The sequence below is a fragment of the Mastacembelus armatus genome, chromosome 19 (genome assembly GCF_900324485.2).
Source record: "Mastacembelus armatus chromosome 19, fMasArm1.2, whole genome shotgun sequence".
In the NCBI taxonomy this organism is placed as follows: Eukaryota; Metazoa; Chordata; class Actinopteri; order Synbranchiformes; family Mastacembelidae; genus Mastacembelus; species Mastacembelus armatus.
In genome coordinates, this window is record NC_046651.1 from 7,473,676 (window position 1) to 7,749,395 (window position 275,720).

Sequence of the window (275,720 nt, forward strand, 5' to 3'; positions counted from 1 at the left end):
ATTGGTCTATAAATTATTATTTTGATTATAGGATCAACTGAAAATGTTTCATACATATCCCTGTAGCGTGGTGTTTTATGTTTTTATGTACAAGCCTTTCAGGCCTATATACAGTGTTATTTCATGTTGTTGAAAAGACAGTTTGAGAAAACACTGACTCGGTGTGTATTTTAGCATTTTTGGTCACTACCAAATCCATCATGAATGTTATTTATCATCAATACTGCAATTTATTTTCAATTTAAACTAATGCTATCAAGTTGTCTTCCTGGTTTTAATATTTTGCATAATGCCACATAATTGACATGCTTAACGGCTATCAAAAATGGGGTTCCACTCCATAAAAATAAACTATATAAAGGCCTAACTAAACTTATATTAACCTTTAATAACCACATCAGTGAATCAAAACTTGGCAGTGTTAGGTATGCCCGGGATCAGGACCATGGTTGAAAGAACCCACTAGGGGGCCCCAGGGCAAGTATCTGCTCTGCCCCCAACACTTCCAGTGATCAGAAATGTCCATTTTATGTATTTTCTACAGACATATATGTAGAAGCAAGGTTATCATAGGCTTTTTTCATATAATCTGAAAATTAACCATAATTCAAACTCATCTTTATTATGTGTCAGTTAGGTGGGTATGCTTTACCATACTATGGCCTCAGTCATGCATGGTCCTAGTCTAGGACCCTATATTTATCGACCAGGCTGCACAGGGACAAAAAATTAGCCCTGGCATTTTTTTGTCGTGCCACAAATAGCCAGATACCACCAAAGCTGAGTAATAACTGGTGTGGACAAATGTACCAGTGGAAGTCAACCAGTGTACTTACTCAGCCTTGATTGACTCCCGGAATAGAAAATGAACCAATGGCCTCCTGTTCTTGCATTATGGGCTTGTCGTTGGACAAAACATTTTTTTAAATTAAAAAACAATAAATTAAACTATACCGGCTGTAGCTGGCCCCACTTGACAGCGACAAGTATAACCTGGACAGGATGCCAGACCTAGGTCACAGATCTAACACACAGAGACAGATAACCATTTATGCTCACATTCTGGACTAATTTAGAGTCAGCCTTTAATCTAACCTGCATGTTTTTTAACTTCTGGAAACCCACGAAGGCACAGCACAAAAACCCAAACACCAAATAGAAGTCCCAGGCCAGCTCTGCCAGCGACAGTGCTCTCTGCACTGCACCACCTTGATGCTCACACTCCGGTCGCTGCAGCCAATTTTGTCCCTATGTCAAAAAAGGTGGAGGAAAAAAAAATGGCACTGAAAGAAAGAAGATAAAGACAAGTTTCCTGCATGTGAAAAGCAAAAACATTTATTAAAGCTTCACATGTCTGTAAATCACCAAAAGTTTAGACACAGATGAGAATTCTTCAGGGGTGACCTTAATGCCATACAAGTGCAATCCAAATATTAATAGTAATAAGTGACATAAGTGTGTAATTGCTCAAGTCAAGAAAAGTGATGCAACTAATAATATTTTCAAACTCAGACTCATTGACCTTGGCTCATTTTCTGTAAAGTACATGAATAAGAACATATTTTCAGTGACTGCACACTATGGATCGCATTCTGTGAATTCACAGTCTGACAGTGAGTTTATAGAGGAGGACAATATTGACCATCAGCCTGCCAAAGGATCAGCACAGTCAGCCACAGGACTGGGTCATCAGCAGCCAGCCACATGGCTGTTAATGTGATAAGGATGCCACCAGGACCGACACGAATGACTGTTTCTCATATGCAGGACATCAAGACCTCGTTTGAACATTTCATCCAAGATGCTATCCAGAAAATCATTGTGGCTTGCACACAGATTGTAATTTGGAATGGCAGAGTGTGTTTGGAGTGAGGTGGAAGGTGATGGACCAAACCCATTTATGTTCACACACTGGAAACTTTATCCCTGCTGGAGTTTTCACCAAGGATAGGATAAGAAGCAGAAACTGACAGAGAACCTTTCCATACCGCAAAGTCTTTCAGATAATTTCCAGTATTATCTGCTTTGATAACAGAGATGACAGACCAGCTCAGCGGCAGAAAGACAATCTAGCTGACATCAGGACAGTGTGGGTGCACTGCCTCCCCCTCTTTTACAACCTTGGGCCCAGTGTCACTGTTGATGCCATTTAGGGGAAGCTCCCCCTTCGAGCCATACATATATGTAAACCCACAAAATATGGGATCAAGATTTGGACTGTCTGTGGAATAGCACATGGCTTCATCATACGCATGGAGCTTGTAAGCTCATACAGCAAAGCCAGATGAAGGAGCCCCTGCAAAAAGAATCAAGGAATGAGAGTTGTTCTGGACATGACAGAGGGACTCAGTGGACACAGCCTCAGTTGCACGACTTTTTACTTCACACAAGCTGGGACAGGAACTCCAAAAGAGGAAGCTGACTATGGTAGGAACAGTGTGTAAAAATAAGCCAGACCTCCAACCCCAGCTGTTGGCTACAAAGAACAGGCCTTTTAATTCCTCCAAGTTTGTGTTCACAGCCGACACGCCCCTGGTGTCCTAAGAGAAAGGCAAAAATGAAGTACTCATGAGTACACCGCATGGGCATGGGTAAATCTCTGGCCAGAGAGAGAGATCCAAAAACAGGAATAATACTGGATTAAAATGCCACAAAGGAGGGCTGGTCAACATGGACAAGCTGGTGACTGGCTACAGTTGAGAAAAGAGGATCCTCACATAGGATATTTTTCAACATCTTGTTTTCAGCATTCAACTCTTTTGTCATCTGCATGGCATTGAATCCAGACTGGAACAGAAAAAAACTGCAGAGTGGGCAAGGTATTGGTAAATCTGTTTATTAGTGTTTGTGTTGTGCAGACTGAGTGTTCAATTTCTAATTAAATTTAAAGAAATAAAACATCAATAATGAAGAAATACTTTCTTTCCAAACATATTTTGATTGTACTTGTAATTTATTTGTTGCATCTTATAAAAACCCAGTAAAACTTGTATGTATAGAATTTGTCTAACAGGGGTAAATGGAAAATATTAACCATAAGTGCTGTCTATTTTTGTGTGTATATGTGTATATGCAAGTAGTTTCTTCTGTGTATTTTATGTATTTAAATATTGACCTTTTGTGATAATTAAAGCTCAAATTGGTTACGGTGTAAAATACTCTCATTGACATATGCTTTGTAATGTTATGACTTGGAAATACTAATAAAAGTGCATCTCAGTAAATTAGAATATCATCAAAAAGTTGATTTATTTCAGTAATTCAATTCAAAAAGTGAAACTTTTGAATATTATATATATTCATTACACACAGACTGATCTATTTCAAGTGTTTATTTTTCATTTTGATTATTATAACTTACAGCTAATGAAAACCCCAAATTCAGTATCTCAGAAAATTAGAATACTGTGGAACAGTTCAATATTGGAGACTCATGGTGTCACACTCTAATCAGCGAATTAACTCAAAACGCCTACAAAGGTTTTCTGAGCCTTTAAATGGTCTCTCAGTGTGGTTTAGTAGGCCACACAATCAGGGGGAAGACTGCTGACTTGACAGTTGTCCAGAAGCCGATCATTGACACCCTGCACAAGGAGGGTAAGATTCAAAAGGTCATTGCTAAAGAAGCTGGCTGTTCACAGAGTGCTGTATCCAAGCACATTAATGGAAAGTTGAATGGAAGGAAAAATGTGGGATCCAACAGGGATAACCGCAGCCTTGAAAGGATTGTGAGACAGTCCCATTGACATTCACAAGGGAACTGCAGCTGGAGTCAGTGCTTCAAGAGCCACCACACACAGACAGATCCAGGACATTGGGCTACAACTGTCACGTTCCTTGTGTCAGAGGCATCTTACCTGGGCTAAGGACAAAAAGGACTGCTCTGTTGTTCAGTGGTCCAAAGTTCTTTTTTCAGATGAAAGTCAATTTTGCATTTAATTTGGAAATCAAGACCCCAGAGTCTGGAGGAAGAGAGGAGAGATAAGATAAGATAAGAAAAACTTTATTTGTCCCACAATGGGGAAATTGCATTCTTGCAACAGCAAAGTACAAGTACACAGCAGAGTGCCAGAAGTAGCAAAGACGTAAGATAAATAAGAAATTAAAAATTATTTCTTTCCTCCCTCAATAAGTGGAATAAAGCTACAAAAACTATATGTGTGTACAATATGTGCCTATGGGTATGTACAGTATATGGACATCGATGGATAAAAAATTGAATACCAGGTAAAGTGACTACAGTATATTGCACTGATGTGATTTACCTTATACTACAGTATTGTACATGATTACAGCAGATGGATGACAAATGTACAGTGTTACTCATGTTCATTGTAGAGTCTGACAGCAGCAGGAAGGAAAGACCTGCAGAATCTGTCCTTCACACAGTTCAATTCAATTCAATTTTATTTGTATAGCGCCAAATCACAATACAAATCATCTCAAGGCACTTTACAAAAACTAAAACTAAAACTAAAAACCCAACAATTCCCTTATGAGCAAGCACTTGGCGACAGTGGAGAGGAAAAAACTCCCTTTAACGGAAAAAAAAAACCTCCAGCAGAACCGGGCTCAGTTTGGGCGGCCATCTGCCTCGACCGGTTGGGGTGAGTGGATAGAGCAGAGAGAAAAGAACAGCAACAATAAACAACAAATAGACACTGCAAGTTGGTGGGGCCAGTAACTGCACATCAGCGATAAACAGCTCCAGGACCAGGGACACCTGCAGAAGGTACAGAGAGAGAGAGAGAGAGAGGGAGGGAGAGAGCACAAACTAGGGGAGAGAGAGAGCACAAGGTTAGTAACATTCAATGGTGGAATATACATGAGGTGGGAGAGAAGGGGGGGGGGGGGGGGGGGGGGGGGGGGTTAGGGTAGGGGAGCTCAGTGCACCGATGGTTAGCAGCATAACTAACTAAGGGATGGTTCAGGGTTGCCTGAAGCCAGCCCTAACTATATGCTTTGTCAAAGAGGAAGGTTTTAAGTCTAGCCTTAAAAGTACAGTGAGGGTGGATCAGTCTGTCACTGACGCTGCTCTCCAGGGCAGACAGGGCTTCCTGCAGGGGGTGAGACTCATGGTCCAGCATAGATGTTAGTTTAGCCAGTACCCCTCTGTCCTCCCACCTCCCTCACTGAGTCCAGAGGACAGTCCAGGACAGAGCTGGACTTTTTGATGACCTTGTCCTGCTTCTTCCTCTCCCTCTCCGCAGACCACACTGTACAGGATGGCTGATGCCACCACAGAGTCATAGAAGGTCCTCAGAAGTGTCCCCTTCACCCTAAAAGACTCCTCAGGAGGTAGAGCCGCCTCTGGCCCTTCCTGTACAGTGCGTCTGTGTTATGAGAGGCACAGAATCCAAGTTGCTTGATGTCCAGTATAAAGTTAAAGTCAGTGGTGGTTTGGGGTAGCCATGTCATCTGCTGGTGTTGGTCCACTGTGTTTTATCAGGTCCAAGGTCAGCGCAGCAGGCTACCAGGAAGTTTTAGAGCACTTCATGCTTCACTCTGTCGACCCGCTTTGTGGAGATGTTGTTTTCACTTTCCAGCAGGACTTGGCACCTGCCCACACAATATCTGGTTTAAGGACCATGTTCTTGATTGACCAGCAAACTCGCCTGACCTAAACTGCATAGAGAATTTATGGGGTACTGTGAAGAGGAAGATGCGAGACACCAGCCCCAACAACGCAGAAGAGCTGAAGGCTGCTATTAGAGGAACCTGGGCTTCCATAACACCTCAGCAGTGCCACAGACGGATCGCCTCCATGCCACCCCACATTGCTGCAGTAATTCATGCAAAAGGAGCCTCGTCCAAATATTGAGTGCTGTACATGTTCATACTTACATACAAATTAACTTTTTGATGATATTCTAATTTACTGAGATGCACCTGTATATTGTCACAGAAATACTGTGACATAAATTCTCTCTACAGTTGGTCCACCTCTTTCATTCAGATTGAAATTTCACAACATCGGATTAATTGTTATGAATTTCTGTACCGTTTAGTTTATTTATGTTGCCCAGAGCATGAACTCTTAATGCTGGATTATGGTGATCCCCTCATTTCTCCTCCAGTGCCAATTAAGATAAAAACTCAATTACTACTAGACATATTCAGAATAGGTAGGCTATGGCAAATATATAAAATAAGAAATGTTACAGGTACAAAACTACAAGTTACTGGTACTGGAAGTTTTGGTAAATCATTTTTGTTGGATAAAAATGTAATGTTTTTTTTTATTTCAGCAGGCAAGATCATAACAGAAACCTCTACTGGTCTCACTACCACTGTTACTGATTTCTGCTTTAATTATTAGTAAATTACACTAATATCTTAATAACTGTGTATCTGCGCATGTGTTTGTGTGGACGTGATTGACGGGAGCGCTGAGTGAATTCTGATAAAACATCAACTCCCATAATTCCTAGTCCACGCGTCGTGGGGTGACGTCGAAAGTATGGGACCACAGTACAGTGTTTCGAAGATTTATCAAAACAAACTTAAAGCCAAGTAGTTTGGTAGCAAACGACGCACACAAACGGATACGTAGATATTTAACTAGCTGGCCTGTGTAAGTATTTATTTCACTTAACATCTAGTTACTGCTTTATAAGTGAACAGACGTGCTGTTAACATTATTAGCAATGAGCTGCGTGAGATGTTACACTTTTTGTTTATGTTTTCATTAGTTTGTTTCCAAGCATGTCAGTTGTACTGCGTCTGTCAGGGCGTGTATTTTGTATTTATATTTATATTTACCAAATATACTGCAGTACTTCTAGCTTGAAGAAACTTGTGTTGTTTAGAACTTATGGTTCCATTGTTTTGCTGTGTATGTTGTTCTTGTTAGACTGTGATTCTAAGTTAAATATCAAGATTCATAACATCAGCTCAGTATAAAGTGCCCAGCAGTGTTTTCATCCAGCTAGAGGCGTTATTCCATAGTACATTTCAGCCAGTTGTATTAACTGTACTCAAACTGTATTGGACCAAAAATCTCTACAGATATTATATCATCTTTTACTTAAGTTCTGTAACTGAATTAAAAATGTCTGCACACCTTTATCACTTTACCCTCCAGAACTCATAGAACGATGCCTTAAACTCAAAAGAAGAAAGGATCCACTGGTTGTAGGTCCTGCTTTGGACTCTGCGGCACTGACAATCCTCCGGTTGAGAAGACAGGATGCCCTACCACTGTGTGGCCTATGGATGTGGCAAAACAGCAGAGGAGGGTGTGATTCTGTTTAAGTTCCCCAAAGATCCTGAGGAGTTTCGCAAATGGGAGAAGCAGGTCCAGCGCACACGCACCCAGTGGATCGCCACACCAAACTCTTACCTCTGCAGCGAGCATTTTGGCAGGGACTATTTTGAGGCCAGACCACAAACGGGGGGTGTGAAGCTGAAGCCAGGAGCTGTTCCCACAGTGTTCGTCCCTCCGCACTGTTCCTTGTGCAGTGGAGTGGGCTGTAGTAATTGCCTGCCTGCTATCCAACGTCGGGACATTGTAGCTGAGGCAAGAGAGCATAACATTCCTGTGAGCATTTCTTGTTATGGCCACAGATATAGAACAGAACAGAAAGACTTTGCCATTCTGACAGCTTTAGATAATCCTCTTATTTAAAGTAATATAGTTTATGCTTTCTCTGCTCAGACTGAACACCATAAAATGGTTCCTAATCAGTTTGATGAAATAGACGGAGGATGTGACAGAGAACGTCTGATAGGAGAAATGGTGAGGGCAGGAGAAATAAACAGAGAAGAACCACCAGGTGAGGTGCAAGTCAGAAGATGCACATCTTGACATTTAATAATGTCAAGTGAGGGAAAAGAAGTGATCTATAAAACACCTTTTTTTTTCTTTAACAGTGGTGTGTGAGATGTGTGGCACCTCTGGCAATATAAGCACCTTCTATTCGAAGACTAAGCGTTTCTGTAGTTTATCCTGCTCACGCTCCTATTCATCAAACTCTAAGAAGTCCTCCATACTTGCACGTCTGCAGGTAAGAAAAAAAGCAACACCCAGAGATAAAACCGAATGATGGTTTTATTTGGGAGCACCAATAAGCAGTTAATTGCTTGGCTTAATTAAATAATTAGACTAAGTTCTGAGGCTTTTGACAGCTTCTGTGCCTCTTTTATATCAAGTATATGTTCTGTGGGTTGTGACTGCTTGTTTCAGTACCAAACAGAAACAGGATTAAGGCCTTTTTATGGTTTTTGTGATTATTCTTGATACAACCAAAATTGATACTGAAAGAAACTGATAAAAACAATACAGTCCATTCAGACTGTATTAGTGTGTGTGTGTGTGTGTGTGTGTTTTTTTTAAAGATTTTAGACATAGCTGATCAACAAGACATCTGCCTGTAGTGTTTAAAACACCAAAATAACACATTCTCAACCCTTTAAACATCCAGTGCCATCATTTTGTTTCACCCCAGGTAGGTTGGAGAAATAATCATACTTCATACTCATATAATAATGATATATTCACTTCAGTCACCAAGGGCAACAACTAATAATTATTTTATTATTGATAAACCTGCTGATTGTTTTACCGGCCAGTCAGTTAATCTTGAATGTCCATCACAGCATTTCTTCTTTCCCTTTCAGCTGCTCCCTTCAGGGGTCTCCACAGCAAATCATCTGCCTCCATTTAACCCTATCCTCTGTATCCTCCTCACCTACACCAACTATCCTCATGTCCTCCTTCACTACATCCAAGAACCTCCTCTTTGGTCTTCCCTGGCTTTTTCTCCAAAACATCTAACATGAGCTGTCCCTCTGATGTCCTCATTCCTGATCCTATCCATCCTCGTCACTCCCAGAGAGAACCTCAACATCTTCAGCTCTGCTACCTCCAGCTCTGCCTCCTGTCTTTTTCTCAGTGCCACTGTCTCTAAACCAGACAACATTGCTGGTCTCACCACTGTCTTGTCCACCTTTCCTTTCATTCTTGCTGACACTCTTTTGTCACACATCACACCTGACACTTTCCTCCACCTGTTCCAGCTTGCACACGTCTCTTCACTTCTTTTCCACACTCTCCGTTGCTCTGGACTGTTGACCCTAGGTCCTTAAAATCCTCCACCTTCTTCACCTCTACTCCCTGTAACCTCACCGTTCTACTTGAGTCCCTCTCATTTACACACATGTACTCTGTTTTACTGCGGCTAACCTTCATTCCTCTCCTTTCCAGAGCAAACCTCCACCTCTCTAGATTTTCCTCCACCTGCTCTCTGCTCTCACTACAGATGACAATGTCATCTGCAAACAACATGGTGTCCACTCTTGTTTCTCTTCAGATCGTATAAATCTTTCATTCATCACAGCATTTGTACTTGAAAAATCTGTCCATTGACTAGTTGATTTAGCTCTAGTCGATGCTTCAGTACATGATGTTTACCTATAATGTTCAAACCCAAATTTGGGGGGTGGGGATTTTTATTTCTCGTTGTGAACAAGTGGAGGCAGTATTTCGCGAAAACGCCGCTAAGCAGCAGTCGCCATTGCAGAGAAATGGGATGAGAAGAAGAAGCCGACCGCGCTGGACTTCAAATCATCGCACCGACGTGAGGAGCTCCCTGCGGACCTTTCTGCTTGTTTTCTAGCCTCGATTTGTGTTTGTGAAAACAGCTGAGATGGTTCACATGTGCTGCGTCGATACCTGCCTGAACACAAAACGACCGAGCCTCGTCTTCCACCGCCTCCCCCTGAGAGAGCCGGACAGACTGAGGCAATGGCTGTTCGCCCTCAACATGGATGTAAACACTCCGCTCCACACCCTTAACAAGCTCTTCGTCTGCCAGCAGCATTTTCAGTCCGACGACTACCACGAAACCCTGGATCAGTCGAGCCGTCGGGCCCGAATCCTCAAGACCAACGCCGTCCCCTCTCAGTTCCTAAACACACACAGCTCAGACACAGGTGTTATTTGTCCGGATGGGCTGGTAAGGCAGTCAGGGTGGTTGTTTTAGTAAAGACATCTTCTTTATCAGCGAAGTAAAAACTAAATATCTTGGCCAAGGCATGATGACTGGACAAACGTGGCATCTAAAGTCATTTACACCAGAACTAAAATGACTAAAAACCAGTTGAAACAAGCAGCATAGATTTTCAAAATTCAAAATTTAGATTTTTAAATTCAATTGATATTAAAATACAAAAGCTACAATTTTATTTGTCATTAAATCAAATGTTAAGGCTCATCTAGTTCATATTAGGGCTGATAGGATTTAATCTAAAATCAAAAACAGTTTTAAATAATCTGATATAATCTGATGAATAGATTAAGTTTTTAGTTGTAAAAGTGCTTAAAAATCTCAAATGAGAGTAATTGCGGTCAGTTTTGGACTGGACAGACACAATCAAAATAAGTTTGGTTTTGGGAAAGTTTTTAGAGGTCTCTATCTTTTAATGCAGTCACGGCATGAGTACATTTCATGGCAGTATAACCGGAGTTACATTGTCTGATCTATCTAAGTGATTTTATGGGCCAGATCTTTAAAAATAAAACAGCAGCTCATTGCACTAAACTCGGAGAGACACCATGTGTTTCTCTGGACCTCTTCGACCCTGGCTAATTTTGTACTGCGGCTCAAACTGGGTCTAAACGGATGACGTTTCTGTAGGACAGTGGATCCTTAGGGTGCAGACGGTAGATGGTAAGGTCTGTAGGACAGTGGATCCTTAGGGTGCAGACGGAAAGATGGTAAGATCTGTAGGACAGTGGATTCTTAGGGTGCAGACGGTAGATGGTAAGGTCTGTAGGACAGTGGATCCTTAGGGTGCAGATGGTAGCTGGTAAGGTCTGTAGGACAGTGGATCCTTAGGGTGCAGATGGTAAGGTCTGTAGGACAGTGGATCCTTAGGGTGCAGATGGTAAGGTCTGTAGGACAGTGGATCCTTAGGGTGCAGACGGTAGATGGTAAGGTCTGTAGGTCAGTGGATCCTTAGGGTGCAGACGGTAGATGGTAATGTCTGTAGGTCAGTGGATCCTTAGGGTACAGACGGTAGATGGTAAGGTCTGTAGGTCAGTGGATCCTTAGGGTGCAGACGGTAGCTGGTAAGGTCTGTAGGACAGTGGATCCTTAGGGTGCAGACGGAAAGATGGTAAGATCTGTAGGACAGTGGATCCTTAGGGTACAGACGGTAGATGGTAAGGTCTGTAGGACAGTGGATCCTTAGGGTGCAGACGGTAGCTGGTAAGGTCTGTAGGACAGTGGATCCTTAGGGTGCAGATGGTAGATGTCGCATCGGGGCTTTGGCTCTCACCCGCCGCTATGTTGCCCAAGGCGGGCTGCCTGTTGAGGGCTGCTGGTGGAGATGCCCGGTCACTGTGCTGCTGTCTGGTGTTGTAACGGGAGAAATGCTCAAACCAAACACGGGAATGACCTTTCACGTGTAAGAAGTAGACTGACATTTAACCTTTAGGAGCCTGTTGTTTGATGTAAATAACTAACCAGCCCTTATTATCCGACATGTTGACGCTAAGGTGGGCTAGCTAAAGTCAGGCCAGACTGGAGGAAAACTGTGTTTTCACCAAGTGTTTCCACAGGCTGGAAAATGTGTTTATCAGTTGGTTATATCGCTGTAGGAGTCACTGTGGGAGCTAAGGGCTCATTTAGTTTCCTGTTTCACTGAAAAGGTGGTTAGCTACAGAAACAGGCTGCACAAGTCAGGCCTTTTCTGACTGACCTTGTGTCTGTACAGATTCCCCAAAAGTCTGGGGAAAAGACAGGAGTGGGCCTTATCTCTGAGGAGGAAGGACTTTGTCCCCAGTGACCTCTCAGTGATCTGCAGCTCCCATTTCAAACCAGAGGACTTTGACAGGACTGGACAGACAGCACGTCTGAAGGAAGGAGTGGTCCCGTCAGTTTTTTCATTCCCAGACCACCTTCCCAAAGTTAGTGCCATTGTCTTCAGAGACTCTTCGTGGTTTTTTTTTTGGAGTTTGAAACCCCATTGGATCCTTACAGCTGTGAACAGAACAGGAAAACTTTGAGAAAATAGAGAAGCTCACAAAATATAACAAGATATAATCAACTGGAGTTAAGTTAGTTGTGGATTTCAAAGTAGCAGGGAACTGAAATGAATTAGGCCTACACTGTGGAAATATGTTTAGTTTCCCTAAATAATGTGTATTAAAACAAAAATTAGGAATGTATCTCACCAGAAATTAAACTTTAAGAAGCCTGGCAGCACTGAGTATGTTAACGATAGCGTTAGTTGGAATTATGTGCAGCATTGATTTCTTTTATATTTCCAAATGTCCAAAATAAGGCAGCCTTTTCCAATAAGAAGAAAGTACACTTATACCCTTTTTCATAATTATCTGGAGTATCTTCATCTTAAACATATAGTGGTACAATCTACAGAAGATGAAGTGTTTTGGAATAAAAATCCAAACTTGTAATGCAGTCAAACGTCCAGGTTAGACTTACACACACACGTGCAATGGGAAAGTCAAATTCACCCCTGGCAACATGGCGACTGTGGTGACTTATTGTCTTAATAAATAGAAGTGGCTCTTGCAGCATCTACATCTCTACCCAGAGTGCATTGCAGTTTCAAAATGATGGCATCTGTTTTTGCATTTGTAAAGCTGCTACTAGAAGTGCCTACCACAAACACAGGGCGTTTTTTTTTTTTTTTTGTGCTAATCTTTACTTTTTGTGAAATATAGATCCATAATCTTTCTAATGTTCAAAATGATTTAATCTTGGACAGCAGATGCTGGATCATGACTTATTCTCTCGAGCTGATTGTGCTGCACCTTGCATTTGGAATTACTCTGCCAATTTTTATTCTTTTTTGTGTGTGCTCGTCTCTTTAGGGAAAACCCCCCACAAAAAAAGCTACTGTGCTTAACAAGGTGAACAAAGCCTCTGCAGTCTTAACAGGACTTGATGGTAAGTGCACATAGCTACAGGTTATTTAACTGCAGTACAATGAATTAATGCCATCCATACATTAAATTGTCTTTGATGCAGGAACATCTACTCAAATTCAGTGCATGATGTAGGCTATAGGAGAAAGTGCACATATAGTCCCTGATCGTGTGCTTTATTACTGCTTTCTTTTTATGATTGTATTATTGTTTTTTTGCAGATAAAATCAAGTGGCACAGGTCACTTGAGAATAATTTGGAGTGTATATATTTTTGTATATAACTTTAATTTGCCTTAATAAGATCGTTTACCTTGTGATTTTCAAAGCTACACACAGTACATGGATATTACACAAAATGTTAGTTCAGCTGTATGATTCTTCTTTTCCTTCCATTCTGTAGCATCTGGTATACGTTTTGATTGGGGCACCTACTTAGAGAGCAAAAGATCTCCGGCTGCACCTGTCTCTTGCTTCAGACATGTGAGTCCTCTCTCTGATATCCATTTTTTACTCACTGATTAAATGTATCTGCATTTAGTAAGCAGAGCGCAAACAGAAAACACACTGAGTACTAATGCCATCATAAAAACCTTTACTCCATTTCAAAAATGTGAGATATTCCACATTTGTTTGTTTAAGGAAACGGTATCTTAAACCAAATACAGATTTACTGAAACACATTTGAAAGAGAGTCCAATGCCACCAAGAGTATCAGTTAAACGCACAAAATAAAGAAGTAAGAAAGTAAAGAAATATCTGATCATCCACTCTACAGGCTCCTCTGTGTGCCCAGTGGGATGACATCTCCGTGGGGATGAAAGTGGAAGTCCTGAACACCAACGCTGTCCTCCCCAGTAAAGTCTATTGGATCGCTACTGTTATCCAGATCGCAGGTCTGTAATTTAGTATCTTAAAATGAGATCTTCTTCTAATTTGGTCTTAAATAAAAGGAATATATTGGCCTGAAACAATCCTGTAACATTTACTCTTCTGCTTCCTCCCTTACTTTGTCTCCAGGATACAAAGCCCTGTTAAGATATGAAGGCTTTGAGCATGACAGCAGTCATGACTTCTGGTGCAGCCTCGTTTCAGGAGAGCTGAACCCGATTGGATGGTGCGCCATGACAAGCAAGCTGCTGGTGCCACCTCAAGGTGAGGATTCACACAAACCTGAATCGCACTGTCACCCAAAAGCAGAACTTGTGTGTACCACAGAAAGCCAATGTAGTGCAGACGACACTGGAATTTGATCACATTCACTGTATCAATTGAAATATGTATAACAACAGAATTTACTCTGATTTGAAAAATTGTGTTCATAGATGTGAAGCAAAACATCCAGGATTGGAAAGAGTATCTGATGAAAAAGCTGCTGGGAGCCAACACTCTACCTGTCGATTTCTATCTAAAGGTAAAACTGGAATCTGCCTCTCGCAATGATTTGGCTCATAAATAGTAACCAATCTGTGTTGTGCACATGAAGAGTACCATATGATGAAGTGCTTAATTTTACTGAATTTGTGCTTTTCTCTGCCCTTTCCTCTTCCCTAGCTAGCAGAAAGCACAAAGACTCCTTTTAAAATAGGCATGCGTGTGGAGATCGTGGACCCCAAATATGTAAGCCGGACACGGGTGGCTATTATAGAGTCCATTATCGGTGGCCGTCTGCGGCTGGTGTACGCAGACCAAAGCGATACCCCTGAGAACATCATCGCTGATTTCTGGTGCCACATGTGGAGTCCCCTTCTGCACGCAATAGGCTGGTCCATCAAAGTGGGTCATGACATTAAAGCACCCGGTAAGTCGAGGATTAATCAGTGCATGTGTTAAAACTCTCCACTCTCCCAGCCACCTTGACTGGTGTTGTGTGATGGTTAAAGTACTCTGTAAAAAATTGATGCCCCTCAGCAAATCTGTGGTTGTTCTACCTGCTGAATAGAAAAGTCAGTTTTTTCCAGTAGGCAGATGAATATTTGCAACCAATAGAAGTCTTTTATACTCAAATTAAAACATTTAGGTTTTCTTACAAGATTATTAATATAATTGAAGACAATTAATATAAATGTATTAATTAATACATGCGTGTATTAATATAATTGTCTTGCTTCTTTTTTATAGCAAACAGTGTGAAAGCTGCTGCCAGTGGTTTTGCAGGTACCTCCGACAGTACGTTCTTGCTCTTTACAAAGGTAAGAAAATGTTGCTTAAGAAATCATTTGTCAATTTTCATTCGTAAAGCATAAAAAAGCCAGCAACTCCTTTTCATTGTAACTTATTTTATCACTACCTATTAGAAAGATCCACCCAACAAAGTGCAGCTTTAGCACCGCTCTTGACACTCACTGTGTGATCCACAGCCTAGGTTTGTTTACATGGAGGGAAGTTTCTTTGAAGAAGGAATGAAGCTGGAGGCCATTGACCCTCTCAACCTGGGCAGTATCTGTGTGGCCACTGTACACAAGGTGACATGCATGTTTTTGGTTTTTTGTGTTGAGTTTGCCTAATATGCCCTCATCGTACAGTCAGGTGGTCATCTGCTGGTCCTTTAATAAAGAGTTATGTGTTAATTATTGCATTGGCGGTGGTCAGTGTAAAATAATTTAGTTAGAACTTATCTTAAACGCACTAACTCCTGTTTTTCGTCTGTGACTCTGACTCCTTCCTACATCACTCCTCCAGGTGCTGTTGGATGGCTACCTAATGGTTGGTATTGATGGCACCCTGTCTAACAATGGCTCTGATTGGTTTTGTTACCATGCCTCCTCTCATGCCATCTTGCCCATAGGCTTCTGTAAGAAAAACAACATCCCTCTCACTGTACCTCAAGGTAAATATAGACTGTTTGTTGTGTGTTTTTTTTTTTTCTTCATTCTCTAATTCTGCTTATATTGTCAACATCACATGTTTTGTTCTGCTGATGCTGGTTTGCAAAAACACATTTGTGTCAATCCATGCAGAGAAACCACACGAAGTAGTGCTGTTAAATATTTTGTAATGTCTCTGTTTTGTTGACAGGTTATGACTCTCAGACCTTTACCTGGGACAGATATCTGAAGGAGACCAAAGCTAAAGCTGCACCAGCAAGACTGTTCAATACTGTAAGACTGGAAGTTGAACTTTGAAGTTGCACTCTCAGTTTAATGACATATTCTGATCAGATCCATAGTTTAATGGCTTTGAACTCATGGCAGACAAAGATGGTTTGTTTCTGTAAATGTACACACCCAGATCTGTTTTTTTTAATTTTGGTACAAAAAGAAAGTTGATCAAACACCATATGACACACAGTGTATATATCCTCAGGACTACCCAGGTCACAACTTCTACCCCAATATGAAGCTGGAGGCGGTGGACCTGATGGAGCCACGCCTGGTGTGCGTGGCCACTGTGAGGCGCTGCGTGGGCCGTCTGCTACTTATCCACTTTGATGGTTGGGAGGATGAATTCGACCAGTGGGTCGACCACCAGTCCCCAGACATATACCCAGTCGGCTGGTGTGAGCTCATGGGCTACCAGCTCCAGGCGCCTCCTGGACTCGGTAAACAGCTTATGTTTATGGAAATACCCATAGAGCTGCAGTATGTAGAATGAGTCAGTACCGAGAGTTGGATCAGTCTGTTCTGATTGGTGTTTACATTTTAATAACAGTTAGAACTCGGTGGAATAGAAGACTCCATGTAAAGACAGAAAATGATTCAGATGAGGCAGAAACCTGTTCCATCACTAGATAATTTCTTTTATTCTAGTTTCCCATAGATAGGTGCAACTGATGTTGCTGGTCAGATTATATATGTGCATGTATAGATACTTACGATCCTGAATATAAGTGATAGGTGTTTTATTGTGTTTTCCAGTTGGTTTAAACACAAACCAGGAGGCACGGAACAAGAAATGCAAGCCCTTTACGTATGGGAAAAAGAGTATGTTTTGATAGATGGAGTCTTGTGTCTTGCCACATTACATTTAATGTTTTCTCTCATCTAAAGATTGTGAAAATGTATTCCTTCAACTCCTTGTTTCGCTTTCTGTAGAAAAGAGGAATGCGAAGAAGAGGCTCTCTGAGGAGCGTGCTAAAGGCGAAGCTGGCCACTGGCCTGAGGTCATTGATACTGGTGGTCCTCCAGAAGTGGTAGACCTCAGCCTTCCTCCAAAAGTGCCACTCATTCAGCCCAAGACTGAGCCAGAGGAGCAAGAGAGTAAGTGCATTATCATCATACATGTTGTTGAGGTTTTCCCATTTTTGTGGTATTTTATAATATTGTGTTTGTAGTCATTGCAGTGCAGGTCAAAGTGGAGGAGGTGGAGATGGAGATGCCCATTGATCCCCCAAACAACCCTCAACAAACCTGTCTGGGCAGAATCAAACAGGAGGAGTCACGGGAGCAGAGTAAGACAGGACAACATGAGGTTCCAGAGCAGGCCATGTTGGAAAACAAAGCCCACGAAAAGATGGAGAAAAGAAAAGCTGCAAAAGACAGAGCTGAAGAGCCGGGATCATTGGAAGAGAGTTCTGCTGGTGAAAGCAGCATGGAGCAGACTGAACATAAACTAGACCACGAGGTGGGGAGCCAAGAAAACAGCAGTGCTGTGGATGAAGTGTTGGAGAACAGCACTGAGCAGAACACTAGAGGAAAGGACGGAGGAATGGAGAGATGAGATGAGTGAGATGTGAGAGGAGAAATGTGGCAGAGGGAATAAAGGAGGAAAGAGACTGGGATGACTCCATGATGGAGTACAATAAAATAAGAAAAAATGGTAATAAAAAAATCAGATCAGACAAATGAGTCAACTAAGATATTATTTAGAGAAAATAAGGTACATTAGTAGGAAGACCTAGTGCGTCTTTGAAATTCTGGTGGTTTAAAGTTAATCCTTGACTTGGTAACACCCATGTTTACTGGTGCTAATATGTTTGGTTTTATACTACAGATCCCACAATTCTGTGCACAACAAAAACTCCTTGAGCTACAACATTATCAGAAACACTAACTGTACAGCAGTTAAAGCAAAACAAATCCATAGTGTTTTAATAAAGAAATCAACTAATAATTGCAACTACAATCTGTTTTCATATCCAGATGTGTCCTTATTTCACTGTTAAAGAATCCAGCTTCTTCAATTTACTGATCTGATGCTTCTGAGAGTGAAGATGTAGTGGTTCAGGAGAACTAGTGTGAAGACCAAGATCATCAGCAGCAAATATCTGGCTGATGATAATTGACTGGCAGGAGATAAGAGGCAGGTTACGGCTTTTAGAAGAGGACAGGTGAGTCCATATTTTACCCTGGGTTTAATCTTCAACAGTTGCCACTTTAATGAAAGGTTTAGTCACAGACCATCAGTAGAAAAGGAAGCAGATTCAAGCCATGCTGCCTCTCTTGGTGGTTTTCTTCACTGTTGCCCGTTTTGGGTTAGGACCACGTTTGGATTTGGCTTTGAACACTTTGAGTTTTCGAAGGTTTTTGAGATGCGTTGGTTTGGGTTTGGTTGCTTTGGGTGCCTTGGCAGACTTTGGGGTTACTGTGGGGGTGGAGGGCAGGCTCTCTCCCCCCGGACAGGCCTTAAAGACATGGACGTCCTTGACCCTACGACCCCTCAGCTCTGGGGGATTGGCACAGGTGGCTCTCACTTTCAGGTTAACTTTCTCAATCCACCTAGATGGACAGGAAACACCAATATCTCTCAGTAAACTGCTCGGGGCTTGGAGTGGTTCTTTAAATTATTTATTGATGACAGACAAAAAAAAAAAAAAAACATTTTACATGGAAAATATTTTGGGCATAGAAATGTGTGGTAGTCAGGTCAAGCATTTCCACTATGTGCTGTAATTGTCTTACAAGCGTAATGGCAGCAGAGGGCAGTCACACATCAGAGGGTTGTCAGCCAGGTTAATGACCTCCAACGAAGTGAGAGGGTGGAGGTCGGGCACCTCCTCCAGCTGGTTGCTCTCCAGAAAGAGACTCCTCAACCCTGGACCCAGGCCTGCCAGGGAGTTCTGTGACATCTAGTGTGAGATTATTAGACATTTGAACAAATTAGATGGATTTGTGGAAAAACAAGTTAACTGTTTATTTAAAAAAAAAAAAAAAGGTAACTAGAGTATATATATATATATATATCTATATATATATAGATATATATAGATATATATATATTATATATATATAGAAGTAGCTTACATCTACGGCCCACCCACCTTCTCCATTCCCATATTATTCAGATACAGCTCCTGTAGTGACCCCTGCAATGGTTGAAAAGCATTCGGCCCCACCCAGCGAATTGAATTCCCAGAGAGCCTCAGGTCTCTGAGGTTACCCGCCATGCTTAGTGCTTCAGTGGGGACCACCTTCAGTTTGTTTCCTCCCAGGTGAAGTGTATCGAGGTCACTGGCCTGGTCCAGAGCCCTGGGTGACACCTGATCAATGGCGTTCCCAGTGAGGTAAAGGGATCTAAGGCCTTCAGCACCAGTCAAGATGCCCGGCTCCAGTTTGGTGATGGTGTTGTTCTCCAAGTGAAGTGCCAACAGGGTGGGCACCAGTTTGAACACTCCTTTGGGAAAACTGGTGAAGCGGTTCTTCTCCAGGTGGAGGTAAGTCAGCTGAGGCAGACCTGTGAATGTACACCACAGAAATGTAATTTGAATCTTGTTCGAATGCTAAATGGATTACTGCTAAATTTCTACCTTTAAAGGCGTCAGCGCTGAGGGAAGTAAGGTCATTGTCAGACAGGTAAAGGTAAATCAATTGCTTCATCCCGCTGAAAGCCCCATCTTCCACTTCTACAATCTTGCAGCGCTGCAGATGTAGGGACACAACCTGGGCGACGCCTGGGAAGCTGTTGCTAGGGACGTAGTGGAATTGGTTGCCACGTAGATCAAGGAGCCGTGTGTTGGGAGAGAAACCCCGAGGAATTTTGGTGTGACCACGGCCCTCACACGAGGAGTGGTGTGTCTCAAGCTGGAGACAAGGAGGACATGAGTGTAGGTAGACCAGAAACAGAATAGAAACTGTTCTACAGAAGTACAACAGAAATAGTCTGTTTTAATCCAACTAGTCCGCCCCACTCACCTCACAGACACAGTTGGCAGGACACTTGACCTTGTTCTCTGGCTCTTCAGTGGGTGGTGGTATGTTCCTGGTTGCCTCTTCAAACTCAGCCTTCAGCATGGCCTCCTGGCTCTGACAGCGCAGCTCTGGAGGGTGGACAGCCTGCAAGTTTTCTCCAGACAGATGGGCCGGTCCACCACATGTCCCCAGCAGCTTCACCTTGCCACGAATCGCCCACTCTCTGTAGAATAGTGGGAAGAAAGAATAAAAGAAGAATTTAGTCCGTCCTGTGGTTCATGGAAAGCTATTGGGTTATTTCCTGAACCTGAGGGGGCGCAGGTAGCAGTTGCAGTAGATGGGGTTCCCAGCCAGATTCAGACGTGCCAGCATGGGTGAACCTTCAGAGAAAGGCTGGACGACACGCAGCTGGTTGTGACTGATGTCCAGGTGGGTGAGGCTGGGGGACTTCGAAATGGCTGTGTTGGCCAGGTCCTGCAGGGACATGTGGTCCAGGAAGAGGTGAGTGAGCTTGGCCATGGACACCGCCTCCTCTCCCAGATAAGTCATGGGGTTATGACTCAGATCCAGACGGGTCACCTCTGGCAGTCTGGATCCCGAGAGGGAGAAATGTGAAAAATAATTTCAGTATTATTACCAACTCAGATATGTTTTACATGGGTTTACCTTCCAGACACCAGGCAGCTGTGAGATCAAGCAGTATTTTTAGCAGCATGTCTCTTGGGATGGCTGCCTGTCATTTAGCATGGGTGTCAAACTGTGCAAAAATCCCGTATTTGACAAGAGTCTGTTTTTTTTTTTTAAAACTAGGTCTTGTTGGATTTGGTGGCACTGAAACCTAGGTTGTGGTATATGTAGACCTCCCAGGAAGCCTCACCTGGTCATAGTCTCAGTGGGGAAGAACTGCAGCTCGTTGTGGTCCAGACTGAGACGAGTGAGTGTGAACAGACCACCGAAGGCCTCAGTGTCCAGGTAGTTGAGAGAGTTGTGACTGAGACGAAGCCACTTGATGTTCTGCAAGCCCTGAACGAACCAAAAAGGTGGATTGTTTAATCGATGTTTCAGTCATGTCTTTAAATCTTTTTTTCAGTATCTAGTATAAATTGGTGTGTGTTTCGCGCTTGTACCTGGAAGGCCATGTTGGGGATGTAGACCAGCCGGTTGTGTGTGAGGGACAGCAGGTTGAGGAAGCCCAGCTGAGAGAAAGCTCCAGGCTGGATCTCTTCTACACGGTTGCGGTCGATCATAAGCTGTTTTAGTGAGGACAGGCCGTCGAATGATTCCTGAACTCACAAAAGCCAAAGACAATGGAAATGCTGTTATCCTGATCCAGTTGTAGTTGAGTGTAAACAAAGTAGTGGTAATGACAAGAAGAATGGTTGAGATATGATTTGCACTTGTGTGAGCACCTGGTAGAGGATCTCGATGTTGTTGTTGGCCAGGTTAAGGAAGACGAGGCGACCGAGGCTGCGGAAAGCCCCCTCCTTCACCCGGCGGATGTTACAGCGCTGCAGCAACAGGTGAGTCAGGTAGGGGGTGTGTTTGAAAGCCCCGGTGGGAAGTTCCTGGATGTTGTTACCTCGAAGATCCAACTTCACTGTGATCTGTAGAGGTAAGGGCATTACGTAAGACTCAACACAGGACCTAAATATACTAGAGAAAGGTTGGTGTGTGTGAAGAAGAAACCTCATCAACAGTAGGAGGAACATGGGTCAGGTTTTTGTTGATGCAGGTCACGGTAAGCTGGATCTGGTCACAGACGCATTGCTGTGGACACTTGGCTGTTTGAGCTGCAGGGATGCAGAGGAGCAGCAGGCTGAGCAGTGAGACCCAGAGGGAGGCAGGACACAGCTGGGAGTACATCTGAGAGGGAAAATCACAGCGGTGACTTCATTCACACTTCTCTAAGTTGAAGTGATTCATGGCCAGTACTCTTCACTGAGGCTCCGCTTGACTGGTGTCAAATTACATACACTGATTTTTTTTTTTTTTAAAGATTAAGAAAGATTAAGACACCAACAACTGAAAGTATCTGAGAACAGCGAATCAACATTCACCATCCAGTCTTTGCTCTCTGAAACCCACTGAGCTGTGTGCAGTCTTTCACATTTTCTGTTTTTTTTTTTTTATTAGCCATGACTGGTTTCATCATTAAATGTTCTCTTATAATTCATGAACAGTTCTTGTACAAACCTGTTGTTACACCTTCACAATGAGTCTGCTGCTCTGCCTGATCTCCTGCTCCCAGGTCACTGTTTTGCTCAGACTTGAATGAATCTAATGTTTTTGGCTTTTGAGCCCATACCAAGACGAATTGTGACTCTGCAGACTGTAAAGAGAGATTTCCCACTAAACCTATCTGATGATTTAAGTAACTTTGAGAAGAAGCAACATTATTTTAGAGTTTATATTTTTGAACATGTTATATTTAATATGTTTTACTTCAGTAAATGATCTGCATTTAGTTGTAGCCGAGTGTTTGCTCATTCACAATAGGTCAAATCAAAGTGTAGACATGATCCTAGGGTTAAGACCAACCTGGAGCTTATACCAACAATAAATACAGGTCTGCAAATAGTTTGGTGAAGCTAAGGGATTCACAGTGTATGATAGAATTAGTGAATATACGCGACTTTTGTAACAGGCTTTGGTCTGGTGAATGGTCTGTGTACCACTGTTTTCCTGAGAAATACTGCCATCGTTCTGTGCTCTGGGGATTAGAGGGATTCTGGTCAGATGGAGCTGCCCTAGTCTTCACTGGTATGCCTTAAAACCACAATCTCATGTGGGATCAACAGTCTTGATCCACAGGAATGAGCATGAAAGCTCCTCAAAATGTCGACATGGTGTATTGGTGCCATGCTTAAACCGTGCTGTCAAAACTGCAGCACCAAAAGTCTTGATATTTTAGCAACATAGCAGCTTTGTTCCTACGACCCCCTGTGCAGAAAGGGGCCAGGAAACTAGAGACGGAGGAATTTCCCTCAGTCGGACTGTTTGTCCGCGTCCCGCGTCCCCCCCCCCCCCCCGGGGGACCAACAGATCAGACCGCAGAAGAGCTGCCGCGCACAAAGACGCACAGTGTCTGTCTGTGCCCGTGTTGTGCCAAAATGCGTTTCCCCTCAAAATATGTGACTTCTAGCGAGAGATGGTGAGAAGACTGTTCCCTTTCTGCTCTGAGCGACGTTACCAGGAGTTACTGCAACAGTTTCTCCTGTTTGTAGCATTTAGTTAACGTTGTCCAGCGCGTACACAGAAATAGTTGGGAGTACCAAAAAACCTGCATCATAATGTAATGTTGGTAAAATACCATCCATCTGTTGCAGAGTACAATTTTTTTCTTCTTTTGCGGGTAAAATGCGTTAAATAGTATTCAGTTAGGATTTTCTGCATCTTCAATCACTAGACATCAATTTACATGTTTCATATAGTTGGAGCATTTAAATGAGTATATACACAGAGCCGTTTTACGCGCAAACTCACCGCAGTTCCGTCCTGGTTCCGTCCGGCTGCAGGTCGATTTACTGGCCCTTGACTCTCACGGTCTCCCTGCTCCGTCCTCGGCTTTTCCCCAGCTGTCCCCCATCCAAAACAAACTCTACTTATCCCTTCATTCACTCTCTCTCTCACATACACACACACCTTACACCTCTGGAGTCTACACAGTGCTCCTCTGAGCCTGTTGAAGGAACAGTGCTTTTCAACACGCTATTTAGTTGTTTCACCTGACGGTCACTGCTAGTTTCTGTTTAGTTTCTCAATTCAATCAAAAACGTAAATATAAGGTAAGTGATTCTAGTCTCCTACGTTCTGCAGCGTTATGGGTCCAGTACAGGGAAATGCGCGCACGCGCGCACACACACACACACACACACACACACTCACATACACTGTGCATTCACGCTCATGTAGGTGTGTGTGCGCTTTTACATGCTCTTCATTGCTCCTCACAGACTGGACCTGATGGGCAGTGGCTTGGACCAATGAGAGCAGAAAGGCTTTCAGAGTTTGTCTTCAGTCCCCTTCCCACAACATTTGAAATGAGTTAAAACTTAAAAATGAACAGCTCTGTATGCCCAGCTAATTCACTTTATCAACTGTAGGTAAAAGTTTCTGTTCAGTATGATTTACACGATTAATCTCTTCCTTACCATTTCTGTCCAGCACTCCATATATTTTCACAACAACCAATATCCATTTGAGACAGAGGTATAAAACTACAACAAATCTGTATTTGTTTATTTATCAAAACACTGACATCATCTGCCAAATGGTACAATTTCCAAAACGATCAACACCTGGAAATAACCGCAAATAATCACAGGCCTTTTCTGTCTAAAATAGATTTAACAGATTTAACAATTTGGCATAGAAACTATCACTAAATGCCAAACGTATTCCAAATGTATGTTGCTCAAAGTGTCAGATTAACAATGGCTCCATTAACATTCATCTTTTACATATTAATCCCAGAATTATCTATCTGCACTTTTACTAAATGTTTCTATATTTTCTATAAAAATATGTCACAAGCATGAGTAGAAAAATAAAATTTAAGATTCTAAAGAGTTTTTGTCATATATACAAATCAGAAGTGGAGATATAGTAAGTGGTTGTCTGAGAATGTTCAAGTGTAAAGTATCCCTGTTGACAAATTCATGTTAATGTGTGTGTGTGTGTCTCTCCCAGTGTTGGTCCTGACAGTGGTTGATCAGTGGGATCAGAATTGGTCATGGCACCTCTTCTCCAGAGCAGCTCTCAGCCTCTCTCTGGCACTGCTGCATGACTCCAGAGCTTCAGTGTTCCTGTAGATTCACACAAAAACAACAATGTAAGGCTGGATTGTCACAGACACACACTAGGGTCTGTTTCCATGTCTGTCATTAACCAATGCAGCATCTTGACAGATGATGTCACGTTTCAGAAAAAACTGGATCAGGACTTTGTGCCACAATAATGTGTGGTTTTATGCTACATTTATGCTTTTATTCACAGGATTCACATTTACTAGCCAGACAGAAGTGTAGTAAAAACAAAACAGATCTTACTTGGACATGAAGGTGTGAAGCAGTGAGGCATGGTGACAGGGGAAGTAGTCTTGCCGCACAGCGTGTTCCAAACACAGCAGCTGACCTGGGACCACTGACACCTTTTTCATCTTCCCTTCTCCCTGAAACACAGCGGATAGTCTGTGTAATACACCTGAGATAATTTAAATGAAATGAACATTGGTACAGTCTGTGCTGCTTTATCTCACTGGTTCTGGGTCAGATTCTTAGAAGGTGGGTGTTGTACCTTAAGGAGCCCCATTTTGACCAGCAGTGTGGAGAGGAAACAGTATGACTGCAGGACACTACCAGAGAGGAGCTTTTTCAGCACACCATCTGAAATGAAACAGCAGAGGTAAAGCTCATAATAATGACTGTGTGGGATCCATTAATGCCAAATAGATACTGAAACCAAAGAGGGAGGAACAGTTCATGTAGCAGGAGATTAGTAGTTTATTCACCAGTAGTTTCCAGCACAGCTGTCTTGGTCTCTGCTTCCTCGCTGTAAAGAGAAGTAATTTTCAGAAGGACATCAGCAGCAGTGTGAGGGTCCGCGGCATCAGCCTAGTGAGAAAGGGGAAGTAACATTATAGGCCCTCAGTGCTCTAAAAATCAGTCAGACAGTTACAGCAAATTGTCTTTATTAAACACCAAACAACCTGTTCAGACATGTTATACCCACTTTTTTTTTTTTTTAAATCCCCACCTGTTGGTTCAGGTTTGTCCTCATCTCTCCCAGCTGAATAAGCTTCTCAACAGAGGGGCAGCTGAGGAAAGACATGATCTCTGCCTGAGACACAAAGTCACAATTAGGAGATGGAAATTTTGTGCAAAATAATTGAGCTGGGTGCTGGATGTATCTTAAGCCATTCCTTATTGAAAACCCAGGATGTTTCTGGACCCCTATGAAGATCATTGTGAGATAGATTATTTGGGATTAATGGAATTCTCCCCTGAAATGATTCGTTTAGGTCAAAATAATACACAAATTCAAAATTTATGCACAGCATGACACTATTTAATAGATTAGAAATTAAGACAGTCAACAGTGAAGTTTATAAGTATGTATTTCTTGTCATCTTACTGAGCTCTTAGGTTTAGTAGGACTCTCTTCTTTTCCATTCACTCCATTTTCCTTCACCATGTCAGTGTCTTCATCATCTTCAGTACACTCATCGCTGGCATCATCATCATCGTCCTCATCCTCAGGTTCTCCCTCATCATCACTACAGTGGAGAAAGTTTTTTCTCCTCAGTAAACACTCACTGTGCAGTGAAGCTAATGACATATAATTTGTTTTCATGTAGTGAAGGAAGTGAACAATATCAGAAAGATTCACTGGATTGTTTTACATCACACAAACCCGAATATGTATTACCTCAGTGATGCCAGCATGTCTCCTTTGTCCATGTTCTGCATAATTTCTCTCAAGGCCTCACAGCCCTCCTCTCCCAGACAGTTACCTGTAGAGTCGCGTACAAGTGGAATGTTCATCTTTTGTATCCTATTTTTATTTTCTATTTGCTTTCATCATAATACTGTTTTCAGGTTTTCAACTAACTAATAGAAATTTCATACTCAATTGTTCAAGAAAATTCAAAATTTCCTGCTTCAACAGTGACAGACAAATCAGTCTGCATTCATACCATTGAGATCCATTTTCTCCATGAGAGGTTTGTCCATGACAGCCTGAGCCACCACGAGCGCAGCCGCTTCTGTGATTTCACCAAATGACAGATTCAGCTCCTAGAAATAAGGCACAAAAAGAGCACTGTAATCAGATCTTTGACAGAGCAGATACAGACTCAGAGGTCTCAACAATAAAGGCGAACGGACCTTGAGGATGGGCAGCCCTTCTCTCAGGACTGCAGCGATGGCAACCGCTCCTTCGCTGCGGACCAGACAGTCACCGAAGTTGATCACCTGTATGTTCCTCAGGTGCCTTAGGGCCTGCATTCCAGAAGTGAGGAAACCATGAACAGAAAAAGCTTAGCTACAGATACAGATCCATTCCTCTTAGTGGGAAAGTCTGGGCATAAACTGGCCTCACCTGTGCCATGGCTAGTGTTCCTCTTTTGGTGAAGGTGTTGTCATTGAAGTTGAGGACACGGAGCTCTGGGTTGTGTCGCATGGCTGAAGCCAATGCCTTCACTCCAGTGTAGTTGATACCATTCTGCGGCATGTGGACTTCCTCCAGGCTGCCCAGCAGCTTATACAGAGAAACAGAAAAGACCTTCAAGGTTAAAGGAGCTGAATTGTATTTGCGCCAGTATTAGAGCAAACAAAATGAGTCAAAACCAACTATTGGAAAACATGCATGTGTACTGATAGTATGTATTAGAAGACCTGTCAATCAATTTGAGCATGGGTGTTTACCTGAAAAGCCCTGGCCAAAGCACGGGCACCTTCATTTTCCAGGCGGTTCCTACCCGCAATAAACACTCTCAGTCTGAGTGGAGCTCCAAGGGCGGATGACTGTTTGTGGCACTCAGTCAGAGCTTCAGCCAGGATCTACACCAACCATACAATACTATTACATCCTGCATTGTGATGCATTAAAACCTGCCCTGTGTCAATTATATGTGCAGTCATTGCTGTTATACTTGTTTGTCTGGGATAAAGAGAAATGATTATGCTATTTAAAGTCCTCCATTTGCTGGTGCTTTTGAAGTGGATTATTTGGAGGAGCATCACTGATTGTCTAGTCACCTTTCCTCCTCCGATCCCCATGCCACAGTTGTTGAGCTTCAGCTCCCTCAACGTGTAGCAGGAAGGGCTCTTCAGCAGCTGCTCAATGCCCTTCACACCATCCGGCCCGAAGGCGTTATCACTCAGATCCAACTCTGTCAGCCTGGCCCCTGCACCCATTAATGCACTGCCCAGAGACCTCTGATTAAAGCACAAACACAAGGAATGCTCTGGGTACGTGGTCAAAAGACATTTAGGAAGAATAATACTGTTGGAGAATGTTGAGGAAATGTGTATTAATTATTGTATAGAAAAAATATTTATTCTGCCAACTGCATAAACCAGTGGCTCACCAGGGCTGTTGGGATTTCAGAGCGCAGCCTCCCAGTGAACATGTCACTCCAATAGCATCTCTGAAAGACACAGAGTTGTTAATGGCAAGCAAAGTGTGGTGGTGTCTTCTGAAAACTACTGTGAATGCTGACACTTAAAATATTGAAAGTGAAAGTATTTTCACTTTAAAACTAAAATATATGGTATAGCTCATGGTTCCTGTTTATAAACTGAGGAATACCTGGAGCAGGTCTTTGCTCTCCAGAGCCTTAGCGATGGCCTGAGCTGCCTCCACTCCCACAGTGTTTCCCTCCAGGCGTAAAGCTCTCAGACCCTGGTACTGCTCTATCTCATGGACCAGCTCCTCCACTGAAAGCAAAGAGAGGAAGGTAACAGGTGTGAAGAGAAAACAGGGATCCACATCCTCTCTGGTGTCCTCTTCAGCTTCTGACCTGATTGTGCGTTGTCCAGCTTCATGCCCAGGCCTTTATAGCTCAACTCTCCATCACCGACATGGGTCTTGGAAAGAGCATCAGCCAGCTGAGCAATGTCGTCTGAGGCCATGACGACTCTATGGAGACATCCACAGGTCAGACGAAAGAGAGAAGTAACAGGTAAGTGAGAGGAAGTACGATGTTAAAGCCTTAATCTCTAAGTGATGCTCACTTGACAAACAGATTGTTTCTCTATCATCAGTAACTTAACAGCCCCACTAACAGGTAGCGTTAGCTATGTAAACGTTAGCCTCACCGGTGCTAACGCTTAGCTTTAATACGCAACTTCAGAAACGTGATGTGGCTTTAAGTCCAGACTGTAGAAAAAGTGCTCTCGTATGTCTCGACCGTTACAGTCGTCAAACAGCTGTCATTATAAGACAGAAATTTGTCAATATTAACACTGACATTTACCACAAAGAGTAGTTTCCCAGGAAATAACACGAATACGCGCCGCTCCTTCCGTGCAGCGCGCCGGTTACTAAGCCGTATGACGTCATGCCGCATGGTTTCTTTTTCTTTGACTGTGATTACGTCAGTTACAACTTACCTGTTGGTGTTTTACCGCCATCTGGTGTCTGAACTCCGTCAGCACTGCCTGGTTTTCTTCCACTGGTCTATCATTATTAACTAATTAAGGTTTTAATCAGTTAATTTTTATTGGTCCTTGCACCATATAACGTTTAAAACACTTCCCAATCATTTATTGCTTTTTATTTATTTATGATTTTAAAAAAGAAGTTAATCTGTAATTTTAAAATGCAGGCTTCTGATCCCCATCACACTGCTGAAGCAAACTGTATCAAACCAGGACATAATGTTACAACTCCTCCAGGTGTCTTTGCTCTGATCTTATAGGTTTTGTTTTGAGCTAGATGGTAATAATGGCATATTTAGCTGTGTGGCATGATTATGATAATCTGGTGGCATGGCATAGTCTGGGGTCCATACCAATAGTTTTCAAAATCATTGTGGGATTTTTGATACTTATTAGGTGTTTACAAGAGCAACACAGATATTTTAGAGCAGAGCAGGGTAAATGTTTAATGCATCTGTAATGTAAATACAATATTTGCCACTGAAAAGGGGTGAGTGTTTTTGCTTTAATCACACACATTGGTGTTTTAGGTAAACAAATATTAAAAAGTTTATTTATTTTGTTCTAAAGTTTATTGTACACATTGTACACAGAGGCTTTACCTACACTTCTGTTGCCACACTCAGAAGTATTCAGATGATACTGTGATTGTTGCATGTATCAGTAATGGACAGGAAGTGGACTACAGGGGCTCCTATTGAGCACCTCTAAAACCAAGGAGATGGTACTGGAGTTTTTGAAGGTTTAAGTCTTCTCCTTATCCTGTCAACATCTGAGGTGTGGACAATAATTTGGACTGGTCACTCAACACAGGTGTACAATATAAAAAAGGGCAGAGGTGACTTTTCCTCCTAAGGAGGTTTGGGTCCTTAGACGTCTGCAGGAAGATGCTGCCCATGTTTTACCAAACTATGGCAGCCAGTGTGCTGTTTTATGCTGCAGGCTGTTGGGGAGGCAACATAAAGCAGAAGGATCCAAGGCAGCTGGAGAAACTGATGCAAAAAGCTGGTTCAGTGACTTGAATGAGGCTGGACAGAGAAGCAGCTGCAGTGGACGACTCAGCTCACTGAGCTGCAGGACTGAACCATACAGGAGATCCTTCATCCCCACTGCCATCAGGGGTTAAAGTTTATCTTAACTCGTCTCATCTCATCTAGAATTGTACAGCACAGTATTACTCCGTTTAATTAGGTAAATACTTTAATACTATTTAAACCACTGGAGAAGACCAACAGCACATAAAACGTCAGTTTTGCTGCCCTCTTGTGGACACGCTTCTAATAGAAACTTGTTGCGATACCGCACTGGCCTTAGCTGGCTAACATTAGCCGCTCAGCATCCAGCAGCAGCCGTATCGCAGAGAAACTCGTGCTGTGCCCACATACCAATGACAGGGACACTAAGCCTACAGATATGCGCATGGACATTGACTGATATTTGGCTGGCTGGGGTTTCCTATGATTCTTGTCAACGCTCTGTGAAGCTATCTCTGATCTGAAACGCACAGCGACTTAGCTTGCTCTCGGTGAGTTGCGGTGCTAAGTGAAGGCTTAGCATTAGCTGGTAAATTAAGTTAGCTAACTTAACTGGACAGCTAGTTAACGCTAGGGTCATATGCAGCGCACCCCTATCTATCACCGACAGTTCATTAGAAAGTGTTGTTGAAACAACAATATCCACTTCGAAGATAGTTTTTAGAAAGCTGACTTTCTTCTTTAACGAAGCTAAGTTGTGTTGTTTAGCATTTAGCCTAAGTGAGCCAGTAGCGTTAGCTGGCTAACCCTAACCACTGGCAGGTAGACCCAGGTGTAGTTAACCTAACTTACACTAAGGCTGACTAGCGGCTAACTAACCCGACGCAAGTTGTCTGATTTGTGGGGTTTAGTCATTTGTACGCCTGCCCCTAACATGCTAACGTTAGCCACTCATTTCCCAACATTGTTATGGCTAACATCGCCTTCCCAGATGTTGTCTCAGTTTATCCGTCAGAGTATTTTTGGTGTACACTGTCATCATCACAGTAACGTCATGTTACCGCAGTTAGCGCTAAACGGTAGCCACCTTCACCGTGAGCTGCCCCGGTAGTTCGTTTACTCGAGTCCGGTGATTTGCTCTGCGTGGCAGGCCTAGTCTCGGACTGCTGGAGGTAGTTTCCAGTGTTGGAGGTTTTTATAAATGACATAATATATACTTATTCAGCGGGGTACTGAAGTTATGTGTGGACTGTAGTTGTCAAAGCTGTCAGTACTGTTGCACACAAAGTGGAGTTTGCAGCTGTTGGAAGTCAAACGTGTCTGCACTCACAGGTTATGGATCCTGAACGGCAGAAGAGAAGAGAGGAGATCCAGAAAGCAATGAGTTTTATTAAGTGAGTGAACGATTAACATTGACCTTTTTAATATCCTCTCTACAACTAGCAACAATGCCAGGAGCAAAGTGCACACCACTTTGCATACATGGAGCACTCACTGCCTCTTGTTTTATGTCCACAGGTCATCATTGCCTTTCCCAGAGCCAGAGAGTTATGAGGTTTGCATTGAATGTCTTTATCCAATTTTTCATTTGAAACTGTTAAGTGTTACACTGAGGCTTCATCCTGACTATACTAACATTATGTTATTATAACTTGGATTTAAAGTCATGTTCATTTTCTCCTCCCCTCAATATTTTCCTGTTTCTTACTCACACTTCTTTTTTTTTTCTGTCCTGTTTAAATATTGACCTTCTTTTTCCTGTTTCTCCTGTCTTTTTCTCCTTACTTCACCCACCAATAATTTAATCTCTTGCCTCACTGTGTACACTCTTTTACATATTTTCCTTCAGACCTTTCTGGCACATTTGGTGTGTAACTTGCTGAATGAGGGCAACTCTTGCTTTCGAGACGGGGACTGGCGCCAAGCAACCCAGCAGTATGGAGAGGGGATCAGTGTTGCACGCTATGCCCAGGCTGAGGCTCTTGTCATCCCTCACGAGCTGCTGGAGAGTCTCTACGTCAACAGGGCTGCTGCCTACTACCAAATGGTGAGGGACAAGGAATTATACCACTTGCAAATGCTCATGTAGAAGATTAGCAAATGTATTAGACAATGTGCATCTGTTTGTCTTACCCCAAATACATTATTGGTGTTGCATTTGCTCAGCATAAAAAAAAAATACAGTCTGCATTAGGGGATTTCCTTGGTAAAATAATCATCTTTCACTGGAAGCTTTGCTTAAGTCATTTTTTTCATACTAAATGACACTTAATGTTTCCCTTGCCTCTTTCAGAGGGAGTATGAGCGTGGCGTTCAGGACTGTGACAGTGCACTGTGTGTGTCAGAAGGCAGTCGCAGGGCTTTGTACCGTAAAGCACTTTGTTGGAGGGAGCTGGGACGGCTCAGAGAGGCTTACGAGTGTGGAACGAAGTGTCTCCTCACAGCGCCACATGTACGTTGCCAACACTGAAAATATAGATGATTTATTCCCCATTTATTAAAGATGTAGTTTGAAATCAGAATTACTTTTTCAGATATTTCTCACTAAATGAGTAAGTGGAAATGGTAAGCATTTTAGTTAATGCATACATCTGGAATAGAAATGGTAATTTCAGTGTTAGTACACATTGAGTCATTTTCATGACCTCATAAACCACACCTTAAAATTAATTCTTGGTGTTTTTTTTTTCCCTCTCTTGAATTTATCTTTCAGGACCGACAGGTGATTGACCTGGCCCAGGATCTGGCCAATAAACTGGGCCTAAAAGGCCGTAAGGCTTATGTGAGCCCTCAGACAGGGTCCCCAGCCACAGAAGAGGAGAGTCATGGGGAAACTTCCACATCCACAGGAGAGGTAAGTGCTGTTCTTTCAGTGTACACCTTGTGATTTGGTGACTGAGTTAGAGGATAACAGAATTTATTTTACCTGTTTTTCTTTAGATGTCGTCCAATGGGCTGGAATCTCTGGGGGACCTTGCACCAGGTACTGCAAACTGGCAAATCTTGAATGCATGTCCTCATACCCAGACTTCTATCTCTGTTCCCAAACTCATTCCCTTGTCTCTGTTGATGTTTTCCCCTCCTCAGTGGACCTATCCAGTGCACAGTGCATCCCTGCCCCTCTGGCCACACCCATTCCAGTCAGTGATGAACCAGCAACCCCTGTTGTGACCCCATGCACTGACCTGTCAGAGAGCCCCAGCAGCCAAGCCCTGCCTCCCATGCCGTACTCTGTCCCAGTGTCGGAGCACATGGAGGAATGCAGCAGCAGCGTCATCAAGGACGAGCTAGACAGTCTGCTAGAATGCATCCCAAAGAAAGTCAGTGAGGTGAACAGAGGACACAGAGACACACAACAAGAAATGAAAAGCTGTACATGTTTACTGGATGATGGCATAGTTGGTCTAATTTATTTATTTACTTCATGAAATTTCAGAGTCCAGTCCAGGGTGCTATCCCAACCAACCTTCCCAACACAGCGGTTGGTCTCCGGCCTCCTTACTCCCCCAACCTTCCAGCATCTTCACCACAGCTTTCTTCAGCCTTCTTTGGCCCTTCTGTCAGTGATATGCCCTCTCTGGAGGAGTACCCGCCACTGGCCCAGCGGGACCAGGGCTCCACCCAGGCGCAGGACGCACTGGGAGGCTTTTCTACAGGGGCCACAGATGGAGAAGGGAAGGGAGGAGTCGCTGCTGGTGGACTGGACTCGTTGTCTGAGTACACTCTCCCTGGTGAGCTAAGTGGTAAAAGTCTGCAGTTTTTATTTTTATCTGAATGAGGTTTGAAAAGGTTCATTGATTTGTAATGCGCTGAGTCATGATGGGAAAGCAGATTGAGACAATGTGGCTATTTTAAAACCTAATTAATTAGAAATCTTATAGTGATGTTACTATATTACACATGGCAGGTCAGGATTTTTTGATCAGGACTATAATAATTGGATTAAAGAAAAAGCGTATTGGACATAAGACTATTTTGCAGCTCCACTTCATGCTGATGTCACATATATCTAAAAAGACAAATCTTACATAGTGAACTTTCAACCCTTGTTTTCTGTTCTGCCTAAAGAGTATGACAAATTTCTGTCGTGCATGCAAGATGCAATGCAAGAGAAATGACTCACATGGAAAATAATGTTGAATATACTAATACATCGGGAGCGTGATCAGTACTTAGCTGGCACTTGCTCTGTAAAGAGTATAGATTTTAGGGAGCTGGCTTTGATCTGAGGTATGCGACAGCAGCAGACAGTGTGAGTCAGCACGGCTACAGTAACAGTGTCTGACATCAGTGTCCTTCTGTCTGGTTTTCAGGGGGACGAGTGTGTCACAGCTTCATCCCTGGAATGCGCAATCACAATGGGGCACATTCAGTGAGTAATACAGAGTATTTGTTTTTGTCATATTTTGCAAGACAGACTGGTTTAAAATGAAGTCATTACAGTTCAATGTCCTTTTTTTTTTAAATAAATAACCCCCCCCCCTTTTTTTTTGTTGTTGTTTTCTTAGAATGGTCCTGCAGGAACCAACCTGTCCCTGCTCTCCAGGAATCCTCTGGCAGCCACACATGAATTTCGGCAGGCCTGTCATGCCTGTTACAGCCGAATAGGTTGGTCAACACACAGGCATCTTAATAACTTTCTTTACTAGCCTTTGACCAGATACTTTCCCACTACTTTTTCCATAGTCACCATGGGATGTTGTGGTGTTGCTTTCTCCACCAGCTCATGATTTGTGTGTGGTGTGTTTAGTCATTAAAGGCTTCTTATAAAGCACAGTCAGTGACCAGAAGAAATTGTGCCAGAGCTGTAACGTGACCTTCTCTTTTCTCCATTTGCTCACAGGTCCTCGAGTGATGGATTACAAGTATCAGCCGGAAGCAGCACACCGCTGCAAAAGGGATGTGCTGCTGTGTCGCCTCAAAAACACAGATGACCCCACCTGGAAGAGGATCCGGCCCCGGCCTGCACGAAACAACTTTTTGGGGGCATTTGTACTTTGCAAAGGTGTGTCTCCACTTTGAATTGAATATCTAAATGTGTTGTAGTTAAACATTTGAAATCGGGAAAGGGGCAGATTACTAGGGTTATATCTGTTTCCCTGTATCACTGTCCCTCCTCTCTGGGTGCTACAGAGGTGCAGGAGCGTCAGGAGTGCCAGTATGGGGAGAACTGTACGTTTGCTTACTGCCAGGAGGAGATTGATGTGTGGACGCAGGAGAGGAAGGGTGCACTGAGCCGAGAGCTGCTGTTTGATCCACTGGGCAGCACAGAGAGACGGGCACTCAGTGTCACCAGACTGCTGCAGCTCCATATGGGCATGTTCATGTTCCTCTGTGAGGTAAGATCAGTCAGTAAAGCAACCAATATCTCATCTTTTTTGTGTGTTTTGAGCTGCACATTTAGTGTATCAGAATATGAGTTTACACTTGTCTGTCTTTTCTCTTTCTACAGGAATGTTTTGACAGTAAGCCTCGCATAATAAGCAAACGCAGCAAAGAAAACTTAGCAGTCTGCTCCAATCTTACAGCTCGACACTCATTTGACGATAACAAGTGAGCATAGGGTGCCATGTATTGATTTTATGTAAATACAAAGGCCTGCATTTGTGTCAATATAAAAACAGAACTGACAAAGACACTACTAGCCTGTAAGACCTTTTTGCTGCTGCTGCCTGCAGGTGCCTGGTGCATGTGGTGAGGTCAGCCAATGTGCGCTACAGTAAGGTGCGTCCCCTGCACCCCCTCTGTCAGTTCGACGTGTGTCGCCATGAAGTTCGCTATGGTTGCCAGCGTGAGGACAGCTGCTCTTTCGCGCACTCAGTTATTGAGCTAAAATGCTGGGTCCTACAACAGGATACCGGTGAGTAGACCACACAGCAGTCCTTCCACTTTTCAGAACAATAGATGCTGTATTTTTAAGATGTAGTTGTGAAAAAGTATTGTTTAGTAGCAGAAGAGATGAGCAGTCTGTAATATTCCTTCAGGTATCACCCATGAAGAAATGGTGCAGGAGTCCAAGAGGCACTGGCAAAGGCTGGAGCAGAATGCACAGAAGCAGCAGAAGGTGAAAGACAACTGAGAAACCTGGACATCTCCTTTTTCTCATAACTTATATATGACCAATTGCCCCTCTGATGCACCTGTTATCGCTGCACGTTACCTGTATTAGCTTGGTAGGATGAGCACATACATGCATACTTCCCTCGACACGTGAAAGTCGCTTGTTTTCAGCTGTAGAGCAAAACACAGGTTCATGATACAAGAGAGGCATGAAACAGCTATTTCCTGGTGAAAATTCCAAGGGTTAGTATCAGACTGTTTCAGACTTTATCATTAATAAAACTGGTTGGTTATCATGCTTTGGAAAATTGGTCTGCTGAACAGTGACATATTGTCCTCCATCAACCAAAGTTAGCAACAGTCTCAGAGAGAAGATGATGGTATGACAGCCTTGTTTCAATCTAGAGAATGTTGTTGACACCAAACAACAACGTTGTCTAGATATCCTGATTGCACACATCAGTTCACCTCCTGTGTGTGGGCTTCCATAGAAAATAATGGATGCAGGTGTTCTGACTAATTCTAATTAACTATTCATGAATTTTAGTGATGTTAACTCTCTTTGTCTTTTAGCCTATCCATATCCCCCATCCGAGCAGCAGCTTACCTGCGGCAGGAGTAGGAGGAATGGGGGGTGGGGGTGGTGGAGCTGGGGGAGATGGCCTAGGCGGTGGCACTATAAGCCCGGTGGGCGGATTGGGAGCAATGGCGGGAAGGGGACGACCTCTCAACCTGAAAATGAAGTTTGTGTGCGGCCAATGCTGGAGAGAAGGCCAGGTCAACGAGCCTGACAAAAATCTGAAATACTGCACTGCCAAAGCACGGCACAGGTGAGGCCTGACCCACATGGATTGTTGCAGGCCTAATCTTTAAGGCTGATTCTGATGATTGAATGACAAGTCATTTGGACTTCAGTGTAGAGTTTTTTTTTTTTTTTTTAAATCTGCTACAATTTTTTGAGTAAGGCTTATTCCCTTTGTTTGAATTCATGTTGGCTCTCTGTTATAATAGCTGGACAAAAGAGCGTCGTGTTCTTCTGGTAAAATCATTTGAAAAGAAGAAGTGGGTTGTTGTTCGACCACTGCCCTTCTCCCGCACTTATCCACAGCAATATGACGTAAGTTCGTCCTTTTGGTCCTCACACACACTTTCTTCCCTTCACCGCTCTCATATGCAGAATCTAGCTGACTGGTTTTACCCTGGGGAAAAGGTGTTATTGTAAACATCTGTACACTTGCAGCTCTGCTCTTATCCATAGCTTCCAGTGTGTCTTCAACAGAGTTTCATTTCATTTTAATTTCCAGCAGCTTCATTCTCTCTGAGTTTAATTGAAGCATGGTTATTTCAAGTGTTGTTTTACAAAGCTCTTCAGTAACTGCAGCATTATAACATGTGTTTAAAACAATTACGTTTCATCCCACAATTCCTGGCACCTGCAGAAAACACAGGTACTATACAGGCCTAAATCTCACTGCTTTGTCAGCTGCTGACACAGAACCAGTTTGGGCTTGAAATGTTATATTCTTCCTGTGTAACCCTTCTGTCTGACTCTCACTCAGATGTGTGTGCATGTGATGAAGCAGAAGAAGTGCCACTATATTGGGAACTGCTCATTCGCCCACAGTCTGGAGGAGAGGGACGTCTGGACGTATATGAAGAATAACAGCTGTAAGTGCTTGGTTTCTATCACTGTATTATGACATCAGTTTGTTTAGAGCCTTTACATATATAAATGTTACACAAAAAGGTGGTAGTGTGTGAGCTGTACTTCACACATGTAGATCTAGATTTGATCCTTATGTTACTACTCAAATTTCAATGTAATTGGAACAGTTTAAATTAATATTATATTGTAATATAGAAGTTTTAAAAAGACAAATAACGTGTCTTGGTTTTTAGGCCCGTTTGTCAGTTTTCAGCTGTGTCTTTTGGTCCATTTGTCTGCTTTTGCCCTGTAATTACATAAAGGCCTGTAATTAAATTGATTTTTGAAGAGCCTGACCCACTCTACTCACACTGGTAGTTGTTGAAACACACTGTCTTCAGGGTTACTGAGGTGGTTTTTTCCTTTTCTCTCTCTCCTTCTTATCCTCACCCCTCTGTAGTGAGAGACATGCAACAAATGTATGAACTTTGGCTGCAACTCACCAATCAGAGTAGACGCACAGATGGTTCTGCTGTCACCCCGCCCCCAGAGGATAAGCAGGTCACCATAACAGCAGACTACACAGAGAGCATGGTTAGTGGTTCTAACGCTGTCATCAGCCATCAAACCTGGTAACACTTTTACCAGACCTGAGTAGTATAATACAGGAAGTTGCTTACAAGATTTTCCAGATAATTAGTTTGAAGACCTTTTCATGTTCATGTGGACATGATTGTTGTTGTGTGTGAGAGATGAGCTGTGTTGGTGTGTATCATTTCAGGGCGGTCGGCGGTTGTCAGACGGGGACGACCTCTAGAGTAGCCACAGTGACTAGAGGCAGCCGATGGCTGCTGAGCTGTGGGCAGGGACAGCCCTGCCACAACAGCCACAGCTGAACAGCCTGTCATCTTACAAGTCTGACCTTCACTCGCATCTAGCCAGCAGTGTGAGAGCAGATGGACACCCAGGAGGACAGTTGACCCCACCCCAATATATAAACACACACACACAGACACATACAAGACGTTCCCTTAGCACGATACACAAATCACAGGCACCGATTAAACACAAGTCAAAAGCGTTAAAGAAATACACAACCTGGCTTTAGGGTTTGTTATTTTAATTTTTTTTTTTTTTTATCATGCTGCAGTTACACACAGCACCTTTAGGTTCCCCTACTGCCAATTCTACCACAGATATTCCACACACAACTAGTTTTGCTCTGATTAAAATGATCACATAGTATTCCCTAGTGCTCTCTGGACAACCAGGCACCTCTTTTTTTTTGTACCTTTGTTAAATCCTCATTACACTGAACCAATTGGCGGTTGAGTGCGCTGGTCGCAGCTTGAAAAACTCATTTGCAGCTTGGCGCTCTTACTTAAAAAGTGCTAAGCCTTCAGTGTTCATGAAAACTATGAAGTGTCAGTAAAAGAGGTTCTTGGAGGACACTCTCATTCCTTCATAGGAATATAATGAGAGCCCCCCCCCCACCCCAAAAGGAGTTATAGTTCCTTGTTATATTGTCTGCCATATTGGTAGAACGTTATGAATGTAATGCCTGCATAGGCCTTTAAAATGAGGAAATTAGTCATTTAAAACATTGCTGTGGTTGTGGAATGGATGTAAGTATTCATTAATGCCCAACAACCTATTTGTGTAAAATGAGTTTCCCCTGCTTCACTGATAGAAAAACAGTCTCATGCGTTCCTGCATGGAGCAAGCACCGACAACACACAAACGCTCACATATTAACCTTTCAGCTGCTGTCAGTCGATGTCCAGGTGAATGAAAGTGAATGGCTTAAAGTAGTTATTGCCAAAGTAGCAAAGAGGCTGGCGACTGTCATGTAAACTGTAGTGGTAACAGCAGTGTGATGCTGCTGTAGGAGGCCGACAGGGAAGAGGCTGCAGCACACGGGCACAGTCCTGGCTGGAGCTGCTCTCAGCAGTAGATCAGGTCAGACCACAGAAAACCGTTAAGAAATGATGACCTCACTTGAACTGAAGCACTGTGAAAATAATGGCAATGCAGAAGACTTAAGTTATGAATATAAGATGAGTTTTGTAATATTTAAAGAAAGATAGCCAGATGATGTAATGCTGAGAGAAATTATTAAAGGAAAGGTTGAAGATAATTAAGACTATATTTTTCTACAGTCTCTGGTTAAAACCTTTGTGATATTTTGAATGTAAGGGCAAAATGCCACTTCTTCTGTTGAACTGGGGTCATTATTTCACTTCAAACCAGTCACACTTTCACAGCCTTCAAACAGAAACCTGTCTCTCATGTGTTTTATTTCTGAAGGCAAACTGTAGCCTCTAAAATAAACCTTTTTGTTACGGAGCATCTACTAGTGTGAGACAGGGAAATGATTCACACCACATACTGTGCCTACAAACTACACATCCACATGTGACACACACAAGTACACAAACACACACAGACACAGGCAGGATATCTGTTGCCATCTTATTCTAGCCTTTTAATGCGAATGGAGAAGACATGAAGGAGGTATGTCTATATTCAGATACATATACACACATATTATACATATTTACAAATAATGGTATACTACTAATAATTGATAACTTAGCGGTTAAGCTTAATAAATATATAACCTGAAATCCATGTATCGCTGAACTAGATGACTATAGTGGATTTTTTTTTTTTTTTTTTTTAATGATTCTTTTATTTTGTAATTTTTCCTTCTGTATGGGTTGTTTCAGACAGGGTTGGTTCGTTTGGATTGCAGCAGAGATTGAGTGGAGTTTGATGTCGAATGTATCGAAGTGGATTTACTGAGGGTCAAAGGTTTAGAGATAGATGTATTTTTCAAATTTTTCAGCTCAGTGCATCGATTCAGCAAACGCCCTCAGTTCCTAAAGTACATTACTCTCGGGCAGTACTAAAAGCATTATGGTATATTGGTGAAAAAAAGTCCAAATGAGTAGGAGGGAAGAAAGATTTTGAATATAGATGAGGTCAAATCACAGAATAGTCTGTATTTGTTTAGTGATGTTCCAACTCTGTCTGCAATCCCTCCATTGAGGTCAGAGGATGAATAGTAACTAGAGATGGTTGTTAGACTAAAGGCTCCAGTGGCTTAATTACTCAGCTCCTAGAAAGTGACTTAATCAGCTCAGTCTGGGCTGAGCCTGAAATGCAGGATCAGTTTTTACAGGTCACTGAGCAGCAGTTTTGGGGATTGTTGATGATAAGCCCATGTCTGGAGCAGCCCAGGTATTAGCTTCTTTGAGGGATTGTATTACTACTACTCCTAGTATTATGAATATGATGACATAATGATATGCTATCTATTGACTATTTCTATTTCTCTTCTATATGCTATTGATATATGTATGTTAATTGCAATGTATAACTCTCTCTTTATATATGTATCCATGTATGAATATAATAATTTACAGTAAATATGCATCTGTGTATGCGAGCACAGCTCTGTCTGGGAGGCAGTGGGCAGAAATCAATCCGCTTCTGAAAGTTACTGTGAGGCTCTTGAGTTGTTAAATCCTACAGGTGGGATGCCAACATCTGTAGGTTGTCGGTAGTGGAAGATGTTTTACACAGACCTCCTATGTATTAATGTTGTCTGAGCTCTGTTTGTAGGCTTTAGGATAGTTCAGACACTGGCCAAAGCAAAAAAAAAAAACAAACAAAAAAAAAACCCAACAAAAAAAAGGATATTGGCTGAGTGAAGTATATCTCTGTGTTGATCTGCAGCCAGAGCTCTCTGCTCACTGCCTGTGTAGTTTTGCTTAAATGTATTCACCAGACAGCTCTGGAAACAAAAGCATACACAGAGGCCTATATACTCCCGTATAGCGCCTTAATATACCAAACCTATAAGGTGATACATACCCCTATTGTATAATCCCGCTTACTATATACAGTATATGATACCTGATACCTATTATAATACTTAGACACCCTTATAAGGTAATTTAGATAAGAGATGGTGGAGCAGATTTTTTTCTGTGGCTGTGGAAGAGCTTTCTGTGGTCAGTAGTGTGTTCCCATCTTGTTTTTCAGGGAGTAAATGAGAAGTTGTCAGGAGAGTGCTGCACACTCAATGCTCTTTTGTTTTGTTCAGATGGTGTCAGTTTGGCACCAGTCAAAGACGGATTGTGTTTTATTTTGGTTGGAAAAGCTGCAGCTGTGAAATTTAATTTGAAAGTTTAGCCAAATTAAGTAGTGAATATGGCTGATATTTAATATGCCAGTTTCAATTGGACAAAAAATGTCCATTTCATTTGAAATCCAGCTGTTAAAGGTTTATTGTAGTGAATTGTTTTAGCAAAAATAAAGGCAGAGCATTTGAGGGGAGGTGGCTCTTCTGTTGATGCAACTGACACAGGAAAAAGGGAAACTGCATGTTCTGTGTGTGTGTGTGTGTGTGTGTGTGTGTTAAAAGTCAATCATGACACAAATTGAAAAGGGGAGGCAGGATGGTGCTACTGTGTCTGTACACTCAACTAATCTCATAATAATTTGGACTACATTAGTTTAGAGCCTCCATCTTAAACAAACTGAACTTGCACTAGGTGTTGCTGAAAAGGTTGGGACACCAGTCCACGTGATGTGACAATGAAGCGAAAATCACTGCACATTTACACCAAGACAACAAATATCCTAATCTGTGGCAGAGGTTTGGTATTTTTGTTTGTTTTATCTTCCTCATCCTGTGCAGTTTGAGTCAATCCATGTATTATTCAGAACCAGCTAGAAGATCCTATGTCTTGTAGATTTTCAGACTGAGCAACAGTTTTTCCTGACATTTTATTATCCTTCTCAACATTAATAGGATGGTGCTCAGCTGAAACACTGATTATATTAGTCATACGTACCGCTTTTACTTTGTTAAATCTAGGACAGTCTCAGTTAAAGGTGAAGTCCAGATTATGTTACTGCAAACCTTGGAAAGTTACTTGTCCTCTGGCCTGTAACAGACTGACTTTGGTGTAAGTAGCCTCCAACATGTGCAGGCGCTCTCACTGCCCTCATGCCATTGTTACAGCCCAGCAGAGCGGCATCACTTTTATTGATTAGTTAAAAGGCAGTTCTCTACTTTCTTTTTGCTGTTGATGTCAGACCTCGGTGCTGGATAAAAGACAGGAGAAAATGTAATGACGTACATGTTATCTGTTCATTATTGTGTTCGTTAAGACAAAGGTTTTTCCTTGGTTGTTTTTTTTTTTCTTCCTAAAAGTCATTTGATATAACAGTTATCTTAGTTCTCTGACACAAGTGGCGTTCGCCTTAATCTTGAGTTTGTGCATCCTGTGCTGTGGTTATTACATCCTGGTGCCATGTATCTGTTCAGCAAATGTTCAAGTGACTTTCCTCCCTAAACCCTCCCTGCCCCCTGGTACAGTTTGTGTCTTTTGATTTGCACCAACACACCTACACAGCCACAAAAAAATCTTGGGAAATTGGTTTTTCAGTCAGTTAGAAACTTATCGGTTATTTGAATTGTTTTCAAAAACTCCAACAGAGAAACCAGGGTTGTAAAGAAGTGGGGAAAAAAACAAGGCCTCTTTTGTACTGTATTTTTACAATTCTTTTTTTCTTTTTGGTTTTGTCTTCTTGACTTTGTGTTCTCTTTTCTCCACCCTGGTTGGAAGTGTATGATCACACAAATGGACCAAATCTCTTGAAAGCATTTAATAAACAGATTGTTTTAGAAAAAACTAATGTTTTCTCTTTCTCAAAACATATACTTCACATTGCTGGACATGTGGTGTTGGTTCTATCTTCACAAATGGGAGAAAACTTCTGATTTCCCTTATCTTGAATTATAGTAAATTGACCATTAGGGTTTTTTTTTTTCGTGTTTTTTTGTTAAGTAATGTGTAGATTAAAATATTTAGAAGGATTTGTTTCCATTTAGCCGCAGGAGAATTAATGAGTATTAAAAGAAAGAATATGCAGAAGTGTCAGGCACAGGACTCATCTTTCAACCACACCCGGGCAGAAATGAGCCATTATTAATGTCATTAGTTTCACTGGTTGTCCTGCCGCTACAAGTCACAAAGTGTCTGCCCAAGGAAAACACGTGCTATTTATGCAACTGTCTTACTTAAAAATACATTGTCATTTGTTCACATTTTAAGAAATGACTACCCTGTGATGGACTGGTGACCTGTCCAGGGTGTACCCCTGCCATTCACCCAAAGAGAGCTGGGATAGGCTCCAGCAGATCCATGTGACCCTAAATAGGAATAATCAGGTATAGATGATGGATGGATGGATCCTACTTCAAATTGCAGTTAAAAGGTGTGTTGTGTTAAAGTTAGCATCTTGCGGCCTCTGTATTTGGTTTGACCTCCTCCTGGAGTATCACTCTATCAAAATATTTGTAAACTGCTGAAAACGTATCATTTGTATTCCAGGTTTTTATCATTCACTTCATTATATATCCCAATGCTCTGATACATTTAGAGCCTTCACTTATATTAATTTTCTCTTACTTTATATAATCTAGGCTCGGCTCGGGATTGGATTTCACCGCCGTGATGCACACAAACTCTGACCAATCGGCTCTCTTTCCGTCGATTGGGCGAGAGGCAGCGAACGCTGCTGATTGGCTGAAGGGGAGCGGAGAGGGCGGGCTGCGTTAAGTAACTAGTTGTGAGGACTTTAAGTATGTCCCTGTCAGTTTGTTAATCCTCCCGACACTTCACTGGACCTGTCAGGCTAGTGTGAACCACCGACTGGCAGCTCTGAAACATTTGTGGGCCTAGGTTTGATTTCAAGAGGGGAAAAAAAAAACATGACTACAGACGTCCCAGAGATTTTCAAAGCTCTTCTTGAGCTTCCATTTACTCTCCCCAACTTTGACGACAACGGTAAGGCGCCGTCACATCAAACAGTGGAGCATGCAACTGTGACATGAGAGCTGGTCTGTCTCTGAAGAAGGTCGCTTAAGTGTGATGAAGACTTTTTGAATCGTGTCTGAAATGTGTGCAGACAACTGCGCGCTTGTCCCGTAATCCCTGCCAGCTGAGCGGGACGGGAGTTTGTACGACCTGCTGCAGTGCAGAGCTCTGTGGCAGGCTTTAGTGAAAAGATAGTGCAAAGGTTAGAGCAGCATGCTTTAAAGGTCTTCATGTGGACTTGTTGGACTACAGATAGCAGGAACAGTGCAGAAGTTGCACAGTTTGGGCTGGGAGATGCTGTCACAGATGTTATACTGTTTGGTGACCATCATACTGTACAACACACTTTTAAAATGTCAATCCACCTGAGTTTAAATTAGGATAAGGGTTGGGGTTAGGCATTTAGTTTTGATGGGTAGGGTTAGGGTGTAGAGAATGCATTAGGTCTATGAGTGTCCCAATAAGGATAGAAGTGTGTGTGTGTGTGTGTGTGTGTGTGTGTGTGTGTGTGTGTGTGTGTGTGTGTGTGTGTGTGTGTGTGTGTGTGTGTGTGTGTGTGTGTGTGTGTGTGTGTGTGGTGAGCTAGATGGCTCTGTTTGCACCATGTTTAGACAAATCAGATTTGGGTCAAAAATCTCATTACATTGAGAGTTGTGCTGTTGCTGCTGCTGGCCCCCCTTTCACAGGATTTCATAACCACCTGTTGGTCTGTTGTTTTGTGTGCTTTAAAAGGCCCCACAGGGCCTTAATCTGACACTACTCAGTATATTTAATGACACATCAGTCATCTTTTTCTTTCATCTTGCCTCTAAAATATCTATAAAAATAGCCTAAGCACATATTCTGATATGTTGTAATTTAAAGCAGTAATGTCTGTTTACTTTAAACCCATTAATCTAACGTAAGAACACAGGTTGTACTTGCCTTAGGCTCATGTTGTTCATGTGGCATGAAGACTCACATGTCAACAGCGGAGGAAAGTAATTAAAAACATCTGCGCAAGTACTTGGAGTTTTTTCATTTTCTGCTATTTTGACTTCACTACATTTTAGAGCAAAATATCCTAACTTTACTCCACTACATTTATTTTTTATAACTTTAGTGACTAGTTACTTTTTTTGGATCAGATGAATAAAACAAAATAAACAATAATCACAAATGGTTATTGATCCTTAGTAGGAAATTCATAGGCTACCCAGCAGTATGTAAAGTAGCTCAAATTAGAACCATTGGGTACTTTTACTTACTAGTACTTCAAGTATATTTGGTTGCTAATACTTTTGTACATTTTACCTACTTGTAAAGACTACTGTGGTATAATTACATAACAAAAGGATCTCAATACTTCTTCCACCACTGGGTGTCAACATGTCCATCTTTGCCACTGGGATGTCAGCATGGCTGCAGCAGTGCGCCTAGTGTACAGTGTGCATGGATGTGCGCCGCCTTTACGTGGGCGTAGCACCGCTCCTTTAGGCGGTCCCTGCCCATATGTAAGAGCTGCAGCTGCACATGTTTCTGCATGTGAGAACGTGCAACGTTGCCACAGCAGCATAAGATAGTCTATGTGTAAATTATATGCCTTTTATTAAAAACAGGTTATTATGTGGTGGCGCTGCAGAGGCACATTCACTTTACTGCCTATCGCTGTTTGGGAACCTAGTTAAGAAATCAAACTTAAAGCCAGAGGCTGGTCTCTGCAGGGACAAAGTGGATCTAGGTTAGATAGTGTGGTCAACCCTATCATGTGGCACACGTTTCTCTTAATATAATAAGAACATAAAGTTCGGTCAACCAATGAGAGTTCCATTTGTTGTCTCGCGATAACAGCTATTGGCCCCTATTGGCAGCTCTATTCCAAGAGGCTCATTAATATTAATGAGGAGATAGGTACGGGCCGCCTATAGATTCACGGCAGGGCGGACATTTGTCGTTAGCACCCGGACCTCCACAGTACTGACTGATTTTGCACAGGAGCTGGACAACGTAGCGAGCTGTGGAGGAGGCACTGACGGGCGTAGCTGCACATTAGCTTGGGTTTCGATTAAAGACGATTCTCCGCAGCCTGCTGTAGCGGTGAGGCTGACTGGACAGGGGGCGTATCGAATAAACGCTTTCTGGGTTGTTCACAACAACAAGGGGCGAAATGTCGGGAGAGCCTATTCTCATCACACTAGAAACCGCGTCAGGGACCCCGAGCTCACTGCCGGTGGTCCTGAAGAAAATAATGGAGATGCCTCCGCCGAACATACTGGACGGCGACGACGGTAAGTGTGCGGTGTGCGGTGTCGTGTTACCGGTGTGCATCGACACACTTGTTGTGTAGCTGCACACACCGACTATGCACACAGGCCTGTCCTCTCTGGGGTCCGTGATCGAGATGTTTCTAGACACGCCCCCGATTTAAAATGCTGTTATTGACAGAAACGACTCGCTGTGTATTTTGTTGGTAAATAATAATATTTGTTCAATAGGTCAGTACAGGAGCTGTCACAGGTGCAGTCATAGTGTTTTGAGCTTTAAAAATAAATAGTTTCTTTTATTGAACAACAATGTGACATTTATCTGGAGACAGACTCATAAACCTCAGCAAGCACAAATTAGTTGCTAGATGCTTTAAATGACGGTGCAGTGCAGCTGTGGAAACAAACAGCTGCTTCCTTTTATTGTGGAAGGTGCAATAAAAACTTTGGGGCCTTTGGGGCATATCTGGTGTCTTAGAGAAGAAAAACATCCATGTCTTCCCTCTTTTAAAACACTTCATTGTGCTTGATTTGAGTTTCTATCCTGTCATGTCGATCAGTATTGACGTAAAAGTACTTTCTGCTTATATGTTGTTGCAAATACACAAACACACATTTGTGAAAACTTGTATCTTTGTTTCAGACACTGACAAGGAGAAGCTGTGTCTGGGAGATGATGCTGACCTGGGCGGAGGAGGTAGTGATATGGGGCCTTCAGCCGCCCTGACCCCTGCTATTTGGGAGAAGACCATTCCATACGATGGGAAGAACTTCCACCTGGAGTACATGGACCTGGAGGAGTTCCTTATGGAGAATGGCATCTCCTCACCAGACGAGGTATCTCTAAAGAGCAGCCTAGAGGGAGACGCCATGCAGACGGAGAAACTTGAGGCTGTCTCCTCTTCGGAGTCAGAGGACACCGAGACATCAAGCGTGTCTTCAGTGGGCCTGCTGCCTATTCAGGAGCTGGACAGATGTGAGGAGGAAGTGGTGATCATCACCAAGAGCGAGTCTGATATCACCTGTGATGTAACTACAGGTGAGCGGAGGGGGACGGCTCAGTGACACTACAGTCTGCTGTTGAATAATAATGTACCCACCATGGATGTTGTTCGTGTAGCAAAGAAGTAGCAAAAAGAGATGCTGGAGCCACTGCACAGCAAAGATAGTAGCATTTGCTACAGGATCATCGGCAGTCATCCATCCAAAATAAGCTCCAAGAAATGTATCCATATTACCTTTTAATTTACTGATAACATAGACGTATAGAGGCTGGTTCATTTATTGATGCTGGCTGTGGCACTGACCTTCAGCTGTCTAACATTTCAGTTCTCATGTTCCTCTCCTGTCTGTCCAGAGGTGACCACTGAAAAGGACAGTGTGACCTCTGAGCCCATCAACCCTGATGATATTGAAGTGAACGTCAACTACGAGCCAGACCCCACAGACCTGGTCCTGTCAAGTGTACCTGGGGGCGAGCTGTTTGACCCGCGCAAACACAGGTTCACTGAAGAGGAGCTGAAGCCGCAGCCTATGATTAAGAAGGCCAAGAAGGTGTTTGTGCCAGAAGAGCAGAAGGTGAGAACAGGTGGACAGTAGTTTCACTGTGAATGTGCTAAGTCTGTTTTATGGAAACTGCCATAATATACAGGAAAACTGAAGGAGGGCTTCAACATTTAGGGTTGTGCATTTGAGTGTTTAATGATAGTCAGTCTCACATTTGAAAATATTTGCCTAACAAAATAGCAGAGGAAAATAAGCTTTAGAAGTGAAGTCAGGGAAAAGGGAGAGAGAGGAAAGTGGCCAAGTCACAATGACTCAGCAAATTGCTAATTTTCAAACTGCTGTTCCTCTGCCTTCCCTGCCTCCAGGGGCACTTTTTGTTTACCTGCACAAAAGAGCTTGGCTGTCAGCTATATTACCAACTTGGCTGAGGTCAGATGTGGGCACAAGTGTTGATCGATAACAAACAAAAATGTAGAGTAACCAGATTATTTTAGTTACCAAGCTGATAAAGCAGGCAGGTTTAGGAGTTGTTTTGCTTTGAATCAGTTCAACCTCATCCTTCCTCTCTTCTCCTCCACCTTCCAGGATGAGAAGTACTGGCAGAGGAGGACGAAGAACAACCTGGCGGCCAAGCGCTCGCGTGACGCCCGTAGGTTAAAGGAGAACCAGATCACCGTCCGAGCAGCTTTCCTGGAGCGCGAGAACACAGCGCTGCGGTCGGAGGTCGCGGAGCTACGCAAGGAGTGCGGCCGCTACAAGAACGTCGTGGGCTGCTATGAAGCCAAATTCGGACCATTGTAAGGCACCAAACAAACAAATGAAGCAAATACACAGCAAATATACAATGAAGTGCAGGTTGTATGTGGGTCCAGTAAAATAGCACCATGCCTGCTTCTCCTGCTTCTTCTCTGAAACGTAGCATTAAAAATGAGACATAGGGGGCAAAGAGAGCTGCAGTTATATGGACCAATGTACATATAACTTACAATAAAGACACTTTTCATAAAATCAGACACAGCCGACCTTTAGATTTACAGATTTGTCAATCCCTTCAGGAACAATCAGGTCATCCTCCTGCTGCATAATGTTTGTCATTCATCCCTGTTCTCTTCTCTTTCAAGTGTGGTGCCAGAAGACCAATAGACAACAGTTGATTGGTTCATTTATTTTCCAATGAATAAATAAATGAATGAAAAAGCTTCATGACGCAAGCACACACTTGATCAGATGAAGAAGATGAAGATGAGAAGGAGAGCATGTGTGAGGGTGAGGCTGTTGTTGCCATGGAGATTCAATAGCACAGACATGTGCTTTTTATCTTTTTTAATTACTTGGATTTACCAACCACGTAATCAGAACTCAAGTGCTTCTTCAGTACACTTATTGAATAAAGTGTACTTCTGTCATGTCCTGTATATGCCTTTGCCAGAGAGAGAGCATTTATGGTGTTTATTTTAGAGAAACTGGGTTTTTTATTTTTTACATTAGGTTGCAATTTAGACTAGATTCATAGTCATTATTATAGAAATAAGCAGATTTACAGGTTTCTTCCAGTTCCTTCCAGGTTTTAAGGAATTCTACAATCCACCTGTCCAAATTTATACTATTGTGGTGGGGTATGTGAAGAGTTCGGCTTTTCTTTGCTTAAATGACTGTGACATTTCCAATACCTTAGGCTTCTTCAGGGGATTACAGTGATGTGGTTTTTAAAAAAGCCATGTTCACTGCTTTTGGAGGACATGGAACTGATTATAGCTGCAGAGCGGCTCTGCTCTCAGTGTACGTCTTGCTGTCTCGTGCCGTGTCTGTCAGCGAGTAGAACACCTGCTTGGTTTTGTGCAGGTTGAAGTCTGTCAGTAATGTGCTGTGCGTGGAATCCACTGATGCATGTACTGCAAATAGTCACTCCATAAAATATATTTTTTTAGACCAATTTTTTTTAAAAATTGTTATTTCCCACATCTCTTCAGCATCATAGGACATGAGATCTCAGATTTGTCATTAGTCAGGTTTGTGAACATGCTCTGTTTAGTTTTGATTACAAATTCAGCAATTAAGCTGTAAATTCCCTAAATCTCTTGTTAATGAGCTGTTTGTTTTAAGGCCATGCTGTTACACGCTAATGGCACTCTTCGATTAGTGCTGTATTAAACACAGCTGGTGGCAATCGGTTCGACTCATTAGATCAGTATAACAACACAGACACAGGGCCCTTATTAAAGCAATCAAGCATGTACTCAAGAGTAAATCTGCAATTAACTCACTTGAGACAAATGGCCAAAACAAAACAAGGGAAATCTTTGACTGAAGTGTAATGTGCTTTTGATTGGATTTAGAATGTGTAGGTAGACACATTTATCAATTTATTATTGGTCTGTGTGAACTTTTAACAGTTCTCTCTGAGATGCATGAGCCTTTTTATGTTTCAACAAACCAAGAAGTCTCAATGAACAGAGACTGTTTTGGGGCATCTTTTTCATAAGAAAAGGAACCTCTAAATCTTTAAGTGTCTTCTATGTCTAAAGCCATTTCACTGCAGTGTGCAGTCTGCCAGTTTACAGGGGGTTATACTGTTTTAATATTGTCTAGAAATTAAAGTTGTAACTTAATTCTGGATTATTTTACTGTCCAGTTCTGATGAAAAAGGAAAGTTGTTCTTTGCATCTGTGCTTTCATCCAGAGACAGTTGTGATTTTTCCCCGAGGTAAATGTAATGTTATGGTCTCTTTCTTGAAGAGTGTCATTCAGGGAGAAAATGTTCCTCACAAATCCACTCTAAACTAGTATAGGTTATTTTTTTATCATTACAACTTGTATTTTTATATACATTTTTTTCAAACTAACTGGCAAGGTAAGTCTTTCCTTTGGAAAATAACTAACTCATTGACAGTGATCTACACTGATTTTTGTGGAAATGGCCTCTTATCTACATCTATAGTGTGATTTTAGATTCAGTTTTTAGAATAATTCTGCCATGAATGATAGTGAGCTTCCTGACATTGTTTAATAATGTTTTGATCCTTTCCGCTGTAATACAGGACACATCGACTTTCTATCTGGAACAGGTCAGTTTGTTAAAGGTGTGGGGCTTTTTTTAACCTTCCTGTTTGCATCTTTGTATTTCCTTTCAAAAGAAAAGTCTTTGAGTGTGGCTAACCTTTGTCTTGTATATATGTATAAATAAAGCCTTTTTTGAGAAAGTCTTTACAGAGATGTTTCTTCAGAATCTAGCAGAATGAGCAGTTCATCTGACCAACCTTAATCCAACACAAATTAAAGCTCCTGTCCTTTTGGACCGAAGAGGTTTGAAAGTAAATCACCCACCATCCAACTGTTTATATGCAAAAAAGTTGTCTATATCTACTCTTTGAACTAAAGATTTACTTGACAGTGCTCCAACATCATCTTACATCATTGTATTATTTATTTTGTTGGCTACGAAAACAGCATTGAGCAGCTTACATTGAAGTACTGTTGGAGTGAGCAAAAGATAGTAAAATGTTAGAAATACTGCCATCTGGTGGAGTAAATTGACATGAAGGAACAAAACAAAACGTGTGATACCGCCCGTCATCTTAAACTGGCAGAAAGTCACATTAAATATGTGAGGTAATATCTGTATTCATAAGATCTAGCGCATACACTGACCCTGAAATAGATTGTTTTAATACAAGATCAATATTAAGGAGTGTTTGTTTATGGAGACATCTAATTAGTCAAGCTTTGAATATCTTTGATCAAATAAAAGCAGCCACACAGGAGTAAAGACGGAAATATAAAAGTTTTATTGACAAGTCAAAAATGTTTCTTGAGGTTTTAAAGAAAAAGCTGAAAAACTAAAACCAGGACTCAAGCGAAGTGACTTCACCTCTTCTTGAAGCCATACTTCTTCCTTTCATAAAACAAATCTGTTTTAGAGCTGCCCAGGTTTACAATCTTCGGACATCCATCTCGCTGTAAACAACACAAAAAGGAGTAAGATGAGTAATTAAAAACAATTGTCTTATAAGAAAATAAGGTACATGCTTTGGATTTAGGATTCAGTTAAGAGTTCCCCTAAGTTTTTTTTTACCTTATGGCTCACTAGATTACAGTAACTAATACAAAATAGTGAAAATCTCACAGATATGTCCTACTCCAATCTTTCACTAATATCTCTTTTCTATTCAGTCTCTTTAATGTGGGAGAAAAAACCAGTAAAGCACAGATAAGCTTACTTACATCTTTCTCTTGGATTGTACACTCTTTACAGTAGTAGGCATCAGATACTCCAGGCCCTCCACAGATCACACAGCGTCCCTGATAGGAACCGTAGTTACACTCATCACAGATGCGCACCAGTGTGCATGGTCTCACATAAGAATCACAGATGACACACTTGCCATCACCTGAAAAGCAGGTAAGTGATGGGTGAGACAACTGATTGAGATGGTAGTACAATGCAAAAAATGTTGGAAAATGTACTGTAAAAAAGTTTTTCCAACAATGTACCACATTGTTGGAAATTCTACAGCAGCTGAATGAAAGAGCTGGAAAGGTTATAAAAATGGCTTCTACTAAAATGTTTACCTTTCCATTAATGTCAAACAAACATACTTTTTTGGTGTTTTGTACTTTTTTGTATCAAGAACACCTAAAAATTCTAATAATTCATCATTAGGCCCAATGTCAGATTTCACAAACGTTAATTTGGTGAACTTGTTTTGTAATCAGTCACGCTCATAAAAGCAATGCAGGAGAGGAGGAAAGTAGCAGTGGATTTCATGGTGGAACTCAGTTGTATGTTTACAACAGACATAAGGGGAACTTTGCTCCACATAATAAATTAACAAACCACTGCTAAGCTGCAGGGAGTTTTTATGACGGAATGTGGATGGAGAGTGAATCCAGCCACTGGGCAAACCCTCAATAACTGGAAATCTGTTCTTCCATAGAACACATGCACATTGTCCCTGAGAACCTGAGAACCCCTAAAAGCCTGATCCTACAACCGGCCCTGGTTCCAACGTCAGGCAACCAACAACATTTTCATTACTAATTAATTTAAATATTTTAATCATTGTATTGATAAGTTGGTCTATAGAATAACAGTTATATTATATTGCAGTCGCTTCAGTTACTTACATTTCTCGCAGAGTCTCCCGATAGCTGAGGAAGAAAACAAACGTCAAGGGTTAGCGTTTTCTTCTCTCTCCTGTTTTAGTACAATGTATTATTAAATATATTAGAGTAATAATCTGTGAAACTACAACACTGGTCATCCTTGAGACTTTAGCCAGTAGGTGGGTAACAATGGCTAACACCACTCATGTTAGCATGTTAGCATGGCTGCTAACGTTCTCACGTACAAAACAAAAATAAAAGACACCCAGGAGCGACAAAAACAACATGCGGAGTAATGAGTCGAGTTAAATGGGTTCGAACATACCAACACCGGCTTGTTTTCTGCAGAAGATCAAATCCGGATGATGTTTAGCCATTGTGGAATAACGTATGGTAAGCGCTGCTGATTCGAGGCAACTTTCACCTTTGACCTGAAAACTTTGCCCTAGGATTTCTATTAGCGCCACCTAGCGTCTCCAAACCACAGCGCTCCAAAACATAAGATGAGACATTAATACGACTGTTGTATCGCTTTATAGCTCTTTACATAAATATAAGTTAATAATTTGTTTTCATAAGAAATGTGACTATTTACTTTAAATAAAAAAATAAAAACAAAATGAGCTTTATAGAAGTCGGTCAAATTTTAAAATTTTTTCTTGGACACATACTTTTTTAATCTATATTTTACTGAATGTAGAAAAGCAGTAAAGTCACCACTGAAAATGTGAGCTTATATGTCCAAAAGACTAATAGTTAAAACTGTCAATGTTTACAGCAGAGATTGTTGCTATAGTTTTTGGTCTGCATTGGGTAGAACAAGTTCAGCCACTAAAAACTGTTATTTGCTCAGATTCAGCAGCAGCACTTAGGGGTTTAACATCAACACAGACTGTTAGAGAAGACCTCATGACAGAAATACACATCATGCTATTATGGTTGCAGAGGTTGGGCTTAGACATTCCGTTTTGTTGGATCCCTGCACATATGGATGTTAAAAGAAACAAACAAGCAGATAAGTTGGCAAAAAAAGCTCTAAAACTCCATAATGATGAATCATTGAAGTTGCCTATGGTAGGGGAGAAGCAAAATCATTAATTAGAACAGAAATCAACCTTGCATGGCAGAGAGAGTGGGACTTAGATACAAAAGGGAGACATTACCATAGAACACAGAAATCGGTTAATACAAGACAGATCAGAGGAACAGGAGTTAGGAGGAGAGAGGAGGTGATATTCACACAGTTAAGTATTAGACATGCAGGTGTAAGACCAATTGTGTATTTAGTGGGAAAAAGCCAGATGGATCTTTGCTGGTGGTGTGGTGCACTTGAAGATGTTGAACATGTTATTATACAATGCCACAGATACAGTACAGAGAGAGAAACTCTAAAAGGAATAGCACAGGAGGCTTAAAATCACAATGAAGTCAAGAAACAAGGGCAATTCGAATATATATATTATGGAGACAGGATCAGGAAACCACATATAGAGACCTAGGGGAGGCCTCTTTATTTATTTTGTTAGTCTTTTTTACTATGGGAATAAATCAGTTCAAAGCCATGACCCTGTACACTCCGCTACAGTAGGGGGCGGTATGCACCTTCTTGTTGGTTTGTAATCCGCCAATAAATGTAAAGAAGAAAAAGAAAAACAACAATAACAACAAGAAGAGGAAGCGCAGCGATTGCAACTCTGTTTTCTCCACCGCTTTAGAAACAGTAAGTATTGTTTGATTATATCATTTTTTACGGTGTTATTCGGTTAGTTTGTTGTTTTTCGGCGTCTTGTGTTGACTTAAAAGAGGAAGAAGATGCGGGATTACTCTTCTGTTTTTGTCGTAGCTTGCTAACGTTAGCGTGGTATTGGCGAGTCTGTGTCGGACGTGGAGAGCAGCTAGCTCGGATGCTAACAGCCATTTTAGCCGGAGGTAGCTCTGTAGCTAACTGGGTCCCTTACTGTCGCTCCCGGGTCTAATGGCCACTTTAGTCCGGGTGATAATAAGCCGAATGCCAGGCCAACTTATGGTAAAGTTTCTTGGCGTTTTACAGATGTGCCAAAGTGACAGTCAGCTACAGCTGCCCCCGTTGTGTAATTTGAGTTTTAAGGCTTTTAACATCTCACACAGTCGCTTGTTTTGCCCGATCATAACTCGGATCTTCTTCCCTGTTAGCTCCCGTCGATAATGTTAACGAACCAACAAGTCGATCTGCTGCAGGATGCTATGATGCATCTGAATGTGAACAGCCAAGGGTGAGTCTACCTACCATTCTGTTTGGCAAATGGCTTGATACAAAGCACCTGTCACAGCTAAGAGCTTTAGATTTTCAGGGCTGTACTTAGTTCTACATCAGCCCAGGGCACACATGTATGTTTTTTTTTATTTTTAAAGTTGGCTAACAATGATGCCTTCCATGTCTCTTCAGTATGATGAGCGATGGCAGTGGGGTCGGCTCCCTCCCCACAGCAGCCCCTCCGTCTGCCACGGGTATGAGGAAAAACTGGCACGAGGACATCACGCAGGATTTACGAAACCACTTGGTACATAAACTGTAAGTAATTAAGAGGAAGAATAATGTTTTTTCTGGCTAAAACTAGCTTTTACACCTCTGTTAAAAGTCGACTTAAGTCGACTTCACAAGCACTGCAAGCATCACAGGTATCGAGACAGGGTTGTATGTGAACAAGAGATTTATTCCTACTCTGTGGGAATGTTAACCACAAGAAACAGTAGGGCTTTGACTATGCACCCAAAGACACGCTGAACACACCCTGGCTAAATCCTCTCACACCCACACAGAAACTCTGTTAAAAGGACTATGATTAGGGTACATATTGCCTAAACAAGAGAGGAGTTAATAGTTTTTTTTGTTTTTTTTTCTAACCTTTCTTCTGCTTTTGCTTTCCTTCCCTGTTTTTTCACCCATCCACAGTGTTCAGGCTATTTTTCCAACACCAGACCCCGCTGCTCTTAAGGACCCTCGAATGGAGAACCTAGTAGCCTATGCCAGAAAGGTTGAGGGAGACATGTATGAGTCAGCAAACAGCAGGGTAAGTTTTCTCAAAAAAGGAGGTGGGAACTTTTGGGAATCTGTCATTTTGGAGCTACAGCCAGCTGCTAAGTCATGGGGTTGGTTTCAAAAGTAAAAAATGTCACAGTTCTTATACTGTTGCAGGAAGTGAGTGCAGACCTAGAGCACATGATTCTCACTGGTGAATTATGAGATTAAATGCAAAGGTTTGGCAAACCAAAACTCCTGGGTTCCTCTGTGAGAGGCTGTTTGGGTCCAGTTTATCTTTGCAAAATAGCCAGAAATTTGATGTTATTGTTAATGACTTGTCTTTTTCATTACTATTGTTTCTTTCTTTTCTTCTTTGGTCATGCTAAAACTTTTTTTTTTTTTTTTGCTATTATGCTCTTTCAACAGGCTGAATACTATCACCTCCTAGCAGAGAAGATTTTCAAAATCCAGAATGAACTAGAGGAGAAGCGGAGGACCCGGCATACTAACATTATGTCATAATTGAACGAAACATCAATGTTAATGGGGTTGTAAAAGAACATATACAACAATTCCTGTTTTAGTTGAAGATGACCATGTGGCAATGAATAATGAAGAAAAGCCTAATTTGCTTGGAAAAATGTTTGCAAGTGTACATAGTGAAGACCTTTGTGAAAATAGACAAAGGAAATAGGAGTTAATTAAAGAAAACCCTAATGTGAACAGGAAGACTGAAGGGATGGAGTCAAGTTTAGATCCGGATTAAAAGGTGATTTAGATGGAAGTTACTCTGCTACTGGACAAGATCAGATTTACTATGCAATGCCGAAACAGTTACCAGATGAGATGTTACGTATTATTCTAGAGTTATTTAGAATGAAGGGAAACTTCCCAAGACAGGGAAAAGTGCAGTGATTCTACCATTTGTTAAAACAGGAAAAGCTCCAGCTAACACAGGAAACTATAGACCTATAGCTTTAACCTCCTATTTAGATAAATAAATGGAAAGATTATTGTGAAAAGACTGGTATACTATTTAGAACATAAAGAAATAAGTCCATGTCGAGTGGTTTTTGTAAGGGTAGCATCCTATAGATGCTAATAGAAGATGAGTAATAATAAAGAAAAGACTCTCAATATGAAAGAAATAATGGCAGCAATATACATAGATATTGAAAAAGCATATAACCGTGGAAGGAAGGATTATTAATTAAAATGTAAACTGGGTGTAGAAGGAAAGATGTATAATTGGATAATGGACTTCTTATCACAACAAGCATTTAGGGTTAAAGTAGGATCATCCATATCAATTAAATTTAAAATGGAATATCTCAAGGAAGTGTAATCAGCCCTGTCCTGTTTAACATAAGTGACATATATGAATGTACATGCAGTAAACGCTACATTATATGCAGTTGATGGGACAATATGAGAACGGGAAAAATGTCAATCATGTAATTAAAACTCTTCATAAAGTTCTACATATTGTTGAAAGCTGGTCATATGAATGGGGTTTCAAAATTTCAGTAACAAAAACATGTTTTATATTTCCACGAAAGAAAATACTACCGAATATAGATTTATTTTTATATGGAAAGCATTTAGAAAGAGTGAAAGAATTCAAATATCTAGGACTATGGTTTGATGAAAAGAATACTTGGAATACACATATAAAGCAGATAGAAATAAAATGTAAAAAAAGTATTCAATCTTGGGGAGCGGAAAAGCAGTCATTATTAGATAAATATCAAATCCTAATAAGATTTGTTGTTGATTATGGATGTTTAGCTTATGGGAAAGCATGTAAAACAACTTTACAAAAACTAGACAGGATTCAGAATAGAGCATTGAGACTGTCTATAGGAGCTATGAGAGCTTTACTAGTTAATGCTGTGTTGGTAGAAGCTGCAGAGGTACCACTACACCTCAGACGAGAGAAACTCTCACTAGCATACTGGGTCAGACTGAAAGAATCCTGATAATGGACATGTAGGAATAGGTAAACAGACTACAGAGTTTAATATCAATATGTCCAAAAGACTAATAGTTAAAACTGTCAATGTTTACAGCAGAGATTGTTGCTATAGTTTTTGGTCTGCATTGGGTAGAACAAGTTCAGCCACTAAAAACTGTTATTTGCTCAGATTCAGCAGCAGCACTTAGGGGTTTAACATCAACACAGACTGTTAGAGAAGACCTCATGACAGAAATACACATCATGCTATTATGGTTGCAGAGGTTGGGCTTAGACATTCAGTTTTGTTGGATCCCTGCACATATGGATGTTAAAAGAAACAAACAAGCAGATAAGTTGGCAAAAAATGCTCTAAAACTCCATAATGATGAATCATTGAAGTTGCCTATGGTAGGGGAGAAGCAAAATCATTAATTAGAACAGAAATCAACCTTGCATGGCAGAGAGAGTGGGACTTAGATACAAAAGGGAGACATTACCATAGAACACAGAAATCGGTTAATACAAGACAGATCAGAGGAACAGGAGTTAGGAGGAGAGAGGAGGTGATATTCACACAGTTAAGTATTAGACATGCAGGTGTAAGACCAATTGTGTATTTAGTGGGAAAAAGCCAGATGGATCTTTGCTGGTGGTGTGGTGCACTTGAAGATGTTGAACATGTTATTATACAATGCCACAGATACAGTACAGGGAGAGAAACTCTAAAAGGAATAGTACAGGAGGCTTAAAATCACAATGAAGTCAAGAAACGAGGGCAATTCGAATATATATATTATGGAGACAGGATCAGGAAACCACATATAGAGACCTAGAGGAGGCCTCTTTATTTATTTTTTATTTATATATGTATTTATTTATTTACCTAGTTGTTTTTTGTCTATTTCAACTAACTGGGAATTAATCCCTTGAAAGCCATGGTGCTACACACTCCGCTACAGTAGGGGGCGGTATGCACCTTCCAATCCGCCAATAAATTGAACGAAGAAGAAGCGTCCGCCGACTACTTAGCTGTGACGTCACCATTGACCGACACATCTTTGTCAGTGAACAAAATGGCAACTTACTGTCTTACTGTGGCCCGGCTTCAGGTAAGAGACAAAACAGGCTTATCCAGTCATATCTAGATAGCAGAGAAGGATGTCACCTGTCAGGTTAGATTATATAAATGTCATATATTGCTTGGTACGCCTCGGCAGAGCGCTGAGAGCGGTTACTGCGGGTAAATGAGCTGTCAAACAGTCACTGGTTTGCTGGACAGGTCATCGTGTCCCGACTGCTCTGTCTGCATCCAGGGACTAACAAGGAATTTGTCACTGGCTTAATAAAACACCACCAAAGTCCCATTTTACATCATGTTCGTCCCAGTATCCCCAGCCCTTCAGTTCACGTGGTTAGGCTGCTATTGGGAATGGAGCTTGGTGTTTAATAGCAAGGTTAACCACAAGGTTAGCGGTCCGACACCGGCAAACAGCTGCTGACAGGGAAAAGTTTTAAAATTAACCTACAGCGAATAATAGAGAACCCTATCTGTTCATTTGGTATTGGTCCAATGATTCATTATGTTTGTTTATTTGGCCAATAACAGCAGGGCCGATCCGTAACACATCTGGTAACACATCTGGTTCAGCTGCTGGACAGTTTGTTCTTGTTGTTTTTGTCTTTGCTAACTTTATTTGCTGTTTTGCGGTGACATCTTGCCTTTAAGCTCAGTTACACAGCTGTTCAGGACAATCTTACGTCTCAGTCCTTCCTCCTGTTTTTGGCCCTTCTACTACAAGCAGTACACAGTGCAGTAAATCCAGTGACAGACACTGATTTGAAATTCAATTTTTAATATGTATGAAAAACTATACATTGGCAGGAGAGACATTAAAAGCATTTAAGGGGATTGGAGCCAGTGTTTCCACAGATTGAAAATGTGTTTGTGGTTGACCTCAGAGAAGGATGGTGGATCTGACACTTGCAAAACTCTGGACATTGATTTTTTTTTTTTTCATATCACTACAGTTTTTTGTCATTTTTCATCTAGGAAGAGTAATCTGTTTGCTTTAACTGTCTAAATAAGCCTTGGTTGTGTGTGGTTTTGCAGCTCTCTTATGATAGTCGTATTTTTGTTGTTGTTTCTAGGTGGCCCTGGGTCATGGTGCACGGCGCTTGCATCTATCAGCAGCTTACAGAGCCAAGGCCAAAGTGTCCATGAGCCGCTTTGAGCCCACTTCTTTTGTCAACTACGAGAGGCTCCAATCCAATGTTGAAATTGTGCGAAAAAGGTCAGTGTTTTACTATTATTTACTCTGAGTCACATCACTGTTTCCCCCTCTACTCCCTTATCTTTGACCTGATGTTTGAATTCTGATGTTTTTTGTCCTTTACCACAGTTTGTAACCTTTGTTCTAGTGTGCAAGCCCAGTTGATATTGCTTGATATTGCTATAAATCATTTTAAAATGACTGTTGATTGGAAGTTGTGTGGTGCACATCAATGGCTTCTGCTTGTTCAGCCATGAAATTACTTCTGATATTTAGACTGGCATGATCTGGGAAGTGTAAAATTGTGACGAGATGAGTGGTAAAACAGTGGGTTGTAATTTTACTGTATCGTCAGATCGTAAGAATTCTGTTTGGCTCTTTAGCTATGATTTAGTGATTATTCCTGTCTTCTACCTGTTCCTGTAGCCATGGCCTAATATGAATAAAATATTTAACTTTTTGTTCTCCAGACTCAACCGGCCTCTCACTTTGTCAGAGAAGATTGTTTATGGCCACCTCGATGATGCCCACAACCAGGAGATCGAACGTGGGCGCACCTACCTACGACTGCGTCCTGACCGCGTGGCTATGCAGGATGCTACAGCCCAGATGGCAATGCTGCAGTTCATCAGCAGCGGCTTGCCAAAGGTGGCTGTGCCCTCCACCATCCACTGTGACCACCTGATCGAGGCCCAGATCGGAGGAGCACAAGATCTCGCCAGGGCAAAGGTGAGGAGTCTTACTACCGTTCACATATTGTTATGATTTAATCATATGAAAATACTTCATAAAGCACCTCATACTGAGCTGTTGTCATGGCTCTCATCTTAGGAAATCAACCAGGAGGTCTACAACTTCCTGTCCAGTGCTGGTGCAAAATATGGAGTTGGCTTTTGGAAACCAGGCTCTGGAATCATCCATCAGGTATTATTACCTAAAGTCTGGCTGATGCTTTGCCCTGGAAATGGCACTTGAGAAAATCACTGATACTTCAGCTAGCAAATCTTAGCATTTCATTTCAAACAGATCATCCTAGAGAACTACGCCTATCCAGGAGTGATGCTCATTGGAACAGATTCCCACACACCAAATGGTGGAGGACTTGGTGCAATCTGCATTGGAGTTGGAGGAGCTGATGCTGTAGATGTCATGGCAGGAATTCCCTGGGAGCTCAAGTGTCCCAAGGTTGGTTTTCCTGTCTAACTCTCTCGTCACACAGTAGTTGTTCTTCTTCTATCTCAGGACTTTCTGACCACAGTTTACTCCTCAATCTCTTCCTCTAAGGTGATTGGTGTGAGACTCACAGGCACCCTGTCTGGCTGGACGTCTCCTAAAGATGTCATCTTGAAGGTGGCAGGCATCCTGACAGTGAAGGGAGGTACAGGAGCCATTGTGGAGTACCATGGACCAGGAGTCGACTCCATTTCCTGCACTGGTCAGTGAAAAAAAGCTTTTACTATTTTTAGTTTTGCTTCTCAGTTGTGTTTTAATTAATAACAATGCATTAGCAAACATTTTAACTGATGTCTGACTCATAAGCCCGTGTATATAATAACTACAGTCTTTACCCCATTTCAGTAGCGTGTCTGTGTTTTTGTGTGCAGGAATGGCCACCATTTGCAACATGGGAGCAGAAATTGGGGCAACAACGTCTGTGTTTCCTTACAACCACCGCATGAGGACCTACTTGGAGAAAACTGGACGTGGACGTATGTTCAGAACTCACAACTTATATATCAGTGCATGTCTTTTTAAAAATTTCCATACTTAATCAGTGTGCAGTGATAAAAACCGGATCATGAAATGCTGGGAGTATAGACATAAATAAACAGAAATGGTTCGGGTCCAGTTACAGATGACCAGGGTTTGAATGCGGAACATTGTCTGAAAACAGACATAACAAGACACATGCTGGGGAAATATGTTCTGTCAGGTTAATGTCTTGTTGGTGTTTTGTGCCTGTCCCTGTATTTGCTCAGAGATCGCTGCCCTGGCTGATGAATATTCAGACCTTCTGGTACCAGATGAAGGCTGCAAGTATGACCAGATCATCGAGCTCAATCTGGACGAGGTCTGTCCTTTATTTTTTATTGTTTCTGCTTTTATTGCATAAAGTGAAGAACAACCGAATATGCAGAAGAGTGGGAGGGGTGATTCAAGCAAAACACTTAGAAAGAGGTTTTTGTTTTTGTATTTCATCTTAGTTCTGCAGTGTCAGGAAAGCTATGGATTGTTACACAAAGTGTCTGGTGAAAATAGTGCGAAGTTTATGAGAATCGCTGTGTTCTCTGACAAGTGTGCTGTTTCTGTCCCCAGCTGAAGCCCCACATAAATGGACCATTCACCCCTGACCTGGCTCACCCAGTGTCTAAAATAGGTGCTATGGCTGAAAAGAACAGCTGGCCGCTCGACGTTAAAGTCGGTAAGGGTGGACATGCTGTACAGCTTTGTTCACACTCTTGCTATTTATATCACTTAATCACAAAATACAAATGAAAATTACCCAGAAGAGACTTTCTCTGAGTTTCTACTGTAATTATCTCTCATTTCTTTCCTCTTTTAGGTTTGATTGGCAGCTGTACCAACTCCAGCTACGAGGACATGGGCCGCGCTGCTTCCGTAGCCAAGCAGGCTTTGGATAAAGGCCTGAAGTGCAAAGCTCAGTTCACAGTCACCCCCGGCTCCGAGCAGATTCGGGCCACCATCGAGAGAGATGGATATGTGAGTGTCGTGCACGTTAAAAAGCAGAGAGTTGAACCTCCACAGGGTGAAGTGATAGAAGCTGAAACGTGTTTGTGTCTTGTCACAGTCAAAGATTCTGAGTGCTGTCGGAGGTGTGGTCCTGGCAAACGCATGCGGACCCTGCATTGGACAGTGGGACAGGTAGGTGAAGCTGTAGCTTTGGAAGTGTTTGTGCCATGACTTGGTGTCAAATATGTTCAATTCACCGTGGGTGTTGTGTCTAAGTTAATGTGTTATTTGTGTTTGTGTTCAGGCGTGATGTGAAAAAGGGTGAGAAGAACACAATCGTCACTTCGTTCAACAGAAACTTCACAGCCAGGAATGATGCTAATCCTGCAACACACGCCTTTGTCACCTCCCCTGAGGTAAACACTCCACTAGATAGATATTCAGAACTTGGTCTGTAGGCAGCGTCAATGCCAGCAGACCAAGCACACACACAAGGTTACATTTTTTTTTATGTGGAATGCTTTCTTCCTCCTGCTCTTCCTCAGATTGTCACCGCCCTTGCTATTGCCGGCACTTTAAACTTCAACCCAGAGACAGACTACCTTACAGCTCCTAATGGTGAGAAGTTTAAGCTGGTGCCTCCCAGTGGAGATGAACTCCCTGCCAGGGACTTCGACCCAGGCCAGGACACCTACCAGCACCCACCCGCTGACGGCAGCAGCCTTAACGTGGAAGTCAACCCTCAGAGTAACCGGCTGCAGCTTCTGGAGCCCTTTGACAAATGGAGCGGAAGTGATCTGGAGAACATGGTGGTCCTCATTAAGGTCTGATCACTGATATATATAATACCGGCCTGCTGCGTTGTTACTCCACTGCTGCTGGAGCCAGGATGGAGGTGTGTTTTAACTATCACTCTTCTGTCTTTGCAGGTTAAAGGCAAATGCACCACCGATCACATCAGCGCTGCAGGACCTTGGCTGAAGTTCCGCGGTCACCTGGACAACATCTCCAACAATATGCTGATTGGTGCAGTCAACAGTGAGAACGATGCCGTCAACAAGATCAAAAACCACCTGACAGGAGAGTACGGAGGAGTCCCTGATGTGGCCCGGCACTACAAGGTGAGGAACCTACAGAGGGAAAGTACTGGTGCTGCTTTATTGGCACAGAGCTCTTCTTCTTTGGCAGCCTACCTCCTGTCAGGTAGTCTACTCTAGAACATTGTTGTGGTTTAAAATTTCGTGTCCTGTGTAGGCCAGCGGGGTGTCCTGGGTCGTAGTCGGAGATGACAACTACGGTGAGGGCTCTAGCCGAGAGCATGCAGCGCTGGAGCCCAGGCATCTGGGAGGAAGAGTTATTATTGTCAAGAGCTTCGCCAGAATCCATGGTACTGGGAGGAACAGTTTTAGATGATGGGAACTTGTATTTGGGAGTGTCCGGTTTAAATATTTTTGTAGTTTTTGCATTTTTTTCTTAGGGTCTTAACAAATATGTGTCCTATCTTCAGAAACTAACCTGAAGAAGCAGGGGCTGCTCCCACTGACCTTCAGCAACCCATCAGACTACGACAAAATCCGCCCAGATGATAAAATCTCCATCAGAGGACTCAAAACCTTTACTCCAGGGAAGGTACGAATGCTTCTCGCACCTGGAATAATTACCTGCTGACAATGTTCATTTAACTTTTTTTTTTTTTTTTTTTTTTTTTTGTGAGAGTTAATGAAAAGCATCTCTAATGAAACCTCCCTCTCTCTGCAGCCTCTGACTGCAGTCGTGAAGCACAGCGACGGCAGCGAGGAGACCCTGCAGCTCAACCACAGCTTCAATGAGACACAGATCCAATGGTTCCAGGCGGGTTCTGCCCTCAACAGGATGAAGCAGCTGCAGCACTGAGGAAGAGGAGTGATGATAGAAAATTTAAAGGAGGAGGATTTTCGGGAGGGGCGGGGAGTTGAGGATTGTGGGGATGGCAGAGGATGAAGACAGTTATCTACATTGGCCAGAAGTGTTGGTATACCTCATATGAATGTGTTTGATTAGTCCAGAGCAAATGTCCTGCTAATGTCGATGATGGAACATAGGTCATTCGTGATTTTGTAAGCTGCTGTGTTTTGAGATTAGAGATCAGCAGAGACATATACACTTTCACACACTAAGCTTTGACTCAGGCTGTTAATACGCTGCCAGTGTTTTTGCAGGTGTTTAAACAGGTCAGTACTGGAGCTCAGCCAGCTGATGGAAGTCAATCATCTTGTTGCTTTAGGGCAGGGCTGCATATTTTGCTTGGCAGACATCAGCTCCTGTGTTATTTAAAATGTAGTCACTGCTGCTGGTTTTATTTCTGGGTCTGTGTGATTTTTTTGTGAAGTCCCAGTTTCAGTGATCATATAGAGCCATAACAAAACTTCCTCATGCAGTTATTCATTCAGGTGGTTTGCCTGTCTGCCCTCTAGTGGCCACGAGGTAAAACTGTAGTACAGAGAAACACTGCAGGCATTTCCTAGTACACAAAGATTTGTACCCTTCAATACTGTGTCAAATAATGAATGCACCCTCTTCTTCCCAGTCACTGACCCTAACGCCCCTGCCCCGATCTCAAAGCTCTAACACAGCATTGAGTTTTCAGCCAGTGTATTTATTTATCCTTTGTTGTCTCGGCAACAGGTTCACATCATGGGTGTCCTCTTCCATCCGTGTTTTCATCACCCTTTTTTTTTTTTTTTTTTTTGTGTAAAGCAAGAAACAAAAACTAACAGCTTTGTAACGGTGGACGAAAGCTGATGCTAAACTGTACATTACCACTTACTTTACTTTAGTAACATGGTTACTCAGAATAAATATAAGTAGCTGTGTCAGCTGCTTCTTGGTCGTCTGTGGATATAATTAACTGAATTTCACTCCAAAGCCTCCATAACATTTAATTTAAAAAACCAAGATGTTTGTTTTTGTCCTCACGTGTGCCATCACTCCCCCAGGCACTGCAAACAAAATGCATTATGAAGTGAGTCATTCCCTTCTTACAACCCACTGTGTGTAAAACCTGTGGTTCTCTGTGGTCTTTTTCTCCTAGATAATCGGTCTGTATTACAGAAATGCCAATGGCTTATGAAATAAAAAAATCACAGGACTCATTTGACTAAAGTTGAATGACTTGTTGAGTTTTTTGTGGATATATATATATATATATAGTTATGGTGACCTGTCCTTTTTATTGAAACTCTTTGTTTCTGTGTTACTGACATTCAAGACTCGAGTGTTTAATCTGTGCAACCATGTAAAAATGAATCCTGCCATTCTCCCATAATAAGACACTTATTATGGGAGAATGTCTCAGAAACAAGAAGCAGCTGGAAACATCTGGAAACAGTTTAAAGGGAGGAAATCCCACAACTTCAATGTGTTGTGTAAGAACAGCAGCTGCAGTGTAGACCATGGCTTACTCTGCCATAGCAGCTGTTAACCACTACAACACCAATGTGGAGGCATGTTTAAAAAGAAACCAGACATATGACACCTGAATGTCCCTGTTGGGATCAGTAAAATTGTCTATCTAGACCTGCAGGGACAGACAGCACAGGCACAGTGGGTCAATAATGTAGTCCAGGTGCATTAATGGAGCACTGATTTTCCACATGAATCAAAATGTGAAAACAGCTGTATAATGTTTTTTAAAGCTCTAAATGAAAATTCAGTGTTACCCTGGATTGCACTTCAAATGTATAACAAAGTCTGGGCACATCAGGGAAAAAGAAGGACCCAGTGTTTTAGAAAGATGAACCTATTTTTTTTTTTAACCTCCTTTGAGTCCTCCAGCTAGAAGTGGAATGCTAAATCACAGGAATGTCCCTTTAAAACAGGACCCCCCCCCCCCCCCCCCCCGAAATACTGACCACAGACCAGCTGTTTCTAGAAATCTTGCAGATGATACTTCCCAGTTTCACACTAACATCTGGAGATGATGTCATCAGAAACGTCACGGTAGGAACAGGTCGACTGAAAATTTTAATAATAAATAAAAATGACAAAGCTGATGTCATTTTAATAAAGTAGGCTACAGCTTTAACGGAATACTTACAATCTAAAACATAAACTTGCCATCACATAAGTTGGTTTAACTAGGTTTTCTTTTAAAGGACACATGCACGGCCCCTGTGGATTCGGTTTGTGCAGGCTGAAGTGTGTGATGAAAAGAAACCCCGTCCATTCAGTTCAGTCTCACTAGACCGATTAAAGCATGAAGAAACGTCCCCGTCCGTGATAACAAGGACAAAGAATCGACTGTACTGTGCGTGAAAAAGCCCGCTGTTGTTTTTACACACACATATACACGCGCAAACACGCACACGCACACACTCCCGCACCCCCCGCCCCGTCTCTGCTGCCTCTTTTTTCATTTGCTGCCTTTTTCATCCCGCCTGTGTGCGCCGCATCCATACCAACATCCACTTATTCACCACATGTCCCCCCGCAGCCTCCGCCGGATTTAATTACATAATTGCCTCATTTCACCTCAAAACACGGCCGCATCCGAGCGACAGCTGATCGGCTCCTTCGCGGTAAGTAATCGTTCAATCGATCGGGCTTCTGATCGGTACATATCGTGGTTTTACGCATCCAAGCCTTTTATTCTGTCTGCCGGGACACACGGCGTCGGTTTGTTGCAGTACTGGGATCAAATACCGGGGTGGCAGCCTTTATCTCAGAGCACAGATTTACCATCTCACTCGTCCTCTTTTATTTCTTTTGATTTTCTTAACGCCGAGACGCATTTTGGCCTCACGTTTTCAGCCATGAGTTGAACATCCCAGTGTCGCCCTGTTGTCTCAAGCTGCCACAGCAGGAGAATGTTCTGGAAACAAGGCGCCTGAAGGGCTTTTATTTTCTGCTGAATTATTTAGGCTCAGCCAGACACGCATTCAAACAAATTATACCTGAAAACAGGCTGTTTGTCTCTTCAAATGGCTAATTTAAAGTTTAAAGGCAGCGTGTGTGTGTGTGTGTGTGTGTGTGTGTGTATGTGTGTGTGTGTGTGTAGAGGAGTTTACGTGTCTCCCATGCTGATGCAGAGGAGCAGACAGCCACAGTGCCCTGCTTTCACAGGGAGGTGCTTTTGGCCTTTTGTCTGTCTTTTCAGAGCTCCTCCAGCTCCTTCTGTCCTGTCCAGTCCCAGACCAGACTCCTTCACTGCACCCTGATTAAATCTTTCATCAGCTCTTCAGACACATAAGCACTGCAGAGTCATTACAGGAGTCCATCTGCAGGCCCCTCTCGGCCTAATAACTGGGCTAATGAAGGAGGAGCTCAGGCCAGTAATTATTTAGTGTCCTGTCCTGTGTCACCACCATGACAGACGTGTATGTTCATCATAGCTGCATCAACGCCATCCCAACAAGTTACCATTCGCCATATCTGTCCCCCAAATTAAACCACTGCAGTCCGATGATGGGACCTTTGAAACCTTGTACTGTTTGGGTGTGTGCTCGGACCTGATGGGATAGTCCTGATACTCCAAAGTACAGTTTGCTCTGCTGAAATCCTCTTTTTCTATATGACAGAGATCACAGATGATGTTATTAGTCTTCTCCAAAAAATAATAAAACAGCTATTAACATCTTTTTAAGGAGATGTTCTATTATCAAAACTTACCCATCTACCCCTGAGCACAATTACTTATTCAGTCGACACCATATAGATAGATATCCATGTAAACTGCTTATCTATAGTCTAAAAGATGTTTATTGTTGACATTTACAAAACTGTATGACGCATCATTTTAGTGTGTAGTTTATGAGAAGATGGACAGGGGACGGTCGTAATGCACAGGATTTGTCTCTCAGAGTGAAGTGAAGTCTGGAGCTTTAAAACTCCAGGTAGATGTTAGGGTCTGCCTCGTTTTTGAAAGTGTCCAGCCTGGGATCCTGCAGTCCAGTTCAAAAGATAACCTCCATCCCAGGCTATATTTAGACTGACACCAATTCAGAGATATTGAATGGAGCCTGTGGGTTTCACTCTGGCACACTCTGAATTCATGAGCCTTTGTCAAACATCAGTGCTAACAATCAGTGGGGGCTGGTTGCTCATAAACCCAATCATACCTGCACCAGTGTTTGAGCTGCAATTAAACCAGGTTGCCTGTGTAGAACAATGCCCTGTTGTCCTGTGTGTAGTGAGTGGCATAATGACGAGGCAGCTAACACATCACAGCTCCCAGTTCCAAAATGATAATCAGGTGTGTGTCATTTCGCGATGACGCAGCTCATGGCTTCTAAAATACCTGCGGGTTGTTGTTTGACAGCAGACTCTAAAGAACAATCTCATAATGAACGTCACGTTCGGTATGAGTGAGGATTTTATTATTAATAATGCGCTGAGCCAAAGCCCCCTGGGGGAGGACTGATATTTACATCATCTCAGGACCTTTTCAAACCCAGTGAGATCACAGTCTCACTCGGAAATCAAATTGTTCTGTTATTCTCCAGCTGTCTTGTTGTTTCTACAAACCAGGGAGAAATCTGCTCTAAAACACTGTCATAGTTAACAATTCATAGTCACAGCCTCTGTCTGATCCTTTCATGTGTATTGATTGATTGATTGATTGATTGATTGATTGATTTTACAGTACTAATGTGGCAACCAAACAGCTACATGAGTTTGACTAAATATGTCCCTTAGAATCAAAGAGCATGGGTAATGCCTGCTTTAGCCATTGAGTGCACAGTATATTGATCAGTTTATCAATGCTGAGCAATCTAATCCAACATTAGCATATGTCTGATAAATGACCCTGACACCCCTGACTATGCAATTTTCATCCATTAGGCTTTTTAATGATTTATTGACAGTAGCTCATGTAATAGATTTTCTTGAACCCATAAATAAACCCAATCTTTGTTTATCTGGAAATATCAATATAACCACATTTGGAGAGAAATGGCTTTCACCAGACTTTGACAGTGGCTGCTATTATCATGCTAATTAGCTTAGCAGGCTAATTAGCTTGAAATGAATGGGTGGTTTGCCATTAGCTGAGTAGCTGGTGATACTGGAGTGAATTTAACCTGTTATGGAGGGTGTTTGTAGAGCACACTACTGGGCCTGCAGATATATAACCCAGGTTATATATCATCTTTTTTAACTCCGTCATTCAAAGATGAGGGAGTTAAAAACAGCTTGAAGTATGAGGTCAATTTAGAGGTCAAAGGATAGAGAACGGTGTTTCTGATCATGGGGCCCAACAGGTGAATGATGGCCTGATTCCTGATGCAAGACCCAGAGATCGGCTAAATCATGATTTAATCTTTTAAAAACCTAATAAACAAAAACAAAATGCTGTAGTTTTTTTTGTTTTAAAATAAAAAACTAACTGTATAGATGTTCATGGTCAGTATTTTTAAGTAAATTCAAGCATTAAGGTCATGAAATGCACCTCAGATGTTTATGATTCTTGGTAAACCTCCTTTATTTGATTATACCTTTCTTGCTCTCTCTGCCCTTTCCCTACCTCTCCTGCTCTTTCATTACAGGGTATCATTACTCAGCTCTTTCACTGTAAGACATCCGCACAGAACATCTCACCTCCCCTCACACACACACTCTTGCCATGCAGGAGGTGTAACCCTCCATCCTCTTCATCCTTGGAAACACAAAAACAGAAAAAAAAACCAACTCAATCTGTAACAATTTAAGATGTCAGACCCTGACCCCTCTTCACCGGCGGACACCCCTCTGCCCCTTACCTCTCCGCGCACCCCCCTGCAGCTCTCCTTCCCCTTCCTGAGGGAGGGCAGCCGGGTTTGGGAGAGGGAGAGGAAGCCACCACAGCCTGGAGAGCTGCCCAGCCCACTGCCCACCAAACGCACTCGCACATACTCAGCGTGAGTAGGCGCATAGACACAGTTTCTGCCCTCAGTGTTATCTTTTTTTACACTAATTATATGATATCTGTGATCCTGATTTATGATGCACTGTCCAATTCTTCCTCTCTCTCTCTGTCTATGTTGCAGGACAGTGCGAGCCAAATCAGGTCCAGTATTTAAGGGAGTGTGTAAAAACTTCTCCAGGTCTCAGGGTCATGGATTCATACGTCCTTCTCATGGCGGAGAGGACATCTTCGTCCACATCTCTGAGTGCGTGACCTCATAGTCAGTCCTTCAACTGGGTGGTGAATTTGTTAGTTCAGATTGATCCTGATATATATTTCCTGTTTTGTGGAAGTTGACCTGCTGTGTTGGTTGTTAGATTTTGGAATATACATGTGTTTATAGTTTTTAACTTACATTAAAGTAGCACTTCACTTATTTTACAGATAACTTTATTACCTATGGGGAGTATTTCTCAGCGAGTGATGGCTTGATTTTCATTATTTAATATTTTGTTAAGTTTGTAATGTGTGTGTTTCGTTGACAGCATCGAGGGGGAGTATGTGCCTATGGAAGGGGACGAGGTCACGTACAGGGTGTGCCCCATCCCTCCCAAGAACCAGAAGATCCAGGCTGTTGAGGTGGTGATCACCCACCTGAACCCAGGCACCAAGCATGAGACCTGGTCAGGTCAGATCATCAGCTCCTAGACCAGCACGCCAGGCTGCAGGGCTGCCAGTGGTCTTGGAGTGGAACTGGGGGGAGGGGATTTAGATTTTATTTAAGGTTTTATGTTTTTAGGGTGGTCAGAGAGAGAGGGACCAAGGTGAGGCGTAAGGTGAGGTTCAGCCTATGGTGCATGGTGATGGGAAGGTGTTGGTGAACAGTTTGGGTTGGAAATTAAGCTCTGAATGTACATGTTTGAATGTTTTCCTTTGAAGGTCATAGTTTGATCATTGGGATTGAATGTTTTAGTTGAAAATTTGGGGTTAAGAGGTTGATAATAGCGTTTATACTTCAACCTAAGAAAAATGTTTGAGGTGGAAAATCCATGGTTGTTAGGGAAGCAGTGTGTTAGATGAGTTGGGGTGCTGAAGAAACAGATGAGTTAGAGGCTGAAATGCATTCGAAGTAAATTTGAAGTTAGCCATGGCACACTGCTAGAGTGTCTTCCAAGGGATCAGCTCATCGGAGGTCTGACACTTACTCCCACTTTTATTGTTTCGTTGTTCTCACGATCAATAAATTACGTGCAGCCACTGCCAATAGAAGTGTGACAAACATCTGTTTGAAAATCTGCATTTTAACTCTATTGTGTCTGTGTTTACAAGAACAGATGGAGACAGTTCTCAGTTGTTTACAGTGGGCTTGGCCTGACGTGAAGGGAACAGCCTGTCAGATCTGCCTTCATCTCACAGCGTTAAAATATAAGCACTTCATAGCTGTTCGACATGCCACAGAACGCTAACAAATGGTTATACTGACAGTAGTAAGTCATGTTGAATTTGCTCTTAGTGCATTTCAGCCTCATAAGACGTAAAAGAAATTCTTTTCCTTTTTAATATCGTAGCACTACTGTATTTTGTCATCATGGCAGGTGCAGAGATCCAGTATTACTGTAGCCAGCTCCTATGATGGTCATGTGTTTCAGTGGTAGAGAGAGTTGTGGGATGAGATGTGGGTCTGCTGCTGGGAAACCAGGCCAGAGGGTTTGGGGCCTGGGGAGGACGGAGAGGGGAAGGGGGTCAAGAAATGGGCAGAGGATGGAGTGATTATCCAGAAATGTACTTGAGCACAGATGCAGCTCAATTTGAAATGTTGTAAAGCACGTGCAAGGAAGAAAACCAAGAATAAATCAGCAGTTCCCAAATTGTAGCTCATCAGGTGAAGTTGATAACGTTAAAGAAATAGTTTTACATCTTTGGAAATAAGCATATTTGCTTTTTAAATTGTTTGCAAGAGTTAGCTGTAGATTGATGTCACTCTCCTGTCTGTGTAATACAGCCAGTTAGCTTAGCTTAGCACGAAGACTGGAAACAAGGGGACTCATCTAAGCTGGCTTTACCTATTAACACCTCTATAGCTGATCAATTAAGATGTTTTTCATTTGTTAGTGCATAGGAAACAACACAGTCTTTATGCTAAGCTAAACCAAATAGCTGCTTATTCCTAACTTCGTTGTTTGCATACAAATGTTAGAACACTGTGTCATTCTTTTCATTTAACTCTGGGCAACGAAGTGAATAAGCGAAGCTCCCAAACTGTTTCAGCTATTCCTTTAAACCTCTGATGTAATAAAAACAGATTTCCTCCTGTCTCCTATCATCATGATAAATGACGTCATCTTGTGAAGTGCAGTATTTGCCGCTTTAAGGCTTTAATTTTTCATATTGTTAAAAAAGTAGACGAAAGTGAAAAAGGAGAATAAGTTTTCACGTGAAATTAGGAGGATCGTGCTGCAGAGGATGAACTGCTGATTTTGCTGATTTGCTGATTGATTGATTGAGCGATTGATTGATTTTGGTTAATGATTCAGCAAGTTTCATATGTCACGGCAATCGACTGTGAAAATTTAAAAGAATAAACAGCAGCAAAGGCTTCCTGGAATACGTTTTAAAAGACTATTTATTTATTGACTTATTTATTTTCATTTGTAACTGCAGAAACATCAGGTATTTGTGCAAAGCTAAGCCTGAATACACCTCACTCTAATGATACTGACCTGTCATGATCCCTTTGCTACTGTCACGTCATCACATCAGGTGAAAAAAAGGAAAATCTTCAACTTTTCCCAAACACACGTTTCTAATTTATTTGTAATCCTTGTCTGATTTTTAATAACTTTGTGTGTATGTCTTCACAATAACAAGCTGTTTTGTTGTTTTGGAAACTGGCATGTTGTGTTTGCTGGAGTTTTTACGTAGAAAGTGTTGATTCTGTTTCATCATGCAGTAACACAGCCGAAGCCTTCAGAGCAGCGTCATCAGGTCGTCCTATGCATCTTTGTTTTTGTTTTTTTTATAGTAACACACTGTGTTTGGTTTATTTACTGTGACGAAAACAAGTTTGTGTTCACGAGCACTTTTATTTTTGTCCAATCACTGTGACACTGTCTTTTGTCATTAAGTTAAAATTTGAATAAAACTTACTACTGTATTCACAGACCTGTGTGCAAATGACTTAGATGATACATCGAAAAATATTTTATATATATATATATATATATACAGTAGGTACAGAAAGTATTCAGACCCCTTTAAATTTTTCACTCTTTGTGTCATTGCAGCCATTTGCCAAAATCAAAAAAGTTCATTTTATTTCTCATTAATGTACACTCAGCACCCCATCTTGACAGAAAAAAACAGAAATGTAGAAATTTTTGCAAATTTATTAAAAAAGAAAAACTGAAATATCACATGGTCATAAGTATTCAGACCCTGTGCTCAGTATTGAGTAGAAGCACCCTTTTGAGCTAGTACAGCCATGAGTCTTCTTGGGAATGATGCAACAAGTTTTTCACACCTGGATTTGGGGATCCTCTGCCATTCTTCCTTGCAGATCCTCTCCAGTTCTGTCAGGGTGGATGGTGAACGTTGGTGGACAGCCATTTTCAGGTCTCTCCAGAGATGCTCAATTGGGTTTAGGTCAGGGCTCTGGCTGGGCCAGTCAAGAACAGTCACAGAGAATCTTATTTCTCATAGTCTGGGAGTCCTTCATGTGTTTTTTGGCAAACTCTATGCGGGCTTTCATGTGTCTTGCACTGAGGAGAGGCTTCCGTCGGGCCCCTCTGCCATAAAGCCCCGACTGGTGGAGGGCTGCAGTGATAGTTGACTTTGTGGAACTTTCTCCCATCTCCCTACTGCATCTCTGGAGCTCACCCACATCTTTGGGTTCTTCTTTACCTCTCTCACCAAGGCTCTTCTCCCACGACTGCTCAGTTTGGCTAGACAGCCAGGTCTAGGAAGAGTTCTGGTCGTCCCAAACCTTTTCCATTTGAGGATTATGGAGGCCACTGTGCTCTTAGGAACCTTGAGTGCTGCAGAAATTCTTTTGTAACCTTGGTCAGATCTGTGCCTTGCCACAATTCTGTCTCTGAGGTCCTTGAACAGTTCCTTCGACCTCATGATTCTCATTTGCTCTGACATGCACTGTGAGCTGTAAGGTCTTATATAGACAGGTGTGTGCCTTTCCTAATCAAGTCCAATCAGTTTAATTAAACACAGCTGGACTCCAATGAAGGAGCAGAACCATCTCAAGGAGGATCAGAAGAAATGGACAGCATGTGAGTTAAATATGAGTGTCACTGCAAAGGGTCTGAATACTTATGACCATGTGATATTTCAGTGTTTCTTTTTTAATAAATTTGCAAAAATTTCTACATTTCTGTTTTTTTCTGTCAAGATGGGGTGCTGAGTGTACATTAATGAGAAATAAAATGAACTTTTTTGATTTTGGCAAATGGCTGCAATGACACAAAGAGTGAAAAATTTAAAGGGGTCTGAAAACTTTCCGTACCCACTGTATATATATATATATATTGTTTTTTCACTTGTGTCAGTGTGAAGTGGAATAAGTAGGGCAGTTATTTTCAGAACCTTCTTAACGTCGACAAAGTTATTGCAGCCTCAGTGTCTCAGACAGGTGTGTGTGATCTTAGGAAATATTCATCTCAGCTTGTTTTGAGATTGATTTATATCCATGTCCTGTCTCACAAAATGCCAACAGAGGATCCCAGCACAAATTATCTGTTATTTTTATTATATAAATCTGACTGATGGGTTCAAACCACATGGATCAATGAAAAAAGGCCTTTGGTAAAATCAAAAACACTGGGAACTAGACTGGCTTTTAACTCCTTTAAAAGAAACAGTCTATAGGTGACAGACCTGGCAACCCCAAGACACAGAAACAGACACATCTTACTGGATTTCTACTTATACCAAGGACAGTAGTGAAGAAAGTGTTTGGATCCTTCACATTAGTGCAAGTAGCAAGAACATCATTTTAAAATACTCTGTTATGAGAAAAAGATGTAATAAAAATTTGTGATGAGACCGTTCTACTTTATTTTTATTCATTTTTCCAGTTGAAGCCATCACTCTGACCACTAGGTGTCAGTAAAGGTTAGCTTTTCAACTCCAACTACAAGACAGGTGTGGACAGTGCAGCCTTCTGCATAGGGAACAGGTGAATTTCTCTCTGAAGGGAGTGAGAATTTATTGTAGTAAGTAAGTGTAGTAAGATACATGGGTATATTAAATACATTTTTACAAGGAAAAAACAAAAAACCCTGACATGTCCAGATGTTGGATGTGTTAGGAGGTGATAGCAGCGAAATCAATGATATCAACTATGGCAATAAAAGACAAAGTAAGCAAACAAAAGGATAAAGCATAATGAGGCAGAAAAGATGGGACGTGATCACATTCATGCTGTTTGTTTAGTTTTCAGACATCACTTTTTAATCGCCCCATTTCTTTTAAACATGAAGACTGCAGCCATATATAAAGGACAGAGAAATGCCTAGAAGAGTTTAAAACACTTGAACTGATTTCTGTGATTTAAATCACTGGCTTCATTTTTGTGCTTATGAGTTAATACATTTTAAAAAAGTACAGTATGTTCACAAGTGTCCACTGGATGATACATAGACCCCTTGGTCAATTATTAACAACATATGTACGTCATCAAGTGCCAGAAATGACTGGGAATGTAAATGAAAGACATTTTGCTTTGTAGAATAAAACATAATGTTGACACAGTATGACACTGTAGTGTGTGAGAAGGGCAGCACAGTGGATGAGTGGTTAGCACTGTTGCCTCACAGCAAGAAGGTTTCTGGTTTGAAACCCAGCAGGGGACTTTCTGTGTGGAGTTTGCATGTTCTCCCTGTGCTTGTGTGGGTTTTCTCCAGGTACTCTGGTTTCCTCCCACAGTCCAAAAACATGTATGTCAGGTTGATTGGTGACTCTGAATTGCCCATAGGAGTGAGTGTGAGTGTGTGAGGTTGTTTGTCTCTATGTGGCCCTGTGATGGACTGGTGACCTGTCCAGGGTGTACCCCTGCCTTTCACCCAAAGAGAGCTGGGATAGGCTCCAGCAGATCCCTGAGACCCTGGTTAAGGACTAAGTGGGTATAGATGATGGATGGATGGGAAATTGCCTCAGATATATTGGCTGACAAACATGCAGCTCAGCCCATGCTGTAAAAATCAACAATCCCATCATATTATTCTTTTTGTCTCCCACAGTCCAGTTCACTTGGAAAAAAATCTTTCAACAACATCAATTAGGACATTGAGCAGAAACTAACTGCAGTAAAAAGATATTTACCCTCAATTTAAATGTAATTTAATAAACCTCTTATAACAGTGAAATGATGTCCTTGAAGCAAGAATAACACTACTGGATAAAACACACATAGTAACCAGGAAACACACTTTTGTTGGTTTATTTGATTACTTTATAATTTTTATTGCCAGATTCTGGCTGGTTCCCATGACGTTACAGTGATTGATGACTAGTAATGGTGTCGAGGAGAGTAGGTATGGGAAATGAATAGTTTTGTGTGTGTATGTGTAAGAAAGACACACAGACATAGACACACAATAGAAAAAGAGGGTGGTGGTATCCTCTGGACAGTGATTGTTCCACGTCATGAGTTAATAATCAATTCCTGTCATTAAATTGTGTGTGTGTGCACCAGACGAAAATGACTGTGTATAGATTAATCATTTAGCAATTTAATTAACTGCAAGAAGTTGAACTAACTGAGAGAGGGGACGCATAATTAGCTGCAGGATTCAGCTGCTTCAGCCTTCCCCAGTGACTCGACTGCAGGGTGTGGATAGACGTGCGTGGTCCAGATAAAGCTTCCTGAAAAGATTCACACAAACATGTGTGGTTTTACAGCATGCATGTTATCTGTCATGACTTTTATGGCCGCTCCAACCTTTGCTCTTCTCCTTTCTCTCTTGCTTTCTTTATCCCCACACTGTGTCTTTCAGAAATGCACAAGCTGTTTCTGTACATGTTTGCCGTCTGCCTGGCTGTGACACACACTGAGAACACGTCATCTTGCCATGTGCCATTTGCAGGATGGACTCATTATTTGTCATAAAATACACTTATTTTGCCATAAAAAGGTTTTTTAACATCACAAAATTTTTATGTGTACTTCCTTTCAGCTTCCTTTCAACATAACCAGTAAGCAGAGATTGGATGAGCAATCCTTGTTGATCCAACGAAATAAAACCTTTTCTTTTAACACATTTTAAAGTCATTATCTGGTGGTTGTCCGGTTTAGGCTAAACCTGGAAACAGACGGTGTTGGTGCTCTCATTACACATACAACTGATGGACTGTGTAAGTGACAGCCCCTGCTCTGAGTATAGATGCATTTTACTGGTGAAGGAAAATGGTTTGAAATGATGAAGTTGTGTGCAACACCACAGTGGGGTGGCAGGTCCCCCTGTAGATCCACCCCTGCCTGGATGCGAAGATGTGTGGCGTTATGTGACATGGTTAATAATTTGAATTTTATCTGGCCACTTCTTGATTAGTGACAGAAGCTAATTAAGTTTGAACAAAAGCATTATTTTATAGGAAACTATAAGTAGTTTATAACAATGAAACTCTGAGGTTTTCTCATCTGCGTCCTGGGAACAGGTAAAAGTGTATTCACCAAAATGTTGGTGCTGATCACAGAAAATATTTCCTTTGGTTAAAGATCTGCTCCTTTGCTTCAACTTCCCTTCTGAAATATGAAGAGAACTGGCTAAGTTAATGTGTTAATAACAGTGAATGAGGGAGAACCACTGTTTGTTTCATGGCCTGAGATCTGTGTTACCAGGCTCACAGCCAGCTAAAATCTGTGCTCCTTGTTGTTCATAGAGACCTTGTTGCAACAGCAGCGAGGTTATATGACCTGCCCCTGCGTCTTTAAAAGTTGTATATTAACACTGATGTGAGGGGGACAGGTGAGCAGCCACTAGGAGCAACAGAGGAAGGGTGAATCTGAGACGTGAACGACGCAGATGAGGAAACGGATGAGGATTTGGGTGCTGGATATAGTTTGTGTGAAATAAACCTTTGTGGGAGGCCTTGGCGGGTCAGAAACAAACTCATTTAACGATTTTGTGACAAATATTAAGTGGACATTCTTGTGTGGGCTGTCTGAACAATAGAAAGACTTTACCAGACCATGGACTCTCTTTAACAACCCAGAAAATCGAAATGTCCAAGCTGAAAATGGGTCAGAGTGGCTGGTGGTTGCGTCTATGTATCCTGTGGATTCTTGCTGCTCTGTGTCGGGGTGTCGGGCAGTGTTGGATTGGGGTTACAGTCAATGTGATCCTACTGCAGGATGGGGAGTCTCCCTGGAGCCTGAATTTTGTGGAAAAAGAAATACTGAAGGGCATAGAGACAGAATCAGCCATTAATGCTGGACAAGGTAATGAAATAAAAAAATACAATATCTGCATCTATACACAAATATCAGTCTGTTGAATTACAAATTTGAGCAAAGTTATTGATGCAAACATTACACAATGCATCTGTTTACTGTTCTATGACACTGCTGTGATTTAATTAACTATAATTTCATACACAAATTAATGTTGCATTGAAACACATTTGTAATGTGTCTTTTTGTGTCTTATGCTACAAATTTATCAATCATACCTACCAAAAAAATCCATAGCAGACAGGTTGCAACACATAGTTCATTGTATTGTGAACTAAAAAGAAACTCTATAACTCTATAATGCTTGATGTGTTGCGCTCGATCGTAGTCTGGGTGATAATAAAAATATAAAGATTTGACCCACTTCAATGTGGATGGATAAACCAGCTTCAAACCTGGGATCAAAAGCTACAACTGGGCTCCTGCTGTTTGTACTAACTTGGTCAAACACATTTGTGTAACAGTACGAAGCAGGTGCATTTTGACAGAGGCCAAGACAGGCCACTATCATTTGAGTCAAATCACAAATTACCAGTTGAGACATCATAAAAATGAAGCTATTGTGGCTCTGGAACATATGTGGAGCACCTACACCGCACTGAAGGGCATGTTGGCGACATACTGCCATGTTTCTAGCCAGGGACTGTGGATTTTGTTAGTTAAGCCAATGTTAACAGTTAGTGCTATTTTTGATTATTTGTTTTTGATGAGCATAAGAAAGTAAACCACGATGGATATTCTGTACACACTCCCAGTGCATACTGTTGTAACACATGGAGAAATTCAAAGCTAATAGTTGCTCAGCATTCAGCCAGTGGTCAGTTTTTACTCAATTCTTAATTCAAATTAATATATTAGAAATTATAAAATAATTATAATTATTATAATTAATTATAATAATAATTATTTTATATATTTATTATTATTTGTTATATAATTTAGTTTAATGTAATTAATGTAATATAACCTAATTTATTTTTATATACATTATTATTATTAGTTTTTTATAAATAAAAATATATTCATTCAATCCATTTCACTCAAACAGCTGTGAAAAACTAAAGATTGAAAAAAAAAATGTATGCATTGTTTTTTCTAAATCTGTGATGGACTGGTGACCTGTCCAGGGTGTCCCCCTGCCTTTCACCCAAAGAGAGCTGGGATAGGCTCCAGCAGATCCCTGTGACCCTGAATAGCAAATAGTGGGTATAGATGATGGATGGATGGATGTTTTTTTTAAATATCTTTCAGGTGGGGCATTTTATCTCACAGCCAACTTTGGTGGGTTCAACACAACCATTTATCGACACAGAGGCTGCCCGAGTAGCACGTGTGAGGGAGTGCATGAGCTAAATAAACTTATGGTAAGTAGCTGCAGGTTTGCATCGATGTTACACACACGTTATACTTGTTTTTTAGCAGTCGGTATGCATACAGTAAATCTTCCTGTTTGCTGCTCCTGGCTGCTGCTGCAGTTCCAGTTATGAAAAGCAACGTATATCAGCTCTCCTAACCTTAAAGCCACATGTACAGATGGCCTAAAACACTCACACTGTCGATTACTCCTACAGAAATCAGGTAACCTGGGATGTGCTGTGCTTGGGCCCACCTGCACCTACGCTGCTTTCCAAATAGTTGAGTGAGTAGTAACTTTTTCCGCACACAATTCATACACAACAATAAAATTTAGAACTACAATTCGCTCCTCAATGTAAATAAATGCTACAGTATTGTGTGGGTGGTTTTGTAGTGGACATGTCTGTCCCCCTTCAAAGCAGACATCATTCATCCTGCTGTCTCTCTCTGTCAGTGCGGAAAAAGGCCTAAAGCTCAGTACCCCCATCATCTCAGCGGGAGCCTTTGGCCTCTCCTGTGACTACACACTCAACCTGCAGCGGCTCCTGCCCCCGGCGCGCAAGATCACTGACTTCTTTATCCACTTCTGGAAATACCAGGACAAACTCAAACCTGAGTGGAAGACAGCCTACGTTTATAAGAAACAGACCAACACTGAGGATTGCTTTTGGTGAGTTACCTGGGAGGTGTCTTTAAAGAGTAACTGATTTTTGTGAGTGAATGTGTTCATTGATTTTGGGGGGAAAAAAAACACTATTCCTTTTCTTGGACCAAAATCAATTTTCTGAGTTTTTCTAGTCTTAGTCTGTTTATCATACCTTCACATCCCAGAGGGTATGTGGAAATATACATGAGGCATAAGTCGGAACTACTTTCTACACTATCCTGAGCTTTGATTTCTATATGGTAAAGGTGTTAACTAGGATTAGGGAACATCCCTAAAAATCTTCAAAGTGGAATTTTGAGTTCTTGCTAAAAATGAGCCACTAAAATCATTTCTGAGACTTTGCTGTGAGTCTCTGTGATGAAGACAGACTGGTATGATGTGAAGGAAATCCAGACAGTGATGTGGAAACTACAGGAAATCCTGTTGTTCTGTGATTTTCTCCTGCAGGTATATAAATGCATTGGACGCAGGCTCGAGCAAGTTCGCCCAGAATATTCAGAGACAGGTCCTGCGCAAACCAGAAGAACTGAAAACAGTACTTACATCACCCAGAAACAGGACAAGTAATTGTAAGTACAACACACACCTCTGTGTGTGATTTATCTATTTAGTTAGTGTCACAGACGTTTCATGACATTGTAAATCCTCCAGTTTTACAAGCCATCAGGAAAGAAATACAACCATAAACGATGTACAAATACCGGGGTATAAAAGGGACTTGTATGCAGGGCTGGTTCAGGGCAGTTTTGCATTTATGTTGGTGTTTTATTTTACTTTCGTGGATTATATTTTATATTTAGTGATTTTATTGTTTAATTTGGATTGTATAGCTTGTGTTGTGTCTTTTAACATCTTAGCAACATGTGGGAAATAACCACGTTCACGTTCTCCTGGTTTTTTTTTAATGTTTGCAGTTCATAAACACACTGTCAATCAAAAGTTTAGAGACACTTTCCCATAGAAAAGAATGAGAACTTGTCTCCAAACTTTTGATTAGGAGGGGGGTGTAAATCATATAATATTGTGATGTTCAGGAAAAATAACATCAGACTCTTAAATGTGTTTGGTCATGAGACAGAAATACAGATAATGTCCATTGCTCATCAGAAGCATTGGAACTGCATAAACAGCTGGTTTGTGTTACATTTCCTGTCTGCAGTGTTCATCATCTGTGGATCACCCATGGACGTTGTGGAGGTGAAGAATATTTCAGCAGAGGCAGACAGCAGTGACATTCTCTTCCTCCTGATTGATCTTTACAAGTCAGTCCCTGTTAGTCACTTCATCTTTTCTCTCATCTCCACTTTGTCTCTCTGTCTCTGTCCTGTAGACATGTTGCACCTCGTGTAGTTATTGTTACTCTGGCTTTATAAATGGTGCCCAGCATCGTCCTCTGCAGTATGTGGCACACTTGTAAGTTTTTGTGCGTCTCTCCTGCCTTCTCACTATGCAGTGACAAATACTACACCAACACTTCATCACTCCCGTCCATGAAGAACGTGCTGGTGCTGACCATGCCCAACACCAGAAACTACACCATCAACACAGACCCCAAAGACAGCAACATGGTGAGGAATAAGGGCATCAGAGTTTCTGGACTTCCTTCTTTCTTTCACACTGTTTAAAGAAACTGTTTCAGATTTTGGAAAATAAAGCGAAACTGTTGAACTATTGCTTTAAACGTCAGCGGGCATCCTCTTCTGCTGTACACTGACATGCTGTCTGTTTAGAATTAGCTGGTCCACTTAAAGGGCCAGTTCACCTACATTACAAATTGTTCCTGTTATTCTCTCTCTGATGATCCTCACAAAGTAGCTCCAATTGTCTTGCCTATCCCTGCAGATGAACGACTACATGGCTGCGTATCATGATGCGGTGCTGCTGGTAGGCCGGGCGATGAGGGATATCATTAAAAAACCTCCATCAGAGCTTCAGGACATGGAGTATGTCAGTGTGCGTTACTTCAGAAACACCTCCTTTGATGGTAAGGACTGAGGAAGAGTTTGCAGGAGAAAAACAGAGGAAAGCAAAATGAATCTCCTTCATGCCAGCAGTCGCTATGGGTGTTTGTGTCTTTTTTGCTTAATGCTGAATAAATCAGTTTGTCATCTGAAGAGACACAAACCTCAGTGGCCCTGAGAGTTGACGCTGGTCACCGCGAGGTCTCACAGATGGGCCCTGTCAACTGTTGTCACTTCTTTGTGTTTTCCACTGAAGTGATGGGGAGATTAGGTGCTATGTGTGGCCCGCAGGCTGTAGCTGAAAGTAGCTTGTGTGTAGTGGAGCGAGCACTCACATCACTAATGTGACGTGAAAGGCATGGCAGCATTCAGCCACGTGTTCATGTATAAAGATTTGTTTCATGGTTCTGCTCAGGACTCAGTGGACACTACAAGCTGGACCAGCATGGAGACAGGGATGTGAATCTCTCACTCATTTACACCACTAATGACAACAAGGTACTTTCTTCTTCTATGAAAATTATTTGACCAATTAACATAGAAAATAGGAAAAAATCGGTCTTGTTCGGAAAAAAAAAAACTTTGTCAGTAAGGTAGAGCCGCCCTGTGATGAATCTGTTTCTGTCTTTGTGTCTTATGATGAAATGAATATATTTTAATTCTTAGTACCGAGTTTTATTCATGTTCGACACTGAGCACAACCAGACCACGCTATCTGAGATCGCCCCTTCCTTCATCTGGGGAAAACGGCTTCCTGATTACAAACCAGATACAGGTAAAACACACACACACACACACACACACACACATGCACACAGCCTTAACTAATCTGTCACAAACTCTAATCATTAACTTCCCTCCCACACACTTTGACACACAAATGCGCAGACAGGCACAGAGGTGATTGATTATCAGATGTTTATTGATGTCGGTGATGTGATAGAAGCTGGCAGTGGACTGATCTGAGACTGAACTCCAGATGTAGTGTACAGCAGGAAGATATACATATATGCATAAATAATAACACAAACATTGTATTTCCTCCCTTTAAACTGATGAAGGAAAGTTTTAATAGGTTTAATAGTGTTTTTTTCTCTTTATTTGGTATTTTGACAAACAAATCAGATCAATACATTGAGACTTCAGTGGGTTTCCTGAGCTGGGATTGATATTAAGTTAATTGTGTCATCAATTGTACACATAGTTGATTGAAGGTGGACTAAATGGAGACTCTTTTATTTCCTTTTGATTGAGACATATGTAGACCCTGCCCTCCACAGATAGACCTGAACACTGCAGCTCTGAAGCTCCTCAGCTCAGCCTGTGTTTATCTGTTCTCCTGTTCTTAGAAACATCAGTGCTAAGTGCAACAGCTGTACTTTTTTTTTTTTTTTTTTTGTCTTCACACCTTCAGGTCTGGCTACTCCTGACATCGTTGTCATTGTGCTGGGTGTCACAGTGGTTGTGGTGGCCACCATCGCCTTCATTTTCTACCGGTGAGCACTATTCAGCAGGGACACACAGACCAGTACAGGGCTGTGAGCTACAGCAGCCTTATCATGGGATGTGTAGTCATTCAATACTTAAGAGTAGACTATGCATAAATGCTGCAGGACTACAAACTTGTTCTATACATAGATTTAAAGAAAATATAGTTGAAAAGGATGTGTATTGAATTTTTTATTTCTATTTTTAAGTGTTTATGTAGAATTTACAGAATAACCACATTAAGATGAGCAGGTACCGTGTTCCACATCTTCATAGCTGGTGTATTAATGTTGTCTAATTGTTTTCTGATGCAGACAGAACAGGAGAGGCCGTCTGCTCAGGAAGCGCTGTTCCCACATCCCCTCTGATCTCATCACACTGCTGGAGAACAACGAAGTCAACATCATCTCTCTCAAAGTAAATGTGGAGTAAACCTCTCAGTCAGCAATGTGGCTTGTTGTGCCAGTGCAGGAGGCTCAGCTCCAGACTTAAATGAACATTTTCTCTTCAGACGCTGCTTTGAGTTGATCTTATTCTTGACTATGAATTAACCACAGCAGACAGACATGTTTGACATCTTTACTGTATGTTACAATCTGCCCCTGTTAGATTGAAGACGAGAGGAAAAGCACCAACCTAAAGATCCGCCGTGCACTCTATGATAAGAAGGTACACAACAATGGAGGATAGTGTTCAAATCTCTCCCCTTGCATTGTGTTGAATATGTGGATGTGATATGTTTGGTGGTGCTGCAATGCTTTCAGATTGTGATTCTGAAGGAGCTGAAGCATTCAGATGGAAACTTCAGTGAGACCCAGGAGATGGAGCTTGATGCGGTAACACACACACACACACACACACACACACACACACACAGCAGCTGGCTTGTGTTTTACTGACTGATGTATACTCAGATCTATGTTCCACCTGTCCCCTGTGTTAATGTTTTTCCAAACTAGCCTCTGCGCCATTGAAAGACCTGGTGTTTCATATGACAATGACATTATCCTCCCTCTTTTCTCTGCAGCTCCTGCAAATCGACTATTACAACCTCACAAAGTTTTATGGCACAGTGAAGTTTGATCAGGGTGTGTTTGGTGTGTTCGAGTATGGAGAGCGCGGCTCACTTAGGGTATGTAGGGCACAGACACATTCAGTACAAGTCCACTGAGGTGTCAGTGGAAGAACTGCAGTGCTTTTCTTTTCCAAAGTCTCACAAACAGGCCCCACAGTGTGAATAATGCCAGAGACACACACACACAAACACAAATGTCCTCTTTCTCTGTCTTCTTCTAGGGTGTGCTGGACGACAAGATTTCATATCCAGAGGAGACCTTCATGGACTGGGAGTTCAAGATCTCAGTCATGTACGACATCGCCAAGGTGAGGCCGAGACGTTGGGCTCTGATGAACAACACACATGAAGTGTTGTATTGTACATAGTCACACACGATGTAATACGGAGCCTTTTGAATGACTTCTATCTTTCCTTAAAGGAATAGTTCACAAATACTTTTTGGGGGATATTTTACTCTACTTTGCTTCAGATGTCCTGATAGGCAGGTTTTATTACCTCCAGATCTATCCACTGTTTTCTGCTTCCAGTGTTAGTGCTAAAAAAATGGGATCACTTGTTGCTCATTGATAAATTGAATAATTCCTTTTGATTTGGAATCTGTGCCAGAGGACAAACGTCATGAAACTGTACACAGCACTTATATAGTAATTGCACTGTGATTATGAAAGCAGAAAACAGCCAGCACAGTTAATAGGAGATGAAATCTGATTTATAATGCGTTACTGATGGATTAGCACCAGCACTTTACCCACTAGGAACTGTTGTTTTAGTTCCCAGTGGCTGCCAGCAGAGGGTAGTAAATGTCACATATTCTTGCAGCTTGATGTAAATGTCCTCAATAATGTCCTCCATCAGAGTGTGGGACTGTCCCCGTCTCATGTTAAATTACTCTGTGTAGGGTATGTCCTACCTCCATGCCAGTGATATTCAGGTGCACGGTCGCCTCAAGTCCACCAACTGTGTGGTGGACAACCGCGTGGTGGTGAAGATCACAGACTTTGGCTGCAACACCTTTCTTAACCCCGGCAAAGGTAAAACCAGAGTCAAGGTGTGTCCACTGTAAAGTTCTTTCTACTCCACTCTCCCCTTCCTCCTCCCAGACTTGTGGACTGCTCCGGAGCACCTGAGGAGACATGGCACCTCTCAGAAAGGAGACGTCTACAGCTTTGCCATCATCGCTCAGGAGATTGTTCTCAGGAAGAGCACCTTCTACACTGAGTGCTGCTCCAGCCAAGAAGGTGTAACGCACTTACACAAGCACAGTCCAAAAATAAGCCCACACACGCTGAGCTCTGAGCATTGTACTTCTCATACAAAGCTATTTTTAAGGGGCTGAGGGAAAATTATTAAGGTGGGTGAGGCTCAGAAAGGGGGAGGATTTTGTATGTATGACTTACTTTTTTGTTCCTCTTCTGCTTGTGTGAAAAGCTTTAATGACCAGACCACATAGAGTATATATTCCACATAATTATCCAAATGTATCCAACAGAAAAATATCAAGACAGATTTAATAATGTTGTGTGGGATTAATGTTTCCTAACAGAGAAACTGACCAGGGTCATGATGTCCTACTTCAGACCTGATCTTAACTTTCAGAGGGTTTCAGAAAAAGAAGCTGAGGTGAGTTGTTTTGCCGTTTGTGGTTGTCTGACGTTGTGTGTTGTCTGTGTTGTGTGTTTTAAGTGTTGTCTTTTGTCTCTAGGTGTACATGTTAATAAAAAGCTGCTGGGATGAGGATCCAGAAAAAAGACCTGACTTTAAGAAGGTAGAAAGTTGTCTGGGGAAAATCATCAGGTGATCGCTCTCTTTAGGTTTTTGGCCTCCTGATGTACTGTATGCTCAGCCTGCTCAGCAAGCTCTGAGAGATGAACTTCACATTTAGTGTCAGTTTTATTGAGTTAGTTAATATTGTTTCTCTTCCTTCCTCATTCCTCTGCCACACTTTCCCTGGTCCTTCAGTAAAATCCATAACCAGGAAAATGAGAGCTACATGGATAACTTGATCCGGCGGCTGCAGATGTATTCCAGAAACCTGGAACACCTCGTGGAAGAGAGAACGGCCCTGTACAAAGCTGAGAGGGACCGGGCAGACCGCCTCAACTTCATGCTACTTCCTGGGTCTGTTTCATGCTACAGAGCTTTTCTATCACTAATGTCTGGTTTAAAATCAACTCTAATAAACTGATATTGTAGCATGGTTGGTGATGGAGTATTGAGAACCACTGGTTTAGCCAGTTGAACTGGTATGAAAGCTCATGTTGGTGTTTTGCTGTGTAGCCCAGTGGTGAAAAGCCTGAAGGAGACCGGTGTGGTGGAGCCAGAGCTGTACGACGAGGTGACCATATATTTCAGCGACATCGTCGGTTTCACCACCCTGTGCCAGTACAGCACGCCAATGGAAGTCATCGACATGCTCAACGACATCTACAAGGGCTTTGACAGCATCGTGGATCACCATGATGTGTACAAGGTATTGACAGGGGTGAAATTTAACACACACACACACACACAGAGTAGGGATCAGACATGACACCATTTCTTCTTCAGGTGGAGACCATTGGGGATGCCTACATGGTGGCCTCTGGGCTGCCGAAGCGAAATGGGAACAGACATGCGGTGGACATCTGTCGCATGGCACTGGACATCTTGGAGTTCATTGGTACCTTCCAGCTCCGACACCTGCCTGGTATCCCTGTGTGGATACGCATCGGTGTTCACTCAGGTACACAGCACAGAACTCAGAGATGTGCTCATTATAGCATGGTTTTATCCTGGAAACATCTGTAATCTGGGAGAGAAACTGGACTCAACATCTTTGTGTGTGTGTGTGTGTCAGGTCTCTGTGCAGCAGGTGTCGTGGGGATAAAAATGCCCAGATATTGTTTGTTTGGAGACACAGTCAACATCGCTTCTCGTATGGAGTCTACAGGACACCGTGAGCAGAGGAATAAACACACAGACATTTAATGACTAATGATTTCCACTGAAATTCATGCAGCAAACCACTGTGGTCTAGTTGTTTTACATTAATGTGTACTTCACATTACTCATTACTCTAGTGCAATCAGAGTAGCTACCAATCAGCCTAATTAAATCAGTTTACCATAGCCATGCTTTTTATGTTATCTTTTAATGTCTTCCAGCCCTGCGGATTCACGTCAGTCAGCCTACTATAAATATCCTGCAGAGGACAGACTGCAAGTTTGAGTATGAGATCAGAGGAGAAACAAATCTGAAGGTAAAGATGGATTTCTCCAGTATATTTATTAAGCACATCAGACCAATGAGATTTGAATTCAAAAACTATAATAATTTCTATAGAAGGCAGTGACAACAGTGATGTTTTCCCTGGCACACGCTAATGCCAAGAATCATAAATCTGTGTGTGGGTTTTCCAAGGATAAAGGCACAGAGACGACCTACTGGTTGACAGGTGAAGCCGGCGAAGACTACAACCTCCCAACCCCGCCCACAACGTAAGCAAACCATGTGTGAACAAACCAGAGCGTAAAGGCAACACTTGGTGCTATGTGTCAATAAATCTTGGGCCCTTTCGTTCACAGAGAGAATGTTCAGAGGCTCCAGCAAGACCTGGCCAACATGATCCTGACGTGTCTGGAGCGCCGCTGTCGTGGGTCTGTCCGGAGGAAGAAGCTGCTCCCCTGTCAGAGGAAGGAGGATGACAAGGACCAGGAGTCAGAGGTGGAGTCTGAGAGTGGCCACCCTGAGTATCTGCATCTGGCCAGTGTGGATAACACCCTCAGTACCTTTCTGTAGGACAAAACCTGGAAGACTGGATGTTATTGCAGGGGAAGGGAAGACAAAGTTCTTTAGGAGTTGAAAAAACTAAAATACCCACACACTCTCTTTTAAGACCTGAAAGTCCAAGTATGGATATATGTCATAATGTCCTCTAATTGTTGGTTCCTGCTGCATAAGATGGACAAGGGTGTGAAAGGGTGTTTATTTCAGGACTTTTGCTCATTAGAAATGAGAAATGGCTAGAACTTGTGCAGCAGGCAGGGATGTGAAGATAACAGGGAGTCAAGCAGAGACAGGACCTGTTGTAAACTGATCTGTTCCATCAGAGGCTGTGGGGAAAATGTCTAGTAGCTAATGTTCTTGTACAAATGGACCTTTTTGTAGCATATTTATTTGCTGCTTGGTCTAAGACTGTGGAAGCCAGATGCACGATCCTGCATCTACTGTGTGTCCAGTGCTCAATATATCTGTGTAAGGGAAATAGTGAGTATTTGTTAAGCAGGATGACAATAAGACAAAAATGACTTGTAACATAAGACAATAGACTGGATTGAATCTAGTGATCTGTTTATGTTCTTTTTATTTTTGCACTAGGGACTTGATATGCATGTACATGTTTGACTGTAAATGAAAACGACTGCTTGCTGGCTGCTCATGTGAATCACTGGATGACATGTGGGTGGTCGGTGTCCAAACAATGACATATTAAACTTTATTTTAAACCAAAGGAGAAAGTTTTATTTTTGTTGAGAACAGTAACATTCATTTATATTAAATTACCCAAAAAACACCTTGATATATGTTGTTCAGGGCCTGATGAAATACAGTTCACTGAAATCTAAACACAGCATTTCCTTAAGCTTGTACAGTTTAACGTGAGGCTTTACAATTCATGTGTCACATCGTTTTGTTCAGTGTATACAGACACAGCACACTGAGGCTAGACCTGTTTTTCTGACTGATACTTTTTTTTTGCACAGCATAATGAAAGATGACTGTTATGTATACATTTACATATCAAGTACAATGTGAAAACAGCAGAAACCATTCAACAAACAGTGGACAAATGAATGAAGTCAGTGGATTCAAACCAAACAGGATATCAGGACATGCAAATGACCTTTACCGAAACTGACCTAAAGGTAAGACGTTTTCTTCTGATGGGAAAACTCGAATCATCAGTCCCACAGCATTTATGTGAACGAAGACTAAAAACCAGATTCAGCGAACCTGATCGATATATTCTACATATCTATTCATCAGGTCAGCGAAACATAAAAACATGTCTTCAAGTAGAAAAGATGATCTCATCCCCTCCCCCCATTAAAAAAGTCAAAGCCCAAGTTCTGTTGACACTAATATTAAAAAAAACAACAAAAAAAAACAAAAACAACTCTTAAGAATAAATTAAGACAACTCAAGGTACAAAAAAATAAAAAAGGCATGACATTTTATACAAAACACCTAGAACCAACAGCTGCATCAAACAGCTTTACGTCATACATGCAGCTGCATGTCCAGTAAGTCTGCTTCTATACTTACACTACTAAAATTCTCGGAGCAGATATCATTTGGAAGAAATGTACACAAATGCCAATCCTCTCAGTGCCACTTCAAACTACCCATTAAGTCACTAAAATATTAAAAATGCATGTAGCAACAGCTATGCTCGTTCTGATGTCTGTGTTTCGACACATCAGTTTTGCTGCTTGAACTCAAGGCACCGAATGAGTTAGCTGAGGAAGCAATAAACAGAACTCTCTCAGTCTTCTCCCTCCTGCTAATATTACCTCATGATTATCATAAGCATGACGAGTAACTGTGTCTTCACTATTCTAACATTTATTATTAGGTGGATTAGCAGAGTAAATGGTACTGCAAGGATCATATAGGTCCAAGATATGTTTCTATTTAATGTTTCAAATGGACAAGATTTGTTATGCACGCACCCACAAAATGCAATAACTGTTGCACGTTTTTCAGATTCAATTATAAAGAAGGCTGCTAAATGTGATCCTAACTCTTGATTGTCTGCCACTCTGACTCTATAACTGCATATTGCCCCTAGAACAGCTCGGGTGTTTGGGATTCTCTCCTGGATGCTGCTGGTCAGTAAGTGTCACACAGGAGCAAACAGCAGGGGCTCAGGCTTAAGCTGCTGACAGCCAGTGTGACTGCAGAAGTCTCAGAGGCAGAAATAATCTCTGTGGTGGTGGCAAAGCTCAGTAGTAATTTATGTTACTGAGACATGATTTAGAAGACAGCCCATGTTCTACGCAATTTCTATACTAGCATCCATTCTACAGTGTATTTTCTATATGTTGTTATTGTCACCCAATAAGCTATGACATGTTACTGGGCTGCAGTAAATGTAAATTATGGTTTAGGGTCAGTAAATTCTTTGCCTAAATGCGTATTTACACATTTTGATTACCTGCTGAAAAAAACTAAAAAAGCTTGTTGCTGTTATTTTTATATTTTCCAGAATTTAACAAATCCACCTCAAGCAAACAATAACTCTGCTTGATCTGCAGTGCAGTTCCTATGAACTGTTGAATATCTCTGTTAACAAACTGTGACAGGCCTCTCTCTCCTGCCTCAGTCTGATCTCCCTCCCTCTAAACTCTTCTCTGTGTCTCTGTTCAAGCCTTCACTGACTCACCCCACACCCCCACACCAAAGCTGGCTCTGGATCCTGGCCAGGGCAACAGACTGAGACGACACTGCAGCTGAGCATGCATTGGGACAAGGTGATGCAGGTGTATATCAGTGTGTGACATGGTGTAGGGAAAAATGTGGGGCAGTGTGTATGTGCTGAGTGCTGCGGTCTTTAAAAGTCTTGCTGTAGCCAGATGAAGCCCTTGTAAGGTGAACCACTGAATCAGTGGTTCTCAATCCTGGTCCTCAAGGACCCCTCCCCTGCTTGTTTTTCATGTCTTTACCCTTCTCACTTGTGATGGGCTGAACACACCTGATATAGGTAATCGGCGGTGAGTAGGGCAGGGATAGTTGGAAAACAAACAGGGCAGGGGTCCTTGAGGACCAGGATTGTGAACCAGTGCACTAAATAACCCAACACAATTCACAATCGAGACCTGTTCTGGCCTTCGCTACCAGGGTTAAACCAGCATTAATCTGTGTTCTCACCAAGACACACAAATATTAATAATTATAATAATAATTACCATCAATAGTTCCTGGAAACATAACGTAGTTAGCATCATTGTGGTTTATTTCCCAGCCAAGAGGGTTTTTTGTCATGAACAAACATTGGAATTAAGTGCAAAATAAACGAGACAACCACAGCATCAATGGTCTTAAGAACAAGGTTTGAGGGACAAGGGATGAGAGGAAGCTCTGAAACATTGGATCAGCTAGTGTACGTCTCCTTTCCAGCTCTTAACATCTGGGAATGTAATAACCCAAAACAGGACAGATCAGACGTACTGAGACCTGTCTGCACCGTTATCTGTTAGGTCATCAGGCAGAGTTCATATTCAGTCATATTTTAGTTAAGCACCTTGGTTCGGCCAGCTTTAATCTGGATCTTTGGTTAGAACTTACTAAGCTCCACTATCATCCTTGATAATGTTTGATAATCTTTGCAGATGCCTACAGTTGATTATTTCAACTAATAAAATCACTTTCACAAATAATATTTGTGATGATGCTGCAGAGACTGACTGTGAGATTTAGTGTTGTTTTCCCCCTTGTTGGTCATTAATATTTCTAAGTGGCGTTTTGTCAGACATGATAATGCTACAAATTTGTGTTGATGAGTGTCCATTGAGGCAACACAGAAATACACCATGTACTGTTTCTTGTATTAGGCCTAGAAAAATAACTTCATTTTTTGCATTTTCTACATCCGGGACCCATGGATCTGAAAAAGCTGTGAAATAAGAGAAAAACAGACATTAGGAATTACAGATATGTTGCACTGCAATCTAGAAACACTGTATACAGTCTGAGCTATGACTTGGCTGTGATAATGGCGATAAATGATAACAGAGTGAAAGCAAAATGAGTTGAGTGACATACATAATGACTGGGAACCTCGACCAAACATACACAGCCATGTCTTACTGTGTCTTAAAAATGTGTGTAACCCTTTGACATTTGCTTGATTGCATGTTTAAATGTTTATCATGTGGTGGAGGCGTCTGAGTCTATGTAGAGACTGTAGGTTTACACAGAATAAGAAGGACATCTCACAGTGCTGCTGCACTGAAAGGTCAGGGATATTTCATGTCACAGTTTTGGTAAGGAGACGCCATAGAGAGGCAGTGCTTGATCGATGTCTGTAAGGCTGCGATGAGTCCCCGTTGGACCACACTGACCATGTGCAGGAAAAGAACAGCCAGGGAAGTATTTTCATCAAACAAGCCAATCAGCAAAATACACCAGGCAACCATTTTCATCAAATGGGGTTTTTGACTGATTTTTCAGAGAAATGTTCTTGCTCAAAGTTGAAACATTTTCAATTCCTTGGAACAAAGTTTAGCCTGCTGATGAAAAAAAAGGTGGTGTAGCAGTTTTCCATGCTGATGGTAAAAATGTGTTTCCCAAGAATTAATTCCTGAATTTTCCTGTGAATGGATAAAAACATGATCGGCATATTTAATATAAACTGTTTTCTGCCTGGTTTCTGCCTGTACTCAGTACAGTGGCATGAAACATCCCAGACCTCTGCAGACATCACACACTCACTCTCACTCACACACACACACACACACACACACACTTACTAGCTCTGCCTACTAGTACATCTAATGCACAGTTCCTCACCCTTTCCCACCTCTCTCTGGAACAAAGAAACATGACTCCCTCATTCTCTAAGCCACTCATTTGGTGTGGTATCTCTCCCTCCCTCTTCCTCCTCCTCCTCCTCTTCCTCATCCTCATCCTTCGCTGTTTCTTCTTCCTGCATCTCCGGCTGCTTCATTCAGCATGAAGGGTGGACGGGGAAACACAAAAGAAAAGGGGAGAAAAGAAAATGACAACAAATATGAACACGCCGATGAGTGTCAGTGAGCGGACAGTGAGAAGCTGAGAGGTAAACAGGCAGATATATATATGCATATATCCATTTGAAAGAGAGAGGCTAGACCAATACAGCAAGGAAGACAGGAAGGAAAAGTGAAAATTCAATAATAGCAGGAGAGAAAGGGAGAACTGTATGAATGATGGAGCGAGTGTGTTTGTGAATGACATTTTGAGGCGAGTGACATTTGGAGTTTTCAGTGGAGAGCTCAGGATCAAAGCACGCTGATCCACTTCAGTTACAGGAGATACCCCCTTTCTCTTCAACCCACACCTCGACAACAACAGAAATACAAACATGCAAAAGGAGAAAAGAACCAGACATGGACACACATCATAGACTGATCCTGTAGGGTCTTTACCTTAGTTTTGTGGCTCTGCTCTGTACCCAGCCCAGATCCGGGAGTGTGAAGCTCCTTGGATACAACACACAGGAACTCCGCCTGGTCTTCTGTTCCGTAGCTGTATGATGAGCCGATGTTCACCATCTAGAAAAGCAGAAAGACGCATATGTAGAAAGACTCACAGAGGAGAGGGGGACAGAGACAGAGGGCCAGAATCAATGTCAGGAAGACTAAAGGAGAGAAAACAGACAGCAAGAGAAAAAGAAAGAGACTGTGAGAGCTGACATCCCAAACTAAAGCCAGGAGAGAGAGTGTGCTCATGCATGGTGGGGAGGCTAAAGAGTGGGCAGCCTGCTGTTACACACTCAGCAGTGGACTCAACAAGAAGCATCTTCTGCTTGTGGGAACAGCAAAGCAACAAAGTCAGTGTCTGCATATAACAGCTGTGCAGCATGCAGAGGAGCGAAAGCAGTGAGTGAGGGCGCAGGGGGTCTGAATGTGAATTCTAGGCTACAATGTGGGTGGGCTGTCTTTAAGAAACCACAAGAAGAGTGGGTGAAGAGTTGAAAGTCTTCAATGTCACTAGTGGGCATTAATAAATGAAAGCCCTGAAACTTTAGGCTAGGCCTTCAGCTTTTAAGATATGTTCCCATTAAAAGACTTTTCCCTATTACTGTGACTCAAAAGGTATAAGCACCTAAGAAAGTACAGCCTGTGATAACAATTATTTTCAATATTGATTAATCAAAGTTTGGTGTATCCAGAACTAATAGTTTGTGTCAGCGTGGTCAGTTTTGTCATTACATATCTATAAATCCTTATTCAACAGCAACAGACACAGCAAACAGAACTAAAGTGGCAACAGTGGTGGGAATAATCCCTAGGCTAAACCTTCAACCCATCCAGCCAATGTGCTGTTTTTTGTACTGCTTCACTAAAAGATAGCAGACACAGCCCATCTGGCTGTGTCTGTACTTTAAGACTAGACTTGCTAGGACTGTCTATGATAAAAGCTCACATGGACTCTCAAGATTAAAGTGCTACTTAAGGCTTGTAAAGACCTCTATTATGGGCATCATCTCTTTCAATTGTACGAGACCTAAAATTATTTTGGGATTGGTGATAGCAGGGCTCAGGTCAGGGCCAAGGGGTCAGGCCAAGGGTCAAAATTGAAGGGTCAGCGGCAGCGTGAGTCCAACCCACAGTCCAGAGTAGTCCAGTGCGGGGCTTTCTGCAGGTGCGCACGCTGACCTGCTCAAACTTCCAGCCGTCCGACATCGTGGAGACCATCTGGGTCAGCTCCTCCTCCTGGCACTGCAACACTCGATAGACATGCTTGGGGGGCACCTGCTAGGAAGAGACAGAAGAGGAGGGGTGAAAGGTCAGAAACGAAAGGGAAGGCACAATCAAAAAATGTTTAAATGTCTAAAAGAAAACTGGAGATATGGTCCGAGTCCATTTTTAATTGCATAACTCTACTAACTAAAGGGAAAAAATTAAAAAAAACCAACATCCCAGGCACACAGTGACTAGATGCTGTTTGGTCAATGAACCTTTACAGAGCTCCCACAAATATAGTTATCTGCCTTGACCAGTGACAAAGGGAGAGTGGACAGCAATATGAAAGAAAAAACATTATCAGTTGTGGTTACAAAAGCAGCTCTTCTGTGTTTGTACTTTTGTGCAACATTTAACCCCAGGCCAATGATTGTGGTAAGTCCTGTGAAGTATAGCAGGCAAGGAAAGTGTGTGTGGGTTTAAGGGAGCAGTAGGATTATGTAAGAGTGAGTACAACCATCCGGAGAAAAGAAAAGAAGTGACCTAGAGCAGTGATGTTTTGTTACACTCTATATCTTTAGCGTGACATACTGCATTTGGCTGGTTCAGAAATAATGAGTGCAGTAAAGCAGGAGATTTGTGTTGCTGAAGCACAGAATTCTAAGATCACAAAAACACCGACTCTTCTGTGTATACCTGCGTGGCTTTTGAGTCCCTCTCCACAATCCTGTCCTTGATCAGTTTGATCAGTGGTGTGATGTTGTAAAACTCAGCCTCCTCCAGGACACCTTGCCACAGAAGAAACACAACTCAGCTGACGGCTGCGTACTGTAGTTAAACATCCTACTGTGCTGTTACATTTACAATTACAGTGTATGAACTGGTTTCAAAACATATATTTAAATATAAAACTGCACCTAGTAATCTTTTTTTTTTAAATACTTCAACTATTTGAACCAACCAACCTTCTTCAGCCAGCTCCTTGTTGTAAACCAGTTTGCCATGCCGTAAGTAGTTCAGGATGGGACCAAAGTACGTGGGATCTCTGTCAATCACATAGGCCCCTGTCTCGTCCTTTTAGAGAAGAGGACAGAAAAACAGTCAGCTGTCACATCATAAACTTTTACCGCTCTGAACTCGGGTGGTATTATAAGTGACGTATGTCTGAACTTGTTACAGTGTTCAAGATGAATGTCAACTATTACTTTGCTTCATCATGCAACGAACCTCATTTGTTATGGATTGACTATTTTTAGAACATAAAGCTCACTAGCTGGGGGAAAAACATCCTGGTTGGCTGTTTTCATCTGAAGTATTCAGAGCTGGCAGCCCAGACAGGACATACGTGTGAGCACTGCAGTAGGCTTTTTATCCAAAATAACATTCCCCAATAACATAAAGTGATACTTTGTTCTTGAATTACTTTTCCTATTTTCCTTTAGAAACTTGTTGCAAAGCAATGCTGCTATTTATGGGTATTCTGTAGCTGGACACCCTGCCCTTGCAAATCTGTTTGTTAGGAGGGGTCTGAAAAGCAACCTCTGCTTTTTTCTCCTCAGGGTCTGAAGTTGATAACTGGGGTACTATGGAGGTCGTCCTGCAGGACCACCAACCCTTTAATGCTGCTTCCTCTACTACAAAAGTGTGAATATTAGAAAATCCATCCTGGAGCCAATGACTGCTCGTAATGTTCACTCCTCCCTTCCACAGTGCAGATTCTGCACATCAGTAAAGCATTGTTTCGGTCTTTTTGTATTACGATAAGCTCTAGCCCATTATCTGTGCTGAGGCCAACTAGTAAGAAACATAGTCAGAAAAAGAGCAATGTTCTGCGAGCAGCAAAAAGGAATCTCTGAATGATAGATGTGTTGTCAGACCAGTTTATATGGTGAAAATCACTCTGTCCCTGACGTTCATCTCTTTCCAGTCCAGCCAATCTTTGCTGGTGTAGCGTGACAGGAGCTTCCATCGAGGCATAGCCAGTGTGAGACACAAAATAAACACAGCGAATGAGGACACTGGCAACCACAAATGGACCCTGACGCTTTTCGATCAATATCGTGGCATTGCTGAGAGATGAGAGAGGGATTAGAGGAGAAAAAGATAAACAGGCAAAACACCTGGAGGTCAACAGAGTGTGGAGCGACAGTATGACAAAAAGAAAAACTAATAGAAATGAAGGGCAGACGCACTTCTATGTATGAAATACAAAGGGGCGTAGAGGGACACTGCCATAGAGACGAAGGAAGGAGACACCTGTGGTTTCTGTGTGGGTTCGCAACAAAGCTACACACACACACACACACACACACACACACACACACACACACACACAGAATAATACACGTTTGCAGTTGCAGGACACCAACTTTGCCAAAATCAGTCAGATGGGTTTAATCACCATCAGTCTACCTGTAACATCTGTAACATTAAGCCTGTGAGATTCTTCATGTCGAAAAACTACAGGGGCACCTTGTTTGGGAAGCTTTCTGCTGTGTCAGGGTTAAATCCATCATTTAATTTCTCCATCTTGGTAAACTCCCCATAAATTCCCCCTCAGGTTTGTGTATATTTACCTGAGCAAATTTCATACAAGATGACAAGGGTCATGAACATTTTCTGCATCTGCTTGTTGCAAGAGCTGACAGGAGCTATATAGTATGTGACTCCAACGGCCATTATTTCAGTACAGATATTCCCCACCTACGGGTAGTTGAGAGGTTTTTGGATTTTCATTCTTAGAGGGGATAAGTGTGCTAGGTGCTGAGTCAGTGGTTCACAGATCATCTGTCCAGGGAAATGAGATGCGACTCCAAAGCGTCTCCCTGTAGAGGTAAGTACATCCCACAGGCTATCACCAATAGCAAAACAAAACACACATCTGCCTCCAGACATTCTGTGGTGCTTGACTGAACAAGTGTGAACATTAGAGCTGAATGATATAAATATCTTATTTTAAGCATTATCTGTTATATTTTTTTTAACGTTGCTTAATGTTATCAGTGCTTTCTGGTTGCTACAGTCAACCCTTTTAATCCATCCAGGCGGTGCTTTGGCTTGCTGTAAAGTTCTGGGGTAGCTAGGGATGGGGTTTGACAACATTTAGCATTTTTACGCAGAACTAGCATCACAGCACCACAGCATCTGCCGCAGAGTCTTTTGTAATACTACAAAGATCAAATTCAACTGACATCATTAATGTTCAGATAACATATCTTTCAGGCAAGCTGTTGGACTTTACAACAAAAAGAAGCAGTAAAAATATCTTCTGTAGATTGCCACAGCGGGTCCTTTGGATGCCTTTCTGTTACAGCCTTTGCCTCGAGACTGTTACATACACATACGCAGTTAAAGTGAAATAGTATTGCTCGGCTTTAGAGCATGTGAATAAACACATTCATGTTTGGCCTGTTCGTGTAATTTGAATCTAAAGTGGAGCAGGAGTGGTGAAAAAACTGGGCTTGAGTGTGATTTCTAATTAGGGATCAGCCTAATTTATCATCCCTGGCATCGCAGATGGACTGGCTGAACCACCACTTTCTCAGTGCTGGTGACACTTGTGATGTAGGAGGACATAAACATGTTTGATTGCTTGTGTTTCCACTCCTTTTTGAGAGAATGAAACAGCTTTGTGGATTAAATAACTTTCTTGGGGTCGGCTTCACAAAAATGCATTCTCGGACGTTGCCTTAGCAAAACATTCAGGAAGCTCTTAAAAAAGTCTTCTTAGTCTAAGTCTACAGTCTATACAGGTTTCATCTCTGTACTGTTTTTTTTCTGCAAACCTTTATACAACAGCAACCACATAAAACATGTATTAAGTGGATTTTCTGCCTAGCCGCAATCCATATTACTGCCTTCTGTAAGGATTTAATTACGTAGCTGGGGCTCTAAACTTAAGTTTAAGAAAACAGTTATGTAGTTTAGGAAAAAAAGAAGAACGATCCTGATAAATGGCGACCTTTGCATGTTTTTTCCTAGGAAACATTTGTGAATTGTAGCCGTGGAGTTTATTTGAACACTGTGTTGCCCCAAACAAAATCTAATTTGCATATTCTGATGACAACACAAATACAACTCTGCACTGTATGTTCAGGTAAAAGCCGTGGCTCTAGCATTTTTACTGATTCATGGAGCCTCATTTCCCAACCTTGTATATGTACAGATCTGCGTGCTTGTACACTCATTTCTACAAAACCAATTTATTCATTTAAGTTCTTCATGGGCTTGAAAATACGTTTACCTTTTTACCCCCCTTCGTGTATTTAATTTAAAAGTGAATTAGGATAAATCCATTACTAACCCATAGAGTTACACACAGTTCCCATGCACACATTTAGAATTTCATCTCCATGTCCTGCCGACACAATATAGACAAGCTGATAAAGTGAGTCACTATGAGATTGGACAAAAAACCCTGCAGAGTTTTAAAGTAAAACCACTGTATTGGTAATCTAAGCCACAGCATCAGGTCATTCAAACCTCAACTTCATTATCACACTGATATTTAACATGAATCCATTGACAGTCACAAATCTGCCGTAAGATGATTATGTTGTTTTAGTCCTTGATTATACCTGTTCAACTAATATCATGTAGGTTTTAAAGCTGAACCTTAGCTACATAATGTAATTGGCTTGGAATGGCATGAGGTCACCCTGGGTCATATCAATGGCACCCAGAGCTCTGGGTTTGGTCCAGTGAGGGGGCAGGGCAGCTGAGGTGCCGGTAAGCTCATTAAAACAGTAACACACAGCCAGACAGTCTGTGTGTGTGTGTTTGTTTAAAAACCGCCAAGAACCCTTGAGGAGAGACACGTTAATGCCAGTGGATTAGAAGACTCCGACTTGGCTAAAATTAGCTTCTCTCCCGAGTAAGAGAAGAGACGGGGCAAGCTGCTCGGCTGTGCGATTCTGTTTACTAAACAGCACAGCAAGGGCCAGTTTCAGCCTAGCCTATGCTTGGTAACACAGTATGCTGGCGCGGTGAGCCACTTGATATCTTTTAAGACCTCATTCTAGGTTAGGTGGCCCTACTCTGTTAAAACACACTGATCAGCCACACTTGGATGACCTGCAGTGCTGTGATGTCAGCTGCATATATATTTCTGCTCAGTAAGATTCCTCACCATCTTGCCCAAAGGTCAAAACTCAGAGATCATTCAAAGCAAGGCATCTTTTTTTTTTTTTAATGAAAGCAAAAACAAAACTCTAAATGAAGTCTCTCTGTCTCTTGAGATTCTAGAGTTTTTGATAAAGAGCCGAAAAAGGCGCAGATGACAGAGGACAAGCGTGTGATGAGCATTCAGAGTGAGTCAGCTGCTGAGAGCAACGATGAGGAAGAGAGGCACAAGGATGATGACGATGATGGGGTAGAAAGAGCGAGGGTGAAGGAATGAAAGCAGAGAGAGATGCAGGCCTTTGTTAGCGTGTGGCAGTGTCTTCAGGCAGTGCAGAGGGAGCTCCTGACAGGTTGCGACTGAAGGTCACATGGGAATATTTTTTTCCATAAAACCCAGTGGTGCAGCAGGGGAACTGTCAATGCTGCTGTAGAGCAAAAACCTCCTATCTCCAATTTTGGTGGCTGCTTCTGGTTTTCTCACTTCAGCTGAACAAACATCTGCTCACCTGCTGATGTTCAAAATACCCTGCAGCCCATGGCTATGTGACACACTTTGAAGTTGACTCTAGGGGCATGACAATGTTTACCATGATATCATATAAACTGATCAGCTGTCAACATCAACATCATTACACTTCTCCCATTTCCTCTCCGCCTTCTATGCTCTCTAATATAAGCATACTAGAAAATGACCAAAACAATTTGTGGACAATTATACTATTATCTTAAATTCTATACAGACATATTATTCATGGTGTTCTCCTCTGTAATTTTCTTACTGTTGTCAAACGGGTTGATGTATTAGACGTGAGAGGTTTTTCATCCGACAGCAACTAAATGTACAGCAGTGTCCAGGCTGGGAGGAAGACCTACCCTCTTCTCTCCCCTTTGTCACACACATGCATATCAAAGCCTGCGGCATAATAGGAATCTGCATCATTCATGAGTCTTACCAGCCCTTACAGGGTACATATAATACACGTCTCTCTCTTTGTCTCTCTGCCCATAAGATGCCAGCTGTACAGCAGCTACAGGCACGTGTTCATCCATCTGACCCAAGCTACGTTCACGCCACAAAATGATGCTGAGGCACACGCTCACACACAGCTGGTGGCTGCAGCTGTGCATTTCCAGACCTGTAGTAATGTTGCACCTGAGAATGGTGCGGATGATGCAGTAATATGGTAGGTCCCTGTAAGACTAATGGGATAACTATGGAGATAAAACAAAGCACCATGCACAATTTGGTAAATCAATACCTAGTCTCTATTGAACACATTACTGATTCTATCACCAGGGCCAAAATGGGCTTTAACTCATGCCAAGACAGTAGAATTTAAATACAGCTAATATATAATGGTGCGATGTGGCACGTACAGGCATGTATGAGGGTATGGAGGTGTTACAACAGGTGAAAACACACAGACTGAGTCAGTGCAGGAATGTTACTGTGGTTTCTGACAGCTTCAGGTTAACAGTCTTGACTGGACTTTAGAAGAGCATTAAATTACCGTAGCTAACAATGATCAAAACAAAACGTTACATGTCTTAATATTAAACTATTATCAACGGTGGTGAAGAGACGGTTCCGGTTTAGCTTGTTAGTAGCGGCCCCGTTATAACAAAGTAGCGGTCATGTTTCGGGTTAAGAGTCCCGGTGGACTCACCGTGTCTGAGTGCAGGTCCTGCTGCTGGCACAGCCGGTACAGGAACGAAGTTTGCTCTTTGAGGAGGGTCTGCCGCGTCGTGAGGAACACCGTGCCGCCAACGTTCAGCCGGACCCACTTCCCGTTATTCCCCCCGGTGGGATTGATGACCGAGCCGTTACCGATGCTCTGGGACGCCGTCCCGCTGGATTCAGTCGCGCCGGCGGTGGCGGAGGTCGCGCTCTCTCCTGCCTCGCTGTCCTTATTGTTATTGTTATTGTTGTTGTTGTTGTTGTGGCGGGTGCAGCCGTGGTGCGTCAACAGCGCAGCGACGTCCGTCGGTTCCCGCTGGTCGTCCGCTGCCGTTGCCATTTGGAAAAGCCCGTCAGACACAAACGAAGAGGAGCGAGGTGGTCCGTCCGTCCGTCCGTGTCAGGAAAAGACCGACGATGTGTCGGTTAGAGCCGAGCACGCTCCGCCCCGACCACCCACGTGAAGCGGCAGGAAGTTAGACACCAAGAAGCTACTTCAAAATAAAAGCGCAACTAACCCATAGCTGCCAAGTCAACATAAAATTAATGCACACGTGGTGTATTAAAATGTGGGGATTATCAGGGCATCAATAACCTTAGAGGGGGCTCTGGGACAGAAACTAACCTCCTTGTGCAGTATGTCTATGTTAGCGAGTAATAATGTAATGTAAGAAAATAGACTGTTGTTTGACATGCTAGATTGTTTTATGACTGAAGTCACCCTCAAATGTTTATTGTTCACGTACTATATGAAATACACAGTATAATTCAGAGTGGTGGAGAAGCTGATTTATCATATTATCAAATGCTGTGTAAGAAATATTGATTTTTTAAATCTTGTTTTGCATTGTTTCATTTATAAGTTTTAATTTTATACTACATGGAATCATCTGAATTTTGAGATGAATGGTTCTTTAAAAAGTTACTTTAAATATTGTATTTTGAAAAAAGGTTTCTGTTTGGGGTTAGTCGTCTTTGAGAAACTTGACAAAGACTTGCATCACGATTTGAAACAGGTGATGTCTTTACTTATTTTTTTTTACAGACACAGTCAAATAATGAGTGCACTGCCATAATAATAATGCTGCAATAATAATAATAATAATACTGCCACTCTTGAATGGATACTGATAATGACAACATCTCACTTTGATTACTGCCTGGCATTTAGTAAAAATAAGCAAAGTTATTATTTCAAAATGCATTTTAGGATGATGTACAAATGGATTAATAAATAGTTACATACAAACAGCCTACTGTCATTCTGAACTAGCAGGACAACAGGCTGTATAATAAACTACACACTTCAACACTTTTAACACTACTGTCATTTTTTTTTAGAATTCCTGCTGTGAAGAGCCAAGCATTCACTCTGGATGGATAGTGTTTTCGGCTGTTGTACTCTTAGGGCCGGCGCAGTGTGGGCCTCATAGTGAAGAAGGGAAAGTTGTACGTGTGCGGGAGACCATGATGAGTCGTGAGGTTGAATAACTGCCATGAGAATGGACGCAGACCCCCCTGTGTTGTGGGGCCACTTATTGCCTCTGCGGCCAACTGGAGAGCCATCTGGTAGTCTGTCACCTGTACCATGAGACAGAAAGGAGAGGAAGAACAAAACAGAGGGAGTCACTGAAAAAAGGTGCAGTCATTTCATGAGGTCCAGAAAGGATACAGAGCACATCCGGTTTCCCATCTGTTTCCTTTACTGGAATTTATTCATTCAAAACATGTGTCTTGCACAACACTGAGGTTCAACCAGTTTGGGTTCCATGACATTTGTAAATTTCTGATTAAATTAAATTTGACCTTTTCAAGGCAGAACTGAAAAAGATTTTCAAGGAAAAGGATTTTTTCAAGAGTGGAGAGTTCAAGCACAGCATCCTAGCTAAATGAATGAAAGACTAACCCTAATGGGTTTGGAGTATTATTTGAATATTAACACTGGAGTATTAGCCTATTTCTACACAATAGCAATTATCTAACGTGAAGGTGTGTTTGAGAATAGACACACAAAGGAACTCATAAATAACTCTGTAAGAATTCTCAGGCCTCTCCAGCACTGCTTCTGCTGTTGATCACCTCTGACCTTAGTGTCATAGCAACCTCCCGGGTGTGGTCTCCTTGGCCTCAGGTCATTACGGCAACAGATGGTCTTACATGGATGGCCCTTGGAGTAAAGGTCTCTCCTGTAGTCTGCAACAGAACCAGTCTGACTTTTTCTTATGCAGCTTTGTGTTTGAAAACTGCAACAATATTGTAGACAGTACCAGATAAGACTGTGTTTGTGTTGTCAAAGCACTTTGCAAGTAAAAAAAAAGAAAAAAAAACAGATCAGTCAGCATCTTACTTAGCAATTCTGAGGACTACAAGTTATTTTTATACTTACTGTTGTATCGCATGATGTGTTTGAGGGACTTTAGGTCAGACACCTTGGCCTGGTCCCTGCGCAGGATTTTAGCTCGGGGACAAAGGTCGTAGGAGAAGTCAGCTCCATATCTCTTCCACATCACACCATACCCACTCAGGTTGTAGATTTCAGCATGAAATGGTATGTTGTAGGATGGCCAATAACCTGCCCAGTGCAAACCTCTCAAAAAGACATTCTAGAAAAAACTACAAAGAGAAACAATCACATTGGTGTTTGCTCCTTACCTCTGCGTAGAGCTTGGGTCTGATCAGAGTGCATCACCTTCCCGGGAATTTGCTCCACCACAGTTAGAGCTCCATTCCTGATGCTGTGGCCCAGAGAGACCCTGCGCAGGTCCACCACCATGTACTGGCTGTTATATGTTCCTGAAATACAGGGAGCAAGATGTTCTGTTTCCTGCCCATGCTGAACCATTACCATGTTATTTGTAACTTTGACAAATGTGACAGGTGACATATGCCAAAAAAAAACAAAACATATCGAAGAACATTTGAAAAGTTAGCATTAAAATACAACATACATTGTACTGAAACACACAAAGAAGTCCAAAATTAATGGTCAAATTATCAGTCTAACTCGAGTTAGATCTTGCAGAGTAGATGAGTTGCACTGGACCAATTACATGCACAGTCTTACAGTTACCTGAGGGACCTGAAATTAGTGAACTAGTAGATGAAATACAATAAACATATTGCTTAAGAATTACACAGACAATAAACCCCAGACCTTATCCAATCCAAATCAATTGAAAACACACGTGGAAGTAAAGGCTCTCATGTTAACACCCTACAGACCACAGTACTGGCAGACTGATAGGACGCTGAGGCTGCTGTGGGGGATGAGGGGACTGTCAGTCTTAAGGACACTCTGTCCTGTTCTTCTCTGCCCTCCTATAGCAACATGATGTGAAAGATCAAAACAGCTGCCCAATTAACACACACAATGGCTGTGTACTCTCTAAGAAACTTTGTCCTGTGAATTTTTACACAGCCAGGGTTTTAATCTGACACCAGTCTCATTTTCCTCTCATTTGGTCGTATTTGACTGTCCTGCCCCATGTCAAATACCAGTAACCCTATCTGCACTGAAAAAGGGCTCCAGTAAAAGTACAAAAGTGGCATTTTTAATCTAATCTGAGGAATATTCTTTGTTCTGTCAAAGTTATGCATGAGTCTAGCATGACCTGGCGATTATGCATTATAATTAAAATGATGTTACCTGTAACATATCTCGCATTTCTGCCGCCATGTGGTTGTTCACTGGTATATTAGTCTTATTTCCACAGAAATATTAGGTGGCATGATTACGATACTTCCAATATGACAGTGATGTTTCTGAGATTTTTCTCTCTTTTTGCATTTTTGCATTTGCATTGAGTGATACAGAAGGAAATCATCGAAAAATCATCAAACTACCAGAATGCAATGCAGTAACAGCATTTATAAATAACTTGAAAAATGGTACACCTCTATCTTATTCCATATCCACTGTGATATGTTATGTTTTCACTTGTCTAATGAGCCTTTATTATCTCTGGTCAGTTTGGGACTCACGTGCACTATACTGCCAGTGTTGATTGGCTTCTTTTAACTTTTTGAAGCTTGTCTCATATACAACAGGACTTCACCTGAGTTATATTTGGAGAAAATGTGTGCCCACTCCTCTCCGCTATGCGCCAGGCTGTTGGCCAGGCGGACCCTCTGCCAGGCCAGCAGGCTGTGAGGACTGAGCTGGGAGAACACAGAGGCGTTAAAGACGCCAATGGAGGTCTGAGTCATCAGTAGGCCGCTCCCAAGCAGGTAGAAATCATCCAGAGACATCAGGAAACCTGTTGGAGGAGGACGTGGTCATATAGAGGTCAGGGGCAGAGAGGTGTGAGAGGAGGAAGGCATTTTAGGAACAATATTTAAAAGGGAATTTCTGAAATAGGAGATCAAGTGTATGAAGTTATAAAATCATTTATCTTCAACTACACTCTCACAACTTGCATGAATCCTGCAATTTAACAATGGTGTTATATAACATTGACTTAAGTATTGTTTTATTTCAATTTTAAGTACTTAATTGAGTTCATTTTACTGATTTATATCTTGTTACCTCATTTATGTACTCCACTACATTTATTACTGCTACTTTCATTGTATTATTTTTAACGCAGGTACAACTGCTGCTATTAAAAATAAAAACTACCTCTACATGTTTGCGTTTAGAATTGTCTGAGAGAAAGCTGCTTAAGAAGGTTGCAGGGATCACAAACCACCTCCACTTGCAGCAGTGTATTTCATCCCTTCTTGAAGTGATATCCTTAGCCTACCAGTCTCTAAAAATAGTCCTTTAAATCCATTTGTGTTCTGATAGCAATGGAGCCTAAGAGGATTTTTTATGGCCTGGACCACTCTGCAAATCTTTGCCCACAAAATTACTCAGCCTCCACTGACTTGACAGAAAGGGAATACCTTTCATCATGGCTCCGTTTGAGTGTACACACACTGCGGTTGCTGTTTCCTCGTCACTGATTAAGCTGAGTGCTTAGCAGAAGAAATAATGTCCAATAGAAAATGTTCATTGAGGATTTTGGTTAAGTGCTTGATGTCAGTGTTAAGGTTCTTTCAGAGATGGAAGAGAAATAGTATGGATTAAAAGACAAGAATTGCTCATCAGCTCCTGGCTTTTATGTTGTGGTACACTGTACAGTAGGTTGGTCAAACTCTGTACTGATGTGAGTTCAGGCCACGTGCAGCTTCATCTACAAGCTGTGAATCTCATTTTCACCAGTTTTATTTGTGTTAGGTCAGTTCTCTGAGTCTAAACACAGTTTTGTGCAGTTCGTGTATGTACTCATACTTGCTAATGTGTGTAGGTATACCAGGGTAACTGCTAAATGACATTTTTCCAGTGGCGGTGTGTTTGTCAGACACCCTGAAGTCCCAGTGTTTGTAGATACGCATAGTGGCTGCATAAGTGAACCAGCTGGAGTGGCCAAACAGCAGGTTTTCAAAGCCTGGCAGCACCTAAGATGCAGAGAAGGGAGAAAGTGCGTTGTGGTTAAGGACGTGTGCATGTGTTTCATTGTCAGTGAAAAAAAAAAAAAAACACCATTGAATTGTAAGAACAGTTGTTATAAATGTGATAATTTTGGTGTTTTCTGAACTTTCCATCTAGCACCATCAGTAGTCAAAATTTAAAACAACATGCTTGACATTTTAAAAATGACACAAAAGTAAATCCCACCATGTGCTGACTAACCAGAGGTGTATTAAGATGTGACTGCTTCTGGGCATCAGACAACGACAATAGTCTACTGTATGTTACTCATTGTCCTCACTTCTGTATGTGCTCTGTTGTTGTTTTCTAAATGGGTATAGAAAGAAGATAAAATCCCTCCACCAATGGCTTTTTACATTCACTGACCCACTTTAGCAGAGTAAACCCCATAGTTAAAGGCCGGCAAAAAAAGCAATTAGGCCTGTGTTGATGTTTCCCAAGTGGCCCCCCACAGCTTTAGCCAAATGAGTTTGGCCTAACCTTTATGAGAGCAGTGCAGTGGCCCATTCCTGGCATCCTGAAAGTGCTGGTCCCTGTAGAAGAGTTGGAACGAGGTGTCAGAGCCGGGACAAGGTCCAGAAGGTCACCAATGCCATTGAGAAACTGGACTGCAAACGCTGACAGGGGCTGGGCAGGAAAGAGAGAGCAAGTGGCAGCAATGAATGAACTGATACTCTGACAGCTCTCAAATATCTCCATAACATTCACACACCTCTCTGTGTTCGCTTTTGGCCCACTGTGCAGCTCCAGCGTGGAGTCCATCCAGCTGGGCCAGGAGCAGTCCCAAATGCTTCCACAGGGGGTCACTATTTCTCCTCAGCTTGACTTGTTCTCTGGACCACTGGTCCTGTTTGCTGTGGATCACAGAGAGAGCTGAGAGGCACCTTGGGTGTTTCTGCTAGTAATTTGTGCATTTATTCACTTCTCCAGTCTGCTACCAGTTCTCAGTTTGGAGCTAAATGTAACCTTACACCAAGCACTGCATTCATAAATATACTTGTTGAAATTGGAATAATTTCTTTGTCCAATGAACAGAGTAAGAATGTACCTCAAAAATCTCTTCAAGGGATTTAAAACCTTCTCATCTTTTATCAGGTGAGGGTACATATTGGAATAATGGTTGAACATCTGCCTGTAATGGATAATAACAGTGAGAGTTAAATTGTTTCTATTTCTTAAAACAAATCTTATAGTCTGTCAAAATACTAAATAGAAGTTTCTTTTAGAAAATAAAAACTGGATTTTTACTTTTATGACAAACCCTTTTTAGGCCTTTCCAGCATTTTGTTCTTTTCTGTATAATTAATACTGTCATCATTTACATTTGTGAATTTGCTGTTTATCACAAAGCATGTGATGCTCACCCTGCTGTGAGGTAACCTTCCAGGTAGCCAGCCAGGAAGAAGGTGGTCTCATCTTCTTGTGGGGTGATTCGTCCATAACCTGCACAGATCTCCAAGATGCCCCATCCCGAGAGGAGCAAAGTGTCATTAAAGTAACCATAGGCTCCCCCATCTGTTTCAATCACCCCGGTCCTCAGGATCACGCTTTTCTGGGCAGCATCCCAGTACACGGTGGCCTCTTGGAGCTCTACCATTGTAGGAGGATGGACATGGTTACAGGGCTGAGGTTGGATAACACACGTTATGTAAGATAATACCACGACATAAGCTATATGGAAACTATAAGGACTGACACCTATCACTAGACAAAGTAATATGAATCTTTATGAATTAGTGCTGCATGGACATTTACTATATGAAACTAAATCTGGTCTGTTGGATATGTACATTTACACATATAAAGGACTCATTTAAGGCTTTCTTCCAGTGAGCATTTTGCTAAGTAAACATAAAATAACTTGAAATCTTTACAGATTTCTTCTAAATTTTAAAACAGGATAGCTGCTTAAATGTATATTAATGTAAATTTCAATTAATACATTTTAAATCATTAGTTGACATGAAAAGTTATACATAATGTTAAATCAAACATTTGGAATAGCATCGAATATAATTAAAAAATGAATTTAGCATTATATAAAACCTAACATATTTATCTGTCACTCGCCATTTACCTAGAAACAGTCTTCTAAGAGTAGGCCAAATTAAATTACACTTAAATCAAAATTGTTTCTGTCATAAACACACCATGCTAATGTTACTCACGGTACGTTTGCGCTGATACAACCACAGTGCTCAGCAGTAAACACAATATGATGCTGTGCTTATCCATGTCAGCTGGTATTTTTCTACGAATCTCCTTTCCTATATTTAGATAAATAAAATCTTGTCAATAATGTTTCTTCTGTAGAGAGCGTCGGTGATTAAATAGATTCTCTTGGGAGCCGAAAAAGAGCTGGTTTTCAGTCGTTCTCAACTTCCGTTGCTTCAAACATTTTTCGTAAACGGGATTAATCATTATTCAAATCCATGGATAAACTTCAAATTCTGAGAAAACAAAGCAACCACCCCAGATGGGACTCGAACCCACAATCCCTGGCTTAGGAGGCCAGTGCCTTATCCATTAGGCCACTGGGGCTATGCAAACAGTGGGGCGGGGTCAGTCTTATTTATATAAAAACACATCCGAACCCCACTGATTGTGACTTTTCTAAAATACGTATTGGATCACTACTGTTAGTATTTAATTGGATTTCGAATAAACAATTTGAGCATGATAATACACCATAAACACCTAGAACGGTCCAACGAAACGATCTCCATGGTGATGCGTTTACGTCTCATGGATGGTTCCATTTTTTTTCTACAAATAGGGGTATTTATGTTATTCTAATATAGCATTGAGCATAACGATGTCTAATCACCGTAATAATTAGAGTATATTTTGATCTAGTTCTGTTTAAAATCTCTTAGACATTATGCTTTTGGTAGATAAACTCCGACTACTTCATAGTGAAGCCATGCAATATTTCAGAGCGTAATCTGTTTTAGAGAAATGGAATTTTCACACTTGCGCAGTGGTAACGTTAAGCATAGTGGAAAGAAAATCATTTCTTGCACTACGTTAAGAATGTAAATAAATAGTATACATGGAGGTAAATATATTATCTATATATTTAAAGTAACATCAAAACTACTAACCTATCTGTGAGGCAGTCGACAGTTTCAATTGAATGCCAGGTATGAATAGTACGGCTACTAACACTTTGCGATTGTTAGCCTACTAGTTAGCATTAGCACGGTAATGTACTGTTAGCAACGGCAAACACATGCTGTTGTGATACTGCTGTCGGAAATACTAATGCAACCACCACCTTTTCTACAGGACCTTAAAAAATCATTTAAGATGCCACTCTTTGGAAACACATTCAGTCCGAAGAAGACTCCCCCTCGCAAGTCTGTGTCTCTGTCCAGCCTTCATACGGTGGGTTATCAAATAAAAACAATGCCTTATCTTAATTCATTCTGTATGAGGGCAACAGTGATCACTCCGGGGTATATACTAATTGCTTCAATTTGTGCAAAACTAGTTAACCTTGACATTGTGTTAGCTATTGCTTATTGGATGTGTATGTAGAATGATCTGTTTGGATGTGTATGTAGAATGATCTGTTGTTTCTTGCCTTTTTGCCTCTTAGTTAGATCATTCTACAAAAGAAATAGAGCTGGGCCTTGAATATGGACCTCCAGCAATGAACATTGGAGGTCAGATCTGGAGGTTTGAAGAGGGACAATGGGCAACAGGTAATAATTTTGATATAGCTGAATACTGTCTGGTGCAGTGGCAGTTTCCACGGAGGTGCAGAGAACCTAAGCATTTTCAGATTTTTTTCATATATTGGATCATTGATAGTCTCTGAATATCCAACACAGCATTACTTGTTTTTTGTTGTTGTTGTTAACCCAGAATCTGGTGGGAATGCATCTAGTAGGGAAATGCAACGGCTTAAGAAAAGAAATGTACAGCTGGAGGAGGAGAATAACCTCCTGAAACTGAAGATTGAAATTCTCTTGGACATGGTAAGACCTGAGCATCTTTGAAAAATTCTTATGATTTCCAGTTAAAATAAAGATGTAATATGCTTCTTTACACAGTGAGGCAGGAAAATGACACTCTCCTCCTCCTCAAACTCTTTTCAGACCAATGCATTGGCCTTCGATATACCAATGCATGTGTGTATTTGATTACTACTGTTAGTGTTTGTTGTGTGTAAAGGTCAATAAATATAATCACTTTCAGGGTCCAACACCATGCTTAGGACATAACTTTAACACAGGTCTGAGACACACCAGTTCAATTGGTGAAGTACTTTAATATCTTACCAAAGCTTTTAAATAACTCATATTTAATGTTTCCCTTCCAGTTGACAGAGACTACTGTAGAATACCACTTGATGGAGAAAGAATTGGAAGATGTGAAGGCTCAACATCGTCGGAAGAAATGACAAATCTCAACTTGTGCCTTCATTATAGGACATTTTTTTAAAGGGGAATTAGCTCTTTTTGTATTCACAGATAGTTTGAAGTTTGTTGATGTAAAAAAATATGTACTTTGCTTTGTTTTGCTCATGAAAACTTATAAGTTTTCTTAAGATGAGACTCTTATTGTAGGTCTCCACTTTGGTCATATTAAACTGAAAAGTAGGTACTGTTTAATCAGATTTTGTAACTACTTTAATTTTTTGTGTTCTGCATTTCTTTCATTTGATCACATAGACAGCATATTTTCTACACCGTTCCATTTGTGAGCTGGATAAATGGATAGAATGATGGATAGATAGTTTCTTTTTCATGACTTTTTCTATTGATTGTATTTTCTATTGAGATTATAAATAAAATTCGTCCCTGCAGTGCAGCGATTTTTCTTAGGTAAGCAGTAGCTTACTTTTTTGAATTATGTCTTCATCACACAGGTCCTCATTTTCTTTAAGTTTAGTATCATAGATTGCATTAAAGGTCATGTAAATTTTCCTTTTAATGAAAGACACGGCGCTTTATTCTATGCAGTTAATTGGTGGATACATATGTCAATCAAAGGTTCAGGGCAGCGATTGGTTTAATCGCCATTACTGCGCATGCGTATCTTGCCCCGACGGATTGCAGTGTTTCGACATTTGGTGCCGGGTAGCGGGAGACAAAAAAAAAAATACTTTCTCGTTTTTTCTTGTTATATTTCAAACAGCTGTTTTTATTTATATAGCTGTCACATTATTCAGCTATATAACCTTCAACTTTAATAATGCCTCGGGGTGGTAAGTGCTATTATTACAGTTATAACATGCTCAGCTTTAGCTAGCGGGTTGTTAGCTAAACTATTCTGGATTGTCACATGCTTAGCATTTAGCATGCTAATCGGTTAGCATGGTGTTTTTGTGGGTTTGACCGATTCAGAAAAGAGACAACGAATATACGACCGGTCATAAATATACGTCTCCACGTGAACAGAGCTGCTAGTCTGTTTAGAGTTTATTTTTTAAATACGTTTTCGAAAGTTCAGTTTTGCACCTTTAGCGTTTAGCGAGCAGTAACGTTACCATGTGCTCACTGACAGCTCCAGCTCACTAACATTTTTATTCCCTGTTATAAATCCAGTCACAGTTATGAGACAGAAATACTTTGTTGCCGAAGGTTCTAGCTGTGTATGTTGTTTAGTCTACATGTTCTTGTCGAGGGGGCTGCCGTCAGTGAACACGATGTGACTCTACTACTCACGACCTGCGCCTCAGGTCTTAAATAGAGTATTTTATTTACTGGTCTGTCCTGACCCATAACATCCCATTCAGTATTATGTGATCACCACAAACTGACTTCAGAAATCACAGTAATGTACAGTCCAGGCCTGTCAGTGTCAACATAAAGCTGTGTTAAACTTATTAAAGAGTCACTCTATTGATGTTACTGTGTCTGTGGCCATCCAGAGCCTGCTGTCCGTCCTTCCTCCTCCTCTGTTTGCTCTGTGTGTTAAAATGTGTCCGCAGCTGTATTGGAGTTTAGGTGAACAAGTAAACTTTGTGAATTCCTGTAGGATTACAGACTTCATATACAGCTGATTTCCCAGTGACATCTCAGATTATTGTGTTGCAGCGAAAAAGGGCCACAAGGGCCGAGGAAAACAGTTCAGCAACCCTGAGGAGATTGACCGTCAGATGAGAGCACAGAGAGAGAAGGTAAGACATTTCTAGCAGACATGCACATACTTTAAAGTCAGACCTAGTGTGATTTTTATGTGTGTTGACAGGAAGAAAATGGTGGTGCAGAAAAGGAGAGCGCCTCAGAGTCTGAGGAAGAGAGCAGCAGTGATGATGAGTCTGAGGTGAGTGAAGAGGCTGATGTTCTCCAAAACCTGACGTTGGTGTTTCTACCACATTACTTCCTGCACATGTGGATGTGTTCACACATTTGTTTGCTTGTTCATAAATGCTGCGCTGCATGTGTATGTGTGTAAAATGTTTGTCATGCAATAGAAGTAATACAATACAGAAGTATAATTCAGACAGTAGCTGGGATTCACAAATACTTGACTGTTAAATTGACACTGGGGAAAAATTTGTTTTGACATGCTTAAGTAAAAAAAGTTGTGTACATCTATAAAGGTCAATTGAATGAGTAATGATTTTCTTCATTTCTCAGAATGCAAACTTAGGATCTCTGTGCTACACTGCACAAGCTCTAAAGTCACCTTTCTTTGTCACTGTGATTATAAAAGTTGTTTTTGCACACAGTCCAGGAAGAGGAGTGGAGTGGAGGGGCTAATCGAGATTGAGAATCCAAACCGTGTGTCTCAGAAGAACAAGAAGGTGACTGAGGTAGACGTCGCTGCTCCCAGAGTGCTGTCTCGCAGGGAGAGGTAAATATCAGTCACTCAAAAATGCTGTTCTTGTATTTGTTTTTTTTTTTTCTTTAATCCCTTTTCTTCTGTAATTATACAAGGTGTTCAAACCTGGTTTGCAGCATTAAGTTTTCATTTTGACACTTAATTTATATTCCTCTGTGACGGTCACTGTCACTTTGAGTATTTTCTCCTGTCCTCATAGAGAGGAGATAGAGAAACAGAAATCAAAGGAACGCTACATGAAGCTGCATCTAGAGGGGAAGACCGAACAGGCCAGGGCAGACCTGGCCAGACTGGCCATCATCAAGAAACAGCGAGAGGAAGCTGCCAGAAAGAGAGAAGAACTCAGGAAAGGTTAGAAAATGCAACACTAAACGATTAAACTAGAGCTGAAAATGTACATCTGTACAAACAGCAGCAAGCAGTCGCATGACTTCTGACTATGTCTGGTTGTTTTTAATAAAACCTACTGTATGTGTACTCACTGCAAAGACTTGTTTTGACTAATATACACTGACAAATACAACCAATATTCTGGCCTCATGCAGGATTTGCCACTTTACTGCTTTATTTGTGCAAGCTCTTCTCATAATTTGAATGGGCAACATCATTGTGTTTGCAGCTGTTTTCTGGATTTCTTTTATGATTTTAAAACTTTCCTATGTTGTTGTTATTGTTTCTTTAATCAGAAAAAGAAGCTGAAGAAGCCAAAGCAAAGCAGTAGTCCTTGATCTGAGAGCTTCATCATGCACTTCAGTCTCAGAGGGATGGTGAGAGAAGGAGATCTGGAGGAGGAGAGTAAGGAGGGGGACCAAAATGAGTGATGTCAGGTTAGGAGTGCTCCTGAGCTCAAGTCCCTCATTAAATCAGAGGGACTTGGGTTTTCAGTGATGTGTGGTCAGCACAGGGAAAACGGGTTTAGCAAAGAGAGATGAAGAGAACTACAACATTTGGGATTTCTGTAGTTGTCTCTAACATTTCTCAGGAAGAGATGTGCAGATTTTCCAAGTGCTTCACTGCCTCTTTACTCCTCCTCACTCAGGAGAGGGTTTTAATGCAAAAGCTGCTGATGTTATTTCCTTTCCTTTTAATTCATACATTTTTACGAACTTAATAAATACAAGTTTACTCAGTGACTGAATAGCTATCACAGTTTGCATGAGGATTTCTTTGGTGCTTTACTTTTCCTACCATCTTGCCAGTTTCTTAAGGTGGTTTTCTAAGTGAAAGATGGAGAAATGAACACTATCAAGAGGATAAACTGATATACAGAAATTGCTGTGTGGTTAAGTATTTTTGTTTTGGATCAGCAGCTATGCATTTCACAATTAGCTGTGGATACAGTTCATGATACCATGGTAGAATTGAAGCTTTGTCTTTGTCCCAGTGTCAGTTTGTCCTGGCTTAAACCCCTTTATTAATTGGCAGTTTATGGATTTGTGAGCATCAGCTAAGTTACCACAACATATCTAGGAATTAATACATTTCTATGGATCTTTTCCTTAACTTGAATCTACTTGCTACTCTGTTTCAAAATGTCTTTTGAAATCCTTTGCTCAAAGCACCATGAATATTATTTGAATTTTTATTAATAAGCAGCATTTAAATTGTGCTGGAGAACAGGAGGGATTGTCTTTTGTTGCCTTGTCAGAGTTTACACCAGACCAGTTCACTGTCTTTCTCCTGTAACTCAAGCATTACAAAAAACCTATACTGGGTAGTTGGTTGGATACACACTCGAATGCAGCCCTGTACATCAACACCACCAATGAGCTCAAATTTTTTATCACCAAGACATTGTAAACATAAACATGAAGAAATTACTGCAGGGCTTTTATATTGTTTAGACTGCACAATTGTAAATGGGTTGTATGATACACCAGTTACTCAGTATATGGTTGGATTTGAAAATGCCTTCAGCAGGAAAACAGTGTTCCTTATAATATGGAATTAGCTTAGAGAACAAATTGTTGAAACCACAAAGTACGAGAAGCGAAGTCACAGCATAAAAATAAATTTCATCATGTATTTGATTTTTAACAATAAATTTCATTAATAGTTAAATGTTCATGTTGTGCTGATTGAAATTTAAAGTGTTGATTTGCTTGTTGGCCTCTTGTTAGTCGTGCATTTTCATGTTGCCACCACTAGACTGCAGCATTTGACCAACCTTTAGCAGAACTTTAGTTTGTAGACAAGATACAATTCAGTGAAATTAAAATTGGACACTAGTTCACTACAATCCCATATGAGAAGTAATACAGACCCACGACTGACCTCAAACCTTATAAGAGGATATAGATTTGTACCTTCCTAAATTTACAGGACCATGAGTCAAGCAGAAATGTTAACTGATATGTTGCAGGCCTGAGAATTTAAGGAGAGGTGTGTTTAGGTAAGCTCCTCCTGTCACAACCTGGAGAGTTAAATGTAATAGAAATTTGTAGAAATTGCAGAAATGGCGATTAAGCCAATAAGGATCGATCTGATTGGCTGTTGCTCTGCTATGTTTAAATATGAGACAAAGACTAAAAATAAAAACTCGGAAATAAGAGTGAAATAAAATAAAAATCCATGTGACAATGTATAACTGTGATTATTTAAACAAATCTATAGCTATAGAATACATTTGTCTTGTTTTGGTTTGTATATGATTATGTACTTTAGCACATCTATTGACATCTGTTCCTCATCCCAAGGTTGCCTGTACTAGTGTTACCTCAGAAACCATTTTTATTATCTGCCCCAAAGTGGTAAAAACCATGTTAGTGATTAATGAAATAGTGAGAAAAGGAAACAAAAAATGTAACACAGGAGTAAAATATTGAAGAGGCTTGTCACACAATTTTTTTTTTTTTTAACTGAAAAAACAGATCACTGTTACAACCTGCTGCATTGATAGTTTCCTCTTTTTGTATTTTCACATCCTTGTAAATCTTCAGCACATACTGTTAGTATTTACAGAACTATGAACTAACCCAGCCTGCCAGAAGGATATTTTAAGAGAGGAAGCATCACCCTAATTACAAGCTGGACTGTGGCAAAATGTCTTATTACTATTCAGGAGTATAACAGAGAGTTAGTCTTTCACACAGTTGGAGGAAATGGGTGTTTTTCTCTTGAAAAAAAAAAAAAATCCATTATGTTTATGTTTTCCATTGTAGTGCTACAATGTCAGTAATGTTACCACACAACTCAACGCCTGTCATCTAGCTGTTGAATCATAGTGACAGTCAAATCTGGGAGAAAAAAAAAATCTCTCCACCCCTCGCCGCCGACGCTTCATCTGTGCAACTTCCTCATTCGCTGGCTTGTGTTAGATGTGACTTAAAACCACACTGAAACAAGAACAAAAACTGAGCCAAAACACACACACATATAAACATACTACCACACCTACCACAGAGGCAGAGCGACCGGCGCGTACCACAGACAGTTTGAACGTTTTGTGGAGCCGAACGGGACGGAGAAGATCAGGTAGAAAGAAGCTGGTTGAGCTCCACTGACTGCCAGCATGCTCCGGCAGTCTCTGAGCATCTTCAAGCAGCTCGGCTCTGCAGCAAAGTAAGTGGTCTGATCTGACATCTGCCCTCTGATTGTTGTAAAACATGTTGCATTGAAACGCTGAAGTACTCTTGTACTTTCATATGTATATTAGAGGACACAAAATGTTTTGGTGTACAGTACTTTTATATGTTGGATTCATGATGTACATGTCAGCATAGGAAATCGAATCTAATTTTCTCCATAATTACAGTGTTGACCATGTAGTGTGTGCGCATTAAAGTGTCCCTGTGTAATTCTGAAAGCAGAAATAATATTCTTCAGCTTGCAAAGGCAAATTAAAGTTCACAAACAGTAAAAGAAAACTTTGTTCAATTCAGGACACTTAAAAGTTTTTGGCCTTGTTCTAGTATGACCAGTAGCTTATGGTGACTAATGTTATAAAACTTTGTATAGGTATTGCTGTCAAACCTTGCATTACTTTGAAAATGGGTTAGCTATAAAAACTTTCAAGGCTGATTTCATTTTTAGTCCAGAAACCTTTATGGGGTTTCACAAAGTCTTTGAGTACCTGCTGTAGTATACTGGAGAGGGCTTCACCGCTTTTCTGTGTGGAGGAAATGCTGAATTCTGCTTTGGTTTCCATGTTCTCATTTTCACTATTGCATGTATTGTGTTGAAAAATGTGTAATGCTGGAATGTCACAGTTGCTGGTTCCTCTTGAAAGTGATGTATGCTGTTTGGGGTTTTGAGGGAAACCTCAGGCTCATTGGCTCATGTAAGCTGTGCAGGCGCAGCACTTGGGAGTGTTCTGTTAATTCAGTGGTTGTCAGTCAGGGTGTTGGTAATCTTTATGGTGTGGCATCTCTCTGAAAGGAAACAAGACTCTGTCGTCGTAAAAATTGTTTTTTTTTTTTTCTTTTTAAAGATTTTTTTTAAAAGACTTTTGCAAATGATCTTTTTCTTGTCTAATCAAAAACCTGACACAGGAAGACAAAAAACATTTGCTGATCATCACTTACATGTGCAGGCTGGCTTGTGAGTAGGTGTTTGATAATAATCCATGGGCTACATGAGTTGCATACCACAGATCTCTGCATTTTGTGCCTGCACATGACGCTGACTGACATTTCCGACTGGGTGGTTGACCAATTCTTACACCTACACCCTGTCTGGTTTACTTGGTGCAACCACGCATGCAGCAGTACTAAAGAGGTGTGTGTGTCTATACGTGTAGGCTATGTTATCTCTGACTCTGACACACTGGTTTATTAATAAACCTACACAGCATGCATCTGCAGCACAGCAACATAGGCTGCAATTGCTAGAGCAGTACTTCACCCAGTTCTCCGTTTGTCCAGAGACTGTAAATACCACAGGTCTAGACGGTTTAGAAATGCACAGAAGTACATGTGTGTAGCATTTATATGTACTGCACAGTATGTGTATCACTGTTGAGATCATTGGTTGTGATTGATAAATCCGTTCGTTGTCTCTGGCAGGTGCTGGACCGCCACAGGCAGAACAGTGTTACTGTTACTGTGTTACTCTGCTCACATGATGTGATATATTCTATGAGGAATAAAAAAATCTTCCCCACCTCAAAAGAAAAAGATGAAATGAGAGTCAGAAATAAAAAAGGAACTGGCATATGGTCTCAACATGTTGTTGGGGATTTCTCCTCAGACTTTTGAAACATCAGATGTCAGGTTCACTGGGTAAGCAAAGAAATCACACCTTGAAGGTGCTGGACCTCATCTAAACTCTCTGTGAACTGGGTTGGGCTTCCTTTTGTTACAGTGCATGTGTGAAGACGGTCTCAGAGGTGCAGAAGTTGTTTAATTTCACCTCTCATTCCCACCGTTTTATTCAGCTGCAAAGATTTAAGAAGGGTCTTGGTGTTTCCTGTCACAGAGCCGATACTGAACTAAGCCACAACAGCAGCCCTCGCACTCCAGGTTGTTGCTGTTGTCATGTCAACCATCAAACAGGCCTCAAGCAGTCCATCCACTTTACAGCTGTTAGCAGAACAGAAGAAGGGTGCTTACATTTTGATGTGATGTTTGATGAACAGCTAAAATTGGGCATCAAAACAAAGCTTCTTAGCAGGCAACCTGTAAAATCCTACCTCCCCCGCTGTCCCACCAGCACAACACAACACAACACATTACAGTGCTTTGTATTCAAACACACAAAGCACCGGCACTTGGTGTAAATCGACGTTAACTGTTATAGTTTGCATTTACAGACTTTGTACACATTATTTCTTTGTATATTCCATTTTAGCTGTATTTTAAATATGACTATTAGGTAGTATGGGCTTATTAACTTCAAATAAGACACATTTTTGTCAAGAACATTACTTCTTAGGATTTCTGATTGTTCTGACTGTAATAAGTGAGAAAGTAGTATTATAATTGTTGAATAGTTTTCAAACTCATGTCTTTGGCACTAGTTTTGACACCAGAGTTATTTACCTGTATACTTCCATACACATCTGCAGGTCACAGGATGCCACTGAACTTCTACATGAGGACCTGGTTTTGGTAAGAAAAAAAAAATTCTGTTCCATAGTTACTGTTTTGCATTGCTGCTGTTCAACATATCACAGTTTCAGCTCTATGTTTGACTGTTTGTGTGTCTCTGGATGAGTGAAGGTGGAGCAGAGGGTGGAGCCGGCAAAGAGGGCTGCTCAGCTGCTTTACAAGAAGATGCAGGGCTGCATGCAGAGTCAGCCAGGGCTGGAGGCTGAGAAACGAATGGTACTCAGAACGCTATGGCCACAAGATGCCTGAAAACATCTGATTGGTTGCTGAGAGGTGATACACCTGCTTCTCTCTCCACAGAAAAAGCTCCCCCTGATGCTGCTGTCTATAAGCATGGCTGAAAGCCTCAAAGACTTCGATGCAGACTCCGCCATCAGGTGACGGCTTTGATCCTCCACAGTTATCCAACCCCTGCCCTCCACGCGCTTCACCGTGAACTCTCCATTAACCACCATGACTGCTATCATGTGAACACCCTGACTCTAGTGTGGATGTTTTCAGTTCTGGGTGAAAAAGAATGAGGGTCCTACATGCTGCATGGAGCTTATTTATAGTTATAGAGGCTCTGAAGAAATAACATGTCGAGTTCTAACTGTCATCTGACTTGCCATCCACGCTAGACCTCAATATTTAGTTCTTCTTATGTGGGTTGTGTGTTTTGATGCATTTTTATATTTGTTTGTTTTGACATTCATCTTAAACAAAACAAATCCATTGAAAAACAGGAATTGATTATGGTGTGTGTGTGTGTGTGTGTGTGTGTGTGTGTGTGTGTGTGTGTGTGTGTGTGTGTGTGTGTGTGTGTGTGTGTGTGTGTGTGTGTGTGGCAGGAGGGTGCTGGAGATGTGCTGTTTCATGGAGAAGATGCTGGCCACTTTGCTGGCAGACTTTGAGATGAAAGTGGAGAAGGAAGTCCTGGAGCCACTCAACAAACTCAGTGAGGTGAAACTGGCTCCAGCTTTTTGTGCTTGAATAGCAACATACAGTCACTTCAGAAAGTTTTCAAAAAGCTTCAATATTTGCACACACAAGTTTAGAAAGGCACACAGCTGTGTCTATAATGAGTCCACAATTGACCCTGCATGTCAGGAACAAAAACCAAGCCCTGGAGTCCAGGGGACCTCCCTGAAACAAACAGCCAAGATAACACTAGAGGCTTCAGGATTAGTCTCTAACTGTCTCTGACTTGAGTGGCCCAGCCAAAATCCAGACTTAAACCCCTGTGAAGACCCCTGATGATGACAGTTCACAGGTGCTTTCCAAAGAATCAGATGGAGCTTGAGAAAGAATGGAAATAAACTGCACAAATCCAGGTGTTCAAAGCTTGTAAAGAGTCGAAGCTGTAGTTGAATCTATTTAAAATCAAATCTACAACACAATAAATTGTGCAAAAAGTGAAGAATATTTTGTGAGGCTGCTGTAATACTTCTGATCCCTGAACCTCCTGTGAACCGGCCTGAGTGGACACAATATAGTGCAGTTCATTATAGTGGTTCACAAACCACAGGCTGAATAAATAAGAGACACAAAGCTAAACCAATTATCAAGTAAACCAAATACTCAAAATTGAAATTGAATTGTCCACAGACCAGAAAAAGGTTTTTCCCAAGATTTTTACTTTCATTTTTTAAAATTCTCCTTTAAGGATGATTTACCAGAGATTCTGAAGAACAAGAAGCAGTTTGCAAAACTCACTACTGACTGGAACAACGCAAGAAGCAGGTGAGTTACATGGCCTCAGGCCCAGCATCCACTTAGCAAGTAGATAATTACACCTTTTACAACTGTGTGTGTGTGTGTGTGTGTGTGTGTGTGTGTGTGTGTGTGTGTGTGTGTGTGTGTGTGTGTGTGTGTGTGTGTGTGTGTGTGTGTGTGTGTGTGTGTGTGTGTGTGTGGGTGTGGGTGGGTGGGTGGGTGGGTGGGTGTGTGTGTGGGTGTGTGTGTGTGTGGGTGTGTGTGTGTGTGGGTGGGTGTGGACAGGAGCCAGGCCAGCACTGGTCCCCAGGCAAAGCAGGATGGGCTTCGGGAGGACGTGGAAGAAGCTTGGAGGAAGTTGGAGAGCATCAAGGTACCAGTTTTTTCTTTTGCAACCACCTGAGCTGTAGCAAACATCCACCCTGCCTTGACCCCCGTCCACCTCTGACATCATCGTCTTGACTTTGACCACTGACCTCTTCTAGTCTCTGTCTCTGTAGGACCAATACTCTGCAGATCTCTATCATTTTGCTACAAAAGAAGAAGACTACGCTAACTACTTCATTCGTGTGAGTTGCAGCTGTAATAGTTTGATCGCTTTTTTTTCTTCTCAGTTATTTTAACTCCAGGTCTTCACAGAAAGTATGACTGTAAACCAGCCACCACCTGCTTTATAAATACTGCATATATAAATTTATATATCCCCCACCTCTTGTTTGTCCGATTATAGCTTCTCGAGCTGCAAGCAGAATACCACAAAAACTCACTCCAGTTCCTGGACAAAAACATCAGTGAGCTCAAAGAGAGTCACAGTCAAAAAGGTGAACTTAGTTTGCACCGGTCTGTGCACGTGTTTGCTGTGCTGTCTTGATGATTTCTTACTGCTTCTGTTATCTGAGTCTGCAGAGCCAGCAGTAAGCCTCTCTAACCAGAAAGTCTACGGGGAGCCTCTGCTCTCTCATCTGTCGCATAGCAACAGAGAAATTGCTGCACCCATACAGGAGTGTATTCAGATGCTGCTGACAACGGGCATGAGAGAAGAGGTGGGACTGATGGGACAGGAACATTCTGTCTCTTTTACCCTATTTCCACTAAAAGCTCGTAGGCACCGTGTGTTTTACATCAGTCTTCTCTGCAGAGCGCATTTACGTCTCCAACTTTTTCACTTCAGTGTTAATTCTAACTCAGTCAGTCTGTTTTCTCCTTTGAAAATGTGCAGCTTTACTGGTTTGTTTGTCCCATGCCCTGCAGAAATATATTTGGTCCCATACACATGGTTCCAGCTTTTCCACTTAATCACCCTCCTTTCTCCATCTCTGTCACATCCCCATCCCTCTCTCTCCTTGCCCCCCAGGGCCTGTTCCGTCTGGCAGCGGCGGCCTCAGTGGTGAAGAGGCTGAAGATGTGTTTGGATCAAGGAGCAGTCGACCATGGCGAGTTCAGCATGGACCCTCACGCTGTTGCCGGTAAAGATGTATCCGCTTCTTTCTCCCTGAACTCTTCCTCTCTCTTCCTTGTCTGTTCAGCCAACGTGATTTCTGCTGCTCGTTCTAACAACCCAGTTCCTTATTAACAGTAATTATTTCTTACAGGAGCTTTGAAGTGTTACCTGCGAGAACTTCCTGAACCTCTAATGACATTTGAACTCTACAATGACTGGTTTAAAGCAGCAGGGTGCGTGTGTTAACAACACTGTATTTGTTACTGTGATTTCAAGTCAGGTGTTTCAGTTTGATTTGTGTCTTCACAGAGAAAAAGACTTGTCAGAGAAGCTGGATCAGTTCAGAGTCCTACTGAAGAAACTGCCCCCTGAAAACTACAACAACCTGAGGTGTGTTTGAGTATAGCATCACATTTGCTGGGCGAATGGCTGAAAAGTCTTGTTTGGACTTGTTGAAACCAGCATTAATTGTCACTGTTAGACCCACTGGACAACAACCTTTTCCAATTATGCAACAGCCAGCTGCATAAATCTCTCCGACTTCCTGTGTCTCCTCTGTCGAACCTTGTCAGGTACCTGGTCCAGTTCTTGTCTCTGCTGTCTGAGCAGCAGGCTGTAAACAGGATGACACCCAGCAACATCGCCATCGTCCTGGGCCCCAACCTGCTCTGGCCACAAGCTGAAGGGTATCTTTCTATCTTTACTGTGCGACTGCTTTTTTTGTACTTTATTCACACATATGCCATGTCCTGTATGCTCTTCCTCTTCATCAGCTTTGTGTCTGTGAGCATTAGTGACATATGTCATAAACCAGACCTTGTATGTAGCTTCTCTTTGTCTCTGCGTCTTCAGGGAAGTTGCTCTTTTTGACATGGCATCAGCATCTTCAGTGCAGGTGGTCACGGTCATCGAGCCTCTTATTCAGTACAGCTCCAGCCTCTTCCCTGAAGGTATGCAAACACAGCCATGTCCCCTCTATGGGTACATAGAAATGAGTAACTGGTAACACATTTATTTAGGAATATGCAGCAAAAAAAACCTCACAAGTCAATAAGCCAATATAGGTTTTAAAACTAGATCTTAACCGAGGCCCCCTCTTTAATTCAGGGCCTAAAGATTAGAGTAGGGTAATGATATTATATTTGTTGTAGTGCAGATGGTATCACGTCATGTTTCAGTTTAAAGAAATCGAAACTGAAACTGGAGATTTGTAGGAATTTATTGTTTATTTCTTCTGCTATGTTGTGTTTAGAAAGTACACTAAAATGCAGTTATTGGAAATGCTATCAGAATGTACAATAACAAAATGAAATGAACAAACCTTACAGCACCTCAGGGTGCCACTGCACCCACACAGTATACTGCTATTCTGAACAACCTTATTTGAGGTTAAACTGAAAGTCAGTGCACCCTTTGCACAGGAAATGCAACAACTACAGCAGCAGGTCAGTAGGAAGCTGTGATGATTTATTTAAATGTGGGCTTGTCTGATGGTTTGAAAGTTATCTTCTCATTTGCAATATCAGAGCATTTCAGGACAGCCATTAAAATGGAACAACGCTATTATTACTAACAGGAATTTGGGGCCGAAACTGTTTAAAAATGACCCAAATTGTAATAAATGTGAATTATTCTTTAACCCAAATGCTGTCAAGTTGATGCAGCCCTCTTCAATTAGCTGTTTATTGTACTGTGTTTTATTTTGGTCAGCTGTATCCTTCGAGATCCCTGACTTACCCGAGCTCCCAGATGTGAGTCCTGTCTCCCAGTCTCTGATGTCAGAGAAGGCGAAACTCTTCAGAACGGTCTCCTCCTCTTCATCCACAGCCTCTTCCTGCTCCTCTTATCACCTCGCTCTGTCCAAGACAAACAGGTGCTGCTCTAGAAAGCCGGCGCTGACACACTGTCATCACAGTGCAGCCTCAGATCATCTTTGTGATGACAGTACTATATTAACACACTTGCTGCCACAGGATATGATGTCAAGTTAGACACATACTCCACTTTTGCACATTAGTGGTTCCAAATGGCAACATGAGGTGAAGGTTTAAACTAATTATCCTTAACTGTGGTGTTGACAAAAATGTTGATTTACTTCTTTCCATCAGTACGGCCTCTCAGGACAGTGGTAGCTGCTTCCTGGTGAATTCTGGCTCTGTGAGTCGCCGCGGCTCCTCCACATGGGCCAGCCCCACATCTGAGACAGCAGCGTCAGCACAACCAAACACAACATCCAGCAGCTCATCCTCCCTCAGTCCTAGCCCTCAGGGTTCTAAGACTTCTGCTGCCTGCAGCTCGACAGCAAGCCAGAACCCGTCCCCTCTTCCTAGAATAGGAACAGCGCCAATCCAAGCACCCCTCCTGAAGCAGTGCTCGGATCAGGGCCAGCTGGAGCCAATTTTGGAGGCAACCCCCGACTCTCCCATGGCAACAGTGAACATCACTTTACCATGTAAACGTGAGTCAAAATCTTCTGGAAACCTCAGTGTCTGTGGATGTGTTCACTCATCAGGTGGTGACTTTTTCAGTATTCACAGGAGCACCCCAGATATTTAGGGGTGGCAGGAGAGGTCAAAATTGGTGCAGTACAAAGTGGGATACTACATTTCCCATTTACAAAACTGATTTTAGGGCCAAAGTAGATGTTATTGAGTAGTATATCTTTTTTAAAATGATCTGCATGTGTAAAATTGGTGCTCCACAACATACATTCATACCGCAGAATCAGACCCTTTGTTTTTGGTTTTTTTTAGGGTTGAGGGCAGGCAGGTCATAGTATTTCAATGTCTTTTTACTGTGTAATACCTTTTAGACATTCTTTACTTCTACCCTTTCCCTCTCCCAGTCTAAGTGTTGGCTTTTTGGTGGAAGTTGACAGAGAAAATATAAATCTACCGATGATGTTGTAACAATCAGGAAGTACACAGAAAACAGGAAGGCTCACCACCACTGACCAAAATATCAACCCCTGGGGTCATGCGTCATCTCTCTCATTGTTGTAACAACCTCAGAGTCATGTAGACATTGAAATACTTTCCCTCAGTCTTCTCACCCGCTAAGTTTAGACTGCTTAAACTTAGTTAACTTTACCATCCCATCCTACTCTGGTGTTTTGTAAAAAGAAGTCCAAACTAGTCTATATAATATTCCACAGCTTGTCTTTTAGGATTTTATTTTATTTTTTTTGGTCATCAGACAAATGTCAGACCTCCCTGGTACTTGAATGCAGCATAACAGTAGTCTAAACACTGACAACCATGTAAAAAAGGAAGTTCTACATCCAGACTGACAAAAGCAGATCAACCAGATTTCACTCTGTTGTAGTGCTGTTTCTTAGCAGTGCAATCACAGGTATGTCCTGAGATTGACTGAGGACATTATCCTAAAACATTTCCTGACAAAAGAATTGGTCCTTTAATGTTTTTATTTTCTCATTTTCTTTTTTTTTTTTTCAATTCAATTTTTCATTTATTTTCAAAAATGTCAACTTTTAATCAGGGTTTTCTACTTTTCTACTCTTTTCTTAACTGTTTTTCAAATTCAAGTGATAATATATAACTTTTGCTGCCAGTCGTGACAATAACATGATAATCATGGTAAAATAACATAATGCACAAATGGAAAGAAAACTCATAATGCAAGTAATTAGCGAGCGGACATTAACTACCATAAGTTACAGTACTAGTCATACCAGACCAAGCAAAGCTGTGGCAAAAATATTCATTTGAGTAAAGGTGCATTTTATTATGATTTTTTTTTTTCATTTGTTGCTTTAAGTAAAAGCATGTCATAATACAGTGGGTTTAATACAAAACTTTTACATTTTCATTAACAGCCATACATCGTAGTGGACAGTTTTTCTTTAAGTGTTATTTTATGGGTATGTCTTCATTTTCAGGGACACAGACAATCTCTATTATAGATGACTGTCTTGCATCACAACCTTTGTTTCGATCTGATCGCTCTGTGGCAGCTTCCTTAAGTTCCCACCATCTTTCTTTTATTTTCATACAGCAAAAAGAGCCTTCAACCCGAACAAAGCTAATGAGCAGGTGACAGTTCAGTACTCCAAACCGAAAGCCCCAGGACCTCCAAGGCTCCAGGCCCCTGCTCCCCCGACGACAGCACCAGCTGCCGTGGACACTAGGCCCCATCCAACGCCGCCACCCCGAGCTCAGACAAGTAATCTCAAAAAGCCTCCGCCGAAAAAGCCTGGACCCAAAGCCCCAAACTGCCCTCCACCACTTCCTCCAGCATCACAGGCAAAAGATGTTCCTTCTATAGCACAGTGAGAAACAACATGTCCACAGAACATGTGAATTTTCTTGTTTGAGTTCTTCAAATATGCAGCCATGTCTGATTAGGTAAGAGCAGAAGTTTTGCAGCTTAATTTAGTTTTTTTTTTTTGTCGAGTATGTTTTCATAACCCATATCATTTATTTATTTGTCAGTTGCTGTAGATCTGTATTTCCCAAAATGCAAACTATGTGCAAAAAAGTCTTTATTAGTGTGAAAAATGCCACACTCCCAAAAAACTGTTTTAGGGTGTTTTTTTTTTCCCCCATAAATATACAACATAATACAAGGTTTCATTTAAGCTAATTAAGTACGGGAAAATTACTTTTTAAGCATTTTTAGTTAAATGATGTAGGCAGTGGTGGAAGTAATTTCATGTCAGTCAGATTCCAGCACTGATTGAAAATAAACTTTTTTTTTTTTTTTACCATGTTTCAGCTCTACATTTCACAAGTTTGGCTAGAATGTCAGTAAACATTAAACATAAAAATATATGTAAATAAAAGGATTTTCAACCTATTTAAAAACATCTTTATTGTCAAATTATATCATCATTGTATATCATTGGTTTTTACTGCAGCATGTATACTGCAGGTGCTCAAACTCTAAGTCCATGTTTATAGGAGGTCAGTTGATATCTTTATGTACAGTTGTATAAAAGGACATATAAATGTCTATTCTTCTATAAAAAAGCAATAGTTGGACTGAGTATCTGTAGAAGTTCTGCAGCATAAAATAAACAATTATAAAGTTCATACTTTAGTCGCATCTAACAAATACTGGTATTAACTTGTGATATTCCCTCTTTCCATGTAGTTTAATAACTAATCTGTTTCTATTCGTCTGGTTGATCTTTGTCTGAAAAAGCTGATCCTGAGATTGCAGATCTCAACAGTTCTCTTCCCTTCTTCTTTTCTGGTAGTGTATTATTCCTGAGTGAAAAGCTGACACGAGGTTGTAATGGTGCCAAAAGGTTGGAAAATCAAGCCTATTTTTCTAATTTCCACTTCCTGCCTTTGTTTTCATTGGTGAGTGGGACTTGCACTAAGTCATCTTTTCACATCCTGACAGGCTTTGTAAGCTGCACATTGAGTAATGCTGGTGTTTCCTTTGCAGTGTCTGCGATCTTAACCACACGCTCTGGTACGGTCTCACTTCTAACACCTCCCCTTTGTGTCAGTCTTTTTTGTTAAGTCCTTTTCTTTGGAAAAGAAGCAGACCGAAACCGAGGTTTTCGGTGCTGAGCTTCCAAACTTACATGAAGTCCTTACACCCTTTTAGATACATTCAGCAACGGCTCTGCATCACCACTGTACATCCGTGAAGCATTGTAGAAAGAAAAAAGATCCATATAAAAGATACTCGATTCATGTTGTTGTCTATATCCTGTCAACAGAGCCAGCCTCGTTGATCATAAAAAATTAAAGGTGATTTGATTGATGATTTGATTACATCAGATAAAGACTCTTTTACTTTAGCATGAAAATATCTTCGGTTTGCTTAGCTCAGACTTTAATTTCATCTTCGTCGTCCATGTAACTGTAGGACATTTTCTTCTTTGGTTGGCCAATGATCATAGTGTCTGAATCTGCAGCCTCCATCCTGCTGTGTCCCTTTAAGAGGCTGACGCCATAGTGGCGTGCAAGCACATCTGTAGCACTCTGGAATCGCTCACTCTCCATCCCCATCCCCAGCCTCACTCGTTCAGGTGAGCCCATCAACACATCTGGCACTTTAACAGAAAGGCCGACCCCGTTCACCTCCATCCCACTTTCCTCTTCCCATTCGGCCCCATGCGAGCTTTTCATGCCTCCACAGTCCTCCCTCAGCAGGGAATCCACATATGAGATAGTAGCCGAGTCCATCTCCGATCCCTCGTTGGTCAGCCCACACGCTGACCCCACCTCCTCTCCCTCCCAGGCGTGGGTGTGTTCCTCTGGGTGGCCGTCAATCAGGCCAAACACCTCACTCATGAGAGACGGGCCGAGGTCAAAGGTGAAGGTGTCCAGGGACGTCAGTGAGGGGAGGGAGTCGGAATAGGCCGTGGCGGTGGTGGTGTGTTTGGTCTCAACGGTGGCGGAGCAAGTGGACAAGATGGCGTCAGTGGGGTCCGTCAGGGAGCCTCGGTGGATGTTCGGGGAACAGGAAGTGGGGAGGGAGATGGAGGGCTGCTGACGCTCAGAGCGGGAAAGACGAGGCAGAGTGACAAAACCCGACTCCAGACCTGAGGAACACACACAGACGTTGAGGCATGAAATCCCAAAGAAAGTTTTATGCACTATTTGTACTCAATTGTATCTTTGTACTTTTTAGAGGTAAATGGGAAACCTCTCTCATAACTGTGAGGTAAATAGGAAGCTACAGCCAGTGGTTTATTAGCTTAGCTTAGCATGAAGGTGGGAAACAGCAAGCTTAAGAATTAGTTTCAGTGAATCAGATTAAGCTATAGACAAACTGGGCACTCAGTGAGTCCAGTCCAGTTTTCTCACAGTTTGTGTGGTGCATCATGTGGTGTTTTTATGTGTTTTATATCTAAAACTCCATGTCTTAAAAGAAGGTGAACTAGACAGAATTGTAAGATTTATTTACTTATATACCTATTGTCTTTACTGAAGCTATATATTTTCCTGTTAGCTGCTTCTCTTAGGACTTTCCATATACTATAACTAGCAAGGTATGATTTACATAAATATGCAGTCACACCTTTTAGCATTTAGTATAAATTCCAACAGGGGGCAGTGTAAACCCACCAGAGAACACCTTTTCTAACGGTGACAAGCCAGTGCAAGTGCTGAGTGGTTCTGCTCTGAGAATAATGAATCATCTGGCCAGCCTGTCAGATCACTTAACATGTCGCACACTAACACTGTGCTGCCTTCATGACCCACAGTACTTCTCAATGCCAGCCGTAAAAGGCCTGGAGTCCAGAGGATTTTCATTCCATCCAGGGGAAAAAAAAGCTCCTGATGGCTGCATTACTCTCTTTAACCAGACAGTAAGTTCCTCAGTGAAACCAGTTTATGGAGGATTTGGTGGGTTGAAAACCTGTGGACTTTCACATCCACGTTGCTGAGGAGTAAAGAAGCTTCAGTTGCCACTGTAATCATAAGCTGTGTATTATGAGCTTTTAGATAAAAAATGTTGGTGTAGGATATTCACATAAAAACACTGATGGATAGAATTAGGTTCTTAAAATGCATTTTATTTTGCCGTCCACAATGTGCTCATTTTTCAGGGCATACCGAAGCTCAGTCACAGATTCTGATCATTTAGCTTTAAAGGTAAGTACATGGATATTTGATTTCTTATTGAGAGAGGATCAATTCAACTCCAAAGCCAGAACATGGCAGCTTAGCTATGCTTTAACATAAGGTGAAACAAGTAGTTTGGCTCTGATCAAAGTTAATGAGAATTACCTGCCAACACGTTTAAAGGTCAATACTTTACAGGTTATATCTTGTTTGATTTAAGCAACAAAAATGGAAATGTAAAAATGACTAATTGTGGTGCAGAGTGAGGCTAGTTGTTTCTCCACTGCCAATATGTAGCTCAGCTCGGGGGTAACAACATCCTCACCTAGGCATCAGTATGTTTTCCATAATGTAAAACTGTTTCTTTAACAGTCATAACTGAATACGAAGAAAATTTAGAAGCTCAAAGACTTAACTTTCCTCTGCGTTGCATTTACATTCATCAAACTCTTCATACGTGCACACCGGTGGGATCAGACTGCGTGAGCTGAGAGTGTGGTGTTAATGTGGGTCATTCAAACAGCCTCTCAGACAGCTTTTGGCTGCCAGCCTTGTCTAGATCTCTGTGTGGTATCAGTGTGAGTGGTGCTGATTATGAACCAAAGGTGATTCATAAGGACATGTGGGCCAAATCTGTCTCTAGACTGCTGGGTAGGACTGAAGGATCAGTTTCACACAGCTCTGAATTTACAGTTAACATTAGTTTACTCAGTTGACCTTTGCATCTGTTTCACTTTATTTAGCGATGATGCCATTTAATTTCAAGAGAAACTCCAAGGCTACTCTTATTCTTGAGGACAACTCAGGGGTGTGGTGGTATATGTTTCCTATTCCGAGGCGAACAGGGTAAAAATAGACAAAATGACATCATGTCAAGAAATTTCCAGTGGAGATATTTTGAACTTTATCAGTGAGCCAAAACACCGAAGCAGAAGTTTCTTTCAGCAGTGATGAAGGGAGAAGTCTATTGTTGAGATGGCACAGAAACAGAAGCCTCAGCATGCACAAGGCAAAAAACAAGTTGTGCAACTGAGTTTCGCTTTGATTTACTAATTATACTTGGGAACGGAGCAAACATACATTACTATCATCTTGCTCCTGTGAGATGGAAAACTTGTTAGAAAAAAGTTGCTTTTAACACACCCACTAGACAACATGAGCATTTGTTTGGACTGAGTCAGGCCTCCTTGAAAATGTCTAATATTCATGCAAATATTTTGGTATCTAGTGACTCCTGCAGCAAATATCTGTCTCTTTAGCTGTTACATGTTAATCAATAACTTCTTTCTGTGTGGTCTCTGTGCTTTTTTTGCTAAAAGACAGCTGCCTGCTGGGTCTGTAAACAGCGCAGGTCAAATGCCTAGAATGAACGATAGAGTCTAGAAAAATTGCAGGGTTGGGTGATAGTTAAATGACTGTATGATAAAAAGATATCACCATACTCACCATAAGAGCTTTTCTTTTCGTCTGGCGTACTTTGAGAACTGGGAAAGAGCACTTTGGTGGTGGGATTCCCATTAGACATATCCACGTCCAGCCTCGGGAGGGAGATGGCATTCTTGATGATTGGAGAAACAGGGGGTGGCGGTGGCGACAGATCTTTGGATCCTCCTCTCGGTCGATTGTCCGAGCCCCTTCTGATTTGACGGAGAGTCCTGGAGAAGAAAGCACCAATCTTGTTGTCTGGGGTGGAGATGGAGTCTGTTTCTCCGTTGTTCCCATTACCCGTCCCACCGTGGTTGCTGAGGAAGGAGGTGTCCCCGAACACATCGCCGCCGCGGCCCACGTGCATGGTGTGGCGGAAGTCTCCCAGAGGAGGGCTGATCATGTCCACCGTGAGGTCGCCTTTACAGCGTCGCTTGCTGTGGGAGTGTGAGACGAGACCTTTCAGGCCTGACAGCTTTTCCTGAAGATTCATGGTCACACCAGGTAAAGAGCTAAATACTTTTGAAGATCCACCTGAAACAATGTCTTCAATTGCCTTTAATTCCACTGATGGTGAAAGTGAACTACAAAGCTCAACCTTTCTCCTTTGAGATTTATGCAAAAAGTACAGTTCAGCAGTCCAAAGTATGGACCCAGAAAATAGCTCTGAGGGGATTCAAAATTTTGAAGCCCTGCAACTTCTATAGCTGAAAAGTTGAACTCCAGGCCTGTAGTGCCAAATTGTTGAAATATTATTTGTTTATCATGTCCAGGCCAAACTCTGTCCCACTCTTTGTAGCTTGTTGTTATGCATGGCTGGCTGAATTAAACAGACATAAATTGAGGAGAACACTATGCAGTTGTGTTCCTGGAAGGCCGGGCCAGTTGGAGTGTGGTCAGGTTGCCTGGATTGCTTTGGGCTTTGGTTTTGTTGACATCAGCTCAGAAATAGGTCCGAGTCCAGCTGCAAACGGTTCTGCGGTCGTACCCTGGAATCATCTATGAAGATTAAAAACAGACAAAAAATATCTATCCTTAAAATATTGACAAGGATGTAGACATATTTGATTTTGAGGGATGTTGAGAGAAATAGATGACATTTGCAGTTTATTCTGAGGACGTTGGGATTCAGTAAGAGGCCGCGTTGCTATTCTGAATACTGTATGTAGTTGTAAATTAACCTTATGGCATTTTAGACAGATCTATCTTTCTGCAGGTTTTGAGGATTCTGCGTTCCAAAGGTCCACTGGTCTGGAACCATCTAAATTTAGACCACAGTCACTCCTCTGTGCAACAAACCAAAGTCTGCTTCTTATCCATGAAATGGGTGGACTTTCAGGGAATTCCTACTTCCATTTTGTCCTGCTTTGTCTGGCGTGAAGGTTACACAAAGTTCATTTTACATTTCACTGAAAAACACTTATCAGCCTTTAAAGCAGATCAGCAGGCTTCATTCAGCAGGCTCAGATTTGTTTATAAACAGAAAAAGTTTGCTCAGCAAGACAGGAAAAGATAATGAAAATTTCCTGATAAGAAAATCACTGCTGCTGCTTGATTGTACACAAATGCTAAAAAAGTAAGAAGCTCAGTAGTAAATTATCATTATCACACAGAATTTTCCAACAAGTTAAAAAGAAGTATAAAGTTTTAGATTCCTTTTTACACTTTTACTTATTTGACTAATAATCTGTATTTAGTATTTGTATAATCTGTATTTAGTTATATAATTTTGACTTAAATGTGCAATGTATTAAAAGTGAAAGATGTAGTGGTGAAATTGCAGAATGCAGCCTTGTTAGCACCCTTACAGTAGTGGGATACAGTGGTCGTCACCTTTAAAACAAAATGCAATTCCCTGTAGCCAGTGTTTGTATTGTCCATTCTGGGCTACTGTAGAAACATTTTGGAGAAACATGGCTGCCTCTGTGAAAGGAGACCCACTCCCTATGTATATTTAAAAGGCTCATTCGAAGATTAAGAAAATGCAAGAGTTGGTATTTTCTGGTGATTACAGACCAATCACAACATATTTATGAATACTATATTCCCTTTCAGGTAATAGACCACTCTAAATATTAAATTTTGAACATTTAATGAAGAGAGATGACAAAGTATGTCATGTATTGTTGGAAAGATCCAATTTTGATAACAAATGGTATCCCTGACAAGGACCTCTGGTTCTCCTTAAGCTTTCCACTGCAGTAGCTAAAAGTCAGCAGGCCTCCCACGCATGCATGGCCTTGTCTGGCTTCATTAATGACCTGCTATGGTTCATGAGACTGGGATTGCGTCAGGTCCAAGGCAGCCCTTCTAATTTGCTGCTGACCGCAGTCCCAGGCCCTGCGCTCCACTTCCCCTGACTGGCGTTTTAACAAGGGCATCTGGGAACAGGGAGGAGGGAGGAAACACGCCACATACCAGCACCTAGTAGAGCCATATCAAGGCACACAAAGGGGCACCAGGGACCCATGTGCTGAGGTGCCATGTCAAATCTGGGCCTACAGAGACCTCATACACACTCCCATGAACCGTGCTGATGCATCAGGCCAACTCCTTGATTAAAACAACTCTCCAGTGACTGCGGCCACAAACACAAAGGCACTTAATGCTCTAAAAGCTTTGTCTTTGTATATCTAGGTTACCAAGAAAAAATCGCTCTGGTGTTTTGTCTTTGTCTGTAATCTTGTTAACGACATTTGACCACAGCTCAGAGGGGGTCGTGCCCTCCAACTCCTCTTATGTATGTGGACCCTGTGGGCAAAACTGCACACATAGGATCCTATCCAGTCGAACTTTAATTCCCTCCTCTCTGTCGTCCTTCTTTGCACTTCTGTTTTCTGAGCTACAGCAGCCAGTGCCCTCAGGCATTCACAACGGCCTAAAGAGTGCCACCAGGACAAAAAAACAATATTTGGGGTCTTTAAGAGATTAAGATGCTATAATCCTAGCAGCGGTCTGCCCGCCTGTGTCTTGGACACTGGAAAATAATGGGGGCCTCTCAACAGGGGAACTCAGATGTACCCTGGATTATCCTCTAATCCTTCATCTCCTTTGTTAGCCCCAGTTGGCTGCTACCACCCTGGCTGACCAGTCCACTGCTTCTGATTCCTGTTAATGAGGAAATAACAGAGAAAACTTAGAATAGAGTAAATTTAACTTGAAGTGAGGCAGGGTGATAAGTCATGGTAAAAAGCAGGACATAAAATAAAAATTGTTTCAAAGTTTCAAAAAAAGGAGTGAAGGGGGCTGATGGCAAATTGGGCCTGAATTAGGGATGACAGGAATGAGAAAAGTTCAAATGAGGATCAGAAGCAAGGAGAATGAGATGTAAAACAACGCAGAATGATTTCAATCACAGTTAAGGAGCACATACATCACAGTAAACTTACAATAAGACATCAGCAGCCCAGACTGTCCATTCAAAACTGTTTGCTTTTGCCACTTTCTGATAAAATGACATGTTGCATTAAAACTTCATTCTTGGTTCCCCATACTTCAGTTTTAAGTTGCTTTCTTTGGGAAAATCATCACTCGGGGGATTTCAGCACATTCATACATACAACAGCCTCAATAAAATATTTCCATCTCACTACGTATAGTATTTGCTTGAGGTGGCTTTGCTGGATATATACCAGAGTAACCACAGTCTAATAGGAGCCGTGTGTTGTGTGTGTGTGTATGAACACATTCCTAAGCAGAGCATCAGTCGATGGAGTGTGTTTCTCTCGATTATGACCATCAAACATCCTTTTTCTCAGCCTCAGCTCTGATTGAAACCACCTTTGGGTCTGAATCTCCAATGTTTTTGTCTTTCATCCTCTCTTCTCGTTCCTCACTTTTTATTCCTCTTTCTGCTTCCCTCAACTCTTTCCCTCTCATTACTTCTTCATTCTTGCCTTCTAATATTTATTTTCTTCTCCTTAATTGTCTCTCCGTCTTTGGTCTTCTCTTTCTTTTTCCATCACTTTATATACTTACACTTGGGCCCACACAGAAACGCATAATCTCTTTTGATCACTCTAACTCAAAAATGTTTACTCTGCTGTACTTCGTCTGGAGTAAAATAAGCAGTGGACTTTGTGTTTTGTGGCAGGTCTTCGTCTCCCTTCCCTCTCCCTCTCTTCTCATGTCCTTCACTCACTAACCCCGCTAACCAGGTGAACAAACATACAAGATAAGGCTGCATTTTTTAGGCTCACCCTTTGACTTTCAATTACGTTCCTATTTTCACCATCCACGCTCAGTTTAAATCCAAGCAAAACACAGCTACACTTCCTCCTCAGCCAAGAAAACATTTTCATGCTTCAACAAATATCCATACTCTCCGAGGCTTTCTGCTTCCTGCATCTCCTGGAACCGGTAGTCCCAGTCTGCCCTTCTCATTGCTTCTCTGTACGTCTTTTCCGCACCCGTACACTGCATACACTTGTTTCTTTTCTTCTCCCATCCATCTTCTCACACGTGCACGTTCACTCCTTATTTGGATTACGTAAGTGATGAGATTGTCCTTAGACACTGCAGCCTCACTAACACACTGACATCGCCGAGCTTATCACAGAATATATTGGTTTTGTGTATACGTCAGCCGATAAGTGACAAGACATTCCAGTGCTGACATGAAAAGATAAGTTTGAGGCTTATTTAGCAGACACGTTAACAATCTGAGTTCACATTTATGCAGATAAAAATAAATAAATTCCTCACACAACCATGGGGCAACAAAATTTGACAGATAATTTCAAATATCCAACTTTAATTTTAGACTCAAAAGTCCAAGCACTAATAGGGGCCAAATAACCTACATTTCACTTTAAAGTATAAATTCACCACTTTGAGCGACTCTTGAACGGTTTTAGAACAAAATACTTAAATGTTAAGTTCACATTTCACTTTTGGGTAATGCCACCCAACATTTAGCACTGGACTAACAGATTTTGTTGTATCTTCTTACTATTTCTGACAGAATCTAAAACGACATGCTAAAGCATCATTTCTAAATTATGTAACTACTGCATGACTGTTAAACAAACGGGCCAGTCTTTTAAAACTGTAAATGTTCCCTTAGTGGGGGGTCAGTGTTGTTAGATGAATCAGTTGTGACCATTTGGTGACGACAGACCACAATGGAGCAGTTTTCCAAACAGCGCCATATGTAGCCACAACATTTTTCAACAAAAAAAAAAAAAAACAAAAAAAGCCAAGGAATCCTGTGGTGTGAAAACAGATACAGCAGCTGGATTCAGAGTTTGCACCTCTACAACTGACCCCTTTCCTGCTTGGTTGCGTCAATGACACCTAAAGGTCACAAAGGGTCCTTGTGGGGAATGTAGAACTCAGGTATAAAAAAAAAAGAGGCAGGGACACCCACAGAGGATGTCTGTACTTATTCACTTAATCAAGTGGTTTGAAAAGTCCTCTGTCATTATTGTAAATCATATGAGGGGGATGTACAGGAAACATATTACATGCATGTGTTAAACATCTGCTGCTGGCTGAGCTGAGTGCTTACAGGAGACTGACATCAATATCAAAGCACCTACTCAAGGAGCATATCCAGTACTGTACGCCCACTGAGCCAGATGAACATGTGACAGTCACTCACTGTTCAGTAGGAGAGACTAGACGCATCACTGCCTGATGATTATTGGTGTTTGTGTTATTGAGCTGACTTATGTTGATCACCGCTCTGCTTGTGTGTTTACTGGTGGACAGTGTGTGTGTGTGTGTGTGTGGTATTTCACATGGTGACCTCCCACATGTCTAGCAGAAAGGTTGCCAGGGTCAAAAGGCCACTGCCCCCAACTTGTAATGACTCCAGCTCTGTTTGTCTCCATAATTAAAACACTTCAAGGCCACCAACTTCAACTTCACCATGTCGTCTGAATCGGCGTGGGCTAGGTCTTGGTAATTTCAGTGACACGTGAAAATTGATGTTATGTCATGGATCTGCTGTAATTACAAGGCAGAGTGATGAAAATCAAAGCCCTGCCAGTAGAAACAGTAATGATATATGCCTGTTGCTGCTCCTGCTGTAGATAAATATGTTGAAGAGGCGACTGAGTTTCATGTTTGACATCTGAGAAAAGGACTCTCATAACTCCACACACAGAAACACTATACACTATGACCATTAACAGCAGTTGCAGCCAACATTTTTACAGTCTAAACAGTCTTATCTGAAACTAAACCTGATATGTTTACTCTCTTTCTCTGCACAGCAGGAGGCTTTTTCTCCTCATAGACCCGTTATCACAACTATGGCTTTCAGGAAAAAAACCCATCGCTAATAATTAATGGTAGGTAACTAATATACCACCGGGCAGAAGACAGGTTATCTAAAAACATACTCTCTTTCTCAATAGTGGTAACTTTCTGTACCTACCTGAGAGCAGCTTAACATGTAAGGTAAATATCAGAGGAACATTAAAACACTGAAGGTTTTTATAGCAATAAATTAGAGTATGAACTATAAAATACCCAGAATAATACAATTAGATTTTATAGATGCATTTGAAATGTCTATAGGAAGCATTTAAAAAAAAAAAAAAAAAGCATCTTTGTCACATACTGCAAACACGCGTAAAGTCTCTATGAAATAAAACCATAAAGTTTCCATTCAGCTCTCTGAGCATTACCGACGCACTGCGGGGCTTTGTGCGCAATATTAAAGTCAAGAATTAATATAAACTCACCACTGGAAACTGCGACACGGAGGGAGAAGAAACGGAGACTGGTCGACTCCGGTTTAAATGAGTTTCCAGTGGAAATAGGTTTGGGGCTGGTGCGGTCCGAGTGAGCCGGTGGTGCAGCTGGACTGTCCCGCTGGTGCGTCGGGTGTGTGGAGCGGCGCAGCGCGGAGTCCGGGGAAAAGGGGCGGGCCGTGGAGCGAATACCAATGATACCGTGAGAGGACCACACCAGGGCCTCCCGCACTGCCTCATGGTTAACACCTCAGTCTGATGGCTGTCTGAGACGCGCCAACTGACTTGTCAACACGACTTGAAGCATAAAGTGAGAAATAAGGCAGCGAGTTCAACTAAAAAAACGTTGAAACATGAACTTTAAATGTGAAGCCAGTGTTTGAGGGCCCCCCCCAACTGGCTCCTCTAAACCAGGACAAATGTTGAGCTCAGGTAATATTTGCGTAATTCATAGGCCAGAGTAAGGACCTTATTATTTAGGTGTGAATGTTTAAACGTAGTGGAGTATCCATAGAGGCTTTTTAGGCCAATCTACAAGACATAAAAATGAAACACATACCAGTCATATGTCAATCATCAAGTATTATCAGATGAGTATCTGCTGACTGATCTCAGATAGAGGGAAACACATAATTATGAAAGAGTTTCACCATCCCACAACTGACCACACTTTAATGTGACTCATTTTAGGTTTAAGTCTAAATCTGACTCTGACCCTCACTGTGTTTTTGTAATCAATGAACCATTATAAACTAGCTTTAGGAGTACTAACCATCCGTTAGTAGCAACATGATCAGTTGTATGTGTTCCAGAGGACTAGGAAATATGTTTACTCTCCTGTCTGTACAGTAAATATGACCCTCCAGCAAGGAAATGGTTAGCTTAGCATAAAGACTGGAAACAGTGGGAAGCAGTTAGCCTGGTTCTGTGTATGATGACCTGTAACAGCTTCAGACAGAGCTGCGCCAATTTCTCATCAAAACTCTTATTTTCAAACTCTGGTATAACTATAAAACTATTTAGTGTAGCCTCTAGCTATTTAATCAAAACGCTATTAAATATAAATTTCAGCTATTTTAGCTATAACTCTAGCTACTGTCTGTTCATACAGTCGATATTCTGCTCATCAGTATTCACCAATATATAGGTCGTACATTTAGCTCTTGTGTTCTAATAATTAATCTAAGTAAAAAAATCAAAATTTCTCACAATAGGGGCTTGAAATCCCCCCACCTATTATATGTCAGTAAACGCCACACAATCTGCTCATGTTTGTAATGATTCAGCTAAGGGAAACCAAAGAGTTAAGTTTAGTGAGTCCATGGACAAAGAGCTCACTAACCACAATTTACAGCTGAGAAGGATACAGTTCATATTTCACTCTTAAGTTTTTAAAGGAGTCCATGCATGATATCTGAATTTCATTAGTGTAAAAGCAGTAAATCCACCGTATAGTATTTCCATCAGAGGGATAGGATGTTTGAGGTTTGTGCTGATGAGGTAAGTAGAGTTTTTTGTAAAAAAAGCTCAGCAAGTTCAACTTTAAACTTCATTAAGCCTACATGAACTGCTCTGTGCCTGACTGCTGCAAAACTTCATCCAACACAGAAAAACAGCCATCAGAAGTGCACGCCAATGTTCCCACGCTGACCTGTCGAGCAGGAAACGGAGTCTTATCAAGGGGAACAGAAGCATCCTCGCCCCGTCCTCAAAGGCTTCTATCAGGCTTGTGTGTCATTAGAGCTCCAAGGTGGCCTGTTAGTCTGCCAGCGTTCGCCACACCGCAGCAACGTGACACTGCTGAGTGAATGTCAACGCGTCCCTGCTCCCCTGGTACCAAACACGCACACTTGCATGTTCACATGTAGGCAGGCGGAAGTAAACATAATCACACACAATCTAGTGAGTCACTGTTTCAGACAACACCCTTCCTCATTTCACACACGTTTGTGTTTCCCTGTGTTTAGATTTTATTTAAATGGTTAAACACATTAGGTATTGCCTTTAAAAAATACATACCCTGTTTTATAGGAGATTTCAATCAAAATCTTTTTTCAGGTCCTCCTGATTGGCTCATCATTACATTGATTAAAATCCATCCAATCAGGGCTGCAATTAAACTACAGTCAGGTTTATCTCAGTCTTTATGTTGTCCAGGTAGATATTCCTCCGCTTGCTGCAGTCTTCCACAGTACAGCACTTCTGAGAATGATCCATTTCACTTCCAGGACTTTCACAATGCCAATGATTGGACTAAACTAAGGAAAACATTTGCTGATTGGTCCAGGGGAGTCTACAAACACTTGTTGGGAGAAAAACTTGTCAGCTGATCAGGATCCAGTATTTTGGATATGTTTTCAGATTGACAAATTCCATTCGTTAATTAACTCTGTGTGTGTGTGTGTGTGTGTGTGTGTGTGTGTGTGTGTGTGCATGCGTGCGTGCGTGTGTGTGTGTGTGTGTTTATGTGTCAAACAGCACGTCCATATTTTGCTTGTCTTGTCTCCTGCTGCATGTCTGTCCCCACTTGTCTGGCATGAAGCACGTCTGGCACAGCTGCTCTGCCCTCACAGACTCATTCAACTTAACCAACAAGCAGCAGATTCATTACATGACATTCACTTTACATGTTTGCTGACCAGATTTCCAGGCTTTTTAGCTCAGATGGCAAAAAAACATCACTATACAGCTTCAGACTACATTTTTTTTTGTATTTTATGTTTCTAAATATTCCACATTATGGCCACTAGCTAACACCTCACAATGCAAACCATCAGCTACCACACTAGGACATCACCAAATATCAGTGTGTTTGACCACTTTAAAGGAAACACCTGGTCATATCCTGTACTTTTTTCTTGTCAGCACATCTACTGAAAAAAGCAAAACAATGAATTGATCATGCTACCAAGTATTGTGTGTGTGTGTGTGTGTGTGTGTGTGTGTGTGTGTGTCCAATGCCTGATATAGCTTCTTCCTTTCTCCAAAAAACGATTAAAAACAAATCAAATGAGCCACACCCCACATATTCCATCATCACAATGAACACAGACGCTGTAGTTTATTTTCCTGCTGTGGTAAATAATCACCAGTATTAATCTGTAGCTGAAAATAGTCCCCAACAAATACAGTACGTATTTGGTGTATTCCTGTACAGCCTGCGTAAATCAGTATATTGTCTTCATAAGATAAGATAAGATCAACTCTATTCATCCCCAAAGGGAAATTCAAGTAGTCTTGTAGTTAATAAGTATTCAGTAGCCATTGGCTAAGGTGTTGTAGAGCCTGATGGCAGTGGGGATAAAGGACCTACTGTATCGTTCAGTCCTCTCGCACAGTGAGGTGAGTCGTCCACTGAAATGGTACGCCAGTTTGCCCAGCCGCCTTCATGACCAGTTTTTAAGGATTCAACAGGAACAAACGGGCTCAGACAGAGAGTTTCAGACAGAGCAGGCAAATGAGGAACTACATTGTTGGATACGAATACAGAGAAAACAGCAGCCTTACACTTTGGAGCTGCATTTAGCAGCTGAAGAGCCAGGTATTTCCCTGAGGAGCATACAGAAAACAAATCAGAGCTAAACCACGAGTGATTATTCAACTTAAATTTACCAGATGTTGGTCAGAGCCTGCTGGATGTGTGAATGTGTAACTGTTTGCTAACACCTGAGCCGTAAAACCTGCATATATCAGTGCTGTGTCAGGTTTAAACTCCAGATTTTAAAGTGATGTCTGTTAAAGAAAAGAGTATTCATGTTTTTAATCTTGATTCAGTGTTGAGCTCATTCTAACTACTCTGTTCTGAAAGGTTTGATTCATTACAATGACTTTTTCAAGGTCTTTCTAACGTCGCTGTGGTAATCCATCTACATATTCTATTTTTAAGTGTTTATGTAGTGCTCTGTTGTTACAGCGCTGTATACTTTCATTATGTCATATGAAGTATGTCTGTTGGAGACTATGTAACTGGTTATTTTTAGTCACTGCCTTCCCTACAGACCGAGAAATTATTGACTAATCACCGTAAAGAAGCACATGTTGAACGAAGTATTCAGTGATTTTTTTTTTTGCTGCTGTTATTTTAGCTGATATGTTATCTGCAGTAAGTCATCAATTCATTTCTAAGTAAAATAGTGGTTCTGTACAGCTGTAGAAGCTGCTGTAGAGGCAGACAGCATTGTAGCATAGTGTTATTTATATTTGACACCGTTGCCCAGTCCACTTACATCCTTCTAAGCTGCTTTGTGTTTGAAGCACTGTTTGACTTGTCTTTACTTCACACTCCAGTGGATTTATTCTTCCATTAAATCTGTGTTTGGGTCTCCTGGTTGTCTCGATTTTGATGCTGCTCATGTTTTTTGTCACCATGAGTTAGCAAAATATTTTGTCTGTACATCTGCTGACAGCCTCTGTGTTTTGTTTTTTTTAATAGGCCAGTTTCCCAAGCATCTCATCTCTCATCTGCCTAGTTTTTATTTCTTTTGCACAATCACAAATCCTCCTGTCCATCTCTCTGTTCCTGTTTTCCTGACTCTCCCAGGCTTTCCTTGCATCCCGTTTCTCCCTCTCCTTCACTCCATCCCAAGATAAACAACCTCTGTTCTGAGGCATGTCAGCTATTTGTTCAAAAAAGCGCACAAGTCTTTGGATGCTGTACAGAGCTGAGTCCCCGAAGGGAGGCAAGATTACAAATTTAGTACTTTTTCACAGTCTCCCCTCTGTTTTTCATTTTTCTTTGTCTACATGGCTCCTTCTTCCCTTTCTAACTCTCTTGACATATATGTCTCTCTCTTGAAAATTTGGTGATTTTCAGCTTTATGAGTTTCGATGATGCGGTGCCACGTTTATGTACCTCCTGTTCCAAACACTTTGATCATATAGTCTTTAAATTCCCCTCTTGTTTGTTTCTGTCAGAAACTTTCGTCACTCTTCTCTGATTAACACTCAAGGGGAAGGCTAAACATGAGAACACCATTTCTCATGCCTCAGGGCAGCCTGTTCAAATCCCTCTGAGAGTCACACACACAAACAACCACTTCTCTGGCAAAACATCCCAATTTGGCATTTGCTTATCTCTGACTTGTTTGGAAATGCTTTTTCAGAGTAATGACCTGAAGTGGACATTTCTCTGATGACAAAGATGCGTGTAAGTGTGTTCATGTGTGTGTGTGTGTGTGTGTGTGTGTGTAGGGAGTCCAGCAAGGTGAGATAACACACAGGACATTCAGTACTTTTCAGCTTTTCGCTTCACACACTCTTCCATGTGTGGTCTGCAGGCTTGGAGTTGCGTTACATGTTTGCAGAGTAATTCTAAATTTAGCATTTGACATCACAAATTACATTTTCTCTTTGTGTTTTTGATCCCAGCATAAAATATGTTATTTTCACAAATCTCCTTCACTGGACTTTTTATGCATATCCACAGTTTGAATTAGTATTGCAAGACAGTTTTGTACCCACACACATACACACACACATTGACTGATAAATACCCAGTGACGTATTGTGATGCACATTTTCTTTTATTCCACCGAAAATACAAAAAGACATGCACTCCTGTCTATAGCCTGCTGGTGTCATGTACCGATATCTGCTTCTTTTTATATCACCAGCATGCGTCCACAAACACAATCACATATGCACATGCATGTACACAACACAGAGGCTGTGTTTAGACTAGGCCACCATTCCTATGTAGAGATAGAGATCACTGTTTTGCCTCCCCAAGAACGATGAAGGGGTAATTATATCTAACAAGAGGGAAAACAACAGAGAGAGAGCGCAAGGGAGAGGGTGATGGAGGAAGGAGCAAGAGGTGGATGAGCAAACAATAAGACGGGAAGAAAGGTAGCAGCCTGTCCCATTTCTTTAGGTGTGTGACAACAGACGTCTGAGTTGCTTCTTAACGGCCTGCTTGATTTACTTAGAGAGCGCCAAGGCTGCGTCTGTGGCCTCAGCCAATTTGCCTGTGGCTTGTTGAGGGTGAGAGTTTGAAAGAGAGCAGACTAAACCATGATCTACGATGGCCGGAGTACGCAAATGAGATCGTGTGGTGCATCCACCAGAATGAATCACAGCATTTTGCTCAGGAACAAGAAGAAATATATTTTTTGTTTTAAAACTTCTGTAATAAAAGTAGAATCATTTCTCATAGAAAAGAGAGGCCTGTTTTTGTCTATTTGTGTCAAAGGTTGCTAAGAATTTCGATGAAATTTCTGCCAGCTGTTTCGATCCACTGCATGTGCAGCACAGAGAACAGAAACTAAAGGGAGCAAACTGTCAATTCAAAGCACCTTATGTCAAAAATGAAACAAAACAAAAATTGACAATGGGATGGAGCAGGGAAAGGGAGGAAAGCGAGGAGAGGAAGTTGAACACAGGAGATACAACGAGGAGATACTGAGGGAGGAAAGTGTGAAGGGAGTAAGTCGAAACAGGATGAATATTTCACAGACAGAACGTGGGGATGTCTTTCCAGGAAATTATTTTCACACAGCACAAATGCCTGCCAGATATGCTGAAACAATTTCCAGAAGCACAAGCCCAAGAAATTCAACCAATTACCAAAGTCATTTTTTAAAAAAAATCACCGTGAGCCAGCAGTGAACTGTAACGTATTTCCATTTGAGATGTTTTCAGGTAATGAACAATAGCTGACTGAAATTATAAGCATTGATTCAGAGGAAGTGTCTCTCCCAGATCCTGCAGCAATATAATAAAGTTATGTGCTATGAGTGCACTAACAAGAAGAGTTATGATTTTTTTTTTGGTGAATCTTACTTTGTTGCCATGACTTGATCCTATAAATATACATGGATACATGGCTAAAACAGATGATCTCACCATTCTGCACACATTGACATTATAAGGACATTATAGGCTGTGACCTCTCCTCATTGGGAATGGAGGAAAAAAAAAAATTCCTCTAAAAATCAACCTTATTATTTAAGTGACCCAGTGTGTTTTGTGTGAGTTTTGGACACTGAAGCAGACAGTCTGCCTGCCAACAGCCTGTTTTATAAAGTACAAATTCTCACTTTCAAACAAAACCAAGCCTAATTAAATTTAAACTCTCAGCCTGAGTAATATCCTCTTTTTTATCTCAGTGGTGCACAGTAAAACAGAGAATCGGTACCAGTTAGTAAATTCTGATTCTGCAGCCTGATCTGGTCTCCAAGGGCCAGGCTGGTTTAAATTAGGCCTTTCCAAGCTTCAGCATGTTCGCTAATTTGACTCCTAGAATAACAGCAGCTACTGTGTTTTTCAGGAGTCTGGAACCAAACGTCCATCTGGGGAGTCTGCAGTGGACACAGGTGCTCTCTCTCTCACTCCAGGATTTTGGTTGAATTATGTGTTCAAGAGGGACTGTTTTACTATTTTAGAGAAAAAAAATGTCCCAAATGTCTTGTTTTGAGCAAACCTGTTCTCTGATCAGATCTTTACTCTCCAGTCTGTCTGTGGATTTGGCAGCATGTGTCTGTGTCTATGAGTGGGTGAGTATATATACATATATACATATACACACACACACATATATATATATATATATATATATATATATACATCTTAAAACTTCATTTTGACCTCTAAAGCTCGTGAATTACCACATCACAACATATCTCATTTATTAATCAATGTAAACACAAGTAAGAATAGTAGAGACTCCCAGGATGCATTACAGGTTTAGTGGTGCTGGAAGACTGATTTTCTTTCAGTCTATATGTTAAACCAAGCAGGCTGACGGTGGTAGGTTCATATTCACTTTCTACCGTGAGTGATATTGATCTAACAAGCAAGCGAATAAACATATTCACTGAAATATCAAACTTTTTTTTCAATTTTATCATTGCCTTAATAGGGAAAGTAAGAAGGTATGTTTATTTAAATGTTATGTTTATATAATATTCAACAGTGCTTCACAATAAAAAAACAAGGCAACATAAAATAAGACCATAAAATATATTGGAATGTCCGTTAACAGCTACAGATTCAGTAGAAACCACAATAAATTCACAAACAGCATTTCAGGAGCTGGTGCCAAGTCAGTGTCTTGTTCCAGAGGACATGTTTACACTGAACTTGAAGGCCTGGAGCCCACAAGCATTACCCAAAAAAATGTCAGATGACTTGTATTTATATCAAGCAAGTTTGTAGAAATCTATTCAAACTCTGGCATGTCTCTTCTTCTGGTTTGTGTAGTTTATCAAAATGAAAATGATGTCATCTAAACTCATGTGGCACAAACAACCATATGATCAGACTCCTGATCCTCCCAACAAATCCTGTATGAGTCAGCTGTTACAGTGTCAGAGTTGTGTCATCCCTCCTTTGCTTGGTTCTAAACTTTAAAATCTTTATGTTAATAAATTATCAAAAATATGAAAAGGGTCATTTACTTTTTGAACTCAAGCTGCAAGAAACAGAACGTGGTCATGTTTCAGTTATATGCGCCAAACCTAAAAACTCCACTTTCCCACCAAAGTAAACCAGCACAGTCTAGGTGTAATCTCACTCTGTTTGATATTCTACAAACCATAAAGGCCTCTGTTGGAAATCCCCACCATTCCTGGTTTAGTTTTTCAAACCCCAACCCTTCTGTAATCCAACTTCCCACCCTTCCCCACCTCCTGCTCCAGTCCCCATCGCTCCACATTCACAAGCATCCCAGTACGGCATACTGTAGATGCTGCTCTCTTGCAGTTGTCAAAATGGGATGATTAGCTTCCTGGCAGGAACGCTACCACCCACCCCCTGAGTCGAAGCCGGGTTCCTCCTGACGGGCCCAGCAGTGGGTGGAGAGCTGTAGCCGCCGCTGTTTGTTTGCACTGTGTCCTTATTTCCGTGAATTCTGACCTGACAGGAAGAGTGGAGGGGAGATGGGACAATGGGCTATTGTAAGACCACGCTTTATGTCCATGTGAGGCTAAAACAGGAAAACACACTAAGATGGGCGCATGCATACGCACACTCTAACTTTCACAAACACACAGAGACCTCTGCAAAGACCATCATGTTCCCTATCCTATCACTTAATCACGCACGCTATCTTACAAGAGTATTTCTTTGGATACACAAGTTTAACCCCTTCGGAACTTTTATGTTCCCCTAATCTTTAGCCCTACATCATGAACTCAGTCTGAATCTTTAAACCATAAACCCAAGTCCCGATTTAGCCCTTTTCAAAGTGAGAAGCAGGGAAAGATTTTCCAAATCTGCTGGATTTTCACTCCACGTCCATCATTCTCCTACTGTAAGTGTGATACAATACATTTATATAGAAATTCATTAATAACTGGGACATCCGAGCCAGAAAAATCTAGATCTGCCTCGACTGATAATAAGAATTTCTATTATATTTTGGATTCACTGCTCCTTTAATGAGAAGTACATCTGGCAATGCAGCAGCTTAATTCTCAAAATGTCCAACCCCCACCTCGGTGTGCACACAGAAGTTCTTGAAGACCACGTCCACGTCTCAACCTGTGACCTCGGCCCTGTCACCTTTCAGGTCAGCTGGTTGAGCCAGGCCCCGAGGATGATCTGTGGGTTCACACAGGCTGTCAGAAAAAGCAAAGGAAGGGGATGATGTAGAGGAAGGGAGGCTATTTACAGACCCATAGGTATGTGGCAGAGCACTGCTGTTTCTGCACTGCCCGTGTGTGTGACTGACAAAGCCTGTGAATATAAAGCTGTTAATAGAGACACTTACATAAACTGTACTACACGTTTACTTGGTTAATCCACTGGTTGATAATGTCCAAGACCTCAACAGATGAGAAGTCAAGACATGAGTGCATGTGAGTGTGTGTGCTGTGAGGAATGTCAGTGTCTGACCTTTGTGCCCTTTGCGTATGAATGATTGAGCTGAAAGACCGACCCTGTGTGTGCTGGCTTCACTCACACACTCACACACACATATCCCAGACAGGCCTCTTACCCAAAAGCATGAACCCAAATCACAATCATACCAACCAAAAAACATGAGCTACATGCTCTATGGGTGTCTGGACACACGTGTCAACAAGTGGATGCTGATCCAAGCCAGTCTGTGTGTCTGGTGGTGGCCTCAGTGTGATTTCACTCACCTCACTGTAATTACTTCGCAATATGTTTGACTCAGTGGCATTTAAATAACATCATGTTTAAATGCAGTGGTAAGTTTGTAAGTGTGAAAACAGCAGTCTGTTGATAAAAGCTCCTATTTCAGTACGAAACAGATTTTAGAGCAGGGTTTTCTGTGAATGAGAGTGACAGCTGGAGTATATTGTGCAATTCTAGGAAAAGATATGTCTGATGAAGGTAGAAAAGGCTGCTTTGAGGTACAAATTGTACAATTTGTAAAGTGAAACTCAATTATAACAGAATTTTTTATTTTTTATTTTTACTATTCTATGTGTTAGCTTCAGTTAGTGATTAACTACATTTCCCAGGTTGCCTGTGACATTACTCAGCTCTAAGATATTGCTGATATTTTTCATATTATAATATAATATGTACCTTCCTTACCTACTTAAGAGAATTTGTCTTTCAGTTTTTCTTATTTCTGCACTGTCTCATGAACAGCCAGCTTTTTCTTGATATGTTGAGAGTGCAGTAATAAAGCAAAAAACATGCTGAGACAGAAAGAAATAAGATAGATAAGAAAAGGCACTGCTGCAGTGAGGGGCAGTAAGATTTTAGGACTAGTCTATGAATTTTCTTTTACTCTGTGCTCTTCTATCATAACTCTCATTTCATTGCTCTTTTTTTTTCCACAGCCTCTCTCTATTTCTCTTCATCTTTTTTCCTGCTCTGCTGCTGTGATTGCCTGTCTCCTCGTGGCCCGATGCCCAGCCACCACTGGGTAGCATTCCTTATCCCGAGCCAACGGGAAGAGAGGGATCGAAAGGGGGAGAAACAGACAGGGATAAATGGAACGAACGAAAGAAAGAACCACAGCGGGTTCTCCTTATATAGAGCGAGATGTTATATATCTGTGACCTCGCTGAAGAGGCGACAAGCAATTTCTCCTTCAAACTGTTTGTCATTTCTAGTTTCTATATAGTGCCCACTAGTCATAAACCTTCCTTTTCTGTTTATAGTCACGTCCACTCGCTCCCAGACAGCCGCTTTCTCATTACAACACTCTCACTCAGGCCACAAAATACCCATACAGTCTGACCACGCAGGGGGCTACTAAAATACACATAGCACTAGGGATTGAAATGCCATATCTTGAAGGTAACTTATGATGCCTGCGCTGCTGTTGAGGTGCAAAAATAAAGGATTTGCTGAGAAAGCAGAATGGACTCCACCCTGCCCTCCGGCTCTGATTTCTTCTGAGCACTTTGGTTCATGTGTGAGGCTTGTAGGAGCATGTGTCTGCAGGCAATACAGAGGATTTCTGTGTGTGTGTGTGTGTGTGTGTGTGTGGCATCTCCTCTGGGAACTGCTGGCAGATGTAGCAGTCAGACTGTGGGTATAGAGGGATACAATTTGGCTCTGCCTGCAAGTCAAGCCACACTGGAGCAGAAGAGCCACGCACACAGTCCTTTTTCTTTCATTCTCTCTCCCTCCATGGTTTTTCATTATTTCTTGCTTTGTCTTTACAGTTGTCTCAATATACTGTAACCTGACGTGTTAAATACACGAATGCTGATCTTGTCCATTTAGTTTCTTTAATGAACAAGTTTGGCATTGGATTTACAGATGAATAAAGCAGCTCCTGCTCCTGGTAACATGTGAAGTCACGGATCCTGTTTAAAATGTGCCGCAATCCAGAGTTGCTGCTGATCCAAGTCTTTCCTCTGCTCTCTGTGCCACTAAATGCCTGCATTTGTGCATGTATTCAGCATAATAACTTGTTTTTATGTATTCAACAGCTCCCTCTCTCCTCTTTCTGGGACATGTCCTTATTTGCTTTCTTACTGAAAGCTTTATGAGAAGATTGATACCATTTCACCTCCCATTATATCTAAAACCCACTACGATAATGATCAGCCTGCTGGTTTTGAAAGATCAATCATCTCATTGCACCATAGAAACACAAATAAACATATTTTTTCCAAATGTTAAACTATTCCTTTAGAAGTGTTAAATATGTCCCAGGTTAAAACCAGTTCAATTAACACCTTTAGAACATGTTTTAGTATCTTTTGTTGCTATGGGTTTGACCTTTATTATGCTCTTAATAGACAGTTATATATTTACTACCAGAAGTTTAATGGTCACCAAGGAGGGTGTATGACCTGAAGCATCCCTGTAAAGACTGTGAGAATCTGGGAGCGAACACATCTACCTCCCTTTTGCTTAGTCCAAAGTGCTTATGACCAAAGCCAGGCAACTTTCCCAGTGGACATGCTAAAATAAACTAGGATAAAATAGGAGATTGTGGAAACAAAAACCAACAACAAATATGTGCACACACATTAAAATTTGATCATGTACATATACCAAATTGCACTGGATTTATTTCCTACTTAGATTTGAAGGAGATTTTGATGGGAGTCTCCTAAAACCAATGTATAGGTGCTTTCTTTGTAGACTGCAGATTTCCATGATAGAGAATGGGCTTGTTGTAAATTACTTGCCGATGCAGACAGATCTATCACCACATGTTTTTAGTACAACGATTCTGTGTAAACTGTGGTGCTTGCATGCTAGTACAATTTTAATTCTTTAAGCTACTGCGGACAAACACAGAAACATCTTCATTTTAACTGTCTGATGTTTCCAGTCTTTCCAGCTTCACTTTGGCAGGCCGTTTAGAGGCTCATATCCATTTCCCACAGCAACTGTCAGTCTGATGGAAACTGAGTTCAGTTAGAGATCATCAGTTGGCATTTCACGAGCCTTTTACATATGGGTTTGGAAAGACACTGAACTAGCCTAACCAAGGATATCTGGAAGTATTTACAAAGTTGTATAATTAGATCAGTGGCTTAAGGCTGCAGTGGAAAATATTCGCAGCATAATGTAATGACAGAGAAAGAGGAGAAGAAACGGCTGGACGAGCGCTCACAATACATGGGCACACAATGCAACAGACACACATCTTAAGATAATTAGAGAATGGAAAAGCATTTTATATATTCCCACTATTCACACCACTGAATGATTACTTTTAGGGATGTGTGTTCACTGTGTAGCTTCACTGGGTTGTCACCCCTGACCCAACCAGAACATCTCTGAAACCCAGCAGTCATCTGCTTATCTAAACTAAGCAGATGACACAGGGACCACCCTCCTCATTATTCAAACTCCCTCCATCCTTTCCTCTTCCAGTAGCCAAACTCTACTAAACGGAGACCTCTTTTTCATGAGTGCAGACTCAAACAGGCTGGACAGGCATTTCCTGTGGGGTGGGACCTGAGAGCAGAGACATTCTTGGGCCAGGCACCTCCACTTCCTGTCTCTGTTAACACCCCAATGAAAGACATACTGTCTGGACCTGCTCCTGCTTTACACTTTATACTCTTATCCATGCTATTATCAAATTCCAAGATAGCTAGTGTTGTATGTAACCAAAAAAGTAAAAAGTGCAAGGTCAAAGTCTGGCCAGATAACATAGGGAACAAAACATTACAGTGAACCCCATGGAATGATGTGGGAGGGGCAAGCGCAGGAGAAATCATTAAGTAGAGTTTTTGAACATAACAGTTAATAGCAGGTGAAATTTTAGAGCAGGGATTGGCAGCAGATACAATAAAACATCAGTACATCAGTAAAATAAAATTACTCAATCATGGGAAAAGTTTAGGACTAACATTTAGGAATTTAACTCCAGAAAACATGTGTCTTGGCGTGTGTCACTATTGTGAGCACTGTAAGTCACAATGCAGCCACAAAGTCAACAAATACCATGCTCCAAACTTCTTCTCAGCTACAGTCATCAATAAAAGCTGGGCATTTCCAGGCCCTTAATGTAAGGGAATGCTTTTCTGCATGTGTTTACATGCATGTTTACATGTACTATGTGGTGTTAAAGTAGGTGTGACAGTCAATTGCTGTTCTCCTAGGGGTAAACAGCTGCACCAATTTGAAAAGGAATGTGAGAGGTCACTGTAGATGAAGTGTGTTACATGTATATGGGGAGGTGGAGAGCCTTTATGAAGACATATGACAACATGACAGACGTACGAGATGTGAAAAGTGAAACCAAAGCACCATTCCTGTCTGAGTGATATCCTGTGAAATGTTTTATTTCATGTCACATACGGAGTTAGCAGCAGGCCTAAATGGAGGGTCAGTTGTGTTGTGCATGGTAAGAAAACTGAAATTACCATTAACTGCATTAGATACTGTGTTGTCTTAACTACACCAGGAGAAATGTGACTGCCAGATGTAAATGTGAGTAAAAGCTATTTCCCCCCTCCCACTGCTTTGATCACTGCTTGCATTCTTTTCCACTGAAAACACAAATGAGTCTTAAAATTAGGGTTTTGCTTTATTTGTGTATTATTGCTGCCCCCTAATGGTTCATTGCAAATGAGACAAATCCTCCCACCACGTTTCTTCAATTCATTTTCATTTGGAGACAAATGAAAGCTGTTCAGATTGTGCCAAACAAACTTGCATATATTTAAGCTCCATTACCCATCCACTTTGGTCCTTGACAAAGGCATAAATTCTGCTTACAGTCGTGTGAGCTGTAGTTTAGCATGGTTCAGTGTAGCCGGGCTAATCTGTTGAAGTGAATGTTTTCTATTGTTTCTCACAAAGGGAGTAGAGAAGTTCAATCTGTTCAGCATACTCAAATCCTGACCTGTGGGGAAAGGACACAACAGTTGTGTTACAGTTTCAGTACCTACCACACTTCCACTGATTAAATCAAATGGCAATGGTTATAACATTGAAAGTGGTAATTAAAATGGTAATTTGAAGCAAATAATAAATCCCACCTTCTTTTATATTCCTATGTTGTGATAAAGGCAGATGTGTTGTTGTTTGTCAATGTTATGACTCTGTTTTTCATATTTATCTCACCTTCCCGGTGTCTCCAGGATCAGAGGGATGTTGTCTAGTCTGGGCTCGTTGACAATGTCCCGGAAGGCAGAGATTCCAATATGTCCTTTACCGATGTCTTCATGACGGTCAAGGTTACAGCCCAACTTGCCTGCAAAAATAATAACAACAAAAGGTGAGTTTATCTCTTGACACTGAAGAATTTAGAAAAATTTGATAGTTTTACACAGTAACACGTGCATAAATGTATCTGTTTCTAAATTATTGGACCTTTGGAGTCATTGAGATGGATGGCTCTAAGATAGTGGAGCCCCACTTCTTGATCAAACTCGTTAAGCATGGCCTTCACTCCTCCCTCTGCAGCCAGGTCATATCCTAACAACAAAGGAAACAACACCAAGGACAAATGCATCATCAGGTGCAGCCCTAATGGCCGTTTTAACATTTTGAGGATTCACATGCTTCTCTTCTGAATCAGCAAATCTTGTTTTGAGTTTGGATATGGGGCAGATTTTAGGTTCAAACCCTGAAGTCTGAGCAAACTACAAACTAGAGATAAATCCGATTTCACTTACCCGCAGCAAAGGCATGGCAGGTATCCAGACACACTCCGACTCTGGTCTGGTCTCTCACTTTGTCTATGATGCTCTTCAGCTCAGAGAACTTACCGCCCACTGTGCTGCCCTGACCGCTCATGTTCTCCAACACTGACCACATGGAGGGCAAAGGAGAAAAATAAAACAGCACTGTCAATCTGACACACCAGTTCAACCATAATATTTTTGTCCACCTGCTACAAAACCTGATACATGTAGTAAGTAACTACAAGATGGATAGATGTGACTGCTGTTGCTGAAGCGCAGCTGGGGGGCTATTTTGCTACAGCTTCAATGTTTTTGTAGTCATTCCACTGCAGCGTATTATTGACACATCAGCAGTATTTAGAGTCAAAAGCACTGTGGTCTGTGCCATGAATCACAAGCAACGCAACAATGGTGTCAGGCCTTCAGTCAATTCAAAGCTCCACATTAACAAATGTCAGTCTAATGTCAAATGGTTTTGTGTGAGATGGTGATATGCCAGAAATAATGTTACCGGCAAATTTTTTTCATAATCGATTTGTGGTAATTGTTCATTAATCCTCCTGAAGAGGACAAAAAGACATGAAATTATATTAATTACATGCAAAAGGATTTAATGTACTAATTGTAGTTTGACTGCTAATTTCAACCTTAATTAACTGTTAGTTCGTGTTTCAGTGAAATTCAATTTTCACTCAAAAGCAACAAAAAGGTCAATCACTGAGTTATCATCACTACATTTTTTGAGGCTTTAGTTTGTAGCAAATATTTTACTGCAGTTTTCTTGTGTAAAGCATACGTCATTGTGGTTTTTCACCTTGCTAGTATATACATTTTTTCCCGCATTAGCACCAAAAACCTCGTTTCACCTCTAACTTCATTTCCTTCCTGGAAATGTATTCTATTTTACAGTGATTACAAGATTAAAGCTGTGAGACACAGTATTTGTTGAGGTAGCAGCTTATGACCACAAAAGATAATCCTTGAAATGTATGAGCACCTCTAAACTCTCAACAATTTTCAGATGTTTCAAGCTTCATCATAAGGGTACTGTATTTACTGTGAGGATGCCTTGTAGTACTGGGTACTGCTGTTATTTTGTCCACCCCCTGTACCTGTGACCACAGCAGGTGTTTGCTGGTGAGCATGGTTAATGGCTCCTGCTATCTTTTCCACACACTGCTCAGTGGTGATGGAGCCCAGCGAGGAGCCAGGGTGGAAGTTGTAGAGGTTGAGGCCCAGGAGGCTGCAGCGGCTCAGCTCGTCTACGAGCAGCGCCTGGCTCTTCTCAAACACATCTGGGTGTGACACACACACACACACACACACACACACACACACACACACACACACACACACACACACACACACACACACGGAAAGATGAAATAACCAGTGCAGGACAAAGATGGGTAACTGAGCGTGAGGGAGTAAGGGAGAAATGTCAAGGACAGAATTTGCAGGGGACATCAATAAGTGCATGACAAACCCTCTTTGGGGGATCCGCAGTTCATGAGGTAGGACCCATGAGGCACAATGTGGGCTGGGTCAAACCCCTGTGCAGAACATTGCTCCTGGAACCTGGCTGCAGCTGTGTGGTCCAGTTCGGGCCTCTTCCATGACCGCTGAGAGCCCAGGAACAGGCCAAAGCTGCTGCCCCCCATCTCTGTGCAAGACTCCACAGCTTTCCATATCCCACCTATAGGTGCATGTAAAGGAGACAGCACACCAAATGTTTGAGTGAGTGAGCTTTTATTACCCAAACAGATGACATTAGGGTCTACCTTGAATGCCAACATGAGCTCCAATGTATTTCTTATTTCCACGGCCCTTCCTCCTCCTGAGTCCTGTCTCCTCAGCGCCCTCCTCGGTTTTCCTTTTCCTCGGACCCATGCTATCAACACAAAACCGCCACCTGCGCTTAAAATCTCTGCAAAACACGGACCGTCTTCCTCTGACTTAACCGGCTAGTTTTTGTATCAACCTACGAAGCATGCACCGCGGTTCTAACTTGGGCTGCCCAAAGTTTATGAAGGTCAAAAAGGCTGTTTTGTGCATCCCTCCCGGTGGGGAGCAGCCAGTCAGAGGTTTGTACGCAGCTGCGGCGGGCTGGTCATTGGAGGCGCTTCATGCTGAGCAGCAAAATGGCCGCCCGTCACCCGACTGACTCCACAGCGCTTTGAAATTTAAATACTTCTGCACATTAGGGTTTACACTATTGACTTACAACCACAGGACTCATTTACAAACCCGTAGCTTATCGCGCGTATAACTTATATCCATCATCTGCCACTTACTTGACTCTCCGCTCAGGCGTCGCAGTTCTTGTAGCCTCAAACAGCTAAAAAAACGCACTGAAGCACTTTAGCCGAGCTAGCTAACAGGCTAGCTTTTCTTCATATGTGATTCCTGAGGTGAGTAACACTGGCTGTGTGTGTGTGGGGTGTTTCTGTGCGTGGGGCCGTGACATTATTTGCAAAAACTGCATCTGCTATATCCGTCAAACTCCGTTAGCCCGGCGGCTAGCAGCTGCTTAGCTCGCCTAGCTAACGTGCCGTAGCATTAGCACTAGCATTAGCAGAGACTGTGTGTTTGTGTTCAGCACCGTTGTGTACACATAAATGTGTTGTGTACACAGAAAGGTGTATTTAGCAGACGTACAGGGGTTAACAGCAGCTTGGCATAGTTGTTGTTACCTCATTAATAGCGTATTTTACCAGTGTCGGCACAAACCACTCCTTGACGTCCAAACATGGACGGGATATTTTACTGTTAAAATTCTCGCTTGTGTAAACTTGCGACATGAATGAATGTGGTTGGCTTTAACCAGCTCTGTCTTTGGTTTTCGAGGTCGCGTTTCCACGTTTAACACAGGGTGTGCAGGGGAAGCTAGCCAGCGGCTGGTGAACTTGATCAGGACAACAGGTAGCCCTGGCGGTGTTAGCTGCTGCAGCCTGAACCGTGGCTGGACTGAGCTGCAGGTCTCACAGGTTCTAACCACCTTTGGGGCTTTTTGGTCTGCCAGGCCTTGAACTCAGAAATGCTTCAGGTGGGATGTTAGCTTCGTTTTCCGGTGAATCCAGCCTCCTGACAATGTAGTTACACTGAGCAAAAACGAAACCAACTACAGACCGCCACAGCCAGTGCTTAGGGGTTCAGTAGGTTTATGCATTTGCACAATATATTCTCTGCTATGGTTTTAATGTATATATCGTAATGTGACCTTCAATGTGTTGCGGTTGTGGTAACTGCTGCCTTAAATCAGTGCTTTCCTGGGTTAAATGCTGTCTATTTAGATTAGTGATTGTATGGGGAAAAAAAATCAGCCTTATAAATATCTCCAAAGCACCACATCTTATTCCTTAAATAGCCACACAGTATATTTATTAATCAGTGTTGAAGAATCTGATGAAAAATATGATTTTAGTTGGATTTAGTCTTTGTCAGGCTGTCTTATGTTCCTGTGTTGAGGATCCTAATGACAATGCATTATTTGGTGTTCTTGGATTGCACACAGCTTCTCACAGCTGTAGAAGAGCCTAACCCTGAAGATTTGCTCACAATCCCACTTAGAAGCAGTTCATGCACAAGCGTGGGTCTCAATCATGTAGATGGTGATTTCTTAAGTTTTCCATATGCAGATTCAGTCTGCTGACCATGTGACCTGGCTGATAATATCAAACCACTTGTAAATTGTCTGAATTGGTTGAACCTACCAGCTTACAGTGGTATGCATTCTTCTGACAGGAATAATAACTGTGTTGGTTGCCCACATGTCCAGCAGTATTCTTAGCTCTAGCACCTGATCGCTGATTCATTCAATCAAGCATGCAGTTCATCGTCACTTACACACATGGATGGCATGTAGCAACTGTGATTTTGTCTTTCTCTTGATATTTCTTGCTGCAGTCATTAACTATTAGCCTGTATTTTTTAGCAGCGCAAGACATCAAGACATACCAAAGCCCTCAGCTTTACAAATAAGCAGTCAGTGGATTTTTTGGAGTGGTGAATGTGTGATGACTTTTTGGAATATCTTTTTTTTTTTTTTTTCTTCTTCTTTCTAGAAGAACTGAGTGTCAGGACAGGAGCAGTAGTTCATGGAAGACAAGAAAAGGAAAAAAGAAGACAAAAGGAAAAGGGAAACCTCTCAGAAGGTGAGTGTGTTCTGGTCAGCCAATTTGGTCTCCCCAGTAACTTATTTAAAATGTACTTAAAATGAAATGGATTTATTTGTGTTTGAGCAGTACACAGGGTTGAGTGGTGCTTTGATCACTAAAATGCATGCAGGTTTGCCAGACAACTTGCATACATGGTAACATGCCAAAAGAAACATCAGTGCCTTTTAAAATAGCAAAAAGTTTCATTATCTGAAGAACCATATTTGGTTTTCATTTTATTATGTGGGGCTTGAGATCTGTGTCCCCTACCCACAGTGACTTGCAAACTCCAATTATGGTGAACATGTTGCAGCACCATGTTTACCAGCAGTAAGCTCATCAGCAAAGAAACAATAAAAGCAACAAATCTGAGACTGAGAAGTGCCTGTTGCAGTTATTTTTTTTTTTGTCCTTAAACCATGTCACTGTCTTATACCAGATTTCAGATGAAGTGATGTCGAAAAATAAACACATCTTTTGTTTTTATGTAAGAAATGTAAACTATTATGTAAGAAAACAAAAGTTTGAAAAAGATTTCATTGACCTAGGAGGAGTTTCATTTTTCTGTTAGTATTATATCTGTCAGTGCGGACAAGAGAACAATGTGTAAGATGTGGCAAGTCTCAACAGTTAGTGTTTATTGATGGTATGTTTATTATCCTGGTACACCTAGTCTCAACAGTTCTTTTCTTCTTCAGTTTTTTTTTCAAACCACATTAATAGTTTCTTACTTGTAAACCCTGTATTTTCTCCTGTTTTATTCTTTTTTTCTTCACCTTTTTTCCTGCTCACATTTTATTATGGTTACTTATTTGAACAACATTCTTATCTTGATGCTTTTGAAAGAATGGTTTAGCAACTAATCTGTTTTGTGTTATTTTAGGTTACAGAACAAAAAAACAAAGGTAAGGAATACATTTACGTATGTTTAGATATACATGTTAGGTAGATGATGTGTTCATTTTTTCATTTACCAAGAAAATGGATAGAACTTATGTACAGAAGATAAAGTGTGCATTACTCTCTCAAGATGTACTTGGTTAAATGCTTAATTTCATCCCCTCTGAATCTCACCTCTCTGCCCTTCCTGCAGTGCCAGACTTGACCAAGCCGGCCTCAGCTCAGTCTTCTGCCACTCAGAGCAGTTCTGCCTCCCCTAGCCCTGGACCCACCCCCTCTGCCTCCCCATCCCCAGCCACCTCGGGCCCTGGCAGTGCTGCCACCCCATCACAGGGCGGCAACAATGCCAAGCGCCTGGCAGTGGCCAACGGACAGCCCCCCTCCATTACCAGTTCTTCCTCCACCGCTGGCGGCACCAGTGCTGCTGGAAACGGCAGTACAAGTAGCGGAGGCGGAGCCCAGGCGCCTCAACAGCAACCACGCTACATGCCGAGAGAAGTGCCGCCCCGATTCCGCTGCCAGCAGGACCATAAAGTGCTACTGAAGAGGGGTCAGCCGCCACTGTCCTCCATGCTGCTGGGAGGGGGAGGAGGAGGGGATGGCCCCAATGCAAACACGACTGCTGTCTCAGGTAAGTGATAAAAATGTTTTAGAATACCTGCATTCTGCACAGTGATTATTTTGATAACTTATTTAGCGTTTTTTTTTCCTTTCAACCAATCAACTCTGTCTTGTGGGATTTTCTTTTTCAGATTCTGGTGCAGCTGCCTCCTCATTGGCCCTCACCTCATCATCAGTTGCTGCTTCTACTACTACTTCTAATTATGCAAATTCCATGTGGGGGGCAAGCTCAGGCAGCCAGGCCTCCTCTCAGGGCAGGGAGAAGGTGATTGTCGATGGCAATGACCTGGAGGAGTGGCCTAGCATTGCTGGCAGTGATGGGGGAGGAGCTTCTTTTATTGGAGCTGGAGGGGGCAGCAGCAACAACGGAATGTCTGTGAACAGCATCAGTGCCTCTGGCAACCAATCCTCACCCACTTCCTCGTTCTCTTTGCCCAATGAATGTATGCAGTCATCCAATGGTGTGGCGTGGGGCACATCTGCCTCCCAGGGTCATCTTGGAGGAGGGAATGCAGTAGCTGCAGCTGGGCCTCTGCTGCAACAGCCTTCCTCACTTTCCAAAGCCTCCACTGTGCCAGGGAGCCATGACGCCAGTGGCCCCGTCGATGGCAGCAGTGGGATTCCAGGTGCCAACTTCAATCCAAATGCCAACCCTTCGGCCTGGCCTGCCCTGGTGCAGCAGGATGGGCCCACTGCGGCAGGGGAAGGAGGTTCGTCTTCCTTTCATCACCAGGGACCTGGAGGGGTTTTGTCTGCCAACAACTCTGTTTCCTTGGGTCTGGGGCTGGGAGGTGGGCCAGTCGGTGTGGTGGGGGGTCACCCACCTTTATCTGTGAATCAATCAAGCACCCATCAGCACCAACTTCACCAAATGCAGTCCAGAGACAGAGAGATGGGAGGGGGGAACTGGGACAGCGAATTAGCGGGACCAAAAATCGCAGGGGTAGAAGGTGTTGGAGGAGGAATGGACCGTGGTGTGGGAGGAGATGGGATGAATGTGGGAGACCACAGTCTTGCCTCCTCTTGGAGAGGCCAGCCTTCTTACCCTGCAGCTAACTCCAAAACGGGTGCCTCGAGGACTGATGGATGGGAAAGTGGAGACAGTGGCACAGGGGGATGTGGCGCTGCTGAAGGGGATAATGGGACCTCAGTTTGGGGGTATCCAAATTCCACTGGTGCAGTTAATGCTTGGGGCAGTGCTGGAACTGGGGGAAATAATAGTCAAACCTCCGGGGTATCTCAGGGAGGGTGGGGGTCATCAGGAGTGGGAGGAGAGAGGGGGGTTTCTGGTGGTGATTGGGGTGGGAGCTCTACTAGTATTGCTGGAGCTAATCCAGCTGGAGGTGAGGGAATGAGTGTAAACTGCAGCAGTAACAGCAGCAGTAGTGGGGGAAGCACAGGTGGCATCCCCCCTGCCACCTCCCCCTCTTCCACAACAGCCACCACTATGACCAGAGCTTGGGACAATCAGAAAGGAGAAGGTGAAACAGGGGAATGGGGTGGGGGAGTAGGAGGACAGGGAGCACGGGGAGGCTCTTCATCCAGTGGTGGAAATTCCAGAAGTGGGAATACAACTAATAGCAGTCACAGTCGTCCTCGTCGCCAGGCACCTAATGCTGAAGCTGCCTTACAGAACCTGCTTAGCCGGTCTGATCTGGACCCACGGGTCCTGTCCAACACAGGCTGGGGCCAAACACAGATCCGACAAAACACAGCCTGGGATGTTGATGAAAATAGAGGACCAAGTAAAGGTGTATCATCATCAGCTGCATCAAAACACCCGTCTTCTCTTGGTGGTCTATCTCAGTATTCTGCTGGACCTAGGACCCTAATCACTGATTCAGTGACTCCAGGGATTAATCCTCCACTGGTTTCATCTGCTGGGTCCTCTGGGGAGGGCTGGGAGAGCAGCAGCAACAGTAGCAGTAGCGGGGCTTCTCTCTCTGGGAGAGTGGCACCACCTCCGGGCTCCAACATGAGGAATCTTGGCGTCTCACAATCTGGACCAGTGACCACAACCGGACCGGGTATGGGGTCAGGGATGATTCCAGGACATAACCAGCAGGGAAAAGCGTCTGGCTGGAGTGGAGCAGGGGTGGGGGCTGGGGATCGCCAGGAGGCCAAAGGTTGGGGGAATGATGAATGGAGAGAGACTAGTAGGGGAGGGAATGGAGGAGGATGGGGTGATCTTGGCCAACAGGGTGACCCAGTGAGTGGAGGCTGGGGAGGAAGTCAGGAGGATAAAGGGACAAGGGATTGGAAAGAAGTGGGTGGGAATGGAGGAGGAAGTGGGTGGGGATCAGGGCAGAAAGTTGGAGCAGGTAGGGACTGGGGAGAGCAAGAGTCCAAATCAAATAGCGGAGGAGGAGGATGGGGGGATGAGAGGACAGACCGAGGAGGAAACTCAGGTGGGGATACAGGTGTGGGTGGTTGGGGAAGCTGGGATGATGGTACTCCCCGGAGAGCCTGGGGAGCAGGAGCCACAGGGGGAGGGATGAGTGGAGGAGGGGGGGTGGGTGTTGTTGGGGGCATGGGGTCCAAACCTCATCAAGGTTTGAGTGGAGTAAACAAATCTCACCAGATGCCAAACAGCCAGCTGGGTTCCATCACAGGCCCACAGGCACCACAGCAACAATCACAGCCCCGCAATCAGCATCCACAGCTACAGCAAGCATTGGACCAAGGGGCTATGCAAGGGGCCGGAGGGAGGAAACCCACCTTTCAAGCCCAGAATCAGAACCAAAGCTCAACCTGGGGCCCCGCAGGAGTTGGAAGTGTATCTGAACCAAGCGGCTGGGAAGAACCCTCGCCGCAGTCTATAAGCAGGAAGAACGAAATTGACGATGGAACATCAGCATGGGGAGATCCAGATAATTACAACTTCAAGCCAGTCAACCTGTGGGATAAGAACAGTGCCCCTGTTGGCCAGCAGCCACATGGTCAAGGTCAGGTCCAGCAGCAACCTCAGGCACCTCCAGTACCACAGCAGCCTAACAGACAGGCTGCAGGGCTTGGAGGTAACCGAGACTTCAGCACTGGCCATGGACCTGGGAAAGCCTCATCCATGGGTAAGACGATCTGAATTTGACCATAATATCATAAATATTGGAAAGCACTGGTTACTCACACATGCTGGAGGAGTCAGGCATTAGAAAACAGTCCCCACACTGAGATATTTTCCATTAGTAGAAAACTGAATTTTAAAGAAGTAAGCATTTAAACATGCAGGCTTTCCTGTAAGGCTCAGTGTGATCAAAGTTAATGTGTGAATTAGTCTGTTTATGAAAGAGTAGTGGCAGTTTCACCGTTAAAGATGTTTAAACATTTTAGCATATATTGACTGTCTTCAGCTACCACTGGTGTCTCTATGGATAAGGCCGATACAGCTGTTGATGTAGTGTAACATAGCAACAACAGAATCATGAGGGATTTGATCGTTTTTCAGCCTGCCACCTGCTTGCTATCTCTGCAGCTGCAACTCCCAAACCACAGTAACAGCAATCAGCCACATTTCTCTCTTTCCTGGGTGCTACAGCTGAGGTTAAATAGGTACAGGCTCTGTAAGTGTATATACTCTGGGTAATTCTGAGACTGCAAAAAATATTATTTCAATGTGCCAGGCCAACTCGAGCCAAAAATTCATCAAATCAACCAAACAGGAAGATAGGTTGCATAGCCCTTGTTGAGATTTTATAAACCTGTGCATCATTGCAAACCCCTAAACATGCAGAGCAGTTTGGGTGTCATGTGACTATATAAACTAGTGTCCAGTCATTATGCAGAATGCAGACATTAGACTTGAATTGAGGGAAATAATTATAGTGTCCTTACTGAAACCAGTAACTAGTAACAACATGTGTTGTCTGTGTGCGTTGGCAGGTCCATCAGGTTGGGGTGGTGCTTCTCCAACCAGTCCTACTGTAGACAATGGCACAGCAGCTTGGGGAAAGCCTACTGATGCCCCAACTGGCTGGGGTGACACTGATGATGCTGGAGGGAAGACAGCAGGCTGGGGAAACCCTTCTCCAAACCCCATCAAACCTGGTTAGAAAACTAAAACAAATAAAATATTATAAATCTGATTTTGAGGTTTTGGTTGGTCAAAAAGAGATGTTGCACAGCATGTGGGACATTGGGATGTTTACTAAAAACATGAGAATGATAATTTTCATATCGGGTGATGGCATTAACTGTTCCTGCAGGTTCAAAGTCTATGCAAGATGGCTGGGGGGACAAAGATGGCTCTATGGCAGCCTCGCGTCACTCAAGCTGGGAGGATGAAGAGGAGGGAAGTGGCATGTGGAACAGTACTGGCTCCCAGGGAAGTGGCTCATCTTGGGGTCAGGGAAGCAATGGGGGTTGGGGACAGAGCCATGCTGGGAAGAAGCCCAGCAACAAGGTGGGTAACTAGTAGGAAAATAAATCTTGATCAAGACAAACTGCAAAAAATATTTAGGTTTGTTAACTGAACAAAGATGTAATGTTTGGTTCCTGTGACCGTTGTATTTCCTTTAAAACCTCTGACCAACTAAAAACATTGTGAACATTCACTCACAGGGTCCACTTAAGGCTGGAGGAGGAGACTCATGGATGAGCCCAATCAACAGACAGTTCTCTAACATGGGGTTACTGGTAACACAAAAAACCATCTAAGCCACAGACTTTATAACTAAATTAGTAACATTCAGGCAATTATCATGTTGTCATTGCCTTCTCAATGATAGTGGTGCTGTTAGTGATGATGGTGGCCTTTTCTGCTGCACAGAGTGATGATCCAAGCAGCCCAAACATTGACCTGGCTCCAGGCTCTCTCCAGGAGAAGAAGATAGAGGCAGAGAAAAGAATGGGAATGAATGATTACAATGGAGATATGAGGAAGGGAGGAAGAACAGGTGGGGGCATAGCTTATCGTCCACCTGGTTCCAAAGAAGCACCACCTGTAGATGCTGGGTCCTACTATGACAAGGTAACACTTCACTGCCTCCTTAGCAGTCTTTGTCTTTTGTCTAGATTACATTTAATCCTATTTCACTATTCTTTATTTCCTCTTGTGATTCTACCTTTTCTTCTTGGTCTGTCCCTTTTTCTCCTTGTCTTATCCTTCCCCTACCTCCTTTGCCACCACTCAAATTGGTCTTCTGTTGGCTGTCACTGTGACAGACCTTGCCTTTGACCAATCAGGATGGGTGCCTTGGGGAGGAGGGTCCTTGCTCTCTGTACTCACCACCCACTGTGTACAAGCCCCATTCCCTCTTCAACCACACTGTCCCCTTTAGACAAGTAAGATGACCTCTCCTCTTGTTTCTGTCCTACCATGTGCCTCTTCTAGTTTTTTGTTTTAGTACAATAATCAGTGTTTTTTTTTTTTCCACCAGTTTGATATCATGTTCTTCTGTATTAATGTGTGTTTTATGTCAGTTTCACTGCTGTGGTCGGTCTTCTAAGGTTTCATTTCCTGTCATTCACAGGGCAGTCACAGTATCTTTGGCAGTGGTGGAGGGATGGCTCAGTCAAGACACCAGCCAAGTGTCCCACCCATAAACCAGTCCCCAGGGATACGAGCGCAAGTGCCTCATCACTTCCTGTCACCTCAGGTACTAACGCATTTGCTTTTACTCTTAACAGGTTCCTTTTTAGCTTGAAAATGCTTCACACTTTGCACTGACACAGGAAATATGTGGGTTGACTGTTGGTGTAAAGCACAATTGGTTGAAGGGTGACTCATATTTACTGTTTATGTCTGCTGCTTGGGCACCAGTATAAAAGCAGAATGCTGGAAAATTAGTTTGTTATTTCAATTGCCCCTCTCTATTTTCTTGTGTTTAAAGGAAGTTTATATGGCTCTTGTTTTGATCAGCTGGTGTTGTCCTTTTCTAAATACCCAAAGGACTGAAGAAAACCAACACGGGATTTGCTATTGCTGTATGTTTACACCCTGTGTTGGCATACGTCATCTATTCATGAAGTCAAGAAGAGATAAAACAAACACCTGTTTTGATGATATCCATAGCTCTGTGCACTTCTTATTGATTTTGAGAATAAGTCTTAGTGGCAAATATTGGTTCTACTAGCAGATGAATGATGTTCTGGTATATCATCTTTGAGATATTGAATACACTGGTGAAAGAAAAAACATTTCTAATTCCCTACTTATCACTTATCAAGAAGGATTTTAATACATTTTTCTCTGCAAAATTTATTTAAATACATTTTTAAAACACGTTTATCCAGGTCGCACATGCAGTCAACTGCCTATATCTGTGACTTGTTTTCACATGTTCACTAATATGTGTAATTGTCTGAGTTCTCTTCTGTGAGCTGACAGTGTGATCTGGCATGGAGCCTGTTAGTCTGTGCAGTCCCTAGAGTGCATAATCATTTAGGACAGCAGTGATCATAATTCCTGCTTGCTTCTACAAAACATAAAATAAAGATATAAAGTTAAACATGTATTTTCCAAGAAATGGATCACTTTCATTTATTAGCTTGTCAACTCACTTCTTTTAACACCTACTACTGAAAATAGGACAAAAAATCTGTGTTAATTGGGGCCAGGTAGCAAGCTAATTTGGTTGCTATTGGTTACAGATCCAAAGCGTGTTTTCTAACATGTGTGTCTGCCACTGTGTCTGTCTCCAGGTGCCAGGCTCCGTGCTGAAGCAGATGCCCCCTCCCAGTGGAAGCATGGGGGGTGTTGGCAGTGTGGGAGGAGTGGCAGGAGTCGGGGGAGGTGTGTTCCCTCCACAGCTGTCCCCCCAGCACATTGCCATGCTCAGCAGCATCTACCCGCCCCATATCCAGTTTCAGCTGGTGAGGCACAGCACAATACATCTCTGAACACCACTGCAGGGTTCCATCACAGGTCTCCTGAGGGGTACAAATATCCATCTATCATCTATACCCACTTATTCCTAACCGGGGTCACAGGGATCTGCTGGAGCCTATCCCAGCTCTCTTTGGGTGAAAGGCAGGGGTACACCCTGGACAGGTCACCAGTCCATCACAGGGCCACATAGAGACAAACAACCTCACACACTCACACTCACACTCACTCAATGCATGCATGGCAATTTTTGCCATGCATGCAGGAAACCAGAGTACCCAGAGTAAACCCATGCAAGCACTGGGAGAACATGCAAACTCCACACAGAAAGGTCCCTGTGTATCAAGACATTTTGAAATAATGAAAAATAGATTTGTACTAAGTGTTTCTGCCACACATGCATAAGTTAACATGGTGTCTACACAGCCATCACCTTCCCCTTGGTCAGAAGGTGTTTTAATGAGTGTAGGTCATCAATATTTCAGAAGCACTCAAAGATACATACACAGTTGCTGTGGTTATGCACGTAAATACAGGTTAGTAGACTTAAAATGTAAAAATATGTTCAAATTTGACTCACAGTAATATGCCCTTAAACATGAGCTGCCACAGTGCTAGTATTCCCTCAGTGTCATGTGAGAAGAACGACAAAATCCTTCACAGCATTATGCCTGACCAAACTGGGTCATTACTCCTGCTGCATTTTCTGTTTCTAAAATGTATTCAATAGGGAGGGGCGTAGGAGGGCTCACCATAAATAATACTAAACACCTATATTGTCCTTAAAGTCACATTTTACAATTAGCTGAGAAAATGAAGATTTTGCAAATTAAATCTATGTAGGAACCCTGTCAGCACATGACTTAATAGCAGTAATACAGTGGCAGGGCCACACTGATAGCCAACTACACTAAATTTGAGTGAAACAAACTTTTATTACAACTCTGACTCATTGACCAAATATTTCAATAAGAGCAAAAAAGTGCCACCCAGTTTACAGAGCATTTACTGTTTTGTCAGAGCAAAGCTTCCAAATCATTGTGAAGAGTACATTTTCATCTCTGTTGCCATCTCACTACTTATTCTATTTTTGTTTCGTTTTGTCTGTCCTGTGTTTGTTCAGGCTTGTCAGCTCCTCCTCCAGCAGCAGCAGCAGCCACAACAGCAGCAGCAGCAGCAGCAGCAGCAGCAGCAACAACAACAACAACAGCAACATCAGCATCTACTGCAAAACCAGAGGAAGTTCACGCCAAACGTGCGTCAGCAGGCTGACCCTCAGCAGGTACACAGGTGGCACACATACGCACAATATCGTTCATTCCTTTTTTCACTTCCTGCTCTGTGCTGCTTACTCTTATGTTTTGTTGTGTCCCCTTAGTTGGCCAGAATCATGGCAGTGCTCCAGCAGCAGAGGCAGCAGCAGCAGGTTGGGGGTTTAGGTGGCAGCTCCAAACTTTCCCCTTCCCACCATGGTGGTGGAGGGGGTCCCAAACTGCCTGGGACTGATCCCTTGCCACACCCTGGCCTGGCAGGATCTGTGACTGACCTGCACCAGAAAACCCTTGGACCCTACTCTGGTGAGCAATTGTTCCTGCATCATTATGACTACTGTGGCTATATGTGATTATTTAGGTTGTCTTGTCTTTGTCTTTTCTGGAACGCTGTGTATCAGCACCTCTGTTGCTCTGTGCCCAAGACAATCATCTCTTCTGGGACAACAAGTTTACAGAGAAAGAAATGAAAGCTGTATTTAAAAAAAAAAAAAAAAAACAAAAGTTACACAAACACAATAATCCCATTCATGTTTGCCTCTGCTCTGTCTTCTTGTGAGCAGGGTTTGGTTCTGGGATGAACCTTACAGGTCTGGACCTGGGTGGCTCTGTAGTGGGGGGACCTGGGGGCATGAAGGACCTAGGGGGTCAGCAGTCCCGCTTCAAATGGATGATGGAGGGCCACTCTGCACCAGACACATCCTCACCTGAGAATGCATTCCACAAAAATGGTAATCTGTCAATTTGGGTTTTTTTAATGCAGTGAAAGGATGCTCAGGCTGATGTATTAAGAAGCGCACATTAAGGTGATTTGTCAACCTGTCTTGTGTTGATGATGTAGTGATGTAACATATTATCAATACCATTTGACAACCTCCCAGGTCCTGTCACACCCATTAAGATGCCTGGGGGATCGCCCTACTCTCAGTATGACATGATGGTTGGAGACGGGCTCAGTGACAACTGGCATCGCACTCCTGGCAAGATGGTTACCAAGCCTGCCACCACACCTAGCTGGCCGCCTGGTTAGTGACAAAAGATACATTTTCTGTTTTTCAATAGCAAGCACCTGGGTAGTTTAGAAATGTGCCCTTTCTCCCTTTAAGAGGTGGTGTTAAGCTTTAGAAGTGAAACGTGTCGCACTAATTCCATCTACGCTCCTCCCGCTAACATCTGGATTCAACAAGATGCATGTCTGTGTTACTTCTTTAGAATTCCAGCCTGGCGTACCCTGGAAGGGCATTGACCGTGTTGACCCAGAATCTGACCCCTACATGACCCCAGGGAGCATGATGGGAAATGCGGTATCCCCCAACCTCAATGATACTGAGCACCAGTTGTTACAAGACAATACTGGTAAGCAATAAGCAGCTTTTCCTCTGACATAAGGTGTGTGATGACACTTTTGTTTTAATTTTTAACTTGTTAGTTTCTTCAAGTGTGATCTTATTTTAGTTTTCCAAAAATGTGAATGGATTCTGTTTGTTGGAGTACTTTTTATTCATTTGAGGATGAAATTATGTCTAACACTTAAAGTTGGTGCCTGTCTCTTCAGATTCCACCCCTCCCCTCAACACCTTGCTGCCTTCACCTGGTGCCTGGCCCTACAGTGCCTCAGACAGTCCCCTCAACGCACACAACTCAGGTAAGCACGCCCTCCCATAGCTGAGCTGATGTTATTTTTCTTGATTTTCTGTTTTCTCATATAACATATGATTGTCCTAAAGCATGTATTTAAAATTTAAATGTCTCATCCTTATCCTGTTTTTGTCTTCTTTTGTCTGGGTGTTAACTGGCACAGCCTTGATTACAGCACTGTGTAACACTTGCTACATATAGATATTTACATGGATAAGACTCCTCTAGACCTTCATACACATTTCTGTCTTCATACAGCTAAATACACAGACTACAAGACCAGCTGGCCTCCAGAGCCCATTGGACACAAGTCGTCATGGAAAGCCAGCCGGGCCAGCGGCCAGACCCAGCTGTCCCGCCCACCTCCAGGACTGGCCAGTCAAAAACAGCCATCATCTTCCCCTTGGTCAGGAGGAGCCCCTCGATTGGCTGGTCGGGGCTGGGGCACTGGCTCAAGCACTACTGGTAAGGCCTGAATGCATTTTTTATGTTATTTTGGTTATAAGATTGTCCCTTTTCTCCTCCACCAGGCACAGCACTGATGTCACGTTAAGACTCTATGTATATTTGAGTTTAAAAGCAAGGATCGACTAAAGCATCAGAGAAAGTTCATCATTTATTACATTTGAGAAACGGAAGGTATAAAAACAGGTGTATTGTGTTTTCTCTCTTTGTGCAGGCTCAACCTGGAGTGACTGCAGCTCTCGGGAAAGCTGCTGGTTGGTGCTCAGCAACCTCACACCACAGGTACAAACATAGGCAGGTTTCACAAAAGGAAAAACCAGAGTAAAATTCAGCTTTTACGTTTGGTTGTTTGGTTCACAAAAAAGTATTTCAAGATGGAAACATGACCATTGCTCTGGATTTCACACCCACCCCTTGTTCCTTTAAGTTCACCATTTTCCATCCTATATGTCCCTGCAGATTGATGGCTCCACTCTGAGGACCATCTGCATGCAGCACGGGCCCCTGCTGACCTTTCACCTGGGCCTGACCCAGGGCACCGCTCTCATTCGCTACGGCTCCAAACAGGAGGCAGCCAAAGCCCAGAGTGCACTCCACATGTAAGACTCACTCTGTTGTTTAGATAACGTCTTTATAAAATCTCTCTCACAGGTCTGTAATTAAAAGTTGTCTCCATTGTCTCCCTAACATTTTGCCATTTTATGGCAGTTACGTGCCAGTCTGATTTCTGGCAGTAATACAGTAAAAATAGTATGTCGTAAGAACTAGAATTTGTTTTTACATTATCATTTATCTTGAAAATGTTAATTGGTGATTGTGGTTTTTTTCAGAAGGTAAAACAATTTTTAACCTGTACATTTATAAGTGACTGACAGACTTTGTGATTATACCAGGTGTGTTTTGGGTAACACCACCATCTTGGCGGAATTTGTGAGCGAGGAGGATGTGGCTCGGTACATTGCACATTCCCAGGCTGGAGGCGCAGGGAGTGGAGGAACCACACCTGGATCTGCAGGCTCTGGGCCTACAGCAACCTCCGTGGTGGGAGCTAATGGTAATGGGGGGAGCTGCGACAGAGGTGGAGCAGGAGGCAGCAGCGGGGCAGGAGGTGTAGAAGGAGGTTCCTCAGCTGGAGGAGCAGGAAATGGGCCTGCTAGCTCCGGGTGGCAGAGTCTGGACAGCACAGGCAGCGCTTCAGACCAGCCTGCCACCCAGGGGCCCGGTCTAGGGATTTTCGCCCAGTGGAGCAGCAATGGGACTGGAGTGGCTGGGGCGGGAGGTGTAGAGGCCGGAAGGCAGGGTCTGTGGGGTGGTATGGGTGGGATGAGCGTGGCGGGGTACCCAAGCAGTAGCCTCTGGGCTTCCCCAGCACTAGAGGATCGTCACCAGATGGGCAGCCCCGCCTCACTGCTCCCAGGGGACCTGCTGGGTGGGGGGGCTGACTCCATCTGAGGGTCTGACTGACACAAACCTACGTTTCACACCCAAGTTATAATTGCATATGTCACTCTGTACTTATTTACACACAGAGCTGACGTGAATTAAAGCTACACTGGTGACCCAACAGGCAGACACTCAGACACACACAGGTTACATGCAGTACATGCACACGATATTCTCACACATACCCATTAAACCGCCTAACTTTAAATGAAGACAACAGTAAAACTTGAACTGGGGAAAAAGGTGAAATCCATTAAATCTTAAGGACTGAACTGGATAGCTCTTTGTCTTTTACTCCAAATCCCACCATCTGCATTCAGAGACCCGATCACTCAGGCATGCACTGTAGACAGGCTCAGCCAGAGTCGTACATGTCAACAAGTTTAGCTATTGCTGTTTTTAGTGTGCCACTTTTTTTCTTTTGTATTACTATTTAATGGTCAGATCTCAAAAATCAGACTTGCAGACTGAGCCCTTACAGACCTGGTTGGCGTACGTGAGTTCTCATGTTTGGAAGCTTGAGAGTGGGGAAGGATCTGGAGTTGGTAGAAAACCGGGGACAACGCCACACTACTGAGTCAAATGGACTATCAGCAACCGTTGAGCTCTGGGAAAGGAGAGCATTTTTAGTAGGTACCGAGACCTCTACCTTGGTGGAAATATGCCATCAACATAGGACCCAGGGTGGAAATGAAAACAGAAACAACATTAGCCAAACTTGCACTATATGCCTCTGGGTTTGTTGTTGACACATCCTCCTCAGATCCCTCCATTTTTGAAACAGAGCTACAACACAACAACTACACAGACCTTACAGGACAACTAAATGTTACAACAGCAGTGGCCTTGGCTAACACCCAGTGGCCCACCACCCACCATGTCAGCAGCATCACACCTTCTCATCAGTTACACACTGCTCTTATACTTGGCAAGCAAACTTATATCTCCTTGTTGATGTATGTCGATTGTTTATCTTTTATTTTTTTCTGTTTTAAAAGAAAAAAATGTGTGAAACTTTGTGGAAATCCAGAGATGTCTTTTTTTTTTCTCTTTTTTTTCTTTTTTTTTTTTTTTTTTTTGCCCTGAAACACTGACCTCGCTATTGTGTTTTTCTTACTCGAGAAATCAAGTTGGTTATTATATATTGTCATAATGTTAATGACTATGATCACTTATTTACTCGCTGTACAAGGTGCCCTCCTGCCTGCCTGTTTGTGCATGAAAGGAGTGTTGACAGTATGACGAATGGAGGAGGATGTGATGAAGGTGGTGATGATATTGGAAGTGTCTGTGTTATTGCTACAATGTTGAATGTTTTTTTTCTTTAATATTCATGACGTGTGTGCGTGCGCGTGGTTGTGTGCGCGTGCTTGCTTTTGAACATTTATCTGCTCGAGTCAGGGAAGTGAATAGATGTTAATCTGACAGCTTACATTTGAGACAAAGCGTGTGTGTGTATGTGTGTGTGTGGATGTAAACACATTTGTGTGCTTGACTGTGTGAATGGCTAAAATGTTCAAAAACATTGGCACTATTGCATATGTCTCAAGATGCATTTTTAGCAGCATTTTGTTTTGTTCCTGTTGGTATTTTTTTTTGTTTTGTTTTTGTCAAATGCAATAAGACAATTCTATTTTGTTTTTAGGACGAAGCAACCAATTGAAGGCATTTCTGTTAAGATGCCAAATCCTACTATACCAAGAAGAGCTGGAACAGTGTTTTAGACACGTTAAAAACATTACCTGTTATGTTTTACTGTTTGTTTTTTTTTTTTTGTTATATGTATCAATTTAAATTAAGTCAGTCTTTATTATCACTCCTGTTCAGGACGTTTTCACTTATTTCAGATGTTTCAAAAAGGAGAGGAAATTAATTTAAAGCAGAAACGAACAAGATAATAAAGGTTGAATTGAATTCTGGTGGTTACTGGGTTGATCTGTGTGAGGAGGCTTTCACAGTAGACAAGGTGTGCATAGATTTACTTTTGCATTTAAATACCCTTCTCATGGATTTATATTTTTGTACTATTGAATTGTGAAGTCAATAGTATTTTCTGGAAATGCAGTACTGAGTGGAGCAGTGACTTGGAGGATGGAGTGTATTTCTTGTCCGCTGGATTTAGGGGGGGAATTAAATTTAGCTTTATAGCTTTAGTTTGAAAGTCTTGTTAGGGTGTCCTCATTATTGCATTTTAAAAGAATAAATAGTTGTGAAGCAGAAAGAGGACCTGCTTTACCACTAAACTAAGTACTTGGAGAAGAAAACTACATTAGGTTGTATGAGAGTAAAATACTGATAAAACTTGGAAAGATTTTTGCTGGTGAACATGATGAAATCAGTTAACTTAATCTTGCAAAGCTGTTTCCATTATCTTGCTTTTTGTATTGTTGTATTAATGTTCACCCAATATTTAACTGTGGGTATAGCTTTAGGGGGAAAAAAGTGCTTTGAGTGTCCAGTGTTAACCAGGGTATAATACATTTGATAAAATACTCCACAAACACATTTCCCTGTTCAGTTATTCCACATTATACTGGCTAAACCAGTAATTTTGGATTTTAACACATATAACAAAACGTAACTTTCCAATTTTTTTTGTTAGAAACATTTTTTTGGTCCTTGCTCTACACAAATTCTGAAATTTCAATTCAAACAGGACTGTGAGCAAATATTGGGGGGAGGCGGGGCGGTGAAAAACAGCCACTAGAGGGTGACATTTCTCCCTGACACGTATCAGTCTATGCACGTAAACAATGCAATGGCCTTTCCGTGCTGTATCTGTCTGTTTGTGTGCATTATACGTAAATGACCGTGTTAATAGTTGTGTATTAGTCAGGGGGTTTGTGGTGGAGCCCCGCTGCGCTTCATTCATGTCTGCGGAAAACAGCAGCAGCGCGGCGCCTTTAAGACCATCCGGGCATCTCTGCGAGTCTGTGGATGACATCATCGATATTGTCAATGGTGTAAACGGAGAGGGGCCGGGTGGGGGTGTGTGAGGGGGGAGACGGAGACGAGCAGCCAGAGGAGGATCTCAGTGTCTGGTTTCTGCGTTTTTCCCAAAAAAAAAAAAAACAAATCGTGACAGTGAGAGTCATCCAGCGTCGCAGGGCTCGGGTCCGCTCAGCTGTATTTGTGGGTTGGGTTTTGTGTGTGTGTCTGTGTTAATGTGTGTGTTGGACGGGGTTCAGGTCACAAATCTCCGAGGTTATGAGCCGTCCGGAGCCGCGTCGGTGCTTCGCTGTCCAGGGTCCTGAGTGAGACGGAGCCAGCGGGCCACCACGGAGCCTGACACATCCCGGTGAGGAGGAGGGGGTAAGGGGGTACGTTGGCTGATCAAGGTGCCTCGAGGCTCGTGTGTGTGTGTGTGTGTGTGTGTGTGTGTGTGTGTGTGTGTGTGTGTGTGTGTGTGTGTGTGTGTGTGTGTGTGTGTGTGTGTGTGTGTGTGTGTGTGTGTGTGTGTGTGAGAGAGAGAGAGGTGGTTTTGGGTTAGACAAACAGAGTCCAAACAGCAAAACAGAGTGGTGTCGGGGCGTGGAGAGGGGCTCGACCACAGGGTGCGGTTATGGGAATTATCACCACATTTGATTGGGGATGGGGGGGGGGGGGTGAACGTATGTCCTCGCGCTCGGCATCTCCCCCCGTTTCTCGCTTGTGGTATCTGAGGTGCAACTGCATGAAGTGTTCTCTGTGCAAATGTCACGTCTTGCTTGTTTTTGCAGCAGCAGCAGCAGCGGCGGCTCTCAGCTCTGTACCAGCGGGGGTACAGGAGGGGAGCTGGAGAGACCGGAGTTAGAGGGGTTGGTAATGTGCAGCAGTGCTCTAGTTGCCTTTTTCCCTGCACTGTGCATCTGAATAGGGTGGAAGTAGGTAGGTCTCCAATGCAGCCCAGACTAAAAAAGGAAATGAACTTAGTCAGCGTTTAGTGCAATGTCAAAGTGGCTTTTCACACTTTTAGGTTCCTGTGTCGTGGCTGTGCAGACAGATGGGCCTCAAGTAAGAAAAACATGAGTCATTCAAATTTCGTCAGGGGACTCCAGACAGAAACTGGGAGTTGGTGTAAATCGCTGGTTCACCCGACCAGACTTCTCTGAAGTGGTTTGGGAAGATTTTGTGAGATGCTGATCCAGTCCCCCCTCCACCCCTGCAGCTGTGAATAAATCATCTTCTACAGCTACTCTTCGCTCTCACCTTCTCCCCGTGCACTTTATAAACACTCTCTGGCCTACGATGCTGTCCTCGGAAGATACCAGAATTTCTGATCACACTCTCTCAACGTCTAATGGATCTTAATCCAAAAAAAAACAAACAAACATCGCTGGTAGGAGCAGGGTTCTCACATTAGAGCCTCTGGTTTGAGAAATGTTTTGCATCTTAAGTCACTTCTTAAGTCCTGGAATGAGCAACATTTTCCCTCCTAGTTGCAGTGATTCAGTACGAGCTGCGGTACGTCACTGTTTTGGCTCAGTAACTTCCACTTTTCATTCTTTCTCATCTCTCCGGGTCGATTTTTCCCAAGCTTCCCGTTTCATCTTCTTCTGTGATACAGCACCCCCAGGGCTCATAGCTTTGAGTTTATGTCTGAGGCTTTGCGCCACAGTGTCCTTCCACTCTATTGATCACGAGTGATTGATGACGGCTCCGTGTGTGTTTGTATCTGCATGTGTCTCTCCAGTGAGGTGAAAAGCTCTGGGGCCATGGAGTTGAGGGTGGGGAACAAATACCGCCTCGGGAGGAAGATAGGGAGCGGATCCTTTGGAGATATTTACCTGGGTGAGAGTCTGGGCCTTTTTTTTTTTTTTCTCCCTCCTGATTGCTGAAACTCACACTTCAATTTCACAGATCAAGAGAGTCTGGTTGAGTCAGAAGCTGCTGATGTGTTGCAACTGCCTCTCTGCTGTTTGTCCCATCAGGCTCTAACATTGCTACCGGAGAGGAAGTAGCCATCAAACTGGAATGTGTGAAGACCAAGCATCCACAGCTCCACATTGAGAGCAAATTTTACAAAATGATGCAGGGCGGAGGTGAGACACACTGAAGAGTTTTTAGAGGCCTTTACTAGGAGCATGGACAGACAGGAGAATTATAGGGGCAATAAGGGCCATTTAGGGCTGTTGAGGGGTATTAAGGATTAGAGGTGTTTAGGAGGCGTTTGAGGACCTTGAAAGACATTTTCAGGACATTTACAGACACTTGAGGTGCATTCAGGGTCACTGAAGAGCATATTTTACTGGCACTAAGGAGAATATAGCTCAGTTTGTTGAAAGGTGGCCATCAGTAGTGCTGGGGTGTAGCAGGGGCTGCTGAGAGGTGTTGAGGGGCATTTAATGAAGAAAGTGACATGTTAAAGAGAGAGAGAACAGAACAGATGGAGAATTATTTCAATGAAACCAAAGAATTTTAGGAAATTAGCAAGATGACATTGTTATGCACAGTACACATAATATAATACTTCATAATATATAAGAGTGAGCTCCTGTGATGTGTGTGCTATATATAAGTATAGCTACCTTTCTGATTTCCCATCCTTCCCTCCCAACAGTGGGAATCCCGTCTATTAAGTGGTGCGGAGCCGAAGGCGACTACAACGTTATGGTAATGGAGCTGCTGGGCCCCAGTCTGGAGGACCTATTCAACTTCTGCTCCCGCAAGTTCAGCCTGAAAACAGTCCTGCTGCTGGCCGACCAGATGGTGAGACAGGCTGACTGACTGCAATCCGCACTGTAACACATAATCATTCATAAGGTGTTTTTGAGATCCTGGGCCATAAAAGGATACAGGACTCCACAGTAGTAACTAATTCCGACTGAGGAGTCCTGTAGCACCATCAGGTTTAATCCAGTCTTAATAAAGGGGGCCCTCCAGACCACGAGACTGAGAAACAACAGGTAAATAATGTCAGCTAATGCAAAGAAGTCGTCTAATCTTTCACCTTTGCTGGCACACAATGCACTGAGGTCAGCCCCAGTTTGAGAAGTTGAACAGATTTAAATAAAAGGATGATGCTATTTTTAGACTGGAACTAAATGGATCATTTGAAATCAGAGAATAATTCTCTTCTAAACCTCTGAAGCTTGTTCCCTGGCTTGAGACAAAGATTATCCCTTCACTATCTCCAATCATTTAGACCCTTCATAAAAGTCAGTTCCAATCTAGGACATTTGAAGCTCTGCAAGGCGGCCTAATCCCCATAGCATAGCTCGCTCTCTCTTTTTTTTTTTTAATCCCTCATATGTCATTCTTTACTCTACAACTGGCACATTTGTTCTTTTTGTCCCATTTTCTTTTGACCATTCAACCTCTTTTCCTCATCGCTCTCGCTGCTGCTGTCAAAACGTCTCTCGTCTCCTCTTTTAAAGGGCCTATAACTACGCTTTTAACCGTCCCATAACATAACAGGACCTCTATATATCTGCAAATAGCAGGATGACAAGAGTTCTTGATCGATACCAGTGACACAACTATTATTTCACCGAGTAATGAAACTTGTGCCCTTTAAATCTCACTGTCAGTTTTTAGACCATTTTAGACCATAGCAGTACAGACCAGCAGAGTTAACTGATTTTATGAAAAGGATTGACCAGAGTCTAAGGCCCAAAACTGAATCATCAGATTTGTCAGTGTTCCAGTTTTATTTCACAGTGGGTGTTCTGTGAATGCATCGAACCAGCACCTGTGTGTTTTGGATCAATCCTCACTAATTACACTCTTTAAAGGATCACACCTAACAGTATTACCCACTATATTACTGTTAGCTAAAGATCCTAGTTTCAGTTCCTGCCTTAAAGGCAGCCACTTGCACAGATGTGAAACTTGTGTCAACCCAGCACTGCAAATATTTCACCGCTTTCCTTTTTTCTCACAGTTTGTAGTTGTGGTGTGAAAATGCAGTTGGCGAGGATGGACCGCTTTTATAAATCCTGCTCGCTGGGTATTCAAGGACACTGTTATTAGCTGGCTGCTTAAGAGCAATCTCGAGAGAAGAAAACCCCAAATATGACCCTTTTTATGTTGTTATCCAGCTGAATCCCCATCTCTCTGCTCCAGATCAGCAGGATTGAATACATCCACTCCAAGAACTTCATCCACAGAGACGTTAAGCCTGATAACTTTCTGATGGGCCTGGGCAAGAAGGGAAACCTGGTCTACATCATCGACTTTGGCCTGGCTAAGAAATACCGCGATGCCCGAACGCACCAGCACATCCCCTACCGTGAGAATAAGAACCTCACCGGCACAGCCCGCTACGCCTCCATCAACACCCATCTGGGCATTGGTGAGACAGCACATGCAGAGGTTGATGTCCGTGTAGGTGTGAGTGTGTGTGTTCTGCTGACGCTGTTATGATTTCTGTGTGTGTGCAGGCACAGTGTGCTTCCATTGATCAGGACTGTGTTCTGAGAGCTGCAGCCTTTCCTTTTACCTTCTCCATCATTTTTGTCTCTTCCTCTTACCGCTCAAATGTTTGTTTGTTTTTTTACATTTACTTCTCTCATGTCTTTTGTGTCCATCCTGTATTTTCCTCCACAGAGCAGTCGAGGCGAGATGACCTGGAGTCTCTGGGATACGTCCTCATGTACTTTAACCTGGGGTCTCTGCCTTGGCAGGGCCTCAAGGCCGCCACCAAGAGGCAGAAGTATGAACGCATCAGTGAGAAGAAAATGTCCACCCCCATCGAGGTGCTCTGCAAGGGATACCCCTGTGAGTACAGATGAAATGAGACGAGATTTTAAGCACAGTATGGAAGTAACAGGATGTGATGGACCAATTTAAGGAAGAGTTTCTTTGCGTCTAATCCTCTTCTCTCTTTCTCGCTTGTGTTTCCCAGCTGAATTCTCTACTTACCTGAACTTGTGTCGTTCCCTGCGGTTCGACGACAAGCCAGACTACTCGTATCTGAGGCAACTCTTCAGGAACCTTTTCCACAGACAGGGCTTCTCCTATGACTACGTCTTTGACTGGAACATGCTGAAGTTTGTGAGTGTGATGCTTTTGCGAGCTGATTCAAGCTGGGAGGTTAAACGCGTTTTCTGTTGTGTTTACTTTCACATCTGTGCTGTGGCTCTGTGTTTAAGGGGGCCAGCAGGACAGCAGAGGATGGAGAGAGGGAGCGGAGGGAGGGGAAAGACGGCGAGGAGCGAGCAGGTGGTGGCCAGAGGGCTGCAGGGGGCCGGGCTTTGCCGCCCGGGCTGAACGCTTCAGCGGCCAACAGAGTGAGGAACGAGGCAGATGCTGCTGCCTCCAACCAAGCCACACGCGGGGTCCAGCAGTCAGGTCAGGATGTCGTTCGTGGTGTTTGGATATTCGGACGTTACTGTAACAAAATTAAAGATTTAGTTTCAAGTGTGTGTCTCCGTGTGTGTCTTAATGCAGGTAACCGCTCTCCTCAGGCGGGGAGAGCCGAACGAGCGGAGCGGGAGAGAAAGGTGGCCATGAGGCTTCATCGCGGGGCGCCCGCCAACGTCTCCTCCTCTGACCTCACCGCACGGCTCGACCAATCACGCATCACTGCATCACAGGTATGAAGACTGTGACTTGACAGGTGCAGTCAGACTCAGATGATGTATACCAATGATGAGTTTAACCATAGCACGGAATGACTCATTTTGGACAAACATATTTCAGCCCTCAGGGTAAACTTTAATGCTCCCCTGACTTTTCATCTAGTGCCATCATTTAATCATTAATATTTAAGCTTATGATCAGATACCTGGTAATCTACTGATGCTCCCATGGGCCTGTGCATCATGTACTGAACCATAAAAAACGGCAACAACTCTTTTCTCTTATGTGGCTTCCTGGTGAATAAAAGGATTTTTCATTTCCTTCGACTGCTGACATTTCTGGATTCTCTTAGTCTTCGTAATTATGTTGATACAAATTCATAATTCATGATGTGAATTTGGAAATATTGAAGCTGGGAAGTTATTCAAACACGATCTCCTCATAATTACCCGCAGGACAGTGATGTGCAGACGTTTTGTTGTTTCGCAGTTTAAATCAGTCGTGATATGTAAACAGAACAGAATAATCTGCTCCTTGTGCCCCCACAGCCTCTTTAGCATTTCTGACTGAACTCTCTCTCCTGTGCCTCTTCATTTCTTTGGGATCATGTCTGTATCTGACAACAACCATTCTGACTGTCCAGACACTTTGTGCTGTGTGTTTACGCCACCAGTCCTAGTTCTACATACACTATAGTGCATATTTTCTAAGGTCAAATACATACAGTCCCAGTTTCAATAGTGCATGGTGTGAATTTGCAAAAACAATGACAAAATAAGGATATTTGGATATCTTGGCAGCTCTGAACAGTTCTGTCCAGTAGCTGTACAGTGATTGTACCAGTGAATAAAATGTATGTGATGTCTTTCTGATTTGGACACTCTTGTCACATAAAACTCAAATCTTCTTAGCTCAGTTTAGTCACTATGGGTGCTTCTGTTTCCTAGCTGTTTTTTTGTGTTTTCCTATGGTGGCAACATCACTCATCACAAGAAAACCTCAGTGAGACTCCTAACAGATCACAAATTTTCTCGAATGGTCATATTCTGATCAGACAGCACCAAGACCTAAGCTCAAGTCTTCTCATCTTTCCCTCCACACTCAGGTCAGTGTGCCATTTGAACATCTGGCAAAGTGAGCTCTTTCTGGCTGGCCTGCAGGTCAGTGGCAGGTATGAACATACCACACACACACACACACACACACACACACACAGTATGCTTCTTAAACATTGTCGTCCCTATTAATTCAATGCAGTAGCAGTGAATAAAAAATAAAACCTATTATTAAGCAAAGTAAAGACATTTGGCTCAAATATGCAGAGATGAGGTGCTAGTTTTTAAATAAATAAAGAACCAGAACAGGAGATACAACACTGAGCATTTGATCTAATCCTGATATGATTAAAAAAAACAAAAACATAAAACTTTTAATAAAATATTGAAAATCATTGACATTTGCCTGCAGAGTTAATGATATCTGATTCGTAAAAAATAAACAAGTTTTGGTGGTAGATAAACAAGCAACAGCAATGAACTACAAAACGTATTGTGCTTCAACTACAAAATGCATAGTCACAAACTAGTTACTCTGCTTCCTCATAAACGAAATGGACATGTAAAGTGTGGATTGACACTGTTTGTGGCCCATTTATAAAAAAAAAAAGCGTTGAGGCACAAATTTGCAAACATTGACATTATTCTTCTTTGTTTTTTCTCTCCTGTGGTCCAGCAGCTGCAGGGTATCAGATACCCCTTACTTTTCAAATGGATGAATGCAAACATGAATGAGTGGAGGAGCAGGAAGAGGAGGCTTTACTGGATCTTAAAAGAGGGATCGAGGGCGTCCGTGTCTATCATTATGCTCAGTGTTGAGATGGTGCAAAACCAGTGAGACATGCAAACTGTTGAGTGGAACTGGTTAGTACTGCTTTTTTGAATAGGCGCGGCCACAGGGAGAAGGGGGTGAAACAATTCAGAGGTCCTGGCCCTTCTTCACTCATACTCACCTGCCCATCAACTCAAAGGCTCAACTTGCAAAAAATAAATAAATAAAGTGCACAAAAATGGACACAATTTCAAATATTCTGTGATTTGCACATTTAATTCAGTAAAAAAAAAAAAAAATCAACAGGCTAATGTTTAAAATGTTCATCCGCTGCTTATGGTGTTCTTGATTATGAATAAATATATAAACAAATATGGAGACGAACATAAAACAACAATACATCCAGGCCTGTAATAGACGAGACCAATAGATGGACCAAGAAGGAGATCAGACGGAGTGAATGAATGCGTGAGTCTGCAGTGAATCTGTGTATGGCAGTGATGCTTTTTGCCAATAAATGTCTGTCTGTGTTATTGTCTTAAGTGTTTGTTTTGCGTTCAGCTTTGCTTCAGAGAGCCTGAGGGAAGGATGTGATGACTGACAAATGAAAGTTCCTCTGCTGTCTTACCTAAATGAAATTACCAAGAAACATGCTCACTGAAACGGAGAAGAGAAAGAGGAGTAAGACAGCTTTGAGTTGAGGACAGGAGAGCCATGAAGATTGTATGAAATGACAGAGCATTAGTCCAGCTTGTACCTCAAGGTCTAAAAAGACTTGAGAACGTTGAAAGATCTTGGTGGTGAACAAGTCTGTTGTTACATTTGTACTTTTGTTCTTTACTTCTGCTTTTCTCAGTTTTGTAATACATGTAAAATGTGTAGATACCTTTTACCAGAATGTGAGAGATTGTTTAAAGATGGGGCTGGAGAGAAGAGTACTGTTCACTTCCTGAGAGCTCTGGGACAAAACGTTAAAGCGAAAAATGTTGAGCAAAAACCTTTGGAGTCTGCCGGGAGCATGTGGCAGGCAATGACTGAAGGCGTCTTGTTAATATTAGACCCAGGAGCGTTTAGACCCAGGCCTGTCAGGATGGATGGATGTCACTGGTGAGAAGGCACTGACTGATGTCCTGTACATTTCTTTACCATGCTTCAACTTTATTACTATATTATTTGTGTATATTTTCTGAATCAATAAAAATATACACAGCTTATTCAGACATCTAATAGTATGTTTCAACAGATTGCAACATATGTGACTATTTCTAGTCATTGCTTCATATAGAATATATTTATTTTGACATATTTTAAAGAAATATTTATTTTAAAACTCATGTACTACCTTTTAATCATGTAAACTTACATATTTTACATTCTATTGGATGTTGACATTGTCCCTTACATATAGCTTGTAAGCGGATGTTACATTGTTTTTGTAATTTAAAAAAACAAATTTATTGTTAATATTAATTTGCTGTTTATTGTCTTCTGTGAAAATGACCCTGATCAAAATACATCTTGGATTTGTAAACATTTTTAGAAGAAACCCTGCAAAACCCCTGGCGCATGATGTTGGTACAAGGGTCGAATAAAAAGGCATTTGCTTGTTGCATTATGGGAAATGTAGGCTCCAGTGTTTTTGGATGTTGATTCATACTAACGACTACAACTCATTATATGCTCTGGTCTCTGCTGCTTCAATTCTGTAACTATTTTCAACTATTTTTACCAAATCTGCCTCTTTATAGTTCCCCAACCTCCCAGTAGGCTTTGGAGGCTTTAGATAAAATTAGTGTTATACTTTTTACATTATTAAACCACCACATTCCCAGAATATTTCTGAGGACTTACCCTCAGTGTTAGTGATGACAGAGATTTATGGAAAAGGCAGTCTCTGGAAAAACCCCAAAACAAACAAAACAATTAGAAAGTGATTAGGAGTATTCACTTTTAATGGAGTTTCTATACGTTGTGGTACTGGCCATCAATCATGTTATTAGTTACATCTGAGTGGGCTGATATCGATCCCGAAGGTATCCATACTACCTATCGTTGTTTGTATAGCAGCCTCGATTGATACCAAAAGCAGCCCCACCCCACTGAAGAACCACCACCTGTGGCTGCAACGACGCGGCCTCTCGGTTTCTACTACAAACAGGAGGATCGCTCGTTTTGTTCTCCACCGGAGCATTACATCACCATGTCAGCGCGACAGTATCCAGTTAACGTGGCGCTAATACCGACCCCCCGCTACGCGGTACCAAAAAACAAACGTACCCTTCGTATGAGGCTTTGTATATGTGTGAATGAATGGATGAGACGAGAGAGGAAAAGATGCGATATGTGGAGACAGACACATTCGAGGTTTAAAAGGTTTAACCTGGGGCTACAACATTTCCCGATAACATGTTAAATAATTAAGAGCCTACTGAAGATGATATATAATACCTCATGTTTATGTTCATTATTATTTCCGTACTATATGGATTCAATTCAATTCAGTTTTATTTATATAGCGCCAAATCACAATGCAAATCATCCCAAGGCACTTTACAAAAACTAGAAACCCAACAAATTCATCAAATCATTATGAGCAGCACTTGGCCCGCAGTGGAGAGGAAAAACTCCCTTTAATGGAAGAATAAACCTCCAGCAGAACCAGGCTCAGTTTGGGCGGCCATCTGCCTCCTCCTGTAGGGGTGAGTGGATAGAGGAGAGAGAAAAGAACAGCAACAATAAACAACAAATAGACACTGCAGGTTGGTGGGGCCAGTAACTGCACATCAGCAATATACAGCTCCAGGACCAGGGACACCTGCAGAAGGTACAGAGAGAACAGAGAGAGGGAGAGCACAAAGTTAGTGACATTCAATGGTGGAATGTGAGGAGAGGAGGAGAGAGGAAGGGAGGGAGGGGAGGGTTAGGGTAGGGGGGCTCAGTGCACCGATGGTCCTCGGGCAGTCTAGGCCTATAGCAGCATAACTAACTAAGGGATGGTTCAGGGTTACCTGAAGCCAGCCCTAACTATATGCTTTGTCAAAGAGGAAGGTTTTAAGTCTAGCCTTAAAAGTACAGAGAGTGACCTCATAACGACATAAGACTTTTGTTTATGACAGTATAATCAGCATCAGTATGGATCCTGGCCTGGAGTTTCCTGGATATTGCGTTTCTGTTGTAAAGACATACATTTAGCTGCGATACTTATGATTTAAAAGGGACCGGAAACGTGTTATTAATTATGATGATGTATGTTTGTTGCCCACACCTACAAGAAGTCGTAATCAAATCATTAATCAGCTGTGTAGGAGCAGTGCTCACCTTCTTCCACACGTCACCCACGTTTGTCCTGCTGCTCCGAGAATAGAACCGCGCACGCGCCGTCTTTCCTCCACAGCCGGCGTGTGATTGGCTAAAACGACTCGTCCTCGCGGGGTGGGCGGGGCCGCTGCGATCTTCAGTTAATCCCGGAGGGATTGAGTCTGAGGGCGGCGGAGTGGAGAACTGGGGTGGGAGAGGAAACAGCGATAATATACGGTGTAAATGGACAGACACGAGTGTTAAAAGAACAGTATAGAAGTTGGTTAAGATGAAGGACAAAGTTTTGAGGTGAACAGTTTTGTTGGGGAGACGCACTGATTGACGGGGCAATCCGCTAAGAGCCCAACATGGATGTCCGGGGAGCAACGGTGCTGCTCTGAGGAGGAATTAGGGCCGATTCTGGGTTATTTCTGGTCCCGAGTTTGTCTCACTGAGCTGAGAAGGAGTTTAAAGGCGCGGCCTATTTACCAGGTGAGTTTTTAACACAGGTTAGAAATACTTTGCTATTACATAAACACTTCACTCCCGAACTAATGAAAGTGTCTCCCTCTCCCAGGTGCAGGCTTAAAACTCAGGTCCATCTGCTGAGGCGGACTCAGTGAGCAAAGGTGAGTCTTTTCAGGCTTTGTTTGAGTGTAACCGCCATTTCCATTTTATTCAAACTTGTCCAGCCAGATTTCCCAAGAGCATTAATTCGCAGCAGTACAATAAAATATTCTTAAAGCAAGCATGTGTCAACGGCTTCGGTATAAATCCCAGGATGCTGCTGCTGCTGCTGTTGTTGTTTTTGTTTCAACCAGTATGATAATCCAGTCTGTCCAGTCTGTTTATATTGAATTATAAACACCCCGTGTCTGCCTCCCATCACCCCTTTCCATCTGTTGCTTTGCTTTATTCCTGACCCCTTGTCTCTCTGATATATTATTCCCCTCTATAAGTGTATGTGTGTGTGGGGGGGGGGCTGACTTTCATTTGCCTTTCAAATGAAACACACAGATGGCCCCTGGCTCCAGCTCAGCATCATGTCACTGTCACTGGTATTATGTTTGTGTGTGTGGATGCTGATGCCTTCGTTTCTTGTTGTTGACATGTGGATCTGCTGATCACTGGCAAACCAGTTCGAATGACCTGCTGTCTGACACACACAGGCAGACACAGGTTGCAACTTCACGTGAACATAGTCAGTGTTGTGGGAATAGGACTATGTCAGCCCGTTATTGTCCATGCTGTCTGTTCTCTGTGTGACTTTCAGTTGCCATGCTGCACCGGCAGACAGGACATGAATGGATGGAGCGAAGGGGGACCACTCTCAATGCATGTCATTTCAATCAGTGACTGTTTTTATTAGATATTTTAAATATGTCACTGTTCACTATCCCAATTTGTGTGTGTGACATTATGTGGGGTTGTATTTGTGTCAGCCCCCTCTCCATCTTCAGAACACTAAGGTCTCTGTCCCCTTTGTGCTCAGTATTACATGACGACCGTCTGTCACCTTGAGAACATGACTGTGTCAGCCTGGAGTCAGTGACAAGCAGCTGCTTATGTAGCTTGTCTGTTGGCCACTTCTAGTCCAGTTATCTTGGGATGATGGATACAGTAGTGTCTTTTGTTCATTGCCATGTAAAACTGCAAGCTGTAGGATTCTGATCCTGGTTTTAGTGACTGGATTATATATGGAAAGATACTGTGTGGGCATGTCAAAGTTGGTAAAGATTCACCCTAATTGGGTTGACAGTGTTATGAAATATGCTCTAGGTACCTTCTGTTTGAGGTGGTGGAGTTTGACAGCAGGAAAACACACAGTGATTGAAAGTATCGTGTTTTGTTGTCAGTCATGCCAATCAAAAAGCATTTTCTTAATGATCTCACATCACAAAAGGTGGAATATGTGAACCCTTAAAAAAAAAAAACCAGATTGCCTTGCATCTAAATGACATGTTGCTTTTTGTTAAGTTGAGAAAGAAGCACTCCACCTTAAACCACAACAGAGTGGTTGCTGTTGGGTAACTTTAGCCTGCAGCGGTTAAATGGCATCCTGAGAGATGTATGAACGTAAACAACTAGTTTCTGTTCCCATATAATACAACACTGTGCTGTTGTACAGTTGTCACACGTTCTTGACTGTGAAATGTTGACCTGCAGTGTGTCAATGTTTATTATGTCTTCATACCTCAGATTACACTTAACATAGATAACAAAGAATGTGTGATCTCCTTTCCAGGTTGATGATTACTAGTGGTCACAGTTTGAAAGAAGTTTCAGTGGTGATCAGTGGTGATACATGCGCTTAAAGCCACTAGTCTGATAAATAATCTATTCTGTCAGGCTGGTAGTGTAAAGATGTGAAACTTGAGACTTTCTTTGTCACTTCCAGATGTTGAAGCTGTGGAGGCGAGATGTACCGCTGTCAGAGAGGCTGGGGGATGACTCTCCTCTGGCTTCAGCATCTGGCCCCCCACCCACAGCAGCCCCAACAGGCCCCAACATCTCATGGCTCCCTGAAGCCCCATTGCTGAGCCCAGACCAGCCTATCTTCCTCATGACTCCCGCAGCGCAGGCTGTGTCTGGTTTCTTTGTGTGGACTGCGCTCATCCTCACCTGTCATCAGGTAACAGTTCTAAACAACAAAAAGAAACCGAGTGGGGTGGAAGTCATTATAGCTTTGTGTGAAAACCTAATCTGGATGATACTGTTCTTCTTGCTAGAGCAATGTGCTCACCAACTGAAACAGGAATTGGTAGGCAGGTGTGTGGTTTTATGCACAGGTGACATTATCCTGCAAACACATACATCTGCTTGGGCCCAGGGAAAGGCAGTGGTTGCTTGGCAACCTACCTCAGGAGGTGTTTGTGATATGGAACATGAATAGTCACAAACACACACACACACATACAGAAATGTTGATGAAGGTGGATGAAAAGCCCTGATTAAAATCTGTCTGCAAAAAATAAAAAGCTGAATAAAGTCAGAGCTGAGGGTTTTTCTTCACACATTCCTCTGACATGATGTCAGCTCTGTAGTGGTTGTTAAGGTTAAGAACACTGAGTCTCTCCCGTATCTAAATCAAGGCAAACCAACAGAATTTAACCGTCAAAGTCTACTATTTCATCTGCTTGCTCTCAAGTGCTTATAAGCTCTGTTCCAGCCTAACTTGTAGACTACATGCTTAACTTCCATCATAAGCACTCAAGCCCTTTTTAATATACTGCAGGCTTACTGGGCTACAAGCATAGTAAGAACAGGGAAGCAGCTTTCCCTACTTATGCCCCAAGGCTAATGCTAATTAATCTAGCCTACTGCTTACACTTTGTTGTTTTCAGATATATTTATGTTTTCAACCTAACTTTCCCATGCTTCTTAAATTTCATATATAAATCAGTTTTTACTGTAGGTATTGTTTATTTGTACACATTGTTTGTGCCCATCCATATGAGTTCAGTAAAGTTTGAATTTATATCAGTTCTGAAAAAATGTGTTTATTTTTACCTTGTGAATATTTCAAATGCCTTTTCTCTGTGTGTCAGATCTACATGCACCTGCGTTTCTACAGCTCACCCAGGGAGCAGCGCCACATCGTGAGGATCCTCTTCATCGTTCCAATCTATGCCTTTGACTCTTGGCTCAGCCTGCTCTTCTTCACCAACGACCAGTACTATGTGTATTTCGACACTATCAGGGACTGCTATGAGGGTAAGGATCTTGTCTTGATCCCGTGCAGCTCAGTCTGTGGCCGGCAGCGAATTGTTGAAACCCGCTGTGATCATTCAGATTGCAGCCTGTCCATCCATCCTGCACAGATTATTCCACTCACACAGTAAAAGTTTATTTTCCAAAGTGCTGTCTCGACCTTATTAGTTTCCTGTCTTTTGTGTCATATAATGAATCCACAGTCACCTCAGAAATGTGGTTTTGATATCATCTTGAGTTGAGTTAGTACAACCAATGTAGACATTGTTTGTGTCAGGTCAAAAAAGGTTGAAGGACTAGGTGAGCCATCTGTTTTGCTGAGCAGGTGGGTGATGCACACCTGCCTGATCCTTTTAATTTCTGAGTATTGGCAGCAGGCAACTGCCTCCTCTCCACATTCTCCAGTCATTTGTGACATTCGGGGTAAAAATAGTCCCCTTCTGTGACACTTCCGGCGTTGGCGAACTGATGATGTCACATGCATTCGAATGCGGACTGGCGATGCTCTGTGTATGGTTCTGCTTTGGGCAGGAAGCAACGTCAGTTCAGCAGTCGTCATATCACTCCCTCAGGCAGATGACTCCCCTCCTCCTCCTTTTCCTTCTCCTCCTTTCTTCACATCATCTTCCCCTCCCTTGTTTTTCACACTTCTGCCTCGTCCAAACATTTTTCACTTTTAGTCCTCTCCCACTCCTCTGCCTCCTCCCCTCCTCCTGTTCGCCTTCCCCTTTCCCACAATGCCACTGCACCCCGCCCGGATCTTTTCCTCAGCCAGGATGACCGACCTGTTGCATGGCAACTGTGCTCACAAATCCTCTTCATCAGCCAGAATGGGCAGCATCAGATAATGAGTTTCTGCCAACCAAAGTTCTACTCTCATTGTATGTGGGCCTACTGTATCACCGTGGTAACGACCAGTGCTGGTTGGGAAGAAGCGAGGGAGCATAGTGGTGAACAGCTGAGCCACACGGAGAGCTACTCACAGCAGATCAACCAGTTCTCATCCACACTGCTGCCTTTGTGTTTGAGCCTGACAGTGGCATGGCACCTATGGCATCCAGTTACCTGAGCATTGTCTGACAGACATCACACAGGAGGCTGTAAACCAGTCAGGGACCAAGTTCTAGTGTTTGTGTGTGTGCTGGGTGAAGTAGAGGTAAAGTCGGATTGAGACAATATATGATCTCAGCTGCAGAGGGCTGATGTAACAAGAATCGCTGCCAGCAGCACAGCTGAGATCTGCTCAGAGATGTGTGTACTAACTTGACACTGCAACACGCAGAACCTTCCACCCACACACTCTGCGTGGCACACACCCAAGATCTATGACATTTTCACACTTTCACACTTGACTAATACACAGTAGTCATGCTCTCCCCTATTTAACATCACATGTCACATAAACACACCTTCCCAGCGAGTGTCTACGTGAGAGCGGATGAGTGTGTACACACACAGGTCATAGGAAGTTCCTGTGGGGTTAACAGGATTAGCGTGATTGTGTATTTTTATGAGCTTCTTGGTTGTCATCTGCCTCTCACTGCAGCAGCACAGATGGGAGATAAGAGACAGGTGAAAATCAGTCACAGGGAAAACTCTGTGTGTATGTAGGTTTTGATGTTCAGTCTTTATGGGAACCAGTGTGGAAATTTTTGGCCAGAAAGTGAAGCCTGTTCTGCAGACTACAAAGGCCGTTTTAGGAAGAGTTATACTTTAGATTAGGGTTAAGACTGAAGTTATTGTGAAAGGAAGTTATAGCTATTCAGCTAAACTTGTTACATTCATGGTTTATGCATATCTCCTTATGAACAGCTGCAGTCACAGTCCATCTCAGTATATTCTATACTGAAAAAAGGTTTTAATTGGCCAGATTTTGACAGAAGATCATTTTGGAATCCTGTTCATTGTGAGTAAATAAATGCATAACAAATCAAGTCACAGTGTGTAAACCATTTTTAGACTATGGGGTCATGGCTTAAACTGTTGCTGTGACCTTTGCACTGAAATATTTAAGAACTGACTTAATGACCTGATGAAATAGTATAAATTTAACAGCAGGGGTGGTCAGCTGATGTTTCCGAATTGCGTCTCAGAACATAACACATAAATAACACACTATGATTCTGCAGCATGTTTCCTTGATGTCAAACGGAGCATGACGGGAAGTGTGTGACTGCTGGGGAGGGGGTTTGTGGGTGACAGTGATTCACTCAGCTTTATTCAGTTTGTGGCATTGCAGTTTGAACCGCTCTCTGAGTTACTCCTCATTGCCTTTTCAAGCTGCCATTGTGCAAAGTTTCCTAGTTAACCATTATTCTTTATACATAACAAATATTATTCAAACTATTAAACACACTAAACAAAAGGCTTAATAAAATATACATGTATTGGTGACAATTAATGTAGAAATACTGTATAATAATAATACAGTTTATGGTTAAGAAGCAGAGAATAGTTAATAGAGTACGTAAATAACAGAGATAACAACCATCCTTTTCTTTGCCCGTTTCTCTCCAGCATTTGTGATTTATAACTTCCTGAGCCTGTGCTACGAGTATCTGGGAGGAGAGAGCGCCATCATGGCCGAGATCAGAGGAAAACCCATCGAGTAAGTTCCAGTTAGAAGTATAGATCGTGGCAGGCCTCTGAACAGGATGGTCGTATACAGCTGTTTAATTCCAAACATGGTTCTGCTACAACACGCACATCAGAAAGTGTAAAGCAGAGGCTTTGTCTCGTCAGGTCCAGCTGTATGTACGGGACCTGCTGCCTGAGAGGGAAAGCCTACTCCATCGGCTTCCTGCGGTTCTGTAAGCAGGCCACTCTGCAGTTCTGCGTGGTCAAACCGCTCATGGCCGCCGTCACCGTCATCCTGCAGGCCTATGGCAAATATAAAGACGGAGACTTTAAGTAAGTAACCAAGCGAGAAGGAGCTCGTCCAGCTGCTGTATTAGTTCTGGCTCATGGCGCTTATGGCATACAAATACTCCTTTCATTGTTCAATCAATTCACTCACTTGCTTTGTTTATCATTTGGGAAATCTGACCTACAAATTGACACCAACATCACTAACATGGCTCCCTCTGACCTCTCCTCTCTCTCCGCAGTGTTGCCAGTGGTTACTTGTATATAACCATCATCTACAACATCTCGGTTAGCTTGTCTCTCTACGCCCTCTTCCTCTTCTACTTTGCTACGAGGGAGCTGCTCAGTCCTTACAGCCCCATGCTCAAGTTCTTCATGGTGAAGTCAGTCATATTCCTCTCCTTCTGGCAGGGTAGGATTTCTGCTCTAAATACTGGGAACATGTCAAATGTTACTCTAAAGACTTTTTCAGTTTCATTAAGCCCAGTTCTGATGTTTTGTGGCCAGGCATGTTGCTAGCCATCCTGGAGAAGTGCGGGGCCATCCCTCAGATTAACTCGGTGGAGGTGTCTGTCGGCGAGGGCACGGTTGCCGCTGGTTACCAGAACTTTATCATTTGCATTGAGATGTTTTTTGCAGCGCTGGCTCTGCGACATGCTTTCACCTACACGGTCTACATGGATAAAAGCCTGGATTTGCAAGGTGAGTAGAGAGGAGACAGCAGGGAATTTCCAGTTTGCTGCATGTGCTCTAAAACAGTTAAAATACAAGCAATTTTTCCTCCTTTTTTATCTCCTTTCCATGTTTCATTCTGGGTTTTCTCCTTCATTTTTCCATTCATCTGAACCATAATCCACCTTTTATTTTCTTTTTCTTTATAATTTTATTTCCTGTTACTTATCACCTCTTGTTTCTTACACCCCCTTTTCACACCACTCACATTTTCTTGATGTCAAACGGGTCATGCTATCTTTTCTTGCTTCTACACACCCATCTTTATTCCTCTGTTCTTTTCTGCTGCGCCCTAAAGGACCTGTCCCTGCATATGGAGAGTTTGGTAGGTTAAATATTAATGATGCTACAGTTTTTTACCTCATCCAAAAATCTGTTGTCACCTTCTGTTTGTTGTGTTTGTTTTTTTTTTATTTATGGTGGTTTACTGTTGCTGTCTTTTCATTGTCTTCTTGCTGACAACAGTGTTTCCTATTCCTCTCCATCACTCCAACCTCATTTACTCATCTCCTTTCCTGCCTGCATCACTGTGAACCTCTTGTCTCCTGGCCTCTCTCTAAATCTACTCTCCCTGTAGAATGACCCCCACCCCCACCATCACGTCTTTCACCCATTCCCTCCCTTTGTCTCCTGTTTAACACCCTCTAAATCAGTGATGCCCCATTCATTCCTCTCTTCTCCCTTTTTATCCCTTCTTCTCCTCTTCCAGCCTTTTCTCCCTGCACTAAATTACTCCTCTACTCTCATCTTGTCTTCCCATTCTTTTTGTCTTTTTTCTCCTTGCCTCACATCCTTCCCTTTTTATTCCCTTTTTTTCTTTCACAACTCCCCTTCCTTCCTCCTCCTCTTTTCCATGCTCCTCTGTTTGATGTTTTCCCCCACATCCCCAACCAAATCACCATAAATCCACCCTCTGTTAATGTTTTCTCCCTTTCCCTTTTTTTTTTTATACCCGTGTCCTTCCTTTACATTTCTTTCTATGCCTTTCTGCACTTTATTTCCCAACCGTCCTTTTCAACCGTTTCCCTCTTGCTTTAACCCCCTTCTTTTTCTTTCTCCTCTGCCGACCTCTGACCGTCTCATCTGCCTCATGCAGGTCGTCGTGCCCCTATGAAGAGCATCTCCAGCAGCCTGAAGGAGACAATGAACCCTGGTGACATGGTCCAGGATGCCATCCACAACTTCTCCCCGGCCTACCAGCAGTACACCCAGCAGTCCACGCTGGAGCAGGGGGTGCCACCGCCCGTCTCCCGCACCCACAGTACCATCAGCACCCGCGGTGACACGGAGAAGACCCTCCTGCTGAGCTCTGACGACGAATTCTAGAGCGGGAAGTATCAAAAACAAGTGCTCCGCTTAGCACAGCTGGAGTTTATTCAGGCTGGGGTTTTAACAGCGGATGGTACTCGACCATCCTGTGCAGCCAGGAGTAATGATTAGAGAGTTGTGTGTTTGTTTTGCCCATTTTTTTGAGACTGATCTTGTGACGCGAGGACCTTCCTGTGTAAACGTGCACCCACTTTTCCCAATCGTCTTATTTGGTGGCAACAGTCAAAGCTGATTTGGTGTTAAAATCATCAGCTGGAAAATAAACAGGGCTGTGCTAGTTTTTAAACATTTATGAGTCACACACTGAGTCATACTTGACTTTAAAATAGAAGTTTTCTGGCTTGGGTAGAAGCCACTGACTGCTTATTAAAGTTTTCCCGTCACCAAAATCCTTCTTCGGCTGAAATAGATTTGTTTCAGTCACTGGATCTGAAAAAAACGAACAAGTTTCATACATTACAAACTTTTAATTTTGTGAACCTGAGAAGAGAATTAGAAAATTTGATTCAATACAAGTGAATTTACAGAGACCTCAGTGCATTGTGGGATTTTAAGAGGCATCCCTCACTGCTGGCCGACTGATTTAAAGGGAAACCAAGTCACAAACGCAAGCTGAGGTCAGTTTGTATGGATCAATGTTGTTATTGATATTGGAGGAACAGATGAAAGAGGCAAAGCAGATTAGAGAGTACATCTGCTCCCAGTGGGCAGCAGCAGTGAGACAGGGTGGGATTACACTGGTGTAACAGGAGCGTTATTTGAACGGCTGGGATTAAAGCTCGAGCTGCTTCGCTCAGTCGACCTCTGCAGGCCACAGCATAGGTTAACGGGGTGGATGGAAAGACTGCAGAGGAATATTAAAGCTGATATTAGATGCTTGTTCTTAGTGGAGGAGTAAAACCTTTCCTATTCATGTGCATACATTATTTCAAATGTTAAGAGGCAGAACCGAAACTTAGATTCTCCATTTTTGTATAAAAATATAATAGATATTGCTATTGTACATACTTCTTAATTTTTCAAAAAGAAAAATTCATTTTTACAGGAAGTGTGTGAGCCTTTGCAGTTAAGGAGACATAGGGCCTCAACTTTAGAACTGTATTTCTTTTTTTGATAATTACAAGTTAAACCTAATGAGAGCACATTTAAGGAAAGACTACATAATATAACTATGTTCAAATTATTTAGCTAAAGTTCCTTTTTATTTCTGTTCCTCTTTAAGTTTGTGGGTGTGGTTTAATGCATTTTTTAAAACCCTCCCATCTCTCATGGTCTGTATGGCTCCAGATACTTTACAGTTACTGAAGTCTGTCCAAATCAGCCTTGTATTTTTTTGCATTTGCCCTGAATCCCCAGTCAGCCAGTGACTTTTCAGTATTTTATTTTAATTTTTTTTTTTTTGGCTTGCCAAGGGGTAGAGCTTGAGCTTAGCTACATGTTTTGCACATTATTTAATTTTTCTTCTGGGCTATGTTATACTAGCTGGCTTTAAAAAAAAAAAAAAATCACAAACTGAATATTAGCAAAAACCAATGGGACAAACTTTCATCTTGTCAGACAGTGAGTATTCTGTGTTAAAACTAACACATACTGCATTATACTGTTTTCTTCCAGTCAGTCTTTTTTGTTTGTTTGTTTGTTTGATTTCATTTCACCAAAGCTGGTTGTTTTTTAAACTCATAGCTGGAGCCCTTGAGTCATCTGAATGAGTCATAACCTCATCTGCCGACACGTTTACTGTAACTTCCTGCACTGCTCTGTGGTAGCGCTGTATGAGCACCAGGGGGCCTTATGGAGAGGCCACGAACACGTTCACCCTCTTATCTTTGTGCCGACAGACAGCTATCACACACTTTCAACTTGGAGCACATGCGTCAGAAAGAATGCTTTGCCTTAGGGCAAGTCATCGTTTTATAATCTTCTGTGTGTGTATTCTTCTCTAGTCGGAAAATAGGAGCAAGCCCCAGCCTCAGACAGTGGTCATAGGTCGTTCCTTCTTTCTGATTCAGCCTGACATAATATTGGTTTTAAAACCGAGACAGAAACTGTGTCTGTGTGCAGGAGCAGTCGGTTATTTTTGGACATTGCTGAGTATTGTCTGGGTAATTATGTTGCTATATTTTGACATGGATGGCAACTGGATTATTTTTACCTTGACTAAGCTTCATCCTGCTTCAAATGACCCTGAATCTCTCTCTAAAGACCCAAGTGTGTTCAGCTTTGCTGCGCTGAATACAGCTTCCTCTCTATGTAACTGCATTTTCATGTTGGAATCATGAATGAACAGTTTAAGGGGTTTTACAGTTTTGGGGTTGAAGCATTAAAAGCGACAAGCCCTTGTGCGTGTGTGAGTGCATTAGTGTGCTGCGTTAAATGTGATGTGTATCACAGCTTATAAAGGCAGATTTCATTACTGGACAATAGAATAATTTACTATTTGAAAGCAAAACAGACAGTGTGCCTGTCTTACCACACTTTGAATGTCATAAATCACTTGTGAGCTAAAGCCACTCATGCATTGTTCAGTCTTTTTTTTCCTACATTCTTGTTATTCTTTCAGATGTGTGTGTGAATATTACTGTAGACTGTTGCTGCAAATGCAGTTTTAGGTGCTGGAAGAATAGTAGCTTTGAGTGGACATTGTCATATATGCTGCAAAGGCTGAGCACAGGAGGAACAAGAAGCTAATTTTATATTTTGACTTTCTTTTTTTTTCGTGAAACTCTTTGTACATTTTAAAGCTGCTCATGATGCTTCTATTTTATGTCAAATGGATAAATATCAACAGAAATAATAAAAGATATTTAGTCTGGTATTTAGGTTGTGTCTTTTGCAGTATTTACATTGTGTGTGTGTGTGTGTGAGTGAGAGAGTGAGTGAGAGAGAACATGAGGGAGAACATGAGGGATGTAGCAGAGAGGCAGTAAATCTGAGCAGCGGGTGGGCTAGTGCACCCGAGACAGGACATTATGTCATAAGAGATGTAACGTGCATGGACATGAAGTTGCTTTGGAAAAAAATAATAATACTCATCCCACACAAACAGCATCTCTCAGTTGACACTTGTCTCCTGATCCAGAGCGATAACTGCAACATGTCCTGTGCTTCCTTTCCGTACCTCTTCAAACCACCACAAACAGGCCATTTTATGTACAATATGTACAACATTTATTATAATTAATATATAAAATAGACAATGTACTTAAAATTTCACCATAGAAAAAATACAAGTAATAAATACAAAGACCATTTTTGTTTTGCAAGTATTACAAAACATCCAGCACAATTTGACAGATGTGAGACATTAAAATATTGGGAATAAATGCTTTGTCACACTTATATTCATATAGCTAAATATATGCATCATATCTTTAGGGGTTATTTTTAACACAGTCTAATGTGTTACAATGCCTGCTTATAAATGATATTGCTAGCACTACTCAGTGGCCTAGACTCCATTAAATCCAGGTCTGTTTGAGCACGTCTTAAGTGAAACAGGCCTACGAGTGATGGAGATTTTTTTCAAGTGAATAAAGCTCCGCCTCTTTCCACCTTCTTTCCCTGTCCGCCTTGTCTACTTTCTTTCTCCATCTTTCTCAACCTTTCAGCCTCCTCCTCCGCTCTGACCTTCTCTTCACATTTTCATCTGTTTTCCTTTAACGTCCTGTTTCGACCCACTCGTTCACACGTATAACATAGAAATCAATTAGAAAAATAATATCCCTCCAATAATCCACTATGACAAACATGACAAAAACACGCACACACTACAATTCCCCATACAGCAATATGGCCATTGGCTTTGAGCATGTTTCTATGTAGCTAATAACATTTTTGTGAAGTAATCATTGTTGCCACACAATACAATAATTAGACATGAGAATATCCCCAGACTACTCATGAGCAAGTACTTCTGAAAACATACAGAACATCACAGCACTCGTTAGCTTGTCTTTTCATAACATCTACCTTTAAATACAAATAAAATATAGAATATATCTCTGATTAATGTCACTCAACATTTTCGTCTCTGAGCGGCAAATACAAACATTACAAAAAGGAACACAAAACGGGAATGTATGTGGAGGATTTGCATCGACTCGAACATAATTCCTACCAGACGTGACTCTGCTTTGACACGTTTTTAGCAAAATGACCAACATCTGTTCTACCAGATATGAAAAAGGGAAGCCACAGCAGAACTGTAGCAGAGTTACTGCACAGCAGGGATTGTGAAATGATCATAGCTCGGACAGCAGGAGGTTCCAGAGTAATGTAAAGAAAGAAATGTGCTGTCATGAACAGAAGTAGTTGTTTTTAAACCTTTTGCCTCTTAGCTTTGCATTGTAACTCCTACTTACACTGAAGGCACTGCATTAATGAGAGGAATGTGTATACACATAGTACAAAACTTCTGTCAAAACTGCACAAGAGGGGGCTAGAACAGGGAGCGAGCAGTGACTGGTGAATCCCAAAACTAAGCAGTTTTCACTGTACAGTGTGCACTGAACAGCTTGAAAGAAATCATGGTTCACAAATGCAGTGTTTCTCAACCTTCTTGTCCATTTGTACTCACAAAAACTCCCAAATCCACATGATCTAAGCAGCTGGAGAGCTGTGCAGTTTATCTGAGTACAGTAGACTGTGGTATTTTATTTTGAAAAGTATGGAGTGAGCTCCAGATTGCTTATTTGGAAATAATTTATTTCTCACTATGAAACAAAAACATGTCTGTCAATATATTTTTTATGAAATATCACAAGATTGAGAAACTCTGCATTCTGATTCATACTTTTGGAGACTTTCTTGCCTGGTACCAGAGACAACTGATCCTGGACTGGTGTACCAGGAACGCAGACTTTGTAGAGCTGAAGGAAACTGCAGGTACTTCTGCTCCACCTGGGGTGTCTTGCTGTTGGTCGGGCGTAAACTGAAGGAGACCACCAGCATCTACAGCTGGAGTTGTTGAGTAATGGAGATGTACAGTAACTCTGGTCCGTTTGGTCTGGCTTCAGTCAGAGTCAGTCAACGTCTATGCCCCGTATGGGTCAGGGAACGAGTGTGAGGATTTTGTGCGTGCGTTTGTGTGTAATGCAGCAGCTCTCAACCCCTCGTTCACATTATACCCGCTGCATCTTTCTGAACATAATGCCAAACTTTGAGAATCTCTAAACAAACACACTTAAATACATTTCAGTCAGCTAATCCATGGTGTTGTAAAAACAGCACTAAGTAGAGGATGCCTCCACAGGTCCTAGATGATTCTTTTTAACTATTCCTGGCCCTTACTTGGGAAAAAGTGTAGCGGTTATACACTAGTCTGTCAACACTGTGCCGCACAGGGCTGAATAATGTGAACGAGGCGTGGTGCAGACAAGTGTTTAGTATTTTCCTACTAATATCATCTTCCTGTGTATGTGTAGCACATGTCTGCGTCCTGGTGTGTGTGTGTTTGCATTGCAGCTTGTGTGTCCGTCCTCCCAGTGGTTCCAGCAGTTCCTCCTAGGATGTCTCTTGCTCTCTCTGTGGCTGAGGCTGTGGTGGACTCTTGACGATGGTGATAACTGAGGCGGTGTTGAGACGAGGGGCCGTTGCCAGTAGATTTCCCCCTCCGGCCTCTAGACCCCTGGCGAATCTCTGGAGGGCGGCCAGGCGCGCGCCGAGCCCCTCCAGCTCTTTCCTCATGCCGGCATTCTCGGCCCCAAGCCTCTCCACCTCCCTCTGCAGCTCCATTTTCTGCTGCTCCAGGGCCTCGCGCTGGGAGACTCGTTTGACCCGGCAGCTGGCCGCATACCCACGGTTCTTCAGGGTGCGACGCCGCTGCTTCAGCTTCTGGATCTCCTCACGCGACAGGCCACGCAGGTGGAGGTTCAGCTCCCGGACTGATAGGGACATGAGCTCACTGTCCGACAGGAAGGGCACGTTCTCGCCACATTCCTGCTTCACCTGAGGGGGAACAATGAGAAATGCCTTTAAAGAATACCTGATATAGAGGAGAGTAAAACCCCTTTTCATCGTTGCAGTTTTCCATCTAGTAAAATTAGCCTCAGGCTCATCAACAGGACTCATTCTTCTTGAGTTAATAAAACAGGGTTTTACTTTGGGCTACGTGTTACCTTCAGGGCTTTGCTGTTTCTTTCTGTTGTCATGATCCAACTGTCTTCAGCTTTTCCGCCCAGTCAACAGCTATAGACGCACTGGAAGAACACAAGCAGCACACACATAAACAGAAAAACAAGATATGTTAGCACATGTGACATCATCCATATCTGGCCTGACATTTACACTTTGCTCACAAGACAGCCAGTCATGCCTGATAAAGAAAAGGAGAACCCACTGATTTTTCATGCTTCTCCAAACACGCTCTCTCATTAAACTCTGCGGCTTGATATGAAAGGAAGAGGAGGTTTCGAAAGCGACGTGCCTTTTTCTGTTAGCTGGAATAGTTGAGGAGGAAGTTGTCATGTGTGTCTGCCCTTTGGTTGCTCAAAGCAGGTGTCCTAACCAATTCCCTCAACACTTCCTCTTGTCAACACAACTCCAACGGTTCAAAGCTTTGACCGATAAAGCCTAAATAAGGACAGGCTCTTGTGGTGATATCTTTCTGTACAATTGTTCACGTTTTAAAATAATGTGTTGTAAAACAGAGCAGAACTACACCACCAGCGTTCAGACAGTTTCCCTATTGAAATGAAAGAGAAAGTGTGCTCAAACCTGACTTATCATGTAGTGTACACAATAACAGACTCTACATATCACAGACATGTTAAGATTATTGTTAGCATCTACTTGAAACCTGATGTTTTTGTATGTATGTAAGTATTTTACACATGCTAACAAGATCAAATTAACTGCTAATTCCTGGTGTTATAATAAAAGCTTGGGTAAGTGTGCACTACAACTTCCAGTAACAAACTGTAAAGCAGCAGTAAGGGTGTTTGTGTGAGTGTGTGCTGCCTTAACGCTACTGTATTTGGAAATTTTTCTCCCATTCTTCATGCTGAACAGTTCACACAGACTGCGTGGGGACTTCCTGCACTCCTCTTAAGGTTAGCTCACAAATGCTGCTATGTGGGGATTAAAGTCCAACCTTACACTACTGCGTACACACACCCCAGGTCACATCTTGGCTGGTTTTGCTGCGGGTTGTGTTGATGAAATGACTCTGCACTTTTCTTTTTTTTTTTTTTTTCTCCTCCACTGTCCTCATTTCAACAGCATGCTGACCAAAGCACACAGGATAGAAAAATGCTCCGCTGCAAGCTAATTTGAAGCTCTCCTGTGTTGGCTGTTTATCTAATACATCTTAACACAATAACATTAAATTAAGTTTAACTTTGACATCATCAGACCACAGGGTGTTTTCCCACGAGGCTTTTGAGGAGTGGATTTGTTGAACTGCAACATTGGAGTTTCTTTTTAGAGTCAGGGTGCTTTCATTTTCTCCTCTATAGCACAGGAGTGTACAAATAAAAACAAGAAAAAAATGCTAGTGTGCATGGGTGGCAAAACACAGCCTCCTTGTTGCTTTGAGGTCACTGTTGACCTTTTGGCAGCTTATCTGATAAACCAACTCTGCACTTTTTCTTCTGACAAATAACCTGATCAAAACAAGGTTGAATTTTTCCACATCTTGATTACAATCATCGCTGGGTTTCAGGATGTATTTCAGATCTTTTACATCTCTTTTCAACCATAAACCTCAGGGGAAATACGTTGTCATCTTAATGCTGAAGGGTTTAGGCCATTTAATGCAACTCGTGTTAATTATTATTTAGTAGTAAAGTAATAAATATAATATAGTAATCAAAATTAAGAATCAGTCATCTGCTTGGTTTTGAATTATAACATGATACTTCTGAAACTTAATTTTTACTTTTACTTGTGAAAGTCTTCTTCTATGGCTTTTTGTTTATGTTTTAAAACTGCACTCCCAACAATACAACCACTGAATGAGTCGTTTCATTTAAAGTCTCTTTTCCTCTGTTTGGTAATAAACCCAGACTTTCTATTTGCAGTTAAAACTGAGCTGCATGACAGAAATACACCTGAACTACACATAAGGGCCTACAATATGCTGACCCACATACGCTATATAAAAACACACGTGTCATAACAGTGGATTTGCTGACAATAAACTCAATTTCCCGAAAAGCGTGGGTAGTGGGGGTTGCAGCAATAGCGGTTGTCCGACCAGCTTGGACTCCGGCTCTAAAACCGAGCAGACCGCCGTTTCGTAAAGTCACGGTGATTCAGCAATAAACCGTCTGCTCAGCTCCGCCAAGACCGCCAGGCAGCCTAAACCCTGAAAAAAACCACCCGGGACCACGTCTTTGTGTTCGTGGACACAGGATATCCACGCGTCCACTCGACTCTAAATATCACTTTAGAGGACACGGTGCTTTTTAAGAAATGCTACCGAAGTGCAGCTCAACAAGTGAGCGTAGCGCCGCTAGGTTCGAGCTACAACTAACGTGGGCTATATAGCTAAACACTCTAATGTCTATCCCGCTCAATACCGAGTGGTTAAATAACAAAAAAGCTAACACTCCTGGAAACTGCATTTATTCACCTAGCTCCATCCAGAGTCCACCCTTACCCTTATAGGGACAGGAGCTGGCCAGCTCAGGGCAAAGGCGCTGCTGCTATAGTAAACAGCCATCACGAGTGCCCACGACATCCATTTTAATAAGACTTTAAATAACACATTTAAATTGTTTTCAAGCGTCCGGTTAAAGGGGGAAGAACCTCCTCTAGCTGCCAAAAGCTACGAAGTTAAACACAAAAAGAGGGGCCAAGTTATCCGCATCATCTTTAACACGCTGGTAATGTCAAATGTTAGCACCTAGCATGTAGGGTATGTGCCGAGCTGAAGGAGATTAAACATCTGCCTCACTTGTCCTTGGGTGGTTGGCAAGTTCCCGACGGATAAGACGGCTTTAATGCTTCACTGCTATACGCGAATTCAAGCCGAATATTTTAAGGTTTAATATCTGGTTTAAAAAATAGATATTTACCTGCTGGATCGAAGCGACTCTGGCGACAAAATGTCAGTCCGCCTTTTCCCGGAATTACTCCGCTGCTCTCTGAGGTTGGATTCTTTCATTCATAAAAAACACTAGCGATAATGACGTCAGGCCTAAAGAATGAGGGCGGAGCTAACCCCGCCCCCGCGGTGTACTCCCGGAGGATGTAAACAAGGAATCCCTGCTTCCCAGAACTTTTCCATAAGCAGACCGGCCTGTCACTGATCCCAGAGAGCAGCCTCTGTGCAAGAGGATAAAAAAAACACTGGAAGAGGCTTTAGTCACACTTTACTGAAACTGTTTTATTAAACTGTTTAAATAAAGTTTTTCTTATCTTAACTGTTTTCTTTAGCATTAGCGGCTGTTTGATGCTGAAGTTGTAAATTCCAGAAAACCACGTAGCTACATTTTAAACCTAGGAGCTCATAATAGTACACAGCAAAACACACATAGATTCAAAGATTCAAAAACTTTTATTGTCAATTCGACTTACATGTGCAGGACATACAGAGGAATCAAAATGCTGTTTAACTGTTTTGTTTTTTAACTGCTGTAACAATTGAATTTCCCCTTGGGGATTAATAAAGTACTTCTTCTTTTTCTTCTTCTTCTTATCTCTGTCCTTAGGACTACAAATCAAAAATAAGCAGTATAAAGTAAAGTAAAATAATAAAATAGAACATAAACACACATTCATAGATAACAGTATAGCTACCATATATTTTGACACCTATGTTTTTTTGTTACAGGTTATATACACAGCAGGTTATTTAGGTTTCCTCTGACCTTTTGTATATAACAATAACACCCATCACAACAGCCTAATGCAGAATATGCTCAATAAAAGTACATGACCAGAATAAATTTTTCACTTCTTTACAAAATCCAATTTATGTTGCATATTGGCTGTCTGCATTAAAACTAACTTCACAATGCAAATGTTATGGTAGTTTTATATATTTTCTGCTCCACAGTGTCAAAACATCCTTGAATTTTTCTGTAGTAATACAAAGCATAACTGTAACTGCATAACTTTTGTTTGTGACACTGTTACTGTAGTAGATGAACCGCTATGAGACAGCCCATACGACAGGGGGCGCAGTGTGTTTTTTGGTGACGTACAATTTGACCCCTGCCTTGATTCCGTCATCAGAGCCTGCCGAGCTTCACGTTTTCCTCCTGTGACCTCGGACAGTCGTTGGACAGATGCACGCCTCCTAGCATTAGCTTTACAGGAAGCCGGTGGGAAATAATCAGAAATACGTTAACAGGCTGCCGGTTTTCCAGCGACCTGTTCCTGTTGCTACCCAGCTGGTTTAACCCGACAGAGAGAGGCGCGGGCGAGCAGGAGACATGGCCGCAATCGAGGAGCTTTCCCCCGCTGCGGGCCCGGTGTCCACCCGGCCCCCCGAGGACGAGATTGACGACGACGAAGATGAAGATGTAAGTGTGTAGTCATCCAGGTATACTTTAGAAATCTGAATGAGAATAAAACCAACACGAAGTCACAGTGTTTATGTTTAGTTTGTCTTCTTTTTAAACCATGGCTGGACTGGAGCTAATTAGTTAGCTAGCTGCCTGAGGTGTGTGCGCGCTGGCTAAACACAAAAAATGAATTAGTTATAGTTAACTAGCTATAAGCATTGCTAAGTCTAACTAATAGTTCATGTCTTTGTTACACTATGAAGTGAAGTTCTCAGTGTAGTAACACTAAACGTCAAGATAACGTTAATCAAGCAGTATGTACTAAGTGAGTCTGTCTATTTTTGCATGGTGTTGATCCTCACAGACGTCTCTGTGGTAAAGTTTCTTCTATGTTGTTGTTCTCAAGCTGGATGAGACCCTGATGGAGAGGCTGTGGGGCCTGACAGAGATGTTTCCGGACCCTGTTCGCACAGTGGCTGAGGTGTCAGCACAGTGCTCGCTCTCGCTGGCTAAGAAGTTTTACAGGTATGTCTCTTCTGTGTTTTGTCTCTCATCTCATCATTGTAAGAAAGGAAACTGCATCCCAGTGATTAAACGGATTGACTCCTAAATCCACACTGGATTTTATTTCAGCAGTACAGATTAGTATTGTCTTTGCCTTCTTCACTCACACACATCCCCTAAGTGGTTGAACAAGTTAATAGCAGAATAATTTAGTCAATAGCAGGAAATGACACACCTCAAACACATCAGAAACTAATAATGAGGTTATGAACTTGTTTCAGTTTTTCCCGCTCTGCACTGTGGGTGGGTACTACCTCTTTCATGATCTTGGTGCTGCCTGTGCTGTTTGAGACGGAAAGACTAGAGCTGGAGCAGCAGCAGTTACAACAGCAGAGACAGGTGAGTGTTCAGGTACACGTATTAAATATGAGCTGCGAGAGCAGACACACTTGTGGCATTTCCAATGGACTGTAATGTAAGAGAGTGGACTCTGATTTGTTTTGTGGAACAAGCATATAAGGTTTTACAAGTGTGGGGAAGCAGGTTTTGACATGGGCTGAGGAGTCCATGCAGTACAAACAGAAGCTTTAAAGTGTAATGACAAATGAACAGTACATTGATCAACAACTTTAATTGATTGAGTCTTTACCTTCTAGATCCTGTTAGGGCCCAACACTGGAATGTCTGGTGGGATGCCGGGTATGATGTCTCCTGCACCTGGCAAGATGTGAGCGATAGGAAAGACCCACATGAACCTGAGAATCTGCTGCTAGTGATAGAGCGAGGCTGGTCACAAGGAGAGACAGAGAGACCACGGAGAAGAGCAAAGATCCACGGTTTAAAAAAAAAAAAGCTGTCTATGAACAGCATAACGTTAGGCTCAGTCAAACACATTGGGTTGGCTGATCAGATTGGAGGGGGAGGATGTGATGTGTGTTTGACACTTCTATCTCACTGTCTCTCCTAACTCCAACATCATGCAGAGACTGATTTCCAGAAGCACTGCTTCAGTTTTCTTTTTTAAATAAATCCTTACGTCAGCATAAATAATGTGTTCATTAAGGGAAAACAGGTGAATCAATTGAAAGAAAATATTCTGGATGTTACCAGTTGTGTGTGTTGTTTTTGCAGCCTGAAGAAAAATAATATACTTTTTGTTGGTATTCACATCCACAATCATATGCCCGCTAGTTCCACGTATGGTGATTATTAATAGAACATCTGAGAGGATAATGTACACAGTTATTTGATAGGAATATGGCCTCTTTGTTACAATTCACATTTATACCATTTATGTCACGGTGCCCCTCACTTTAAGTGCACTACTGTTATTGGGTTTAGTTTAAGCATTGGATTGTATACTGCAGCCATCCCAGATTTTTTTCTAGTACAGAATCATAGATTGTTGTATCTTTTTTTATTGATCCTATGTCAAATGCAAAATATTGTCTTCAAAGACAGTAAATGTCATCAGTGGCTGCGTTGGTTGATAAAAGTTTGATGGTAAATTTCTCCATGTTGCATTGGCATTTCCAGTCTTAAGAGAATGTTTTCTGTTCTATTTTCTGTCTGTTATTCATGTGATAGTTTTCAATCTCTCCCATGTTGCTGTTTTATATTCAACATGACTGCGGAAATTAAAACACCAGATCAAATGGAAAACTTGTGATTTCTTTAACCGTGTTTGGTTGTTTGATGTGTTTTTGGTAAACTGTGTTTCTCCATTGACAATTATTATAAATGAATGACCAAATGAAATTATTGAAGTGATGCAACAGTTATCCAAGTTATATTGACATAAATGAGTTTTATTTGCTCTTCTACAATGTATATCTTCTCAAAAGAGCTATTAGACTTAAATGCCCACTTTAACTTCTAACAGGGAAAACATATCTGCTGTGAAAAGATGCACTAATGTTAAAACGATGCTTCAGTTTTTGGTGTTGAGTCATTTATACAACTATATCAAACCAATGTTTAAAATGGGAAAATTACCGTTTGCGTCCGGATCGTAATATTATTCTGTGACTTCCAGCATTGTTTTTGAAAGTTCAAACACGCTACAAGTCACGTTATGGAGAATACGTGTTCTGTAAAGTCATTAAGTGTGATTGCCTCCGGGTCTTGACAGCATCAAGTACCAAGTGATATGTAAGTCATATTATGCTCGTCCAATAAGTACAACTGTAATTTCCATCTGCACTTAAACACATCTCAGACAGAAATTCCCGCCAGTTGTCATAAGATTTTTTTTTTTCATAAACCGAAGAGCAGCTAGCTTTTAAAATACAAAACAAACTTAAAACTTCTCTGCTACAGCCTTTTTGTTTTTTGTTAGTTAACATAACTGAACAGAAACATTTGTTAGTCTTCATACTTTTGCTGACTGCGTGGTTTTGTCTTGTGAGTTATTGATAGAGCAGGGTAAACAAACAGCTAGCGTTAACGTTAAGTCAGTAACAATAACATTGTGTATTTAGAGAGGTGAGCTAACATTGGCTAGCTGACTTTGGCTAAAGAAGCCAGTAACTGAACCAGGAAAAGTGTTTTTACTTCAAGGATTTCCAATGAAAATGAAAGCTGTAGAGGATCAGGTGGTAGAAGATGATAGTAGTTTCCAGGATGATGAGGTGAGATGATATTTTTATTAGTATTGCCAACAAACAGTGACCTAACCTAGCGTTAACATGACTACAGGTACAAAATCCCTGCTCAGCTATTACAAATATTAGAGCTGAATAGTAAACATTAGCTGTCAGCCCACCTAAAAACATTAATTGTTCAATTATGAAGTAATTATACTGTGTATATTGCATAACACAGGCCCAAATCACCCATATTCAACATATTTACATAGTATTAAAAATACTAAAATATGTAAATACAAAAACTGCGTTCTTCAGCAATCACCTTCACTTAACATCTGTATCAGGTAGACTTTGTTTTTCTCCGGCCCTAACAGGAGTCCTTTTTCCAAGACATTGACCTCCTACAGAAACACGGGATTGTGAGTAAACACCAGGGCTGAAACATGCTCAGTTTCTTCCTTAAATTAAAAGTTGGCAGTCAGTGTGAGCATCTCTCACTCCCCACCTGTGACCACAGAATATGGCCGACATCAAAAAGCTGAAGTCAGTGGGTATCTGCACCGTGAAGGGGATCCAGATGACGACACGTAAGGCTCTGTGCAACGTCAAGGGTCTGTCAGAAGCAAAGGTGGAAAAAATCAAGGAAGCTGCTGGGAAAATGTTGGTAAGAAAGGATTTTTTAAATGTGAACTACTTAATTTATTACTTTCTTTGTATGTCCTTGGATTTGGTTTATAAATCACATTAATCAAAAAGCTTACACATATGAGATCACGTTATTTACATTATAGAATGTGGGTTTCCAGACGGCCTTTGAGTACAGTGCAAAACGGAAGCAGGTGTTCCACATCACAACTGGGAGCCAGGAGTTTGAGTTAAGATTTACTGTTCATTTTGATAACATGTACAATGTAGGTCTTCTACTGCAGAACATATGGTGCCGTAATGTTGATAATGTAATGGCAGCTCAGCTTCGTGGATTTTGGTTGACTACCTATTGCCATAGAGCTTATATCTTATCCTGGTCTATTAGGCAATTAGTTAACTACGTTTTAGTCAATTATTTAATCAAGTTCATTTATTCAGTTTACTTTTCCCATTAGAGTGTTCTAGCAGATTGAAATTATAATATGAGTACAGTATAATATGAGTACATTTTCACCACTCTAGCAAATTATTAAGCTTTATGAGATGCACTCGCATTTAAAATATTTCTTTGCAAGTCTAATTTTACTGTAATATCTATTTAACTCATGAGATGTTTAAAGAGAAATATTTAAATTTACCAGCCAGTGCCTGGTGAAATGTTGTGAAATGATGATCGATAAAAAAATATATAATGATCTTCTGTTGTGTCTGTTTCCATATGACTCTAAACTGTAGTAAACTGTTGGGTGGAGGTATAGAGAGCATGGCTATCACAGAGGCCTTTGGAGGTGAGGAGACACCTTGCACTGCCGTGACGTCTTCCTGTTGTTAAACACACAATAGCTTTTGTTTTTGGATTTATTAAAGGTCCCTGCATTGTTTTATCATAGAGTTCCGCACAGGGAAAACCCAGCTGTCTCACACACTTTGTGGTGAGTAAGGAGCCTTAATAAAATGTCTGCTCTGTCGTGGTTAGGAAAAACATTGCTGTGGAAATCATATAATTAGAATAAAACAGACTCTGTGTTGTTTGTGTCCAGTCACTGCTCAGCTGCCAGGCGAGGATGGCTACTCAGGTGGGAAAGTCATTTTCATCGACACAGAGAACACCTTGTATCCTCACAATGGTTGGAACAGCCACAGCACGTACGACTTGATTGATGTTTAAATAAACTGCCTCAGGCTCTACTGAGATATCCTGTGTTTTGTATTACTTTCATTCCAGAAAGAACCGTGATGACAGAACCATGGTTGACATGTTGCGTCATGCATGAACTCCATGCATGATGGTTTTGAAAACATGTTTATGAGTTTTTTCTACATCAGATGCTGCAATGTCACTATACGATTACTGTAAATGTGTACTGTATGTTCTGTGTCACATTATCCTTAACTTGTACCTGTCTGGTTCAAGTCGCCCAGACCGCCTGAGAGACATTGCTGACAGGTTTAATGTGGACCATGATGCTGTGCTGGACAATGTGCTTTATGCCCGGGCCTATACCAGTGCGAACAGATACTTCATTTACACCAGAAAACATTCATGTTGTTTGTATTGAGACAGTATCCAGGCAAGGTTACAATATTTTGGTGTTATTTCACAAATCTCATTTACTTTTCAGGTGAACACCAGATGGAGCTGTTGGACTTTGTAGCAGCCAAATTCCATGAGGAAGGAGGAGTCTTCAAACTGTTGGTGAGGAAAATTATAAAATCTGCATGAAGCTGAAGGTTTTAGAATGAGTACTTCCTTGTTTTGTTTTTTTCTCTTAATGCGATAAGCAGCAGGCATAATTTCTAGGAGTATGGGTTTCCAACCTGTAACCTTTCTCCTTGTCTGCTCCACCCTGTCATCAGATCATTGACTCCATCATGGCTCTGTTTAGAGTAGACTTTTCTGGTCGAGGAGAGCTGGCTGAGCGGCAGCAGAAACTGGCCCAGATGCTCTCCAGGCTGCAAAAGATCTCTGAAGGTCTGAACCAGGAGCATGCATCTATGTAAAAGCCACAAACAGCTGCCATATCTTATATAATGAGAATGGCTATAGAATACTTTATAGCTGTTTATTATTATTTTATCTGTCTAATTTGGGCTTTTGTTTTTCTTTCGTGATGGGCTCAAGTGTGCATACAATATAACTGAGTAAGATTCCAACTAATTCATATTTTGCAGATGGAACTTATTGTCTTTCATTTATGTTTCCCATAGAGTATAATGTGGCTGTGTTTGTCACCAACCAAATGACAGCTGATCCTGGCGCAGGAATGACGTAAGAGACGGCTACTTCTCTCATTCTGAATATATAGGACACGGTTTGTGCTAGACTATGCTAAAAGCTTTGGAATAACAATGTTTGATTTTTGATGAGAAAATGTTATTTCTTCACTGTTGTAGATTTCAAGCTGATCCTAAGAAGCCCATTGGTGGACACATCTTAGCCCATGCCTCCACCACACGGATCAGCTTGAGGAAGGGGCGTGGGGAGATGAGAATTGCCAAGATATTTGACAGGTGGTTAGCAAATAGTGTCAGTAGGTCAATGTTGTATGCACTAAAGGAAAATAATTTGAGTATTAAGGCAGTCTTCCTTTTTAAAGTAAACCTGTTTGTACCTGCACTTTAAAAACAGAATTCTGGTTTAACGCAGTGGTCATCACTTTTAAGAACTGCAAAGTGTGAAACAATAACTTGTGTAGGCTGTACAACTATAAGAAAATGTGTTTTAAATTTTGGAGGACTTGTATCTGGCCTGAGCCATCGCCTAAGATCTGGACTTTAATTTGAGCAATGAAAATGGATGGGAATCACATTGGACGCATTTGCTGTACTCAGTTATCTTGTTTTCCTGCTTTCCTCTAGTCCAGATATGCCGGAGAACGAGGCCACTTTTGCCATCTCCACTGGAGGAGTCACTGATGCCAAAGAGTGAAGGATAAAAAGAGGAGACATGTTAGTGCAGTTCCCAGTTGCAGTTAATTTAAAGTTTTTAAGGTATTTTTAATTTATTTATGTATAATTATTTAGAAGACTTAAAGTTACACTGACAGTTTTGTACTGTGGTATTTTTTATGTATTTATCCTATTACTATGCTTTGTGGTATCTTCTGTGTTCCAGATATGTTTCAAATAAACAAATTTGCAAATCCACTTTGCTGTCTGTGTTTATAGTTTATCCTGGTGAGATATTTGCAGAGATGGAGAGAAATGTCAAGTTGTTGGTGACGGTACAGTGCTGGCCTCTAGCCGTGCTTTGGGGACCTGCAGCAGCTGTAGACCACTTCTCGTCGGGTAGGGGATCCATATGCTTGTCAAAGCGAGGCTTAACAAAGCAATGGGAACTTCACCAAACGTGCTGCTAAGAGTCTGAAACACACCAGCAACTAAACGCGTTTTAACGGAACCAGAAGAAGCGTCCACCTTTCCCGGCAGTGGGAGGCTTGTCAACTCTGGAGAAAGGAGCGATGGACCCAACTGACACAGCCCCGGATTCGTGGGAGCAGGAGGAGGATGGCGAGGCCCCGGCCGCCGCGGCGGAGCTGCCGAGCGCCTTCGCCGCCCTCAACGTCAACGCCAAGCCGTTTGTCCCCAACGTCAACGCCCCGGTGTTTGTCCCGAGCTTCCTCCAAACCAGCGCCGTGGAAATACCGGCCTCAGATGGTAGGTCAGCGCCAGACAGCCGGTTGGAAGTTAGCTTAACTCGCTAGCTCGCTAACCCAGCTAAGTTAGCCTTCCTGTTTGTAACTCGCCTTGTCCAGCCCATCCGCTTATCGCTTCTCTAACTCATCAACAAGTCAGCTTCAGCGCTGGCTGGTTTATAATACAGCAAAAGTCACAGCGAAACGTACAGCGTGACCTCCCTTGTCTAATAAATATTTATGAAAGTTTAAAATCCGCTGTTTCTCTCCCCAAAGGGGCCCCTGATCCAGTTGCCAGCATGGAGGTGGCAGAAACAGCAGGTATGCATCCACAGTACTCCAGGCACTGCATGTTCAGGCTGTTACAGGTGTGGCTGCAGGCTCAGGTGGGCAGATTTACCTGGAGCCAGATTTGAAATCTGAGGCTGACTGGCAAGGCTTGGGTGCTCACCTTTAGTCTCCCCTGCTTGTATTGCAGCTCACTGAACCATATTTGGATTGGTGGTGATGGTAAACCCATGTGCATGGGCCTACGTATAATATGATGCAACCTCACATGTCCATGCCTGAAATAGACATTTCACTGGCACACTGTGATGTGCGTGGAGCACAGCATGTCCAAGACCCTGGACTGCTGCTCTGTGTGTGTGTGTGTGTGTGTGTCAGAGCAGTTTGAAATGTATTTGGCTGCTCCAGAAAAACACAATCACTTTTTTCCTGACTGGATTAAACTTGCTCCTCTCTGGTTCTTTCACATTTTGGGCCTGATCTGGTTTGTTGTGTGTCTCTACTCAAGTTACAGAGAACCAGTGGTTTTGTTTTTAAAAGAGACTGGATGCTGCAGCTGCAGCAGTGAGTGACAGAAGAAATAAGTGACCACATGTAGTTTATATAAGAGACAGACAGGGGATGTGTTCTGGAGAAACACTTACCTTCAACATTACACTACTTCAACACTTTCTCCAAACAAGTCTAAAAGACAAACCATAGGTAGAGCACCACGAGACGGTCGACAAATTGCCTTTTTGAGTTGCCAGTAGTCATTTCTTACAGGCTGATTATAAACAACGAGGAGTGAAAAGAAAATAGGCTTTGTGCATGACTGCTGGGCCGCATAATTTCATAGTTACAGAAATGGCAGGCGGACTTGTGTGTGTGTTGCCATGGGAAGATGCTCCTTCTGTTATGCTCAGCGGATCTCAGGGTACTCGTTAGTTTTCTGAACTCTGTTTACTCGGCAGAACATTGCAGTGACTGTGGACAGCGTTAGCCGACGGCATGCATGAGACATTAAAACATATGTGCTTGTGTGACAGCAGGTTGAACCAGCTTAAAGTCAAGATATTAAACATAAAATAATTTAACTGTCTGATATAGAGCAACTACCAATAATAGCGCACAAAGTGTCTGCAGGTTTTCACTCCACCTAAGAAGTATGATGCCGTATGTTCCTCCTCTGTCCGAGCTGTAGGTTTTCTGTGGTGTCGCAAGCAATAACAAGTGTAGTAAATGTTTGTGGTTCCAGCTCCGGTGGAGAATGGAGCCACGGAGGCTGACATGACCACGGAGGAGGAGACATGGGAGCAGAAGGAGGAGCAGAAGGAGGAGCCTGGGGGAGGTGGAGGTGGCGGAGGGCAGGAGGACCTGGGTGGAGGAGGAGCCTGTGAGGAGGGTGCTGCGAGCAAGGAGGATGAGGAGATGATGGAGGAGGAAGAGGAAGAGATGCCCATGCCCAAAGTGGCTCCGGCGCCACCGGACGCTCCCAAGAAAGAACATGTGAACGTTGTCTTCATCGGTCACGTGGGTGCGTCTCATTTATGTGTGTGTGATTTTAATGTAAGGAAGATTATAGAGAAGCTCATGTTCATGTTGTAAGATTTCTTCTGGTTTTATCTGTCAGATGCTGGCAAATCAACTATCGGAGGACAGATCATGTGAGTATCTTTTTTTTTTTTGTTGTTTTTTGTTTTTTTTTTGTGAGCCATTAAATTTTCCTACTGCAAAGAAAACTGAAACTTCATTCAGAACCAGAAACTTAAACAGATTCACTATTCATTGTTGAAAAACAGACTCTATGTATGTTTGCTGTGTTGCGTAATCTTTCACAGTTAGGGTATTCAGAGAAGTAAGGCACTACCGCTGTTAGCTACAGTCAACAGGTTTCATCTTGTACAACAGTGTTTTTCAGTTCAGGCTCTAGTTTGACTTTTGTTCCCATAAGGCCACACATAAAGTAGATGTAATACCACTTAAATGGCTGGTATTATATTACAGCTTTCTTTACCGTGTTCTCTTCTTTCTAGGTATTTGACTGGAATGGTGGACAAGCGAACCCTGGAAAAATATGAAAGAGAAGCGAAAGAAAAGAACAGGGAGACATGGTGAGAAAGGCTCGTGTTTCTGAGATTCAGACTGGTTTAATTGCAGGCAAATTGTTCTCCACACCTGATGGAGGGTGTATTTTCTTTCATGGCACCATTTTGTGCCGTCACAGGGATGCATGAATTACACCAATTGCAAGAAACTGCTTAATGTTTAAGAAAGATAAGTTTGATGCCCTGTCTTTTAGTTATGCATTTAAAAGTTATTCAGCAAATAATCACACAATTGATTATAATAGGTTTGTCACATGTGCAGTTATTTTAAGTTTTGTAAACATAATAAATAAATATGGCTGCTGCCAGGTATCTGTCATGGGCTCTGGACACAAACCAGGAAGAGAGAGACAAAGGAAAAACCGTGGAGGTCGGGAGAGCTTACTTTGAGACGGAGAAAAAACACTTCACCATCCTTGATGCCCCCGGACACAAGAGCTTCGTCCCCAACATGATCGGTGGAGCCTCACAAGCTGACCTTGCAGTCCTGGTGAGGTGCACATTGACTAACAACCGAAAACACAGACTACCTACAAACGTCAAACACATAGATTAAATCCTTTAATCACAGATTTTTATAAGTTAAACTTTTTTTTTTTTTTCTTGCTTCATGCATTTATTTGTAAATTATGTTTTCACCACAGGAAGAAAGTCTACAGAAACATCCATAATCTACTCCTCATCTTTAATCAGATATTCAGAAGACAGCACTTCGTCTGAATTTGGCAATAGATAGTGGAATAACATCTGCTCGGTTTATTGGTTTGTATCAGGTGATTTCTGCACGAAAGGGAGAGTTTGAGACCGGCTTCGAGAAGGGAGGACAGACAAGGGAACACGCCATGCTGGCTAAAACAGCAGGAGTCAAGCATCTCATTGTCCTCGTCAACAAGATGGATGACCCCACCGTCAACTGGAGCCTAGAGAGGTCAGTGTGGTCTGGATGAAAATAGATTTATGCTTACCTCAGTTTTAATGCTGCATCAGTGGCAGTTTCACACTATACATAAAAATTGTGTGGAGAAGCTGGATTTTTTTTTTTTTTTTTGGCGCCAAAAGATGGGGCAGATTGGTAGCAATACATTTTTCCTCATTGACTATGTTTTTAAAATGAGATTGCTTTTGGATCCCCATACTGCAAATCAGTGATGTTAATGTATTTGGTGTTTTAGTCAATATTGTCATCCTTTTGTTCCGACAGGTATGAGGAGTGTAAGGAGAAGCTGGTGCCATTTTTAAAGAAGGTGGGCTTCAACCCCAAGAAGGACATCCACTTTATGCCTTGCTCCGGACTCACAGGTGCCAACCTCAAGGACCCTGTACCTGAATGCCCCTGGTACACGTAAGTCAGCTCCATGAATGTGTTTCACTGGTTGGGCAGTATGTAGTATCGTCAGGTTTTAGATGCTGTGATCTGTTAGGTACCATGTGCTGAAGCCTACTAAGAGTAAAACACACTCCTTTACCTGAACAGTGACACTTTCATATATGTTAACAAAAATCATTGCATCCAGCCACAGCTGTGTTTATACAAATTTATAAGTGAAGAATTGCATTAAGGTGCATTTCATGTCATTAAATTATGAAGTCAGAATTTATGTCTGCTCTGTGTGTTGTCAAGGCAAATCCAGTGTGTGTGAAGTGGGCCATTCCCTTTAAAAACAAAAAGTGCCATCATAAAAGGGCCTTTTACAGCCATTTACCCCTGTTTGTCATTCAGTGCTGGGAGGTGAGTCTGGAAGACCTAATCAAAAGAAGTTCACTGCGGTTAGTGAACAGAAACCAGGATAATTGTGCACGTTATGGTTTCATCAATAAGGTTGTACATGTTTAACACTTGACTGGTTAACATAGCTCACTGCTGTTAAAGAGATGGATTGAGCACATTTGTTTGCTCTGTTTCTTCTTGTGTGCAGCAGGATGTTCAGCTGCTTCAGGCCTCAGCATTTTGTCCAGATGCTCTTGAATTAAGAGCCATCAGCTGTCACAAATCAGCCAGGGTTAGACCTGAGGACACAGTAGCTGTGCTCACGGAGAAACTTCTGATAACAGAAACAAAACATGAACAGTGGGAGTTTTTGACTGTGGTAATGAACATTTCTTTGCCAGGGGTTTGCCATTTATCGCCCACCTGGACAGTTTGCCAAACTTCACCAGATCCAGTGATGGACCAGTCAGACTACCTATCGTAGACAAGTATAAGGTGAGCAGCCGGAGGGCTTTGATTCTCTTATTCTCGAAAGAGAAAACCTGAAATCTGTGGCAGCTTGTATCTTCTCCACTGCACTATCCTCAGCAGATGAGTGGGCGGAAAATTTCTTTCAGTTTTTGTTTACTTAGCCAAAATCTTTTTTGCTCCGCTCCCGTTTGTCACTTTCCTTCCTCCTGGTTGATTTTCCAAGAGCCCACAAACAGGCTCAGAGACACACACTGCAGCCCCTGCATAGGCATTCCTCCTTAACGTCATTTATCTTCTTGGCAGATGTTGGAAGCAGTTCAACACGTAACACACAGTGTTGGTGGAACTGACTTATTTTGGAGTGCTCTCAATTGTCCTTACAATAAACATCTTCATATGTCATCTTTTAGCTTTATCCTTTTGTCATTTTGTTGTTTTAATACTCCTCTCCTTGTGCTTGTCTAAGATCCTTATGTAGCACTTATATGACTAAATAGTCCCAGCTGGTGTGGTTATGGTTGGATGAGCTGGGGGCTACATACTTCTGACCGCCCAGCTAAGACCTTCAGCAGGGACATGCAGCTGAGGATTAAATGATTATCAAGACTGTTTTGTCGAGGACTGGATCTCATGATTGTACACCATGATCGAGAACTCACATTGACACTGTCTGCAAAAAGTAATCATATTTTAGTAATGCCTATAAAAACACTAATGTGTTTTGATTGAACCTAGACAATTAGAGAAGCATAAGGCAATAATTATACAAATTAAAGATACTCAATTGAATGATGGATCCAATGGATGGATGTGCTGGATAGTGGCTCAGCCAGGCATAGTGGCCTCCCTGAGCCTCTCTACCTTTAAAATATTTCTATTCTCTTTAAAAACCTTCTCTTTAAAATTTCCAGGTTTTTCTGGGCCGGTGGCCATAGCTCTTTACATTGTGTGCAAATCTTTTGAGATGGGATATTCACCGTTCTGGTTTGCTCCCTACAACCCTGCTCAAAGTGCTTAAAAAGTAAAACCTGTTTAACCAATTAGAGAGCTGTTGCTAGGCAGATGTAACTAGGATCAGTTTAGAAGTCAGAAGCCAAATATACTGGGCAGCAGTAAGAAAAGTTATTTATAAATTCATTATCACTCATTATGTTGTCAGTGGGTTTTCAACTGTTAAATTATTCTCTATATACACAGTAGACCATCTGGGGTCTAGTAGTGAAAGTACTGTGGTCCAGAATTATAAATGCTTATGAAGGGCAAAATTTCCTTTTTCATTCTGTTTTTACACTAGAGAAAAGCTTTACAATTTACAAGTCAGTGATTCTTGTATCTGTAGTAATGGATCACAGCAGCAGTATTAGTAGTAATATGTGTAGGTGTACAGTTTTATGTAGTTTTTCCCGAATATTAAAGAATGTCAATCGTATTTGAATTTCTCTGATCTTTCTAATCGCATGTGTTTGCAGGACATGGGCACAGTTATCCTTGGGAAACTGGAGTCTGGATGCATCAGTAAAGCCCAGCAGCTGGTCATGATGCCAAACAGGGTGAGACCTCCTCTGTATGCCTTTGCTGCATCTCACATGGGTCCATTGAACCTTCTGTTAGAAGTAACGTCAAGGCTCAATTCTTACATTAAATGTGTTGCAGCCTCAACTAAAAAAAAAAAAAAAAAAAAAAAAAGATGTCACAACCCAAAGGATTTAGTTTCACTTCCAGCCATTACAATGTGACCTGTTTCAGTACAGCAATGATGTGTTCATTAACTGTATGTCTGTGTGTGTTGCAGCACACAGTGGAGGTACTGAGCCTCCTCAGTGATGATGTGGAGACAGATGATGCAGGTCCAGGGGAGAATCTGAAGCTGAGGCTGAAGGGCATCGAGGAGGAAGAAATCCTTCCGGGTTTCATCCTCTGTAGCCCCGACAACCTCTGCCACTCTGGACGCACCTTTGATGCACAGGTACAGACCACAGGTGTACCAGTGTCGTACAAAGCACTACTGTAATTTGATATTTAATATTTAGTGTTTAAAGCAAGTGCACAGTAGCTATTTGGAACAAAGATAAAAGAAGGAGACACTATAATATTTTTTCCTTTGAAGTTCTCAGTGCAGTTTTAGAAAGTTTTCATTTTGGATCTTGCTTTTAAATATTCTGTATGCAAACTTAGAGAGTGATTATTACAGTTTGTTTCAGATAATAACCTGAGCTGATGAAAGACTATATACTGGGACTATGTCAAATCAGCTGATTGTGACTTTGGATGGTAAGATTCTGTTAGCATGTTGCTAAATTGCCTTGCTTAATCCCTTCATTTCAGATCGTGATCATTGAGCACAAATCAATCATTTGTCCTGGTTACAATGCAGTGCTTCACATCCACACCTGCATTGAAGAAGTACAAATCACAGTAAGTTCCAGCTCCAGTTTTTCAGACTTCTGCAGAGTATTTCATGGTATGTTTGTGATTGCCTCCTGGCCTGAATGGCCTTTGGTTAAACTCTTCACATTCCTGCTGCAGGCCTTAATCTGTCTGGTTGATAAAAAGACGGGGGAGAAAAGCAAAACACGACCACGCTTTGTTAAGCAGGACCAGGTGTGTATTGCCAGGCTCCGGGCAGCTGGAGTCATCTGCTTAGAGACCTTTAAAGACTTCCCACAGATGGGCCGATTCACACTGAGAGACGAAGGTAATGGACAATGACACTTTAAATATGGTTACTTCAGGTACTAGGATTAGCCAACAGATTTTACACAACTACGGTAGAGCGGATGTTGTTCTAATTTTTCTAATGGTATGAACTAAAGTCTTGTGTTGACATTTTATTGCTCACTTCTCTGCATGAACATCTCCACCAGGCAAAACTATCGCCATTGGCAAAGTGCTGAAGCTGGTGCCAGAAAAGGACTAAATGCAACAGTGGCAGCATGCATGGAGTTCTTCCACTCATTACCAGAGGAGAAATGCTGCTAAAGCCGACCCAAACAGCTACTCTCTCTTTACACACAACTATGCTGAAGAGAAGAATGATGACGACAGTGAAGAAGGAGAAAATTGCAGAAAATGAAGAAAATGAGACTGAATCAGTTTTTATGATGAACAATATGAATTGAGAGACCAAGTCCAGTGTGTCAGCTTTCTCATATTGAGAGCTCAGCTATGCCACTAATGTAGCTACATGTCCCCCTTCTGTACTCCCATGGCTAACTGCTCTGTCAGCTGGCCACACCATTTGTTTTTAGAATGGAAATGGATGCAGTGTTGCTGAGTTTGGGGAAGAAAAACAAAAACTTCAGAATGATTTCATATCCTGAAAAAGAGCAGAGTTAGCCTGTTATTATGATTTACAAAGTACATCTCCCTTGTTAAGAGTGGGGTTAAAAATCCAACGGACATTTTATTTGGTTTTAAGGATTGCTGTACCAAAATTTTTTTGTTTGGTCTCTCTCCACATGGGATGCTTTAATTGGATGGAGCACACATACTAGTCTGATGAACCAAGGATAAATACACTCACACAAACAGACACACACAGCTGTTACATAATCTGAACTGAAAATAAATGATCAAGCTGCAACAGAAAGGTGTATTTGTTTTCAATTGGGATGGGCGAAACATCCAGTATCCAGTGCATCAATGCATGTATTCGGGATGGACGATTATTATTATAAAAAAAATGTTCCTGAGCATAATATCCTCAGGAAGCGAAGCTAGTCTTTTATTTTAACTTTAATGCCTGTGTTAATTATCAGTAATTTTGACTCAAATCTATTTCATACTTGATCTTGCCTTCACTTTAGTGCTGTATAATTTCACAGTTCATACTAATAATAATAATAAAAGGTTAAATTATGTATTTCATCCTTCCCTGTAATATTAACCCTGCTCCAGTCTGGCTTTAGACTTCAACACCTGTGCCCATCACTGTAACTCTTGACGTAAGGCAACTTTACTTCCGTGGGTGTTCACGGTTTTTGTACAAATAAAGTTTTTTGCTACTCTGTGACGTAGTTGGTACGAATTGCGCATGCGTGACTGCTGCTCACACGTGAAGAGGACAGCATGGCTGATAGAACAGAAGTTGTGTTGGACCAGGCACAGGTAAAAACAAACAAAGAAAACACCGTGTTGTTGTACTAGCTTCGTTTTAATCAATAACTCATCGGTTTGCATGACTGTGATAAATTGTATTGTTGCGAACCAACAGCAGCCAGGAGCTAATTAGCATTAGCTAGTTGTCTGTATGTAGCCTGGTTTAGCTGCGCAGCTAGTTCACAGTGGCCCAGGAGCAAGTCTGACTTTCCAGAGCCTTGGAACCGGATTTTGTCCGTGGGTTTGTATCGCTGTTAATAACTCCGGACTTAATGTTTCTCTCTGCCAGGTGAAAAAGGCCGTGCAAGCCCTGCAGGCCTTCCTAAAGAACAAGTCCACCAGCGACTTTAGTTTACTTGACGACACACAGACCATCAGCCTGCTCTTCACCCTCTGGAAGATCCCAAAGCAGGCACAGACCATCCGCATGTGAGTCTCACAGACAGGAGCGCAAAGCTGCATTCATGCCTGACCTGTAGTTCATCTGTAGCGGTCGGTATCTCATATTTGAACCGAGTTCATTGACAGCGACGTTTCCTTCTGTCCTCAGTCCCCTGCCCCATGGCCAGCGGTCTGACACGGACGAGATTTGCCTGTTCACCAGAGATGAGCCCAACATGACCTCAGAGCAGACCCAGAGGTTTTATAAGAAGCTGCTGGAGGAGAGGGGAGTCAAAAACGTATCTGAGGTACCTGCCACTCACAATCCTCATGAAGCACTGACAGCCATGGCTGTGCTCATCCTGGCATAAAACAGCGGAATAATTGGTGATAATTATGATACACATCCTTCTAATAAAATTGGTGCACTAGCCAGTCCTAAATGCTTCAAATCAGTAGGGTTTTATTAGGCCACAGGGTATCTGGTCTGTATTAATACCTATTAACAGCAACTGTAACACATGATGTGTGTGTGTGTGTGTGTGTGTGTGTGTGTGTGTGTGTGTGTGTGTGTGTGTGTGTGTGCGTGTCTCTCTTCGGCAGATTATCCCATACAAGGTCTTGAGGACTGAGTATAAACCATATGAAGCCAAGCGGCGCCTGCTGGGAAACTTTGACATGTTCTTTTCTGACGACCGCATCCGCCGCCTGCTGCCATCCCACCTCGGGAAACATTTCTACGAGAGGAAAAAGTGAGAACACACCTTTTGTGTTGCTAAGGTTTTATAGTTTCTTCAGATCAGAATATAGGGCTGAATTTGATCATATATCACAAATACTTGCAATAATTTGGATTTGAACAGTAAACTGTGCATGTAATGACTAATGTGTAATTAAAAATGCTTTAAACACCTTTTTATCAGCAAAGCACAGCGTAGAAATCTCTTGTGTAAATCCATTTGATACATGCCCTGCTCACAGTTTATTTTAAATGTTTGGTAGCAAACTGAGCTTTGTCTACAAATCTGTGTATTTATGTACTTAAAACTTCTTAATTTATTTTTTTGTTTCTCTTAGAGAGCCGCTGTGTGTGAACCTGCAGAGCAAACATCTGGCCAGAGACATCCAGAGAACCATCCAGGGCACCACCTTGAAGGTTACCAACAAGGGCTGCTGCTGGTGAGATTTGCTCTTCTGTTATGTGTTTCTAATGAGCAGGAACAACTTATTCAGCTTTCTGTGAAAAATATCAGTAGTGCTTCCTTCAAATTGATACTGTCTTGCAGTATAATCAGTAGCACCTCACAACAACCCTGTCATTCCTGGTCAGTGACTGATGTGGGTAATGCTGGTGCCATAGAGACTCAATGTAAATCCAGACGGACCTCCTCTTCCTGTGGGGGCTGTCTCTACAACTTTGATACATATTTAATGTCAAGCACATGTCAAATATGAAGTTACCTACATGTTGTGTTCTTGTACTAATCTGGTGACAAGTGCTGTTGAGGGTATTGCCTTAAAATGTCAGATCCTTAACCCTGTCCTATGACGCACCATGGTCCTGTGTTTACAGCATGGCTCGTGTTGGACACTCCGGCATGACAGCAGCTGAGGTGACAGAAAACATCGAGGCTGCTGTCCGAACAGTGATGGCCAAAATACGTATGGTGAGTCTCATCAACCCAGAGAAACATCTTGTGTGTATTTTTTAATTAGGGTTGGTTCAATAAGTAATGGACTGAAATCTTTAGCTGAGAAACTTCCTGGATGTTTTCCCTTGATTTCCTTTTACAGTTCAGTACTTTTGTATATGCTAAATATTTCTGAATAGTTCTTCCAGAGACAATTGTTTGGTCCTAATTGTTATGAGATTACTGCTTAAACTCTGTTACTGCTATTTGCAGAAAGGATCAGTGATGAAGCTCATCCATATAAAAAGCCAAACATCAGTGGCCCTGCCCATCTACACTTCAGACCTGAGTCATCTCAGTGTGGATAAGAAGGCCAATACACAAGCTCAGGCCCCCAAAAAAGAGGCGAGAAAACAATTTTCTTTAAGTCTTTGTCTTGTGCCCAGAATTACTGAGTTAAAGTGAAATAATCAGTTTGTGTGTCCTTGTAAATTTCAGGGAGCTACAGCCAAAAAGCCGGCGAAGAAAAAACAGACAAAGGACAAAAAACAAGTAGATGCTGCTGCAGAGGGAAAAGCAGAGAAGGGACAGAAAAAGAAGGTGCAAGAGGAAGAAGAGGAAGAAATTCCACAGCTGGTTCCCATAGAAACACCAAGCAAAAAACGTAAAGTAGAGGTCAGTACTGCTCACAGCTCCTGGATTTTAAAGACTATGTTTTAAATGAATTAACTGACTGTTTGGAAGCATTTGGGCAGGTCTGTGCTTTAACTGTGAATTACAGACTCATTTCTTCTCTTTGTTGTAGAAGCCATTGAAAAAGAAGCAGCTGAAAAAAGCACCCAGACCTGCAGCAGCGAAAAAAGGAGCAAAAGCTCAGAGCAAGTTGACACAAAAGGCTGACTCCAAAGTAAAAAGAAAAGCGCCCAAAGTGAAATGAGCCTCAGACCACTTTTCACTTTTGCACATTACTTTCTCAACATGGACATTTGACCGAGGACCCAGGACCAGATTGTTCCCATTATTTTAAGACTCCTTTGTTTTTACTCAAATGCAGCAGATTATAAACTTTATCTGAAAGTATTTTTGGCTTTGTTGTTCTCTCTACATGCTTTGTAACAGTTTTGGAAAATGGCTCACTTATTGTGTGTAAATGAATCATCAGTCATTTGGGTAATGGAGTAATTCTGTAGGTAATTTACAAGAAGAAGCAGCAGCAGCAGATATTTGCTGGGGTTAAAGCTTTTCAGATGTGGGGATTTGCTGCAAGGAATTTAAAGATGTTACTTTTAGAAATGTGAAGTGGCCTTATTATTTACTGATGCAACAATTTATATATTTCAGCCCTGTCACTTTAGGATCATAGCATTGAGTTGTCCTGTATACTATATGCTTACAACTAACAAATACATAGAATATACATATTTTGTGTACTTGGACATCAGAAGAGCATTATCCTTGAGAAGTGTTTGCTCATAGTGGATGCAGCCAACTATGCAGAGCTGCCAGCTGTATCACATAACATGCCTATTGTTAATGGGATTACGTTCAGTCTTGTACAGCAGCTGCCTGGTACTTGCAATAATGCCATGTGGGCACAGTTACATCCTTTCAGAAAGACTTTGCACCTTGAAAATACCTGAACATTCTCAAAACTGTATATCCCCAAACTGATTGGTAATTGCTAATCAATTTTCTAATGTGTTTGTACTTCAGGGTTTAATGTAACAAGATGATCACTAAAGGCCAGCCAATCAGTGGTGATGATATTGTTGTCAACAGGTGGGGCTTGGTTTGTCTTCTCATCCAAGCCCTGCCTCTGCTGTGTGGGTGTGGTGGGCTGTCTGGAATTACAGTGAGTTTACAGGTCACTAGGCAGGAGAATAAGAGATGCATCTCTCCACTTGATCATACAGATGATATAGATCCTTTATGTGACTGTGAGGAGGTGGGTGCACTCAAACGGGTTTCAAACAGGACAGGGTGAGCTGACAGGACCGTTCGTAACAGAAATAAAGAAGAAGCTTGGAGTGCTATGTATGTTTAGTGGCTGCCGTTTCTATTATTCATGTGTTAAAGGTTCTCAGAGGAGAGGAGAAAAAGCAGGCACTGTTCTGTGAAGCAGCCATGGAAGTAATTGAAGAAACTTCGTTTCCAGATGACTCTGGAAGTCGGAGCTTGTGTCCGGACCATCACTTAGACACTGCAGTGGGCCCAGGCTGGGCCTACCTCCACAAGCCCATTATAGTAATAGTGATGGGATCTCTGATGTCTGCCACAGGCGGAGTCCTTCACCTGCTCCAGTCGTCCAGGGAGTCCAAGGCGTCGCGCTCTGTAGCCTCAGCCTGCCTGTCCGTAGGGCTGATGTTTGTTGTGATGGGGCTGGTGTGGATCCCTGTACTGAAAGAGAAAAAGAGGCGGAAGGAGTACAGCTATGGGGCTTAAAACAGAAGAATGTGAAAATGGAAACACCTTTTTTTCAGTGATGAAACATCAGGCATCCAATACAGTAACAAAGCCAATGTGGTTTTTGCTGATAACTGCTTGTGTACATTGCACTTTGACCAGTATCACTAGCTGTGACACTGAGTGTTTGTGTATTTCTGTCAGTGAGGATCACGCTCTGGTCCTGCAGGTACATCAGCTGCCAGCACCTGTTGCTTTTGACTTATTTCTACATCTGGACTGGGAAAAGACAGACATCTTCTGGTTTAGAGGCTCTGCACCACCATTATGTCAACATCTATACAGATAGAGCCAGTCATGGAGAGGAGGTATGGAGGAGTTGGCCGCTGCAAGTGCTCATTCTGGTTTGCAGTGGCTCATGACATACTTGGTGTCTTCATCATGATGGTTGGGGTGTTTGGAGGACTCGTTATCCACGATTTGTTTATCTACGCTGGGGCCATTATCATCTTCCTCAGCCTGATCTGGTGGGTGTTCTGGTACTCTGGGAACATTGATATTCCACCGGAGGAGCTGGAGGACGACGTGGGCCTGATCAAGCTAAAGAACCGAGGACTCGGCCAGATTGTGAGGCGTGTGTCCAACCGCCTCTCCAGTGGGATCAGGAATTCTTTCAGAAAGGATGGCAGATCCACCAGAGGGGCCAATAACAATCCTTTAAACATTGGTACAGATATGTCTTTCTTCACAATCTGCGACAGCACCGTCACCACCTCATCCAAAGAACTCATGAGAGAGACATTCTCTTTATGAACGAGTCCACTGCAGACTCTAAATCACAAGAGACACTTGGATTTCTATAGTCCTTTGCTTCTCAGTATATTCTTTTTTAAAGGATTCTGTATTTGCAGTGCTAACATAAACTAGTAATGATTAGACAACAGTGAAGTCTAGATAAGATCCAAATGCTTTCTAGCTGATAAGAGGCAAACTTTGCACACAGCGTTGCTATACAGATCACAGCTTTCTCATCTGTCACTATTTTTTGTTATTTGTCATCTGTAGTTGATTCACAGACTTACGTGATGACTGTAAATAGAAAATTGAAAGGCGTAAGCTATTTGGTATGATGAGACTGAAGCCTTTTTGGATGATCTGCGACTGGAATATTCAAAGTTGCCTTTTCTTTTTTTAAAGGAACAGCAGTGAAAACTAGAAAGTGCAGTGTGATTGCTGGGTAACATGGAAGTGATCACATATTTCTAGCTGTGAGCATATGGGAGTAAAAGACTGAGGAAAATGAAAAGAGGCAGAGCTTTGTAAGTGACCACATGGTTGTGCCACTGGTAACATGTTCAGCACCTTCATGGGACATCTGTTTACCAAGGGAGACTTCTTCAGCATGTATATTCTATGGTTACAAGCACTCTCTCATAGACCACCATTCAAAGGAAATAATCAATACAATATTAATAACTAACTGTACTTGATATTACCAAGCTGAAACAATGCTATCATGTCCTACATATGCTCAGCATGTTACATGTTGCTAGACGTGCTAGTATGTGGGAGTTGTAGTTATTTGTAGTCATTAATAAAGTTGTTCATATTTAGCCACGCCCACAAACGTTTGTTAACCAATAAGAGACTAAAGGTGGTTAAGATCCTGAATCAAAGATGTGGACATTAGGACTCGTCCAAATATGGTATGGGCCCTGACAGAAGACAGTTCTGACCAATTCACAAAATGACTTCAAGGCCCCAATGTTTCTATTACACTTTAATCAACACATGGTGGTTTAGCTTCATTTAGCTCCTACTTTGTCATCTGTTGTATTTCTTAACTGCTGTATCCTTTTCTGCTTCTTTACATTTGCAGCTGGATTTATTTATTGTGATATGGTCTTGTGAAATTGGAAACTTGTGTCCCGTCAGCCAAGTTCAGTTATCAGAAGACTGTTGTAGTTGGTTTGTTCTGTCCTCATGTCATGCAAATGGCCAAGAGGATCCTCTACCCTGAACAGCAAAGTTAATTCATAGGGTAATGTCATATCTCTGATGCTAATAGAAATACAGCAACTAGAGAATCTCACTAAATGAAATGTTAATTAATTGAAATCTGACAAAAACAAAAAGAACAATTCAAGATGATGAGCTGATAAAAGCAACTGAGTGTATGATATATTTTATAACATTGTCCTGGGCTAATAAAACAGTGTAGAAAGTCGACACCTTCAGTAGTTAGTGCATGACATGACATGACAGCTTGACAATAACAATCTCATCCCTATGCGTTTAATGTCAAATTAATGTCACAGGATAAACAGCACCACATATGTAACTTTCAGTTCTTCAGAACTTTAGACCAATGATATTTTCATTTTTTAGGTGAAATGGTTAAATGCCTAAATGTGTTCACACTGGTTTATCTTACACTGAAACACACAGGAACATCCACATGCTCTATGCTACCTCTGTAGTTCTATGGCACTTTTAAAAAAGACTACAACTCCCACTCAGGCACTCTGGTCATATGACTGCCGTGTGTTTTGTCATGTGACCTTGACACGGCTCAGTCTCTACTCCGTTTTCGTTTTTAGCCGTGACTCAGGCTTCAAACTGAAAACACTTGGTTTTTCCACAGCTCTTTAGACAGGAGGCTTCATGGCTTTGACTTCATGCTCCGGTTTGTGCGGCCTCTAGTTTATCTGCATATCCGGCTTTGTGCAACTCTTACATGTCCGAGTGTGGCAGAATCTCAGCCCCCGGCAGGCCTCTCTGTTCACCGAGGGAGCAGCAGCCCTCACGCCGCGGTTAGGTGTGTCCAGCTCGGCCACAGTGGCGGCATGCGTCCGGCGCAACGCTGGTCCTCCGCTCTTTGTGGTTAAAAGCCCCGGAAAGGGATGAATTACATCGGCGGTGAACAGTTTAGTTTGGGTGTCACTGATACCGGAGTTGGGCTGACAAAATGAACGGTGAGTCATAAAAACATCCCAAAGGACATACAGAAACTTGTTTTTACTTTTGTTTTCACATAGTTGGTCAGGGCTTTGTGCTGACAGTGCAGGTAGTGTTAACCTCTGTGGACCTTCAACCCAGGTGACTTAAGAGGCACAGATTTCACTCCAGAGAAAAGAAAAACCTTCAGCACTATTCCAGGGCACTTTCTTTACATTGCTTCTTCTATGCATGCTGTTTATGTAAATCTGGCCCATGCATGACTAATTGCAACACTGCTGAACCACATTAGCGTTCAGCTCCACTGTGACAACCAGCAAGTCTCACATTTCCTGAGGTTATAGAGACATTGCAAGTTGCTAAACTGAATCCCATGTAAATCTAATGTGTGTGTATGTGTTTTGATGGAAAGCAGGTGAAGGGTTTCTGATTTTTACCTCAACTCTGAATGCTCCTGACTCTCTTCAACAGCTTTATTTCCTTCCTCTGCTCTTGGACATGCATATTTATTACAGTGACAAGCAAGGCGTCTAAAACTGAGTCTGTATTACAGTAATTTTCTTAATGACTTAATTACTGTTTATCTGTGTTCAGGCACTCAGCAGAGTGATACCAAAAGACAACATCTCCTGGAGAGGCTGCTGGATGCTGTCAAACAGGTGAGCCACCTGATGCCTGTGGAAGACAGCATTGTTCCACACTACCTAAAATCCATCCTAAAGCCTTAAATCTGCTGCTACACCCCTTATGACTGATGATTTAGATTCTCTTACAGTAACACATGGCTACTTGCTAAGAGGAAGAAAGGAGGCCAGGTGTTGATTTTGATCCTTCAGATATGTGGATTTCTGCTGTTATTTATTATAAAATGGAAGAGAAGCATAAAATGGTAGACTTCTATAATAAATGTTTTTTTGCATTGTCAAGAAGTCACTTCTCCTATAAAGTATCAAGTGTTACCATGTAGTTCCCTTATCTACTGTACTCCAAAATACACAAAAGGAAGTAAAAGTGAGCACTCTCTGTATCTCTCTGAGCACCGTTGTAAGTTTTCCCAGTTGATCGTCGACTAAATGATGTGCAGTTGAGTGTGGACGTATTTTCCCATTGAATCGAATGAGAAAGCATGTCCACATTTTTCACAGCGTATAAAATAAAACTGAGCGTGGAATTTGAGCTGTGCTAAGGGCTCGTATTCTGTGAGCTTTGTGTTTTTACCACTCAGCATAGAAACATAATTCTGATGTGATGTGAAAGTGGGAGCTGCACTTACACCTGGGTGGGATTTGTATAAAATCCAAAGATTTTAAAAAAACAAATGCACAAATTTCGCTGAAGAAACTTTATAGACACAGACTGTCCCTTTGTAAACCTCTGAAACAGGATAATGAAAATAACCACTATGGGGATGAGATACACACGGGTGATGAAGCGTATGCTGTGATCTGAGTCCTCTCAGTGAGCCTTTGGTTATCCAACTATAACCAGATCCAACTGAAATTGCGACCATTGCTCCTGTTGTGTTTTTAATTCATTTTCAGCAGTTCACTAGCGATGCCAGTTTGTGTGGCTTTATACAAATATTCTCTGAGGTGCACCATCAGTACTGTTCATCAGAGAAAAACAACTTAACCTCCTCCAGCAGTTCAGGCCTGTGAACTCTCAGAAATGTGCTCATTGTGTGCTGGAGTAGGATTGGAGCCTTGTAGGAAAACACAGAAGAACGTAGTATTTCTTCAGCAGCTGTTATCATTCCCCTCATATCGTTCCAGTGCCAAATCCGCTTTGGAGGAAGAAAAGAGATTGCCACAGACTCAGACAGCAGGTAAGAGAAACTGCCTGGTACTGAGACATTCCTCTGATATATCTGTGTTTATCCTGCAGCCAGGTATTAGTTCGGTTTACATGTATAGTCCCAGGTCACTTAGTGCTGTAGAACCCCAGCATGTGCTTTTGTGCGGTGAGCTGGTATCATGCCCAGTGTGAGGTTCAGTTTTTCAGAAAAAGATCATAAAAAAAAAATTACGTCAGAATTTTATATCGTGTGCTTCTTAGTTGGTACTGGAGAGTCACATTGAGAAGAATAGACTGTTTATAACTTCATGGTGGTCTCCAGGTTTCAAAGCACTAAAAGTTGACATCATCCTTATTTCATTTGAAAGTACTCATAAGCACCTCACATGTACTGTTCACTATGATCCTTGAATGACCCTCTTTCTGGCTTTGCAATTAGCTGCTGTTGTCTTTGTCTATGCAGGGTGATCTGTCTGTGCGCCCAGTTTGAAGCGGTGCTGCAGCATGGTCTGAGGAAAAGCAGAGGCCTGGCCCTCACTGCTGCTGCTATCAAACAGGCTGCGGGCTTCAGCAGCAAGTCTGAAGCAGGTACAGTGTTTCACTGGCTGTACGAGGAGGCACGCTCTGTTTAATCTCAGTTCTGAAGTTGAAAATCAGTGCTGAAAGTTAATGTTGGCCTCCGGCTTTTACCTTGTTGAAGGAGAGTTGGAGGACACAGATGTGTCAATGGGAAGCTCTGAGCTGCAGGAAAACACACACAACCCGACTGTGAGAGCAGATGGTTAGACCGCTGATAGGGCCTGTGGTTCAAAGTCATGCAATGTTTCCCTGTTTCTCTCCCTCTGCTCACTCCCTCTAAACCTGTGCCTCTCTGTCTCAGTCTGTGGTGAGCAGCACACCTGCTGCCACTGTGCACTTTAGAAAAATACATGTGAGAGGCTGATTTTTGCACACATTTAACTGAACAGTTTCTACAGTGTGGTTTTAAACAACCTTATGGCTGTTAAATCTACATGGTGAAGAAATGCATGACTTCTGTAATGAGTAACTATTAGTACATCTGACGTTTTTCCGTAGTTCACAATTAGAAGAAAGAATTTTGGCTGAACTCAGATCCCTAATGAAGCCAAGCCTCCTGACAGAAAAGCAAGAAATAGCAAACAACATTTTAACATATTGTTCAGAGGTTCTATGCTAATTGTATGTAAAGCAGGAACATAACACTTAGTGCTGTTAATTGCTGTATCACAGCTTAGAAGACTGTGGATAGAAACACGCCCATGCAGACTCTCATATTTAGTTTTCTCCTTGGTTATAGAAAATAGGTTCTGAGTTCAGTGCAAAATATGGAGGGATGACAGGTAGAAATGGAGCTGTGTGAAAGGCATTGTGGGTATTTGTTCATCAGCGAGTAAAGATGTGCTGGCCCTCAGGCTTCCAGAAGTGATTTTGCCGCTACCTCACTGACCTTTTCCACCTAATGTGTAACTCGGAAACAGTTGTTTTCATGAATCAGTCTTCCTCCTGCCTCACTTCCCTTTACCATTTTCTTAATGTGTTTTCTCTCTCCACTTCAGCCATTTTTCACTTCTCTTTTCTTTTTTCACAATCTCTTTTTCTTTTTCCCCCCTCACCAGAGCTGACCTTCTGGTTTTATGTGAAAGAGCATCTGAACCGCCATGAGCTCCAGAGGTTCTACTCACTGCACCACATTTCCTCAGAGCTGGGGCGGGGTCGTGCATGGCTGCGCTGTGCTCTCAATGAGCACTCGCTGGAACGCTACCTGCACACACTGCTGGCTGACCGCCAACGTCTGGGGTTAGTACAGTGTGTGTGTGTGTGTGTGTGTGTGTGTGTGTGTGTGTGTGTGTGTGTGTGTGTGTGTGTGTGTGTGTGTGTGTGTGTGTGTGTGTGTGTGTGTGTGTGTCAGATAATATAAGAAAACATCCCACATGCATGCTCTGTACAGCTGGTATTTCCTCAGGTATCCTGATCAGTCACATACCTTCTCCTCTGTTCTCTAGAACCTACTATGAAGACTGGGCTTTTATTCTCGATGAGGAGAGATCAAGTATGCTCCCCACCATGGCTGCAGGTGATTTTGTGCTTTTAACATTATTTAACTGTCATGGAAAATATGTTAAACCCCAGAATGTAACAGGAAGGTGCTACATTTTTAACTGTGCAAGAAAAAAGCATGTTCCCTATGTTAGCGACGTGGTAAACATGAGTGGAGTTAATATTACTGAGATGGAACTCAGGGTGTTTGCAGGTCCTTAAAAGGTCATTGAATGTCTTTTTTAATAATACAAGGCCTGAAAAGTATGAAATGAAATTCAGATTAGATGGGTCTTAATTGTTTTAGTCATGTCACTGCAAATATGTTTTAGTCCAGATTATAGAATCAATATCATTATTATTATTTTTTCTGGTGTGCATGAGTTAAAGTAACCCCTTTTCTACAATGCAAAAGTAACATGTGCTACACATAGTGTCTATACTGGGCACATACATGTTTGTCTACTGGATCCACTATGTTTACAAAGAGCACAGAGTGGAGGAAAAGGGAAATCTATGGGCCAGAACTCTGACAGAATGACAGTATTGTTTTGTCTGATGCAGAGCTCGATCATAAAATCATAGTAAAACACAAGCAAAGCAAAAAGAACTGTATGACTGCAGATTGCTGATATATCTGTTTTGATTATTTTTGCCTTAAATAACAACCTGATGTAGGTTATTGTCTGTTCATAATTAATATTCTGAGATTATTTTAAAATAATCATTTAGGACAGCAGTAATCTATTTGTGTTTTCCTTTCACATTAAAAACACATTCGGTCGTTGTTCTTAAATATTTGTTAGCCTGTCTCTCCATTGCAAGTTTGGTCTTAAATTTCCTTTAAAGTGGTAATAAAGAAGTCTTTAAAAGTTACCTTGAATTTACCTTGTTTACACCTGTAGATATGCTTGAACTGTACACCTGTTACCATGCAAATGAATATCTTGTTATATTTACATAGCATGTTACCAGTCACATTCCCTGCCATCCACAGGGAATACTCCTTTGATTTATGGTTTTTGTTCTCATGTAACCTTCTGGCCAGGCTTCAGTTTTTTATCCATCTCCTTGTAACGAGCATTACAGCCTCAGTGTATTTTTTTAAATTTGAGTCGATGATTTTAAATTTTATACCTACTTCACACAAATAGATCTGCTGTCAAGGCAGTAAATTAACTGAGTGCATTTGATTTGTTAGTCATCACTGGGCTTACTGAGATCTAAAGCCCTGACCGTATTAGTGCTCTGCTCTTACTGTTGAACTATTGATGAGCACAGACTCTAAAATATTAAGAGTTCGTGCCACTGATCTGATGCCAGAGCCTTTCCCTTTCTTTTCATAAACAGGCAGATAGCCCGAGTTCATTTTAGGTCGCCAACTTCAGCTGTGTGTGCCCTTAACTGCTTAGCAAGTACTTTGCAGAAGTTCAAAAGCTTCGTATGATTTAACAGGCCTGATCTCAAATGAATTATATCTTCTCTTCTTCCTACTGCGCTCAGGTCTGAACTCCATCCTGTTTGCCATCAACATCGATAACAATGATCTAAACGGTGGCGTGACGCGAGGTGGAGGCTCATCAGTGACCCACCTCTTAAAGGAGTCCACGCAGGGCATCGGCAGCCTCTGGAAGGAGTCGACTCAGGGGGTCACCAGCCTGCTGCGTGAGATCAGCACTGCCACAGCTGTGGTGCCCGGCTTCACCCCTAGAGCGGACGGAGCCCCAGACCCACTGCCTGTCCTGCCACGCAGCACCTCTGCTGGTAACAAACAGCAGTGTTTTTAAACCTGCCTTTCTTTCACAGTTTACATAATTCAGCAATGCAACATTTTTATTTCAGCTTGCAGACATGGTATCTACTTCAGGACTATTTCACCATATTGTCAAGTGTTTCTGTTTGTCCGCCCATTGAATGCACTGATTTATACTTCACATCATGGCCCTTGGCTCTAATGTGAGCAAAATCGTGCGTTACTGATTCAGCATACTGTTATTTACTCCTCCAAAATGTGCTTATTTCAAAAAGTCATTTGAGAAGGAGCACAGACACAAGAGCGACAGTTCAGTTTGGACGTGCATAACGAAGCCACTGGTAGAACAAATCTGGTGGAGGCAACACAAGGCATCTGCAGCACAGAGCCTGAGCAGTGATGAAATCCCCCGTGAAATGAATAAACTTCCAGAATGTCGGCCTCCTTGTTTGACCTCATTTAGCTGCCTGCCCTGGTCCTTCCCGTTGGGAAAACCCGCTCCATTTTCCTCTCCATATGTTCTGCTCAGTGGGATGAATGAGCTTTTAAAATTTAACTGTACTGGGATAAAACTGGAATGAATGTCAGATGAAATTCTCAGTGGGTGCACCAGCTCCTCAAGGTCGTTAGACCCATTCAGATTATTTTCTGGTAGAAGACCCATTGAAATAATGCTGATGTCACTGTTACTACAATATTTCTGAACTTTTGGAGGGAAATAGGCTAGACAGAAAAAATGTACTAATTCATTTCAGTGTCACCTAATTCAGGGTTGAGATTGAGTTTTTTTCCCCCCTCTTTCTCATTTGTCAGACTCAGGGTTGAGGAGAGAGCGCCGGAGGAAAAAGAAGATCACCAACATCATTTCCTTTGACGATGAACTGGAGGGTGGGGCAGAGGATGAGGAGGAGGGGGAGGAGGACTCTGAGAAGATGGGCACAATGACGAAGAGTCATACTGCTCCTGCTCAGAGCAGCGTGGAAAAAGGCATAGATCCTCTGGAGCCAGCCTTCTCTCAGTCTCCTGCCGAGAACGGCGTGGTTGAGCCGGACGTAGTCAGCTGGGTGGGGTCCCCCCATCCGTCACGTACAGCTGCCATAGCTGCACCTCCTCTGCCTGACAGCAAGAGTATAGACAATGACGAGGAAGAGGAAGAGGAGGAGATGTACAAACCCAGAGCACAAACCCAGGAAGAGGAGAGGATCAGTTCTGATCAGTGAGTCAGGTTTCAGCTGAATGTCAAAGGTTATAAAAATAAAGGTCTCTTTTAATCAGAAAACAAATGCATTCAGAGCCTACGGGTGTAGGTGTGGTATGTCGTAAAAAAAAAACAACCAATGCTAGAAAAAACAGAATGATGGTGGAGTTTGGTTTATTTGCCAGTGCACAAAGTAACGTTATTTTATGGATCAATAAGGTTTTCCCTACAAAAAGACCAGAATCTTAAAAAAGGTCACAGAAAATTTTAAGAAAAATATTCTTTAGTCTTGTCCTCACATTTATTCATGGCCCATGAAACTCAAAATGATGGATATTACGATTATTATTATTTTTTTTTTAGGGTGGTGGTAGGAAGTCTGTCCAGTGTGTCCACCTGGAGTCCCCTACAGGTGATGACTGACAACAGCAGCTCAGACATCCTCATTCCTCTGAACCCTGCAGACTCACAGCCAGGTACGACACACTTACTTCCTGCACCTACAAGGAAAATAAAATATTTCCGCATCCACTGTTTGCCAAATCTGTAAATCATCTCTTATTTAAACACTTTGTGCACTGTAAATATTTCAGTTTAAGCTTTGGCTTTGACTTATGACATATGTTTGAAATAACCAGCAGATACTTATGGCGTCAGTGCAAGGATCAGTTGCCCAGCAGATGAAATTTAGGGGCTTTCTCCTACTCCATACATTCACTTTCACTTTTAATTTGTATCAGTGAGCTCTGTGGAGGACACAGCTGCATTTCCTGCTCAGTGCGAGTCAACAGGACCAGTGGGAAACGATGAGAGTAGCAGATCGGAACTAACATTCAAGTAAGCTGCCGCTTCAGGCGAGAATAATGTGTTGTTGTAGAAATTATGTGCAGCTCAGGATAAAATATTCTTCAGTTGTGACCATAGATCTAAACCGGCCAGTCTAGTCAGCTTTGGCTTTGCATCCAAAAATAAATCAAAGATGTTTAAAGTATCTAATTCCTTCCTCCTGTGTGTTGCAGCATGGACTCCAGTCCACAGATGCAGTCAGCTCCCCTCTCCAGTGTGCTGCCAGCATCTGGTCTGCCAGAGTCCATGACAGTGGGTGAGTGTTTCTCCTTTTTCTGTCTGTTCCTTATGATTTGCCACTCTCAAGCTCTTCTTGTTTGTTCTCAAACGTGTTCGAGTGAGCATCATGACAAATCAACATGCAAATCAACAAATGATGGCTATGGTGAATTTTCCAGAGAAACACACGTGAGGAAATCAGCTGTTTAGGAATACACAATGGGATTAGATTTTCTTCTGATTAAAGAAAATCTGCTGGCAGAAGTGTTTTTTGGAATTAGCTGAATATAGCCACTATATAACATTGCCTAACTTCAAAACTACTTTAAAAAAATCTTTGTCATCTTTATATAAGCAAAGAATTGTCAGAAAATCTGGTTATAGAAGTTTGAAGTAATGAAGTGTAAGGCCCAGTAGTGTCCAGAGGTCTTTATTTGTTTGTAACGCTGAGAATAAATTCAAACCTATTCACATCAGATATGCCAGCGAGAATCCATTGTCATCCAATTCCTCTTGAGCTGCTGTTAACTGAGTATGTTCCCAAGAAGTTTGGGACAGTAATGAATCCTTTAGAAGTCCAGACATGTCTTTGTCTGGACATTTCACCACAGCTATTATTTGTAGCGAATTCATTAAACTTACTGATTAGTGTTTGATCTAATTGCTCCGAGTGAAGCTCAACACCAAGAGATTGTTTGGTTATTTTCCATAATATTTCCATAGTAGCAGATAATCCAGCAGGTGGCACTGTTGGTCCAGGCTGCAGGTCACCGTGCAGGCATATACGTTTATCCACTCTTCTCAAAGGATTTTGCTTCTGAGAGAGTGTGATTGTGTAAATTCCTGCAATTTACATGAGCTGGGAGATTTCAGATGTGGATAACAGATTCAGATTCCAAAAACACTTGATGAGCATTTCATATGAGTGCAGTTTGTGTTCTGCTCAGTGCCCTGGAGCTAATCAGAGCTCAGACCCTTAGACACTCACACTGATGCTTTAACCTGTCTGTGTGTCTGTGTGTCTGTGTGTCTGTGTGTCTGTGTGTCTGTGTGTCTGTGTGTCTGTGTGTCTGTGTGTCTGTGTGTCTGTGTGTCTGTGTGTCTGTGTGTCTGTGTGTCTGTGTGTCTGTGTGTGAGGGAGAAAGAGACAGAGAGCCACAGGAGGAGAGCTGAGTGGAGCTGCCTGTAAGCACTGGGACTGAGCTGTCGTCCATCTATTAGCCCTCAGTAAGAGGAGATCATGGGGCCTCGGAGAGAGCTGTTGATATAAAAGTTGCTGCTGTAGAAGCAGAGAAAATTGTCTCGAGGGGTACAGAGCTCCGTGAGGCACAAGGAAGATGTAAAACAGCAGACCCCTAGATATATGGGTTTGGTGAAAGGATGAATCTAGCATGAAACAATGACATCTTGTTTCGGTGTCAGCTCCTGCAGAACTGAAACGCTGTTTTCCTCTTTCTGACATCCAGCAATCACAGTTCAGGAATCCAACGCGACAAAGGCACAGATACCAATTTCTATGCCTGTCGACACCTCAGTAGAGCAGGATGCAGCACAGCCAAAAGAGATTGTGCATTTTGACTAAAAGAGCGTGACTTTTTCTCGACTTGAAAAATCTTGCTCTCACTCTCTCCGGCTCTATTGCTGTTTGCTCTTCCCGCCTACTCTCATAACCCAAAGCAACAAGTATGGCCACTCTCTCTGGGAGCTGTGCAGAGTTGTTCAGGGGAAACACAGAAAACCACTGATGAAGAAGATGAAGCATGAACAAGCAAGACTCACCACAAGTTATGCCTCCTTAAAGGCAAAGTTTAAAGGGACACGCCAACAAATTCACAACAAAAGTCTGGCCTGACTATTTTTAAACGGAGCCTCTTGTGAGTCCCCAACCTTTATGGAGGCAGAATGCGAGATTGCTTGAGCCTGTTTATTAATTCAGTAATCAAAACCAGGAGTTAATTGGCTCATATGCTGACACAAGTGTGTGATTTGTCCTCCTATGAATAGAAAAATTAGCAGAATATCATAACACCCTGTATATGTCTAGTGGTAAGGATTAGTAAAACCTGCTAATGACAGCGTTTGCTGCAAGATGCAGGATTTTTAAGGCATGCAGGGGAAAGAAAGTGGAAAGTGGTGCAAGCGGAGGTGTTTTATCACAAGCTCTCTCCTGGTGATTTCCATGCAGATCTGACTCTGCGTGAGGCCGAGCCATCCACTGGAGAGTATGGAGTCTATAATTCACAAGGCAACACGATTGCATGGCGTCTATTATTGGAACAATTGAGCTGAAGTGTCTACGTTCCGGTGGGGCGATGCATGCACACACACACACACACACACACACACACACACACACACACACACACACACACACACACACACACACACACACATACACACACTCCCCTCGAAAGGTGGCTCTTACACACATGAGCACAAAGTTTCACACACATTTATAACTGCTCTCTGACACACGCTTGTGCTATCATTTGTCCACGTCCCCCTGTGAGGACTAAGGTGCGCCTGGTTCTCTTGAAGCCCCTAATAGCTTGGCCGTGGCACTTGCTGCGAACGCGTGGTCGGACTGAAGGTCACATTTATTTCTGGCTTGCCGATGTGGAGAACTGAGCTGGAGATAATGGACTTCCTCTTTTCTCCCTTGCTTGCTGTTGTGCTCTTCATCACATCCTCCTCCACCTCTGTCTCTTTCTCCTCCACTCAGCTCAGGCCTGGAGGACACCTAGTAGTGTCTGGGTCTGTGTCGACACCCTACATTAGTTATCCGAGTAGAATTGTGGTCTGTGTGTGTGTGTGTGTGTGTGTAAAATGTGCAACCCAAAGTGCAGGGTAGATTACCTTAACCTTACCATAACTCCTTGTCTCGTGGTTATTTTTGGAAGTCACTGTAACAGCCTAGTTAGGGGTTTGAAACCTTCTTGTGTGAGTGGTGGAGGGCTTTGGCTGTGGATACAGCCCAACTGAAAAGATGTGTTGAGATGCAGCTGATCGTCTTCCTTATCATTTAATCTGTGAATAATCTGATTGTTTACGCAATAAAATGCCAGACAGTTGTCCAGCAGGGGTTCCTGTATGCCAAGGTGTCGATCGATTGGTGTGTTCAAAGCCCCAAAGATAGTTAATGTGTGAGAATAAAAAGCGAAGGAAATTCAAGAAAATTCTCATTGGAGAAGGTCAAACCGGCAAATGATTTGCATTTTTTTCTTTCAAATTGATTGTTTCTTTCAGCACTCGTTAAAAGTCCTCCTAACAAGAATCTGGGTATTGATCCCTGGATAATACCCCCGAAGAAAAAGATAAACCAGGTCTAGACTCTGTCTTAAAAGAAATTAGTTTCATTTTTCATGGTTGAAAAGGTCTGTTTCCAACTCTTTTATGGAGTTACAATAACACCATGAAATATTTTCTAACATCACCTGAATATTTTGGTAAAAACCTAAACATTATGTTGGGTGAAATTACTTTACCAGCTACTGTGGCTGGTAATTTTTCTAGTCCAGCTAGTTACTGACTGACAGTACTAATTATGATTATTTTAACTCTAATGGCTTCTGCTGTATAGAGCATGAGATCCTGATGATCAATAAATTAATGCTAAAATTACAGCAACAGCAACAAGTTCTGCATTGATGGTCAGATACATTATTCAGCTGAACATCCATCCATCCATCCATCTTCTATACCCGCTTTTTCCTGGTTCAGGGTCACGGGGATCTGCTGGAGCCTATCCCAGCTCTCTCTCGGGTGGAAGGCAGGGGTACACCCTGGACAGGTCACCAGTCTGTCGCAGGGCCACATATAGACACACAAAGACAGACAACCTCACACACTCACACTCACTCCTACGGGCAATTTTAGAGTCACCAATCAACCTAACATGCATGTTTTTTGGACTGTGGGAGGAAACCGGAGTACCCGGAGTAAACCCACGCAAGCACAGGGAGAACATGCTCAGCTGAACATAACTGTATGAATAATTCTTATGTATTTCATTGATATCTAGTGTGTGTGTAGCTGATATACATAGTAATGGCCATGTAGAGTTTGTTTTCATACATTAATGATAGCTAGATTAAGGCTAATGGCAGCCAGTGTCTTTCTCACTACTTTTATTTTACATTAGTGCTTTAATAGTAGCTAGCATAAAAGTATGATTAGCAATAAAAATTTGTTTTCTTTGAGTCATATATTATTTCACATAACTTCATCAAAGCTTTTCAGAGATGGAACAAAAGTACATAAGTCCAGCAATTTTGGAGTGAACTTGCTGGAAAGTGAGGTTTTGTCTTTTCTGCAGGGGAAAACAGAAGGTTATTAGTTTTAATGCAGAAGTCTAACCCTGCTCTCTCTGCTCTGCAGTGGAGCTACGGCAGGCCATCGTAGCCATGATGAACAGGAAGGATGAGCTGGAGGAACAAAACATGTACGTTGGATGTATTTTCCTTATCTGCTGCTTGCAAACCCTCAAGCACACACACACACACACACGCACAGTCAAGATATTGCATGACCTTTCTGTATAAATTGTGTCAACTACTTTTCAGTTAATCCAGAGACAAGAGGCTTTTTTTATGCTGAACTGTGGGAGGAAATTGTTGTTCTGTTTTTAGCAATAACCCACCAGACTGTGATTTGTGTTCTGATGGAATGACCCAAAACTCATTTTTATACTTAGAATCATAATTAGTGGGAATCTTCTGCCTAGAGGTATTTTGATTTGTACGAAAAACTGTGATTTGTATTAAATTAACAGCAAAGTAGTCACAGTTGTGTGTTTTATATCAGAGCTGATTGAAATTCACCCAGTCAATTATTACGGCAATTAAGGAGGCTTAATAGTGTTTTCTAATCTGCTGTGTATGAAAACAACATTACCAAAATGTCAGCATTTAGTAGAGACAGGTGACAGATTAAAGGAAAATCCAGCATGAATTGTGTTAGCAAAGTGTTGGGCCACCACGTCTCACCAGGACAGCATCAGTGTGCCTTCACATTGATTCTGCAAGTCTCTGAACTCTACTGGAGGGATTAACAGAGCAACCAGATCCCCTTCACTGAAAGGGATGAACATTCAGATTTTTTTCTTCAGCTTTCATATAGCTGGTGTCTGAAGGCAGACAGTCCGGGCTGGACAAGAGGAAAGTTATGATGTGGTTGGAGTACATAGCTGCATTTTTTTTTTTGAATGCAAAGAGGTATTTCGTGTGTTTGGCAGGTCTCTTCGCAGTCTGCTGGATGGGGAGATGGAGCACTCAGCTGGCCTGAGGCAGGAAACCGATCTGCTGAAGAAGAAGCTGGCGGAGCTGGAGGAGAGACACACAGCCAAGGTCCAGGCACTGGCCAGGTAAGAACCCGCTTAAATTAATAATATCTTTTTCTATATGGAAGTATCAACTATCAACATAGATAGGGGGTGAGACAACATTAATATATTCACCTGTTTGCTTGTGTCTTGATTTTAGGGGAAGTGACTACTAAAATATTTATGTGACTAATTGATTAATCACCCCTGCCTTTCCCCCAAAGAGAGATGGGATATGCTCCAGCAGATCCCTGTGACCCTAAATACCACACAGTGTTTGTGTGAAGTTCTAATCGTTCATTTTCCTGAAAAAATGGGCCAGTTACCTTAAGTTCCTTCCATCTTAGCTTGAACCAAAGCTTCTCCATTAATGTCCAACAAACGTTAAATACGCTTCTTTCTCCACTGACTCTGCTGCTGTTGTTGCTATTGTTTAATATCAGTACGTGCAGCTGGTAAACTGAGTATCTCGGCAGTACTGCTGGGAGAAGTTCTTCCAAAGCAGAGTACAGCGAAACATCGTAGAAAAGCCAGAAGTGTAATCACATGACACCTCAGCAGTTGTGTCACTGGTATTGATGATTAAGTTGTTAAGCCTCACAGACATATACATTATAACTATCTTCATGTCTGTAATTAAAGCTGCTTTGGTGCTGCTGATCGTGTCATTCTGTGCATCACAATTTTACATAAAAATGACATATAATCACCTAATGGCAAGAGCCAGACAGGAATAGCGACTATATTTGTTCAAGTGTCACTGTTAAGTCCATACATCCAGTTGAGTCTGCTCATGATTGTGAGTACAGCAGGATGAACGTGACACAGTCAGACGTTTTTTTCCCCCGTTTGCACTCATTGTGGAGTGTTACATTGCCTTCTGTAAAATCACACACGCACACACATTTATTCCAATAAGTGGCCACCTACAGTTTCCCTGAAAGTGAATTGCGTCACCTCGGATCTACAATTGATTGCCAGTGTGCCAGAAGTCTTCAATTGAACCTCGAGTCCTTTAAATAGAGGATTAGTCATCCTTCAGTGGTCTAAACAGAAGGCCCCAGCAAGTCTGTGCTCAGAGAGTAGCCTTGTACAATAAGTCAAGCCACTAGCTACGATTGATCGAGTGACTCAAAATGAAGCGTGGAGGGGCTGCTGAAGCTGATGGGTTTGTAGTTTTGGACAGAACTTTGCGACAGCTCGTGGAGCTTTTTCGTATGTGAGAGTCTGTGTGTTCACATGGAGCATTTTATTGGAGTAGAAATAGGTACGGGAAAAAATGGTGTGCAAGGAACAAAGGATGTTCTCTCACCTGTCTCACTGTCTCCAGGTGACTGTGACATACAGTGTGTGTTTTTCTGCACAAGCACACATACACACACTCAGACACACTAAGCCTATTCTGTAGTCCACCGCTAAATCTCAAGTGCTGCTTTTCCTTCTCGGTCAAATCTGTCTCGATCAATAGCAGCTATAAATACCACCGAAGGAGCAGCTAGCCACTGAATGAGGGCTAGGGAAGCTGTCAGCATCATTCATTGAAAGAGGCTACTGGCAACGGTTGCTATGTATCCCACAATTCTTTGTGATGTTCCTGCACTGAGGGTGAATAAGGAGCCAGGAAGCCTGACATAAAATCTGACACCAGAGTAACATCTTAACACTTGAAAGGACAGTTGGCTTCCTCATTGTCTGACTCCTGACATGTTTAACTGCTGTTGAGTTAATTGAGATGTTATTTGAGACGGGTTGTTTTATTTGCTCTAACTTTGACGGAAGTTACTTTGCTGCTAGCAGAATTGTTCATGTTGAATGTTTATCTTCAGCACCAGATGGTCCCACTGTTTGAGGAAGATGCTGCCAGTCATCTGCTTATTTTAGTACTTGTCCTTGTAATACTACTTTTATAGTAGAGCAGCACCCAAACCCAAGGAATTGGTGTGTGTGTGTGTGTGTGTGTGTGTCTTGAGCCTGGCTGTATATGTGGGTGGCAGAGGATGAGCGAGCCGCCATAGATAGATTTTGGCTGACGTAGATGCCGGCAGAGGGGAGTGGGCTAAAACAAGCTGCTGCTTACTGAATTACTCAGATGCAAAACTCATATATATTCAGATATTCAGCAGGACCCTTACTCTCATTTCCATGCAAATATAACACAATCATTTGTAAGACCTTTACTCACACATTGACACAGAGCAGCCTACATGCTAGGTTTCAATTTCTCCCAGATTTCAGGAACCCAAGTGCACACACACAAGAATCCCCATGTATGTTCTAATGCATACACTCAAATTGTCTCCAGAGGAAATTCATCAGCTCTGTTCATCACCTAAAATCACGTGTTGCCTGAGAACGTGCAGTTCTTCAGCAGTGATGTGTGTCTGTTGTTAAACTGTTGGTTTTCCTGGTAACAACGTTATTGACTGAACAATTAATGATCAGCATTGTAATGGAATCACTGTTGATGCTCTCACAACATATTTACACCCAAGCATGTTGTGAGAAACTGGTCATTAGTAATAAGTATTGGCATAGAGTTGGGTTACACCCCCGACTGGTCACCATACAGACAGAAAAGCACTCACATTCACATCTATGAGCAATTTAGACCTGAGCCCCACCTACATGTCTTTGGACTGTGGGAGGAGAAAACCCTGCAAACTTCACACAGAAAGGCCCCGGGTTTGAACGGGATTCAAATCCAGAACCTTTATGCTCTGAGGCAACAGCGCTGACCAACACTCCACCATGCTTCCTGCAATCACATTAATCTGTCTGTTAATATATCTACATTAATATGTCTATTATCTCATTAAATGCTAATGCACTTCCTATAGAAAACCAGCTAAGCTTTCTTTTATGTTGACATTGAAAAAAACATGGAAAAAAATAGATGCCAAAATAGATGTTCAAAACCAAAATAGTCTTGATCTGAATGTCAAACCCTCAAACTTATTCTCTCAAGGATAGCATTTAACACACACACACACACACTTTGTCTTTCCCCCACAACCATTTCTTGTCCCCCTTTATGGACAATAGTTGACAGAGCCAAAAGCAGGCCTCTCACTGCAGGAAGGCAGCCAGCCGTGTGGGCTCAGGCCAGGAAGTGGTACCTTGTCACTGGTAGAGGGGGCGGTTGGACAGGCGGACACACACACACATACACACAAAACGAACGAGAGCAGATGCCTTTTTCTTAACTGGCAGAGCTGTCGTCTTTTCTCCAGGCTGGAACGGTGGATCTCTAAGATGTGGCAAAGAGAGCGGTTGAGGAGTTTTGCCTCGTTTACTTGGTGGGAATGTTTAGGTGCTGTTTTCTTTCTTTGGGGAAGTCAGTTATTTCACTCTGTCTATAGGGGCTGTTTCCCTTCAGTACTGAAGTTTTAACAACCTGGCCCTGCACCCCCATAGCCTTGTGCCTGAGTGTGGATGTGTATATATAGTGTTTGTGTTTATACAGCTTATTGAGCCTTTAGAAGTGTGACACAAGAGCGAATGCTTGAAGTATTTTTTTTTTTTTTTTTATTTAAGAGGAGAAAATTGCACTCAGGAGCATTAACCCAACATCTGAGGTGTCTCTCTCGCTCTCTGTCTGAAGTCAGACATCTTTGTAGCTCTCATTTACTACTTCCAAACAAACCAGAGCGTACCTGAAGAATATCCAATTTCACTGTGTTTATTGCACATTAAGACGACTACCAAGGACAGGGATAATAAAGAAAAGGGTGGAGGGGAATGAACAAGAGGGAGGAAAAAAAAATCACCACAGGGCTTTGACTAAAATTAAGTAATAACTGCATGTAGTTTAAGTCTAATATTTTCTTTTGACATACTTTTTTCTTCTTCTTTAAGAGAAGTATCTCAGTTTTCAGCGTTTATTTAATATTTGTTTAATATAAAACATGCTCAAACTTTAGATTCTTAACTCTGACTTTCATAAAAAAAAAATTACAATTTCTTTATCTCTGAAATACACACTGATTCTTTTTCTTTCACAGCCTCCTACGTTTGCACACAGACCCGTTAAAGTTTCTTTAAATCTGTCTCTGAGGCAGTCGGCCTCTCCTTATCTTCTGTTTCATTTGCGCACAAAAACAATCAATCACAAACTCTCCTATAAATCCTCTTACACACTCCTCTCACTTCTGTCTCTTCCTCACTTGTCTCTTACATGGAAGAAGATGAGATGACTTCAACAGTTTTATTAACCGACATAGTTAATAGACTTATTATCTGAGCAAGCCTTCATTATAACAGTATTTCTGGGTCAGACTATTACCCTTAATGAGAAAACAGCTTGTGCCTCTTCCCACATCAGCTGGATGAAGGATGCAGTGTCTCCAGCAGAAATGCACAGCAAGTATTTCGCTTTCGACATACATTTAAAACTTTACTGTCCCTTAAGCCAGAGAAGACAAACATTTCAGATGAGTTTCAGACGCTCCACATTTCAACTGATCCAACGTTCACCAGAAGCAAAGCCTGAAACTGTCTAATGTCTTAATGTTGTCTGCAGAGAGCCAAAGAGGCAGTTTCTTGCTACAGTATTGGTGTTGAGTAGATTGAACAATGTTGTCGCTCCCAGGGGACATGGTAGTTTTAGTGTGGCATGCATCATTCACATGGGTCTCAATGATACTTGTTTATCTAAATGAGTTTGTAAGGATGGACACGCCAGAGGCATTGATGGAGTGAATGCAGCCTGGACATCCAGGATTGCAGCATTAGCAGATATTTTAGCTAGCACTTCACACTTGTTCAGATGTCTGGACACAATATCAACATCGAATATGCCAGGCTACTGACTAATGTCCAGATGTGTAATGCATAATTCAACAGGGCACAGAACAGGAATTATGTAATAAGCTAAAAGCTCTCTAATAAAGCCTTTTACATAGTTTACATCCTTTTATACAAATGAAGACTTTTCAGTGAACTTTGACTGTGTGGAAATCATTCGTCATGATTCAGTATTTCAGAGAGCTGAAAACCATCATTTGGCATCCACAGTATAGAACTGAGCTACTTTCATAATCCCAGTGCTGGATATAGCATCCAGTCAGAGGATCAGAGTTATATTTTCTGAAGACTACGTGCGAAGTGGACACATGTACTGTATAGCACTTGTGTGCACTGCTGTGGCCTCTTTCTGTGTGAGGCCTAATGTAGCACACAAGACCAAACTATTAACACAGTAACGTTTGCTTAAATAATGTTTTAACCTGGGCTTCAGGTGTTAAGGCCAGTTGACTCACATTTTATGCAAATGCTGTAATCTACCATCTGGTTTAACAACACAAAATCTTTGTTAGTGAAATAAGTTGCTTCTGAATGTATGCGTACCTCTCGAAGCCCAGACATAATCGCACACACTTAGAGTAAGTGGTGTGTTTTAGCTATAATTTAATCAGGCTGGAGCATAGTCTGGGCCGCCTGGTGGTTCTGATAACGACAAACTGGACAGCTCTTTGGAGAGCTTGTCATGTGGATTCAGGAGGTCTCCCAGCAGGTGCCTGTTATGTTGCTTGGGAGAGAGGGCTGATAAGGAGGGCACCAAAAATTACCCATGGTGAATGAGGAGTAGGGGCCGGTGGGAGACGGGTGGCTAAGCAAGACAAAGGCTGTTAAATTTAACTGCCAAGGGCATAAAGCCACACTCCAACTCTGATTGATTTCCTCCCCACAGTCAATGATGTTCAGCCAGTTACGGCTTGTAAAGAAACTGCCTCTGTGTCTCGCTCTTTCTTTATCACTGTCTCTTCGGCCTCAGTCCAACACACACACACACACACACACACACACACACCACCACTGCTTTGAGCAGTGCTAATGTGGGGTTGCAGCTTCAGTGGGCTGTACCTCTGACCCTGTTTACACATTACGCATTAACCTGTGCCTTCTACCCAGAGTCTTTTATCTGATGGATTCTATTTAAATGTGCTCTTGCGGTGCATTTCTGTGATGTTTAACACTCAAATCTAGTTTTGTTTTGCTGCTTCTTTTACTATAGCAAAAGTATACTATAAAAAGTATTTTTGTTTCACTTACTTATAAATTCATCCCAAATACGTGGTCAGATCTTCATCTAAGTTGTTATAAACAAATGGACTCTATGTTAACTAATAGCACAGAAATCATTGTACTGTTCTTGCCTGTTCTGCCTGTTGCAGTCAGACAGTCAGAGACTTTAACCCGACAGAGATGCTGTGGAACGAGCTCAAAGAGCCGTTCACACCAGACATCTGCGTATTGCCCATAGATGTGACTTAGATGAAGCTCAGATCACATTTTAATGCAGAAAACCAGATAAGTCCAAGAGGTTCTCATACTTTCTCTTGGTTCTGTATATGGAAGAGATTAAAAAAAAAACTTTTACTCTGCAAAACTTTCTTGAATACTGTGCATACAGAAAGCTCCTTACAGCCTGTGAATGTTGATATGAGCATTACCCAGACAATAATAATTATGTGCTTTTCAGCACTGCACTTTAGAATGTTCTCCCAGATGTTTGTGCAATATTTCCTTCCCTTTTATTTCTTTCTGGTATGACTTTATATTGTTAATTTTATTTCCTGCCTGCTCTCTCTCTTCACATACCTTCAGTATATGGGATATTTGAGTTTCTACAAACCGACAGCTACAATTAACTTAATCGACAAAACACAGGTGTACATTTGATGTCCTTGTAAGATACGACTTCTCTTTAGTCAAAATGTTTACCCTGAAGAAATTCCACCAACTGAACATTGTAATTCAGTATGTGGACATCTGAACAGCTCGTACCAGACCCATGGGCGTTAATGTGCCGTAATAACTGTCTTAACTATAATGGGAAGGTTAACTATAACATTTTGGAATTTGGAATTTTTGCCACAAAACACTCTCTTGTTAAAAGCATCGCTGTAGCGTAAAGATTTCTATTAATAGGAGGTAAGAGACATAACTCAAAGAAGAACAACCCCAACCCAAAAGATGTTCGTGTGGCTCTTGTATTTGTTCTTTGTTTTGATGCGGCCTGGTGAACCGACCACACGTCTAACACTGTGTTATGTATGTAAACAACTTCCGGTCACTGGTTGTATAGGAAGATATACACGTGGATGTGCATGGCACCAACTTGCCATTGACGCAGTCATCAGATGGATATTTTGTCTAAATGCAAAACTCCTATCTGTTATGTAAGCTGTGTGTGTGTGTGTGTGTGTGTGTGTGTGTGTGTGTGTGTGTGTGTGTGTGTGTGTGTGTGTGTGTGTGTGTGTGTGTGTGTGTGTGTGTGTGTGTGTGTGTGTGTGTGTGTGTGTGTGTGTGTGTGTGTGTGTGTGTGTGTGTGTGTGTGTTTTTTACAGGGAGAACGAGGTCCTGAAGGTCCAGCTGAAGAAGTACGTGGGAGCAGTACAGATGCTGAAGCGAGAGGGGAGCCAGGGCAATGACGGTAAACCACACACAGACTCTGCATCATTATGAACTAATATTAGATTTCATATCTGTGTCCCAGTCCATCTATTTTGCTACCAACAGAAACACACACACACACACACAGAAAAATAAGGTCATCATCAGTTTCCTCCCAGATCAGTTGGGATGCATTTCTCAGAGGCTCAGGTGACTGACATGTGCTTGTGTGGTGTGAAGCCCTGTCAAACGGAGTGAGCCCTCCTTTGTTTTTAGTTTTTGGGGAGATTCGATAACTTTGACTTTGTTTTCCTGATGCCGGGGGATTCAAGCGGTGCTCTGTGTAAAGACTGGGGAGATAAGCCCCTGCTGTATCAACGGCAAATAAAATGAACATGGCAGATTATAGGGCCACATAATGGCTAATTGCATTTTGGGGGATTGAAGGGAGAGTTATCTGTGACTCCCTGAAGGGTTTATGTGTTTGTGAAGGGGTTTTGTGTGTGTGTGTGTTTTTTTTTTTTTTTTTTTTTGTGTGAGACATAGAGGTAAAGAGAAAAGTAAAACTTTTTAATAAAAAAATTATTGATGTTTGAATTATTTATTATCTTCATAAACACCACAAGACAAACAAGCATATTTCGGTGGTAGAACCGCAACATAATGCCAGCTGCTTACTTCTATTACAAAAGACACGTGGATTTAGATGATTGCATTCTTTATTATTTGTTGTTAATGTTCCAATTTATTTCACCATGATGTCTACCTGATACAAACATGGCCACGTCAATAGAACAAAGTCCACCAGTGCAGGAAAGGTTAAGTGTTGATAAGAGAAGCATTACTAAGTGGGTTTAACTGTAATTTCTTTATTTTATAAATTCACATCGTAGTAACACTTATTGTCCAATCCTGCTGTGATGATTGATGGGTAATTTACCTTTTTCTCTACAAAATATGTTTGACTGTTGGCAAAAAACCGTACGGTGTGACCTTTTGTGCTTGTTGCTTTGTTTCAGGACTTAACTCGATGAGTATGGCGTTGTTATTAATGATCAGAATAATGGCCAAAGATTCATGCTGTGTGAAACTGAAATTTCCCTTTAGCACGCAAAAAATAGTCAGATACAATAACTGGTTCACCCAATGATAAAAAAAAAAAAACTGTAGTCTTTTCACTTCTATATCTTTTGTAAAAAAAAAAAAAAAGATGAACTTATTCAGGAGAGTTCAAACAGTCTTGACAAGAGCGTTGACAACCCCCTGCTTGTTACCCAGGCACAGACCTGTGCTGTCTTGGCCTGCAACAGTGTCATGTTTAAAACATCACAGTCGCTTCACGTTTCATCTCTCTGGTTCCTGGCAATTACTGCGTTCAGCCTGTCAAACATGGCCACCTGGACTGCTGACACCACAGAGCACGGCAGCGGGGAGCACTGAGGGTGGGATGTGATTGGAGGAAGAAATGCTGATTCCCTTACACATGAAAACAAGTGTATTATCTGGAAACTGCCATCACCCGGCTCAACCCTATAGTCTTGACAAATGTGCTCTGGTTTGTCGTTGTGCTTTTCTCTTTGGGGTTTTGTGGATTTCTCATTTGTTTTTCTTTTTTTCCACTCATTTTGCCTTTTTACACATGATCTTTGTCACTCATGTCGACTTTTCATCCTTCCATCATTTGCACCTTTTTGCACCTTTTTTCATGCCCTCTTGTTTTTCTCTCTCCTTCCATCCTGGCTCCCTTCATTCTGACAGGCGTAGTAATTCCCTCTCCGCAGTGGCGTCTAAATGATTTCATCCTTCTTCGCCTCTGTCTTCTTCTGCTAATGATACGCCTGGTTCCATCATACTTTGATGCTGACTACCAGAGTCTGCTGGAATGTGTGTGTGTGTGTGTGTGTGTGTGTGTGTGTGTGTGTGTGTATGTTGAGAGCAGCAGAAGAGGAATAATGTGTGAGCAGTTTAGGGGATGTAAAAATCGAGGGTTAAAATTTAAAAAAATGACGAGGATGAATTGATGCACAAGCGGCCCTTTTTATGTGCTGTCGGTACGCTTCCCTGTGACGAGTGCGCTGCCTTTCTGAAACCCCTCCTGTCTAATGATAGCGCTGCAGACGTGATCTCTGGAACGCTCCTCAGGCGCTGTCAGCCCCACTGACATCCCACAAAAGACTGTTCTCCCTTCCAACTGTTTCAGCAGAGTGGTAATTATTGGTTCCTGCGTTGATGCTGTCTATCTATGTTTGTTTGGGGGGGATTTCCCCTCTCTGCTTTCCCTTGCACGTGAGCGAATAGTATGTTTGTGTTACTGTGTGTTTATACAGTTTGAGTGTGGATTGAAAGTCATATTACATGCTTGAATCCAACCTGAAAGTCCTCTAAAGCAGAAGACGGGATGTACATACACTTTTCTTGTCACAGTATCGTAGCTCCGGTTTGCGTAATCTCAAAGTGAGTCATACTTTAAAAACATGGGTATGCATCTTTGTGCGTTTGTATTGTTATGTGTGTACGTCATTAGGAGGAGCCATTAGTCGAACCCCAGAGGACTTGTAGTGTAGTCAGTGACAGTCATGTTTACTGTAAGGCAGAGTTAGATGAAGAGAAATCTCCAGGGAGAGACACTGAGCTGCAAAGGGAATTTATACCACACAATAACCCAGATTTTCACAGTTCCTCTGGCTCTTAAGGGTCCTTGACAATTTGTTCAAACGTAATTAGTCTATAAAAGTTTTTTTTTTCCCCAACATAAAATGGTGACCTTGAAGTGCACTAAACGATTTCTCAAATGAATCGAAATTATGCAAGTCGTCTGCCTACCTGCAGTTTTTATTATACTTGACTAAATGTTAGGACATCAGTGCCTTTCAATGTCTTTCTAATAAACTCTCCGTAGTTCAATCTGACATTGATGCCTGACAGTTTGTGCTTTGGATGGGAAGACGTGTATTATGTGAGACAACCCAAATATGGCTTTTAATCCAGACGCTGTATGTTTGCACACAGTTTCATCATTTTACTACTACTTTATCCAGAACAGACCCAGACTTGCACAAACTCATTTTCAATGAGGGTAATGAAAGGGACTGGCATGTAGTCAGAGTGGATCTATGTTGACCTGGACCAAAGTGCAGTTAAATCAAGAGCACATACATAGAACACCAATAAGGATTTTAAAAAGCATGGGATCCACTTGGGGGTATATTCATGCTGTATTGTTACATAGACCATGATGTCACAGGTGGACCCATTAAACAACACTACTTGATCCCATTAAACTGAGGTAAATGAAGGTATCATTTTGTCCTGGCCTTACTTGTTTCATGGGTTGGGTCCCACAGTTTGTGGGAAACGTTTGGTCATTCGAGCACTTGCACCCGACCTTGATACAGAACTCTGGTTGTTGTTACGGCAAATATCACTGTTTAGCTTTGCTCTGTTTGGCCCAGCGTCAGGGGCTACCCGATGAAGGTGCTATCTTGCAAACAAATATTATCCCTATTCATTTCCAGTGGCCACACTGGTGTTCTTGTGAATGTGACAGCTCTGTACGTAGACTCTTTGTGTAGAAAGTGTATGAGGTGTGGGAGTCCACTGACTTAAGCGAGGTGAGTCTGTGAGAAACAGTGAGGGTTACAGACAGTAGGTGCTTATGATAGAGTGCTGTTGTCTGAAGTCAACTGGGTCCATGATACAGGGTCAGGATTGGAACTGGGGCATGGGAAATGACTGGATAAAAGAAACATTAGTTTTCCCAGAGAATCCAAGCTGTCTTGGCCTCGGTGGAAGCTCTCTGTCTCTCTTTGTGGTGATAATGTTTCAAGGCATTTCATTCTCTCAGGAGAAGTTTCAACGACTGGCTGCTTGACCGGCTGGTCCTTGACTGACTTCTTTACCTGGGGGATTGATTCCCCAAGGGGACGGTCACTAAACCTGGGGAAACAGCTTTCACCTCCTCCCTCTCAGATGGCTGATTGCTCAGTGCAGTCAGCTGAAATTGGCCTGCAGTGCTGTATATAAAAGAGATTGTCCTGCCAGTGGTAGGCTAGGGATCAGGAGTTATTAACCTGTTAAGTGCTGGCTGGGCATGCTGGGGACACTCGAGGAGATCGATATAGGGTCAGAGGCCAGGAAGTCTGGCAAGATGGTATTCCCTCTCTTCCATTTTGTGGCCAAGAGCTCCATGATATTTCTATTGCTTCTAGATTTTATCTGTGCAGTCCATCACTGCTTTCCATTAAGGCTGTTTTATTTTTGTGGAACCTGCAAAAATGGGAAGGAGTGACCTTAGGATATAAAAAGGAAAGAGGATTAGCTTTGTTTGTTTAAACCATTGCCATTCCCTCACTTTTCTTTTTCTGCTTGTGTTTATGACCTTATATTTTTTTTTTCTGAATAACCTCCAATAACCTCAGACTACCTGAGGTGTTGCTGTGGACCAGAGTTGATCTGTGATTTTCCTCGTCTTTATTTTTGGCCTGAAAATAACTTTGACTTTTGAAGTATGTTCGTGCTAGTCCTATGTAGGTTGTATTACTATTTCTTCAAACGTTTCCCCAGTTTTGGTGCTTGTGTATGTGTAAATACATTCAGTTGAAACCCATCCCTGTTCATTTTCTCCTGTGTTTTCCTCACCAGGATTAAACGTGAACCACGGCAGACCGGTACTTTCATTCATTCTGCTTTTTTTTTCCTGTCACTGCGTATGCGTTTAGTTCGACCATAAATAAACCCGCGGCAGACAGCAGCTTAATCATCTCCAATAAGGAAATGGATTACATGGCCGTTTAAAACCCAATAAGCTTTCCTCGTTGTGCCGTGGTCTCCCCTGCTTCCTCTGACAGCCAGTGGCCTAATGAGTGAATGAGAGGCATTTGTCACCACTGCCTGCCCTAATAGGTGTGTGTGTAACTTATTCATTGCACACACAGATCTGGGTGTATTGCCCCTCTGCGTGCACCACATTGCCCTTGTAGTGCCTTCGGGAGGTCAAGCCATCCTGCTCCATGGTGCCCGGTGTGTGTGTGTGTGTGTGTGTGTGTGTGTGTGTGTGTGTGTGTGTGTGTGTGTGTGTGTGTGTGTGTGTCTGTGTACATGTGTGTGCTGGTGCATCCTGTGTTTTTGTCTATGTGCACAAACCTGCCTGGTATATGCATAAACACGTGAAGGTGTGTCTGCTTGTTGGGATGTGTGTAGCCATATTGTTTTGTGGGACATAATGTGGACGTAATGTGTGTGTGTGTCTGTGTTAATATGGAGGTGGATTTTCATTACATGTTAACTGATGAGTAGCTGAGTGTGTTTGGGGGTTAATGTGAGAAAAGCAGGTCACGGCGGTGAGAGGGGAGTCATTATTAAACAAATGTGTGGAGGTATGTGTTTTGTCAGAGCAAATGTGCATATGTATGCATGTTCACATACTGTATTTGTGTTAATTGTTTTTTAGAGTCCCATGTCCCCTTGAGTGTAGGTGAGACACAGTGTGTATGGAAGTGTGTGTGTGCGAGGGGCCTAAATTAAACTGTGCATTAGCGGCTGTAGGTGGGTATGAAACTATTGTAACTGGTGTGCAAGTGGTTTATGTTATAAAGTTATTTACGTCCCGGTAGGCCGACGGTAAAAGAGCAAATGATGAGTCATACTCTGTGAGAATTGAGTTTAATTGTGGCCACGCATTTAGCCGCAGGCTCAGATCATAACAAGAGAAGCTGGACAGCAGCTCACATTGTTTAGCCTCTCAGGTCTTAATCCAACAGATTGGGCATGTTTACCAGCTCAGAGGTGTGAGGGACTTTCATTTGTTCGGCACAGGGGGGTCCTTTTGTGTGCATTCACAGCTATGAATTCAACAGACAGTGTTTATTTACCTGGCATAAGAGAGGTGACATCCCATATTGCTTGTCACAGGTGGGGCCAGGTGGTCAACGCCCGAGTGTGGTGTGTGTATGCGTGTGGATTTATGCGTCTGCGGCGTCATATCTCACAGGCGGGACCATGTGGGCGCAGCAGGGGTGTGTGAAAGATTTCATCACCTGGACGGATCAGTGTTAATGAACATTTTAATCATCTCGCTAAATGCCAGAGCCTGCTGGGTGTCATCACGTCCGCCTTTCCCAGAGATAAATATGGAAAAGCTCAGAGGGAAGCACTCCAGCCGAGTGTAGATTCCCATCTGATGCGTCTTTTGGCTCTCAGGCATCTAAACCTTAACATTTGTTTGACTCGTTGCCATTCAGTCACAATATTTGAACGGATAATGCCATTTTTACTTGCCTGTCACTGCTAGCTGTTAAAATAGGTCACAAAGTAAAATATAAATACATATGCTTTTAATATAACAGTGAAGTTTTTTTTTAAATGTTTTTATTGCTCGCTCTGATAGCGCCGTTTCCCCATTAGTATGTTTCACAAACCCATGTAAAATATTCAAAATTATGTTGCAGTTACATGCCATATGAAACAAATTACCCTTGCAATTCCAATTCCAATTTTTTAACAACACCATGGCAAGATCATATCATCATCTGAATCACTGACTTGATATGTTTTCCAGTTTTTAATTAATTTTCTTTAATAGTGTTCTGGGTTTGAGGTCTTCATTAATATGCTGTATGCACATTCACTTTGTTGAGCTTATGAAGATCCAATTTGCTTATTGTCAGATCAACCTTTGTATTTTATTTTTATTTATTTATTTTTTTTATTGTTTACATTGATTGCCCACAAACTGTTTATGGTCTATTGTTATTTATACTGTATTTTATGGATTTTAATGTATGTTTGTTTCATTTTAAAGTGCTGATGTGTTCAGCTTTGTGAGTGGGTGTTACAGCCTGTGGCTTAAGCACAAAGCTGTGGTTTTCCACATTGTGTCTGTGGAGAGAAAGCCCTCTGACGTCCTTCTCTGCCTTTCTCTGGCTGTCTACTGTCTCATGGTTGATGACCTTTGACCTCTCCTTAGTGAATGCTGTGAAGAACTTTAGCCTGGTGTTTATTTGGACTCTTGTCCATGTTCGTTGAATTTTTTTCTTGGTACATTAGGTTATTTAGCTGTAGCTGCGCATGGTAAAAAAAAAAAGAGAGAGAAATACTGAAAATATTTTTCCTGACAGCCAGTTGTGGCTGACATTATTGTCTGCATTAGAATGAAAACCCATGAGCTGCACCTTTACCCACAAGTGTCAGTTCCTAAGGGACTTGTCAGGGGAATCTGTCATTGTCTCAGTTAGCATTTTATAAATATATTCCCTGTATTGAAAGAGTGTCACGCAGTGTGCCATGCACTTGCCCAGATGAGGAATCTGAGAGATGATGTTTTTTCAACCAAATCATCGTCATAAAGGATCTGAGGTGAGTTTACACAGGCAAGGAGGGTTTTTCAAGCTTTCAGACGACTGAGGCTTTATGTGTAATATTTGAGAGCAACTCAGTTTAAGGAGGACGGTTCTAATATTTGCACTTGTTCAATCCTTTCGAAGCTCCGTAATGGAGTGAGGTGTCCATTCCTGAGACTGGATTAGGTACAGAGAGATCAGCTATGAGTCTGAAGAGGGAGCAGACAGAGGGAGTGGGAACTCATCAGGTGATGCATCTGGAGGTTTCACCTCTTTTCTTGCCTCAGGGTGTTTCTGAATCCACACTTAAACATACACACACACACATATCTTCAGGCTATTGCTCTAACTGGTACCCAGAATCTCAAGTTGCATCATACTAACTCACAACCACACAGGTTTAACCAGCATACACTCTCTCTTTTTAACGTTTCCTTTTCTTCCCCTCCTTCTCTCCTCATCTGCTTCCCACCACTATCTTGAGAGTGATTACATCTGGTCTCAGCGCCCCCGCCTGCCTGCCTCCCAGCCAGTGTAGGGACTGGTGCTGTATTAGCAGAGGCCCAGCTAGTCATTTACTGCATGACTGCCCGCGCTGATGATAACGCAGCACAGACTTACTTTAGCATGCTGGCTGGTGGTGTGGGGACTAAACGGTCTGGGGTGCGGTGAGCAGATGTCGGGGACAGAGGGATGACACGATGCCCGCTTGTTATGGCTGTTGTTTTACTTTGACACATGTATTTGCCGAGGCGATGTGTGGAACAGCCGTGAAGTGGTGTGAGAGTCGGGTGTATGCATCAGAAGGTACAGAAGGAGAGCTTGAGGTTTAAAGTGTGTGTTTGTAATCACAGAAGGACAGTTTGATGTTGTCTGTGCACTTGTTTAAAGGGGGCGGTTTTTAATCACAACAGCAGCTGTATGTCGGATACCTGCGGCAATCCCACTGATTTGCACACCTCCTCTCACAGTCTTCGCAGTGCACCCTGGGTGGGAGGTGGAGGCTTACGAACCCGTTTTAGCAGAAATGATGCCATTGGCTCCATTTGACTGAGGGGAATATTAATCAGAGTTGATAGGATTTAGTCAACCTACATGGTGTCCCACACATGGAGGTGATAATGAAATTGTTGGAGCATCTGTCTCTGTTGTCCTTTCCCCTGTGGGTATTGTCCTCTCATGCTAGATCTTAGGTATGTACAGGAAACTTCTAGTTATTTCTCACCTTGACTTTGTCTTGTTATCATAAGGGATAATTCCTCACTAACATAAAACTGCTGTAGTTGCATAAATATATAATTAATATGCTGTATGTGATGAGGTTTTCCACTTCAGAAACAGCAAAATGGAGTTTCGTTGCTGTAACATTGTGTTTAATTTGAAATGGCATCATCTGAAAAATGGAGATCCACCAGTAACTAACTAGCATGAACCACAAATGAACAGCAGCAGATGTTGTCCAATTTTCAGAAGTAGACTTTAAATCAGTTTGAATATAAGTAAGTAATTTTGATGTTTATTGCTGCAGACAGCTGACGTCTGTGGAATCCCTGTTATGTTAAACGTTTTCAATGCCAGGTGGAAAATATTAAAACCTGCTAAACAGCTTCATAAATACCACTTGTGCGGTCTTGTCTCCTTAGGTGTTCTCATTTTCTTGACACTGCTGCTGTGATGAAGTGAATATACAGCGATTAGTTAATCACTGTCAGTGAGACAGATCGTAAGACGAACTTAACTAAACTGTGGGAAACAGTTTCCCTCAGGTAGGATGTGTCCCAAGGATCAATCTGAAATTTGTGCCAGTCACTGATGGTTCAGCAGCTCCTGCAGCATTTGTTGCTGCTGTTGAGCATCTAACATCTAACGTTAAATCATTAGCTATTTGAACATACTTTTATTTTCCCATCGTCCACTAAGAAGGATGTGTTTGTCAGCTCTGTGTGACCACATTTTTGATTTCTGTGTGATCTGAAAAGCTGACAAGCTTTTAGGGGCTAAATGCAGCAAAATGAATGTAACAGTGAAAGATTTAATTTGTGTAGCGGTGTACATATTTGAAAACTTGAATCCCTTGGAAATTAGGAAGGCATATTGTTGATAAGACTAATAAGCATTGTCAATATCGGTACCGTTACAGACAAACAATATTGTTATCTATAGAACCAAGTCAGCAGCGTGGCTAAAAACAGATGGTTTTGAATGCTTTTGGGCTGAAACGCTTCAGTTCTCCTTTGCTCTGCTGAATTTCACTGGAGTCCTTGTAAACTCAAAGGGAGATAACTGTGCAGTGACATAAATCATCACGATCGGAATTGGTTTGTGCAATGGCAGGAACAAAAAAAAAAAAAAAAGCCAAGTTTGAAAACTAATATCTTAATAATCCTCCTGGTTTTATCCAGAGTAATTTTCAGTGAGTACAGACGGATGAACTTCTGTTCTTTCATCAGTGTCAGTGAGATTACAAGCAGACAGTACAAGGACTACAAAGGTCAAAGCCACAATGCCATGACAAATTACTGCGACCAGAGCATCTTCATGTAAGAGTGCTAAGAAGAGAGTAAGTGCTATGAAAATAAGAGCCACACAGGGAAAGGCATTACAATTTACTATGCTCACCAGCGTTCCTGTAATAGTAATAGTAATAATAATAATAAATTCAGTTTTGAGTGTTTTTTAAGGACCCTAAGGATGCTGAGCAAAACAAAAGAAGTCTCTAAACATGTGGGAGAGATCTGTGTTGTGTCTCAGCTTGATTTTCAGTTTTATTGTCCTTTTTTTTGGAGCACTGCTGAGATTTGTATAGAAATGTTTAGTGTCTTACATAGATCACCATCCGCGTTCTTTTGGAGAGTTTTTATTCGAAACCCCATGGAGCCTTTGTGAAGCCGCCGCCACCAGCAAATCTATACGTCTTTATCGCCGCCTCAAAGCCTGTTTCACACCTCGCACTGAATCACCATTGTATTCCTCTTCCTCGTGTATGTGTGTGCTTGACTAACGTCTGGGTATTTAGTTTGTTCATGTGCTGGGTGATAACATCCCAGCTACATAAACAACTTCTTATGTGCCATGGCGCACTGCTCTCTGCTCTTTCAAAGAGCTGGAGGCTTAAGACGAGAGCTTTGGGTGAGTAGGGGCAGGTGTGTATGTACTCTGTATGTGTGTGTGCGGCTAGTGAAGTAATAAAAGTAGAGGGGGTGAGAATAGTTAAGAGCTGGCAGTGCAAAAAAGGGTTTGAGGAGCAAATATTTTGGAGCAGCAAATATATAAGTATAAAATCTTAGCTTTTTTTTTGTTTGGAAATCACTATGTACATACTTGGTGGCTGTTTGACTTGATTTGGACAGTAAATCAGAGAAATGCTTTTTTTGTAGGGGATTTAGAGATTGATTGACTGTAAGCAACAAATAATATTTTCTAATTTAATTCCAGCTGCCACACAAACAGTTAACCAGATGTTTAAAGCCTTTTTTTTTCAGTGTAGGCTGAAAAACTTAAACACTCCCTATGTTTTCCTGTATGTCAGTAACTGTATTTTACTTATATTGTACTACATACTGTAGTTATTTTACACATGTTTTGCCCGTGCTAGTGTTGTAGATTTCATTTTGTGCCGGTGGCTTTATGCCTACAGCCCACACAAGAGAAATAACCACAGGAGAAGATGGCATTGTGTCCTAGCACTCATGTCTGTTTGCCTGACCACTGTCATTAACTACACATGATGAGTTGTCCCATTTCACACAGGAAAGTCTGAACCATTGCCCCTTGTAACCGTGTTTTAAGGATCAACATGGAAGTGATGAGGTGAAAATAAGGGGTAAAAGTTCTCCTGGGTTTGGACTATTCTTCAATCCAAATTTAAAGGATATGAAAATAGAATTTTATTTTGCAGAATCTGGTGAAAGAACCACAAGTGTGGAGAATTAGATATTAAATTCAGCATTTTGCAACAGCAAACTAGTTCTTTTTTTTTGGCTATAATAGATGGTCGCAGCACAGGAGAATACAAGGTGGAGAGAGAGCGGAACGAGTGAGGAGATGATAAGGAAAGCTGCAGAGCTTCTTATCCTAACCACGTCCTGACAGCCTTCTCATCTTCACTCCAGAAGGCTCTTTTGTACTGGACAAATACCTGTGCCGAGGATGAGAAGAGCTCTCTAGGCCTTTGCCCTGCTTCCTCTCATTGCTTTTTCCTTCTCCTGACACAGGACACAAGCTTTACCTGTCTATCCAACCAGCTTCCCCACATCAGACTCTGAATACTGATGAAGAGGTGTAATGGTTTGCTGTACTGAGTGGCGTATTCTGTAGCAACACACTGAGGAGATGAGTCATTTACAAGTAATTTATGTACAGACATGCATCAAGGACAATTAGATTTTAATTTGTGAGCTGTTATGTTAAAGGCCCTGTCTTCTTCATCATTTTGAGTTAGGATGGAAGTGAAAATGACTGCAGTGATGTCTGATATATATTGGGAGATATTGAGACAGTTTTATTCATTTTACAAAGTGAGCAGATTTTGGATGACCAACACTGATGTAAAGCCCATGAAAGCAGTTGAGATAAATATAGTTTCTGCTTTGGCTTGTGTCTGATTATGATATTAGTTTATGGGTTTAGCGACAGGGGTTTTGAGATTAACTTGATCCACAGTTTGTTTTTAACGTGGCAGTTAAATCTGTATATTCTTGGATTTTAGGATTGAATTCCAATTTTTGCTTTGACAGCTTTCTCAGTAGTCCCATTGTATATGATCTGTGTTAACTTCAACATGTGTACAAATGCAGACATCTTCTTTGAGCTTTAGAATTGCATTAGAGATGTGGCTGTGTGGTTGCACTTACTGACAGTCTCTTAATTTGAAAACCTGGATAATTCAGTTAGTCTTTAACATTAATTTTTAAAGGAATCGAATGATCTTTGTGTTTGTGGAATAGTTTGATATTTTTGGATATTACCTTTATTTGTTTCCTTACTGGGAGTGAGGTGAGATCCATACTGTATCATACAATACCCCTTTCATGCCTGTGCTCAATAAGAAGCTGTAGCCAGGAGGTGATTTGCATAAACACTGGAAATGTGTGGAAAACTGGTTTCCTGTTTCTGTCTAAAGGTTGTATACAGTATAAACTACCTACCAGCACCGCTACAACTCACTTATCACATTACACTGTATCTCATTTGTTTCATCCATTCAGAAAGAGGAGTACAGGGAGTTATGTGTTTTAACTATTTCTTGGCTTGCTTTAGTGACTTAATGGTAGGAAGTTCTATTATTTCTATGTTTCACTAGTTAGTGTATATACAGAGAGAGAGATTTGGATTCAAACTGGACAGTACAGCAGCACATACAGCAAATACATCTTTTCTTTCTTCATTTAGAAAGTTCTGCAGGTCTGAGAAATTAGCAGTTTGGTTGTGTCTATTAGTAAAATGAGGCCAGGTCAGTAAAATAAGCTGCTTAAAAAAAACAACAACAACCCAGGCTAGCTTCCTGTTGTTTAGTTTGTGTTCGTTAATATGAAATGACAACTGAATTCAAGACCATAATCTTGGTGTTGTCCTCTACGTGCCCCCTGCTACTGCCTGTCTCCTCTCAAACTGGAAAGCTCTGTAGCTCTGATTAAACTGAGTCTTTGAAATCAGTGTGTCCCCACCATTCAACACTGTACGAGCAAAACCCATGGCATCTTTTATCTTGGAATGAGAACAAAACTGCTGAAGATGAAAAACTTTCTACAACATAATGAAGATAACTCACTTGGAGGGAATCCATTTAGTGAGAAAAGTTTTTTTTTTTTCTTTTTCCTCCTTCTTCAGTGTTTTTTTTTTCTTTCCACTTCTTCCCTTGGTGAATCCCACTGTGCTGCAGCCAACTCAAAGAAATGCTTGTTTTGTAAAAGTCCTTTGGAGTCTGCATCAAAAGCATTTTCATTGCAACTCAATCTGTGATTGAAATATTTAACGCTGGCACCGAGCCTCACGCGCTGTCGTTCTATCTCATGCTGCCGCTTCCTTCTCTCACTCGCATTTTTTTTCCTTTTCATTTTGTTCCACCGATTTTTCTCCTTCGCCGTCCCTTCATCTCTCATCTTTACACTGTCATGTGTATTCTTTTCCTCACCACCTACTGTATCTTGTTGCATTAATAATCTGCAGTAATGCAGAGTGGCTGTGAAGACAGAAATAGGAAGCTGGATGTATTTTTCCTCGTCTTCCAGACCTTTGGCCGATAATTGAAAGCAGCTATAGCAGCTAATATTGGCTGCTGCTGTGACTGAGCTGTCATCACAGAGAATATAAAGGTAGTCTGAGAATAAAAAAAAAAAAACAAAACAAAACAGAGAAGTACACTTTAGCGTGTTTGTGCTGCACTCCACATCCCTTTCATGCTCTGCATGTGTGAAAAGCTTCTTGAGTGCTGTTTTTTTCCCCCTTCAGTTTCTCTTTGTTGTGAAAAATGAAAATGGAAAGAAGCGTCGGATGCTTTGAGGGAAACTGTCGCCATCAGAACCTGCAGACTGCTTCCTGTTTCTTCACTGCTTAATGATTATATGTGTGTGCATGTTTTGCATATGCTCGGAACAGGACGGCTAATCTGATTTATGTTTGTGTTGAAATCATCGGCCTAATGCGGGCCCCTCGCAACAACACAATAACACACAGGCTTTGCATCATAAGCAGGATTTCTCTGCTGATTAGGCTTGACAGAGAAAAAACTCAGATGACTGCAGATAAGTTTGTGTGATTATAGCCACCTAATAAACTTTGACAAGTTTCGGTGTCAGAACTTATTAGCGACAGCGCACCGAGCCTGTTCGTAGTTATGAATGAGCTGGGTGTCTGACTCACACACAAGGTGAAGAGTTTACAAAAAAACAAAATCTGTGCTCACAGCACAGTTGTTTTGTTCATTGAGTGAGGAGCAGGTGGTGCTGATTGAAACTTGCTGTCATCTCCAGTGATTAGCTATGCCTGAATTTCAGTGTGTAATAGCACCCTCATCTCCTGCATAATTGGCTCTCATATTGATTAAATAACATATGCGGTTGGTAATGTTTGTTTAGGATCTCAGGAAGTTGAAGTTCTTGAACTTGCGTGATTGTGGTATTAAACATCCTCTAGTACGCCAAGGTGCAGTGTGACTGGCAGCTAGATGATTTAAGGAAAGCTGCATATGCTTAAGATATATTTGATAGCATCAGTTTATAATGATTAACACATTCTCCTACCTACTGTACCGACACTGACAGATTTACTGGAGCAACTTTTAACAGTCTTAAACCATTTGACCCTGTAGATTTTCTGTTTTCTATAAGCTCACATTCAGTAGACAGGATATTATGATTTATCAGCAAGTAATTTTAAGGTTTGATCATCACAATATGATTTAATATTTTGATTTTAGATAGGTTAGATGCAGTTTTAATCTAAAATTCCTGTGGTAATATTGAAATATCAGCCAAACTCTACCTCCCCTAAAACCTCCACTGGTGCAAAATGACACATCTTTGGCTTCAGGGTCAATACAGGGAGAGAAACTGGAATCCTTGATTCTTCTGCAGTCGCTGCTGTAAAATAGCAGCTCTGTCACATTTTGATTCAGACACTCTTACACCAAGACCCGTTGATGCTTCATATATCTGAGATAAATCCGGCTGCTGATTAATGCACAGTGTTATACACATTTGTACTGACATTGGAAGCAGAGATGTTTGGGTTAGTCACACTAGGCACTCGCCCACCCCCTTACAGATGAAGGTAGTTTGTGCGAATATGGAAGTTATTCGCTTTTCAAACACTTGTGTGAAATTTGTTATGACACAGGCTTTGGAAAGACTTCAACATACTGCTTCTGTCTGACCCCCACAGTCAGAACATGAAAGCTCTGGGTGGAATAGATAATTAAACTAAGCAGGAATTACTTGCTAGCTCATGATTTAAATCCTCATATTCCCTAAATTTTTGTGTTGTCATGACAAGAAATCGTATCATTTAAAAAAAAAAAAAAAGGAAATACACAATACAGTTGGCAGGTCACCGTCGGCCCCCTGTAGAGAGACTGTGACTTCAGCCGTTCCTGATTGGTCCACAAAACAGCTCGGGATGAGGATTTGATGCGGATTTATGAGCGTAAAATTTATTTCATCAAGCACAAGGTTAGAACTTCAAGGTTTTCCTTTCCTTCCTGAAGCAACAAGCTACTTATATGGATGCAAATGTAGATTCAGACCAGTCAGGCAGCTAATGGCCGTGAGTCCGGTGGTGAACATGTGAAGGAAACAGGACTGCTCAGAATCAGCACCATGGACAGAGCTGTGACTAGAAATCTGCATGTTGTGACTTAAACAGCAGCAGTTTTTGTTGTTTCCCTGCAGCAGCACCTGATATTAGTTACTTCTGCTTATCTTCCTCTACAGAAACCAAAGAAACACTACAATAAAACACTGACAAAAGACGTTCTGTTCTCACTGTTACAGGATAGGTGGCGGGTGGTGATGGAGGCTTTATTGACAGTAAAATCAGCAAATAGGACAAGGTTTTTTTTTTTTATACTGTAGATGTAACCAGTTCTTCCCAGGTCTACATCCTTTACCCATAGATGGCAGTGTGTCCTTGAGACATGGTTCCTCTCTAATAGTGTGAGGGAAGGCAGACAGCTACTGACAGGCCTCCATAATGTAGATTTACCATAATGGTCTGCAAGGAAATGAGATGTACATTGTTAAATAGTTTGGAACGACATCTTGCTCCGCTGTGCTGTGGCCTGGCCTCGCTCTGTGAGCCGGCGAAATGCTAGACCAGATCACTGATTTGACAAAGGTTTTGACTAATGATACTAGTGAAGGAGTGGGAAGAGAGAGGTCAAAGAAAAAAAAAAAAAAAAAAAAGCACTTACAGTCCGTGTTTCTTTTTCATTTCTGCATTTGTGTCAAGACCTTAGATGAAGTGGTCGGAACCTGTTGATAAGGTCACCGTAGCGGAGGGTTGTACATTAACGGGCGCCATCGACACATGCTCATGTGCTCCCACCGAGTCTGCTGTGAATGTGTCACCTTCTCTCCTGTTCCTTTACTTCGGTCCCTCAATTAAGGCTGCCTTTTGTTCCTGAGGCTTGTATAGAGGCAGTGGTCTGTGTCATTCTCCTCATCCATTATGGATCCACAGAGAGGAGTGAGACCAGCATTCTGGCTGATTTAATAGAGCGATACTGTATCTTAATCTTGTGTTTGGTGGAAGCATTGATAGACCTTTGGTGGATTTTCTTCTGTCTCTCCACTGGATGTGACTGGATGATGATGGTGGCAAAGATAATGGCACTTTTCAACATATGCCAACATTATAGGTTAAGTTAGGGCTACACTCAAAATTCAAAATTCTCCTTTAGTTCAGATGTTAAGAAATCTATAAGCACCCACTTTATTTTCTCATCATATACATTTCTCCACTTCTTTCTTCTTCCAGCAGTCATGTGCTTTAAACAGCTGTGAATATTCTGTCCCACTTTTGCACACAGGTCTTGTGCCTGGCAACCTTTTGATGGGTCACGCACACTGGAGTGGATAATGTGTGACAGTTCCATGATATTGCCTTTTCCTTTAAACTCAAAAACTTTTAAACTTAAAATCAGAATCAAAGACCTATACTGATCCTGGTAACAGTCTCTGTCGTGGTGCCCTCTGACTGTCTCTCTGCCCCCCTGATTTCTGTCTCTGGCTCTGACTTTCACATCGCTCTCTTTTTGTCATTCTCAGTAGTCTCCCTCTGTCCTCATCCCTCTGGCGTTCCCTCAGCTCTAAAATAGGAAATGTCTAAATTACACTTGCTAATAGGTTGCGGCAGCCCTGTTGTCTTCTCCCTTCTTTCTTTTTTTTTAATTTAGTGTTAGAGACAGCACAATTACATTTGGTATGAAATAAAAAAAATTGTTCTTATGATTTCTTGAAAAAGAAGAAAAAAATTCTCCTCCTCTCTTCTGTCGTCCAGATGGGAACATCAATTCTTAATGCTCATTCTGCCACGCTGGTGCTCATCCCCCCCAGGCTTACAAAACCAGAGCACGGGGTACCATCTCAAACACCGACTATCTCGTGTAGCTCATCTGAAACACTTACACCTTCATTTTCAATAAACATTCCCAAGACACCTGAGCCAAGTCCTCATTAAAAGTACTTCATGTGGCGTATACACATCAACAGATCATTAACATATTAATTTTGAGACATTAGAATAACTGCTGTCAACAAATGAGGCAATCACTGGGTTGATTGGCAGCATCCTTTGTCCTCTACATCCCTGTACTGATGGGACTGACTGAAATCAGTCACCTGAGGAAAATGAAAGCAGCACCTAATAATTATTTTCAATAAGGAAAAACGTTCCGCAAATATAAGAAAATACATGAAGATTTATAATTTAAGTTCTCACGTTGCTGTAATGATGTGATAGCATACTCTAGTTGCATGTTGTGACATCACTAGTGGTGGATGGCAGAGAAATTAAACTTTGGTTTTCAGCCGGGTACACAGTTTTAAGATTAAGTAATCAATTTTGTTTTTAATAAACTGATGAGTTACGTAGTCTAGAAAGAGTCCATCTGTTTTTCACCACCCAAGCACTGTCAGTTTGTCTTCTAATTACTTACTGTATGCTGCCAGCAACAACTAAATGTAAACATATAGGTTTTCATTTGAAAATGAAAAAATAAAGGAGTAGACTATAAACGTGAAACATGTTTGCATTTGTAGGAATCCCAGTGTTTGGATTATGGCCAGTTGGTCCACCACCTTGGCCTTCACATGGATTGTGATGACATTTTCTAGACAGTCATTGTTCCTAGAGATTTAATCCTACTGAGTTTGACTGCTCCACCTTTTCCTTAGCACTAACATGATATCGATTTTTTTTTCTTTGTGTGTGTGAAATGTCTTGACAACTATTGGATAAATAGTTTATTAAAGTTCATGTTCTCCTCAGAATAACTTAAAATAAATTAAAGACTTTGGTGATCCCATTTTTGTCTAGTGCCAACGCCATTTAAAACTTTGACGTACAACCAAATTCCCAGCAGGCTCAGCTGTACTTGGGCTCTGACCTAATTGGCAGATGACACACAAACTACACAGGCTAACGTGGTAAACAATATACTCTACCTGCTAAAGCCAAGTATGTTGACATTGTTATTGTAACCATGTTAGGGTACTTAGAGCCTAACAAAGCTGCCAGCATTGCTGTAGACTTTATATGGGATTTGTCATCTCTGTCGTAATGTCATTTTTTAAAATCAACAAATGTATCACAGTCTGTCAGTCTCTGCTACATTATTCATTACTTTCCACCAACCCTCTGTGCTTTCACACATGAAGTTCTGTTGTATTTTCTGTCACACTGGCAGTGGAGTTGAATCACAGCAGACACTCTTACCTCAGTGTCTGTTTGGGCAGCGATCCATGGCAGGCAGGATGACTAGACGTGCTCCTTTATTATGCCTTTTTAGAACGTGAGGAACTCAGCCGCTCTAAACCTGTAAATGTCAGGGGTGGAGGTTTTCTGGTTCCATAGTTAAAGCATTTCTGTCATCCATTTACTTCTGTCTACACAGTACCTGCTTTCAGTGTGATTTGTCAGAGACAGGGAGCATCATAGGTGCTGTTCTTGAAAGAGCAACGTGACTGCTCTTACCAGAAATTGTACTCCTCACTTTTTCCCATCTTATAGGCTTTTAAAACTTTATTTCACTAGGGAAGGCAGGCAGGTCTTTTCATTAGCTACACACTAATGCTTTCCCACCAAAAATAAGCAGCCTTTTGCTGCAGGATGCCTTTGTTTTCTTGCTCTAAGGGCACCTTGACAGTACATTTTGAGAGGTGAGATCGAACCTTATTAACTTTTCCCACCCAGATTCTTCCATTATATTCTGAACTCAAACCCTATAGTGTCTAAGTCCAACCTCACAGGCCACTTAACAAGTCTCTCACATGCTTCCTGTAACTACCACCTCATTGTGGTTTTGAGTTTTTTTTCTTACACAGAGGTTACATGAAGTAATGTCACAGTAGGTTGTGATCTTTCTCATTAGTCATCAGGGTTAAATGGTGTTTGGTCAGTGAGTGGCCCCAAACAGTGTGAGCAGCAGTAAATGAAAGGTCTGTGTGATTGAGGTGGATATTAACCGCTCAAGTGCCCTTTACCAGGACAGAGACTATTAACACAATAACCAAAAAGCAATTAGATTGACTTTCTAAAATGGCAGTCAATTAGCAAAGCTGCTGTGCTGCGTGGTGGGAGAGGTGATAGAGAAAGAGAGGTGTGAGATTCGGAGATAGAAAGACGTGCTGCTGGCTGCCTCCGCTTGAAGTGGTGACAGGAGAACAGCTTGCTGTGTGGCCGTTGATGTTTTTAGGAAACTGGCTGTGATGAACATCAGATTATAGCTTGTCATGAGTTTCTACTAAATCATCATTTTTATATACTGTAAATTCTCAAACAGTGGCCAAGGCCTTTATTTATTTACTTACTGGCAAAGAGAGCCAGACACTTTTCTGAACAGACCTCTCACAGAGACTGGATTTTATTCCCAGCTTTCTGTGCATTCTGGTTAATGCAGTATCCAAATCTCAGTTTTCCATCGCACCAGTTAGTTACAGGATTTTCACTTCATAATATCTCATGATTGATGTTAATCTTCACGTTAGTAATCTGACAGTTGAGCCATTATATTTAGTGTTTTACAATGACAAATCTACTGGAAGTATCTTAGTGTGAACATTACTAACACAGCTGGAGAAGATTTGCATATCTACCTGACAGTTAAGATATATCACTACACTTTTTTTTTGATATACATCTTTTCCACTTCAAAGTTTTGTTGTGTGGCCATCTATCATGGTGGTGTGATTCCTGTCAGAGCAAAGAGAAAGCCAGATTGATAGACACAGACTGATTCTAGTTCTTTATTTTTATTTTGGGATGTATATGCAGCTTACGTCTCTATGGTGGAAAGGTTCAATTTGTTAGTTAGGTTTTTACTTGGTGTTTATTTTGTTCTGGCTGAACATATTTATCTAAAGAACACTGCTGTCTGTGTGCTTTTCTGTCTGTGGGGTTCAATCTGTTCGCTATTCTGGAGAGAAGTGCGCAGCTTTAAAGGAAATGATGAAAAGCCACTTTTCCCTTCATGCAAATTAAACATATTTACTCTCCGAGATGGTTTGGTGGCTTCTTGTTTAGAAGTGTGCAGGGTGTGAAGGAAGAATAAGTGAAGTCACCATTTCACCATTTGTGACTCTCTGCTTTTGTCCATGTAATGAAGTCTCACAGTCTGTTACTTGAAATAAGAAACTTATGTTGTCATGGGAATAAACAAGATAATAAGCTGGTGGGCCTTGTCCAGACCGCAATTGCAGATACCTCTTTTTAAGTCTGGCCAGTCCCCCGTTCATATAAGTCACTAAGAGGCCTTATGGGTAATCTGATCATAAGTGGACATTTTTAAGCAGAATATGTGGAGGAAAAACACATTCAGAGTTAGCCAGGAATATGTTAAAATACACTGTGTTCTGTCAAACCAAAGACAAAAAAAAGTGCTTTACATATTGTATCCGCCTCTGTTAAGTTATCCAGCTCCAAACATCAGATGAAAGTAACTGGGTCTGGAACACAGAATACAGCCAAGCCCACATCATTTCACTGTTACGTACATAAACAATTGTTGAGTTGATTGTTTTGTTGGTAGTTGCCGGTTCATTTGATTGACTAGTGTGTTAATTGACTCTTTCATCTCTGAAGCTGCGTACATGAAGAACATGTAGATATGTCAGGAAAAACCATGCAGTGAAACTGGCCTGCTATTAGCTGGGATTTACTAGTCTTAGGAGTGACTGTCATCATGTTTTTATTGTTTAAAGATGTCAGCCTGCAACAGGGCTGGACAGTTTGGCATATGTTGAAGCACTGAGGCACCTCAGCCCATATTGACCCTCTCTATGCTTTCGGTGTGTGTGTGCATACATTGAAAATAATAGGCATGTGTGTTTTAACCTATTCCTCAGACAAACAATAACCAACAAACACTGTTGCTAAAATGATGCAACAACATCACTTCAGTAGGTTAGGGCATTTTGCTGCATTCTGCATTTTAATATCGTCTTGTGACAGGTTGGACCCAATCAGAATAGCAAGTAAAGACTCAACTTGGATGAGGGGGATACTACACACAGCCCTGAACTTGTTTTGGGTTGGGTCTTTGGGTTTTCTTAGCGGCGTGAATCTGTAAAAACAGCTCGAGTCTGTACCTCTGTCTAGGCCTCAAAATGCCAAGACTGTAAAAGCTCATTTTATCCCAGTATTTTAAAGCCAACATTGCCAGATTTAGAAATATAATGTTAGCAGAAGAGAAGTCCTTTGACACTGATCATCGTGGAGCAATGAAACCTATATTACCACCTAAAATACAGTAAGTAAATGTTTCAAAGGCACCAGAGTTTCACTGCAGGTTCTACAGAGTAAATGCAGTGTAAGTTTAACTTGGTGCAATGTTCCAGTTCTTACTGCAGTTTTCCCTAGATAAATCAGTACTACACAGTGTGGGTGACAGGTGTCATATGTGTGCAGAATAGGTTTCTTTTACTGTACTTTCTACATGAATATTTTCTACAGTACACACTTCACTGTATGCAGGTGTAAAACCTGACTTGCAGTATTTTTGTTTGTTTTTTCTGTTTATTCTAATGTTGTCCTGCCTAGACCTGGAACACAAGGTCTCATCAACGCATGAAAAAGTATTTATGTGCAGGCATATACTATATTTCATGCATAGATAATCAGTAGTAGTCAGTGCCTGCATGCTGCAGTATGTACAGTAAGTGTTTTTGGAGGCCACTCAAATCAGTGTGTATTGTGTGTTTGTGAGTCAATTTGTAAGTACATGGGTGAACACAGTGTACGTGGGTATTGTTTTAAATAAATTGGTTCACATTTTGCATGCGATTGGTTCTGTAAATGCGAATTCTGTGATGCATGAGTGTCAGTGTGCGAGCGCTCTGTGAATGCTTAATAACTCCTTTAATAGGTTGCAGCAGATTTGAGCTGTGATTCTTTCCAGCTGAGACATTTTTGGGTCAGAGATTTTTTTTTTTTTTCTAATAATTGCTTTGATCACAGCAATAATTAGTTTATCTTCTTTCCTCTTGCTCAAAACACACATGCCAGTAGACACAGGCACCTGCTCACACACTTTTCTCTCCTACTCATTGTACAGTACAACTCCTGTAGAAATACACAAAACAAGGGAGCTACTGTCAGCTCAGGTACAGTATATACAGTATATTCCAGTATAAGAAGAGATAATCAGTCACTTGTAATGACTTTAGTAACTGTTACCTGTTTGTTGAATAGAGCTGAGGTCAGTGTGGAGAAACCCAGATTCATTTCAAACAGCATTGCATCTTTTCTTTCCTTACATCTTCGAGGTACATGCATTATATCGTATTATACATTGACATTAGATCTCAGCGGTATGGGTAGGTTTAAGTTTATATTTTGTTGGTTAAGATAGAATTGTGATAATTTCCTTGCAATAAATGCGACATTTGGAAGAAAAATAACACAAATTTCTGTAATTTCCTTTTCTCTATGTCTGACTTTATTGCAAAAATATAATCTCATGCTGAGGTGAAATAAAGCAACAGTAAGCAGAAAGAAGACATTTTTTTATTATAAATATATTAAAAAGTATGGATCACCATAGCAAAATGCTTTATTATTATTGTTATTTTCTTCAGACAGAGTTTTGACACAACTGAGTTTCCCCTCTGGAAACCTGAGCCATCAAGGTATGAAATATGCAGCGAATGAAGAAAGTTTTTCCACAGGTTTAATTTTCTGAAATGAGATTTTGCATAGTGAGCTGTTCTCCTCGTTGTGTGTGTGCGCGCGCGTGCGTGTGTGCGTGTGCGTGTGTGTGCGTATAAGCGTATTTTCTAGATGTATTTCTGTGGTTGATATATTCGTGTGTTCACAGTGACACATACTATAATTCAATATTTGTCCTCATTTAGATTATAAAAATTCTGATGAATAAACACTTTACATGCCTTTTCATTCACTATGAATATTCATTAAATCATCCACTACACATATTATTCAAATATTGATTGCCCATCCCTCCCCTGAATGAACAATGTCCCATCTTATTTCACAGTATTGCATCCTGCTTGCATGCAGCTGTGCAGTGTAACCTCAGCGAATGTTCATGTGGTGCTGAGAGGTCTGAAGGCTAAACAACAGCAGAGTACCTCAGATTAGAGCAGGTGATAAAATGAAACTTTAATAATCCCTGTGGGGAAAACTGGGTCATTGCAGAAGTGAAGAATAGAAGACTAGAATAGAGCAACTGGAGACTTGAAGGTAATGCAAGTAATTACAACCAAAGAACATGTTGTACCGAAGGTAAAACACAGAAAAGGTGAAGATGAGGCGTATTTGTTGGCAGCAGCAGGTTAGAAACGTGACCTTAAAACATATGTTTGAACGTCTGAGCCTTCCTTCTTATCACATGTACTGCGTCATCCAATTTAAACTGGGAGCTGTGTAATAAAGCAGAAAAGCCATACGGTAAAATGAACAAGTGTTGGACGCACAAACAGGGTCGCAGCTTGTTCAGGTCACACCGACAGGCTTACTTGGATTATTCGCTTGTCCAAACAATCAGACCTCTGATTTGATCAGTATTGCAGTCGACGCACAGTTTGATTGCAGGCTGAATCTCTCATTAGAAGCTTTGCGTAACTTAATCAGATTTAATCATCAGAGTCCTTATATGAGCATTAGATGAACTTTATTGATCCTGGCAGCTAAATTGGGTCATTACAATAACAACGATTAGGCGTGTGTATTGGAGGACCTGAAACTAACAAATTCACTGATTCTCTGTTGATCCCTGGAGGAGAAATTAATTTTTATGTCTGACCTTTAATATGTGGAGAAGATGTATTGAGATGACTAATACTCAGCAAACTGAATGTGTCTTCTCACGTTCCAGTGGCGTTTTGATCTATGAACTAATCTGAATATGTGCTAAAAATTAATGGTTGCTTTGAAACTGGCAATTAAGCTTAATAAGTAGAAAGTATTTCTAAGGATTTAACAATGAAGAAACCCACACTGTTATTTCATTTTTTTTCTACCATGAGCTGCTTCTCAATTTCCTGTTTGGATTGTGGAACAATTGTGTCCGATCAGCAGCACTCTCAGTCGTGAGCATGTAGTATGGAATTGCGACACACTAGTTGTTTTTAAAACGATTATGAGATTTAAAATTAGTTTTTCCATAATCCAGTTAAGAGTCATTTATGTAATGGATGGCTGTACAGCAGGATGGTAAAATCATTACTTTATAGACCATAAAGCTGTGTTAAAGTATATATATATATATATATATATATATATATATATATTTATTTTTTCCACTGGGGGCTGGACAATAAACTGTAAACAAATCAATAACATCTTATCAGTTTATAAGGCTGATATTAAATTACAGTAGTAAATATTTGCCTTACACATCCAGCAGACATGGAGTAACATCAGCCTTTACCTTGAGTCATGTCTCTGGACAGTCGATCACTTTAAGTCCCAGTTTCATTCTCCTTTTAACTGCGTTAATATTTGGCTGCGCTCACCTGCTGATTGTCATTTGACGCTGCACAGGTAGTACACGATAGATTTATTAAAGCTTTTTTTTTCTGTTTTGAGCAGACATGACGCTGATAGAGCGGTGAGAGCGAACCAAAACAGTAAAACCAGTTGGATTAAAGACATGTAAAGAGGTGATGGGGATTTTAGTAATCGTTGTGCGTGACCCATTTTTCATGTTGTAAGTTTTTCTATTGATAAACATCTCAATTCATGAAGCTTTAAAGAAGGTTATATTGCAGTGATAGTGGTAATAGATTCAAATAGAGAACAGTGTCTAATCTCAAGCTACAGGGGTGCTGTTGGAATTTGTTATTGACTGTGCCCACATGATCATCAACAAAATCTGGATTCTGATGTAACAGCTGATGTTTTCCATACCATTACAAATGTTGTGCATGAGTCTTGGCCATCTTTTGATGCTTTTAAGTCAGCAGGCTTGTGA

The 275,720-nt window shown here is 41.9% G+C and overlaps 27 protein-coding genes and 2 non-coding genes across 55 annotated transcripts in view; 20 read left to right on the forward strand and 9 right to left on the reverse strand.

The window, feature by feature from the left end:
• The first annotated feature begins 6,440 nt into the window (after window positions 1–6,440).
• l3mbtl2 (L3MBTL histone methyl-lysine binding protein 2) lies at window positions 6,441–17,635 on the forward strand. Of its 4 annotated transcripts, none has more exons than XM_026316008.1 (18): window positions 6,441–6,574; window positions 7,085–7,540; window positions 7,658–7,775; window positions 7,873–8,006; window positions 12,842–12,917; window positions 13,298–13,377; window positions 13,673–13,790; window positions 13,915–14,049; window positions 14,220–14,308; window positions 14,449–14,695; window positions 15,016–15,086; window positions 15,255–15,359; window positions 15,577–15,724; window positions 15,913–15,995; window positions 16,201–16,435; window positions 16,752–16,817; window positions 16,929–17,093; window positions 17,168–17,635. In XM_026316008.1, the coding sequence occupies exons 2-18, from the start codon at window positions 7,190–7,192 to the stop codon at window positions 17,551–17,553; spliced, it is 2,607 nt and encodes an 868-aa protein (XP_026171793.1). In that variant the 5' UTR covers window positions 6,441–6,574; window positions 7,085–7,189; the 3' UTR covers window positions 17,554–17,635. The 4 variants fall into 4 exon arrangements, with proteins under 4 accessions (XP_026171793.1, XP_026171794.1, XP_026171795.1 ...); XM_026316009.1 differs by having other exon boundaries at window positions 7,085–7,519; XM_026316010.1 differs by lacking the exon at window positions 16,752–16,817.
• A 104-nt stretch (window positions 17,636–17,739) lies between these two features.
• Window positions 17,740–23,568, reverse strand: chadlb (chondroadherin-like b). The gene is made up of 11 exons (XM_026316012.2): window positions 23,445–23,568; window positions 21,648–21,824; window positions 21,371–21,565; window positions 21,089–21,244; window positions 20,839–20,984; window positions 20,269–20,550; window positions 19,965–20,184; window positions 19,580–19,853; window positions 19,094–19,506; window positions 18,735–18,901; window positions 17,740–18,551 (listed from the first exon to the last, which is right to left on the reverse strand). The coding sequence occupies exons 2-11, from the start codon at window positions 21,822–21,824 to the stop codon at window positions 18,257–18,259; spliced, it is 2,325 nt and encodes a 774-aa protein (XP_026171797.1). The 5' UTR covers window positions 23,445–23,568; the 3' UTR covers window positions 17,740–18,256.
• Window positions 23,569–24,171: 603 nt separating this feature from the next.
• On the reverse strand, window positions 24,172–29,024 carry rangap1b (Ran GTPase activating protein 1b). Of its 3 annotated transcripts, none has more exons than XM_026315459.1 (16): window positions 28,933–29,024; window positions 28,483–28,601; window positions 28,272–28,399; window positions 28,051–28,110; window positions 27,719–27,898; window positions 27,386–27,520; window positions 27,060–27,218; window positions 26,846–26,959; window positions 26,656–26,755; window positions 26,388–26,472; window positions 26,094–26,235; window positions 25,716–25,799; window positions 25,471–25,573; window positions 25,257–25,345; window positions 25,010–25,131; window positions 24,172–24,766 (listed from the first exon to the last, which is right to left on the reverse strand). In XM_026315459.1, the coding sequence occupies exons 2-16, from the start codon at window positions 28,592–28,594 to the stop codon at window positions 24,682–24,684; spliced, it is 1,698 nt and encodes a 565-aa protein (XP_026171244.1). In that variant the 5' UTR covers window positions 28,595–28,601; window positions 28,933–29,024; the 3' UTR covers window positions 24,172–24,681. The 3 variants fall into 3 exon arrangements, with proteins under 3 accessions (XP_026171244.1, XP_026171243.1, XP_026171245.1); XM_026315458.1 differs by having other exon boundaries at window positions 28,939–29,013; XM_026315460.1 differs by lacking the exon at window positions 28,933–29,024 and adding an exon at window positions 28,781–28,895.
• Window positions 29,025–30,422: 1,398 nt separating this feature from the next.
• zc3h7bb (zinc finger CCCH-type containing 7Bb) lies at window positions 30,423–42,140 on the forward strand. 3 transcript variants are annotated; one of them, XM_026315293.1, is made up of 21 exons: window positions 30,423–30,647; window positions 31,429–31,490; window positions 31,615–31,651; window positions 31,946–32,143; window positions 32,390–32,548; window positions 32,810–32,950; window positions 33,037–33,079; window positions 33,184–33,425; window positions 33,533–33,839; window positions 34,410–34,468; window positions 34,605–34,704; window positions 34,940–35,101; window positions 35,230–35,435; window positions 35,549–35,649; window positions 35,775–35,956; window positions 36,081–36,160; window positions 36,730–36,986; window positions 37,168–37,273; window positions 37,716–37,824; window positions 38,262–38,395; window positions 38,583–42,140. In XM_026315293.1, exons 2-21 carry the CDS (start codon window positions 31,432–31,434, stop codon window positions 38,616–38,618), a joined length of 2,718 nt encoding a protein of 905 aa, XP_026171078.1. In that variant the 5' UTR covers window positions 30,423–30,647; window positions 31,429–31,431; the 3' UTR covers window positions 38,619–42,140. The 3 variants fall into 3 exon arrangements, with proteins under 3 accessions (XP_026171078.1, XP_026171080.1, XP_026171079.1); XM_026315295.1 differs by having other exon boundaries at window positions 33,533–33,827; XM_026315294.1 differs by having other exon boundaries at window positions 33,184–33,416.
• A 2,309-nt stretch (window positions 42,141–44,449) lies between these two features.
• Window positions 44,450–50,146, forward strand: tefa (TEF transcription factor, PAR bZIP family member a). Of its 2 annotated transcripts, none has more exons than XM_026316096.1 (5): window positions 44,450–44,667; window positions 47,584–47,979; window positions 48,298–48,518; window positions 49,032–49,243; window positions 49,568–50,146. In XM_026316096.1, the coding sequence occupies exons 1-5, from the start codon at window positions 44,592–44,594 to the stop codon at window positions 49,587–49,589; spliced, it is 927 nt and encodes a 308-aa protein (XP_026171881.1). In that variant the 5' UTR covers window positions 44,450–44,591; the 3' UTR covers window positions 49,590–50,146. The 2 variants fall into 2 exon arrangements, with proteins under 2 accessions (XP_026171881.1, XP_026171880.1); XM_026316095.1 differs by lacking the exon at window positions 44,450–44,667 and adding an exon at window positions 46,465–46,964.
• A 2,062-nt stretch (window positions 50,147–52,208) lies between these two features.
• Window positions 52,209–53,982, reverse strand: phf5a (PHD finger protein 5A). Its single transcript, XM_026315786.1, has 4 exons — window positions 53,875–53,982; window positions 53,571–53,594; window positions 52,668–52,834; window positions 52,209–52,400 (listed from the first exon to the last, which is right to left on the reverse strand). Exons 1-4 carry the CDS (start codon window positions 53,924–53,926, stop codon window positions 52,311–52,313), a joined length of 333 nt encoding a protein of 110 aa, XP_026171571.1. The 5' UTR covers window positions 53,927–53,982; the 3' UTR covers window positions 52,209–52,310.
• Window positions 53,983–55,177: 1,195 nt separating this feature from the next.
• Window positions 55,178–58,031, forward strand: LOC113135590 (histone acetyltransferase p300-like). The gene is made up of 5 exons (XM_026315733.1): window positions 55,178–55,269; window positions 55,722–55,801; window positions 55,975–56,100; window positions 56,482–56,599; window positions 56,977–58,031. The coding sequence occupies exons 2-5, from the start codon at window positions 55,734–55,736 to the stop codon at window positions 57,070–57,072; spliced, it is 408 nt and encodes a 135-aa protein (XP_026171518.1). The 5' UTR covers window positions 55,178–55,269; window positions 55,722–55,733; the 3' UTR covers window positions 57,073–58,031.
• Window positions 58,032–59,506: 1,475 nt separating this feature from the next.
• On the forward strand, window positions 59,507–66,595 carry aco2 (aconitase 2, mitochondrial). The gene is made up of 17 exons (XM_026316263.1): window positions 59,507–59,616; window positions 60,656–60,798; window positions 61,248–61,506; window positions 61,609–61,701; window positions 61,804–61,962; window positions 62,062–62,212; window positions 62,382–62,486; window positions 62,757–62,848; window positions 63,094–63,199; window positions 63,341–63,498; window positions 63,587–63,660; window positions 63,773–63,884; window positions 64,014–64,292; window positions 64,398–64,589; window positions 64,723–64,855; window positions 64,976–65,097; window positions 65,227–66,595. Exons 1-17 carry the CDS (start codon window positions 59,581–59,583, stop codon window positions 65,359–65,361), a joined length of 2,349 nt encoding a protein of 782 aa, XP_026172048.1. The 5' UTR covers window positions 59,507–59,580; the 3' UTR covers window positions 65,362–66,595.
• A 1,289-nt stretch (window positions 66,596–67,884) lies between these two features.
• Window positions 67,885–74,317, forward strand: csdc2a (cold shock domain containing C2, RNA binding a). Its single transcript, XM_026315768.1, has 4 exons — window positions 67,885–68,024; window positions 70,992–71,342; window positions 71,472–71,594; window positions 71,875–74,317. The coding sequence occupies exons 2-4, from the start codon at window positions 71,155–71,157 to the stop codon at window positions 72,035–72,037; spliced, it is 474 nt and encodes a 157-aa protein (XP_026171553.1). The 5' UTR covers window positions 67,885–68,024; window positions 70,992–71,154; the 3' UTR covers window positions 72,038–74,317.
• Window positions 74,318–79,576: 5,259 nt separating this feature from the next.
• gucy2cb (guanylate cyclase 2Cb) lies at window positions 79,577–90,734 on the forward strand. The gene is made up of 27 exons (XM_026315563.2): window positions 79,577–79,778; window positions 81,042–81,154; window positions 81,362–81,429; window positions 81,601–81,816; window positions 82,261–82,382; window positions 82,973–83,075; window positions 83,267–83,381; window positions 83,656–83,797; window positions 84,190–84,272; window positions 84,441–84,549; window positions 85,189–85,270; window positions 85,577–85,679; window positions 85,872–85,931; window positions 86,027–86,098; window positions 86,290–86,394; window positions 86,559–86,645; window positions 87,239–87,371; window positions 87,441–87,578; window positions 87,884–87,960; window positions 88,043–88,134; window positions 88,300–88,458; window positions 88,618–88,810; window positions 88,888–89,062; window positions 89,177–89,275; window positions 89,484–89,578; window positions 89,740–89,816; window positions 89,904–90,734. The coding sequence occupies exons 1-27, from the start codon at window positions 79,577–79,579 to the stop codon at window positions 90,115–90,117; spliced, it is 3,234 nt and encodes a 1,077-aa protein (XP_026171348.1). The 3' UTR covers window positions 90,118–90,734.
• Window positions 90,735–91,067: 333 nt separating this feature from the next.
• kctd17 (potassium channel tetramerization domain containing 17) lies at window positions 91,068–104,000 on the reverse strand. 6 transcript variants are annotated; one of them, XM_026315569.2, is made up of 7 exons: window positions 103,556–104,000; window positions 97,733–97,841; window positions 97,464–97,555; window positions 96,741–96,836; window positions 95,508–95,633; window positions 94,901–95,041; window positions 91,068–93,994 (listed from the first exon to the last, which is right to left on the reverse strand). In XM_026315569.2, exons 1-6 carry the CDS (start codon window positions 103,904–103,906, stop codon window positions 94,931–94,933), a joined length of 885 nt encoding a protein of 294 aa, XP_026171354.1. In that variant the 5' UTR covers window positions 103,907–104,000; the 3' UTR covers window positions 91,068–93,994; window positions 94,901–94,930. The 6 variants fall into 6 exon arrangements, with proteins under 6 accessions (XP_026171354.1, XP_026171352.1, XP_026171353.1 ...); XM_026315567.2 differs by having other exon boundaries at window positions 96,693–96,836; XM_026315568.2 differs by having other exon boundaries at window positions 96,741–96,839.
• Window positions 104,001–104,970: 970 nt separating this feature from the next.
• On the reverse strand, window positions 104,971–116,085 carry plbd1b (phospholipase B domain containing 1b). The gene is given in 11 exon segments (XM_026316116.1): window positions 104,971–105,147; window positions 105,653–105,759; window positions 105,953–106,138; window positions 106,219–106,359; window positions 107,622–107,822; window positions 108,861–109,005; window positions 109,520–109,666; window positions 109,752–109,893; window positions 110,088–110,171; window positions 110,404–110,629; window positions 116,010–116,085. Coding segments are annotated over 11 exon segments (1,632 nt in total).
• On the reverse strand, window positions 111,508–111,580 carry trnar-ccu (transfer RNA arginine (anticodon CCU)). Its single transcript has one exon. It is a non-coding gene; the product is annotated as a tRNA-Arg (tRNA).
• Window positions 112,018–113,852, forward strand: cby1 (chibby 1, beta catenin antagonist). Of its 2 annotated transcripts, none has more exons than XM_026316118.1 (5): window positions 112,018–112,097; window positions 112,328–112,426; window positions 112,641–112,746; window positions 112,910–113,022; window positions 113,367–113,852. In XM_026316118.1, the coding sequence occupies exons 1-5, from the start codon at window positions 112,092–112,094 to the stop codon at window positions 113,445–113,447; spliced, it is 405 nt and encodes a 134-aa protein (XP_026171903.1). In that variant the 5' UTR covers window positions 112,018–112,091; the 3' UTR covers window positions 113,448–113,852. The 2 variants fall into 2 exon arrangements, with proteins under 2 accessions (XP_026171903.1, XP_026171904.1); XM_026316119.1 differs by having other exon boundaries at window positions 112,042–112,182.
• pdap1a (pdgfa associated protein 1a) lies at window positions 114,092–117,902 on the forward strand. Its single transcript, XM_026316117.1, has 6 exons — window positions 114,092–114,254; window positions 115,087–115,169; window positions 115,241–115,315; window positions 115,725–115,849; window positions 116,037–116,188; window positions 116,524–117,902. The coding sequence occupies exons 1-6, from the start codon at window positions 114,242–114,244 to the stop codon at window positions 116,556–116,558; spliced, it is 483 nt and encodes a 160-aa protein (XP_026171902.1). The 5' UTR covers window positions 114,092–114,241; the 3' UTR covers window positions 116,559–117,902.
• Window positions 117,903–119,140: 1,238 nt separating this feature from the next.
• Window positions 119,141–129,835, forward strand: sh3bp1 (SH3-domain binding protein 1). The gene is made up of 18 exons (XM_026314873.2): window positions 119,141–119,398; window positions 121,842–121,884; window positions 121,996–122,100; window positions 122,185–122,261; window positions 122,715–122,826; window positions 123,530–123,606; window positions 123,865–123,952; window positions 124,080–124,148; window positions 124,310–124,400; window positions 124,486–124,622; window positions 124,934–125,045; window positions 125,172–125,253; window positions 125,330–125,410; window positions 125,593–125,706; window positions 125,873–125,970; window positions 126,731–126,893; window positions 127,129–127,478; window positions 129,035–129,835. The coding sequence occupies exons 1-18, from the start codon at window positions 119,349–119,351 to the stop codon at window positions 129,310–129,312; spliced, it is 2,127 nt and encodes a 708-aa protein (XP_026170658.1). The 5' UTR covers window positions 119,141–119,348; the 3' UTR covers window positions 129,313–129,835.
• On the reverse strand, window positions 128,740–142,877 carry cdc42ep1a (CDC42 effector protein (Rho GTPase binding) 1a). 4 transcript variants are annotated; one of them, XM_026314876.2, is made up of 3 exons: window positions 142,713–142,877; window positions 134,014–134,991; window positions 128,740–131,540 (listed from the first exon to the last, which is right to left on the reverse strand). In XM_026314876.2, the coding sequence occupies exons 2-3, from the start codon at window positions 134,483–134,485 to the stop codon at window positions 130,822–130,824; spliced, it is 1,191 nt and encodes a 396-aa protein (XP_026170661.1). In that variant the 5' UTR covers window positions 134,486–134,991; window positions 142,713–142,877; the 3' UTR covers window positions 128,740–130,821. The 4 variants fall into 4 exon arrangements, with proteins under 4 accessions (XP_026170661.1, XP_026170660.1, XP_026170659.1 ...); XM_026314875.2 differs by lacking the exon at window positions 142,713–142,877 and adding an exon at window positions 142,345–142,555; XM_026314874.2 differs by lacking the exon at window positions 142,713–142,877 and adding an exon at window positions 140,685–141,029.
• Window positions 142,878–154,982: 12,105 nt separating this feature from the next.
• LOC113135213 (probable endonuclease 4) lies at window positions 154,983–158,314 on the reverse strand. The gene is made up of 7 exons (XM_026315000.2): window positions 158,002–158,314; window positions 157,707–157,916; window positions 157,333–157,515; window positions 156,212–156,343; window positions 155,907–156,011; window positions 155,658–155,787; window positions 154,983–155,436 (listed from the first exon to the last, which is right to left on the reverse strand). The coding sequence occupies exons 1-7, from the start codon at window positions 158,108–158,110 to the stop codon at window positions 155,376–155,378; spliced, it is 930 nt and encodes a 309-aa protein (XP_026170785.1). The 5' UTR covers window positions 158,111–158,314; the 3' UTR covers window positions 154,983–155,375.
• On the forward strand, window positions 158,315–174,590 carry tnrc6ba (trinucleotide repeat containing adaptor 6Ba). 3 transcript variants are annotated; one of them, XM_026314997.2, is made up of 23 exons: window positions 158,315–158,631; window positions 160,285–160,374; window positions 161,261–161,282; window positions 161,471–161,908; window positions 162,030–164,966; window positions 165,778–165,942; window positions 166,101–166,297; window positions 166,456–166,530; window positions 166,664–166,864; window positions 167,059–167,178; window positions 167,367–167,492; window positions 168,538–168,708; window positions 169,845–169,883; window positions 169,914–170,003; window positions 170,100–170,298; window positions 170,556–170,723; window positions 170,874–171,017; window positions 171,205–171,348; window positions 171,548–171,637; window positions 171,889–172,095; window positions 172,310–172,377; window positions 172,555–172,694; window positions 172,989–174,590. In XM_026314997.2, exons 2-23 carry the CDS (start codon window positions 160,318–160,320, stop codon window positions 173,545–173,547), a joined length of 6,357 nt encoding a protein of 2,118 aa, XP_026170782.1. In that variant the 5' UTR covers window positions 158,315–158,631; window positions 160,285–160,317; the 3' UTR covers window positions 173,548–174,590. The 3 variants fall into 3 exon arrangements, with proteins under 3 accessions (XP_026170782.1, XP_026170781.1, XP_026170783.1); XM_026314996.2 differs by having other exon boundaries at window positions 169,845–170,003; XM_026314998.2 differs by lacking the exon at window positions 167,059–167,178 and having other exon boundaries at window positions 169,845–170,003.
• A 1,971-nt stretch (window positions 174,591–176,561) lies between these two features.
• Window positions 176,562–185,081, forward strand: csnk1e (casein kinase 1, epsilon). Of its 4 annotated transcripts, none has more exons than XM_026315936.2 (11): window positions 176,562–176,836; window positions 178,211–178,308; window positions 178,449–178,559; window positions 179,078–179,226; window positions 180,583–180,811; window positions 181,066–181,236; window positions 181,364–181,512; window positions 181,611–181,809; window positions 181,909–182,054; window positions 183,146–183,211; window positions 183,772–185,081. In XM_026315936.2, exons 2-10 carry the CDS (start codon window positions 178,233–178,235, stop codon window positions 183,176–183,178), a joined length of 1,263 nt encoding a protein of 420 aa, XP_026171721.1. In that variant the 5' UTR covers window positions 176,562–176,836; window positions 178,211–178,232; the 3' UTR covers window positions 183,179–183,211; window positions 183,772–185,081. The 4 variants fall into 4 exon arrangements, with proteins under 4 accessions (XP_026171721.1, XP_026171722.1, XP_026171723.1 ...); XM_026315937.2 differs by having other exon boundaries at window positions 183,775–185,081; XM_026315938.2 differs by having other exon boundaries at window positions 183,146–183,200.
• A 2,237-nt stretch (window positions 185,082–187,318) lies between these two features.
• On the forward strand, window positions 187,319–198,616 carry tmem184ba (transmembrane protein 184ba). Its single transcript, XM_026314903.1, has 9 exons — window positions 187,319–187,656; window positions 187,742–187,793; window positions 189,563–189,796; window positions 190,713–190,878; window positions 193,393–193,483; window positions 193,618–193,785; window positions 193,983–194,152; window positions 194,248–194,442; window positions 195,569–198,616. Exons 3-9 carry the CDS (start codon window positions 189,563–189,565, stop codon window positions 195,796–195,798), a joined length of 1,254 nt encoding a protein of 417 aa, XP_026170688.1. The 5' UTR covers window positions 187,319–187,656; window positions 187,742–187,793; the 3' UTR covers window positions 195,799–198,616.
• A 1,335-nt stretch (window positions 198,617–199,951) lies between these two features.
• Window positions 199,952–204,913, reverse strand: maff (v-maf avian musculoaponeurotic fibrosarcoma oncogene homolog F). Of its 3 annotated transcripts, none has more exons than XM_033325741.1 (3): window positions 204,820–204,913; window positions 201,918–202,000; window positions 199,952–201,747 (listed from the first exon to the last, which is right to left on the reverse strand). In XM_033325741.1, the coding sequence occupies exons 2-3, from the start codon at window positions 201,948–201,950 to the stop codon at window positions 201,304–201,306; spliced, it is 477 nt and encodes a 158-aa protein (XP_033181632.1). In that variant the 5' UTR covers window positions 201,951–202,000; window positions 204,820–204,913; the 3' UTR covers window positions 199,952–201,303. The 3 variants fall into 3 exon arrangements, with proteins under 3 accessions (XP_033181632.1, XP_026170691.1, XP_026170690.1); XM_026314906.2 differs by lacking the exon at window positions 204,820–204,913 and adding an exon at window positions 204,401–204,780 and having other exon boundaries at window positions 201,918–201,998; XM_026314905.2 differs by lacking the exon at window positions 204,820–204,913 and adding an exon at window positions 202,139–203,037 and having other exon boundaries at window positions 201,918–201,998.
• Window positions 204,914–205,960: 1,047 nt separating this feature from the next.
• tomm22 (translocase of outer mitochondrial membrane 22 homolog (yeast)) lies at window positions 205,961–208,418 on the forward strand. Its single transcript, XM_026314701.2, has 4 exons — window positions 205,961–206,270; window positions 206,659–206,777; window positions 207,038–207,155; window positions 207,413–208,418. Exons 1-4 carry the CDS (start codon window positions 206,181–206,183, stop codon window positions 207,485–207,487), a joined length of 402 nt encoding a protein of 133 aa, XP_026170486.1. The 5' UTR covers window positions 205,961–206,180; the 3' UTR covers window positions 207,488–208,418.
• Window positions 208,419–209,329: 911 nt separating this feature from the next.
• Window positions 209,330–212,960, forward strand: dmc1 (DNA meiotic recombinase 1). 2 transcript variants are annotated; one of them, XM_026315377.2, is made up of 13 exons: window positions 209,330–209,386; window positions 209,719–209,763; window positions 209,862–210,008; window positions 210,136–210,218; window positions 210,728–210,780; window positions 210,883–210,924; window positions 211,033–211,105; window positions 211,407–211,498; window positions 211,615–211,688; window positions 211,850–211,964; window positions 212,201–212,261; window positions 212,387–212,503; window positions 212,852–212,960. In XM_026315377.2, the coding sequence occupies exons 1-13, from the start codon at window positions 209,330–209,332 to the stop codon at window positions 212,919–212,921; spliced, it is 1,029 nt and encodes a 342-aa protein (XP_026171162.1). In that variant the 3' UTR covers window positions 212,922–212,960. The 2 variants fall into 2 exon arrangements, with proteins under 2 accessions (XP_026171162.1, XP_026171163.1); XM_026315378.2 differs by lacking the exons at window positions 211,033–211,105; window positions 211,407–211,498.
• Window positions 212,961–213,240: 280 nt separating this feature from the next.
• Window positions 213,241–221,770, forward strand: gspt1 (G1 to S phase transition 1). 2 transcript variants are annotated; one of them, XM_026315375.2, is made up of 14 exons: window positions 213,241–213,649; window positions 213,904–213,948; window positions 215,153–215,431; window positions 215,528–215,561; window positions 215,931–216,008; window positions 216,312–216,492; window positions 216,776–216,930; window positions 217,204–217,344; window positions 218,112–218,205; window positions 219,651–219,731; window positions 219,974–220,147; window positions 220,507–220,596; window positions 220,708–220,876; window positions 221,046–221,770. In XM_026315375.2, the coding sequence occupies exons 1-14, from the start codon at window positions 213,454–213,456 to the stop codon at window positions 221,096–221,098; spliced, it is 1,770 nt and encodes a 589-aa protein (XP_026171160.1). In that variant the 5' UTR covers window positions 213,241–213,453; the 3' UTR covers window positions 221,099–221,770. The 2 variants fall into 2 exon arrangements, with proteins under 2 accessions (XP_026171160.1, XP_026171161.1); XM_026315376.2 differs by lacking the exon at window positions 213,904–213,948.
• Window positions 221,771–222,202: 432 nt separating this feature from the next.
• On the forward strand, window positions 222,203–226,328 carry rsl1d1 (ribosomal L1 domain containing 1). The gene is made up of 9 exons (XM_026316447.1): window positions 222,203–222,288; window positions 222,569–222,708; window positions 222,830–222,968; window positions 223,264–223,412; window positions 223,738–223,839; window positions 224,234–224,327; window positions 224,565–224,696; window positions 224,790–224,966; window positions 225,097–226,328. The coding sequence occupies exons 1-9, from the start codon at window positions 222,250–222,252 to the stop codon at window positions 225,226–225,228; spliced, it is 1,104 nt and encodes a 367-aa protein (XP_026172232.1). The 5' UTR covers window positions 222,203–222,249; the 3' UTR covers window positions 225,229–226,328.
• Window positions 223,958–224,088, forward strand: LOC113136051 (small nucleolar RNA SNORA55). The gene has a single exon (XR_003296226.1). It is a non-coding gene; the product is annotated as a small nucleolar RNA SNORA55 (small nucleolar RNA).
• Window positions 226,329–226,741: 413 nt separating the features above from the next.
• Window positions 226,742–228,205, forward strand: LOC113136014 (transmembrane protein 238-like). The gene has a single exon (XM_026316448.2). The coding sequence runs from the start codon at window positions 227,022–227,024 to the stop codon at window positions 227,505–227,507; it is 486 nt and encodes a 161-aa protein (XP_026172233.1). The 5' UTR covers window positions 226,742–227,021; the 3' UTR covers window positions 227,508–228,205.
• Window positions 228,206–229,237: 1,032 nt separating this feature from the next.
• Window positions 229,238–275,720, forward strand: part of snx29 (sorting nexin 29) — a 102,800-nt gene continuing 56,317 nt past the window's right edge. The window contains exons 1-14 of the mRNA XM_026315599.2: window positions 229,238–229,669; window positions 230,247–230,311; window positions 231,425–231,477; window positions 231,910–232,034; window positions 233,084–233,264; window positions 233,471–233,541; window positions 235,008–235,268; window positions 236,071–236,473; window positions 236,819–236,931; window positions 237,196–237,292; window positions 237,475–237,557; window positions 241,898–241,961; window positions 242,754–242,882; window positions 250,190–250,275. Coding sequence (XP_026171384.1) covers window positions 229,663–229,669; window positions 230,247–230,311; window positions 231,425–231,477; window positions 231,910–232,034; window positions 233,084–233,264; window positions 233,471–233,541; window positions 235,008–235,268; window positions 236,071–236,473; window positions 236,819–236,931; window positions 237,196–237,292; window positions 237,475–237,557; window positions 241,898–241,961; window positions 242,754–242,882; window positions 250,190–250,275 — 1,738 coding nt within the window. The 5' untranslated portion in view covers window positions 229,238–229,662. The remainder of the gene's footprint in view (window positions 229,670–230,246; window positions 230,312–231,424; window positions 231,478–231,909; window positions 232,035–233,083; window positions 233,265–233,470; window positions 233,542–235,007; window positions 235,269–236,070; window positions 236,474–236,818; window positions 236,932–237,195; window positions 237,293–237,474; window positions 237,558–241,897; window positions 241,962–242,753; window positions 242,883–250,189; window positions 250,276–275,720) is intronic.

Excerpts from the sequence above, each read along its gene's own strand:
- sh3bp1 (XM_026314873.2), top strand. The coding sequence starts at position 119,349 with ATGCTCCGGCAGTCTCTGAGCATCTTCAAGCAGCTCGGCTCTGCAGCA. Across the intron at positions 123,953-124,079 it reads GGAAGTTGGAGAGCATCAAG|GACCAATACTCTGCAGATCT; the intron begins GTACCAGTTTTT and ends CTGTCTCTGTAG. Across the intron at positions 124,401-124,485 it reads AGAGAGTCACAGTCAAAAAG|AGCCAGCAGTAAGCCTCTCT; the intron begins GTGAACTTAGTT and ends CTGAGTCTGCAG.
- gucy2cb (XM_026315563.2), top strand. The coding sequence starts at position 79,577 with ATGGGTCAGAGTGGCTGGTGGTTGCGTCTATGTATCCTGTGGATTCTT. Across the intron at positions 86,395-86,558 it reads GAGAGCGCGGCTCACTTAGG|GGTGTGCTGGACGACAAGAT; the intron begins GTATGTAGGGCA and ends GTCTTCTTCTAG. Across the intron at positions 89,276-89,483 it reads TATGGAGTCTACAGGACACC|CCCTGCGGATTCACGTCAGT; the intron begins GTGAGCAGAGGA and ends AATGTCTTCCAG.
- csnk1e (XM_026315936.2), top strand. The coding sequence starts at position 178,233 with ATGGAGTTGAGGGTGGGGAACAAATACCGCCTCGGGAGGAAGATAGGG. Across the intron at positions 181,810-181,908 it reads ACGCGGGGTCCAGCAGTCAG|GTAACCGCTCTCCTCAGGCG; the intron begins GTCAGGATGTCG and ends GTCTTAATGCAG. Across the intron at positions 182,055-183,145 it reads CACGCATCACTGCATCACAG|GTCAGTGTGCCATTTGAACA; the intron begins GTATGAAGACTG and ends CTCCACACTCAG.
- zc3h7bb (XM_026315293.1), top strand. The coding sequence starts at position 31,432 with ATGGATCCTGAACGGCAGAAGAGAAGAGAGGAGATCCAGAAAGCAATG. Across the intron at positions 33,426-33,532 it reads TCCCAAAGAAAGTCAGTGAG|AGTCCAGTCCAGGGTGCTAT; the intron begins GTGAACAGAGGA and ends ATGAAATTTCAG. Across the intron at positions 38,396-38,582 it reads CAGACTACACAGAGAGCATG|GGCGGTCGGCGGTTGTCAGA; the intron begins GTTAGTGGTTCT and ends GTATCATTTCAG.
- gspt1 (XM_026315375.2), top strand. The coding sequence starts at position 213,454 with ATGGACCCAACTGACACAGCCCCGGATTCGTGGGAGCAGGAGGAGGAT. Across the intron at positions 213,650-213,903 it reads GGAAATACCGGCCTCAGATG|GGGCCCCTGATCCAGTTGCC; the intron begins GTAGGTCAGCGC and ends CTCTCCCCAAAG. Across the intron at positions 220,877-221,045 it reads ATTCACACTGAGAGACGAAG|GCAAAACTATCGCCATTGGC; the intron begins GTAATGGACAAT and ends CATCTCCACCAG.
- LOC113135590 (XM_026315733.1), top strand. The coding sequence starts at position 55,734 with ATGTTAACGAACCAACAAGTCGATCTGCTGCAGGATGCTATGATGCAT. Across the intron at positions 55,802-55,974 it reads CTGAATGTGAACAGCCAAGG|TATGATGAGCGATGGCAGTG; the intron begins GTGAGTCTACCT and ends ATGTCTCTTCAG. Across the intron at positions 56,600-56,976 it reads ATGAGTCAGCAAACAGCAGG|GCTGAATACTATCACCTCCT; the intron begins GTAAGTTTTCTC and ends CTCTTTCAACAG.
- phf5a (XM_026315786.1), bottom strand. The coding sequence starts at position 53,926 with ATGGCTAAACATCATCCGGATTTGATCTTCTGCAGAAAACAAGCCGGT. Across the intron at positions 53,595-53,874 it reads CAGAAAACAAGCCGGTGTTG|CTATCGGGAGACTCTGCGAG; the intron begins GTATGTTCGAAC and ends TTTCTTCCTCAG. Across the intron at positions 52,835-53,570 it reads CGGGAGACTCTGCGAGAAAT|GTGATGGCAAGTGTGTCATC; the intron begins GTAAGTAACTGA and ends CCTGCTTTTCAG.
- cdc42ep1a (XM_026314876.2), bottom strand. The coding sequence starts at position 134,485 with ATGAATCTTCAGGAAAAGCTGTCAGGCCTGAAAGGTCTCGTCTCACAC. Across the intron at positions 131,541-134,013 it reads CGAAAAGAAAAGCTCTTATG|GTCTGGAGTCGGGTTTTGTC; the intron begins GTGAGTATGGTG and ends TGTGTTCCTCAG.
- maff (XM_033325741.1), bottom strand. The coding sequence starts at position 201,950 with ATGACAACAGAAAGAAACAGCAAAGCCCTGAAG. Across the intron at positions 201,748-201,917 it reads GAAACAGCAAAGCCCTGAAG|GTGAAGCAGGAATGTGGCGA; the intron begins GTAACACGTAGC and ends GTTCCCCCTCAG.
- pdap1a (XM_026316117.1), top strand. Across the intron at positions 115,170-115,240 it reads TGAGAGCACAGAGAGAGAAG|GAAGAAAATGGTGGTGCAGA; the intron begins GTAAGACATTTC and ends GTGTGTTGACAG. Across the intron at positions 115,850-116,036 it reads GTGCTGTCTCGCAGGGAGAG|AGAGGAGATAGAGAAACAGA; the intron begins GTAAATATCAGT and ends CTGTCCTCATAG.
- LOC113135213 (XM_026315000.2), bottom strand. The coding sequence starts at position 158,110 with ATGGGTCCGAGGAAAAGGAAAACCGAGGAGGGCGCTGAGGAGACAGGA. Across the intron at positions 157,516-157,706 it reads CTGCGGATCCCCCAAAGAGG|ATGTGTTTGAGAAGAGCCAG; the intron begins GTTTGTCATGCA and ends TGTCACACCCAG. Across the intron at positions 156,012-156,211 it reads CTGCCATGCCTTTGCTGCGG|GATATGACCTGGCTGCAGAG; the intron begins GTAAGTGAAATC and ends CTTTGTTGTTAG.
- chadlb (XM_026316012.2), bottom strand. The coding sequence starts at position 21,824 with ATGTACTCCCAGCTGTGTCCTGCCTCCCTCTGGGTCTCACTGCTCAGC. Across the intron at positions 21,245-21,370 it reads ACATCGAGATCCTCTACCAG|GAATCATTCGACGGCCTGTC; the intron begins GTGCTCACACAA and ends TTGTGAGTTCAG. Across the intron at positions 20,185-20,268 it reads TGCTACCTGCGCCCCCTCAG|AGAGTGGGCGATTCGTGGCA; the intron begins GTTCAGGAAATA and ends ACTATTCTACAG.
- dmc1 (XM_026315377.2), top strand. The coding sequence starts at position 209,330 with ATGAAAGCTGTAGAGGATCAGGTGGTAGAAGATGATAGTAGTTTCCAG. Across the intron at positions 210,009-210,135 it reads AAGCTGCTGGGAAAATGTTG|AATGTGGGTTTCCAGACGGC; the intron begins GTAAGAAAGGAT and ends TTTACATTATAG. Across the intron at positions 212,504-212,851 it reads ATTGCCAAGATATTTGACAG|TCCAGATATGCCGGAGAACG; the intron begins GTGGTTAGCAAA and ends GCTTTCCTCTAG.
- cby1 (XM_026316118.1), top strand. Across the intron at positions 112,747-112,909 it reads AGAGGGACAATGGGCAACAG|AATCTGGTGGGAATGCATCT; the intron begins GTAATAATTTTG and ends TTGTTAACCCAG. Across the intron at positions 113,023-113,366 it reads TTGAAATTCTCTTGGACATG|TTGACAGAGACTACTGTAGA; the intron begins GTAAGACCTGAG and ends TTTCCCTTCCAG.
- aco2 (XM_026316263.1), top strand. The coding sequence starts at position 59,581 with ATGGCAACTTACTGTCTTACTGTGGCCCGGCTTCAG. Across the intron at positions 62,849-63,093 it reads TCGAGCTCAATCTGGACGAG|CTGAAGCCCCACATAAATGG; the intron begins GTCTGTCCTTTA and ends TTCTGTCCCCAG. Across the intron at positions 63,661-63,772 it reads TGCATTGGACAGTGGGACAG|GCGTGATGTGAAAAAGGGTG; the intron begins GTAGGTGAAGCT and ends GTTTGTGTTCAG.
- tmem184ba (XM_026314903.1), top strand. The coding sequence starts at position 189,563 with ATGTTGAAGCTGTGGAGGCGAGATGTACCGCTGTCAGAGAGGCTGGGG. Across the intron at positions 190,879-193,392 it reads TATCAGGGACTGCTATGAGG|CATTTGTGATTTATAACTTC; the intron begins GTAAGGATCTTG and ends GTTTCTCTCCAG. Across the intron at positions 193,786-193,982 it reads TATAAAGACGGAGACTTTAA|TGTTGCCAGTGGTTACTTGT; the intron begins GTAAGTAACCAA and ends CTCTCTCCGCAG.
- tnrc6ba (XM_026314996.2), top strand. The coding sequence starts at position 160,318 with ATGGAAGACAAGAAAAGGAAAAAAGAAGACAAAAGGAAAAGGGAAACC. Across the intron at positions 170,299-170,555 it reads AACCCTTGGACCCTACTCTG|GGTTTGGTTCTGGGATGAAC; the intron begins GTGAGCAATTGT and ends TCTTGTGAGCAG. Across the intron at positions 170,724-170,873 it reads GAATGCATTCCACAAAAATG|GTCCTGTCACACCCATTAAG; the intron begins GTAATCTGTCAA and ends ACAACCTCCCAG.
- csdc2a (XM_026315768.1), top strand. The coding sequence starts at position 71,155 with ATGTCAGACCCTGACCCCTCTTCACCGGCGGACACCCCTCTGCCCCTT. Across the intron at positions 71,343-71,471 it reads CGCACTCGCACATACTCAGC|GACAGTGCGAGCCAAATCAG; the intron begins GTGAGTAGGCGC and ends TCTATGTTGCAG. Across the intron at positions 71,595-71,874 it reads ATCTTCGTCCACATCTCTGA|CATCGAGGGGGAGTATGTGC; the intron begins GTGCGTGACCTC and ends TTTCGTTGACAG.
- rsl1d1 (XM_026316447.1), top strand. The coding sequence starts at position 222,250 with ATGGCTGATAGAACAGAAGTTGTGTTGGACCAGGCACAG. Across the intron at positions 222,289-222,568 it reads TTGTGTTGGACCAGGCACAG|GTGAAAAAGGCCGTGCAAGC; the intron begins GTAAAAACAAAC and ends TCTCTCTGCCAG. Across the intron at positions 224,967-225,096 it reads GCAAAAAACGTAAAGTAGAG|AAGCCATTGAAAAAGAAGCA; the intron begins GTCAGTACTGCT and ends TCTTTGTTGTAG.
- rangap1b (XM_026315459.1), bottom strand. The coding sequence starts at position 28,594 with ATGGCCTCAGACGACATTGCTCAGCTGGCTGATGCTCTTTCCAAGACC. Across the intron at positions 27,219-27,385 it reads CTTTGGCCAGGGCTTTTCAG|CTGCTGGGCAGCCTGGAGGA; the intron begins GTAAACACCCAT and ends TCTCTGTATAAG. Across the intron at positions 25,800-26,093 it reads CTACTAAACCTAAGAGCTCA|GCAGAGATCATGTCTTTCCT; the intron begins GTAAGATGACAA and ends TTTGTGTCTCAG.
- kctd17 (XM_026315564.2), bottom strand. The coding sequence starts at position 103,906 with ATGGCAACGGCAGCGGACGACCAGCGGGAACCGACGGACGTCGCTGCG. Across the intron at positions 97,556-97,732 it reads CAAGGAGCTGGCTGAAGAAG|GTGTCCTGGAGGAGGCTGAG; the intron begins GTTGGTTGGTTC and ends TTCTGTGGCAAG. Across the intron at positions 95,042-95,507 it reads AGCAGAGCCACAAAACTAAG|CAGCCGGAGATGCAGGAAGA; the intron begins GTAAAGACCCTA and ends TGCTGAATGAAG.
- tefa (XM_026316095.1), top strand. The coding sequence starts at position 46,844 with ATGTCGGGAGAGCCTATTCTCATCACACTAGAAACCGCGTCAGGGACC. Across the intron at positions 46,965-47,583 it reads CATACTGGACGGCGACGACG|ACACTGACAAGGAGAAGCTG; the intron begins GTAAGTGTGCGG and ends TCTTTGTTTCAG. Across the intron at positions 47,980-48,297 it reads CACCTGTGATGTAACTACAG|AGGTGACCACTGAAAAGGAC; the intron begins GTGAGCGGAGGG and ends CTGTCTGTCCAG.
- LOC113136014 (XM_026316448.2), top strand. The coding sequence starts at position 227,022 with ATGTCAACATCTATACAGATAGAGCCAGTCATGGAGAGGAGGTATGGA.
- tomm22 (XM_026314701.2), top strand. The coding sequence starts at position 206,181 with ATGGCCGCAATCGAGGAGCTTTCCCCCGCTGCGGGCCCGGTGTCCACC. Across the intron at positions 206,271-206,658 it reads ACGACGACGAAGATGAAGAT|CTGGATGAGACCCTGATGGA; the intron begins GTAAGTGTGTAG and ends GTTGTTCTCAAG. Across the intron at positions 207,156-207,412 it reads AGTTACAACAGCAGAGACAG|ATCCTGTTAGGGCCCAACAC; the intron begins GTGAGTGTTCAG and ends TTTACCTTCTAG.
- l3mbtl2 (XM_026316008.1), top strand. The coding sequence starts at position 7,190 with ATGCCCTACCACTGTGTGGCCTATGGATGTGGCAAAACAGCAGAGGAG. Across the intron at positions 12,918-13,297 it reads AGTCTTAACAGGACTTGATG|CATCTGGTATACGTTTTGAT; the intron begins GTAAGTGCACAT and ends TCCATTCTGTAG. Across the intron at positions 13,791-13,914 it reads TACTGTTATCCAGATCGCAG|GATACAAAGCCCTGTTAAGA; the intron begins GTCTGTAATTTA and ends CTTTGTCTCCAG.